General features: G+C 40.6%; 1 protein-coding gene and 1 non-coding gene across 2 annotated transcripts; one reads left to right on the top strand and one right to left on the bottom strand.

The window, feature by feature from the left end:
• Nucleotides 1–47,808: 47,808 nt before the first annotated feature.
• On the top strand, nucleotides 47,809–174,273 carry LOC126470324 (hydroxysteroid dehydrogenase-like protein 1). Its single transcript, XM_050098106.1, has 6 exons — nucleotides 47,809–48,078; nucleotides 71,003–71,125; nucleotides 122,814–122,924; nucleotides 135,720–135,940; nucleotides 136,038–136,262; nucleotides 171,638–174,273. Exons 1-6 carry the CDS (start codon nucleotides 47,871–47,873, stop codon nucleotides 171,725–171,727), a joined length of 978 nt encoding a protein of 325 aa, XP_049954063.1. The 5' UTR covers nucleotides 47,809–47,870; the 3' UTR covers nucleotides 171,728–174,273.
• Nucleotides 68,947–69,021, bottom strand: Trnat-ugu (transfer RNA threonine (anticodon UGU)). Its single transcript has one exon. It is a non-coding gene; the product is annotated as a tRNA-Thr (tRNA).
• Nucleotides 174,274–288,358: the final 114,085 nt, after the last annotated feature.

The following is a 288,358-nucleotide window of genomic DNA, read 5'->3' on the forward strand; positions in this document are numbered from 1 at the left end:
GATTCCCTTATTGAGTTTGTATCTGCTTGCTTGTACCTACAAAAGAATAAAAAATCTGGCTTTCAGCGAGTCTCGAAATGTGAACGAAAGCAGCCTGCACCTGGTAACCAAGCATGTTACCTGGGAACTGGTTTTTCCCTAAAGTGGGTAGACATCCGTTTGAGGTTGAATTGTTGGCAAATGTCAGTCAGATGTGTGCCGTTGGTGTAGGTGTTTCGGTGTGTTGAATTTGTACCAATGATTTTTCTATAGGTTTTTTCTGTCACAAATAGACAGTTGAAGTCTCCCATTAGTGTTTTCACGTCATCTAGGTGAATTTTGCTCATACTTTTTTGAGTGTGTCTCAGAATTTTTCGACATTTTCGGTGTTTTTCTTATTTTCGATGTTGGTGGGGGCATGTGCATTGATGAGTGTATAATTTTTACTGGGGCTCTGAATGAGCATAGTCATAAGTCGATTGTTGATGAGTGTGATTTCTTTGCTCAAATGGCTCTGAGCACTACGGGACTTAACTGCTGAGGTCATCAGTCCCATAGAACTTAGAACTACTTAAACCTAACTAACCTAAGGACATCACACACATCCATGCCCGAGGCAGGATTCGAACCTGTGAGCGTAGCGGTCGTGTGGTTCCAGACTGTAGCGCCTAGAACCGCTCGGTTACTCCGGCTGGCGTGATTTCTTTGACAGAGTTGATAATAGATCTGTGTTCGAGAAATGCCATGCCAAAGATTGGTGCGCCTTTCGCTACCTTTTGTTGTATTTTTCTCATGAAGATGCAGTGGTTTCCGTAATGCAAGCTTTCATTGTCAGTTAGTGTTCAAATGTTCAAATGTGTGTGAAATCTTATGGGACTTAACTGCTAAGGTCATCAGTTCCTAAGCTTACACACTACTTAACGTAAATTATCCTAAGAACAAACACACACACCCATGCCGAAGGGAGGACCCGAACCTCCGCCGGGACCAGCCGTGTCAGTTAGAGGTGGTTCTTGAAGAGCAAGGATGAGAATTTTTTTTAGGGCGATTTCTTATGTGAGATTATTTAGGTTTCGTGTTTGGATCAATGTATCGATGTTAGTTTTCAAATGCATGTTTTCTGCTTTTAGGGAAATTTACTAGAGATCTTCGATATTTTCTGCCGTGCTAGCCTGGACTCCCCAGAGTCCGAAAATCCAGCTGCTGCCTGTCGACGGGCGAGTACCCACCTGGGGTTAAGTTGACTTTGCATGCACAGTTCATGTTTGCTTGTGTTTCATTGGTTTGGCCTGGGTGATAGCAGAACCGGACAGGCCCAGAGGGTGTTGAAGCCTTTGGAAGCAAATGTTTTCAGCAGAGCTCATTGAGCTAACAGATGGTGACCAGAGTAGCGATGATTTTCACTCAGACGTGTCTGGATTTTGGGTTCAACGGACTGAGTAGCTGTTCAGGATTGTGTTAGTATTTGGATCACCCCAAGTATTTGATTTCCTTGGTACCACCCATATCGGGGAAGCTTTCCCCTGTCTGCCACACGGGATTATTGGCTCTGAGCACTATGGGACTTAACTGCTGTGGTCATCAGTCCCCTAGAACGTAGAACTACTTAAACCTAACTAACCTAAGGACATCACACACATCCATGCTCGAGGCAGGATTCGAACCCGCGACCGTAGCGGTCGCGCTGTTCCGGACTGTAGCGCCTAGAACCGCTCGGCCACTACGACCGGCCACGGGATTATTATTATTATTATTATTATCATTATTATTATTATGTCATCAGCAAATCCGACATGGTGTATCTTCCCACCACTGAAATATATGTGTATTGTTCGATTCAATATTTCCAGCACATAAATATGGGTTACAATTACGTTACATTGCTGCTAGTAGACATATTTCTCACTTTTTCTTAGACAGTTGCTACCTGTTACTCCATCAAAGGAATTTATGTTCGCAACATTGTTGCAATACAGACGTTCAAATTATCAGATTTCTGTAATTTCATTTCGATACCAGATCGTTCTAATCGGATTCACATAGTCAGTCTTAATGTGGAAATCCGACTACAACTGTTATCATATGATAGACTGGGTAAATCACATTCTTAATCGGACTGTCTAATCTAGATCACTTGTCTATGACAGGGCCTGAATATGGGAAATAAGAATACAATGTTCTTATTACAAATACTTTATTTAAATATAAATATATGAAGTAACGAGATAACAGTTTATTTACAGGAGCAGAGCCCCATCCATCATAGCAGAGCAGTGCTAGATTGGTTTCAGGGCCAAGAGAGGATAAAACTGTAGCCGTTTGTTCCACGATTACCGAACATCAACCAGATAGAGAATATGTGAGCAGAGGTAACAAGGTCATTGCCATGTGGACCTACAAATGCAAGCGACCTTTGGACGAATATAGAAAACGTATGGTGGGAAGTAAACCATCACGCTACACTAATGTGGACAATTATCTGATTATCGGTCAAGCTTTGCTTTGTCGCAGCTCTTTAGCATACAAGTCCTTTACTTTCAATCTCCTCCTTACAGTTCTTGCAATGAAGGTAATTGACAAATCTCATCCACTCGACGCCAGCTGAGGAATTGACTGGTGCATGTGTTGTTCGACACACAGTAGTTGTCACCCCCACTGGAATCAGTGACTGTGTGTGTGTGTGTTTTCGTGTTCATGCACAATCTGAGTCCGTACTATTAACATTAGAGAGACAACCAACAATAAATATTGCATCAAATATGACTGTAAAGTATTTAAATGCAATGGGAAGTTACAAACTGAATTTTTACCCAACCCACGTCCTGCATATCACCTTAAGTAAGTAAGATGTATTAACTCCATAGTACCGTTAGCAGAGACACTGCGCTCTTGTTGTCGAGGCTCGCGACAGGTGCAGCGATTAGCTGTGCCTAATGCCGTCGCGATTCGTTTATGTTGGCTGAACGTGGACACTGCAGCAGACGCTTCGCCAAAACAGGAAGAAATCGCCTTGGCTCTGACTGCAGTGTGCGGATATCACTGCCTGCGCGTTCTTATGGTACCCAACGTGAGACTCTACTCACGGGTGCCATAGAGCAATTGCAACGGGTATCATGTCGTTAGTTATCAGAATATTAACCAGTGATGAAACGTCCACTCTATTTGAATCCCAAGAAAATAGGAACCTTCTCACAAAGGAATGTGAGGTGATATCAAAATTTATCCAACATACAAAAATTAACTGCAGGGCTTTCATGTACGCAGTAGTAGCGCACAAGGAAATATTATGTCTTGGAAGCGTATATTTCATTTCCTCTTCTCATATTAACGAGCTTGTTTTAGTATGAAGTGAGAAAATAAACACGAAAAACTAAAGTTGCTGAGAAGCATATAAGTCATTACCTCTTCTCATATCATAACTTTTGTTTTAGTATGAAGTAAAAAAATAAATAGTTTAGGGCTCTGAAGCATAATATGACACCAGATTCTTATCGCAGGCGCTATCGGAAACGCAAAAAGCAGGGAGCTGTCCATTCTTTTGTTCAACAATCTGTTTCCTTTCATGCATTACTCCCGCGAGGAGATTCTTATTTAAGGACTTGCGGGCATCAAGTTCTTCAGCAGAATAAGCTTTATGTTATTGTTCTAATTATGGTATGGAAAAAATGCCACAAAGACGAGTTTCTCTAGAGCAGTGAGGATATTTGCACATGTCTGTATCCAGCAATGACTGCCTGCTGCCACAAAACTTCACAGAATCCATGCGGCAGGCAACCCAACTGTGCGTACACTTCAGACTTCATTCAGTAGGACGTCAGGAGATGGACGGAAACGTCAAATTAACGTCGCTGTCCGAGTCGTATTCAATCCAGAATGAGGTGTTATTAAGGTAGTTGAGCGTTCTAGCAATTACACTTTGATCATTCCCATATGAGTATTCCGATAGCCAAAAGAACCCGTTAGTGTGAAACCATCGGGAACTGCATTAATATCAAACTGCAAGAACTTGAGACAATACGTGGTCTCTTCTCTTCGCTGGGTGACGTATTACTGTTATTTAGGATTCTCTCCGTCCTAGGCGTAATGCAAATGGAACTTCAGAGGCGCTTTCCGCTATTCTTGACAAGCATCAGCAACTTGGAATCACTGGCGAGTTACAACTGTGTGATGATAATGATACAGATTGTCAGTAGTTGTGGTGTTGTTGTCAAACTCCTTACAGTAACGTTAATGGTGGCGCACATAATTCAGCGCTGACTACCTACTTAAGTAAATATAGTGTTGTGGCGTCGTCACTTCTCTTTATTTGGCATCAGCTTGAGTAAGCCGATTTAACGAACATAGTACTCCATTCGCGAGCTGCTAATGATACAGTATGACTACAGAGATCATCGTGCGGGTCTTATATTAATTCTGCAGTGAATTGATTAGCAAATATTACCCTCAGCTATGCAACTGGAATGACTCATTACACAGGTACTCTATGCTGCACTTGGTTAAGTGATCAGTTCGCTGCAATCCTGCTTCTACTGTTCGTAAATACTTGTATACTGACCATTCGTTATTTGACTAAATATGCGCTACAATCTGATTCGTATGTATATGATACGGGTTAGGGCCGTCACAAAGCAATGACTAAGGGTTAGATTCCGTTAAGTCCCGTTACGTTGATGGCAAGACAAATGTTCGCAAATCACCTCTATTGCCTCAAAAAACCATGCCATCTTAAACATCCAAGGGCTGACGTCCACACTGTAACAGCGCTTTGAAATACAGCAACGACGGCAGATGAAAATTTGTGACCGACTGGGCTTCGAACCTGGAACTCCTGCTTACTAGACAGACGTGCTGCCCACTGCACTATCTCTTTTTTTTTTTTAAGTTTGAGAACACTTTCAGCACCAGATAGGCCGAGGCAAAGAGGGCAGGGGTCGAAGATCTGAGGCCTGGCCACAATGCCTACCCCACACCTGTCACTGAGTAGCTGCATTATTCCCATGTATTCCATGTTTGTTCCCATATATGCCTTAAATTGTAGAACAAAATTGAAGTAGTAATTAAGGTAAAATAAATTACAGATTGCCGCCTCCAATGGCATGCTTTTCTTGCAGAAGATAACTTATAACAGTGAAAAGGGTGACGGGAAAATACGTAACAAACATTCATTCAGAAATATATTCACAATTTAAGTTATTATGCACTGGATGCATATGAGGTCTGTAAGGAAGCCACATATTTTTCAACAAATGAAAGAAAAGGGTGACGGGAAAATACGTAACAAATATTCATTCAGAAATATATTCACAATTTAAGTTATTATGCACTGGATGCATATGAGGTCTGTAAGGAAGCCACATATTTTTCAACAAATGAAAGAAATTTCGGAGCCGAAGGAGTTTTGCCAAATTAGAACAGTTCTGATTTTAGAACCAACGTAAAAGAAGATTCCAGGAATAAAAAAAGTGAAAAATAGTGTTCTGCTTCTAATCAATAAAATTGTCCATCTCTTTGTAGCCCACATAAAGGAATAGATAAAAAATTGTGAAACCATTCCCTATAATTGTTATTCTTCTTCAGCTTAAAATGTTCTTCTGAAATATAAAACATGTACTGTTCTAAGTTCTAAGTTTTGTTTGTTAAGACGTAAAACACAAACTGTCCCAGAGGCCACGAATAACTGTTATTCTTTGCGGACGGGTAACATTTCCGGTCGGGTTGTAAAGCCTCAGTTATCGGTATATGACTTTCTGCGGTTCTGTTGATAGTGCTAATTTCTTCCTAGTCCAGTTCCAAATTCTGATTCTATTTTCACATAAGAAGATGTGCGCTACATTTTCTACAAGCCGATATATATCGCAGCGTGGAGATGGTCTCAATTTGATTTTCCATAATCGTTCCGCTGTGAGTATGGTTTCGTTTACAACGTCGTACCATACGGCACTGACTCAAGTTGGTAGAATTTTATTGTTGATAATTTTTCAGATGTTCATCCAGTTTTTAGTAGGTTAATTTACCGGAATTGGGTTGTGAAGACGATGTCTGGTAATATAATTATAGACGGTTCTAGTGTGGAAGTCTTATATAGCTCCAATCACCAAAGTACTTTCGGACGTAATCTAGGCTGGCATCTATATGTGCTACATTAACAGGAGCGTTTCTATCCCCACGATCTAACGAGAGGAACAGAAGTTTCGTGATGCCTGTCTTAGTGGCATGTATTAGTTTAAAAGCACGTCTTTAATTCCAAGTCCTCCGTTTTGCCTCTGGAAAGTCGCCGTGTGGAAGGATACTTTGAAGATATTTTGTTTCCACACATACCAAGACGCTACAGGTAATATTTTATGTGCGGTGACTGCTGTATCGGTAAGACTGCTGCGCCATGATATATGTATTTATAAACTGAACAAGGTTCCGATGAAATTAAGTTTCCGCTCACAGTTGTTCGCAGCAATGCGCTTGGGATTCACCCTTAACCACAATCCGAGTTGGAGCCTCTCTTTAGTTACATCGAACCAGTGCACTTTTGTAAGAACCGAGATGCAGTATTTTGAATTTAAAATTTTGTAAATTTGTGGTAAGATCTTATGGGACCTAACTGCTTAGGTCATCGGTCCCTAAGCTCACACTTAAACTAACTTACGCTATGGACAACACACACACCCATGTCGGAGGGAGGACTCGAACCTCCGACAGTGGGCACTGTCAGGACACAGCAACCAACCTCTCTGCAGCACCTATCTACACACGCTCCTCGTCAGACGCGAATTCCCATTTTTGCCGCATACCACATTACCACACGCGCGGTACCCCCATCCCCCACCCCTGTCCTTTATTCCACTCGCTCGCGGCCACACTGTATTCTCGCGAGGGTTCGGACGATGACGTGCGTCTAGCACTGAAAACTTTCGATGACCCATCGAGACCCAAAAAATTATACAGTATGTTTCAGGAGGAATAGTAAATATTGTAGGAGGCGGTAGTATAGAGAAATTGCAGAATAAATGCCATATAACATGTGTCCAATTTTTATTGAGTACATATAGCTGGGTTCAATGTATTTTCGTTTCGTATTTTGGTCCTTACAGGGTCCAGTTGTTTACACTTCCTTGAAAATGAGCTTCCAGCGTTATTGGAAGAGGTTCATTTGGCTTCAAGAATGCGTATGTTCCTCCAGCATGACGGGGCTCCTGCACATTCTAGTCGTCTGGTGACACATTATCCAAACCCAACATATCCCAGAAGATGGATCAGTAGATATGGGAACTTTTCTTGGCCTTCGAGGTATCCGGACCTTGCCGGCCGGAGTGGCCGTGCGGTTCTAGGCACTACAGTCTGGAACCACGCGACCGCTACGGTCGCAGGTTCGAATCCTGCCTCGGGCATGGATGTGTGTGATGTCCTTAGGTTAGTTAGGTTTAAGTAGTTCTAAGTTCTAGGGGACTGATGACCTCAGAAGTTAAGTCCCATAGTGCTCAGAGCCATTTGAACCAATTTTATCCGAACCTTATCTCTTTGGATTTCTGCCTGTGGGAATGGTTAAAGACGAAGTCTACAAAGAAAAAGTAAACCCAAAAGCCGATTTGATCGTTCGGATTGTGAATAGTGCAGTCCTCATAAAAGAACGCAAAGACGACCTCAGAAGAGCTACACGTGGTGTTATCAAGAGAAGTCAAATGTGCATTGAAGTTGGTGGGGGAATTTTTGAAAATCAACTTTGAACGTCCTCATTTGTCTTTGCTTTGAGTTTGTTAGGGTTACGTACTAACTGCTGTATCTCTATACTCAATAAAAAGTGGACGCATTTATATGGAATTTTTTTATGCAATTTGTCTGTACTACCACCTGCTAAAATATATACTATTCCTCCTGAAACACCCTGAATATGGATAGATGTGTGGTGTCTGTTCTTTCGGACATGTGCGAAAGAAAAGACACTACGAATCCGGGTTCGAACCTGGTCAGGCACAAACTTTCATCTGACGCCGTTGTTCTATTTTAACGCCCATGACAGTCTGGACATCTGTCCTTCGATATTTAATTAATTAACTAGGCTGTCTATTTCGATTCGTAGTGTCTGTTCTTTCGGAAATGTTCGAAAGAACAGACACACACACACACACACACACACACACACACACACACACATTTTTATCTTAAGTGCTATTCGGATAACGTTTGGCAACTCAGTGATAGTGCCGGAGTGGAGCTGCATCAACCTACTGATTTCACTAGATATAGTTGTAATTTTCTGAACAATTCCTGTTTAATAAGTGACAGCGACTGTGCCTCTCATCGTTTACTTTGTCGGAAACCCGCTTCTTTCTGCCCTAGCCTATACTACAGCAATAAGTGATTGCTCACATTCTTGATACCTCACTTTTCCCGCTGAAAAAGTGTGTTTCAAGTCAGATTGTTTTACTCCTCCCATACTGTCACTGAAAACGATCACAAAGAAATTAGGTATAGGAATCCTATGAAACCCTTGAGTTCATACTACAGTGCTGTGCAGATGAAAAAAGTAGCTTTTCACAATTATCAGATGGCGGATGGAATTTGTCAGAGTCCACTAATTATGACTGCATTATCAATTGTTGGTTCACAGGTGCTTTTCTGTCGCTTATTGTTACTGCTTTTTGAATGTTAGAGCTGGAAGAATAGAAACATCAAATTTTCGCCATATGGAATCTTCGAATTCACCTTAAGTCTTCACGTTTCGAGGAAAGGCAGTTTATCTGTCAGAAAAGCTGACAACAATAAGTCGGGCCATGCCTGTCTTCTGGCGGATGTGCCAATGACAGTGATCTCAATAACAATATTGTACAGCAAGATACGTTGCCACCTCAACCCCTGGAGAAGCTCCAGAATTGTGAATCGCGTCTGGTGAATACGCTTTCAAGATTTCGGTCCGATTAACACCGTAAAACACAAATAATTATCGCAGTTATTAATTTATGACATTTAGTTTGCACTCAGTGCATCGATGTATTACAAGTAATTGCACTCTAGCCCCTAAACCTAGTTACAGAAAGGCGAATAAGACTCATTGACATATAATGAGGATCTTGCGGCCCTTGCTACCCTCAACTTTGAGACGAAGCTATAGTCACTTCCGCGGTCACTCACAGAGCACATCGGCTGATATCCTTCCTGGCAGTATAACTGAAACTTGGCAACAGTGCAGAATATGTTTGGCAACTCTGTGAGCGACGAGTCACTTCCTTGATGGCACAGAACTATCCTGCTAAATTCACTTGATGCTATCGTGTCATTTCAATGGAATACTGTGAGTGATTTTCTCTTGAGATGTGACATAAGGATATCAGTTAATGCTTTGAGTCAACGATAGTCGTTCCACACGGGAAAATACAACTACTCTCGCCGCTTATGTTGCGATTTATCTGCCATAGCGACTACTGAGCCAGTAAGTACATCAAAGACACTGCACCTGTTCGCTAGCTCCTATCAGTCTGCTTTCCGCAGCGCTGCGGCGAGGACGTCTTGTTTACGTCTACATCTACATCTACATCTACATCCATACTCCGCAAGCCACCTGACGGTGTGTGGCGGAGGGTACCTTGAGTACCTCTATCGGTTCTCCCTTCTATTCCATTCTCGTATTGTTCGTGGAAAGAAGGATTGTCGGTATGCCTCTGTGTGGGCTCTAATCTCTCTGATTTTATCCTCATGGTCTCTTCGCGAGATATACGTAGGAGGGAGCAATATACTGCTTGACTCTTCGGTGAAGGTATGTTCTCGAAACTTTGACAAAAGCCCGTACCGAGCTACTGAGCGTCTCTCCTGCAGAGTCTTCCACTGGAGTTTATCTATCATCTCCGTAACGCTTTCGCGATTACTAAATGATCGTGTAACGAAGTGCGCTGCTCTCCGTTGGATCTTCTCTATATCTTCTATCAACCCTACCTGGTACGGATCCCACACTGCTGAGCAGTATTCAAGCAGTGGGCGAACAAGCGTACTGTAACCTACTTCCTTTGTTTTCGGATTGCATTTCCTTAGGATTCTTCCAATGAATCTCAGTCTGGCATCTGCTTTGCCGACGATCAACATTATATGATCATTCCATTTTAAATCACTCCTAATGCGTACTCCCAGATAATTTATGGTATTAACTGCTTCCAGTTGCTGACCTGCTATTTTGTAGCTAAATGATAAAGGATCTATCTTTCTGTGTATTCGCAGCACATTACACTTGTCTACATTGAGATTCAATTGCCATTCCCTGCACCATGCGTCAATTCGCTGCAGATCCTCCTGCATTTCAGTACAATTTTCCATTGTTACAACCTCTAGATGTACTACAGCATCATCCGCAAAAAGCCTCAGTGAACTTCCGATGTCATCCACAAGGTCATTTATGTATATTGTGAATAGCAACGGTCCTATGACACTCCCCTGTGGCACACCTGAAATCACTCTTACTTCGGAAGACTTCTCTCCATTGAGAATGACATGCTGCGTCCTGTTATCTAGGAACTCCTCAATCCAATCACACAATTGGTCTGATAGTCCATATGCTCTTACTTTGTTCATTAAACGACTGTGGGGAACTGTATCGAACGCCTTGCGGAAGTCAAGAAACACGGCATCTACCTGTGAACCCGTATCTATGGCCCTCTGAGTCTCGTGGACGAATAGCGCTAGCTGGGTTTCACATGACTGTCTTTTTCGAAACCCATGCTGATTCCTACAGAGTAGATTTCTAGTCTCCAGAAAAGTCATTATACTCGAACACAATACGTGTTCCAAAATTCTACAACTGATTGACGTTAGAGATATAGGTCTATAGTTCTGCACATCTGCTCGACGTCCCTTCTTGAAAACGGGGATGACCTGTGCCCTTTTCCAATCCTTTGGAACGCTACGCTCTTCTAGAGACCTACGGTACACCGCTGCAAGAAGGGGGGCAAGTTCCTTCGCGTACTCTGTGTAAAATTGAACTGGTATCCCATCAGGTCCAGAGGCCTTTCCTCTTTTGAGCGATTTTAATTGTTTCTCTATCCCTCTGTCGTCTATTTCGATATCTACCATTTTGTCATCTGTGCGACAATCTAGAGAAGGAACTACAGTGCAATCTTCCTCTGTGAAACAACTTTGGAAAAAGATATTTAGTATTTCGGCCTTTAGTCTGTCATCCTCTGTTTCAGTACCATTTTGGTCACAGAGTGTCTGGACATTTTGTTTTGATCCACCTACCGCTTTGACATAAGACCAAAATTTCTTAGGATTTTCTGCCAAGTCAGTACATAGAACTTTACTTTCGAATTCATTGAACGCCTCTCGCATAGCCCTCCTCACACTACATTTCGCTTCACGTAATTTTTGTTTGTCTGCAAGGCTTTGGCTATGTTTATGTTTGCTGTGAAGTTCCCTTTGCTTCCGCAGCAGTTTTCTAACTCGGTTGTTGTACCACGGTGGCTCTTTTCCATCTCTTACGATCTTGCTTGGCACATACTCATCTAACGCATTATGTACGACGGTTTTGAACTTTGTCCACTGATCCTCAACACTATCTGTACTTGAGACAAAACTTTTGTGTTGAGCCAACAGGTACTCTGAAATCTGCTTTTTGTCATTTTTTCTAAACAGAAAAATCTTCCTACGCTTTTTAATATTCCTATTTACGGCTGAAATCATCGATGCCGTAACCGCTTTATGATCGCTGATTCCCTGTTCTGCGTTAACTTTTTCAAATAGTCGCGAGTGCCCGTAGTTGTTTACTACTGCGTTGTCGCTAGTTTAGAGTCCATCACTACCGACGCAACATGGCACATTCATACAGACAAACCACCATCAAGATCAGTTTTCAACCCGATCATGCACGACCGCGAGCTTTTGAAGTGGAACGTTTTCTACGTGACGACGTTAAAATTGACCCGCGAGACATAATTGGTATCCATCTCTCTATCACGAGCAGTGTTGTCTACGTCAAGCTAGTAAGTGACGAGGTGTGCAACAGAATCGTGAGCGCACATGCGAACGATCTTAAATTCAAACATTCTGATGGCCATATTGGGGCGGTCTCTATCGATCACGCGGGGCTTGGCCTCCGTACGATACGCGTCTTCGAACTCCCTTTCGAAGTACCACCGGACGTAGTCACCGCGTCTTTCCGGCCCTACGGCAGAGTGATCAGCCATATGGCCGAAAAATGGACCACCTTTACAACGTACCCCGTTCTTAACGGGGTACGACAGATTAAAATTGAACTGACCAAACATGTTCCGTCATATCTTGTCATCCGCGGATGTAGGGCGATCATTATGTATGACGGTCAGCCACGCACTTGCTCTGGTTGTCGCCAAGTAGGGCACGTCCGGTCGGATTGTCTCCGACGACGGCTTACTCAAATCCCGACAGGTGAATCTATGGCTCTTTCTACGGTGACGACCCTTCCTCTCAATTACGCCGTAGTTACACGGGCAGCAACCTTTTCCGATGCTGACGACATTAGTCCGATAGCCGCCCCCGGTGGCGTGACCATAATGGCTTCTGCAGTACAGGATCCGGCCTCTACAACGGCGCCCCCACCCGAAGATAATCACCGACCGACCTTGCAAGAAGGCGTGGATGCCAGGATGGACATTGACCCACGGGTTGTGCCGACAGCGGCTTTTCTTCCAGACACCGGAGCAGCTGAAGAAATCCACCCACATTCAGATACTGAAACACACGTCCGTAAACAGCGTTCCCCGCGAAAATACAAGAGACGGCGGCGTGCTCCATCGGACGAGTGTTTGCAGCGATCGTCTGACATGGACTGTGGAAATTCCGACGACGGTACCGGCGGTACAGAGGCCGCTGTAACTTCAAACTCAACAGATCGCCGTGGTGACGGCTTCAGCCCCTCCGACGCCACAGAACAGCAGGATCACAAGCAGACAGCCGCTGCCGATTCCCAGCCAGCAGAGCCGATGGAGTCAGTGCCGAGTGCCGCAGCAGCCACTAAAAGCCACCAACAGCCGATGGTATTTCGTGGCGACTGGGCGGACGACTGTGAGGAACACCCCTTGCCCATCGTGTAGGACGACACGAGGGGAAATTTACCCCACCAGTGTTGATCCTTTCCCGCCATCAGTTACAGTGACGAGACAGCCTTAAAAGGGTATTGATGGCCAACACGGAACTGTGGATAGACCTCAAACTTATCGCGTTGCAACTATAAACATCAACACTATACGGACGCGCGCTAAGTTATCCTTGCTTCAGGATATGTTGAAGTCTGCTTCCATCGACATAGCCCTTCTCCAGGAAGTGTACGTCGACGACTTCCCAGGCATGTACGGTTACGATGCTTGCGTCTCTCCAGCTTCCCCAACAGGCAGCGGTGTCGCTGTACTTCTTCGGGAAGGGATAGTGGCGGACGATATCCTGTTTCTGCCTGGGCAAGAGGAATGGCATTCACAGTACTGGGTGTCCGCCTTATCAATATCTACGCACCTTCCGGGACGGACAAACGCCGCGAACGTTCACGATTCTTTGCGGAAGACGTCGCCCCGCTCTTCCAAGGCCGCCACGACCATCTGGTGTTTGGAGGTGACCACAATTGCGTACTGGCGCCCAGAGACCAACTCCCACGACATAATCCGTGCCCGGAACTCGAGACGCTAATTCGAGACCTGCAGATGGTGGACACTTGGGAACATCTTCACGGCCACCGGCCGGGATTCACGCACTTCACGAGTCACTCTTCCAGGCGTATCGATCGGATTTATGTCTCATGCTCTCTCGCCGCTGGAACACAGGATGCGGAACTGTGGCCTGCAGCATTCTCGGACCACTCAGCTTACATTTGGGCCGTCACCCTGCGGCGGCAACAAGTGTGGAGAAGACGCAGCCCGTGGAAATTAAACATCGCTCACCTGTCGTACCCGGATTGCCGCCAAGCCGTTGAGGATACTTGGCATTCGTGTGAAAATCGCCTCCGTGCATATCCCACAACGATCCGCTGGTGGTTGGACTGCGCCAAACCGGCACTGAGGCGAACGTTGATAACCTACGGTCGTGACCACGCTACTTGGCGAAGATATACACTCGACTTTTACTTCCGGGTCCTGCGCGACTGCGATGGTATGTCACCGTCTCCGGAACGACAAACGGCGGTCCACCGTGCTAAGGCTCAGATCCTCGCTCATATGCGACGCCACCTAGAGGGGGTAGTCATCCGCTCGAGGACGCAGGATCGGATACCTAGCGAACGCCCGTCAATGTTCCACGTCCTTCGTGAACGTAAACGACGCCAACTAGCGCTGATACGCTTCATCGACACGGAGGACGGTCATCGCCTCACCACGCAACAAGACATAAACACAGCGTTCTACAATCATTATTCTCAACTCTATTCCGCTCAGACCCGTGATCCGACAGCACTGGCGGACGTCTCTCAGACGATTTACGGCACCGTCACCCCGGCAATGGAAGCGGCCTTGATGGAAGAAATTACAGAAGAAGAAGTGATCGACGCCATTAGAAAAGGAGCTGTCAACAAGTCTCCGGGTCCTGATGGCCTCCCCTTGGAATTTTACCGGACTTTTCAATATTTATTAGCCTCCCGATGGACGGACATCTGTCGCGAACTACCATCCCCGGACGTGCCGCTCCCTGCGGCCCTTGTGGAAGGGATGATTATTGCTATTCACAAACCGTCCGGTGGCCCACGACTGCAGGACTACCGGCCGTTGACGCTATTGAACTGCGACTTTAAGATCTTTTCTCAACTGTTGGCGGCGCGGATACGCCAGACCCTACTAAATGTTATCTCACCCGATCAAACGTCATTAGGAGGCGACAATAATATTCAAACAGCACTCAGTGAATATCGTGACTTGATCTCACTGGCGAGGCCATGCCGTAGACCCTACGAAATGTTATCTCACCCGATCAAACGTCATTAGGAGGCGACAATAATATTCAAACAGCACTCAGTGAATATCGTGACTTGATCTCACTGGCGAGGGCATGTCGTCTGAAGGGTGCACTGGCGGCAATCGATTTTAGTCAAGCTTTCGACCGAGTGGACCACAACTATTTGGAAGCGGTCCTCCAACGTATGCGGTACCCACAGCCATTCGTCACTGTCGTCATGCGACTACTCCGTGGCGCGACGTCCACGGTGATCGTCAACGGCCGACCTTCGCAGCCCCTCACCATTTCTCGATCGATACGCCAAGGCTGCCCTCTGTCCACTTTACTTTACGCTGTGGCCATGGAACCTCTCCTCTGCGGCCTGCGCCAACGACTAACGGGTATGACGTTACGAGGCCACACTTTCCGCTGTAAAGCGTACGCTGACGACCTGGTGATTGTCATCCGCAACGGTGACGACACCGCTAGCGCACTAAATTGAATAGCGAAATATGTCATGGCCACTGGTAGTCGTATCAACGTGGCAAAATCGGTGGCGATGAACATCGGTGTCGGATTGTCTGAGAACAGTGTCACCCCCTTACAGCTCAGAGATAGTTTGAAATGTCTCGGCATTGATTTTACAGACGATATACGACGGACTGCTGCTCACAACTTTCGACGGCTTTTACGAAATGTTCGGACTGGAATTGCCAACAACCGCCTACGAGCCCTGGACATCGTCCAACGGACCCAGTATGTTAACACACATTTAGCGTCACGCATTCCGCACATCGCCCAGATATTACCTATACCGGTGATGTTAGCTCGCCGTATACTTGCGGCTTTTGGGTCCTTCGTGAGTTCAGGAATGCTTTTCAAGATCAAATATGAGACTCTCACCCTTCCCCCGGATCGGGGAGGGCTTGGCCTTTATCACGTTTATGACAGAGCGGTCGCCCTATTTGTGAGCACATTAGTCAAACTATGGCACCGCCGTCCGGACAGTCTGACCAGTTTGTTAATAGAAGAACTAGCACCGCCCTCCCTGTTGCCGCCTGTGCCGATACACCACGTCCCCTCCTCGCTCTTCTACATCGGTGTCTTTTACCTCGAACTCAGTTACGTTCGACTTGCCTTACCAGCGATTCAACTGGCGACGGCAAAGACGGTTTATAGGGTCCTGCAACGTGGACGACCCGATAACGTAGTGGAGAGGAAGCGCCCGAACGTCAACTGGCGAGTAGTGTGGAGGACAATTCACCACGTAACACTGGACACTGACGTCACGGCGATGTGGTATATCACTGTCAATGGTAAGCAGGTGACCAGATCAAGGCTACATGCGATCCACATGGTAGACTCACCCACGTGCACGAGCCGTGGCGTTCAGGACAACGATGAACACCGTCTTAGCTGTGGCGAGTCTACGGCAGTGTGGCACTTAGTGAGGCAAATGTCAGCATACTTCCTTCGGGTAACGCCGAATCATATCGACCCCAAGACTATCTTATTCCCGGATGAAACGTATTACCCACGCACTAAAACTAATGCACTGACGTGGCTTCGTGGACATGCAGTGCATTATTTATTTCAAGACGGCGCTAAGGACACTTTAGACTTTTTGAACTATTTGCGCCGGCCAGAGTGGCCGTGCGGTTCTGGGCGCTACAGTCTGGAACCGAGCGTCCGCTACGGTCGCAGGTTCGAATCCTGCCTCGGGCATGGATATGTGTGATATCCTTAGGTTAGTTAGGTTTAATTAGTTCTAAGTTCTAGGCGACTGATGACCTCAGAAGTTAAGTCGCATAGTGCTCAGAGCTATTTGAACCATTTTTGAACTATTTGCAGGAACGACGTTGCAAGATCTTCTGTAACCCAAAGTATCGACAGTATTTTTCCAATTTTTGTGGAGTGCGTTCCACGACCCTCCACGTAGCTGGAACATCACGGGTAAGAGAAGCTAAAATTACAATACGATGATAGAGCACTACACGGTACAACGCGGGATCTACTTTCATCATTACGAGAAGTCATACCTGGATGATACAGCAGATGGAGAGTTTCGTTGTGAGCCCTCACACTCTGTAGCAGTATTTGCCCCATTTCCTCTTTTTGTCCCCGGTGCGAAAAGGTCTTCGCAGTTTTAGTTTTCCCATCCGGTGCAAGATGTAGCACTGGTTAATGGTGGTATGGATTCCACCCTTCAGTTTTGTTTCATGGTTTTCTTCGCCCCGGACTTTGCTCTCTTTCTTTATGCCTTTTTCTGCAACTATTAGCATGGTTTTAGTTATGTGCGTCCCCAACTCGACGCAACGAGTGCACTTACTAGTTTTCAGTTCCTTACTGTTAAAAACAATTTTTAAAAAAATTTTTTAATGAAAAAAATTCTAAAAAAATAAAAAATAAATAAATGAATAAATAAAATAAAAAAAATCACAATAATACACCAACTGCATCCTTTGTACCGCATCACATTCCCAGGATGGGAGGGAGGAGACATCGTGGACAGGTCGCGGGTCGCGACCCCTGCCCACCTTGCCTCCGCCAACCCACTACCTGCTCCGTGAAACAAAACAAAAAAAACAAAAAAAAAAACGTGCTTGTCTCTCAGGTGCAAGCTGCCTTGTTCGCCTGTCAAGACTTGCTCAAAGCCAGATTTCTTATTCTTTTGTAGCAGAGCTACAAGCAGGCAGATACAAATGCAATGAGGGAATCGTAAGACAACGCTCAAGCAGAATTTGTCTTGCTACTTTTAGTAAACCTTAGTGTCAAAGCGAAAACCTTACGGTACTGCAAAATTCATAATGCCACTTTTGTTTTCTGCCGACATATTTTTTGTTGTTGTGAATACATAATTTTATCTATGAACTGCCACATTTTCATAATACTTGCGAATGATACACGAAATGAAGTAAATACAGATCTTTTCCAAGTCAGAAGTCGGAAATATCCTACTAATTCGTGTTAAAATAGACACAGTCGTCTTACAGACACTTAATGCTTTATTAAGATAGACTGCCGTAGTGATGATTCTGTAGTAAGCTGAATTTAATTTGCATTAGTACAGTGAATATTTTAATTGCATTTTCCATTACTTTACTAAACGTAGCAATAATCATCAAAGACATTTTAATCAGCAGCAGAATTTTCTTTCACGATATCTAAAACAATCTGACAATGCTAAAGTTGTTTACAAATTCTACGCCCGTGGAAGCCTACTGGTTCTAACGATGTCATTAAACCAGTGTAGTCTGAAGGGTATTTTCGTCTAGAAATGAATTGCCTCGACCGTTGATCGATCAAGAGCGGGAAAGGTAAAATTTTACGAATATGGTATATGACAAGAGGGACAAGTACTTGAGAGAGGACTTCCCTACCAATACAAGTGCCTGAGAGACGACTTTCCTATCAATGCATGCAGTAGCACAGGTGATGTAGTTTTACTGCTCGATTTTCTTGCACTGCGACCGAAAGGTGTCTCAGTTGTTGGCAACAAATTCCAGCTGTGATGCACACACCCCTTGGGGCAGAATTCGTAGCCCAAAACACACTTTTGGAGCTATCAGATGTAAAATATTAGGTTCACACTACTCTTTGCTCGAGTTTACATCTTTTGGAGGAGTTCAGCCTTTCATTTCTTCTTAGGAAGTTAACGATAAAGGCATCATAACACGTAACCAGTAACATTACTGCATAGGAATGCTCAATGAGAGACCTGATGAAGTTCAATAATAGTCACTCCTTTGATTTTTGTTGTTTCGATTTAGAACATGCAGTACTCCTACACCAGACTTCTCAACTTTCCCTGTTGAATGCAAATGTCGCATGATGGTTAAATGATAATCCATCACATATATCAGTAGTCGAGACTTCCTTAATGTGGAATATCATTCATGCCAGAACGATCTTTGTTGAAACAAGAATATCCTTTTCTGGAGTATTTTTCCCAAAAGCACTCGCTCCACACACAGGTCAAATCTTTCTAGCTGCCTCCTCTGCATTCACTCTCTGTTATACGAAAAGTAATTATTGTGTTGCAGATGTTACACCTTTTTCCACTTGAGACTCAATTTTACAATGCTTAACCGTAGTTCATGATTTTCAAGTATGCAAAATCCAATGCTTAACTGCAAGATGATAACTAGAACTTCAAATTCGAAAATGACAGTTGATACATACACTGACAGCGTCGCGCCACGTTCACAGGGACGGCGCCGGATTTCAGGCGGCGGGTGGCGTCTGGCCGGTGGCCGGTAGCCGCTGCACCGCGAGGAAACGCTCGAACGTAAGCTGTTATGATCGCGACGCAGCCACGAGCTGTCCTGCGGAATTGTTTCTGGAAGTACTTGTTATTGCTGGTGAGTAGAATGTGAAGCGAATTATCTTCGATGTTCAATCAAACTCATAACTTTAGACGAGGGCCGAAATGTGGTAAAAAAAAAAAGAAAGAAAATACAGTGGGACGCGAACAGGCGACCATAAGCTTAGAATGCACGACGATTACCACCAGACCAGGGCCTCACACAATCTGAGAACCTCCCTGAAGTAGACAACACTTGGTCCTAACACTTCCGCATCTTACAGTGTTGCCAGATTGTCCAGATGGCCGGACTTTGAGTTGTCAGGGGCAGCCAGTTTTATTGGCCACCTTAAGTGAACGACTCGGACTTGTCTCAGTGGCGGCCGGCCGGCGGTCAGTTTTTATATCTAAGACTGTACATGCATACACGTATCGAATTTTCCCATTGTAAACCTCTAAACCAATGTGGCAGACGTATGGCGTACACAAACGGTGACTATGTGGATATGATTCTGGTGCTTGGTGCATCTGATAACTGGGCTGGTGTTGCTGCTCGTGAATATGCTTCTAGATAGCCTTGTCGACGCTATACAGATAAAAATGTATTTCGTCGCCTGGAGCTACGCCTTCAGGAATCAGGTTCTCTCCTTCCACCATCGCTTGAGAGAGGTTGTCCACGGACTCGCCATACTCCAGCTACTGAGGAAGCTATTCTGGAGGTCATACACCAAGAATCTCAGCGAAGTACACATAGCGTAGCAAGAAAGCTGCATGTCTCGCAACACACAGTCGTTAAGATGCCGCACAAGCATGGGCTGCCCCCCCCCCCCCCCATCATTATGTTTTCATGCAACACTTGCATCCTGCAGACCACCATCAGTGGATGCCATTCTGTGAATGGTTCCAACAACAACAGGAAGCCAATGATGACCTTGTGAACACAGTAATATAGTCGGATGAAGCAGCCTTCACTCGTGAGGGTGTCATCAATATTCACAGTGCCTACCATTGGTGTGGGGTTACCCACATGTCACCCGTAACTGTGAATATCAAGTTCGCTTCGGTATCAACGTCTGGGCCAGAATACTGTGCGGCAGGTGTTTGGGTCCCTACATGTTGCCTGACCGGGTGACTGCACGAAGGTATCATGCATTCCTCTCAAACTATCTGCCTGATGTACAGGAAGATGTTCCACTACATGTTCGGCAGAGGAAATGGTTCCAACATGATGGTGTACCTCCACACTCTAGAATTAATGTGCGACAGTATTTGGACAGAACATTTCCAGGGAAATGGCTTTGATGTGGAGGTCCAGTTGTATGGGCACCGCTTTCACCTGACCTAAATCCCCTGGACTTCTTCCTGTGGGGACACCTGAAGAAGCACGTGTACTCTACACTGCCGACGACTGTGGACGAATTGGTAGTGTGTGTTCATGCTGCTCTTGTTACTGAGGACGCAGCTTTGCTGTGAAGGGTCGAGAGCTGTATGATCCGGCGGGTTGCGCAATGTTGGGATATGCAGGGCTGACACTTTGAGCATCTGTTGTTCTGAGGACAACGTATTCTCTTGTGAAGGTCATGTGGTCATTAATATGGACATCATTATTGTCACTGGTTGTTAATATGCGACACCTGAGCGCTCATATTACATGTAGTATAAATGACATGTAGGTGTTGTGTTACTTTACTGTGCTGTCATTTTTAGCATCTCGAAATTGATATTGCTTTTGTAGTTATTCTGTCTATGACAGTCATTTGCTTCAACTGTCTATTTGTTATTTTTCTAACCACCGATTTGTCGTGTTCAGATTACAAAATGTAGTAAATTTAGGATATATGTGACCTAAGAAACGGTGTATATTACAGTATCAAGTGTCAGAACTAAATTAGCAAATAAAAGAAATATGCTCCACCCAGGATCGAACACTCGACCTCCTGCGTGCTAACCCAAAACTGTGCCCACTGAACCAACTCTACAGAATAGCAGTTAGTTGCTAACAGAGATAGTTACCATACATTTGGTTACAGTGATGCCAGATTGCCACTCTTTAACGTCCTTTTTCTGCCGCATGTACTCGCCGCACGAAATTTTGTAAGAGACTTTTTTGAACGCTGGCATGTGAGGAGTTTCGCCGTGAAGCTCGGGTGCACGAATTTCGGTCCACCTTGTATATTGTGAACTTATATTTTGTTTGCAATAATAATAATAGAAAATATGTAATGGGATTTCATAATGCCTGTAACCTCTGTATTTCACGTATAAACTTTATATTCGCGATAAAATTTCTCTAGAAGTAGTCCGAATAATCTCATCAATATAGTCATTTTCATAGCTAGGATTTGTGAGAGTCTGCAAGAAAACAATATGTGTAACTGTTTCTTCATTTCATGATAGTTATATGAGAAGTTACTTTATTAAATGAAGTGTTACAGAACTAAAGATACAGTAGATCAAATGTAAACCAATATCACATGAAGACAAGGGCTGAAACGTTGAATCGTATCGCATAATATTACTAACAAATGTGTGACGGGTTCAGAGGATTAGACTTTTTTTTTACATATTTTTTAACTGGGGTTTAATAAATTGAACTTTTCTTTGAATTTTCACTCTCCTTCCGATCAGTTCTAATAAAAAACTGCTTGCAGGAATCAATTACGTGTATAGGGATGACATTTGTTCTACCTGTCTCTGCACTAATGAGCAAGTGTCGCTTTTCACAAAGAACATATTACGAAGAAATCAGCCGACAGGCTGCGCTCCTTATTGCACAAGACAGAAGTTCATATTCCAACAGCACAAAAGTCACAAAATATTTCTTGACCGTACATGTACAAATCCTTAAATCTGTCAGATATTTGCCACTTGGACAAACCTTACATCTGGAAAGCCATAGGTCCATACCAAGTACAATAATGGTCATAAGATGCTGTCCTGAAGGACGCTTTTGTTGATACATTAAGGATAATCTGATAAGAGTCTCATTAAAAATTTATCTTCATTTGATGCCTGTATTATTTATAACATCTGCACCCTATTACCCAGATATCATCGTTTTATGTCCTAGCCTGACACAAACTAGGCAAGTCACTGCCAGCATCTGGTAGCCAAAGTTAATGCTAGGTCGATGACTGAAAAAACAGCACAGAGTGACCATCACGACCCTAAGTGACGTGAGCTCAAATCAGTATGAATAAGCAAAGCCAGAATCTTCTTAAACAACAGTGCAGATTGTAGGAGTTTCAAATCAAAGCCCAGGTTCAAAAAGACGAAGTGACAACTGGATTCCGATATCACAATACCGGGGGATTTGATGATGACATACGAACGTCCAGTCCAGCTGCCAGGCCAGGAATACGTTTCCTGTAGCAGACTAAAAGCTGTCCTCGTGTGATGTGTTAAGAGACATGCAAGAAGCTTGTTTCAGCACACCAGCCACTGCCTGACTCGTCCATTGCACTTAATAGTCCAACCGCCTATCTGCTTTGCCAGCTGGGCCGGGTTGACGCGCCGCGCCGCCCTGTCGCTTCCCCACCCCATTACGTTGGCTCCTAGTCAGGCCAGTCTGCTGCATTATGTCCTGCATCCATCTTCAAAGCCTGGTATTTACCCTTCATTATTATTTTAATCAAGAAAATTGCGTAGGTTGACGGAGATATTAATGAACGTTTGAGCTTGCGTCCTCCACTATAGTGTTAGTTTATACTTGTTTTGCCCACAGCCAATTACAGTAGACAGTTTGTTCCTCAAGATTTGAGTTTTGTATGATTAGAAGGGCGGAAGTGATAGCAATAACAGTTGCAGAATATCTTTACTCTGGATAGATTCTTAATTTCCGAATAGTGATATCTTGTAGGGTGGAATCACTGCTAATAATCAGCTGGCACATAGCAGAAATCAATTAGAATATGACCTCAAAGAGGCACTGTAGTGTCTAACAGTAAGTCTTAGGACGTCACAGACAGATGCAAGGCGCACCACTACAAGGGCTTCAGCGGTGAATCCCGTAAGCAGAGCGTGCAGTGCAGAGGTCAGGTGAATCAACAGGCTGGCAGGTGGCCTTCTAGCCCGCTGGCAGTGACCTGGCAGTCTGCACACAGCTCGCCGCCCTGGTGGATCAGATGCAGTGGCCCATCTACATCTGTACTCTGCAAGCCACCTTACGGTGTGTGGCGGAGGATATTTCGTGTACCACTGTTCCTTTTTTTCTGTTGGAGTCACATACATTTCGCGTGAAGAACGATAGCTAGTAAGCCTCCGTGTGGCTTCGAATCTCTCTGATTTTATCTTCATGGACTTTTCGTGAAATATACGGAAGAGGAAGCAATATACTAGCAGACTCTTCTAGGAACGTACGCTCTCAGAACTTTAAGAGTAAACCACATTGTGGTGCATAAGGCCTCTCTTGCAGCATCTGCCACTGGAGTTGGCTGAGCACGTCCGTGACTCTTTCGTGCATACTGAATGAATCTGTAATGAAATGTGCTGCTCTTCTATGGATCTTTTCTCTGTTTCCTCTGTCAGTTCTATCTCGTAGAGATCCCATACTGACGAGCAATATTCAAATCTTGGTCGAACGAGTGTTTTGTAAGCTACTTCCTTTGTTGATTGTCGTCCGCAGCTCGTGGTCGTGCGGTAGCGTTCTCGCTTCCCACACCCGGGTTCCCGGGTTCGATTCCCGGCGGGGTCAGGGATTTTCTCTGCCTCGTGATGACTGGGTGCTGTGTGATGTCCTTAGGTTAGTTAGGTTTAAGTAGTTCTAAGTTCTAGGGGACTGATGACCTTAGAAGTTAAGTCTCATAGTGCTCAGAGCCATTTGAACCAACCATTTGCCTTGTGTTGTACTGTATTGTGTGGAACTGGGGACCTAGAAACGACGGAGAGGCTTCGTCCTCGCCGTAGCCCTCAGTGGTACAGAACCCCACAACAGGCTGCAGCAGTCCACTCACCCCACCGCCGCCCCACACCGAACCCAGGGTTATTGTGCGATTCGTCCCACAGTAGACCACCCCTAACCCCCCCCCCCCCCCCCCCCCTAGGAACGTCTCAACGTCTCACACCAGACGAGTGTAACCCAATGTTTGCGTGGTAGAGTAATTACGGAATTATGGTGTACGCGTACGTGGAGACAGTGTTTGCGCAGCAATCGCCGACGTAGTGTAAATGAGGCGGAATAAGAGGAACCTACCCGCATTCGTGGAGGCAGATGGAAAATCGCCTTAAAAACCATCCACAGACTGGCCGGCACACCGGACCTCGACACTAATCCGTCGGGCGGATTCGTGCCAGGGACCGGCATGCCTTCCTGCCGGGAAGCAGTGCGTTAGATCGCACGGCTAACCGGGCAGGCTAGACATTTGCCATACTCGCGATGTGGTCGTTCCACTTCAGATCGCTCTGTTTCATACTCCCACGCATTTTGTGGAAGTAACAACCTCCTGTGATTGTTCTGTAATAGTGTAATCATACAATAAAGGGTCGTTTTGCCTATGTATCGCAATACGTTATATTTGTTTATACCGAGGTTCAATTGCCACTCCCTACACCAAGTGACGATTCTCTGCTGGTCCTCCAGCATTTTGGTATAATTCTCTAGCATTGCGACTTCTCTGTATACCACAGCATCATCGGCGAAAAATATCATGGTACGTCCGATGTTCTCTACTAGACTACACATATATGTTGAAAAGTAATGATACTATAACACTTCCCTGGGACACTCGAAGTTATTTTTACATCTGAAGACTGCTCTCTGTTGAGAATTACATGCTGTGTTCTGTTTGCTAGGAACTCTTGATTCCAGTGACACGGTTGGTCTGATATTCCGTACGCCTTAGTTTATTAGGGACAGTGCGCAGCTGTATCGAATGCTTTTCATAAGTCAAGGAAGACGGCGTCAGCCTGGACGCCTGTACCTACCGATTTCTGGGTCTCGTGGACGAAGGGAGCGAACTGGGTTTCACATGAGCGTTGTTTTCGAAACTCATGTTGGTTCCTACAGAGGAGCTTTTCATTTCTAGAAATGTCACTGTACGCGAGTATACAACATGTTCCAAGATTCTGAAATAGACCGACATCAGAGATAGGCCTGTAGTTTTGTGTGTCTCTTCGACGACCCTTCTTGAAAACGGAAATGACTTATGCTTTTCTCCAAACATTATGAACTCTTCGCTGTTCTAGAGACCTACGGTGGACTGTTGCTAGAAGAGGTGCAAGTCCTCCCCATATTCTATATAGAATCATGTTGGCACCCAATTAGGTTCAATGGCCTTTCCTCTGTTGACGGATTTCAGTTGCTTTTCTATCCCATGGTCTCTTAATGCGTTACCAATAATTCTGTAGATCGTGCGACAATTTAAAAGAGGCGCTACAGTGCTATCTTCGTCTGTGAAACAGTTTTGGAAAAAGACGTTTAGTATTTCCACCTTTTCTGTGTCGTCCTCCGTTTCACTGCGACTATCGTCAAAGCGGGTCTAGATCAATCCGTTTACTGATTTAACATAAGACCAAGGTTTTTCTGTCAAGTCGGTAGAGAGAATTTTGCTTTCAAATTCGTTAAACGCTTCACGCATGGTTCTCCTTACTCTAATTTTGGATTCGTTTAACTTTTCTTTATCTGGGAGGCGTTGGGTATATTTAAATTTACAGTAAAGTGCTCTTTTACTGTGTAAATCACCGCATTCTATTAAGTAAACTAGAATATTATGGTGTCACTGACGGCGCTCCAAAATGGTTTGAGTCTTACCTAACTAACAGGAAACAAAGGGTGTTGTTGCGAAATACCTGCGGAGTAAGCAATCGGTCTTCATCTGATTGAGAATTAATTACATGTGGCGTTCCTTAATGTTCCATGGTTTTTTCTTGTGTACATTAATGACCTCTCCTCTGTTACATTTCCAGACGCTAAGTTTGTATATGCAGTTCAGAATCCGTAAGGGATTTCCTCCCGCCATGTGTATCACACGTGAAGACATGCAGATGGAAGACGTTGGCAGTGTTAAATTTCTGGGATTACAATTCAATAATAAGTTTAGTTGGGAAGGGCATACTAAAGAACTGCTGAGGCTAAAGTGCCTAAACAAGTCTTTATTTGCAATGCAAATGTTGTCAGATGTAGGAGATACAAATATAAAAAAATCTTGCATACTTTGCTTACTTTCATTCTACTATGTTATATGGGATCATATTTTGGGGTAACTCGTCAAACCAAGAAAAAGTTTTAAGCATGTAAAAGCGTCTAATAAGACTCATTTGTGGCCTAAATTCAAGAACGTCAAGTAGAAACCTATTCAAGGAACTGGGTGTTCTAACCACTGCTTCTCAGTATATTTATTCCTTCATGAAAATTGTTGCAAATGATATGTAATATGTCTCAATTACCAACCAATAGCTCAATACATAGTATCAACACCACGAATAATGACAATCTGCATAAAGACTAAAAACCACTAACCTTGGTCCAAAAAGGGGTCCAATATTCAAGAACAGACAGGAACAGACATTTTCAATAAATTGCCAGCAACTTGGTGAGGGTAAGGCACAATTTCATCAGAGTTTGAAAGACTTTTTCGTAGGCAACACTTTCTACTCTATAGATGGTTATCTTAACAGGGAGCATTAGACAAGCGTAAGTAAAAGCGTCTGTTACATTTCGGTTTTGACAGCACTCGGTCACACAGTCAAGATTAGGTACTTTGTGTATGATAAATTTATTAAAAGTGCATTACTGTGTTTCATTCTGACAGTGTATTGATTCTGTGAATATTAGCAGTTCCAGTTTCTACATCTACATCTACGTGATTACTCTGCTATTCACAACAAAGTGCCTGTCAGGGAGTTCAATGAACCACCTTCAAGCTGTCTCTCTACCGTTCCACTCTCGAACGGAGCGCGAAAAAAACCAGCACTTAAATTTTTCTGTGCGATCCCTGATTTCCCTTATTTTATCGTGATGGTCATTTCTCTCTATGTAGAGGGGTGCCAACAAAATGTTTTCGCAATCGGAGGTGATTGAAATTTCAAGAGAAGATCCCGTCGCAACGAAAAACTCCTTTGTTTTAATGATTGTCACTCCAATTCACATATCATGACTGTGGCACTATCTCCCCTGTTTCGCGAAAGAACAAAACGAGGCGCCCTTCTTTGAACTTTTTCGATATCATCCCTCAGTCCCATCTGATGCGGATCCCATACCGCACAGCAGTACCCCAGAATAGGGCGCACGAGCGTGGTGTAAGCAGTCTCTTTAGTAGACCTGTTGCACCTTCTAAGTGTTCTGCCAATGAATCGCAGACTTTGGTTTGCTCTACCCACAACATTATCTATGTGATCGTTCCAATTTAGGTTATTTTTGATTGTAATCCCTAAGTATTTAGTTGAATTTGCAGCCTTAAGATTTTCGTGACTTATTGCCTAATAGAAATTTAGCTGATTTCTTTTAGTACTCATGTGAATAACTTCACACTTTTCTTTATTCAGAGTCAACTGCCACTTTTCGCACCGTACAGATACCTTATCTGAATCATTTTGCAATTCGTTTTGGTCATCTGATGACTTTACAAGACGGTAAATGACAGCACCATCTGCTAACAATCTAAGATGGCTACTTGGATTTCTCCTACGTCGTTAATATAGATCAGGAACAATAGAGGGCCTATAACACTTTCTTGGGGAACGCCGGATATTACTTCTGTTTTACTCGATGACTTTCCGTCTACTACTACGAACTGTGGCCTTTCACGAATCCAGTCACACAACTGAGGCGATATTCCATAGGCACGCAGTTTGGTTAGAAGACTCTTGTGAGGAACGATGTCAAAAGCTTTTTGGAAATCTAAAAATACGCGACCAATATGTCATCCTCTGTCGATAGCACTCATTACTTTATGAGTGTAAAAAACTAGTTGTGTTTCGGAAGAACGATATTTTCTGGATCCGTGCCGACTATGTGTCAATAAATCGTATTTTCGAGATAATGCATAATGTTCGAACACAGTATATGTTCCAAAACCCTACTGCAAATCGACGTTAGTGATATGGGCCTGTAATTCAGCGGATAACTCATATTTCCCTTTTGGGGTATTGGTGTGACCTGAGCAATTTTCCAGTCCTTACGTATGGAACTTTCTGTGAGCGAGCGGTTGTATATAATTGCTAAATATGGAGGTATTGTGTCAGCATACTCTGAAAGGAAACTGACTGGTATACAATCTGGACCGGAGGCCTCGCTTTTAGTAAGAGATTTAAGCTGCTTTGCTACACCAGGGATATCACTTCTACGTTTCTCACCTTTGCAGTGTTCTTGATTGTAATTCAGGAATATTTACTTTGTCTTCTGTGGTGAAGGGGTGTCAGAAAACCGTGTTTAATAACTCTGCTTTAGTGGCACTGTCATCAGTGACTTCACCGTTGTTACCACGCAGAGATGGTACTGATTGCATCTTGCCACTGGTGCGCTTTATGTATGACCAGAATCTCTTTGGGTTTTCTGCCAGATTCCGAGACAGAGTTTCGTTGTGAAAATTTTTAAAAGCATCTCGCATTGAAGTACGCGCTATATTTCGAACTTCTGCAAAACTTTACCAATGTTGGGGATTTCGGGTTATTTTAAATTTGGCATGCTTTTTTTGTTGTTCTGCAACAGCTATCTGACTCGTTTTGTGTACCATGGGGGATCAGTACCATCTCTTATCAATTTATATGGTATGTTGTTGTCGCTGTCGTGGTATTCTGTCCTGAGACTGGTTTGATGCAGCTCTCCATGCTACTCTATCCTGTGCAAGCTTCTTCATCTCCCAGTACCCACCGCAACCTACATCCTTCTGAATCTGTTTAGTGTATTCATCTCTTGGTCTCCCTCTACCATTTTTATCCTCCACGCTGTCCTCCAATACTAAATTGATGATCCCTTGATGCCACAGAATATGTCCTACCAACCGACCCCTCCTACTAGTCAAGTTGTGCCACAAATTTCAATTCTCCCCAATTCTATTCAATACCTAGTATGTGATCTACCCATCTCATCTTCAGCATTCTTCTGTAGCACCACATTTCGAAAGTTTCTATTCTCTTCTTGTCTAAACTATTTATCGTCCACGTTTCACTTCCATACATGGCTACACTCCATACTAATACTTTCAGAAACGACTTCCTCACACTTAAATCTATAATCGATGTCAACAAATTTCTCTTCTTCAGAAACGCTTTCCTTGCCATTGCCAGTCTACATTTTATATTCTCTCTACTTCGACCATCATCAGTTATTTTGCTCGCCAAATAGCAAAACTCATTTACTACTTTCAGCGTCTCATTTCCTATTCTAATTCCCTCATCATCACCCGATTTAATTCGTCTACATTCCATTATCCTCGTTTTTCATTTGTTCGTGTTCATCTTCTATCCTCCTGTCAAGACACTGTCCATTCCGTTCAGCTGCTCCTCCAGGTCCTTTGCTGTGTCTAACAGAATTACAATGTCATCGGCGAACCTCAAAGTTTTTATTTCTTCTCCATGTATTTTAATTCCTACTCCGAATTTTTCTTTTGTTTCCTTTACTGCTTGCTCAATATACAGATTGAATAACATCAGGGATAGGCTAAAACCCTGTCTCACTCCCTTCCCAACCACTGGTTCCCTTTCATGTCCCTCGACTCTTATAACTGCCATCTGTTTTCTGTACAAATTGTAAATAGCCTTTCGCTCCCTATATTTTACCCCCGCCACCTTCAGAATTTGCTCCTTCCAGTCAACACGTCAAAAGCTTTCTCTAAGTCTACAAAAGCTAGAAACGTAGGTTTGCCTTTCCTTAATCTATTTCTTAAGATAAGTCGTAGGATGAGTATTGGCTCCCGTGTTCCAACATTTCTACGGAATTTAAACTGATCTTCCACGATGTCGGCTTCTACCAGTATTTACATTCGTCTGTAGAGAATTCGTGTTAGTATTTTGCATCCTTGGCTTATTAAACTGATAGTTCGTTAATTTTCACATCTGTCAACACCTGCTTTCTTTGAGATTGGAATTATTATATTCTTCTGGAAGTCTGAGGGTATTTCGCCTGCCTCATACATCTTGCTCACTAGATGGTAGAGCTTTGTCAAGTTGGCTCTCCCAAGGCTATCAGTAGCTCTAATGGAATGTTGTCTACTCCCAGGACCTTGTTTCGACTCAGGTCTTTCAATGCTTTGCAAACTCTTCACGCAGTATCAAATCTCCCATTCATCCTCATCTACATCCTCTTCCATTTCCATAATATTGTCCTCAAGAAAATCGCCCTTGTATAGACACTCTATATACTCACTCATTCCACCCTTCTGCTTTCCCTTTATTGCTTAGAACTGGGTTTCCATCTTAGCTCTTGATATTCATGCAAGTGGTTCTCTTTTCTCCAAAGGTCTATTTAATTGTCCTGTAGGCAGTATCTATCTTACCTCTAATGATATACGCCTTACATCTTTACATTTGTTCTCTATCCATCCCTGCTTACCCATTTTGCACTTACTGTCGATCTCATTTTTGAGACGTTTGTATACTTTTTTGCCTGCTTCATTTACTGCATTTTTGTATTATCTCCTTTCATCAATTAAATTCAATATTTCTTCTGTTACCCAAGGATTTCTATTAGCCCTCGTCGGTTTACCTACTTGATCCTCTACTACCTTGACTATTTCATCTCTCAAAGCTACCCATTATTCTTCTACTGTATTTATTTTCCCCATTCTTGTCAATCGTTCTCTAATGCTCTCCCTGAAGCTCTCTACAACCTCAGGTTTAGTCAGTTTACCCAGGTCGCATCTCCTTAAATTCCGACCTTTTTTGTTATTTCAGTTTTAATCTTGAGTTCATAACCAATAGATTGTGGTCAGAGTCCACATCTGCTCCAGGAAATGTCTTACAATCTAAAACCTGGTTCCTAAATATCTGTCTTACCATTATATAATCTATCTGAAACACTCGAGTATCTCCAGGCTTCTTCCATGTAGACAGCCTTCTTTCATGATTCTTGAACCAAGTGTTAGCTATGATTGTTATGCTCTGTGCAAAATTCTACCAGGCAGCTTCCTCTTTAATTCCTTACCCCCATTCCATATTCACCTACTACGTTTCCTTCTCTTCTTTTTCCTACTATCGAATTCTAGTCACCAATGGCTAGTAAATTTTTGTCTCCTTTCACTATCTAAATAATTTCTTTTACCTCATCATACATGTCATCAATTCCTTCGTCGTCTGCTGAGCTAGTTGGCATATAAATTTCTACTACTGTGCTATGTGTAAGTAGTGGGACAACCTTCGCACCAGGCCATGCTGCATTGTTGCCAAATTTATTCAAGATGGCGGTGATGACGTCATCCAAGATGGCGTCAAGTGGACTTGGCAACATCGCATGACGTCATCCAAGATGGCGGCTTTTGGCGGGAAAATAGGCCAATTGTGCTACGTCCACTAACCTAACCTCAAGAAAAAATGGCGGGAATTTTGAATTTTGGCGGGAAAATAGGTCAATTGTGCTATGTCCACTAACCTAAGCCTCCAGAAGAAAATATGACAGGAAGTTTGAATTCCAACAGGATAATGCATGCAAAAATCGTACTTGTCTTTATTATTATTGATTATCATTTATTAACAATCATTATCATTTATTATTATTTATTATCATTTATTATTATTTATTATTATCATTTATTATTATAGGCCTCCCTCGTTAGAAAATTGCGTCAAATTCAAATTCCAACATGATAATGTCTCAAAAACTGTACTTCTATATATTATTATCATTTATTATTTATTCAAGATGTCCGATTTTCTCGGCGAGAAAGCCATTTTCCTTACACCCATAACAAAAATCTATCACAAGTTCAAATCCCAACACCATAATTGATCACACGTATGAGCTTTCTCTGTCACTTATCTTTTTCACTGGTGGCCTATCATAATAGTGTCAAATAATAAACTGCAATTATAGTAATGTAAGTCACATCCTTTGATTTTGCAGGGGGACGGGACTGAAGACTCTATTTCAAGCAGTACGGTCATCACTTGTTCTCCAACACAGTCAGCACACACATCTTTGATATCGCCATGCAGTTGCCATAACGTCCGCACTCCAACTGAATTAGTTCAAATCCTCGCCACCCCCTGGCCAGAGTGCAGACACACTGCCGACGCCTGTCACGTGAGGCAGCCGGCCATTCGCGCTGGGAACGAGCCCAGCGATTGCTCCCACGTCGTAAACATGTTTTCACTGGACACTCTGGAACTTGCTGAGTTTCACGTCACAGCGGCCCCTTCTCTGCTCTCCACGTGTATTCGTCGCCTCTGCACGTTTCCCGCCAAAATTGTTTGCCTCAGAGCTGAATCTCACAACGGTCGACTATTCCCTGCTACACTTTTGGCGCCAAAGTTGTTTTCCTGGGCACGTTCAAACCTGTCGATGCTGACCGCTCACCGTCCACCACGTGTCCCTGTGCGAGCGAGAACGCAGTGCTACACTTTTGGTGGCAAAGTTTGCTCGACAATGGAATCCGCTATGACTATATAACAGCACCTTTGGTCCGCACTAGAACGCTCGCTAATTGACTCGCTCTCGCATGCGCATAATAACCGTACAATCGCTGCGCCGACGCCCCACTTACGTCACACATCCTCCATACACGCGACGTACATAGTCTTCTGTAAATACCTAAGTATTTAAGTCCATTTCGTTTTTAATCATATTAAATAATTCAATTTACAATTTCATATACGTATGCAAAGGTGTTCAACTATCTAATTTCAACTACTTTTCGAGGACCAGACAGCCACCTCTCCCTAGGAACCAGCGCCGAGTTTGAATTCTGGCAGTAAAGAAAGGTCACTTCTGCTTTCTCTACCAACCTAACACAGTTGTTGGAAAGAAATGGTACTTGTACGAACCTCAGCCGCTCGACCGCCACTTCCTCCTAGGAGCCAGCGCCAAGTTTGAAATCTGGCAGTAAACAAAGCTCACTTGCGCTCCCGCCACCAACCTAAGAAAATTGTTGCAAACGAAGCTCATCTCCACTAAACTAAGCCACCAGCACTCAACCTCTCCCTACACGTTTCGGATAAAAGGACTCACCCTGCACCAGGCCCATGGATGAAGGAACCAATTTACTTAATTTAGGAATGGAGTATATGTATCACACCGACATGTTCCACACCATACAGAGCTGCAAAACACTTCTACATAACTCATTTATAATGCTCTAGACACACACTTGCTAATTGTAAACAGCTAAAAATAACTCATAGCACAGCCTACAGACATGCGAACCGCTCGTAAATAATACAAAACATTTACGTCCAAATAGCCAAACGACTGCTAATTTTCCGCAATAATTTCAGTCCATAGGCTGATGGAAGGAGGAACGAGTGTACTTTATTTATTTGGGACATATCTTTTTGAAGCGTGGAGAGCGGACAAGGGGCCGCTGTGACGCGAAACTCAGCAAGTTCCAGCGTGTCCAGTGAAAACATGTTTACGACGTGGGAGCGATCGCTGGGCTCGTTCCCAGCGCGAATGGCCGGCTGCCTCGCGTGACAGGCGTCGGCAGTGTCTCTGCACTCTGGCCAGGGGGTGGCGAGGATTTGAACTAATTCAGTTGGAGTGCGGACGTTATGGCAACTGCATTGCGATATCAAAGATGTGTGTGCTGACTGTGTTGGAGAACAAGTGATGACCGTACTGCTTGAAATAGAGTCTTCAGTCCCGTCCCCCCTGCAAAATCAAAGGATGTGACTTACATTACTATAATTGCAGTTTATTATTTGACACTATTATGATAGGCCACCAGTGAAAAAGATAAGTGACAGAGAAAGCTCATACGTGTGATCAATTATGGTGTTGGGATTTGAACTTGTGATAGATTTTTGTTATGGGTGTAAGGAAAATGGCTTTCTCGCCGAGAAAATCGGACATCTTGAATAAATAATAAATGATAATAATATATAGAAGTACAGTTTTTGAGACATTATCATGTTGGAATTTGAATTTGACGCAATTTTCTAACGAGGGAGGCCTATAATAATAAATGATAATAATAAATAATAATAAATGATAATAAATAATAATAAATGATAATGAATGTTAATAAATGATAATCAATAATAATAAAGACAAGTACGATTTTTGCATGCATTATCCTGTTGGAATTCAAACTTCCTGTCATATTTTCTTCTGGAGGCTTAGGTTAGTGGACATAGCACAATTGACCTATTTTTCCGCCAAAATTCAAAATTCCCGCCATTTTTTCTTGAGGTTAGGTTAGTGGACGTAGCTCAATTGGCCTATTTTCCTGCCAAAGCCGCCATCTTGGATGACGTCATCGCTGCCATCTTGAATAAATTCGGAAACAATGCAGCGTGGCCTGGTGCGAAGGTTGTCCCACTACTTGTGTAGGCTTCGTATCTATCTTGGTCACAATTAATGGGTTCACTATCCTGTTTGTAGCAGCTTAGCTGCATTCCAAATTTTTATTCGTAATTAAACCTACTCGTGTATTACCCCTATTTGATTTTGTATTTATAACGCTGTATTCACCTGACCAAAAGTCTTGTTCCTCCTGCCACCGAACTTCACTAAGTCCCACTACATCTAACTTTAACCAATCCATTTCTCTTTCTAAATTTTCTAACTTGCCTGCCAGATTAAGGGATCTGACATTCTACACTCCAACCACCATGAGGGATTAGTACTATCTGTTATTAATTTATTTGATGTATATCTCTCAATATCTGTAGATACTATTTCTTTGAATTTAAACCACATCTGGTGTACACTTAAATATTCAGATTACTAGTGGGAACTGTCTCTTAGGAAGGCCTCAAGAGAATTTTTAGCTGATATTTGAAATAGATGTATTTTGTGTTTATTTTTGGTGGGTTTGGATGGTAAGCTATACAGTATCACTACAACAACTTTGTAGTCAGTAATCCTTGTATCTGTCATGATGCTCCCTACTTACTTGGATTATTTGTTGCTAAGAGGCCAGGTATGTTGTAGCAAGCATTTACATTTCGAGTGGGCTCCTGAACAAATTGTTCAAAATACTTTTCTGTGAATGTATTCAGAATGATTTTGGATGGCGTTTTATGCCTACCACTGATTTTAAACATGTATTTTTTCCAGTGTATTTAGGATAGATTGAAGTAACCACCAACTATTACTGTATGAGTGAGGGTACCTATTTTAAATTTTAGTCAAGTTTTCTTTAAAATGTTTAGTAATTGTATCATCTGTGTCGGGAGCTCGGTAAAAGGAACCAGTTATTGATTCAGTCCACTTGTCAAGTATAACTTCTACCCATATTTAATCACAGGAACTATCCACTTCGGTTTCACTACAGCGTAAACAACTTCTGACACGAGTAAACACTTCACTACCAACTGTATTTAATCTATTCTTTCTGAACAGTTAGGTCCTCTGTAATTTGGCTGAACTTATTTCCGTCTATAGCCAGCTTCCTGTGCCTGTAATGATTTGATCTTCAGTTCTTTCTATTAGCGCTTCTAGCTGTGATTCTTTTTCAACACAGCTACGACAGTTTATGACTGCAATACAAATTGTTTCTAGGTCCTGTGTTTGTCATGCATCCTTTTGCAGTGACGCCCTTTCTATAGTTTCCTGAGACCCTCTAACCTAAAAAAACCGCCCATTTCATGTCACGCAGCACCCGATGCACATGTAACCACTTCCTATGTGTAGTGGACCCCTGACCTACTAAACAGAACCTGGAAACCCACGACCCTGTGGTGCAAGTCGGGGAATCTGCAGCCTACACAGGGTCACAGAAGTGCCTGAGCATCTGATTCAGATCCTCCACTCAGCTATAAGCCAAAGCACTGCAGTAGATTCTGTCGACATTGCTACAGATGGCGAACTCTGCCTTCATCTCACTATCAAGGCCATCAGTCTTTAGTGCTTCAGCTAGCCACCAGAAAGCAGAAAGAATCTCTTTTGATCCAAAGCGACACATGTTGTTGGTTCCGACATGAGCCACTACTTGCAGTTGGCTGCATCCTATGCACTTCATGGTATCTGAAAGCACCTTTCCACATCTGTAATGAGTCCTGCCGGTATGCACGCAGAGTGTACACTGCATTCCTTCTCCTCCTTGCCAGCCACATCCCAAGGCCCCCCCCCCTATTCGTCTAATGCTGGAGCTTCCAACTACCAGTAAACCCACCCTCTGTGAATTACCTAAACCTTGTGGGCTGAGGGGCTTCCTCTTGAACCGGATGAGTGAGTTCATATGGCTCAGGAACTTCGTCAGCAGCCGACAGCATCCGAAACCTGCTTGTCAGATGAACTGGGGTGGACCTCCGATCAGCCCCCAGAAAGTCTTTCTCTGCCTGCCTCTCCTTGGAGCAACCTCCCACTAGACCATGAGTGAGGAGTCAACTTCAGTGCAGACAGTACCCAGAGTGGCCATAATAGTGGACCAACCAGGGGATAGATGGGATGTGCTGGATATCCCCCACACCCCCAAGTCTGGTTCCCCCATAGTGAAGGCCATTGGGAACAGCCTCAAGCTGTGTGAACGAAGTCAACACTGCGTGGAGCTGTGCATGAAGGCTCAACAATCCAACTCGTATCTGAACTCAGCAATCACAGTCCCTATCCCCGTCAAAGACGCCAAAACTGTACACTACACAGTTACTAGAACGCTAGACGGTGCCCCTGGTAAGCACGCAAACACTTAAGAAATTAAGAAAATAAACTACTATTCACAGAGATAACTGAAAACAAGTCGCTCCTGTTTGAAACTCGTAATTGCAATTCGCAAACAAACGCTGTACATGCTTCATCTGCAGCAGCAATGGAAGGCAGACTCTCTCGCTGATGGTCCAACTGACACAGGCCCAATGAAGCGAAATTAATAAATATGGTTCTGATGGAAAGTGCTAACAGAAATTCCGAGGAGATATGTAGAAGTATGTCAAATGCAACATACATAGAAGTAAACAGAGGTGTCAGGGAATGTTTCACAAGACATAATCTCCATAGAAACGTAAGAGATTAGGTTAGATAGATTAGATTAGTTATTTGTTGCATAGATCCGTGCTGAGGAGAGCCTTGTGGATGTGGAACATGTCAATTTTTTTAAGCTGAAATAACAACACTTACAGTATGAATATATACAATACATCATTTGTTTCTATTAAAAAATTCGTCAATGGAGTAGAGGGAGTTGGCCACTAGTAAGTCTTTCAGGCTCCTTTTAAACCGATCTTTATCTGTAACTAAATTTTTTGTGTTTGCTGGCAAATTATTGAATATGAGTGTTCATGAGTAGTGGACCTCTCTTTGAACTAAAGTAAGTGCTTTTAAGTGCTTGTGCAGATCATTTTTGTTCCTGGTATTGTATGTATGAACTGAGCTGTTTGTTGTAAAAAGATATATATTATTTAGGATAAATTCCATTAAGGAGTAAATATACTGTGAGGCAGTAGTTAGTGTACCCAGTTCTTTGAAGAGGTTTCGACAAGACATCCATGAATTTACTCCACAAATAATACGCATTACACGCATTTGGACTCTGAAAACTTTTGTTTCACTTGAAGAGTTACCCCAAAATATTACACCATGTGTCATTATGGAATGAAAGTAGGCAAAGTATGCAAGCTTTTCATTGTTATGTCGCCTATGTCTGCTAACACTCGAATTGCAAATACAGATTTGTTAAGGCGTTTCTGCAGTTCTGTGGCGTGCTCCTCCCAACTGAATTTATTATCAAGTTGTAATCCCAGGAATTTAAGACTGTCAACCTTTTCTATCTGCTCTTCTTCATACTTTATGCATATGCTGGGTGGAAACCTCTTACAGGTTCTGAATTGCGTATAGTGAGTACTTTCGAAGTTTAATGTCAGTGAGTTGGCTTTAAACCATTTATTAATCTCCATGAAAATATCATTAACAGATCTTTCTAGAACTACACTTAACATACTATTTATTGCAATACTTGTGTCATCTGCAAACAAAATGAACTCTGCTTCTGGCAGTGTAACTGATGAGAGATCATTAATGTACACAAGAAAAAGCAATGGCCCTAAGATGGATCCTTGTGAGACACCACATGTAATTTCTTATCATTCTGATAATGACTGATGACTTAATTCCCTAGTCCCTTGCACTGACACCCTTTGTTTCCTGTTAGCAAGGTATGACTTGAACCATTTTGCAGCACTGCCCATGACACCATAGAATTCTAATTTATTTAAAAGGATGCTGTGGTTCACACAATCGAATGCCTTTGACAAATCACAGAAAATACCTGCTGCTTGTAACTTGTTATTTAATGAATTAAGTACATTTTCACTGTAGGTGTAAATAGCCTTCTCGATATCAGAACCCTTCAGAAATCCAAACTGTGTTCTTGATAATATGTCATTTGTGGTCAGATGGTTGAGAACCTGCCTGTACATTACTTTTTCTAAAATTTTTGAGAATGTTGGCAAAACTGAAATCGGTCTGTAGTTTGATGATATCTCTTTATCCCCTTTCTTGAACAGAGGCTTAACATCTGCATATTTTAGCCAGTCAGGAAATGTCCCAGTTATAAATGACTGGTTACACAAGTAACTTAGAATTGTAGTAAACTCACAAGAACATGTGTTAATTAACTTTGTTGATATTTCATCATAACCACTAGAATGCTTTGTTTTTAAAGATTTTATTATGGAAGTTATTTCTTCTGGTGAAGTGAGTGACATATTCATATACCTGAAGCTATTTGTAAAGGCTAGTTTCAGATATTCAAGGGCATTATTTACTGATCCTGACAATCCCATTCTATCAGTAACGGATATAAAGTACTTGTTAAATAGATTTGCCACACTATGCCCATCAGTTACTAATGTGTCATCTACCCTTAGTGCTATTTGCTCCTGTTCCTTTCTGGTTCTACCAGTCTCCACTTTCACTATAGCCCATATTGTTTTTATTTTGTTCCCTGACATTGCTATCTTCTCGTAGTACATTTGTTTAGATGTCTGAATTACTTTTTTAAATATTTTACAGTATTCCTTGTATTTAGCTAAATCATCAGCATTGGAGCTATTCTTGGTCAACAGACACATTTTCCTTTTTGTCTTACAGGAAATCTTTATTCCTTGTGTAATCCATGGTTTTATTATTGACTTCTGTTTAATTTGAGTAACTTTTAGAGGAAAACAGTTTTCAAACATGGTACTGACATTGTTCATAAATGTGTTATATTTTTCATTCATGTCATGAGCACTATAAACACCTTTCCAGTTCATATCTTTGAGCAATTTTCTAAAACACTCAATTTTTGGTTGATTGACTACTCTCCTGTACTCAGATTTAGCAGTCTTGATAATCTGCTTAGAATTTGCATCTAAAACAAGGAGCTGCATGTCATGATCTGATAGTCCATTTATAACAGGTTTTATGATATGATTTTGTTCCTTTGATTTGTTTATAAAAATGTTATGAATGGCTGTCCTTGAGGATTTAGTGATCCCAGCTGGAAAGTTTACAGTGTGAGTTAGATTGAAAGACAACATTACTAACTGCAGTAAATGTTTACTGGAAGATTGCATTAGAAAATCTGTATTAAAGTCACCAGCAATCAAAATTTCTTTGATTCTTCCTGTTAAATAACCCAAAAGAGCTTCTAGATGATTTATGAATAGATTATAATTTCATGCAGGTGCTCGGTAAATAGTTACTATTATATAGGATCTGTTATGGAACTCTACTTCTGTTGCACATGCTTCTAGATGCTGCTCTAAACAGAATATATTAATGTCAATGTTCTTGAATTTATCGCAGTTTTTAATAAATGTGACAACTCCTCCTCCATCCATATCTACTCTGCAGAAGTAGGAAGCTAGCTTAAATCCTGAAATGTCTAACATATCTATACCAGTGGTCACTTGAAGTTCACAGAGGCAGATTATGTCAATTTGGTTAGATGAATTCATTTCATTGATACAAATAAGTAGTTCATCAACTTTATTTCTGAGTCCCGGAATGTTCTGGTGTAATAAAGATAACTGATACTGCATACTAATGGGATTATAACTGCTTTGGCAAAGATGAACTGGCAGTTTCTGATTACTTTCCGTTAAACATTGTTTAAATGGAGGCTGTATGCTAAAATCTGACTCCTGTTCATTTGCTTACTCAAACTGAATGTGTCTTCCAATCTCTCTTAAAACTCGTTTTCTTTCCTCCTTCCCTATCCTAAAAAAGGCATCCCTTTGACACCTGTGACCACTGGTATTTTACCATTTGTGACATTGCCCCCCCTTAAGTTTTCTGCAATCAACCCAGACAGTTTTCCCTTCCCTTCCCTATTGAGGTGAAGGCCATGCCTAGTGTAGTCCCACCTATCGATAGCATCTACGGTAATCAAACCAATATGGGACCCCATATCCGTCCTAAGCAGCCACTCCAACTCCAAGTTCACCTTCCCTATAGAAGAGTTCAAATGAGGCCGATCATGGCGTCTCAACACAGACACAAATCCCACACTAGTATGCTTCATTGCTGATGCTATCTTCACCAGGTCACTCTCTATGGAATAAGCAGAGTCTCTGTCAATGCTGTTTCCCAGACCACCCACTATAGCCACGGCATCCTCCTTTGTGAAATCCTTGCATAAAAAACCTACATCCTCTGTTACCTGACCCAGATCTGCACTAAGCTTGAAAAAGTTTGCGACCAGGTGTTCTGGACCTAGATTTTCCTGCAGTAGTTGGCCAACACCTGTACCATGGGAACTACCTAACAACAGAACTTTCTTTCTCTTTAAAAATTTCCCTACCTTTTTCAAGTCCTTGAAAGCTTGTTGTGCCCTTTCTACAGCTTCAGCTACATGAATGAGGCTCTTCCGAATCTGACTGAGGCAACAGGTCAAATCTATTTTCAAGATTTATGGCAAAGCTGTCTGACGCTGTCCTTTGCCTGTTTCCCCTATTACCTGTTGCCACTTCCCACCTCTGTTCACCCTTCTCCCTCTCTAACTTGTCCAGATCCTCCCTTGCCTTGTCTAGGTCAGCTTGAAGAGCTGCAATTTTCTCTTCCTGTTCCAGTATATTCCTATCTCTACTGCAGATCCTACAATACCACTGGTGAGCCTCATTTATGTCCCCATTTCCCACGCCACTACATTCGCCTCAATGGAAGAAACTACAGCACCCATCACACCATACCCCGGAACTAACGATCCTATGGCATGTCACACACTTCTCACTCATGGTAAAAACAGAAATCGTATAGACTGATTTAAGTACTGACTAAAACGTAAACATAGGACACTAGAAAATAATCAGGCAGGTATAAATAAATTGAAAGAGTGCTGAATAAAAAAAATGGAGATTACATATAAGTTTAAGTCACTGTTTACTTACGATACGCGCGCATGAAATTAAGCCTAAAATCCGTGCTGTAGGCGCGAGGAGGAAAATAAACTTCTTACCCCGTTTAATCTTCTTTAACACTTCACTAACACTCCCACTAATGTAACAACACTTATATTGTATTTATACCAACTGGAAACGTTTACCTATAAGTTTAATTCACTGCTTACTTACGATTCGCGAGCGTGAAATTAGGCCTAGGATTCGTGCTACATGCGCGAGAAGAAAAATACGCTTCTTACCCTGTTTAATCTTATTTTATACTTCACTAACACTTTCACTGATTTAACAATACTTATATTTATAGCACCCGTACACGTTTAAAAATAGCTTAATATCAAAGCTTGTTATAATTATTTAGTGCAGCAAATACTCGAAGAGTCCTCGTCAGCGCAGTGTTGCCAAGGAACAGGAAATGTCTTTGAAAATCTTGAGGAAGATAAATGATAGAACTGCTGCGAAGAAAGTCACTGACAAAAATGGAAAAAGAAAAAAAAACATGGCAGTGTCAAATTATGGAGAAATATTACAGAGACAGATAAATCAGTATCAACATTGTAAATATCTCTGCCATTCACAACAGCGCCAGTGGAAGATACAGTTACCATGAGTGCAGAAGAAACAGCAGGAGCAAAATCTAAGGACAACTACGGAAGTACTATTGACAACAGAAACAGCAGCTTCAGATAAATAAAGAAACCGACAATTCCAGCAACAGAAAACTGTCTTACATATGAGTGAATAACTCCAATCATCTGCAAGACTATGAGATCATCGACCAGGAAAAACAGACCTGCAGCATGCAGTCAGGATTTTTTGCTATGACAGATGACAAGAACCAACAGGTAAAATATCAAAAAATCTAATGCTTGGCTCAAAACAAGCACAAGTAAATTTCAAAGTTCAAAATTAAGTTTAAATTTGGTTATGATTCATCAGAATGTGTAATTGTTATCATATAAAGTGACTTTCAAGTACTATCAGAAAATAAATTAAAAAATACATCATTATTATGTCTAACAGAACACTGGCTTGATGAAAATATTCAGAGGATGGTTTTTCCAGTTTATGTGCTAGGTGGTTATTTTTATCATAAAAACTACAAATATGATGGCAGTTGTATCTATGTAAGAAAAATATGCATTTTGAAACAGTACATTCCCCTAAAGAAATTGTTGAATATAAAGATGCAGATATAACTGGAGCTGAAATATTAATTTGAGACTAGTTGCAATATGTTTACACAGTCCACCAATTGATGATATTAACCAAAATCTTAGGATCACTTCTCAACAAGCCAATGCATAGAAGCAGTAGATTATTTCTATTGGGTCATTTCAATACAGGCTTTTCGACAGAATCAAAACAAATAACCTTGAACTTACAAGCTACCACAGAAACATCATCCTGTATCATGAAAACATCAGCCTCAACAAGTCACCAGATATTTATTAATGAGAAAATGAACTCTCTATCAGCAACACTGGACATGGCTTTTGGGGGCCACTTAGCACAAAAACTTACTCTTCAGTTAGACTGTCAACTTGACTCAAGAAAATATTTAAAAACACCTGTAGATGCTACAGTGATAAGAATCTAAATTACTTTCAGCACTGCTTGAGCAAAGATAAGAAATAAGAATTATATAGATATTCAAATACTGATGACAAATTCGATAACTACATTAGCATCTTTACTTATTAATTTGATCTTTGTTTCTCCCTCAAAAAGAAGAAAACACTAAAAGGGAATGTAAAAAAAATTGTATTTCCACTGGAATTCCAATATCTACAAACATAAAAAAGGCAACTACCCAAATTGTCCAAACAGAACGCATCTCCAGTGTTTGGCATGTATTTCAAATTCTACAATAAAACCCTCGGCAGGGTCATAAAACAGTTAAAACAATAGCAAGTGACACTTACATAAAGAAACTCTGAAAGTAAAAAGTCATGTGGAATATTGTAAGAAGGAGAACAGCAGCAGAACATCCAGAATTCCAAAATATTAACCTTTCAGAAAGCTCATTTGCATTATTTGACATCACAAAAATTGTAAAAAAATAATTAATGCATACTTCACACAGGTAGCAGAAAACTCATACAGCAAAACTCTCAGTGTGCAGTAACGAATCAGTTTAGATGTAGGTCAAATGGTAAGGTTCTCTTCCTATATCTGACTAGTGAGAAAGAAATGCGAGACACAGTTAACACCTTCAGACACTGTGGCTACAAGTGTGTACATTAACTTTTACTGTGTCTTAGCTGCAAGAGAAGTATTTTTTCCCCCAATGGAAACCTGAGATACATATTAGTGAATGTTCAGACATTTTATCATCCACAAGTGCTGCCAACTACCAGGCATCACAATGAAAATATCAGCAAGTCAATGTAGCAGTGTGCAGCAGTTTGTGACCACCAAAATACATGGATGTTATTGGTTCACTATATTCCCCTGTATAATGCAATATTGATATTGTGATTTTGTATAGTAATTATTGAATGACCGTTTTCCTATTTATTAGAATAGAGAATATTTTGTATTTAGTTATTTTATCCATAAAATGAAACCAAGTGTACTAAGTATGTTTTGAAAATGGTTACATATTTCTGTATAAATCTTGCACCTAAAATCATTAAAAAATCACCTAAGAGCATTACCACAAAAAGAAAAATTATGCTCCTCTTGAAAAAAATCACGTCTGAAAGGGTTAAGGAACTCAAATCAGAGAACTTCCTTGATATACACAATATATCTGACTTTATTATAAAGAAATGTGCTCCCTTCATAGCCAAGCCTGTAGCTGGCATCTGCAGGTGTTACTCGCACAGGGTACATTACCAAAAAAACTGGAAATGGTCAAAGTAAAGGTCCCTACAAAAGGGATTAAAAACAGATGTATCTAACTATAGGGCCATATCGTTACTATCTCGGTTTTCTAAAAAATGGAGAAAATCTGACATAAGAGATTAATAAATTCTATAGAAAGAAATAACTATTTATCAGACTCTTAGTATGGTTTTCGTAAATCCAGATCTACTGAGACTGCCATCTTTGCATTCCTAAATGAAGCTTTAAATGTAGTTGAGAATAAAGAGCATATTTCTGCAATTTTTCTAGACATATCAAAGGCTTTTGATGGCATAAGCTGCAACATCTTCCTTAGGAAACTAGACTTTGTAGGCATTAGGGGACAAGTTAGTTAGTGCTTCAACACTTACCTAAAAATAGAGAGCAAATGGTTGCACTTGCATTCCAATAAGGGAATAACATAAAGACCTCTCAGTCATAAAACTGTGTATTGGGTATGGTGTACCACAAGACTCCATTCTGGGACCAGTTTTGTTTTTGCCCTACATAAGTGACCTGGAACCAGCTGGCCCACATCATAAGTTTATTAAATTTGCTGATGATACAAATATGTTAGTCAAAGGAATAATTGAAAAGCAATTCCAAAATGAAATCAAAATATGCACCTCATATATTACAAACCGCCTTCCTGCAAACAATCTAACAAGAAATATCCAAAAACAGTCACTATGAATCCACACACAATACATACACTTGCATAAACTGAACACCAATTTTTACTGCACAAAAACTCTTTCAAGCTGCACATCAAAGCAAACAATAAAAATGTGTACTTTGCCACAGCAGAATCTCTACTCTGATACAGCTTAATCATCTGGGGAAACTGGAGTGCTATAAAAAGTTGTTTCAAAACCCAAAAGAGAGTTGTATGAGCTATGGAAAGGGCAGGTCCCAGAAACTCATGCAAAACTTTATTCAAAGAACTTCAAGTCTTCTTTATATATTTTGGAAGTAATACTTTTTATTAGGAAAATCTTAGAACATAATAACCAACTTCTAGTTAGAAACCAAGGTATTCACTCACATAACACAAGAAGAAAGCAGAAAGTACATGTTCAGTATTCAAATACAACAATGAAACAAAATGGACCACTCCAGGCAGGAAGCAAGCTGTACAACAATCTACCTTGTGACATCAAAATGATCAAAACTATTTCTGCATTCAAAACAGCTGTTCATAGCTACTGACTACATATGTGTTATTGTGGTGTTGCTGAGTATCTACCAAATTAAAACCCAAATGTGTACATTGTTATTGTAATAAATAATGATAGTGGAAAATTTGTATAGATCAAATAAAGTGTGAAACAGTTTAACACCTGTAAAATTCAAGGATATGCACAGAACTATCTCATCAGTAAATATTTTTATAGAATAAATATATATTAGCATCACACACCACAGTTTTGCCATGATGTCACGTATCTACACTTACATGTACATAGATACTCCACAAGCCACTGTACACAGGGTGACGGAGGGCACCCTGTACCACTACTTGGCATTTCCTTTTATGTTCTACTCGCAAATATAGTCAGGGAAAAACAACTGCCTGCACGCCTCCTCATGAACCCTAATTTCTCGTATCTTATCTTCGCAGTTCTTACTTGCGATGTTTGTTGGCGGCAAGAGTAGTTCGTCTGTCAGCTTCAAATGCTGGTTCTCTAAATTTTCTCAATAGTATTTCTCGAAAACAATGTCGCCTTCGCTCCAAGGATTCCCATTTGAGTTCTCGAAGTATCTCTATAACAGTTACATGTTTTTTAGAACCTACTGGTAACAAATATAGCTGCCCACCTCTGAATTGCTTCAATGTCTTACTTCAGTAGGACCTGATATGGATCCCAAACATAGGACCAGTACTCAAGAACAGGTCACGCCAGCGTACTACATGCGGTCTCCTTTACAAGTGAACCACTCTTTCCTAAAATTCTCCCAATAAACTGAAGTCGACCAATTGCTTTCCCTACCACAGTTTTCACCTGCTCATTTCCTCTCATATCACTTTGCAACATTATGGCCAGATATTTAAATGACCTGACTGCATCAAACGAGACACTAGTAATACTACATTCGAACATTACAGGTATGTTCTTCCTACTCATCCGTATTAAATTATATTTTTCCACATTTGGGGCTAGCTGCCATTCATCACACCAACTCGAAATTTTGTCTAAGTCGTCTTGTATCTTCCTACAGTCACTCAACTTCGACACCTTATGCACACCATGGTATCTTCAGCTAACAACCAGAGATTGCTGCCCACCCTGTCCGCCAAATCATTTATATATGTAGAGAACAACAGCAGTCATATCACACTTCCCTGGGGCACTCCTAACGATACCTTTTCTCTGATGAACACTCACCATCGAAGACAACATATTGCTTTCTATTATTTAAGAAGTCTTCGAGCCAGTCACATATCTGTGAACTTACTCCAAATGCTTTCCAGAAACCTAGAAATATGGAATCTACCTGTTGCCCTTTGTCAGCAGTTCTCAGTATATAATGTGAGAAAAGGGGAAGCTGAGTTTCCCATAAGCGATGCTTTCTAAAACCATGCTGACTCCTAGGCATAAGCTTCTTAGTCTCAAGAAAGTTTATTATATTCGAACTGAGAATATATTCAAAGATTCTGCAGCAAAAGAAGTTAGTGGTATTGGGCAGTAATTTTGCAGATCTGTTCTTTTACCTTTCTTATATACTGGAGTCACTTGCGCTTTTTCCCAGTCGTTGGGGCTTTCTGCTGGATGAGAGAATCACGATAAATGCAAGCTAGCTAAGGGGCAAATGCTGTAGAGCACTCTTTGTAAATATCTTTTAATTTTCAAAGTTGTGGCTTTTGTACAAAAAGCTGCAAGTGCAAACTGTGGTCACAAAGATTCTGTTACTAATTATAAACATTTTTAACTAGACTGACTGTAGTACTTTCATAAGCAGCGTATGATGATATAGTGCACATTTGTGTCTTTTTTTTTTTTTTGCAAAATAGATGATGATGTTAACTATGATCACACGCTGTGGCAAGAATGGTAAACATCGTATTGCTTTTTTGTGTTCTTATGAAGAATATCCAGGCACGTTTTCTATGTTTAACCACAGTTTGAATATATTAAGTCATGTTGTCTCATCTCGTCTTCTGATCAAGCTAACTTATGTCACATGAATTTCTATGTACAAAACTTATGAATAAGATCAATAAAGCAATACATCCCAGTAAAATAAAGATTCAGGATCATGTTTCCGCCGCACTAGTGTTTTATTAAGACAGCTCTTCACAAATTATTGATCAACAGACCACATCCTTTTCAGGTGTCCCATTAAAACCAAAGGTATTACAAAATGTTTTGCGACGAGAAGCGTATTAGTATCTGTGATGAGTGTGTTTTTGAGCGAAGTGTTGTTGTGATAATGTCAGACTGACGATAGATAGTAATTATAGAGAAATATGGATATTGATTCAGCTCGGGTGTTAATTGATATGATTTCAAAAGATATGAGTCTGTACAGCGATATAGTGAATGTTGTAGGCGCTCTTTACATAGGAAAGATTGCGCTTTCGTTATTAGTGAAAACGGTGAAATATTGTCGACTGTATATAAAATATAATGTAAATGGAACGAGGAGTTTGGTGAAACAGTACGGGGAATGGGCAGGTATCTATGGCTTTATTTCATTCAGATTCGTGTAAAATTCAGATTTTATGCTGTCGATGTGTAATGCTTGTTTGGTGTGCGAAATTCGTTTCAAAGTGTTTGCCCTTACATATTCAGTAAATCATGCAGGTAATAACGCTAGGAGTAAGTGTGAACCTCGTGTGGAATTGTTTATGAATAGCAATGAATAGAGTATTACGACGAAGAACTCACAATCTTACTTTCCTTGGCAGAGAGAGGATACGAAGTTCGCTAAACCTTAATTTATGAATTGTGTGGTTTAATAGTTAATGCTAATTTCGTTGATGTGTAACTGGTTTAGTTTAACAGCCGGTAATATCGCGAATGAAATAACAGGCTGAATTTGATCACAAGAAATTTTTCATGTCGTTATGTACAATGTTAATCGTACACCAAAGCATGGGTGTGTAAATTTCCACAGCTGTTATGTTTTTGGACAATGGGTGTGAACTCAATTTGTGTTTGGTGTAATTTATTCTCTCTTGTCGGTCATAGAATGTTTATGTATTTAATGTGTTTCATAAGTATTGATTTGTAACTTTAAAACACCATGCAAATCAATATGTAAATAAAACAATAAATCCAGGCCTGTTCAACTCCAGGGCTGTGGTTTACTTTACAGTACTTCCAGAGATATTTTGGGCAATTAATATGTTCATTATAAGACATGTAATCCAGAAGAAAAATAATACTTTAATTACATAAAGAAATTTTTATTTTTAACGGATGTTATATGGGTTATTAAAAAGATGAATGATTTAAATATTAAGTAGTTAACTTTTATTAATATAAATTAATTTGCCAAGTTTCTGGAAGTTACTCATGTGTAATTTTTGTGTAAAAGTCCATCATATGTCGGGGGTGCTGTAAAGCTAATTTACACCTTGGTTCTGTTCTCTGTCTTGAAACTGCACATTGTGTATCCCCTACCTCCTACCTTTCCTGTTAATGGCTACTGACTCAGTAATTAGCAATGAACCTATGTAATGATTATGAGCGACAGGAAAATGATATACTCTACCGTGCATTAAGTATTTGATGTGCTTGTCAGTAATCTCTTACATTTTTAAACTCACAGCTATAATGTTATGTTACATGTAAGTGGTATTAGTTGCTTTTTTATGAATGATCTGTATGCAACATATGAATTTATGAAACATCTACACCTATACTGCACATGGTACAGTATATGGCGGTGCAAGGTAGCGAATGTAGTTTACCGATTCGTAAACTACAAATTGTCAGTAATGCATAGTTGCTTTGCAAACAGTACATAATTACTCTTTGCTACATTTGTGTTTGTATGTTTATCACAGTCATGTGATAGTGCCCCCTGCCCTTACTTAAAATGTGGCATCATATTGGCTCTTACCTGTTAATGCATGTTTTGTTGTAAATAACTGAAGCTGAGTCACTCATAGAAAATGCTGTTTAGAGTTACTTGTTTATTTTTCCATGGTAAATGTAAGTCCAAATGGGCTCTTATTTCATGATCGCATACACACTTATTTGTGACATACCTATTGATTTTTTTTTCCCCCCCTGATGTGCACAGCAGATTGATAAATGAATTTACTTGGCACATTAAGAATACTCCTTTTTTTTAAAATATTTCTGTACAATGAGGCTGACTACTATTTTTAGATATTATTCTAATGAGCTTTTTGTGCTGATTGTTTTGTGGCTTTGACCCCTAGAAGACAGCCGTTTAAGTAAAACTTGAGTGTACTTGGAGATAGTATGTAACAGCAAGGCAGTGACTGCTACCCACTGATGATAGGAAGCCAAGGGCATAACATGCTGATGACATACTCTCTGCCAGTATGTTCATAAAACAGTGTGTTGGCCACACAGTCTAAAGATTTAAGTTAAGGCACTGGGCTGTCGATACACTTGATCAACATTAAGAATATTGCTGGTTCTTGGACAAATCCTTCTTCAGATATATATTGTACGCATACTCCTGCATGTCTACATTGACTGGCCTGACTGTACATTGTCTGTGAAGGCATTAGTAAGATCTTTAGGGGTCGACAGAAGCGTCCGATCCCACGCGTCGGCTTTGACCCGTGACGTAAGGGTGTTGTTGTGTGTGACGTCATGACGGGGCGGAGTTTGGTTTGAGTGTGGCTGTCTCCAGTTATGTTTTATCTTATTTTATTTACTTTTCTGATCTGGTCGTTCTATCTCGTGAGATTTTTTTTAAATTTAAAAACACTTATTACTTATTTTAATTATCTGTTTCCTCCAATTTCTGTTTTAGTTTATTATATTTATCTTTCTGATCTGTTCGTTCTATCCTGTGAGATTTTTTTTTTAAAAAAGACAAAAAACACTAATCAGCTTCTGAAGCATCTTTATCTTCTATGGGTTGCACGGGTTACGACCCCTGGGAGGTGGGTGGGTATTCATGCATGGCTGTCTTCACTTACACGTTTTAGCTACGCAAGGCGTCTAAATTTGTTTATATTTAGTTTGCCCCCCACCCAAAACACCCCATTTCCCGTGCTTGTCCCGTTAGTGTCAATAGGCTTCTTTTGGAAAGTGTGTGTTTGTTTTTGTTTCTGCCATATTTGTGACGTCATGGGTCAAAGCAGACGGATGGGATCGGACGCTTCCATATTTCCGATCTTTAGTATACTGGAATAGAACAACTTAACCACATTCTTCATGAGCACTGAGACTACTTATCGTCATGAGGAACATCTGACCCACAATCTCTTCCAGCACTCCCAATGTTATATGCCACTGCCTGTTCAATCTATATAATACAATAGTCCATTCTTACGGCACACCTATTCCAAACCCCTTACTACATGGGACACACCCCAATGCTGGACTCAGGTGCGAGATCTGTGTGATACTTCCCCCAGCACATACTACTCCAATCACGTCAGAGGTTTATCCTAACCTATCGAAGGTAGGATTGTGTAAAAACAGTCGTATCATGTACAAGCACAGCTGTAATTTCTCCAGAGTATATTATATGGATGTGACTGTCAGCCAGCAGTCCACCAGGACTGCCAAACTTTGCCCAAGAGTGGAGTTAAGCACCTAGTGGCAGAACGTGCTGCTTGGCACAGCATGCTCGATTTTAATGGCTGTTTCACAACTCTAAATCCTTCACCCCACACTAGCTTTCATAGAAGTGCTGTTATGGTGTTTACATACTTTCCATTACATGCTGCTGTCAGTAATGGTTGCCCTGGTGAGTGATAGGAAGTGAAAATGAAAAATCATTAATTGGACGTGGGTAGTCAATCGCATTATAGTTCATAATTTTGTATGCTTTGTAAATTAACTTAGCTGGTATTTTGTTTCAGTCTCAGCAATTGAATATGTGTAATTAAGGCCCACCCTAACCACAATCTTGAAAAATACCATATATTATGAAAAACAGTCAGTTATTTGTGTCAACAAATGAGCGATTCTCATTGGCTTCTGTATATTTACACTCAGTTGGCTATGACTAACAACACCGAATTGCAAATGGCAGTGTGCAACTAATGAGTCATGGACACCATTAGTGCACTTTGATTCATTGATTGATTTTGACAGGGAAGCTAAAACAGCTTAGGTCTAACCCACCACTGCCTGCACTGAAGCAGAGTTAATTGTGCAGTATCGCTCCCTGTATATCTACTAAAGCCAACCAATGCCCTTAAATAGTGCAAGGAGTTCCTGTACCAGTTTTTTGTTAGACACAATTTCTTCAGGTTTAGTTGTCCTTAAGATTCTGTATCTTTTGCTCTCCAATGCCATGCATTCAAAGATTAGGTGTGATGCAGTTTCTTCACCATCACAGATCCTACATTTAGGGTCTTCTTCCATTAGACCCATTGTGTGTAGGTGTGTTTGAAATTCCCATGGCTGGTCATCTGTCCAGTCATGAGTTTGATCTCTTTCCTGTTCAATCCCAGGATTACAGAGATTATTTTAAAACATGGCTTGGGCATCATTATCTTACCATGTTTTTGTTTATGGACCTTGGTCCAATATTCTATGTGCTGTTCCCTGAGCCAGTTCCGTAGTTGTAGTTTGATCACAGCCTTGGTGATTGTCGGGACAGGTTTGGGCCAATAAATGGAGTCGTTGCCCCCCATCCTGGCCAATCTGTTGGCTTGTTCATTGCCACAGATCCCTGAGTGGCCAGGGACCCACACTAGGTTTACCTATTGCTTCCCTCTAGCTCCACCAGAGCCCTGTGGCATTCTGCAACAATCTTAGATCTTATTGCAGGAGCTGCCAGTGATTTCAGGGCTGCCTGGCAGTTTGAGTAGATGTAGCTGGCCTGGATGGCCGAGCAGTTCTAGGCGCTACAGTTTGGAACCGCGCAACCGCTACGGTCGCAGGTTCGAATTCTGCCTCGGGCATGGATGTGTGTGATGTCCTTAGGTTACTTAGGTTTAAGTAGTTCTAAGTTGTAGGGACTGATGACCTCAGAAGTTAAGTCCCATAGTGGTCAGAGCCATTTGAATAGATTTAGATGCTACAGTCATTGTGGCACCTACACATATTCTCCTCCACACATGCCCTGATTGCAGTAATTTCAGCTTGGAATATAGAGGCCAGTTTTCCTAGAGAGATGATGCCCTCCAGTCTTGGCTGAACCCTGTACGCATCTGCCCCAGCACCATGGTCTGATTTCGACCCATTGGTGAACCATACAATGTCCCCCGTATGGTGTCAAACTGTTTTTTCCCCACTGCTTCCCGCTTCGAATTATTATATTGTAAGGGTTGTTGAAGCAGTTGGGAGTTGTTATATAGTCAGCAGGCATTTCTGCAGCCATTCCAATGTTTACCTCACTCACTATGTTAGTGTGTGATTCTGGATATCCCGATGAGATCGAGTTTTTGCCGGTTTTAAGTCTGTATGCCCCAGCTGCTGCCTCCATCTTGACCAAAAGGTGTAGTGGAGGCATGTCCAGCATGGCTTCCATCCCAGCACTTGGTGTGCTGCTAATTCTGCCTATTATGGCTAAGCAGGCCAGTCTCTGCACCTTACCAAGTTCCTTAGCTGCAACCTGCTGTTCTACCTTCTTCCACCACACTGCAGCCCCCTAGGAAATCGTAGGTCTAACCACTGTGGTGTATATCCAGTGCATACCTCTGGGGCTTAGGCCCCAGGTTTTACCACAAGCCCTTCTGGTATTCACTAGAGTACGTTTTGCCTTGCAGCAGATACTCTTAATGTGAGAGATCCATGTTAGTTTCTCATCTAATGTTACACCTAGATATTTCACTATCCCCTTCACAGGGGAAGAGCTTTAGATTCCAACTTGAGTGTTGGATATGCCTCTTCGTAAATGGCACAATAACAGTCTTCTTAGGATTAACCCTCAGATCCTGTTTAAAGCACCAATTTTGCACAATGTCCAATCCTCCTTGTGCCATATTTCTAACTGTGTCAGTAAAGTTGCTAAGTATTACTATGACACCAAGGTCATCTGTGTATCCTTGGCAGAAGCATTGTCTGGAATTTAGTTCATCAATGAGTTCATTCACCACTAGATTCTACAATGAAGGGGACAGAACTCCTCCTTGTGGGCAGCCTCTAATGGTGTTAATTACCATATTTTCATTCATTATGGTAGCCTCTACCTTTCTTCCACTAAGCATGGCCCTGGTCCACCAACATATAGTGGTCCGTAGGTCATGCACCTCTGCTGCCCTTACCATGGAATCGAAGGTTGTGTTATTGAAGGCCCCCTCAATATTCAGGAAGATGTAGAGGGATATTTTTTGGAAGTGAATTGCTTTCTCCACCCTCCCAACAAGTTGGTGGAGAGCTGTTTCATGTGATTTATCTGGTTGATATGCATGTTGGTTTGAATGTAGAGGGGCCCTAATTAGCCTCCTCTCCCCAATGTATACATTAACCAGTTTTTCCAATGTTTTGAGAATGGAGGAGGACAGACTGATTGGTCTCATATCCTTAGCCTTGGCATGATTAATTCTTCCTGGCTTTGGAATGAAAACAAACCTTCACTGCCCTCCAGGCATTGGGAATGACTCCTACTGCTAGGATAACCCTGAGTAACCTGCATTGGACTCTTAAGAGATTCTCTCCTGTCTGTTGTAGGAGAGCTGTAAAAATTCTAACTGGGCCAGGTGACTTGAACGGTTGGAATGTTCCCACCATACATTGGATTTTATTAAAGTACACACACTCCTTGGCCGATTCCCAGTCCTCTCTCCAAGTGCCTGAGAACCACTGTCTCTCCATGATCACATTCTTGTCTGTGTTGTCCGGTTGAGGAAAGTGAGTTTTGAGGAGCAGTTTCAGCATCTCATTTGCTGTCTTTGTATATTCCCCATTCTCCTTTCTCAACGTACCTCATGGATTGATTGGTACTCTAATGAGGATTCTGTGAAGTAGGGCTTGAGCAGCTGTGTTCTCCGCTTCCTCACAGAATGCCTTCCAGGATGTCTTCTTTGCTTGTCTGTTTGCAAGGTTGTAGTTGACAAGGGGCTCATGATATTTAATGCATTGTCCTTTACGTCTTGCAGTGTTAAACAGTCTTTGTACCTGTTTTCTTTGAATTTCCAAGTTATTATTCCACCAAGGCACACTCCTATTTGTGAACTTCTTGGTGACTGTGCAGTTGTGCACTTTAGTCCTAGCTTCTCTGAATGTCGTGGGTGCAGTTAACTGTGAGCACAATAATGATAGTTAATGGAACGAACCATATTTTTAGTGTATGCAGAAGTATGTCATCTGCCATTTCTGATTTGATGCCAGTCCAGTCACATTTATGAGTGATTTTTCTTTTATGGTTTTGAAGCCCTCTCTCCTCCCCATAGTTCTCTAGTAACTAACCTGAGGATACTGCATTGCATTAAGCAGATATACTAGTGGTGCACCACATTGATCACAGAGTTCATATGCCTGAAGATGAAGTTGCAGATCTTCAAAATTAATAGCAAATGAATGAAAAACAATAACCATGCACAGTTGCATAGAGAATTCTCTGTATTCTGCAAAATAAAACAAACCTGATAGCGTCCTGGCCACATTGTTTATTGTAATTTCAGTGGAACAGTATCTCAAAAGCAACATATTCATATTAAATGTGAACATGAACTGTGTCTTAGATGAAAACCTTTTATTCTCCCCACATGCATATATATATATATATAAACAAAGATGATGTGACTTACCAAACGAAAGCGCTGGCAGGTCGATAGACACACAAACATACACACAAAATTCAAGCTTTCGCAACAAACTGTTGCCTCATCAGGAAAGAGGGAAGGAGAGGGAAAGACGAAAGGATGTGGGTTTTAAGGGAGAGGGTAAGGAGTCATTCCAATCCCGGGAGTGGAAAGACTTACCTTAGGGGGGAAAAAGGACGGGTATACATTCCACTTACTTTGGAGTGTATACCCGTCCTTTTTTCCCCCTAAGGTAAGTCTTTCCGCTCCCGGGATTGGAATGACTCCTTACCCTCTCCCTTAAAACCCACATCCTTTCGTCTTTCCCTCTCTTTCCCTCTTTCCTGATGAGGCAACAGTTTGTTGCGAAAGCTTGAATTTTGTGTGTATGTTTGTGTTTGTTTGTGTGTCTATCGACCTGCCAGCGCTTTCGTTTGGTAAGTCACATCATCTTTGTTTTTAGATATATTTTTCCCACGTGGAATGTTTCCCTCTCTGAACTGACTGCCCAGTAATATGACGACGGCTGTGTCTGCCAGTCTGTTCTGAATGTGACACCATTGAACTGTGAAGAGAAGAGTCATTTATTATTTTATTTGTAAGACTTTATCTGTTTGTAGATCTCTTGGGTAGTAAATTGTAAGTGAATTACATGTAATCATAATTGTGACACATTCTACATATAGGTGAGCTAAAAATAAATAGTATTGGCCATATGAATCACAGTCGAGCACAATATGGGTGAAGTGAGATATCAGTACATTTTATTCTGGCCAGATCAGTGGAATCAGGCATGTGGGGACACTGTGTCCCTGATGATGTGCAAGCATATGTTTTAAGTTTTTGATAGATCACTATGTAAAGAGTTGACTATGAGTGCATTGATTTGAGTAAAACTGTCACAGTAAACAATTTATGTATGACAAAGGCTGATATTTACCATCTTGGGCTGTAAGACTGTATAGGCAGGATTTGCAGCTGATTGCTCACCATTTCAGTTGGGTGAAACAATTTTTTAGAACACCTTCATCTGCCAAAATCGAATTTGTACCTTTGTGAACACTGTCACAATTACAGGACTATTACTGTTGGGTTAAGGTCATCTGGACAGATATTGGTATGTACTATTCTCACTAAAAAAAAAGTATGTGGATTTTGTATCACAGTACAGCTGAGGCCAGTAAGGTTACTCTTATTATTTTATTTTATTTTTGCCACCTGTGCTATATTTGGGCCTCAGTCAGTTGTTGAATCATTCTCACATGTTTCTGCCTCACTACCTGTCTCTACTCATGTGTTGCTATTACTGTGCAAGAGATAGTCAGGCCTTGTGCATTTCAATGATGAGATCATGTTGTACATTATGAGCATATTTCTCCACAAAATAACAGTTTAAATGTGGTTGGTGATTAATTCATGCATTATATCTGTTTTTGAGATTTCACTGACAGCCATTTATATTTTGCACTTAATTGTTTCCACTCTGTTTTGTATCAACTAATAATTGCTACCAAGTTCTGACATCACCTTCTCACTCTTTCACTTACTGGAAATGAATTCACACAATTTAGGTATAGGGCTGGACTTTAAAATCGCAGCACAAGGAAGGGTAGCAAGTACTGAGGTTTTATTTACTGTGTGTATACCCTATTGTAGAGTACACTATTAAATCTGTAGGTGATTTTTATGTGAAGTTTCGTACACATAGCTGCTGTTCAAGCAGGAACAGTGGCTCTGACACAGATGTGTTTAGAAATGAACTGAACTTGGGTAACAACTGTAGTTACGTCATTCCCTGAAGCTTCAACTCTGTGCTGAAGTTCATCAATCATAGGAGCTGGTGAATGGTGGTTTATCAGACTTTCAGCAGCCCATGACCAAATGCTTTTAATGGGTGAGAGATCTCCAGAACATGCTGATCAGGACAAAAGTTGAACACCCTCTGTATTGGGGGAAATCAGAGAACAACATGCAACACAGCGTGCGTTATTTTGCAGAAAGATATGGTACCACTCCTGTGTCCAGTGTTGTTGCTGGGTGCACAACTTTCAGCACACTTCTCTCTGTTTCTGCGAGAATGGTTACCGTTGAGGCTGTCTGTGGTGTTCCTACTGATGTTACACTGTTTGTGTGGTACTTGTCTTGCTGGAAGGAAGCCCATTTCCAGAGCCAAGGTCTGTACGAGCCTGCATGGCCAAATGATCAGTGTGTCTGTCCTCTCAGGTGCTAGTCACATGTGGCAGTTGAGATCCTGCATTATGTTAAATGCTGCCCACAAAACCCATTGATTCCATATTTGCATGACATTTGTGGGATCCCAAACAATGTGAGCAGCATTATTGGAAAACAATAAACCACAGTCCTGATAGCCCATAATTGTGCCACTGTCAAAATCCGATGTTTGCTGTTAGACCTTTCCCTTTCTTACATGAGGTGTAACACAATCTCACAAACAAACAACACTCATATAAGATGTATGAATGAGAAGTCTGCTGCATAATCTTTTCTTATGCACAGAATCTAGATGGTTTTACTCCTACCTGTATTGAGTGGTTGTGCTGAAATGATGATAATTTGAATGTCACCTTCAGGACATGGCAATTTATTTCTGTTCAGGCATTTGTGTGTTGGAGTTTCAAATCTGTTCAGAGGTAAACGTCATTTGGGAACACCTGTAGTGTTTTAATCACCATTGGTCACTTCATCGTCATCCACAAGGAAGGGATTGCATTTAATCCTGTTTTTAGTAATAATAGTGCTCTGGCATATGCCACAGCAAGACACCTTGTTACTCTGTTGAGTTGTACTTCACGTTAAGAACTCTGTGGTTGATTTGTGGGATTTTATTTAAATGACTGATGGTTTTGGTGTGGTCTCTCTAGTCACTCACATTCCTCTGATTTGTTACAGTTACCTCATTCATTGCTGAATTAATTAAAATTTTCCATATTACTGAAGGATACAAGATTCATCACAAGACATAAATGGAGATGGTGAAACCTCAGCTATATCGTGCCCTACAGCAATAGTAGATTACACAGCTGTAAGGGGAGGAGATTATTTCTACCAGTGAAGAGAAAGATATGGCACTGCTGTAGGTCTCTCAAACGGTAGCTTGGTAAAAAACTTTCTGTAGCTAAGATCTCATAAATTCTTATCTACTTTCAACAACTGGTTTCAGCAGTCTTTGCTGTCATCATGTGGTCTTCAGAAATTTTTGTTACAAAATGAGTTCATTGTGAATTAGCACCTCATGCCATGTTGCCACAGCAGTGGATAAAATGTAGGACTTTATGCGAAGGTTTGTCAGAAATAAAACATTACAATTAAAAAGCACCTCGTGCACATGGCCATGCCTGTATATGTAACACTCACTGATGATTGTTAACTCTTGAAAATCACAATGTTCAGTAAACTGCAGATTTGCATATTGTTTATGTTTTCTTGACGTATTCCATTCATTGATGATTCACCTTAGACAAGGTATCTAGTCTAAGGTGGATCATCAATGAATGGAATATGTCAAGCAAACATGAACAGATGTGCACATGTGCAGTTTACTGTACCTTGTGATTTTTAAGACTTAACAATCACCTCTGTATGGCCATCGTTTTAGCAATGGTTGTGGGACTCAGTTGTTTGATAGAGGATGTCAAATTAAACACTTTTCAGCCATCAACTTGATGGTTGAAGTAGTCACTGTAGCAAATATCTACTAATACCAGTTTTGCTGGTCCCTGTTTCATTCACAAGCAAGGTAGATTATTCCTACATGTTGGTCAGGGGCCTGAAGATGGCATAGTAAAATGCTGAAACTGGTTGCCTAATAAAGTAAGGTTGAACATTAACAGATGAAAGGTGTTAAATTTGACATCCTCTTTAACAATCATCTGTCACCACTGCATATACACACATGACCATGTCCACAAGGTGCTTTTTAATTGTAAATGTTTTATTTATGACTAACCTTTGTATAATGTGCTACACATTATCTACCACTATGGCAATGTGGCATGTGGTTGTAACTTAACAATGAGCATGTTTTGTAGCAAAAATTTTTGAAGACCAGAAGATGATAACAAAATCTTTAAAAACTATTGTTGAAAATAAAGAATGATTTATGCAATCTTGGCTACAGAACACTTTTTATCGAGTAAAACAGATTGCTCCTTCTAACTTCTCAACATGAGAAAATTCAGTCACATGATAGCATTGTCATTTTTATTTTGTTTCTGACATTGCAGTAGTAAGCAGTTTCATCATGTGGAACTGTAGTAATTGAGGAAAATGTGACCAACATTCTTTTCACCTTGCTCTTGTATGGCAGCTTTCAACTGGGAGAAATACAGAGAGAAGGGTAAGGCAAGCATTCATCACAAAAATACCAACCAGGAGTTTGTGGAGTTGTCCATTTCATATCAAATCAAGGGAAGTAAAATAAGATTATAGCACTGAATAAAATATATAAATTTAAAAGTCTAGACACAAATATGAACACAAGGCACAAATAGAAATGCTGTACACACACTCACTGTAAGACAAGACCATTAAACGAATTGAAAATAATTTTATTAATAAATATGTGCATAAATCTATATATTGCAGATAAAAAAAGCTGCGCAGAGTGGCCGCGCAGTTAGAGGCGCCATGTCACAGACTGCACGGCCCCTCTCGCCAGAGGCTCGAGTCCTTCCTCAGGCATGGGTGTGTGTGTGGTGTTCTTAGCATAAGTTAGTTTAAGTGGTGTGTAAGTCTAGGGACCGATGATGTCAGCTGTTTTGTCCCTTAGAAATTCACACACATTTGAACAGGAAAAATATTACTTAAAACAGCAAAACACGAGGCACGCAATGTACAACTGAAAGAATTAAATCATATCTCGCACATTAAGTACCAAACAGCTAGCTTATTGGGTCCAAACAATTGATACTTTCAATGCCAGATTGCAGCATCACACAGATGTGGAACTTCCATATCACTGTGAACTCTGGGAAATAAATTTGTATGTGGGACACACATGTCCCACTGGTCATGAAATAATCAGTTAAGATTAGGTTCATTGAATTAACATACATATTTTGGCATATATTAACTTCCACTTACTTTTTATTCAGTGGATAGTTCTGCGGACAGACAGGTGGAGTTGAAATGGGGAGCTCTTTGGTACCTATTGTTGCCAATCTGTTTATGAAAGATCTTGAGAAACAAGGTATGGGGTTTGGTGGAATTGTAACTTGCATGTTTTGTAGATATACAAAGCTACCTCTGTATGGAATATAACAGCATTTTATTATATCTGAATTCAATCCACTTGAATATTCACTTCATTGAGGAGGTGGAAAATGATGGCTGCTTTCTCTTCCTTGATGTGTTGCCCAGGAGAAATGTTGATGGTAAATTGGGACATGACATTCATAAGGAGCCAACACACACTGATTATTATCTTCAGGCTGATAGTTGTCATCATCCAGCTCAGTGTGAAGGGTGCTTTATACCTTGGGTCATGAGGCCCACATCATCTCAGACCCTGAAAGTTTGTTAGCTGAACTAGCCCACATAGAAATTACCTTTCACCAGGGCGGTTATACTGAAAGACAAATAAGAAACAGAAATCACTATCAATCAACTGTAAATTGGATGAGTGATAAAAATAACAAGGTGGCACTAAGTCTGACGCACTTTTACCTTACGCGCATAGCATTTCCAGCAAGATCAGTCATATACTGCAGAATCATTGTGTAAAGTGTGTTTTTTGACCACCATCTAAGATTAGGGGCCTTATAGTGTCTGTAAATGATCTCATTTTGCGTAAGGTGGTTGTCTGCCATACCCCATGCAGTTGTGGCATGTCATACATTGGTCAGAGCATGGAGGAGTGGTGTATACAGTGTAAGTTTCACATACACTTACAGTAGCCTAGCAAATCTGCTATTCCAAAACATTGCCGTGTTACCTGACATTTTATGGAATATGACAACACAGATATTCTGATGAGTACTTCCAGCTTTTAGGATAGTTTTGTTAAGGAAGAAGGTGAGATTAAATTAACAAGTGACCATATAAATAGAGATAGTGGTTTTAGTTTAATTTCTGCCTGAAATCCTCTGTGCCTGGTCAAACAACAAAGGGACAGAGTTAATGCTACTTGTTCACACATTGATGATTACTATTCACTACTGTTAAACTAAGACGTTGATCATCTGTGGTTGTGTGGTGTGTTAATTTTTTACTGTCTGTTGTCTTTCTGTGTATGCTGTATTATGGTTCTTGCATAGCTCTGCTTACTGAGGGTGCTCTCTGGTTATATTTGTGCCTCGAAAATGGCGGGGTGTTCACTTGTTGAAATATTGATGGTTGTTATAGATGTTACCTGGCTATTGTCTTGTAAGTTGTGGGAATAGGTGCCTCTGTGTCTCAGAATATGTACACATCATTTTATGATATACTCACAGTATATAAGTGCTTACAAGAAGCATCGTCCTGAAATCTGACATTTAATGTATCATTATTCGATATTTTAAGATTCACTTAGAGAGAACTATTATTACTCTTAATCACCCATCTTCATTCTAAGCAGTCTTGTAGTTCTTAAATAGATAAAGAAGCAAGAAATCTCTGATTCTGAAAAGGACAAGGCATTCTATTTGATCGAATATGTTTAAAACTACATGTATTTTTCATTTGTGGGAAATGGTAGGAAACAAGATATTGTCAAGATTGTTTCACTGCTTTTGTCCAGATCCCAAAAGTTCTGCAAATCTTGAGATGGTTCTAGATTTTATTTTTGCTAGATCATTCAACTTACTATATTTTATGTTGCTATATAAATCGAGATTTTTCAATGTAATCTATTAGAGTGATGGAATAACTCTAGATTCACTAATGTCATAGTCATTTACTGTATAAGACTCAAGTGGTATTGGACCAGTCAGTCTTACACCGTGAGGCACTGGTGACATGGTTGATTGTAGTGATTGTGTTAGTACCCATTTCTGGGACACAGGGAGACATTCCAGCTCCAGTTTGAATGTATCCAGTAGATTATTAGGTGAATATCAGGCTGGTTCCCACATCCTGCATGAGATACATGCTACACAAAAATTTAGAAAACCTTCTCACAACTGTGCACAGAATTCACTCTAGATGAAGACGGCTGGAGTACACTGATTGGATGACCTTATATGTTCAGCCTTCTGAAAGCCATAATCATCAGCAGCAAGATCTGAGCCACAAGATATGCAGCAAATACAATGGATGTGGTGTTTGATGTGCTCTCTTGATTGTTAATATTATTGTTTGATCTTGTGTTTTCAAGTTACCTTGTTGCTAAGGTAAGGAAAAATATCAAAAGGTTTATGGGTTTGCAAGGATTGTTGAACTGAATATCACTTTATACTCACTATATGCCAATTAAAATAAACTGAAGCACCCTTATAAAATTCATTACACATGTAAGAGCAGTTGGGTATTCAGAGACAGAAACTTTGCCGTAATGTGCCAAGTTGTACAATCACCACAGACTCTATAATGATATCTCTCCCCCTTTTGCTTCTCTATTTCTGTGAACCCAGAGTAAAAATAGGATACAAACAACAGCTGCACACCTGCATGAACACCATTCTGTTTCCTAAATACATATTTTGAAGGGAATTCCTGAATTTTTAAAATACTCTAGTTGATATAAGGAATATGACTGACTGATGGCAAATATTTATACAGTGTGTTAGAATTTACTCACCAGCTTTTTAAGTTACATTCACACATTTTCTCTGTCAACGGTTTACGTGTAGTTAATGGTAGAGTTATAATTAGGGAGTCTCGATTTGAACAAAACAAAAGCATTCATCTTTTCTGTTGAATTATTCACTTGCCTTTGCTATCATTCAAGTAAAAGTTGTCATTGGTGCTTGGAATGGGAATAGGTTATGGAGGAGACAGTGAAGAAGCCTAAAGAGCTTGTAAATCACTGGTGGCTGATGCATATGAGTTCATCACTAAGCCTTTTCACAGTTGTTATTGACTTAAACACATGACAACAATGGTGAAAAATCAACTCCCAAACAATTCAATCATCCTTGAAAAGAAAGACTCGTGGGAGGGGGGGGGGGGGGGGGGGAGGTAATTGGAAATATAGGAAAAGCAGGATGAATATTTCAGATAATGCTACAGTATTTTATTTTACATGTGGAGTAACTGTCCTCCAACACAAACCATTGACACAAAGGGAACCAACAGGTTCCTCATTACCACCTCCCACGCATTTGGCTAAGAGAAAAAAAAAAGAGTGACAAAGGCCTCTCTGAGAAATTGATTCCACATGGAATAAATGCAAAGCACATGTGGATGAACTGAAACTCTGCACAAGAAATAACCCCCCTTCCCCCTTTGTACTTCTGTTTACAAGACAGATTTTGATGCTGCTACAACTTGTGTGCCATGTATGCTCCACCAAACTGATGTCTTTGTTGGGGAACAGGCCTAAGGGGTAGTCATTGATGTGAAAATAATAATAATAATAATAATAATAATAATAATAATAATAATAGAAATGAACATCAGCACTAGTTGTATATGTGAACAACATACATTACAGTTTCCTGCTTGCAAGAAAAATACAAACAGTAGCTGTAGTACTGCACATTTCAATAAGGGTAGTAGCTTGTTTCCTTCATTTAGTACCACTCAGACAGGCTGCTTTTTCTTCTTTTTTTGAAAAAAGCTTCCACTGATTATATTCTGCAGTTTTCTCCACACCACCTATATGTAGGAGGGTGGAACACACAATGTATTATGGGATTCTGTGTCCACCAGACACTTTTTTTATCCCACTGACACTTCTTTTACTCTCCTACACTGACAGACATAGCACAGTGAAAAGTGGTTGATTGACATGTGTCCACTTGAGCATCTGGATCTACCTTCCACACAAACCAGTTGCAAAGAGGACACTACAGAGATAGTTTCTCATTAGAGCGGTTTAAGAATTAACTGTCCAATTAACTTGTTTGACCATCAAGACAGCTTCTGGAACTGGCAAGATTGCATCACACACATGACCCAAGCCTGTCCCAAAAATCTCCAGTTCAGTTTAATATGCAACCTGTCTGGAAGCATATCAGCAACTCTTACTTCACAATCTGGGGCAGACACACACTATGAAATTTCAGATGTTGATTATATGTAGAGAATTGTGCAAAATTTTAGGTTGTGAGGTTACAAGTAAAAAGGACAATCAGAGAGAGAGAGAGAGAGAGAGAGAGAGGGAGAGACCATGGCAAGTGTTTAGAGAATTGATATATAATACTACTTTCTCAGTTTTCATAGTAGGAAGACTGATTGTAGTTATGGAAATTTTGCAATAATGGTTTTATTCAGACAGCAATTATCTCTGAACAACACTCCAAGGCATCACTTGGACAATGTTGGAGTGTTTTTAGCACTTCATCAGCACTGGATGTTAAATGAGATGAATCATTTGAAATCATGTTATAATGATGATAAGGAGTTGGACCGGTGGTCTTGGGGTAGTGTCTTTGAACCATAATCAAAATGTCTTTGGTCCCAGGTACGAATCCCGCTGCTGCTTAAATTTTGATTAATAATCAGCATTGGCGGCTGAAGACTTCCAGCATAAGAAGTCACCCTCAGTCTGCCAACATCTTGTCAAAGAGTGCGGAGGAGCGGACGGAGGTTCAGGGTACTCTCTTGTCCTGCAGTGGGAAACTGCCCCTGAAGGCAGAAGACTCAACAAAGATCAACGGCACGAGGTTGCAGAAGACAATGGAAACCACTGCATTAAAGACACACAATTTGTATCCACAGGACATGTGGCCTGTAATTGAAGAAGTGTCATGATGATCTCTCCTTTAGCAAAAGATTCCGGAATAGTCCCCCATTCGGATCTCCAGGAGGAGACTGCCAAGGGTTAGGTTACCATGAGAAAAAGACTGAATAATCAACAAAATAATAACATTCTATGAGTCGGGGCATGGAATATCAGGAGCTTGAACGTGGTAGGGAAACTAGAAAATCTGAAAAGGGAAATGCAAAGGCTCAATCTAGATTTAGTATAGGGGTCAGTGAAGTGTAATGTAAAGAAGACAAGGATTTCTGGTCAGATGAGTATAGGGTAATACCAACAGCAGCAGAAAATTGTATAAAGGGAGTAGGATTCATTATGAATAGGAAGGTAGGGCAGTGAGTGTGCTACTGTGTACAATTCAGTGATAGGGTTATTCTTATCAGAATCGACAGCAAACCAACACCAACACTGACAATGATAGTGCAGGCATACATGTTGATGTCACAAGCTGAAGATGAAGAGATAGAGAAAGTGTATGAGGATATTGAAAGGGTAATACAGTATGTAAAGGAGCTGAAAATCTAATAGTCATGGGGGACTGGAATGCAGTTGTAGGGGAAGGAGTAAAACAAAAGGTTACAGGAGAATATGGGCTTGGGGCAAGAAATGAGAGAGGAGAAAGATTAATCGAGTCATACAATAAACTTCAGCTAGTAATTGTGAATACTCTGTTCAGGAATCACAAGAGGAGGAGGTATACTTGGAAAAGGCCAGGTGATACAGGAAGATTTCAATTAGGTATCATCATGGTCAGACAGAGATTCCGAAATCAGGTACTGGATATTAAGGTGTACCCAGGATCAGATATAGACTCAGATCACAACATAGTAGTGATGAAGAGTAGGCTGAAGTTTAAGACATTAGTTAGGAGGAATCGATATGCAAAGAAGTGGGTTATGGAAGTACTAAGGAATGACGAAATATGCTTAAAGTTCTCTAAAGCTATAGATACAGCAGTAAGGAGTAGCTCAGTAGGCAGTACAGTTGAACAGAAATGCACATCGCTAAAAAGGGCGAAAACAGAAGTTGAGAAGGAAAACATAGGTACAAAGAAGGTAACTGCGGAGAAACCATGGATAACAGAAGAAATACTTCAGTTGATTGATGAAAGGAGGAAGTACAAGAATGATCTGGGAGACTCAGGAATACAGAATTGCAAATCGCTGAGGAATGAAATAAACAGGAAGTGCAGGGAAGCTAAGACGAAATGGCTGCACAAAAAATGTGAAGATATTGAGAAAGAAATGATTGTTGGTATGACTGACTCAGCGTACAGGAAAGTCAAAACAACCTTTGGTAACATTAAAAACAAGGGTGAGAACATTAAGAGTGCAACAGGAATTCCACTGTTGAATGCAGACGAGAGTGCACATAGGTGGAAAGAATACATTGAAAGCCTCTATGAGGGGGGAAGATTTGTCTTATGTGATACAAGAAGAAACAGGAGTCAATTTAGGAGAGAGAGGAGACCCGGTATTAGAATTAGTATTTAAAAGAGCTTTGGAGGACTTAAGATCAAATAAGGCAGAAGGGATAGATAACATTCCATCAGAATTTCTAAAATCGTTGAGGGAAGTAGTAACAAAATGACTATTCACATTAGTGTTTAGAATGGTATCAGGTTGGCGACATACCATCTGACTTTTGGAAAAACATCATCCACACAATTCCAAACATGGCAAGAGTTGACAAGCGTGAGAATTATTGCACAATCAGCTTAACAGCTCATGCATCCAATTTGTTGATAAGAATAATATACAGAAGAATGGAAATGAAAATTGAGGATGTGCTAGATGACGGTCAGTTTGGCTTTAGGAAAGGTAAAGGCATGAGAGAGGCAATTCTGATGTTGCAGTTAACAATGGAAGCAAGACTAAAGAAAAATTGAGACACGTTCATAGGATTTGTCGACCTGGAAAAAGCATTCAACAATGTAAAATGGTGCAAGATGTTTGAAATTCTGAGAAAAGCAGTGGTAAGCTATAGGGAGAGACAGGTCATATACAATATGTACAACAGCCAAGAGGGAATAATAAGAGTGGACGACTAAGAACAAAGTGCTCGTATTAAAAAGGGTGTAAGACAAGGACGTAGTCTTTCGCCCCTACTGTTCAGTCTGTACATCGAAGAAGCAATGATGGTAATAAAATAGAGGTTCAGGAATGGAATTAAGACTCAAGGTGAAAGGATATCAATGATAAGATTCGCCGATGACATTGCTATCTTGAGTGAACGGGAAGAAGAATTACATGATATGCTGAATGGAATGAATAGTCTAATGAGTACAGAGTATGGATTGAGAGTAAATCGAAGAAAGACGAAGGTAATGGGAAATAGTAGAAATGAGAAAAGCGTGAAACTTAATACCATGCTCGATGGCCATAAATTAAATGAAGTTAAGGAATTCTGCTACCTAGGCAGTAAAATAACGAGTTACGGACGGAGCAAGGAGGACATCAAAAGCAGAATAGCAATGGCAAAAAGTGCATTCCTGGCCAAGAGAAGTCTACTAATATCAAATATCAGCCTTAATTTGAGGAGGAAATTTCTGAGAATGTACGTCTGGAGTTCAGCATTGTATGGTTGTGAAACATGGACTGTGGGAAAACTGGAACAGAAGAGAATCGAAGCATTTGAGATTTGGTGCTACAGACAAATGTTGAAAATTAGGTGGACTGATAAGGTAAGGAATGAGGAGGTTCTGCGCAGAGTCGGAGAGGAAAGGAATATGTGGAAAATGCTGATAAGAAAGGACAGGACAATAGGACATCTCCTCTTAAGACAAAAACTGTAGAGGAAGACAGAGATTGGAATACATCCAGCAAATAATAGAGGACATAGGTTGCAAGTGTTACTCTGAGATGAAGAGGTTTGCGCAGGAGAGGAATTCGTTGCGGGCCACATCAAAGCAGTCAGAATACTGAAGACCTGAAAAAAAAGAAAAAAGGAATAAAGTTGTCCTTTCACCGGATGGCAGCTAGATAGATGCTTTTTAAACTGCCTCAGTCAAAGTTAATACCAGCACTGCATGTTGTGGCATCTGAAAAATCACCTTGTACCAGCATTGTATAGCTTTAGAATACAGAAAGCTCCTTAGTAAATTCCAGTGTGGATTTACCATGTTTCGCCCCACACTTGAAAACCTCGTAGTTCTATTAGATATAACAGGTTTTCTTATGTAGACATCACACCTACCTTTTTAATGCCAGCAGTGCTGTGTGAAGCACAATATCCTATAACTCGAAAAAATATGATTCCAACCTTCACATAGTTCATAGTACAGATGATTTTTTGGTATAAACTTGGTGATACTCTGTTAAATGAAACGTACAAAAGGATGATTTTTGTCAGGAATTTTTCCAAAATATAGCTCTTTTTTCCAATAACTCCTCTCTCTCTCTCTCTCTCTCTCTCTCTCTCTCTCTCTCTCTCACACACACACACACACACACACACACACACACACACACACACACACACACTAATGCCTGGCCAATGCCAGGTTGGGACAAGTATGGTAGTTCTCAAATTCTGTGGAGAAATGACAACAAGTAAGTATAGACTATTATTACAATGGGGTTGCCACTCCCAAAGTCATTTTATAGCTACTGCCTTCATCCCTCACCTTCCCTCCTCACCACACCCCCCAGTCCCCCAGGTAGGAATCTGTGTACCCCTCTGTCTGCATGTAATGTATATTGCATGATCAAATGATATTCTTTCTTGAAGTGTTTCTGAATCATTAACAACATTGAAATTACAAGCAAATGAAAAACCTTAGCTGCTTGCAGGCGTTGACATACATCAACGGGAACAGATGAAAATGTGTGCCCCGACTGGGACTCGAACCCGGGATCTCCTGCTTACATGGCAGACGCTCTATCCATCTGAGCCACCGAGGGCACAGAGGATAGCGCGACTGCAAGGATTTATCTCTGGCACGCCTCCCGTGAAACCCACATTCTCAACGTACTGTCCCGCACTACATTTGTAGTGCCCCCGACCATTATACTCATTACTCGCTGCGCGTCGCTGATTCCCGTAAGAGTTTGGGCACTGTTTGTGCATTCGCACAGAAGAAGAAGATGGTCAAGTGGTGGGTGAGCCTTAACTATATATATATACTAAGATGGTATCTGCACCCTATTTGTCAGAAAGAACTGATACCATCTTAGTGTATTAACAACATTATTTGAAATTAGCAATACCTACTATCCTTGAATTTCATTGTTTATTGGTTTGATATAACACCTACAAAGACATGAAAATTGTATTTGTTGAACACTAATGAAATAGCATGTATCTTCCAGTAATTTTATAAATGGGATTCTTTAAACAGTTTTTTTTTTTTTCAGTCTAAACTACATTAGGTAATATACTCTGTTGGGGTATTAGTTTTTGTGTGATCTTGTTTGCGAGCGAATGGCCTCAGGAAGGTTGGGAACCACTGCTGTACAGAATAGACAGATAAGTTTTTATTTTTTTCCAACGACAGTTGCATAATTGAGTTTCATGTCTGACAAGGATATTCTCTGCTGACCATCTGTAAACTACTGCACCCTATTTCCACAGTATGTACGTCACTCTCCAACATCCAAGCCATCAGTTGGCACAACTCAGTGGAACTGGGACACATCAGAAGATGTCCAACACATCTCTGGATGAAACATCGTGAACAAAAAGGTTTCAAGTACTATGGCCACAACAATCCTGAAGATTCACCAGCAATGAAGACAGGAGCTTTACATTGAAAAAAACATCTTTCAGGTTTTGGCATGTGTCTGATTAATGGAGAACTTCTGAATGTTCAGCCGAGCTGCTGTTCCTATTTTGTGCACAATATTTCAATGACCAAGCCCGTCGTCTTCAAGCGTTGCGATTTTTGCTGTTGTATGTACAACATCTCAGCTGAACGTAAATTTCTCAAACACACACATTGATAATCAATGTTAATGCCAAAGGAAAAAAAAAACGTATTAATTACACATTTTCATTAGTCTCTTCTTTGATATTGCTCAATTCCCTTTACTCCCAGTGGTCTGGTATGGGCATACCTATCACAATTGCCTTGGAAGGCATAGCAAGATATGAAAAAAGCAAACATTATTGTGGTGATTATTATAATTGCAGGACTAGAATGTACAAAAGGCACCCTTCCTCACCATTAAACTTGAACCAGTAAATATGTTTCTCAAGGAAGATGACAGCGTGAAACAACAATTCACACTATACTGCAATATGTTTCCTTGCACAAAAATTTGTGTGCTAGGACTGATAGAGGAAATAGAGAAGATACAAAGAGGAGCAGCATATTGTGTTACAGGTTCATTTAGTAAGTGCATAACAAAGATGCTCAGAAAAATCCGATGACAGTCGCTGCAAGATAGATCTTCTGTGTCATGGTGTTGTTTACTGTTAAAGTTCTGAGAGCGTACATTCCTAGAATGAGTCTGCCAATATATTGCTTCCTTGTACATGTATCTCACGAAAAGACCATGATGATAAAATTAGAGAGATTTGAGTCCATGTGGAGGCTTACTGGCAATCGTCTGTGAACTGTTTGCAACTGGAACAGGAAAAGGGGAAGTGGCACTAGCGCACAAAGTACCTCCCACCACATGCTGTAAGGTGTCTTGTGGAGTATAGATGTAGATATGGAATGGGCACCAGCAGAATATACTCTGCTCATCAGAGAATACACCAGTTTCATCAGTTGGGCAGATAGTGTAATACATGTATACCTATGTTTGCTCATGACTTTAATACACTAGTCGACTATGTCATATATATAATTGTTATTTCTTTGGAGTTTGATGATCTTGTAAATTTTAATAGAAGCTGTGTGTTATGTTACACCATGAACACTCTTTTTCTATATTTTCAGTGGTTACTGGTGCTAGTGATGGCATTGGACGTGCTTATGCAGTTGAATTGGCAAAACGTGGAATGAACGTTGTTCTTATAAGCCGTACTGCAAGTAAACTGCAAAATGTTTCAGAAGAAATAGGTGAGTGTTATGAAGTATTTGGTTGTCATTAGGAGTGAACTGTATAAATTGTGCAAATTGCACATTATTCAACTTTATTTGACACAGGGAACATTTTCGTTTGTTATATAAAACACACATTTTTTTGGCTGTTTGAAGTGTAAAGAAATTTCTCCCAGCATTATGTGTGTTTCACATCTTTTCTTAAATTTTCTGTTAGAGAGATTTTCCATCTCGTGCTGATAGGTATCACTGGTTATTTTGTATTCTGCTTGGGCACTGCCTATCTAAGTCTATACATATTTAAATCAAACTGAATGCATGCGGCCACATGCTGACAGTCAACGTTCTCATTCATGTGGATGCTTTATATCCAAGGAAATGTGTGTTTGCTCCCATTACTTATTAACTAGGGCAAATCATAAATTTAATTAAAATGTACTATCTCTTTTTCATATCCTTTTTTATGATTTCAAATCTGTTTATGTTATGAGTTCATGACTTTGATATATCTTCGTAAAGAAAATTAAAGAATAGCACTTGCAGGGGTCCCATATGATTGGTTACTTATATTCCTCCAGTTATGGAACCGAGTGAGGTAGCGCAATGGTTAGCACACTCAACTCGCTTTCGGAAGGATGACATCTGGTCATCCAGACTAGGGTTTTCTGTGATTTCCCTAAATTGCTTAAGGCAAATTCTGGCATGGTTCCTTTGAAAGGGCACAGCCGATTTCCTTCTCCATCTTACCCTAATCTGAGCTTGTGCTCTGTCTTTAACGACCTCATTGGCAAAGTCATGTTAAACACTAATCTCATCCTCCTCCAGTTCTGGATACCCACCTGCTTCTACACTTAACATGCAGAGGTATTTCTGTATAAATGTCAATAGCTAATTTTTTGTTTCTTGCAGTTCTAGTCATTTGTAGATTGGTAATGGACAAGACAGTGCTCCTGGCAGTTCACTTCCATTGCTGACAATAAGGAGAAAACCTCATTCACAATGAATTTTCATTCTGCAGCATTGTGTGCACTAACTTGAAATATCCTGACAAATCAAAACTGTGTATTAAGCTGGGATTCAAATGTGGAATCCTCGCCTTTTGTGGGCAACTCCTATCCAAATAAAGATCCTAGACTCAAGTCCTGGTCTGGCACACAGTTTTAATCTGTCAAGAAGTTTTGAATCTTATTCAGTAGTTTAAATCTATCATGTTCTATATTTCTGCCAAAAGCAGTATTATCATAGGCTGCTAAACATATTTCTATTTTTTTCTACTGCCCTGTTTTGTCATTTGAGCATCTGAGTTATGAAGGGCTCTGTTTTAAATTTAATTCATTGAATCTTCTCTTTATGTAAAATCACAAGTCAATCTTTAATGTATAGCTTGCTTTGTCATTTCTCACCCCTGCTATTTCTCTTGTCATAAATAGTAAGTCAGTATTCTAGGCAACAGATCACTTAACGTTTTGGTTCATTCTTCTCAGTTTTCTGTAGGACATTCAGCTGCTTGTTTCCATTATACAGTCAGTTCTGAGGCATTGTATTTAATGGCTATGGAAATTTTGTAAATGGAAAAAAATGGAGACGTGTAGGACGATGCATTTCTGTGAAGTTCTGGCACAAATTGGGGAAAAAAAAAATTGCACAGAAAATGTCAATGGGTGCAGTAAGCATAGGAAAGCATGAGTAGTGTTGTGAGTGATGTTTATGCTTCAGATTGCACAGCAAATCCATTGAAAATGTTTTTCATATCTGTGACATTCTGAATTCTATTCAAATACACTGTCCAGTCACATTACTGTGACCACCTGTTAGAAGCCTGAGTAACCACCTTTTGCAACACAGACCACTGTGAGAAGAGTTGGAAGAGAGTCAGTGAGGTTCTGGGAGATACCAACAGTGATGTGGAGCCATGTCATTTTCAGTACTGTGGCCAGCTGTGCTAAGTTTCTCAGTTGAGGACCCATTGTGCGAACAGCCTGATTGAGGTGGTCCCACAGATTCTCGATTGGGTTTAAATCTGCGGAGTCTGGTGGCCTGAAGAGTACAGTAAACTCTCACATACATTGCACACATACACTGCATGGTTCTGCTGGCAGATGCCATTGTGCTGAGGAAAAACAAACTACGTGTGGGGGTGGACATGGTCCTCGAGGATAGGCGCATACTTGTGTTGATCCATTGTGCCTTCCTGAATGATGAGATCACTCAGAGAATGCCACAAAAACATTCCCAGACCATAGCGCTCCCTCCTTTGACCGGATCTCATCCGGTAATTGTTGCAGGGTGTTTGCTATTGGAAGTTTCATGTTGTAGATGCATGAAACATGATTCATATGAAAATACCATCTGCTGCCACTCAGTGGACATGCTGTTACAGTATTGTCATGGAAATTGCAGCCTTCGTTGCCGATAAACAGCAGTCAGCATGGTTGCATATATTGGGTGCATGCTGTTGATGCCCACACACAGCAACGTTCGCTGAACAGTTGTTGAAGAGACACTGTTGGCAGCCCCTTGGTTCATCTGGCTGGTCAGTTGTTCAAGGTTGCACATGTAGTCACTCATACACATATCCACAGCCGTCGTTCACTCCTGTAATCTACAGCCCATGGTGCACCACAGATGCGTTGGTGCCAGGTTTGGATAGCACCATTTTGCAATGCATGGTATACCTTAACCATGACAGCATGTGAGGAGTTTACAAACTTAACTGTTTCAGAATTGCTTCCACTCTTGGTCCAAAAGCCAATGATCGTGCCCTTTTGGATGTCGTATAAATTGCTCCATTTCCACATTACGACAATGACTGCACTATTTTCCATGTCATCCAACAAGCATGATATACCCTCCACTGCTAGTGTTTCCACCTGTAGTCTGTGAGTGGTTAATACATATTGACATTGAACATAGGCAGTGCTCACATTAATGTGACTGGACCATTTATCTTGGATGTTGTTAAATGTGTGCACATTAGGAAGCTAAACCAGCAGTAGCTCAGTTCAGATTAAGGTATATGAACCTGTGATATCCAAACAGAAGACTGGTCTGCTCCGTCAATCTTCTGTTGCCCTAACCTTTGCATGTGTTTTGATGACCATTACTACATCAGTGGAAAATTGTTCATTTCACAGTAAAGGAATCTTGACTTAGTGTTCTAGATTGTGAATGCAGGAGGGATTGCTCAAGAAAAATCACATTTTATATTAGTAAAGGCTTACAATGCATTACTGCAAGGAAAACACCAGATTAAGCTCTGGCAACAAAAAGACCCTTTGAGGCTATAAAAAGATGCTGCATTGGCTGCATAGTGGGAACTATAAAGAAGAGCCAAGAAAATTTCATTTTCTTGGATACACTGAGAAGATAGTATGTAATGTTTCTTACCCGTTATTCCTGTTAGTTGTTTATTTCCAATCTGGTAGTCTGAATCTATGGATTCTGCTAATAATTATAACAACACTTATCATTGGCACACCCAATCAACCTCATAAACAAACAGCAATTGGCATTCACCTGTTTAGGTTTAAAACTTCCTGGCAGATTAAAACTGTGTGCCCGACCGAGACTCGAACTCGGGACCTTTGCCTTTCGCGGGCAAGTGCTCTACCATCTGAGCTACTGAAGCATGACTCACGCCCGGTACTCACAGCTTTACTTCTGCCAGTATCTCGTCTCCTACCTTCCAAACTTTAGGTTTATTCTGCTCAGCTCGTATAGTCCCGTCCCCTTTTGTTTGCAGGAAAGTTTTTTATTCCTAGGTGTGACGGGGATTACCCTGCCAGAGAGGTCATGTATACTATGCACACATTCAAGAATGGATTTGTGATTCGTTCGAAATCCGCTTAGAATGTGGTCAAAATGTTCAAAAACCAACAGGGATGCATTTCCAAATCATGTGAACAATCGATAGACCAACGTGCACTGGATGCTAGGTGCTTTGTGAAACAAGTTTTTTTTCTTCAAGAATATGAATTTGGCATCCCCTGAAATTGCCGCCCAGGGCAGACACCCCAGTTTGCCCTCTCCCTCTCTCCCCCCCCCCCCCCCCCCCCCCCCACCCCCCTAAATCTGGGCCTGCAGGCAATTATTTATGGAGTACCTACCTTTATTAATGACAGGTATCACTTTGCTATGCCACCTCTTGCTGTTGATATGCAAGCAGTTACTGTCCCATGCAAATATTGAGAATGTTTACTACATACTCTCTTAAGCTTCTTCAGAAAGTGCTACACACACACAGAGTTTCTTAATGAACTTATCATACAGCTTCTACAACTTCATCTGCTTTGTAGATATTTTTATGCATGTCATGCACTAGGGATCAACTAGTACTGGCCATAGGGGTTGAGTAATAGAGAGCTTTTTACTGGCATAAAACTTATGTGTCTTGAGTTTGCGACAGAACAAGCACTACTATCACGTTGTGCTCTGCTGTAGATATTTCATTATCATCAAATAGACGTTCAGTAAGGGTAAATGGATTTTATACATCCAATTTTCTATGTCCTGAGAATGAAATAGCAACAAGGAATGAATCAATCACTGGCATCCTGTTTTATGAAGTTTGAAGTGCAGACTAACTACTGAGAAGCATACAGGTGGTGAGGACTTCATCCTGTCAGGTTATTAAGGAGAGATTTTGGCAATAGTTCCTGAGTCAAACTAATTACTGAACTAAATTAACATTTGTATAGGAGGCCAGCAATAGGATTTCAGGGAGAGGTGATATTTGATCCATTAATTATGTAATAAACAGCCTAAGACACATTTAACCAGCTAATTGTTTAGTTGTATGCATGTTCCACGAATCATATGGAATAAGTCAGTTTTACAGTCATAGAAGATTTATCAGTGGGGAATATGGCAAGATGCTGATCATTCACATGATTTCTTAAGGATTGTTTAATGTACATACATTATTTTATACTTAACTATATATCTCTCCTGCACGTAAAAAGGAAAAGGAAAAAAGAACCCCCCCCCCCCCCACAGAGAGATTATATATATATATATATATATATATATTGTTTTGGCAGCTAACTACAAACACTGAAAACCATCTTTAGTTTTATAACCTAACATGAGAGAGAGAGAGAGAGAGAGAGAGAGAGAGAGAGAGAGAGAGAATTTACTGATTCATTAGAAGAAGCTATTTTAATTCCTCTCATCAGATGTGGAATGGATCATAATTACCCAAGTAGCAAACTGTAATGATGGCTCACTGTGTGGCCAAGACCTTGAATGCATGGTCATCTGGTGCTGTATGTGAATCATAGAACTCGGGCACTTTTATTAGTTATTTTAAGTGATGATGCAAGTGGTCCAACATGTCTCTTCAGGGAGTGACGATACAAAAAGCTTTGCAGGGCAGGTATAATGTAATGGATGTTTACTTTGATCTTGAGAACAATTAAAATTGTGTTATGGATCCATAATATCCTCGGACAACTACATATATTTACTGCCCACCACTTGTGCGTTCCTAATCCTTCCTCACTCATCATTGTAGTAAATATTGAGTCAGTGGTGAGTTGTCAGGTTATTGTCAACAAGAGAATAATGTTCATCACCCACTCACTTAGTTGCATGTTCCATGAATCATAACTGAAATCTCTCACTATGATGTGAGACCGCAGTGAGTTTCTTAACTATTACATGATTTAACATCATACAATGATTTACAATTATCTATGTTTAATCTCTCTCTCTCTCTCTCTCTCTCCCTCCCCCTTTTTCTCTCCCTCTCACCACCCACCCCCCTCCCCTCCACCTCCCAGTCCCCTCCCTTTCTCCCTCTCCTCCCTTTTCCTACATATGTATATTACATATTCCTTACATCGAGGTGCGGATGGTGAAAGACTTGTATGGCTGAATACCTCACACTCTTCTGTGCCCCTTTGGGGCTGAGTGATAGTGTAAAACATTTCTCCATCTACTATTATGTTTATGGATGTTACTGTTGTTTTTAAATTGTAATTTTTAATCTTCATAAGGGAGTAAGTGTACTATGAGGCTGTTGCCAGTGTGCCTCATTGCTTAAAGAGCTTTCAACAAGTGGTTCTTGAGTGAACACAACATAGTATTCTTATTACACATATCTGTGCAACAAACAGTATTTACTCAGTGCCAAATTACCACACAATGTGATGCCATAAGTCACTTTTGAATGAAAACAGGAAAAGAAAGTGAAGTTTTTGACATTTTCAGCTCCAAAATGTGCAATTATCCATAATGGAAAAGTGGCAGAGCTTAGATATTTCAGAATATCTATAACAGGTGACTTCCAGTTCAGGTTCTTATCAGTAGAAACAACTAAGAATTTAGAATATTATGTTTTGTTTATTGATTTGGTGCCATGCATTATTTCAAATTGTGTAGTCAGGCCTTGTACAGTACAGAAGGAATTTATTTTGATTTATCGAAGTTCAGTAACAGTGCACTTGCAGATAGACAGTAACTACTAAAAAAAATTATTTTCTTTAATAACAAAGTCTTCACATTCTGTAATTGATTCCCCAGTTTCTCTTTTAACTATTGCCCATATGTATTTAGTTTATCATCTGAATTATTAATTTCAGATATTATTATTATTTTTGCTTTTTAATTACTTTCCTTAAGACAGTATTTCTTGTAACATGAAACCCGCTTTACTTGTCTGTTTGTCTTTTCCAGTTCATGTACAATATAATTTCCTTTTCCTTGCACATACTATTTTGATTTCTGATGAAGCACCTGTTGAAGATGACAAAGATCCATTTGTAAATAAATTAAATTGATAATTGGCATCATTCATGTAACAATTGTGAGCACATTAAGAATCACTGCATAAAGAATGTCAATATAAATGAGATAAAACATTCTCAGAATCATTTTAATGTGGAACTGTTGTACAGTTATGTTGCATCTACAAATTTTTATGTAATTTCAACTGCTTTACTCACTGCACAAAATTATTCTTTGTTACCTTATTTTCTTAGGAACAATATTTTTGGATGATGTTATTGGGAAAGAAAAAAGACTAATAATTCTGCATTGGCTTTGAGTCAGTTTACAATTGGTAAAGGGCTCTAAGATGTTGGATGGAATGTGCCATAAAAAAATAGAAGGGATGTTGTCACAGTCAGTCAAATTTTGGCAAAAGAAAATTCAGTTGATACACACAAATGGTAAAAAAAATTCCAGCACTTTAGTTCTTTATTCACATTAAACTTCAAACAAAGAGCTGCTAATTGTAGAATTGCAATCAAGCTATTGGACATTTATTCTTAAATAGTTAAATGCCATAGATATTGACGCCAATTAGCACACTGAAATTAGTTTGATACACATTGGGATAAAAATTCATTACTCACTATTATCATTCTCTCACTGGTTGCCATCACAATCTGTGACACATTTTTGAAGTTGTGAGAGTGACATAACAACAGTAGACAAAACTTATAGGTCGTAGTCCTCTTTGTGTAAATACCTCAGTCACTTTCATCCATAGTCCAATAAAAACTCGTCCACCTCAACACTGGATCATTAGGTACCCATCAGTCATAGAAGTATACAAATATTGCATAGAAGTATAAAAATATTGTTTTTGTTTGCAGTGTTCTTACAGTTCAGACGTAGTATTTCAGTTAATTTCTTAATGCTAATGCACACAACAAAAATAGAAAATAAAATATTGCATTAATAATAATTACCAGTACTGAGTTGGTTGAAAAGACACAACCTTATGTACCCAAGTTTTGTTTTATTTCACTTTTTTATTGCCTGTAAATACTTTTTTCTATGCTACTTGTTGATACCTCTCAGATTAAGACAAAACTGCAAGTTTCTGTCTCATAATATTCATTAAACTCCTTGCAGATTCTACAAAAGGGGCATTGTGGGTCATGGAGAGGTATGGTGTAAAAGTTTGTAAAGTACACATTCCCAGAAAGTCATATAACATATTGCTTGCTCCCATATACATCTTGCAAAATGACAATTATGGGAAAAAATCAGGAAATTCGAGCTTTAATGGATGCCAACTTGTACCTTTGTAATGTGGCACAATAGTGAGGATGAATTATATGAATTTGTAAACCATCTAAATTACATCTATGGAAATATTCAGTTTAAAATGGAAATTGAAATGGAGGGCAGCTGCAATGATGATGACAGCTTGGGACATGCAGTTTATCCTAAGTCAAGGCTTCCCAACCTTTTCAGCTGGTGGACCCCTTCTTCAGTCGAAAATCCATGGTGGACCCCTAGTCAGTCAAGAGCACAGTAACTTTAAATTTCAGAGCGAAACCCATGGGAACTGAAAGCTTCTTAATGCAAGTGCCATGTTCCCAATGAACCCCCCCCCCCCCCCCCCCCCTCACCTAGAAGTATCAATAGTCTTTGGTTTAGAGATGAATGAAAACAACTTGAAATTAACGATCCAATTTGAATCCCACTGTATCCAGACACTTACTAGTGGATTTACTCCCTTTGTTCAGCACACTATAGCCTGATTAAAATTACTTGGTAATTGACATTTCACACATTGGAGTTGCGTTCCTCCAAGAGCAATCAGTGTCACGTCCAAACTGTTTGCTGACCCCGCTGTTGACAAGCTGCCGCCTTTGGTCTGTTCACTTCTACTGTTTGGCTACTGTTGTGTAAGGAGCATGCATATTTCGTAACAGTCGTGTGTGTGTGTGGGGGGGGGGGCAGTGGGAAGGGGGGGGGGGGAGGGTTTTGTGAATTCCGAAGAACCTAAGTGTTTAACTTCCACTAAGGACAAAAACACACACCCACGGGAGCGGCCGTGTAATCCACGACGACATGGCGCCCTAGACTGCGCGGCCATTCCGCGCAGCTGTGAAGAAAAGAGGCAGACCCATGATTCAGGATACAAACACATCACAGAAGAAAGTGGCCAAGGAATTGCCTTTAAAGGGCTATTGTGACATCTGATGTGCAATGTGTGGGGATACATTCTCCCAGTTTACATGCGTTTCCAAAACTGGGTTTCGTAAGCCGATATCCCAGTTCCGCTTTTGGTTGGTCAGGCAAACACTTCAAAATCGATTCTGGAAATCTGCTTTTATAAAGCCGTTTTTCAGTTCCACAATTGATTTTCTTGCCCATGTATACAGCTCGGAAAGTCTAGTTATTTTTACGTCTTTGTGTATCTACTGAATGGCAGCTGTCAGTCCATAGCCAGCACCTAGCAGGCGGCGTTGCAACAGTGAACTGACAGTAGGTAGCTGGCAACTGACAGGCGGCATGGCAACAGCTTAGCCACAGCTGACAACTTCAACTACTACTTGGACACTATAATGTGGCAGTCAGTCTCGACTGTAACCAAATTAGGAAAACAAACAAACAGACTCTCTTATTTCTATATAAGAAGACAAAGCATTTCACACAACGTAAGACTTTTTTTCTCAAAGGAAACAATTCTGGCAGAGGAGGTTTACCTTTTACAAGGTGGCACGTGAAAGATCCTCATTTGTTTACGCTCGCAGCCAGTTGCCACAATATAGTGTCAGAGTAATAGCAAGTAATTGTAATTGAAGTATAGGCAGGCCATATCTTTAACTAAGAGAAAGGATAGTATTATAGAGAAATGAAATTAGCTTTAGCGGTCATTTTAATTTTCGTAACAAAAATATCAATGTCAACAGAATGCAGTTAATAATTATTTTGTAAATGATAGAACCCCCCCCCCCCCCCCAATGAACCATGGACCTTGCCGTTGGTGGGGAGGCTTGCGTGCCTCAGCGATACAGATGGCCGTACCGTAGGTGCAACCACAACGGAGGGGTATCTGTTGAGAGGACAGACAAACGTGTGGTTCCTGAAGAGGGGCAGCAGCCTTTTCAGTAGTTGCAGGGGCAACAGTCTGGATGATTGACTGATCTGGCCTTGTAACAATAACCAAAACGGCCTTGCTGTGCTGGTACTGCGAACGGCTGAAAGCAAGGGGAAACTACAACCATAATTTTTCCCGAGGACATGCAGCTTTACTGTATGGTTAAATGATGATGGCGTCCTCTTGGGTAAAATATTCCAGAGGTAAAATAGTCCCCCATTCGGATCTCCGGGCGGGGACTACTCAAGAGGACGTTGTTATCAGGAGAAAGAAAACTGGCGTTCTACGGATTGGAGCATGGAATGTCAGATCCCTTAATCGAGCAGGCAGGTTAGAAAATTTAAAAAGGGAAATGGATAGGTTAAAGTTAGATATAGTGGGAATTAGTGAAGTTCGGTGGCAGGAGGAACAAGACTTTTGGTCAGGTGAATACAGGGTTATAAATACAAAATCAAATAGAGGTAATGCAGGAGTAGGTTTAATAATGAATAAAAAAATAGGTGTGCGGGTAAGCTATTACAAACAGCATAGTGAACGCATTATTGTGGCCAAGATAGACACGAAGCCCACGTCTACAACAGTAGTGCAAATTTATATGCCAACTAGCTCTGCAGATGATGAAGAAATTGATGAAATGTATGATGAGATAAAAGAAATTTTTCAGATAGTGAAGGGAGACGAAAATTTAATAGTCATGGGTGACTGGAATTCAAGTGTAGGAAAAGGGAGAGAAGGAAACATGGTAGGTGAATATGGATTGGGGGTAAGAAATGAAAGAGGAAACCGTCTGGTAGAATTTTGCACAGAGCATAACTTAATCATAGCTAACACTTGGTTCAAGAATCATAAAAGAAGGTTGTATGCATGGAAGAATCCCAGAGATACTAAAAGGTATCAGATAGATTATATAATGGTAAGACAGAGATTTAGGAACCAGGTTTTAAATTGTAAGACATTTCCAGGGGCAGATGTGGACTCTGACCACAATCTATTGGTTATGAACTGCAGATTAAAATTGAAGAAACTGCAAAAAGGTGGGAATTTAAGGAGATGGGACCTGGATAAACTGACTAAACCAGAAGTTGTACAGAATTTCAGGGAGAGCATAAGGGAACAATTGACAGGAATGGGGGAAAGAAATACAGTAGAAGAGGAATGGGTAGCTTTGAGGGATGAAATAGTGAAGGCAGCAGAGGATCAAGTAGGTAAAAAGACAAGGGCTAATAGAAATCCTTGGATAACAGAAGAAGTATTGAATATAATTGATGAAAGGAGAAAATATAAAAACGCAGTAAATGAAGCAGGCAAAAAGAAATACAAGCGTCTCAAAAATGAGATCGACAGGAAGTGCAAAATGGCTAAGCAGGGATGGCTAGAGGACAAATGTAAGGATGTGGAGGCTTATCTCACTAGGGGTAAAATAGATACTGCCTACAGGAAAATTAAAGAGACCTTTGGAGAAAAGAGAACCACTTGTATGAATATCAAGAGCTCAGATGGAAACCCAGTTCTAACCAAAGAAGGTAAAGCAGAAAGATGTAAGGAGTATATAGAGGGCCTATACAAGGGCGATGTACTTGAGGACAATATTATAGAAATGGAAGAGAATGTAGATGAAGATGAAATGGGAGATACGATACTGCGTGAAGAGTTTGACAGAGCACTGAAAGACCTGAGCCTAAACAAGGCCCTGGGAGTAGACAACATTCCATTAGAACTACTGACGGCCTTGGGAGAGCCAGTCGTGACAAAACTCTACCATCTGCTGAGGAAGATGTATGAGACAGGCAAAATACCCTCAGACTTCAAGAAGAATATAAAAATTCCAATCCCAAAGAAAGCAGGCGTTGACAGATGTGAAAATTATCGAACTATCAGTTTAATAAGTCACAGCTGCAAAATACTAACGCGAATTCTTTACAGACGAATGGAAAAACTGGTAGAAGCCGACATCGAGGAAGATCAGTTTGGATTCCGTAGAAATATGGGAACACATGAGGCAATACTGACCCTACGACTTATCTTAGAAGAAAGATTAAGGAAAGGCAAATCTACGTTTCTAGCTTTTGTAGACTTAGAGAAAGCTTTTGACAATGTTGACTGGAATACTCTCTTCCAAATTCTAAAGGTGGCAGGGGTAAAATACAGGGAGCGAAAGGCTATCTACAATTTGTACAGAAACCAGATGGCAGTTATAAGACTCGAGGGGCATGAAAGGGAAGCAGCGGTTGGGAAGAGAGTGAGACAGGGTTGTAGCCTCTCCCCAATGTTATTCAATCTGTATATTGAGCAAGCAGTAAAGGAAACAAAAGAAAAATTTGGAGTAGGTATTAAAATCCATGGAGAAGAAATAAAAACTTTGAGGTTCGCCGATGATATTGTAATTCTGTCAGAGACAGCAAAGGACTTGGAAGAGCAGTTGAAGGGAATGAACAGTGTCTTGAAAGAAGGATATAAGGTGAACATCAACAAAAGCAAAACGAGGATAATGGAATGTAGTCGAATTAAGTCAGGTGATGCTGAGGGAATTAGATTAGGAAATGAGACACTTAAAGTAGTAAAGGAGTTTTGCTATTTGGGGAGCAAAGTAACTGATGATGGTCGAAGTAGAGAAGATATAAAATGTAGACTGGCAATGGCAAGGAAAGAGTTTCTGAAGAAGAGAACTTTTTTAACATCGAGTATAGATTTAAATGTCAGGAAGTCATTTCTGAAAGTATTTGTATGGAGTGTAGCCATGTATGGAAGTGAAACATGGACGATGAATAGTTTGGACAGGAAGAGAATAGAAGCTTTCGAAATGTGGTGCTACAGAAGAATGCTGAAGATTAGGTGGGTAGATCACATAACTAATGAGGAGGTATTGAATAGAATTGGGGAGAAGAGGAGTTTTTGGCACAACTTGACGAGAAGAAGGGACTGGTTGGTAGGACATGTTCTGAGGCATCAAGGGATCACAAATTTAGCATCGGAGGGTAAAAATCGTAGAGGAAGACCAAGAGATGAATACATTAAGCAGATTCAGAAGGATGTAGGTTGCAGTAGGTACTGGGAGATGAAGAAACTTGCACGGGATATGGTAGCATGGAGAGCTGGACCAAACCAGTCTCAGGACTGAAGACCACAACAACAACAACAACAACAACAACAACAAATGATAGAAGACAGAAACAAAATTCCTACAGAGTTATAGTTCAGGTACATTCACTGAGCATCTACGAAGGAAAATGTTTTCTTCCTTACTATAGATGAGTCTGTAGGAATAATAATGGAATCGTAATGTGATGGTGCTTCTGCTGACACAATTTTGAAAAGTTGGGTTCAGTTCATAACAACTGGAGACAGATGTCTGGTTCCGCATCTAGACAGCTTCGGTACTTAGTTTTGTGGGCAGCATAGATCGAGAATCCAGATTCACACATGTGTGTTGTGGCAAACGGAAGAAGTACATGTTTTGCCTTTTCAACTAGGGGGTAATATTTCTTGTTATCCAAACGGATCCAAAAGTGTAAGTAACCGTCAATGCCAAAACTTGATTTCAAGGTAGGGTCTGTGGCAACTTCTGTCAACAACTCATATTCATTTGGTAATAGAATGTTCGGCTTTTTGGATACAGTGAATGGGTTGACCACTCATTTGTATTTGTGCAGCTTCTCCTCTTCAGCTGTTGGGAAATAATGCTCCAACTATGACTTCAAGCTTCGGAGATGTTCCAGGATTTGATGAAACAAGTTCTTCCCAAGCACCAATGTTTTGTTTTTCAAAAACTCCTTGAGAAGAGGAAAACACTCGACCTCCCTCTCCTCGACACTCTGCCCAAAAATTGATTTTCCTCTTGAATGCTCGAACTTTGTCGATAGCAGTGACCTTTGTTTCACTTTGCTCTTGTAGTGAAATATCCATTTCGTTCATTTTGGAGAAAATATCTGACAAATAGGCAAGTATACACTACCAATTTTCATGATTAATAAGGTCTGCTAATTTGGTGTTATGCTCCAAAAGGAAAGCTAAGACTTCCAATCTTAATTCGTACAACAAAGATAGTGCATTCCCATGTGAGAGCCACCTCACTTCTGTGTGGAGAAGCACGGAACGATGAAGGCTTCCCATATCTTCACACAGTATTGTGAAAAGTCTTGACTTCAACGGCCTTGATTTTATGTAGTTAATGATTTGAATGGATGCGTCTAAAACGTTCTTGAACGAAACAGGCATTTGTTTCATAGCTAAAGCGTATCTGTGGAGAGCAGAATGACTACTGCTGCCATTCTTGGCGTTTTCTTTTATTTTTGTTATTGCTCTGACTGTAGAACCAATCATAGCTTTTGCACCATCTGTGCACACATCTATGCAATTAGACCATGAAACTTCATTAGTCCTTAAAAAATCATCCAATAGACGGAATATTTCAGCACCTGTTGTGTTGGCAGGTAGTGGTCTGCACAATAAGAGGTCCTTCTCAAAACATCCAGAATATTCATAACGGACAAAAGCCAATAAAACCGCTAATCCTGTAACATCAGTGGATTCATCTATCTGCAGAGAAAATGAATTATGTTGGATGTGAGAAACAAGAGTGTCTTTCACATCATTTGACATGTCAACAATGTGTGTCTTGACAGTATTGTTTGATAATGGCACCAAAGATACAAGCTTTACTGCCTTTTCGTCTAGCATGCAAGAAACAATATCATTAACACACGGCTTTATGAGATTTTCTGAGCTTTGCCTGTTTTTGCCACTCGATAACTAACCAAAAAAGAGGCTTTTAATGAATTTTCATTAATAGTTTTTGCATGAGTTTTCATGCAATGCTGAGAAACCAGCTAGTTCTGCACTCTTTCTTTTGAAAAAATCGATGTCTTTAGCCTGGAAATCAGGGTGAGTACCTTCAGTATGATGGCACAATTTAACTGGAACTGTTCAGAAGGACCCGCACACAAATTACACACTGAGCTTTACCCTCCTTTGTCTGCATAAAGCCAATTTCTAAATAGCTTTCATTGTACTTACCCTTCTTGGTTATTCCACTTCCACAGGATATTGTAACCAATGGAGTACTTGCAGCATTTTCACACAATAAATCTGACTGTGGAGCTTCTTGTGATTGTTCGTCCTTTGGTCATCCTCCCTCGTCATTCATTTCACCTGGAAACTTCCCTTGTTGCGAAGGCGATGGAGAAACTGCACCCTTCTTGAATGATCCTGACTTCAGCTACCGATCCATGTTAGAAGTAATAAACTGGTCAAAAATCAACTTACAAAATAGGTAGTGCACTGACAAAGCATGTTTAACATTTAATGATGCCTGGGGCTGCATATGTGCCAGCGAGTGCTGTGATTGGTTGACAAAGCTCGCTCCATGCATTCGTAAAAGGTTCAGCGCATCTAGCGCCGTGAGCCAGCGCACAAACGACCCCCGTATTGTTGCGAAACAGTCGATCAGAGAAGCGGCATTCTCTGGCACTAAACTGTGTATGCATTATCAATTAGGAACCGCAAAGGCTGCTTGGGAATATGACCTGAAGTAAAAGTACACATGTTTTTCACACGAAAAAAATAGTGATGAATTTGATTTTCACATTTTTATTCAATAATTTTACTCATTATTTTACACGATTTGGTGAAAGGTGGCTGTGGACCCCCTAGAAAGAGCCGGCGGACTCCTAAGGGGTCCACGGACCACACGTTGGGAAGCCCTGTCCTAAGTCAACTCATATGGACTTGTATTCACATCCAAATAGCTGCCACTATCCTTCCCAGATGATGGGTGTTCTTAGAAATTTGGTTCGTATGGCACTTCACATTGCTGATGAGGGCAGTCTGACAGATATGTTTTTAAACTTAGCAAGAGTTTTTGTAGCAAATTGGTATTCTATGCAACAGATAAGAAAGGAGATTAGGTCTTCTAAGGTGGACTTCAGGAATGAGGAAAATGAAGTAGAGAATTTTAAGTCTGTGGCTTCCTGTAATGCTTGGGAAGCTTGTTGTCAATAATAAGTTAGACACACACTGAGCATGAAATTAAAGTTATCTTTTTCCCTTTGTCAAAGACAGTAGCACTTTCGGGTCCCATCAAGGATGGCTCTACGCTCCACAAGGTTGGGGTTACTTCATCAATTTGGGACTCTGTGGTAAAGGTATCAGCAATCTGCTTTTGAATTCATGGAACACTTTTGTTAATCTCTCAAACATGTCCATATAATAGCCAGTGTTGACATTTTTCCATTAGGATATGAATTCTTTGTAAACTTCATCCTTGGTTGTTTTTGTTGTGGCCTTCAGTCCAAAGACTGGTTTGATGCAGCTCCCCATGCTACTCTATCCTTTGCCAGTGTCTTCATATTTGAATAACTACTGTTGTGTCTAGACAAGACAGCCCAGACACAACAAGAGGAAGCCGAAAGGCACGCGCTAAGCCAAAGCAGGGTGCGTGAGGTCTGAAACAGGATACGCAATGAACGCTATAAAGAAAAGTACGTAGCTTCTGGAATACTTAACTTTAATCCATCCTTTTGGTACATCTGGAGATTGTGGCGATACAAGTGAGACTCTTTAGATACATGAAATGTTACTAATGGCGCCTTGCTAGGTCGTAGCCATTGACTTAGCTGAAGGCTATTCTAACTATCTGCTCGGCAAAGGAGCGAGGCTTCGTCAGTGTAGTCGCTAGCAAAGTCGTCTGTACAACTGGGGCGAGTGTTAGTCCGTATCTCGAGACCTGCCTTGTGGTGGCGTTCGGTCTGCGATCACACAGTGGTGACACGCGGGTCCGACATGTACTAATGGACCGCGGCCGATTTAAAGCTACCACCTAGCAAGTGTGGTGTCTGGCAGTGACACCACACTACCACAACCAACATTCTCCTGAATCTACTGTCTGTATTTATCTGTTGGTCTTCCTCTATGATTTTTACCCCCCACACTTCCCTCCAGTATTAAATTGGTGATCCTAAATGTGTCTTATCAACTGATCCCTTCTTCTAGACAGGTTGTGCTGCAGATTTATTTTCTTCTGAATTCTGTTCAGTACCTCCTCATGAGTTATGTGATCTACCCATCTAATCTCCAGCATTCTTCTGTAGCACCACAATTCTTCTTCAGAAACACTTTTCCTGTCATTGCCAGTCTACATTTTATATTCTCCCTACTTTGGCCATCATCCTGTTTTTTTTACTGCCCAAATAGCAAAACTCATCTACTACTTTAAGTGGCTCATTTCGTAATCTAATTCCCTCAGCATCACTTGATTTAATTTGATGACATTCCATTATTCTTATTTTGCTTTTGTTGGTATTCATCTTATATCCTCCTTTCAAGACACCACCCATTCCATTCAACTGCTGTTCCAAGTCCTTTACTGTTTCTAACAGAATTACATCATCATCAGCAAACCTGGAAGTTTTTATTTCTTTTCCCTGAACTTTAATTTCTTCTCCAGGTTCTTCTGTGATTTCCTTTACTGTTTGCTCAGTGTACAGATTGAATAATTGGGGATAGGCTACAACTGGGTTTCACTCCCTTCTCAATCATTGCTTCCTTTTCACACCCTTTGACTGTTATATGTGTCATCTGGTTTCTGTACAAGTTGTCAATATCCTTTAATGCCCTGTATTTTATCCTTGCTATCTTCAGAATTTCAAAGAGAGTATTCCAGTCAGTACTGTCAAAAGCTTTCTATAGTCTACAGATGCTATTAACATATGTTTGCATTTACTTAGCCTATCTTCTGAGATAAGTTGTAGGGTCAGTATTGTGTCCCATGTGCCCACATTTCTCTGGAATCGAAACTGATTTTACCTGAGGTTGGCTTCTTCCAGTTTTTCCATTCTGCTATAAAGAATTCGTGTTAGTATTTTGCAATCATGATTTATAAACCAAAAGTTGGGTAATATTCACACCTGTCAGCGCCGGCTTTGTTTGCAATTGGAATTACTACACTCTTCTCAAAGTCTGAGGGTATTTCATGTGTCTCGTATATCTTGCCTGCCAGATGGAAGAGTTTTGTCATGGCTGGCTCTCCCAAGGCTATCAATTGGTCTGACATTTGCTATCAGTTGGTCTGACAAAATGTCGTCTGTTCCTGGGACCTTGTTCCAACTTAGGTCTTTCAGTGTTCTGTCAAATTCTTCTCACAGTATCATGCCTTCCATCTCATATTCATTTACATTCTCTTCCATTTTTGTAATATTGCCTACAAGTTCATCTCCATTGTATAAACCTCTATATACTCCTTCCACTTTCAGCTTTCCCTTCTTTGCTTAGCATTAGTTTTCTAACTGAACTCTTGAGGTTCATCAGCTGCTTCTCTTTTCTCCAAAGGCCTTTCAGTTTTTCTGTAGGCAATATCTATTTTCTGCTGGTGATACATGCTTCCAAATCCTTACATTTGTCCTCTAGCCATGCCTATTTATCATCCTTTGTATCAGTTGGAATAATCAGCATGGTTTTCACTTTTGCCTTGTTTCTTGGTATCAATATGGATAATTAGCATGGTTTTCATTTTGGCTTGCTCATTATTGCTTTCTTGGGGTGAGGGTCCCTAGGGCATGCCATTCAAAACTTTAATGATTCTTCTCAGGATTGTACTCAAACGCATGTGTTTAGTTGCCAGTATGAAATGGTAAATAATAATAATAATAATAGTAATAGTAATAATAGTAATAATAATAATAATAATAATAACAAGTTAAATTTTCGTAAGTTTCAAAAGTCCATTTGCAGTCACCACTGGATTGTTGTAGTTGTCAGAGCACAGCAGGACACACATTATCTTCACATTCAGATTATCACTAATAATGTCGTACGCTGTGATTTTTGGAAGATTGATTATCGCTGCTATCATCTACATGCTCATTTGATGATCAGCAGTCAAAAGATCATGACCACGTATCACATTTTCATCACATTTGCTGGTTGATAGCCATCCAATGTAGGGTTGATCATCCATTTTATCACAGCCCTACATAAATGACTTTAACCATTTCAAAAATTGAGAACACGGCAAAATGCATATTGTGTATGGCAGGGTTGTTGTGAAAAAAATGTATAGATGCCAAATGGGACTACTCAAAAGAATTTTAAAACATTTGTAGCAATGTTTTGAATACATTATTTTTACAGATATAATTGCATTACTTTCTTGACATATCTTGTAGATCACATTTTAACAGAATGTATTTTGCATCGTGCCAAGAGGACAGTAACCAATTTCCCAGCATGTCCACACCCAATTTTTATGATGGTGAGATGATTTGGTATGAGTTTCAGATTTTTTTTCTGTGTATAACCTTCTACCAGAGTTGTTCGTGAGATAATTTTAATATTTGTACAGGGTGAGTAGCTCATTCTTTTCTCCCCCCTTCCCCCTACCCCCAACAGTGATTAACCAGCCATGGTACCTGTTTAGCTACTTTAATGAGTGTAGTGACTTTTAATTGTATTTCATGCAATGACTGTAGAGTGAGACCTATTTGTTGAGTGCTTATGGTTGCACAAGTAAATTTATAGCTGATTGCATTAGTAAATGTGGTGAGAATAGGTAAGTGGCTCAGACTTCAGTTAGGGACTTAACCTCTTAGTATGCAGTTTTAATTATTGTGTGAAGGCCTGGAGTGTATGGCCTCTACAGTGGCAGAATTGAGTTGAGGCAGTGGGTTGACATCAGGATGCTGACTGGTGCTGGCTCAAGAAGACAGAATTAATAGTTGGACATTTTATCAAGAAACAGGCTACAGAATTCATAGTGTCATTCCATAGTAGTTACACCTCCTTGGCATATGCTGACAGCAGTGGGTTCAGCAGTTGCTGATGCAGTGGCCAGCCAGTGGTCAGCTTGATGTCAGCAGTGGAGCACGAATGCTGATGTGGGATGCTTGGGGCAGTTCATGCACCTTCTTGACATTACTCTGCCACTCCTGCAGATGCAGAAGCCTGCTGTGATTCTTGTTGCAGAAGACAGATCCCAGCAGTGGTGCCAGCCCTTGTGAGTCAAGGCATACAGTGTCAGTTTTCCTCACAAGTATAAGCGGATGGGTGTCTGCACTACCCCCGTCACAAATGGCTGTCCTCCAAGGCAGAAGTCGAGCTGTGGCTGAAGGGAGCTCAAGAAGGCCCACTGGCTGGAAGATGCTGAGTCCATGAGAGTGAAGTTAGGGCCATAACATTGCTGCTTGATGTTGAAGCCCAAGACTTGTGGTGGCAGCTTGGAAAATCATATCAGCCTGTCACCCAGTGTGGACCTCCCATCACAGTAGGGTTTGTCAGATTGTGAATACCTGTACTGAAAATGATGGGTATTCGTACAGGTTTGGTGCCCACTTGTTGTGCCGAGGCACTACTTCTAATCGCATACACCAAAACAAGGTGGTGGCCAGAAGGTGTGGTAACTGGCCCACCTGTACTGTGAGCCATGGTCCTCGGCCCTCAATGTGAAAACCAGCTGAAAATATTGCTGCAGTGGTGTTTTGGTCCACTCAGTACCCACTGGTGTCTGCGACCTTCTTGTAGCAGCTGTGACAATGCTGCTATTTCATATAGTATCACTGGAAAGTCATGGCGATGCTACAAATACTTCCCTCATCCACTAGGTCCAGTCCCAGCATCTCAGCTGTGGGTAACTCTGCAATACATTTTTATAATGGTGTACCATACATTTTCTTAAGTATACTTAGTTTGAGTTACAAGATTTGTCAACAGCATATTAAGCACACAACTTAAGCTCACTGGCTTTCATGTACACATGACCTGAAATTTCCTTGACTTCTCATTAACCAACAGGGTAATGTTGCCAAACTATCTCCTTCTGCTGGATAGCCTTAGCAGTACATTTGTTTAATAGATCCCCTACAAACACAGTACAAATGTTACACTAACTCATACTAATCCTCACACCACTGGCAACATGTCAGTGTTGCTGTAAACTGTTTACAACCCTCATTAATTATTAGACAACATATCGTTTAGAATACTGTGTCATTAATCCAATCAGTATACTTGGCGGGGGGGGGGGGGGGGGGGTATTCATTGAATAATCCTATTTCACAAATGCACATATTCCTACCATTAATCACAATAAATGTAGAACAGACAAATATAACACTGGAAAAAATCTTTCTCTCTTAGAAATTCTTGCAACACATTGTTCATCAGTTAATCATATCCTTTGCTTGACAGATACGGGGGGGAGGGGCATGTGTCACATGGCACGTGGGTGGGTGGCCCTCTGCCCCTAAGGTGGATGAAGGCTGCACGAAACGGTCAGATATATCAAGGTGCTGGGTATTGTTATTGTCGTCATCATGACCATATGACGTTGGTTACCATAGTATCTGTCCTGCAGAAATAGACCTCTCCTTGGTTGCTATGAGCAGGTTCAGGGAGAGGAAGAGGTCAGGTCCCAGAGTATTATTGAGATAGATCAGGTTTTGCACTGGGAGTACCTCAAACAGTTTATCCAGCCAGTACAATGGTGGCTGTGTTATGTTCATCCTGTTGGTCCTTGTAACAATGGTTGGTAGATGGGAAGGTCAGACCAACTGTGTCACAAGATGTCCTGTCAATCAGCAGTCTGCTGCCATGCAGATCTAGCAGCATCATCTTTCTAAGTCTCCCTTGCTTGCAGCAATTTGCTTCCACTACTACAGCATTGTACATGGAGTAGGTCCAATGTAGCCCCATCACTTGAAAATAAGGTTTTGTCTCCAGGACGTCATGTGCGCAATACTGGCTGTCCATCTTGCCCAAGAACAACTGAATGTAGCATGTGTTCTTGCCAGACTGGATCAGTTGGTTCAGTCATATGTCCACTCGTTCCCTCTGATAGTTACGGAATTCCTCCATTGACATTACCATGTGTCTTCACCTATCTTTTGAGACTAGCATACGTCCCTGAGGCTGGTGTACATTTGCATGTACTTTCCAAGAACCCCCACATCATTGGGTAAGGGTGGATGGCAAAACAATTACACTCTGAGTGGTTCCCCGCCACCACAGGAACTATACCAGCACATAGAGTCATTCTTGGTCCATCAAGTCCTGTACTGTAGCTATGTGGTAATACAGAAGTAGATTGTGTTTACTTGGCTCATAGATGATGCCTAAATCCATAGGTAACTCCCTCTGAACATTTTGTAAGCCCACCAGGTACTGCTCTGGTGATGGTAGTGCTGGCTTCAACTTTTATTTATGGAATGGTGTATGGCTTCCCACAGTTCTGCCACTTCCACCCAAGCATCCCATATGCTATTGGCTAGCACTTATAAAAGCCTTACAACCATTATCCTCATATCCAAGGAAACCAACTGGGTATGTATAACCCGTGTGTCCCAGTTTACTGGGTCAACTGTTGTCCTTGCATACTCCATTAGCTTCATGGTCAATCCTCACAATGCGCAGGTGTTATGTAGCACATCTCATTCCATATTCGACAGTTTTGTAGTGTGCCATTCTAGTACTGCTTCATCATCATCTACCACTTCTCTTATTCTTCCTATTGTGCCATTCCATTCCTCTGATATCATTGTCATCTGTAGTTCCAAATATGGTTTTTATTGTTCCCACTGACATTCAACCATCCTCTACTATGTTTCTGCAGAGTCCGTGGTACTACTTCCACTGCTTGCTGCAATTTTGCCCCCATAATCACTCGTAGGACATGGACAATGCATGGTATTGCCCCCGTATTTCTCCGAACATCCCTTACCTCTCTGCTTCCTGTCGCAGTTTTGAAAAGGTTTCCTTCAACCTCTGCACCTCATTCTGCATTTCCCATGTTATACATCACCCTCACAGTCCATCAGTGACTAGTGAGTAGGCCTATAGCATCCTCATGCATAGTGACCAGCACTGAACTTCCCCAGTGCTGGTCTTGCAATGCTGATAACTCACCCTCACTGAAGAGATGTAGCACCACCAGGATTAGGACACTTAGGACCCCCATCCTCTGACATGCAGCAATCTGGGAAAAGGAAGCTGTAATTATTCCCCCTCCATCTTTCAAATGACACTATGTCTCCTCACACAGTTCCTCATGTGAACATACAACACAAAAACCATGACTTAAAACAACAATAATTACAGCAATAAATGGTATTCCTGCTTTAGTTTCTACTTATGAAATTACACTGTGCAGAAATTACATGCTGTCCTCCCTACCTCTAACACATTAACACCATAATTTATGTTACAACCTCCCAAAATAATCTCCACACTACTTATGCTAAACAAAATTTCCTAGTAATACACATCCTTCCTTGCTACTTCTGGGAGCTCAGCCCATATGACATCATGTTTACACTGATCAGCCAGAACATTATGACTACCAATTTAATAGTTAGTATATCCACCTATGGCATGGAGAACAGTGGCGACACATCGTAGCATGGAAGCAGTGAGGCTTTGATAGGTTGCTGGAGGGAGTTGACACCACGTCAGCACACTCAAGTCACCTAACTGCCAGAAATTCTGGGGAGAGGAGTGATGAGCTGTGATGTCATGTTCAATCACATCCCAGATGTGTTCGATCGGGTTCAGATCTGGAAAGTTGGAGGGCCAGCACATCAATTTGAACTTGTCACTTTGTTTCTCAAACCACTCCATCACACTTCTGGTCTTATGATATGGTGCATTGTCTTGTTGAAAAATGCCACTATCGTTGGGAAACATGATTGTCATAAAAGGGGTGTATGTGATCTGGAACCAACGTACAATACTCCTTGGCTATCATGGTGCCTTGCATGAGCTCCACTGGACCCATGGATGTCCATGTGAATGTCCCTCAGAGTATAGTTGAGCAACCACCATCTTGTCTCCATCTTCCCTTGGAAGACAACAGATATGTGCCCTCCCATTAGCATGATGAAAAAGGTATCAGGATTAATCAGACAGTGCAATGCTCTGCAACTCTGCCAACTTCCAATGTCAATGGTTATGTGCCCATTTCAGTCATAGCTGCCGATTTTGTGGTATTAATGTTGGCACTTGCATGGGTATTGGCTGCAGAGGCCTGTTGCTACAAGTGTTTGGTGCACTGTGTGTTCACCCACACTTATACTCTGCTCAGCATTAAAGTCTGGTGTTATTTCCACCAGAGTTTGCCACCTGTCCTTTTTTACCAGTCTGCCCAGCCTACGACATCCAACAACTGTAATGAGGGCCGGCAATCCCACCCCACGATGTCTGGAAGTGGTTTCACCACATGTTGAAGACACCCCATACAACACTCTTCGAACACCCAACAAGTTGTGCAATTTCCAAAATGCTCTTGCAGAGCCTCCTGGCCATCACATTCTACCCTTGGTCAAACTTGGATAGATCACACACCTTCCCAACTCTACACACTGACAGAACGCTCACTGATACTGCATGTACCATGCACATGTCTGACTAGCAGTCATTCCTTACCAGGTGATGTTGCTGTCACCTAGATGGGTTTATATCGATAGTAGATCAGTGGTCATAATGTCCTGACTGATCAGTGTATAAATGTTTCAAGATCTTTCTGTTCCTCATTCTCCCTATATTTCCTCAGTCTTTTCTGAATGGCCAATGCTGAAACTTGCAGCAATGAATCTGGAGCACCTTGAAATGATTGTAGGGATCCCATGTGAACTACAGCCCCTTGAGATGGCAATTGTAGCTTGACATTTATGTGTGATATCATCACAATTACTTGGTACTGCCTCTGGTACCATGTAATATATGTCTTGGTCTCTACCCCTTGTGATATTCAGACTTGATAAAAACACCTATTGCCTTACTCTATGCTCTGGAAATCGTCCCCACACATTTCTGTACATCTCCCTGATGCTGCACGACTCAGGTGTTTGCCACCTGTATACATTTTCACAATTTCATTAGTATGTTTGCAAAATTCTGAACTGACTCTCTGTTCTTACTGATTTTTGGGGTGACTATGTTGAATGAGGGGAGGTATCTGGCTCCCATACATCATCTCAATTGGGGAAAGTTCAGCACTAGTATGCACCTTGGAATTATAAACTGCAAATGGTAAATAAACATCCTGATCATTATGGTGGCTGTATCACTGTAGTTCCTTGTTGATTTGGAATGGCAGTCATTGCCATGTTTAGTGAGGAATGACCAGTAATAGTCATAATGTAATATTTTCCCACTGGGCATCTGGTTAAAATGCCATAAGATTTTGTATTGGTACTTGCTGATGACTCAGATGTGCTCGCTGTGAACATGGCACACAGTTTTGTATGTACTTATCTGCATTTCTTTTCTGTGTCCATCACCAGTAATACTCTGTCATTCTTCAGTCCATTGTCCTACAACCTCCATGCCCAGATATCATGTGATGAGGACCTCCTTCAGTACTCCTTTCCGTAGCTCAGTAGGTACTGCTATGAGTGGTCTCAGTCTTGTTGACCTACATGACAGCCTGTTGTGCTCAATGAATTGCAGCTGCATCATAAACAGCTTGCAGTCCGCATCAGCAGACTGCACTGCCTGCCACTTTGCAAGACTATAGCCCAGTGCCCATACTACTGTAACCTTCCTGCTCAGTCCATCCACATTTCCACACTTCTGGCTTGGCTTATGGACAACCTCAAAGGTAAACTCACTTATTTTCAACACTCACATCATGAATCTGCTTGAAGGGTTTTTCAACCCCAAAAACCAGTTCAATGCTGCATGAAACCCAACTTGAATTTTGTACCATACAAATGACATTTTAAATTTGTGCCCTTATATGTCAGGTTTATCCTCTCCTTTTCCATTATGGAGTAATTTCTCACAGCCTTGTTCATCTGTTTTGAGGCATAAGCCACAGAATATTCCTCATCATGTATCAACTGATTCAAAACACAACCCAGTGTGTTAAACTCCTCATCACCCGGAAAGATCAACACTGGATTCAGTGTTAATGTCTCTTTCACCTTCTCAAATGTTGCTTGACACTCTGTTGCTCACTAAATTTTTAAACCCATTTTTTGTAATTGTGTAAGCAACCATGTAATACCTGCAAGCCCTTTCACAAATTTTCTGCAGTAATTGTCCAATCCCAAGAATGATTGTAATTCCTTATTTGTCTGAGGAGCTGTAAAATCCCATACTGCATGCAGTAATTTTGGGTCTGTTTTCACGTCTTTCCAGATAATCACATTTCCTAAATAGCTTACTCCTTCCAGAGCAAAATTACACTTTTCAATACTCAGTGTTAGACGAACTGCACAGATCTCTGAAACACTTCCCTCATTGGTTGTGTACATTCCTTCATATTCCTTGAAAACACAGTTATATTGTTAAGGTACACAATACAATGCAGAGGTTTCAAACCCCTTAGTACTCTGTCCAGCAACCAGTGAAATGTGGCTGATGTGTTTTTTTAAACCAAATGACATTCACCGGTACTGGTAGTTGGCCCAGTGGACTAAACAACACAGTTTTTGGTCAGGCTTCTAGAGCTATCTACAGTTGGTAATACCCACTCCTTAAGTCTGTCCTAGACAAGTACTAGCACTGCCCCAAGTTGTTGAGGGTTTCCGAAATGTTAGATATAGGGTATGCATGTGTTATTTTTTTGCTATTCGGGTGCTGATAGTCACAACAAAATCTATACATCTTTGTTCCATGCGCCAACATTTTTTTGGATACAATGAAGATGGCTACTCGCCAAGGGTTAGTGCTCTCCTCTGTTATGCCATTGTTTAGTTGTTGGTTAATGGAGTCCTTCAAATCTGACAGTAAATGCTGAGAGGTACTGTACAGTTTGTGATATACAGGTGCTTCACAACCCTTTGGAGTTCTATGTTGTGTTACAGGCATTGCTGGCAGTGGATCCTGAGGATTAAATAACTCCTCAAATTCTAGTAATGATTCTTCCATTTCCACTTTCTCCGTTCCTTTCAGATGCTCTACCTCTGCACAAGGATCTTTGTCCAAAATGTATAAACTTGCTACCAACAAACCTTTGTTTAGCTTGCCATCATCAGTGCCAAAATTATCTTTACTGATTGGTACCACTCTTTCACTGTCCATCTCCTGTAGGTGTACAACACTCCTTCCAATGAAGCACTGTTTTGCATCCAACGCATCATTCTCTTCTAGCTGTTCTATCACACACAACATATTAACAGGTCGTTCTGGTCCCACACTCACTCAAAGTAGCTTCCTAGTGCCTTGTGGCACTATATTATGTGAATTAAGCCTTAGCGATTTTGTCTGCAGTTAAACTTGTTCCTCCCTTAAGGCAGAAGGACCTTACACCAGTATTTCACTGATGGAATATTTTCCCCTTGAGTTCCTCTTTACGTTGCTGAAGGTCAATTTTGGCATGATGTTTGAACAAAAATTTTGTCTCCAGGATTGTGCAGTAACCTTCACTTAACATGAGGCACCACTTCCATGCACTCCTGAAATTGTTCCACCCCAACAAGACAACTTAATATTGCTGAACACACTCACTTCTTGTCACTATCTCCCACTGCACACAAACTATAGCATTTTGGGTTTAATTGTTTCATACCTGTGAAGTCCAGACTTGTCACTAACACATGCACCTTATCTTCAATATAAATTTGTGCTTCTTACCCCTTATGACCCCTACTACCTCACATTACGCCTCTGCATATATTTCTGCCACACTGAAATATAATGGGAATGCCATCCGGTGGACTTCGGAAACCTGTTTGTGTTTTAACACCAGAACATTCTGCCCCTGCCAATTCCACCCCTATCCCTACAATCCCAACCACACCACACATTTTAGCTAATGGCACTGCCTCTGGACATGCTCTGAATACCCACAACTGGAACATCTCACCTCAGTGGACAGATTATGTCACCTATTACACACCTCCCTAACTAAATCTATCTTCTCCTACACCATAGATAACCTAACAGCAGTGTTAAGGTGTTTTGGGTTACCTGTCTTGAATCTGCCTAGACATATCAGATGGCAGGACTCTCAGGAAAGCATCTAAAACCCTATGCTCTCCTTCCTGGAGGATAACCTTATTTGCTTCCCATTAACTCATAAGTATAGTCATTGACTTTTCTTGTCCTATCACTGAAACTTTCTAATGCCTCATTGTGCTTCTGTGACATTCCACTCAACTGCTCAAAAAATAAATAAATAAATAAATAAAAAATAAAACTCATGGTATTCTGTTTTGTATAGCATTGTGAGAGCCATTGTCCAAGCTGTTAAAACGTCAGTGTGTTAGTCAACTTCTGTTTATACCTCACAAACGCTTTTGCCCCCCATCAGTTGCAGATTAGCTGATCATTTGTCCAAAAATGAATCTTTCCTGTCCAAAAATAAATCTTTGCTGTCCAAAGGTGAATCTTTCCTGCTTCCTCCAGGTCATCCAGGAAGGACAACATATCATCAGTTGGCAAGCCAGAATTGGGAGTAATCAAATTAGTGGCAGCCAAATACCCAAAAGGAGTAGATAAACAGGATGATGCCCCGCCTTCATTCTTAGCAATCATTTTCCTATGCATCTCTGCCTTTTCTGTTGTTAATTGCTTTACCTGACTTGTTGATGACTGAATTACCCTAATAGGTTGCATTGCAAGCCCCTTAGTGGTTGTGAATAGTGGTCCCTGGAATCATCTGATTTGTCTGGCTTCGTAAATGCTACTCTCAGGTTATGGCTACACTCCACTTTAGAACCCACCCTCTGTATGCAAAGGGGGGGGGGGGGGGGGGGAGGGGGACAGTTTGTCCACATACCCCACTGTAATTATCACTGCTATGCGATACTGAGTCGAGCTGTCAGTGTCTGTCTCGGAGGTGCTTCTGATGCCAAAATATAGAGGCCCAGGTTGGATGACCTCTCTTGTGGCAGGGTAGAGTTGAGGCAAAAGGTTGCTGACTGGTGCTGATGCAATAAAACAGCATTAACAGTAGCACATTTTATTATGAAACAAGCTACAGCACTTGTTGCAGTGTTCTGTAGCAGTTAAACCCTCTTGATGTGTGACAGTATCAATGGGGCTGGTAGCTGCTGACGCAATTCCCGGCTGGTGGTTCACTTGGTGTCAGCAGTGCAGCAAGACACATGACACCTGCGGCAGCTCATGCTGTCTTGGCATGGCACTCAAATCTGGGGTAGTGTGTGCCTGCAGATGTGGAAGCCCACTGTGATTCTTGTAGCGGACAGCCCCCAGCTGCGGTGTCTACCCTTGTGAGCAGAGTTGTACAGCACCAGTTTGTTTGCGTAAGTACGGGTGGATGGGTGGCTGCACCACACCAGTCACAAATGGCTGACCTCCAATGCAGAAATCCAGCTGCAGCTGAAGTGACTCCAAGATGGCCTACCAGCTGGAAGGAGCCAAGTCCATGGGTGTCAACTCAGAACCTAAAGATGGCTTGTTGGTGGTGGACTCCAAGACTAGTGGTAGCAGTTTGCAAATCCATCTCACCCTGTTGCCTGGCATGGCTCTCCTGTCATATAAGGTGCCACCAGATAGCAAATACCTCTACTGAAAATGATTAGTATTTATAACGGTGTAAAGCCCACATGTTGTGCTGAGGTACTTCTTCTAACCATGTACAGCAAAACAAGGTGACAATTGACCTTTCATTGGTGTAGTTGGCCCACTGTTCTATTATGTCATCAGTACTATGAGTGCTGGCCCCTGGCCCTCAGTGTGAAGACTGGCTGACAGTACTGCTGCAGGTGATGCAGAGGTGTTTTGGTCTGCTCCCCACCCACCAGCATCCATGGCCTGCTTGCAACAGCAGCAGTATCACTGCTATTCCACTTAGTAGTGCCAAAAACTAGTGGCAGAACTACAGTTTTTGTCAGATTTATTCCAAAATATACTGTTCAATTAAAATAACTTGTGAACTTTAAGAGTTTGGTCTGTTGTAGGGGCATGATGACATTGCCTGGCTAACACCAATGATGATCCTATTTCTGTTCCCATGTAACCAACAGTTCAGCAGATTCAAGTGAATTCATCAGCTGTTGCTGTGGACTAGTGTTAATGTATTAGCATTGTTTTTGTAGCAGTATGATATATCTCAACAAGAGGTTTGGCTTAAAAGAGATTGTCTGACAATGTGTCTACATGTTTCACAGCTATCAAGGATTGGAGGAGAGGAATTAATACTTTGAACTGGAGTGCAGTAGTGGTGATCCAGTTTTAGATGTTTCAAAAGTGGTGGGCAGAACAGCCACTACACATAACATTCCTAGGAAAGGGTGGCAGGTCAGCAAACTGGCCATGGTGAAAGGACATAGCATGATCAGGCTTCCTACATACCACACTCATTTCAGTTCTTTTGAACTTAAATTCTGTGGCAAGAAACAATAAAAGTTTTATCTTGTTGGGGTGGAAATGATGACCAGAGAAGCTGTTACAAATGCTGTTCCACATAACTGGTCTCAAGTTGTGAGCCATACCAAGAATCTGATCAAAGAAACATGGATCTGTACAGGATTGCTGGAGGGTCAAATCTAAGAAGGCCATTCTTGTCAGCTCCAGCAGCAGTTCCATGTCTGAGTAAGTGGACTGCAATAATTCTTCATGTGAAATTATGTCACACCATGTTTGTGAGTGTTTATAAAATATTCAGTGATTAAGTGCCCTGTTCAGTATTGTCAATTGCTAATTACTTAACAGTGCTTCACAGATGGCACATTAATGATGACACCTTCAGAGTGGGCATGGCAGCTTTGACTTGTGCTGGCAACAGCGTCTCCTACACTCGCTGTGTGCATGACTGTTAAAAGTTGCAAGTTATTTTAATTGCACAGTACTAAGGGTGCTTATGACCTGGATGTTTAGTATGCTGATCACAACACCGTCGTGTAAAAGCATATGCAAGTGCATCTCCAATATTACAGTTATACCCTGTCTACATCTGCAAAGCATGTAGCAATCAGAACTACTGTCTGACTCATAACAAAGCTCCACAACAAGAAATATTACCAAACAAAAGTTTGTCTCTAACCCAGCTGTGCACCACCATCTCCTCCTAGGGAGAAAAATGGATGGAAAATGGAAATAATGTATTGAAATTCTTGCCTGTATCTGTCAGACAGTAGAAGATTTGTTTCATCTGACAGTGGTGAAGACAGCACTCTGGACATTGTCACATGTGAAAAATCCAACCTGTCCATGGCTGCTCCAGACAGTGAAACTCCTTGTGGGAGGAAAGTGAGGGAGGGGGTGGGATGCTTTTAGTTTTGGCTCTGTTTATGAGATAGAGCATCTTGCAAAGGCACCTGTATGACAGTTTGTGTACTTGGGGGCAGGGGGGCTGTGGAGTATTTTTAATATTTTGGAAGTTGAAGGGTGACTAGTAAGTAGCCATAAAAAAGGTCCAGGTCTGACCTTGTTAAAAACCTGCATAATCACAATTTTTAAATTATTTTCTTGATGGAAAAACACCTGACTATTCTCTATTTTTTCTTTGCGTTAGAGCTGGAGGGAGGCGGGGGGGGGGGGGGGGGGGGGGGGAAGAGCTCCCCTTCTCAGCTCATGAAAGGAGGCTACCAAGTTGGACTGGGACTGTCAGGATGGGCAACTGGGCATTATTTAGCCATTTGAGTATATCCAAACAAAAAGAGACAGTCCAGGATATGGTGAATCATGCCCCCCCCCCCCCCCCCAAAAAAAAGACGAAAAAAAGAAAACAGGTTGCCCACAGCCCCCTGAATACATTATGAGGTAGTCTGCCTCTTGGTATAGTAACTAGGGATAGCCAGGTGGCATTGTGACAGTCTGCAGAGAACCTCACAACATTTTGGCCTGCGAGGGTCAAGTATCAATGTAAAATTAAAGGGAGTAAACAGAACTTCCATAGGAATTTCTTAAAACTTGATTAATCCATCAACAAGTCCTATGAGAGTCTATATAGAAGTTTACTACAACAGATCACCAATAGATGTTACATCAAAGCACAGGTGCCTTGTAAGAACACCTGACATTGTAGCTTGGATATTAATTGATATTTCTCAAGCGTTACCACCTCAGTGAACCAAGACTCAGTAATTTTTGCCACCTTGCTGTTGTAGAAGAGAGTTCATGTAAATCTGCTTCTTCACTGATCACCAACCCAGTACAGGTAAATCACTGAAAATAGTAAATCTTGATTCTTCTTGAACTAACCAGAAACAAAGACTTTAAGAGATGGATACCAATTAACATGCGGCGTGCTGTGTAGACAAATGCTCCATTATAAGTGCCGAATAGAGTTTTTGTCAGTGTAATTAATGTTTCTACAGTGATATTTGCATATTTTACTCCACTTTCTCCTTCTTGGGGTTGCGTTGCTTGCTATTGTGTGCTGCTATGCATATGGCCTGTTGGTGTATTATACAGATTTGTTTCTTTTAAATACTTTTAATTTTTAATGTGTATCCTGTTACACTTATTATTTCATTATTGTTTATTGGTCTCTATCCATAGTGCTTCTGCAGCTTAATTTTGGAGTTTTTATTACAAATCTAAGTTATCATGTTAAAACTATTTATGAGCACCATGTGCATGTGTTCCCATACTTAACTGAACATGATAGCTGGTTTTCATTTCACTGTGTTTAGTAAAGAAAGATGTGTGCTTCTTTTGTAAGTGTGGTCGTATGACTGCACCACTGCAACTGCTGTCATGACTGTATGGGAGGTATTGTTTTGCATTTTAACACTTTATTTGATTTACCACTGTGTAATGTATTCCTTCTTTTTAAGGTCTGCTTATCATTTCATGTTGATTGTCTAAGTACATGCCCCAGTCAACTTCATCTGAATGTATGCTTATTGCACAGCATAAGAGTTCTCAGTCCAGGGTTCGTAAAAATTTTGTTAGATATTATCTTACAGCCTTGCATGGTGCGACCATATCTTAACTATTATTTTCCCTTTATTCTATTTGTCGATATTCTGAAGGTGCCATGCTAACGCAAAACACATCATTAAAGCAATATTTTCATGACCAAAACTGTTTTATTCAAGAGTAATCTTTATATAGTTGTACCAGTCCGTGAGATGAAGTGCGAGATGTTTTACATTATGAATTGCTTGGACCGAGTTTTGGGTAGAAAATCCAAGTGCTATATACAAATTGAGATCAAAAAATATTTTCCATTGAGGGTTCTGTCAATAGAAAGATAGGAACGGTGCTGGTTACCTGATTGTATATTACTTCTAGAACAACCTGTCCTAGTACCACAGTTTCAAGATGAACATCAGTCTACAGCTTAGATGCTAAAAATTTTAAGATTAGTGACAACAACTGGAGACACATGGGCTGATTAATGTTCAAGACTGGGGTAAAATAGGAATACCATGATTAATTCTGACAGCATAAGGCAGCATTGTACTATCCTTGAATCTGTTATGTTGTTGTTTATTTGCATTGGCGCACTTGACTGCTAATGGTTCAGTCAGCCCTGACAAACAACTGTCATGTCACACTGGAAAAAATACTGTTGACAGATATCATTATAATGTAGGCAACTGCATCTAGCATGTACAGGAAAACAATCAGGAAAACTGAGAAGTCTATCAAATTTTCAGTGAGGATGAGTTGAAAGACTGTGATGGCACATATTTGATGCCTTCCTGTCAAGTGGGGGCCACTCCAACTCTACCTGGACTGCATGACATTTTAAAATTTTGACCACCAGACAGACTAGGTCACACCACATTTGCCAATCAGAATGACATTTCTGATATAAATGATGTTATGTGGAAAAAATAGCCTGAGCTGCTAGCGAAATCTTGACAGCCATAATGATATGCAAAACTTTAGATGACTAAGGATCTGACTGTGTTAATGTTTAGCATGCACTTCCCTGTCCAGTGCTGGTCTGATATCCATGTCACCTATTAAAGATTATGTTTATGATTTCCCACAAGAACACATAAACTTGCATTTTCTACTCAGGCCTGTAGATCCACAGTCCGTGATGCTTACAGTGTCAGAGGAATCCTCAGTGAGCAGCCATCAATGAATTTTTGTTGCAAAATATTCACTTAAAAGCAACTGTGAGTAAATAGTGGTTAGGAGTGGCACTGATGTTTCACATAGAGGTGTCAGTTTTTATACAAGATATAGAGCAGTGGATTTGTAAATAATAAAAAATCTCACTGTCCCTTGGGACACTTAATATAACTTTCCCGGAAATGAAGTGCTAAATGTTCTACTATACTTCTCAGTCTTCTTGATCTGGAAAGCCAGGTCTACCAGAAGCAATTGCAGACATTCCTGATCCATCACTTCTGTCGAAGCTTGTGGTGTTTATCAAACTGCTGTTTCCAGAGCTCCTAAAACAGCATATCCATTTTGGTAGTAACACACAGTAAAGTGGGCCGGCCGAAGTGGCCGTGCAGTTAAAGGCGCTGCAGTCTGGAACCGCAAGACCGCTATGGTCGCAGGTTCGAATCCTGCCTCGGGCATGGATGTTTGTGATGTCCTTAGGTTAGTTAGGTTTAACTAGTTCTAAGTTCTAGGGAACTAATGACCTCAGCAGTTGAGTCCCATAGTGCTCAGAGCCAACACAGTAAAGTGGCCTCATAAGACCTATTCTGGCATGGGATGTGTTCTAGTTTCAAACATCCCGTCGTCACCACTGTTGTAAGTCTAAATCTTTAGCAACACAGGTTTCATTGAACGCCAGTTAAGTACAAATAAATCACAAAAAATAATGGCTCCTAACTCTCCTTCAGCCAAACAGAGACAAAGACTACTGGGGTTGGATATTTCTTGGCAGTTAAAGTGCACTCGAGATCTACTGAATGATTCAAACATTAGTGCTGGAGAATACTGTAACTTGCCACTCTGGAAACCATGCTGATACAAACCACTCCATCAGTGCATGCATCACATCATCAGTGCATTCACAGTAGGTACACAGTGTTGGCCACTGGAGAACGGGTACAGCATCACATGAGCAAACCATACATCGGTGGCCCAGAATTACAGAGTCCAAAATCAATGTTCAGAAACTAGTTAAGTACTGTAAGATCATCATAAAAAGGTCCATCAGAGAGCAGGTGGTACACATCAGCGAGTCAAGATAAGACAAGTGAAGTGGAGACAATCCATCAGTCCATGGCAGTCCCTATATCTTCCACTGTTTTCTACCCATGTAACTTACTGCTGGAAGATGTATCAATCCAGGCCATGCCTAGTGTCCTTGTGAGATGTATATCTAATTATATCGATTGATCCATCAGTATGTCCAACAGGATTACAAGAAGGGTGTTTATGATTTCTAATTACTTAACAACAGGTATATAATTTTCTGTATACCAGTGTGTAGTAAAAATGACGTCACCATAGACATGAAATATTGTAACCTGTGCTGAATGTAGGCATTGTAGTATGTTATGTCATCTTGAAGATAGCTATAAGGAGAGCCTCCTTCAGAATTTTCAGTGAAACTTGAGTGATACTACGTTTTCCTGAACCACTGGAGGACACATTTTAATGTAACTTTTGGAGCCAGGAAAGAACTGAACATCTATTAGCAACTGGGCTGCAGACCTATCCAGCTGCATAGGTAGAATTGTGGATTGCCTGATGAATGGGTTTTGAAATCAAGACAGCTCATTATACACTCCTGGAAATGGAAAAAAGAACACATTGACACCGGTGTGTCAGACCCACCATACTTGCTCCGGACACTGCGAGAGGGCTGTAAAAGCAATGACCACACGCACGGCACAGTGGACACGCCAGGAACCGCGGTGTTGGCCGTCGAATGGCGCTAGCTGCGCAGCATTTGTGCACCGCCGCCGTCAGTGTCAGCCAGTTTGCCGTGGCATACGGAGCTCCATCGCAGTCTTTAACACTGGTAGCATGCCGCGACAGCGTGGACGTGAACCATATGTGCAGTTGACGGACTTTGAGCGAGGGCGTATAGTGGGCATGCAGGAGGCCGGGTGGACGTACCGCCGAATTGCTCAACACGTGGGGCGTGAGGTCTCCACAGTACATCGATGTTGTCGCCAGTGGTCGGCGGAAGGTGCACGTGCCCGTCGACCTGGGACCGGACCGCAGCGACGCACGGATGCACGCCAAGACCGTAGGATCCTACGCAGTGCCGTAGGGGACCGCACCGCCACTTCCCAGCAAATTAGGGACACTGTTGCTCCTGGGGTATTGGCGAGGACCATTCGCAACCGTCTCCATGAAGCTGGGCTACGGTCCTGCACACCGTTAGGCCGTCTTCCGCTCACGCCCCAACATCGTGCAGCCCGCTTCCAGTGGTGTCGCGACAGGCGTGAATGGAGGGACGAATGGAGACGTGTCGTCTTCAGCGATGAGAGTCGCTTCTGCCTTGGTGCCAATGATGGTCGTATGCGTGTTTGGCGCCGTGCAGGTGAGCGCCACAATCAGGACTGCATACGACCGAGGCACACAGGGCCAACACCCGGCATCATGGTGTGGGGAGCGATCTCCTACACTGGCCGTACACCATTGGTGATCGTCGAGGGGACACTGAATAGTGCACGGTACATACAAACCGTCATCGAACCCATCGTTCTACCATTCCTAGACCGGCAAGGGAACTTGCTGTTCCAACAGGACAATACACGTCCGCATGTATCCCGTGCCACCCAACGTGCTCTAGAAGGTGTAAGTCAACTACCCTGGCCAGCAAGATCTCCGGATCTGTCCCCCATTGAGCATGTTTGGGACTGGATGAAGCGTCGTCTCACGCGGTCTGCACGTCCAGCACGAACGCTGGTCCAACTGAGGCGCCAGGTGGAAATGGCATGGCAAGCCGTTCCACAGGACTACATCCAGCATCTCTACGATCGTCTCCATGGGAGAATAGCAGCCTGCATTGCTGCGAAAGGTGGATATACACTGTACTAGTGCCGACATTGTGCATGCTCTGTTGCCTGTGTCTATGTGCCTGTGGTTCTGTCAGTGTGATCATGTGATGTATCTGACCCCAGGAATGTGTCAATAAAGTTTCCCCTTCCTGGGACAATGAATTCACGGTGTTCTTATTTCAATTTCCAGGAGTGTAGTTTATACAATATTTGCTTAGAACATATGCCAATGTAACTCTGCTAGAAGTGGGTGTACTGCAGGAATTACTTTGCAGAAATCATCTAGTAGGCATATATTTTGACCTTAAAAATGCCTATTGTACCAGCTGGCAGGTACATTATTCTTAATCAGTACAACTACAGGAGGGGTTTTGTATCGGTCTCCCCATTTTTATGTAATCATTCAGTAGCATAACACATGCAGTAGAGTCCTATATAATACTTTTTATTTCCGACATTTTTGCAATGTTTTACTCCACTGTTGGACTTCTGAAATGACTTATTATCTACAACTGTCACTTAAAAGTCTGAAGAAGTGGGCAGCAGTCTTTGGATTTAGATTGATTTCAGGTACAGGGTGATTGGAAATTCCCATTACAGACTTCTAGGACTTGTAGAGGGGAGTGAGTACATCCTATTTTGAATAGGAACCCATGTCCAGAAACGTCATCCAATGAGATGATAGAACATCAAAGTTATATGCACGGGCATCTGTAAATGTACGTATAAATGAGGTGATTCCATGATGATGTTACAGACTTTCTACGATGATGGAGAACAATAAATGTATTAATCCGAAGTAAGGATCCCTGTACTGGAAATGAATGAGTCGAAAGTTATAAATGAAAACCGTTCTGATACCACTGACAGTTGAATACATGTACCGGTTCTTGTGTTGCGAAGAGTCCAGTGCTGGTAACTTTCAGTGGTGGTAGTGTGGACAGAAACAAGAAAAAATGTCCAATAAACGTGGGCTCCAAAGTGCTTAACCTTAACAGCTATTAACACTTGCTCAGTAGAGGAGATGTTTTTCACATTAGCAAACATGAACAAATGGTCATAGCTCCTCAGGTATGCAATATGGAGCCCACTTTTATTGGACATTTTTTTCTCATTTTTGTCCACACTACCACCACTGAAAGTTACCAGCCCTACACTCTTCACAACACAAGAACCGGTACATGTATTGAACTGTCAGAGATATCAGAAAGGTTTTCGTTTATAACTTTCAACTCGTTCGTTTCCAGTACAGGGATCCTTACTTCAAATTAATACATTTATCATTCTCCATCACTGTAGGAAGTCAACATCATCACAGAATCACCCCGTGTATACATACATCTACAGATGCCCGCACCTACAACTTTGATGCTCTGTAGTCTTATTGGATGACGTTTCCAGAAATGGGTTCCAATTCAAAATACGATGTACTCACTCCCCTCTATAAGTCGTAGAAGTCTGTAATGGGAATTTCCGACCACCCTGTATGTAGCAGTACACGTCATGTTTTAATATATTTGATTTGAAGGTGTGGAACAATACTTTGCTTTCAGAATTACAGTGAAGGTTCTGAATCTTATGTTTGATGTCAAGTTTACTTGGTTTCACTCACTAAGAGAGTGAAAGGTGAGAGTATGTTAAGCTTTAACTCTCTTGAAATGACTCAGTCATTGCTCTGGGAGCAGACAAAGCAAGGGTACCCAGTACTCCAATTTTTTAAGGTCTTTTTATGGTTTTGATACACTGAGGATTTATCTGCTAATAAGCATTTTAAAAACTGGTACAATATTCTTTCTGTCCACTAATGCTGGTGAGCTGCCAAAAACCATATTGCAGTGACTCTTAATGGGATGATATGAATACAAGGTGTGATAAAAAAGTAATAGGAACTTTTGAATTTCGTGGGCTTTATGCATCTGATTCTCGAAATTTTTGTTTTTTTGCCTTGCTGGTACACATGTTCCTGATGTATATTTGCATTTTGAATATTTGGTTTATTGTAGACAGTCAAAAATGCTATACAAGTTTTCGCATGCTTGGCGAATTTTTGTTTTCAAAAAGGATTAATCAAGGAATTTGCATTAAATTTTGCTTGAAAAGTGGAATAAAATGCAGCACCACATTAAAAATGTTGAATGTGGCTTTTGGAAAATTTAGTATGTGGAAGACAAGAGTTTAAAAGTGATATAAACATTTGAAAGAGGGCCATGACGATGTTGAAGATGACAGCTGCCCTGAATGCCCTTGCACATCAGTTAGTGAATGTGGAAGAAATAGAGAAAATGGTTCTGGAAAATTTCTGAATCATCATCAGAGAGGTTGCTGATGATATCAGCATATCATTTGGCTCATGCCAAGCAATTTTTTCAGATATTTTGGGCATGAAACATGAAGCAGGAAAGTTTGTTCTGAAATTGTTGAATTTTGGCCAAAAATAATGTCTTGTAGTCATCATTCAGGAATTGCTCAATGTAATCGACAACAATACAGAACTTCTAAAGAAGATTATAACAGGTGATCAAACATAGGTATACGGGTATGACATTGAAACCGAGGCCTAATCATCCCAATGAAACTGCCTGAATAGCCCAGACAAGAAGGAATCCTACTTGGAAGTTATACACCATTTGTGTGAAGCAATCTGAATAAAATACCACAACTGTGGCAAAACCACTTGTGGAAATTGCATCATGATAATGCTCCAGGTCACAACTTAATGCTTGTCCATGATTTTTTGGCAAAAAACAAAACCATTGTGTTGTGTCAGCCACCACATTTGCTGGACATGGCCCTGACTTCTTTCTGTTCCTGAGGCTGAAGAGAACTGTGAACGGACACCGTTTTGCCACCATTGATAGGGTGAAAACAGAAGCACTGAAAGAGTTGAAAACCATATGGGAAAGTGACTTCCAGAAGTACTTCCAAGATTGGAAAAAGTGCTGGCACAAGTGTGTTATGTCTGAAGGGGATTATTTTGTAGAAGGAAAAGTTGATGAATTAGTGAAGATTCTTAAAGAAAAACAAAGATTCCCATTACTTTTTGATCAAACGTGGTATAGAGTTACATCTGTACAACAATCACCAACATACCTTGTTGCTACTCACCCACCATTAGAATGAAACTTCATAGCTCTTCCATTAACAAAGAAGTCATTGGAGATTTGTGCAAAGTGGTATCTTGTAGGTGTGGATCAGGCTACTGTTCATAATGAGGAGTGGAGCCATCCCCACCTTGTTAGACCAAGAGAACCAAAATTGGTGTGGATTCATGGGGATACAGAAGTTACAGTACCCAGACTACATTTTTAAGTTATGTTTTGGTTAGTTCAGTTTAATTTTCAACATTTAAAAAAAGTGCAACAGTCTTTTTGTATACACACAGATGTAAGTGGTGGAATTTGCATGACTGCTTTGTGCTATTTTGTAAATGAAGATTTATTCTACAGTTTGTGAAGTAGAGGTGTATGTAATCAAGGGGTCACTGAGACAGATACAATGCAATCATGCCACAAAATTCATCATATTATCTGGCTCCTGTAGTATGAAGAAAAAGCTGCACAGTGCAGATGTCGAGATAATAAACAAGTGAAGACCATGGAGGCAGAGGAAAGAGGTGTCAGTGTGTTGGGTTCCAGGGCATGATGAGGAGACTTAAAAAAGTTAAGTTACACATCATTAGGGCAGGCCAAGTACCTTTTATTGAATGCTGCAAGACACTTCAAAGTGACACAGATATATTACACTATCTTTCAGCAGTCACCATATGTCTGTAAACAATGGTTGAAACATTCTATTAATCGTCCAATTCCTTTGACAATAGAAATCTGCTCCTTGGTTATGGAGCCATTAGAAAACTGCTGTGTGAATGTCCTCATAAAAAATTCTGTGGTTGCTGTGAGTCAGTTCCTTGATTGCCTTGACATTGTTGTCTGTGGTTTATGTCAGTGGCATTCTTTCCTGATTAGTATCAGCCTCTTCTGCACAACCTTGGTCAAATTGTTGGCATCATTTTGCTATGGCTAGACTTGTCATTTCATTTGATTCATATACCAACAGAATTTTATAGTAAATCTGTTTGCATTTAAGTTGCTTCACGATTTCACTCACACACTCTGATGCCCCTGTCATCCATATCATGGCAGAACTGTATGCGCAGGAAGCCTGGAACATGTACTCTCTTCTGACAAGGCGCCATTTTTGTGCACAGTGGCCTTAGGAAAACATGTGTCACTTACTTTCTGAAGTCCCCACCTAGGACCTCAGAGAAATGGTACCGCCGATGAAATTAGGTATCTAAGAATGCTCAGTTGTAAAATACTGTAGCACAATGTGCCATCTCCTAAATGCTCTCACCTCTTTGTTGAGACACAGGATCATTGATTTTTATTCAGTTGTTTGTTTAACTTTACATTTTAAGATGTTTTACCAGTGCCTCAAACTGTTTTAGTAAGAACATTAATAAATGAGTTAATTGGCATCTGTCTTGAACAAGCAAACTCCATTGTGGACTGAAATGTTTCTTTTGAAAACATCCTCTACTTTGTGGCAAGGCCTATTTTCCATGATAGTCTGTCTCCAAGGAGAGCTAATCCAGGAAGGTATGCAGGAATGTTCTCTGAAGTTTGGAAAGTAGAAGAGAGGTGTTAGTAGACTCAAAGCTGTTATAGCAGATTGAGAGTTGTGTCTGGTTAGTTTAGTCAATAAGAGCAATTTAAATGCATGATTCTGTTTTTAAGTCCTGGCCAGGTATGCAGTTGTAATCTATCAGGAAGCTTCACAAATACTTTTGTAGGCTGCAGTGCAAACCTGTCTGCTGCAGTAATGAGAATATCTGTTGAGGTTGCAATTGGTTCTGGTGATTAAGATTTCATACACTGTGATTCATCACTCGGAAGCTGTTCTATAGGACACTGAAAAATGGCTGATATGCTGTAGATGCTGAAAGACAGCCTACAATCTTAGCACATAACAGATAGAACATTTTTGATCATGTTCATCTGTCATTCTTCAGTGAAGGACAGCCAAAAATAAGCCTCTGATAAATCAGTCTGAGTCATCATCATGGGCTTGAGCATGCAAATGACTGACATGTATGGTAGATGTGTAGCAGATGTCCAAGGTTAGAACTGGTGACTGCTTATTCATGATCAATGATACAATGGATTTCAAGAGCAGGGCTGATCCCAACTGCCATTAAGTTGCTGCTGTAATGGGTGGTATCACTCTTGTATCCAGTGGAATGCAGACATGTTGACCAAGAGTAGTGAGATTTGACTACAATGACTGAGTGGCAGTTGACACTGGGAGCACTGTTTGTGCTGCATCCTCCTCCATTTATGGCATGGGCCATTAGGTATTGCTGTCATTACTGTGACAGACAGATGCGATGTATGTGGCAAGACCAGAAGCAATAGAAGAGTCTCAATGGTAGGGGGTACTCTACTGCTTCATTCTCCTGAAAATGTTTTGGACTTGATGGGAACATGGAAATGCTGGACAGGAAATCAGGAGAGATTATCATCAGAGTCATCAGGAAGACATTTTGGTAATTGTGGTGTTTTATAATGTGGTGTTTTCAAAAGCTACTGTTATTTACAGACTCAACAATCCTGCGGACCTCTTTGAGCCACAAATACAATCTGAAAACTTCACCAGGTATCTGCATATCTGGTACATCCTGTATGAAACAGTCTCATATAAGCCCTTTTGCATATGAGTGACTACAAACAGTAGCAGACAAAGCAGTAAAATTGACATAAGTCTTGAAAGTCAGGAGGTCATTGTAAATAATGTTGGCTTTGTCAGTGGAACATAACTTTACAAGAATGTAACCTTTTAATGTAGTATTCCATTATCTAAAGCAGAGTTGCCGTACTTGAATTGGATAAATTGTTTGTATTGGACTGGCCATTTCTTGCACTTAAAGGAATAAAGACGCTAGGACACTAAAACACTCACTGGTCATGCTTGTAAGCTAATCTCACTGTAAGCACAATGAGAAGACTTCAGGGCCACACCAAGCCATGAAATAACCAAAATGAAAAGTGCCCCTATCATAGCACAAAAAAGACAGAGTTAAGGATGTAAAAAAAGAGAACTAGCTGTTCAACTTATCAGGCAGCTTCAAAGACATTTGTGCTTTTAACCCACCCCCAGAAACTGTATCCCCCAGAAAAACTTTTTTACCTGTTACATACATGCTCTTCAGCTGTATGATGATTTATATTGTTCACAATGCCAGGTGAATCTTTTGGATTCTGAGCACAGGATCAGGAACTCTAGCGTATATATTACAAGATGCAGGTATGTCAAAACTTGCAGCTTTCACAAAATAACAGGATGACGATTAACTACATGTATTTGTCTACATTCTTGCCAAATTTTAACTGATTCAAACAAGTGTGAAACTTAGAAGTGGCACACATAAAAAACCTGCAAAGTACACGTTTTTTGCATGTAAAATCTGAATGAAGCTAGATTTTTCAAAGTGAGTTTTTTGATTTTATTGTAGCAATGCATTTTTTGTTTATTTGATTAACTTTAAAACATTTCCACACATTCAGTTCATGTAAGAACTAATTTTACGTGCCAAATTTATCTTTACTCTAAACCATTGTATCTTAAAGAAGAGCGCATCAAACCTAATTGAAGTACTCACACATTTATGCGACTGCTCACTTCAGGCAGGCACTTTCCCTGATGTGTTGAAAACATCAAAAGTTATTCCTGTATATAAAAAAGGGGATAAAGACAATGTAAATAATTACAGACCCATCACAATTTCCTCCTGCATCTCTAAAGTACTGGAAAAAGTTATGTATGAGAAACTTATAAAATTTATAAATAAAAACAGCATCCTATGTAATGAACAACATGGATTCAGAAATAAGAGGTCAACGACAACTGCTGTCTATGAGTGCATCAATTCCATCCTAAACCTGATGGACAAAAAACAGGAAACAATAGGAGTCTTTATTGACTTGTCAAATGCTTTTGACATGGTGGACCATAAAATTCTGCTATCAAAGCTAGAAAGATATGGTATTCGAGGTCTGTCCAACAAGTGGATCAGTTCCTTCCTGACTAATCGTATGCAGGCAGTGTGCGTCAAGCACACAAATATTGAACTAAAAACTGTATCTAATCACTTATCTGACTATAAACAAATAAAATGTGGTGTACCTCAAGGATCAGTATTGGGACCCCCTTCTGTTTCTTCTGTACATAAATTATCTAAGCTTAAATATTGATGCACACAAAACAATCATATTTGCAGATGACACCACGATTCTACTAAAAGGAGATGACGATGAACAGTTACAGCAGACAGTAAACACGGTCACGAAACAACTTAGCAGCTGGGCACAGAGTAATCAGCTTGTAATAAACAGTAAGAAAACTGTTGCTCTAAAATTCCACAATGTTCCTAACAAGGACATGTTTATCCCATCAGTCTCTATCAATGACGAACCAGTTGGTAACAGTACTGAAACCAAATTCTGAGGACTTTGGCTGCAGAGTAACATCAAATGGAATAAGCATATTGAATATCTCAATGCAGAACTGAGCAAAACATGTTACCTTCTTTGTTCATTAAAACCGTGCTGTAGTGAGAAAACAGTATTGAATGCATATCATGCGTACTGTCATTCTCATCTTAGATATGGGGTCACCTTCTGGGGAAACTCTAAAACAGCTAATAGCACTTTTAAACTACAAAAAAGGGCTCTTAGAATCTTGTTTGGGTGCAAGCCTAGAGACTCTTGTAAACCCCTGTTTAAGAAATCTGGTATTCCTCCAGTACCATGTGTATACATTATGGAAACCCTTTTGTTCTTTAAATTAAATGTAATAGGCAAGGACCGGAGAGTGCAGAAAAACTGTGATATACATGAGCACTTTACCAGACAAAACAGAAACTTACATATGACTCAAATCAGCACAGCACTGTGCCAAAAAGGTACTTTTCACATGGGAGTTAAGCTTTATAACAAACTTCCTGAAAACATAAAAGCTATCACTGAGGTCAATACATCTGGAAAATCTCTAAAGTCATATTTACAGCATCACTGCTTTTACTCCATTGAAGAATATTTAAATTTATGAAATGTGTTATATAAATACTTACGTGTAAAGTGTATTATTGTAAGCTTAAATATGTATGCCTTGAAATGACTTTCAGCCTGTATATTTATAACTTGACTTGTCCAATGTCTTATTCATAAGCTGCTATGTAGACAACAGGACCAATAAAATACAATCTACAATCTTGACAATGGATAAAGATTATTGGATGAAAAAAAATTTATTTTGACTTTATCCATTTATCTGTCTTCATGCAAAGTTTGAATTGATTCATACAAATTTAAAGTAAACCTCCAAGAAAAGCATTTTGTTTTGCACATAAAATCAAAATGAGTGTGACAGTTTTTAGCACATAAAATACCAAATAGTGTACATATAAATGGTGCCATTAGGTGAGCATTAATTTTAGCTCAATTAAAATCGTTTGCAAAAGAAATTAATAGATTTTTCACAATTTGCTTGAGCGGCAGGTCTAGTTTATCATTCAAACGTTGCTCAATGTTCTGTAACATAGCTGCAGTAAGACAGATGTTCAAATGGCTATGCAAATAGCCATTGGCCTGGGGTAAACCAAACACTTTTTACCCCATGTTCCTAACTCAAAAAGGAATCAAGCACCAAGACTCCTCCTAACCGTGATTCTGGGCACAGCCTGTTCAGCATTTCCACATAGTAATGATGGTATTGATAATCAGAGTATGTAACTTGATTACTGCTAAAAATGGCGTAGCAGCAATATTAGTGAAGTAATTTACACATTGGAAAATGCTCTTTGGACACTATTCTAGGTGGCAGTGAAAAAGTATCTAAAAGTGGTAGCTACTTATAATAGAATGTAGTTGTTTCAAATAAAGCCAAGTCTCATATTTATCACATATTTTAGACTCTTTGTTGACAGGAATCTGTGCACAATCATGTTGAAGGATGATCTTGAGAAAGTATCCCACCCCTCCTCCCAATTATATTATTACCCATTACTTGGGACAAAGAATAGTGTGTGTTTTTACTTTGGACTGCACAGTAATAGTACCCTCGAAGTACCAACAGATACACAATAATCTGTCTAGTTTTTGAATGCCTATGATGTGGCCCACTGACTGAAAGAAATGTTTATTATCACCAGCTACTCTTGAAACTGATCTTATTCCACCCTTAAATCTTCCAGGAATGCTAATAGAATGGGTCTTGCACTCCAGAAATAATATGTGTGTAATATATTTGTGTGCGTAACTCAAACCAGTTTCAAAAAGCAATGCATATTTTTAAGAGTGTCAAAATTTATTCTTAGGTAACCGTATTGTCACTTTTGTGTTGTAACGGAAACTGTATGTAATGTACTAATCATCTGATACTTGTAGTGTGTGGTTATAAATGTCAATGCAAAAATTCATGACTAGCAGACTTGTCAAGAACTAGAACGCTGCCTTCATAAATCTAGAGCTAACCAAGTCAACAAGCATCCAAGAAACAGTCCTATCACTGTGTCCACAACCAATGTATTACTGATATGAGCATGTAGGTGATATTGAAAGTGTAGTGAATGTGGGTGTGCAGTAGAGGATATAGGCATGCTCTCATGGAGGACGGTATGTCAGGGTGAGTTAGAAGACATTTGAAGGCAGTACAATCCCTCTATTACTCCAATAGTTTGTATGACAATTTCAAACTCACATCTGGTGGCACTGGAGGATGAGCCTCAACCCACAGACCTGACTGTGAAGCATTATAATAGGTCACCAGGAGCTGCTATGCTCGGCACAGCCTGGGTGTAGTATGATCTTGCATAGCTAACATCCTCAACCAGCAGCCAAGCTACAACAGCAGGCTGACATGACACTCTTGAGTACGAGAAGCCTGGCTAATTGTACCCAATGCTGGTAGGCACCCATGTGGCTACGTGAGCCTCTTTTCAACCCTCAACTCATTAGGCTGTGGCTAGACCCCCTGGCAGGTGGTCCTGTTAAGAGGAGAGTGGAGTGGAGTGGAGTGGTTTCACAGCAGAAGCCGGGATGGATGCGAATTTGATGACCTACCTGGCTGGATGGCCAGTATTTATACCAGTTGGTTATGATTAAACTTTCCCTATTTAACACATTACAACACGGAAACTAACTACCATATGATTACCAAACTTGGTTGCATTAACGTCAAGAACACTGGGAAGAGAAATAATGCAGAATCAATTCAGTTTAAACACTTTTAATGTGCTGCTACGGTACATCATACCATTACATACTGGTACCATTACTGCTACAAAAGGAGCTCAATATGGTGCCCATCAGTGTCCAGAAGAGTTTGAAAGCACAGGATTGCATTCTGCACAGCAGAACGAAGCATGTCCATAGGTATTCTGGCTACATCTCTTGATAGGCTGCACTTAAGATTTAAGATGTTTGAATGTTCCCCTGGTAAACTCTGGCCTTCAGGTAGCCCCACAACCAGAAATCACAGGGAGTGAGATCAGGTGATTGTGCCATTCAAGCATTTGGAAACGATCAACTGATAATTTGATTGTTTCCAAATGTGTTTTGGAGAAGCATGTGAACTTCACAAGCATTGTGCAGTGGTGCACCATTTGCATGAAAACTGTTGAGTTCAATGTGTCTATCTCCAGTACGGGCGGGTATGACATGCTGGTGAAGCAAATTGCAGTGATGTTGGCCAGTCACTCTGCACGCACGTCTTTGGTCCTTGAGTGCCAACCTGTTAAAAAAAAAAAAAAGGGCCAATGATGAACGTAGCCATGAAGCCACACCATATGGTGACACGTTCATTATACAGAGGAACTTCATGCACAGTGACTTGAGGTTAAGACCCCCACACTCAGCAATTCTGTGTGTTCACATGACCTGTCAGAGAAAAATGAGCTTCATCTGTCCATAGGATAGTCCAGAGCCAGCCCTTATTAACTTAAATCCTTGTGAGAAAGTGGAAAGCGAAGCCAACATGTTGTCATGCATCCTGTGGTGCATGCTGCTGTAAGATATGGATCTTGTATGGATACCATTTGAAATTTGTGTGAAGCATCTTTCGTACAGTGGACCATGGGATGTTCAAATGACATGACACAGCACACGCCCTGCCTGACGATCGGGAATTGTGTGCAGCATTGTTTTCCATAGCAATAGCGATTTCATCAACCACCTGTGGTGCAACCAGTTATTGGCCTCTACCTGGAGTGACACTCAGTTCTCCAGTTGATTCGAACTTTTTCACCATGCTCCGCACAGCAAGTTCAGAAAGAGGACCCTTATATAATCCTTTCATCTGGCAATATTCTTGAAGTGCAGCTGTTACTGTTGTTTTGGTAATAGTGCTTCACCAATAATGCCCTGCTCCTTTTGTCCAAGTTTATGTTGACACATCTACAAATACACTGTGACTGGTCAGGTGTGTGAGACTGTGAATCACGATGACTGATTACTGCACCAGGTGACCATAGTTGGAGCAGTACAGTGGCACTGTGATGCTTGGAAATCATGCACCCCATACTCTGGACGTTAAAACTACCAAGTTTGGTACTCATATTGTAATTAGTTTCCATGTTATAACATGTTAAATAGGGAACGTTTACTTATAACCACGCAGTACCTGCCAAAGTGGATATGTTGTGGTGTTGCTGCTGAAAATGTCATTTACACTGCGTTGCAGAGTATCCCTGGTTTTGGTAACTAGCCTGGCACTGATCAGCTGTTGGGCAGCAATACCTAGCAAGTGCTGTGGCTCAGTGCTGAGCCAGTGTATTGCTGCAGGTGCTGAGCAATCTTGCCTAGGCCTGTGCCATTGTGAAAGAGTTATCATAAACACTGCACAGAAACTATTAGTGAGATTTCAACTGTATGCTGATGATCATCCAATGTGATGTCCTACTGGTGGAACTGATTGTTATGCTTTGAATTATTATCCCCAGTTGCAACAGATGTTTCCTCATTTGTGCTCATATCAGTATATGATGAGGATGCTACCTCTGTGAACAAATTAAACATTAGTACTTATTTGAAAGTCACTTCAGTTGTCAGTTTTATGTAAACCAGCATATATGGTACAAGCCTGGCACCAGATGTGTCAGTGTGTATCACAATGGCTAGTTTATCTTTATTTTTTCATGTTGATCAGCCAACTAGCATGAATAACATATTGTTATATACATTTTAGTACTTTGGTTGTTTATTTTTTCAGTGTAAATTTTATACATGATACATTAAAAACTGTCATATGCCTATTTATAATCTGATCCTCTTGATGACAGTTGTTTAACAGGCTTTCATGCACAGGCATCATGTGTTATTAGTTTCCCCTCTAAAGCAGATCTTCTCTACTATTTGGTAGCATATTATCATATGATGGCTCCATGCACAGGGCTTCTGGATCTGTATATTTTTATCTCATTCTGCTTCTCCGTAAATTATTTTGTACCCTGCCATTTGTACAACTTGAAATGCCAAGAGGATACATGTCACTAAAATGAATTTCACACCACAGACTGAGAATATGATATCCACAAATCATTAGGATTACAGGACTATGGATGATCTCTTATCTTTTTAGTGTGTTATGAATTGCCCTTAGGCTGCAATTGGCATATGGGTGGAATCAAAGTGTGCTTAGAGATGTCGATGGGGAATGTTCCTTCACAAAGTTTGTATGTAAGTTAATGAAGCATCAACATGGTTCCTGAAGGACTTTGACAAGCAAGCTGCCAAGCAAACATACCTTAGACATGTTGAATGTACAATATATCAGGGTACACACAGTCCTGCGAAGCAGTGTTATCCATTATCTATCAATAAAGGCTTGCGTATTCCTCATCAAATGTGACCAGGAATTATCATGCTGAAATCTTGTACTTGGAGTTGGCTCAAGGAGGAGCAGTATCTGGGGCTCTAATATCTCCATGGTGCAGCAGTTGCATACAGATTGACAGACACATTGATTCCAGTGTGTAAAAATTGTACCATTGTATTGTGTGCAATGGGTTCAGCCCCCAGCAGACAGCGCTGGGTGTTCAACATAGATATGTTCAAACTCATTACAGTGGTCCAGATTGAACTTAAATTGTATGAAGCTGTGCAGAGGTCATCCCATACCATAGTCACATTGTGTGGTCCAGTACTCACTTGCCATTAGGTGTGATCTCATTCTATCCTTTGTTTTCCAAAATACATAATGCGCATAGCAGTGTCCCTAAACATCGTATGACAACTTTGTTTTTTCTGGGGAGTGATAATTTGGATCAGTGTGAACTCATCCGTGTTTTGATATTCTGCATCTTGATGTCATTGGGATGTTTCTACTTCATTTAATGGCTCCTCACTCTACAAACTTGGTGTTAAAATGACCATTTCAGGAACAATGGAGGTTAACATTGTTGGGCTTTTATTTACACTATGTCGATGCAATTGCAAACATTTGTTGCTGATATGCCACTTTGCATATCTTTTGAGTTTGGATTTATACAGGCCATTTCTTGTGGATGTTGCAATTTTCCCAAACATTAGTACATATTGAGTAAGTGGTATTCTGTCTAACCCTTTTGAACAGGAGATTAGTGTTTCCCAAAGTAGTGTTAACCCCTAGATTGAACTGTGCTGAACTGTGCTTTTCACAGGTGATATGCATAATAATTGTGCTATCCAGGTATAAGATGTATGGCTGGTAATAGTGTTGACTATTTTTACAATAGCTATCAATAATATAAAGTCCTCAGTAACTGGTCCAATTCACATTTCTTATTTTTTGATGCTCCTAGTCTTTGCTCTTCTTCCAATCGGACAAGAACCATATGCTAGTTGTAACTGGCCACTCAGTATTTGCAACAGACACTTACAAGAGTGGATAAGTCGTTTAAGAATGCCAGTTTCAAATTTTGGACTGATAAATATTGATTTTTAACTGTTTCAACTGTGCTGAATTGAGATTGAAGTTCACTGTTCTGCCTGTACAGTATAGTCTTAGAGTCTGATGTTCAATTATAACATTACATGGTTGCAATAAGTGAAGGATATGAATGCATGTGCCCTAAAAACATTGGATATCTTAAAATCTATTAACCTCAAATTATGGAAATGAGAGCTAGTTAAAGTTCAGCATGAAGTAATTAGGTTGACCATAGACACATACGCCATCTTTGTTCCTATTCTCTTTAATGGAGTTGGTGAGTTCATAATATTTTAGCATTGACACAAGGAAATGGTTGTCGAGTACCGAAATTATGTCATCGTCAACTTTACTGTAACTTCTCAGCTGACTGAAATCCTCATGGAAATTTAGCTAGCTGCTAATGTCCTACAGCTGCAGTATTTCAATGATATACCCCCTCCTCCTAATCATCATCATCATCATCATCATCATCATCATCATCATCAGGTGCTCTTGTTGTATTGAACTGGCAGGGGAGCTGCTCTTCCTGCCTTCTATCCCTGTTCCCTGCCCTTCCTATGATTCTGTTTGTGATGATCCATCTGTTGTGTGGTCCTTATGGCTGCTCTCAATTCAGATGTCTTCTGTACATGGTCCACTCTCATGGTGATCACCTGGTACCCGTGTGCTCTCTAATAGATCGTATGATGCTCACTGCACTGACACTCTGTGCCATATCTGCTCCCAACTGGACCATAGGCATTTTCTTACCAATCTGTTGTTTGGAGAGGCACTGAAGAAGTGTTTGCATCATTTCCAGAGTAGTGCAAATACTATTTGCTGTATTTGTATGCAGACATCATTGTTCCTTCAGCGACTTGAGCCTTGCTGAATAGGGTGGCCAGTGTCTCTGGGTGGTTGTGCTTGATGTCAGTTGCCTCTCCAATGATACTGTCCTGCACCCTGGAGCCTGAGCCAAGATTTTCATCTCATCATAATTTACGTGATGCTTGTACTCCAGATAACACTTAACAACTGCAGATTTTCTAGGTTGTCCCAGCCTAGCCTGTTGTTGATGTTCCACATGTTGAACTATTAAACAAGTACTTAAAAAAACCTAGTCACTCATTGCTTTAACTTCCTTTTTCAGCCAGACTGTATGGAGTAAAGACTGAAATAGCAGTCACAGATTTCAGTAAAGGTTATGGAGCATATGAAGATGTGAAGAAGAAGCTTAGTGAATTGGATGTTGGAATTTTGGGTGAGTAATATGGTTTTTCTACATGTAATAGAGTACAGCATTATTTTCATTATTAGATTTGAGTCTCAGTGCAGTAGAAATTAAATTTAATTTGCTATTTGTTATGAAATTTATTTTACTGGTTCCAATAAATTCTTTCTTGAAGGATTTCAGCAAAGTCAGGTTAAAATCTCCAGCAATCACTATTCCTTTCGTTTTTACATTGAAGCAGGGCAATAGAACTTCAAAGTGAGTTATGAATTGCTGAATATTAACTGTAGGTGCTTCACACACAATTACTAATATAAATGATTTGTTATGAAATTCTATTTTTGTCATTCATTATTCTAGATGCTGTTCTGAGCAAATTTATTAATATAAATATTGTTAAATGTATGAGAGTATTTCATAAATGTGGCACTCCTCCGTTCTCTGCAGTAATAAGACAGTAATCTGTGTGACACCATACCTTTACCAGCAGTCATGTCTTGTTCAGAAGGGCAAATTATGCCACCTGGCCTTGACCATTAATTTAGTGGTGCAAATATTCATTAATTTTACTACCCATTCCTTGGTTGTTGTAATGAAATTTTATATTTGCTAAAATGTGGGCAGGAAATAAATAACTAAATCTATTGACTGCTGAAATTTTTTTAGCTAGTATCACCTGGCATGGATGCAATATATGCACCATAATTATGGTGCCTAGTTATTGTCTTCAACACCATCTCTTAAAGCATGGTTTCTTTCTACCTTCTTTACCATGGAAAAGATGCTGCTCTGACCTCTTTGAGCACTGGTATTTTGCCACTCATGACAGTGCTGTCTCCATTCCCCCCCCCCCCCCCCCCCAACACATCCACCAAGTTTCTTTTAATTAGTCTAGCTAGTTTTCCTTTATCCTTCTTATTTAGGTGAAGGCTGTTCATAGCATATTCCATCTTCAACAGGAAACACACCAGTATGAGACAGCTCAGACATGAGTAGCTATTACAACTCCAAATTAACTCTCGCCGCAAATGAGCTAAAATGAGGTGAGCTGTGTCATAAAGCCAATGTAAACATCACTTTGGATTCCCTCAGTGCTGAGACTATTTTTACCTGGTCATACTGTGTAGAATACTTAAGATCTCTGTCAATACTCTTACCCAGCACTTCCCTATAACCATTGTGCAACCTTTTCTGAAATCTGTGCACACTAATCATATATCCTCCACCACTAGGTTTTAGAAACTGGTGACCTGTTATTCTGAGCATAGTTAATCTTGGAACATGTGATTCACTCTTGTATCAGGAGAATTACCTAACAACAAAATTTCCCTTTAGTTTACTGGCTTTCCTACAATACATCTTTTTATTACTTATTGGAAGTTTGTTGTATGATGTCTGTGCCTACATGTGCATGAAGCTAACTCATTTCTAACTGAAGCAACTAGTACAACTTATTTGATATATTTATTGCAAAGTTGTCTAAAAATGTCTTGTGCTTATTACCTCTATTGTCTGTTACCACTTCCCATCTCTGCTTGCCTTTCTTCTACTTAAGCTATCCAGATCTCTTTTAGCCTCATGTAATTTTATCTGAAGGTCAGAAACCTTTCTGATTGGTAGGGCCATAAATGATGAGTCACAGGTAGCAAATATATTTAATAATCATTTTTTAAGTGTAGTAGGAAGTATGGGGAAAAAATGCTTCAAGAGAAAAATCACTGCAGTATGTTGAGAAAGCAGCTCTCATAAAATTCAGCCATATGAATCTATCATGAAATGAAGGAACTTACATAGTCTCTCAAGAATAACAGCTTATCTGGTTTTGATGATGTTTCCGTAAGAGTACTAAAGATTTGTTCTTATACAGTAACCTCTGTCCTATCTTAAATATGTAATTCATCACTAACTCAAAGCATTTTCCATAGTCAAACTCCAATTTAAGAAAGTTGGTAGGGAAGATGTCAATAATTACTGACCTGTTTCACTGCTGACATCATTTTCAAATTTTTGAGAAGGTGATGTGTTCTAGGATAGTATCTCACTGGAGCAACAGTAATATCCTCAGCAAATCACAGTTTGGATTTCAGAGGAGTTGCTCTACTGAGAATGTAATTTAACTGTTCACTCACCAAATTTTACAAGCATTAAATAATAAAATAGCACTGTTTGATATTTTTTGTGGCCTATCTAAGGCATTTGACTGTGTGAATCACTGTATTCTCTTATATAAATTGAAGCTTTGTGGGATTGAAAGTATACCCAACCACTGGATAATGTCATATCTAAACAATAAATGCAAAAGTTGTACTTAGTAATTCAACCAGTATATCCCGGGACATTATTCTGACTGGGGAGAAATCATATATGGGGTTCCCCAAGGCTCAATCATATGGCCATTATTGTTCCTCATGTATGCAAACAGTCTTCTGTCTAATATACAACAATCAGAATTAGTTCTTTTTACACATGTCACTAGTATTGTAATCTATCCAAGCTGAAATACAGAAACAGGAGACATGGTAAACAATGTTCGTAAAAGTATCAGCGTATGGTTTTCCACAAATGGTCTCACTCTAAATTTTTAAAAAGACACAACATATTCTGTTCTGCATATATAGGGATACTACACCAGTGATAAGTGCAACACATGGCGAGGGAATAATAAATAGGGTGGTAACTCCAAGATTTTTAGGTGTCCATATTGATAAGAATTTAAACTGGAAAAAGCAGATTTTGGAACTCCTAAAACAACTTTGTTCAGTCACATTTGCACGTAGAATCTCTGCAAATCTTGGGGAGAGACAGATCAGTAAGTTGATATATTTTGCATATTTTCAGTCAATAATGCCGTATGTAATAATGTTTTGGGGTAACTCATGTTTAAGAAAGAAATTCTTAAAAGCCCAAAAACATGCTGCAAGGATAATTTGTGTTGCTCACCCACAATCATCTTGTAGATGTTGTGTAAGGATTTGGGCTTTCTGACTACCACTTCACAGTATATTTATTCCCTCATGAAGTTGGTTGTAAATGATCTACTGCAGTTCAAAAGGAACAATGATGTACATATTACTATACTAGAAGGAAAAAGGACATTCATTACTCCACATTAAGGTTATCTTTAACACAATAAGGATTGCACTACAATTTTCAATCATTTACCTGGGGATGTAAAATGTCTGACAGAAAACGAAGTAAAATTTGGAAATAAACTGGAAGAGCATATCCTTGACAACTCCTTTTTTTCTGTAGGAGAATTTCTATTATTGTAATGTGTAAAAGGTGTTGTATAAGAACTACTAACTCACATCTGCATGTTTTAATAATAATAAATAATAATAATAATAATAATAATAAAATAAATGTATAAATGTTCAGCATGTAGACATATTTACGAATTAATTTACAATGTGAATGGACAATGATTCGTTCCACATCAGTACGATTTATCATGCAAAATGATCCATGGAACATGAAACTAACTCACTCCCTTCTGTTTCTCTATCTTCCTGTCTTCACTACATATCATGTGTAACCCCCTATGAACCTTACTTACTTTCCAAAGGCTCATGCCACTACAATCATAGCTTTGTAAAAAGTACAATGATCATCACATCAAATCTTGGAGCAATTACCCAACAAAGTGAACTGAAGACCTGGCCAATGTGGCATCACCTTTGAGTTCACTTTCAGGAATCTGATAGGGGTGTAATATGAGGGTGAATTAAGAAAGTTTTATGTATTTTATCTGTTCTTGTGGATAAATCCAAAGGAACAGACACCATTTTTATCCTGCAACTGCTATCAATCAAGACACAAAGGAATTAAAGACATCAGCTGCAAGTGGGCATTGTTTTATCAGTGGGGCAAGTTGAAAAATCAAATCTGTGTAATGAGGCAAATGAGCAGGTGCATTTCAGCAGAAGTGTGTGATATAAATTAAGAATTTGAGTCTGACAGGAGGCATGCAAGGGTAGCCCATGTGCTTGTGGTGACCACTGTATCCAGATGGTTTAGTGGTCAGTACATCTGCCTAGGAAGCAGGAGACTTGGGTTCGAATCCTGATGTGGCACAAATTTCCAACTTGTCCCATTGCTATAAATCATTGCCCATGAGAGCTATTGTCTTTAATTCCTTCATTAAGAAATTAAGTTACACATTATTGTGGCAGGCCAAGTAACTTTTATTGAATACTGCACTACACTTGTTTTATCCACAAGAAATGTATTGTCCTACATACTTCCACTTGGAAGTCTGCAACAGAACTGTCAGCAGGAAATGTGGAACATGGACTCTCTTCTGACAATGGGCCGCTCTTGTTGCCCAATGATCTAAGCATTCCAATATTTTGGAGAGCCACAGCAGGGCTATGGCATCATGGTATGGGGAGCCATTGGGCATGACCTCAGGTAATGGATGGTAGTGACTGAGAGGACTCTCATGGCACAGGATGTTCACCACACAGCAGTTCTCCAATGACTCCATGACTGAAGAGCAGATCTCTATTGTTGAGGAACTGAAATATTCACAGACAGTATCATGGTGCCATTCCTCAGCAGAACAGTGCTCATCCACACATGTCTGCATGAACTGTTTGTGTGATTTGAGGAATAAAATTTTTACACTGGACTGTGTATAAAAATTTTTATTTCTTTTTCTTGCTACTAGTTTTGGGCATTGCCCATTCTCAAGTGTGTGAGATAACAATGACCCATAGCAGAAAGCAGCAAAACAAAAATCATTTTTCATTGGAAATATTGCCAGGTTTGTTTTCTTTGTGCTTCTGGTTGGAAGTGACATTTAAATAACATGATAATATTTTTGTTCTCATAAGCACTTCCATTCCGTGCACCTTTATATTTTACATGATGATGATTATGATGATGATGATGATGATGATGATGATTTGCACAACTATGCAAGGAACATGATTTTTAAATTAATGATGATGATATGTTATGAGAGGTAAATGTTATGTTCATGTAATGGTGCATCCAGTGTAGTTATATGATTTGTGCTTAGCTACATTTTGCTATTGTGTGTTGTTATGTTTTCAGACATGCTTAAGAATGGGAAATGCCTAAAACCTTACAAGTAGGTGAAAGTTCACATACTTTTTCTCACCAGTCTATCACTCCAAAAGTGAAGTTGCACTTGGATTTACTGCAGGTGTTTTCCTAGAGCATACAGATTGGTCTCCTGGTGTATAATCATCATCATTGTCATCTTCATCCGTCAAGTCTATTATCTTTTGGACCACTGCTTTCCTTTGTTCTTGCTTTTCTGAACATAAAATTGTCCGATTCACCATTTCACTAAATGCTAACCATGATGATGTTGCATTGTAGGCAGAACAATTTCTACTATTGCCTCCTTCTGGAATTTTAGGAGCTTCAATTGATAAACAATATGATGGGGTTCTTTCATCAAAGAGAATTTCGATTTGATAGTGAACCAGCAGAGATAGTGAAGACCACAATGTATTCCACAAGCAGTTTTAATGTCTCCAAGTTGTTGTCTTTAAGGCCATGATTTGAAATTCATACATGACAAATCTTATTTGCAATTGTTAACCACCAAGAGTGGCTTACAGGACCAATTTCTAATAATGCCAGATCAGTTAGAAGTGCATCTGTCCTTATAGCCTGAGTTATCCTGTAACCATAAGCCTGATCTGTAGAGAGATTTTTGGCGGCAGTGTGAGTTAATGGAACCAAAGACTTTGGAATGACAAATGAGGGATTGATTTCAAGTTCTGTTGCATTATTAAGTATGTCGCCAATCTTACTACTCCACCTGTTAGTAGACAAAGTTTTCCTATCCAACTGTCTGATCAAGTGTTGCAAAGTTTGCTCATTAGTATGAAGAGCACAAACCAACTGATGAGTTTACGATTAAGCTTTGTCTCAACCCCATGCCTGACTACTCCTTCCCAGTCAGTGTTAAAATTTGTTGAGTCACCTACAGTAGCCCGCAAACTTTAATCAATGCTATTTTTCTTTAGAAAATCCACAAGATGGTTAGCAATAACTTGAGCAGGTTTCCTTTTTGTTAAGTCTTTCTCTGGAGTAAAATGGAAAAGATGCTTTCCACCTGGCTCAGTGCAAATGCTGTAATGCTCAACTTTCACAATACTTAGAAACTGATGGCTGTAGTTATATGCTTCTAACAGAACTTTAGTGGAATCTTGGCATCCATCAAAGAAGATACATTCAGTGTTGCCTACACTACATCGAGCAGGTTCTTCATCAAGTGATTTCATGATTTCTTCCTTTGTGATTTTTACTTTATTGTGATCAACCAGAAGCCTCCTGTCTCCTTCAGTAATTAATCCAGCATCCAAGTTTGGAGCTGTTGTAACAGCAGCTGTAGCACATAAACCGACACCAAATCTAGTACTTTGCAGTGTAACATTGTGCAATTGTTATACATTATACTGACTTGTACTTGAAATAGAAGGTACATCAGAATCATCACATTGTGTCTGCAAAGGATCTTCAGAAAGTTCATCTTTAACATCAGCTGTCTCTTCATCTTCTTCAGAGAAACGAATTTCATTTGGTTGTAATGTTAACTCTTCCTTCTTTTTTCTGCTTGTATTCAGAAATCCTTCTTAATTCATCTTATTGCTTCTTCTGCTTTTTAATTTGTCTTCTGTGCTCAGATAGATCGAATAACATGGTTTGATGCTGTCCAACAGAGCCAACCTTGTCTCTTTGACCTTAAATAGACATTAGTACTTTGACAAGGCTCTTCATGTCCGTAGAATAACAGCAGGAAATGTGCACTTCAGTTTACAGTCAGCTGGACATGGACCTTCAAATACTGAGTATACACTACTGGCCATTAAAATTGCTACACCACGAAGATGGCATGCTACAGACGTGAAATTTAACCGACAGGAAGAAGATGCTGTGATATGCAAATGATTAGCTTTTCAGAGCATTCACACAAGTTTGGCGCCGGTGGTGACTCCTACAATGTGCTGACATGAGGAACGTTTCCAACCGATTTCTCATACACAAACAGCAGTTGACCGGCGTTGCCTGGTGAAATGTTGTTGTGATGCCTCATGTAAGGAGAAGAAATGCGTACCATCATGTTTCCAACTTTGATGAAGGTCGCATTGTAGCCTATCACGATTGCGGTTTATCATATCGTGACATTGCTACTCGCGTTGGTCGATATCGAATGACTGTTAGCTGAGCCGTGATAAGGGAACAAGGGGGAAACAAATGGTAGCACCAAAATTTTTCTTGAAACATGGTGGCTTTATTGAAGTGAACAGTTACACTAATTCTCAATCTTTCAAAATCAGCTTTATTTCTTTTAGGCAAGCAGCTGCGATTAATCAAAACAACAAACACTTTTAATACAGTAGCAAAGGGCAAGCTAGGAAGACAATGATATTTAAATAACAACTCTGCACAAATATGGCTTCACAGGTAAGATTAAATTTATGATTGCTAATTTAAAAAAAAAAGCACTTTCAACAAATATCCCTTAATGCCTTTAGTAAAACAATAAGTGATAGGCCTAACGAGAAAGTGCAATCCACCCCAACGTTTCCATAGATCATACACACAAGTTGCACAATTTAATCCCAAGGATTTACCAAGATAAAATTTCCCCAAGACGTAAAAGATAAGTCATTACACTAAAATGCTGCATCAGTTATCAACATAAAAATTCACAAGGAGCCTAATGCTAGATTTTAACATTTCTGACGTCGCAGCAGTGGGCAAGAAAAATTAGCTCAGTTAACAAAATACAATTACACCAAAATTCAAATACAAGTTAAAATTTAACACACATGGTGACAACCGCCAGCTTACAATAGTTCAAAACATTATTCAGTCTCATAGGTGCGCAGATGTCATTACCAAGGGGAGTGTGTGAACCAACTTGAAGCAACTATAACATGGCATAGACAAAATTACAGATTCAGCAGTCTATCCAGAGAAGTCGGCAAGAAACGGTAAACAAGTCAGGAAACGATCACCGTCGCCCACATACACACTCGGGCACGGGCACAGAGGAGCCAACAGTAAGGCAGGGAGATAGGACAGGCAGGGTGCAAAAAAAGCAATTTGTCTCGAGGCCCACCGAACCACTGGACGGGGACTACCAAAATTCACTTACCTTAATCTTTACGTACGATGCCCGGGCAAGGAAATGGGAAATTATACAGGTACAGACCAGCAAAAACCCCAGACAAACACACAGAATCCATAAATTCCAAAACATAATTTAATCAATTATCCCCCAAAACCCCGGAACTTGGCACAAGTGAAATTACAGGCCACAGGATCCAAAGGCACTCTGTAGAAGAGTAAGGAGGGAAAAGGTTAAACAAAGTTCTGCAACAGCACAATAGAATGCCAAGAAAAACACACTAAGTAAGGTACATCACCCCACAGAATGCCAAGAAACACGAACACTGGGGTTTGCCCATGTTTCCGACACAATCATAACAACGAAGATAATCTTCTTAGCCATAGCACGCTGAAACATGCAAACAGCACCAAACTTATGAGGACAGGAAAGTACTCCCCTGTAAACTATATCTGGGAGCAGCACAGCCACAAGCTCGTGCCAAGGTGCGGTCCAGGGAAATCGCCATGAGAAAGATGATCCAGCATGAGTATCGTCACACAGACCACAGCAAGGCGCAGTCAGACAAGGCAGGAAAGTTGGTAATCAGGCGACGACTCCAACCACTGACCTGGGGAGCAGCAAGTAACACCAGCCCTGGCCAGCGACAGCGCAGATGGACCCACCATCTGACGCAAAAGGCAATACTCGCGCCCAAACTTGACTGCCCGCGCACACGCCACCGGGCAGAGACGGTCCCATCCGCTGCCAGGAGGTGCCCCGCAACAGAGAAAGAAACACCACTCGGAGGCCCAATGATCGAGAATCGATCAAGAATACCTCCACCACGGCACATTAGCAGAATATGGATTCGGTGGGTTCAGGAGGGTAATAAAGAACACCGTGCTGGATCCCAACGGCCTCGTATCACGAGCAGTCAAGATGACAGGCATCTTATCCGCATAGCTGTAATGGATCATGCAGCTACGTCTCAATCCCTGAGTCAACAGATGGGGGCGTTTGTAAGACAACAACCATCTGCACGAACAGTTCAATGACGTTTGCAGCAGCATGGACTATCAGCTCGGAGACCATGGCTGCGGTTACCCTTGACGCTGCATCACACACAGGAGTGCCTGTGATGGTGTACTCAACGATGAACCTGTGTGCACGAATGGCAAAACGTCATCTTTTTGGATGAATCCATGTTCTGTTTACAGCATCATGATGGTCGCATCCATGTTTGGTGACATCATGGTGAATGCAAATTGGAAGCATGTTTTCATCATCGCCATACTGGCGTATCACCCGGTGTGATGATATTGGGTGCCACTGGTTACACGTCTCGGTCACCTCTTGTTTGCATTGACGGCACTGTGAACAGTGGACATTACATTTCAGATGTGTTATGACCAGTGGCTCTACCCTTCATTAGATCCCTGCAAAACCCTACATTTCAGCAGGATAATGCAAGACTGCATGTTGCAGGTCCTATATGGGCCTTTCTGGATACAGAGAATGTTCAACTGCTGCCCTGGCCAGCACATTCTCCAGATGTCTCACCAATTGAAAACGTCTGGTCAATGGTGGCCGAGCAACTGGCTCATCACAATCTGCCAGTCACTACTCTTGATGAACTGTTGTATCGTGTTGAAGCTGCATGGGCAGCTGTACCTGTACACACCATCCAAGCTCTGTTTGACTCAATGCCCAGGCGTAAAAAGGCCGTTATTACGGCCAGAGGTGGTTGTTCTGGGTACTGATTTCTCAGGATCTATGCACCCAAATTGCGTGAAAATGTAATCACATGTCAGTTCTAGTATAATATATTTGTCCAATGAATACCCATTTAAAATCTGCATTACTTCTTGGAGTATCAGTTTTAATGGCTGCGCAGTGCCGATGGTACTGTTACCGACGACTGTGCCGCTAAAGCGGAGTTATTGAACGCAGTTTTGCGAAATTCCTTCACCAGGGAAGACAAAACGAATATTCCAGAATTTGAAACACGAACAGCTGCTAGCATGAGTTTCTTAGAAGTAGATACCTTAGGGGTTGCAAAGCAACTCAAATCGCTTGCTACGGCCAAGTCTTCAGGTCCAGATTGTATACCGATTAGGTTCCTTTCAGATTACGCTGATACAATAGCTCCCTACTTAACAATCATATACAACCGCTCGCTCACCGATAGATCTGTACCTACAGATTGGAAAATTGTGCAGGTCGCACCAGTGTTTAAGAAGGGTAGTAGGAGTAATCCATCGAACTACAGACCTATGTCATTGATGTCCATTTGCAGTAGGGTTTTGGAGCATATACTGTATTCAAACATTATGAATCACCTCGAAGGGAATGATCTATTGATACATAATGAGCATGGTTTCAGAAAACATTGTTCTTGTGCGACACAGCTAGCTCTTTATTTGCACGAAGTAATAGCCGTTATCGACAGGGGATCTCAAGTTGATTCCGTATTTCTAGATTTCCGGAAAGCTTTTGACACCATTCCTCACAAGCGACTTCTAATCAAGCTGCGGGCCTATGGGGTATCGTCTCAGTTGTGCGACTGGATTCGTGATTTCCTGTCAGGAAGGTCACAGTTTGTAGTAATAGACGGCAAATCATCGAGTAAAACTGAAGTGATATCAGGTGTTCCCCAGGGAGCATCCCAGGACCTCTGCTGTTCCTGATCTATATAAATGACCTGGGTGACAATCTGAACAGTTCTCTTAGGTTGTTCGCAGATGATGCTGTAATTTACCATCTAGTAAGGTCATCCAAAGACCAGTATCAATTGCAAAGCGATTTAGAAAAGATTGCTGTATGGTGTGGCAGGTGGCAGTTGACACTAAATAACGAAAAGTGTGAGGTGATCCACATGAGTTCCAAAAGAAATCCGTTGGAATTCGATTACTCAATAAATAGTACAATTCTCAAGGTTGTCAATTCAACTAAGTACCTGGGTGTTAAAATTACGAACAACTTCAGTTGGAAAGACCACGTAGATAATATTGTGGGAAAGGCGAGCCAAAGGTTGCGTTTCATTGGCCGGACACTTAGAAGATGCAACAAGTCCACTAAAGAGACAGCTTACACTACACTCGTTCGTCCTCTGTTAGAATATTGCTGTGCGGTGTGGTATCCTTACCAGATGGGATTGACGGAGGACATCAAAAGGGTGCAAAAAAGGGCAGCTCGTTCTATATTATCACATAATAGGGGAGAGAGTGTGGCAGATATGATACGCGAGTTGGAATGGAAGTCATTAAAGCAAAGACGTTTTTCGGCGCGGCGAGATCTATTTACGAAATTTCAGTCACCAACTTTCTCTTCCGAATGCGAAAATATTTTGTAGAGCCCAACCTACATAGGTAGGAATGATCATCAAAATAAAATAAGAGAAATCAGAGCTCGAACAGAAAGGTTTAGGTGTTCGTTTTTCCCATGCGCTGTTCAGGAGTGAAATGGTAGGGAGATAGTATGATTGTGGTTCGATGAACCCTCTGCGAAGCACTTAAGTGTGAATTGCAGAGTAATCATGTAGATGTAGATGTAGTGTAGTTTAATCTCACATTTGCAGCTGATGATGTCAAAGAGCTTGTATAATGTTGCTATGAAATCCTCTTTCACTTCCAGTTTTCCTCTACCAAGTGTTATGTTTTTGGCCCCTTCCCAGTTTGTTTGCTAGCCCCCACTTTTCAAGCACTTTTGGATAAATATCCTTTGCAAGAGTGGCTGCTGTGTATTTTCTGACATTCTCTCCACTCTGGTCTCTTAGCAGAAGCCCATATCGGAGAAAATTATGCAAAGTTGGGAATTCAGAAGGCACCATTTCTCAACCTGTTCCAATGAAGTCAAATATGTGTGGTAGTTGTCAGTCTTGGTTTCCTTTTACTAGCCACGATTTCGAATTTTCCGATTTTGCAAGTGGAAGAAACTGTTTGTGCATGGTAAAAGAAAGACAAGAAAATGGTACTATTTGTGTGATATTAACAAAAAGACACTCATCTGTAAATGAGTATTGCTAGTTTAAAAACTTTTATGAGTGACATGAAAAAAGTTTGCAGGTTTTATAGTATGTTTTTACCCTTACAGCAGACATACAGTCCAAATAAATAAACACTTCTTGGAAGAAGACAGTTTGCAAAATGTCATGGAATTGAGATAGTCATTTACCACGCAAAACAATGTAATTGTCATTTTGTGTAAATATTATATTTTGAATTGCTAATGAAAATGCAACTTTATCCCCCTCATTTTTTGAAAAATCAAACTATTTGACAAACCCTATTCCAACAGTTGTGGGCCAGCTTGATACAGGAGAGGATACAATGGATTTATGACATCCTTTTGAAGCAGCTCAGTGCCTGCATCTAGACCAGGGGGGGGGGGGGGCATCATACTGACAAGTGGGCTCAGACTGCCAAATTCTTTGTAAATCTGATTTGTAATAACTTAAATAACATCACATAACCTCTCAGTCCATGAAATTTCATTTTATCTCCTTCTCTCCTGCGTGCTCCACATTTTTGTCAGGCAATGTATGCCTCCTTACTGGAGAGGAATCTCTCAAAACTTATGAATTTTTAAAGTGATGTGATTAATATTATATTTATTGTCCATTTATGAAATTGCAAAAAGAGATCAGTTGCATAATGTAAATTTCCACCATGTTGTTTGATATGTAAATTCATTTATTTGGAAGTTTGTTTTTTGAAAATGTTTTACAGTAAACAATGTTGGTGTTATACTAGAAAAACCAATGTGTTTTATTGACATGACAGAAGATGACATAAAGAACCACATTAATGTCAATATAATTCCATGCAGTATGATAACAAAGATGATATTACCTCGTATGATGGAAAGGAAAAAAGGAGCTATAGTAAACATAGCCTCTACTGCTGCTCTGCAGCCTACACCAATGTTTGCTGTTTATTCAGCAACTAAGGTAATATTTTGATTTCTTTCATAACTTTAGGTACTTAGTTAAAAGAAAATTAAGAAGTTGTGAATGATTTTTCCAATTTAGTGTTGATAATTTGCAGGTGTATATGGATTACTTTTCTCAAGCACTGCAGTATGAATGCAAGGACCATAATGTTTCTGTCCAGACCTTAATACCTTGGTTTGTGAACACAAAAATGGTAGGATACAGTAAACAATTGCAAAACTCATGGTTTGTACCAAATGCTGACAAATATGCAAGGCACGCAGTAAGGACCTTGGGAATAGCTGAACGCACAACTGGTTACTGGCTACATGATATAATTGTAAGTTAAAAAATTATCCTGCTCTTCTGTGGAGTAACTTAAGAAACCAATTCATGAAATTATCAATTTTATCAGTTGCATTTTAAATTTTGTTGCCAGTTATTACTGCATTTATTCTGACAGTACAGTTAACATGTCATTCTCCATAAGAAGCATGTATGAGTTTTGAAATTCTGTTGGTTCATTATTTCATTATTAATTTGTTTTTGGTCTACAATGTAGCTGTACTGTTGGGATAAGCAGTCACTATAATGTATTATAGACCCTATCATATGCATACTGCATAAACTTTAACTGACTGGATTGTGTAGCTGTTGATTAAAAATCAATTTATAGAAGAAAATATGAAATTTTATGTTAAATCTTTGAATTTTGTGGTAACTTGTATTCTGTATCCTGATACAAGAAGATATCACCATACTGGATATGAACAAATGCTAGGTCAGTTGTCTTCACAAATTTGGTTGTAGCATCTACACTTTTCAGATGAAAATTAATAGTCAATTTTTCATGTGATGATACCATTAGTGATTTTGTGCCTTATACAAATACTGTGTTTACAGTTGTTTGTAGATTATGTTGCAACTGGGAACCTCCTCCCATATTGTTATGTTAAATACACTGAAAAGTCAAAGATACTGTTACACCTGCCTAATATCATGTAAGCTCCCCCGTGAGCATGCAGAAGTGCCACAACATGACACGGCATGGACTCGACTAATGTAGAAAGTAGTGTCGGAGGGAACTGACACCTTGAATCCTGCAAGGCTGTCCATAAATTTGTAAGAGAATGAGGGGATGGAGATCTCTTCTCTGAGCAGCACGTTGCAAGGCATCACAGATATGCTCAGTAATGTTCATGTCTGAGGAATTTGGTGGCCAGTGGAAGTGTTTGAACTCAGAAGAGTGTTCGTGGAGCCACTCTGTAGCAATTCTGGACGTGTGGGGTGTCACATTGTGCTGCTGGAATTGCCTAAGTCTGTCAGAATGCACAATGAACTTGAATGGATGCAGATGATCAGACAGGATGCTTACATATGTGTCACCTGTGAGAATCATATTTAGGTATATAATGGGTCCCATATCACTCCAACTGCACACATCCTACACCAGCTTAAACAGACCCCTTCTGACAGGCAGGGTCCACAGATTCATGAGGTTATCTCCATACGCGTACACGTCCATCTGCTCGATACAGTCTGAAATGAGACTCGTCTGACCAGGCAACATGTTTTCAGTCATCAACAGTCCAGTGTCGGTGTTTACAGATGCAGGTGAGGCATAAAGCTTTGTGTCATGCACTCATCAAGGGTACACAAGTGGGCCTTCAGCTCTGAAAGCCCATATTAGTGATGTTTCATTGAATGGTTCACACACTGATACTTGTTCATGGCTCAGCATTGCAATCTGCAGCAGGGTTGCATTTTTCTCATGTTGAATGATTCTCTTGAGTCATCATTAGTGCTGTTCTTGCAGGATCTTTTTCCAGCCACAGCAATGTCAGAGATTTGATGTTTTACCAGATTCCTGATATTCACAGTACACTTGTGAAATGGTCATATGGAAAAATCCCCACTTCATCACTACCTCGGAGATGCTGTGTCCCATTGCTCATGCCCCAACTGTAACACCATGTTCAAGCTCACTTATGTCTTGATAACTTGCCATTGTAGCAGAGTAACTGATCTAACAACTGCACCAGACACTTGTCTTATATAGGCATTGTCGACTCCAGTGCCGTATTCTGCCTGTTTACATCTCTCTCTATTTGAATATGCACGGCTGTACCAGTTCCTTTGGTGCTTCAGTGTACATGCTGAGAGGTAAATAAATGTATTATGAAGTAAAATATTTTTTTTTTTTTTTGCTGTGATTAGAGTGAACATGGCATTAGTCATATGTCTTTCTCATAGTCTACACATTTTTGTAAATTTTTAACTGCCATTATTCTCTTCACATCCCCCACAGGGGCTAGAATTGGACCATGTTAGTCCTGGGTTATTGTAAGGGGTGACTAAAGACCATTGCAGGGATTGTCATATCCATGGAGAGCTCCCAAAGTTGATGATACAACACTGAAAAAGACAGACTTAAGGCTTGATTTGGATAACACAGTACTTGGCTCTTTTGGTTAAAAACATCTGTGGTCTGTTTCATGGTCATAACCCCTTAGTTTTCAAAATTTCACAGTTTTGTGGGCTCTCTGGGGAGGAGCACGTGCCACATATGGCATGTAATCCATTCATTGTGTGTCAACTCCCCAAGTACTCTTTCACATAATGGTTCAATTCTGACTTCTGATAACCAGCATGCTAGCCAGTGTACCAGGAGATATTAGGAAGAGGCGGAATCTTGGCAATGCTTATGGTTGTTACTCCCTGACAATGCAGAAATTGCACCGCAGATACCTGAGGAATGAGCTCCCCATGTACACTGTCTAGTCAAAGGCATTGGGAATTAGGACATTGGTTAACATGCCAGATAACAACTTGACGTAGTGGGTTAGGTCTAACAGACTGAGTGGCATCAGGATGGACAATCTCCAGTGAAGGGAACCAAGCTTTCATGGAGCAGTGGAAATGATGTTCTCACCATTATTGAGGGGAATTTATTAAGTTACCTCAACAACAGTGTTGGAGGCTTTTGCTTACATTTCAGTTGGAATTCTGCTCTCTCCCTGGTCAAATAAAAGAGCAACAGAGTCAGTGCTACTAATTCACCTATCATTGGCTAATATTTCACTATCAGTGATGTCTGATGTTGTTTACCTTTTGTTGTGTGGTGATGTTAGTTGTTCTCAGCATGTGTTGTCTTTCTGCTTACTTCATCTTTCTGTTTCCAAATTTCTTTAGCCCTGCCCACAGAATGTTGAAATTGCCTTGCATAGTGATCTCTTGTTTCATTTTTGCCTTGAAAATGATGGGGTATTCACTTTTTGACCTACTGCTGGTTGTCAGATACCCTTACCTGGCTGCATTCCCATGAATTATTTGAATATTCAGTATGCTAGGAGAAGCTCAAGTTTCATGTTGCCTTACGGGATTGTAACAAAACTTACAATGCAGAGAGTTATAAGCTCATAGTGTTCATATCCTTGACAACACTACAGTAAGCAGACCAGGTAGGAGAAGTGGAGTAAAACAGAGTGTCAGTATTTGGTGTGCTCTAGAACTGAATAAGAGTCTCTTAAGAAGAATAGATTTTAGATAAGCGTGGGGAAGTAGCAGTTTTTGAAATCTGACAAACATGTGTGTTAATTAAAATGTTGAATTGTACTCAGTCAGATAAGTAACAGTCTTGGAGGTGTACCAGTTGAGATTATTCCTCATAAATAAATGTACAAGATTCAGGGACTTGTCTACACTGTTGGTCATTAAAATTGCAAAATCCAGAGTATAGCAAATAATTAAAGGTTACTTATTGTGTGTATACAGTATAGTAGTAAGAATTTGAATGTGAAATTATCTGCACAGAGGTGCCACATCCCTAACCCAGCTGGGCATCAAGCTGAACTGAGATTGAATGAGAAATACAGAACATCATTCCTTGTTGCTTCATCTATGTGCCAGAGTTCATCAGTTATAGCTGCTGGAAAGTGTTGGCATGCCAGTCTCTTGGCAACCCATGATCACATGTTCGCAATGTGAGAGACATTTGAAGAACATGCTGGACAGGGCAACTGTCTAACACTCTTCTATCAAGGTAGGCCAGGACAGCACAGGTAACATGTGGTCATGTGTAATCTTGTTGAAGGTAAACTAAAGGATACCTTAAAGATAGGGCACAGCCACCAGTCTTAACACATCAGAAACACAACACCTGCTGTCCAAATTACCAACTGTGTGATCCAGAGGTTACTGTGTTGTGTACCCAATGGCAGCCCATACTGTCGTACCAGGTACTGGGTCTGTATTATGATGACAAATGCAGTCTGGCAATGTCCATTCTCCCTGGAGCCTCCACACATGGATACAAGTTGTACAGGTGGACAGCAGCAGTCTGTGGCTGTTTGCTGATGATGCTGTGATGTAGGAGAAGGTACCTTTGTTGGCTGACTGTAGGAGGACACAAGATGACTTGGGCAAAGTTTCTAGTTGATGTGATGAATGGTAGCTAGCTCTAAATGTAGAAAAATGTTAGTTAGTGCAGATGAGTAGGACAAACAAACCCATAATGTTCGAGTACAGCACATGTTGATTGTATATCTAGGCATAATGTTGCAAACTAATTGAAATGAAATGAGCATGTAAGGATTGTATGAGGGAAGGTGAATGATTGATTACAGTTTTTGGGAGAATTTTAGGAAAATGGGGTTCTTTTGTAAAGGAGACAGTAAACAGGACACTAGCATGACCCATCGTTGGTCATTGTTGGAGTGTTTGGAATCTGCATGATGTCGGATTAAAGGCAGACATTGAAGTAATTCAGAGGCCAGCTGCTGGAGTCCTGATATATAGAGCCAGCCATTAAAATTGCAACACCATGAAGGCAGCACGCAACAAATATCAACTGGTAAGAAGTGTTCTACACACTTTGATATGCAAATATTTCAGTACAACTATACAGAGTAGGTAGGAGTAACAATCTACATTCTGCATATAAGGAAAGATTACACAGTAAGTCTATCATTCTGAAATCACATTAAAATGTTAGTTGTTTCTGAGAAGGTCATATTATGCCTTGTGGTTCAAACAACATGTGTTTATTATGGAGGTGCTTCGGGAACTCAAATAGGAATTACTGAAGGGAAGGCGACATTCTTTTCGAGGAGCACTATTGAGAAAATTTAGAGAACCAGCACTTGAGACCGACTCAAGAATAGTCCTATTGTCAGTAACACACATTTCACGTAAGGACCATGAAGATCAGATTAGAGAGCTTAGGGCTTGTGCAGAGGCATATAGACAGTCGTTTTTCCCTTGCTCTATTTGCAAGAGGAACAGGAAAGAAAATGACTAGTAGTGGTACAGGGTACCCTCCACCACGCACTATATTATGTCTTTCCGAGTATGTATGTAGATATAGATGTACACAGAACTGGGACTTACCTGAAAAGATGATGTCGTACCAATCCTGTGTCCAGTGTTGTTGTTTGATGCACCATAGTTGCTACACCTCCCTTTGATGCCAAGTCAAGGGAAGCCACAATGATGGTTGCCATGCTTGGCAATCTGTGGTGCTCCAGATGTTATTGCAGTGTTGATGTGGATACTTGTCTTGGTCCAAAAAAGGTCAGTCCTAGTTTGAGGTACATGACGTGACTGTAGGATCCTACTTGGTCACGCAAACAATATGTATGTCCATCTCGGGCCATAGATATCCTGTAAGGCACTGAAGATGGTTCTCCTTAATACATTCTTTTGATATTTGTATGACAGTTGTGGAAACCTGACCAGCCCAAGCAGAAAATTCATGGAACAATAAACTGTAGTCTCAATAGGCCACGATACTGTCACATTTGAATTCCAACACATACTAGTAGACATTTCTTCTTACACAAGGCATAATATGACCTTCTCAGAAACAACTAACATTTTAATGTGATTTCAGAATGATAGACTTGCTGTGTAATCTTTCCTTATATGCAGAATGTAGATTGTTACTCCTACCTACTCTGTATAGTTGTGCTGAAATATTTGCATATCAAAATGTGTAGAACACTTCTTACCAGTTGATATTTGTTGCGTGCTGCCTTCATGGTGTTGCAATTTTAATGGCTGGCTCTATATATCTGGACATCATGGTACAGACTGTCAGAAAACTGTACATTGAATTAAACTGCTGAATTTATTCACTTTATTTGCTGAATTTGTCATGGGCTGGAAGGTAATGAAGTAGACACTCAATCTTCATGGTCTCCTTTGAAGGAATGTGTTATAACCTTTAATCACTAATAAAGTGCGTGGAGATACAAAAGTAGAAACACTCGCGGGTTACATGTTACTAACTCCGTATCTGTCACTCGACTGCCGGGCCGTGACATGCGGCCAGCGCCGTTCATAACCAGGTGGCGCTCCCGCGCTCGGCCGAGCTGCGGAGCGCCTCTATCGCCGTGTTCGCGTACTAACGTAGCGGCACTTTTGAATGTCGTGGCACTGTCACAACACTTTTCCCCCCTTGAAAAAAAACGCTCACTTTCGTGGAGACACGGACAGTGCGGAGACATCCATGGTCTCTTGGGAGGTCCCGAGAAGATCCCGCGGAGAAACACGAGAGTATGGTCGAAAATGTCCAGGACGGAAGCTGGCGCGTGGAACGTGCCTCCTGGACGAGATGATGGGTGAAAACTCCGGAGCAGCATCCATAGGTGTTGTGGACCTGGGGGTGTGCTCCAGCGAGATGGGTCCCGGAGAAGGCGGCGTCGCGACTGGGGCCGGTTCCGGCGTACTCGGAAGTGGTAGCGACGGCGGCGGCAGCAACACGCCCGGAAGATCGGCAGCAGCGACAGGACTGGCTTCTCGGGCTGGTGGAGACGAAAGAAGGGGCGGTGGTACCGGCGTGGCCACCACTCGTGGGCGCATCTGGTCGTAATGGCGAACAACCATGCCGTCGTCCGTACGTATTTCACAAAGCCGGCGGCCGCGAAGAGCCTGGACCACCCCTGGAATCCATTTAGGGCGAGATCCATACCCCCGTGCCCACACGTCGGCGCCCACCGGGTATTTTCCCGCACTAGGGGACACAGTACAAGGCCTGACAGGGTGAAGCAGATGCAGTAGGGTGCACGGTTGGTGGCCATGCAAGAGTTCAGCAGGGCTGCGATCACCCAGAGGCGTGAAGCGATAAGAACTCAGAAATTGCAACAGAGCGTCATCTGTGGAAAAATCACTAAGGAATTTTTTCATTTGGCTTTTGAAAGTGCGGACAAGGCGCTCGACCTCCCCATTCGATTGCGGATGGAAGGGCGGTGCTGTAACATGATGAATCCCTTGTCCAGTACAAAAATCACGGAAGGCCTGCGAAGAGAACTGAGGGCCATTGTCCGTGACAATCGTGGATGGAAGACCTTCGAGCGCAAAGATTTTTGACAAAGCCAGCGTCATCGCCGCAGTGGTGGGCGACGGACAGCGAACAACAAACGGAAACTTCGAGAAGGCGTCAATCAACAGTAGCCAATAAGTGCCGAGGAAGGGGCCGGCAAAGTCAGCGTGCACCCGTTCCCACGGCTGCGCCGGATCAGGCCACGGAGAGGGCAGAGTACGAGGCGCAGCCAGTTGTTGAACACACTGATCACACGCAGCGACCGTGTGGGCAATGTCCGAATCGATACCGGGCCAGTAAACGTGCCTGCGGGCCAGGGACTTAGTCCGAGAAATCCCCCAATGGCCCTCATGCAATAGTTTGAGAACAGCTTTGCGAAGAGAGGCGGGCACCACAACCCGTGGAGATGCGCCATCCGTGGCCAGAAGAACAACACCCTCACGAACAGACAGACGAAGGCGCAAGGCATGGTAGTTGCGAAGGGGATCCGACACCCGGCCCTTGGTCCTGTCCGGCCAACCCCGCTGAACAAAACCAGTCACCTGACGCAGGACCGGATCCCGCGCAGTAGCCGACGCGACCTGCGAACCTGTAAGTGGAAAACCCTCGACCGCACGACGTTCTTCCTCATCAATGTGGAAACAGAGGAGTTCATCGCGATCGAAAACCGGGTCGGGGCCCATCGGCAAACGCGACAACGCGTCAGCATTGGCGTGCTGGGCCGTGGGGCAATAGTGAATCTCATAGTGAAAACGAGACAAGTATAAGGCCCAACGTTGCAGGCGGTGAGCTGCCTTATCCGGAAGCGACGCCGAGGGGCTGAACAGAGAGACCAGCGGTTTGTGGTCGGTGATGAGGTGAAACTTAGAACCATACAAAAAAACGCTGAACTTTTTCAGAGCATAAATGATAGCGAGCGCCTCCTTTTCTATTTGAGAGTAACGCCGTTGGGCATCGTTGAGGGTCTTGGAAGCATAGGCGATGGGTCGTTCCGACCCATCCTCATACCGATGGGCGAGAACAGCCCCTAGGCCATACTGTGACGCGTCAGTCGCCAGAACCAAGTGCTGACCCGGACGGAATGTGGCAAGACAAGGCGCCGACTGCAAATGAGCCTTCAGGCGGACAAAAGCCTGCTCACACTCGGCGGACCAACAGAAAGGAATGTTTTTGCGTAACAGCTGATGCAGAGGATGAGCCACCGCCGCCGCGGAGGGAATGAATTTGTGATAATAAGCAACCTTGCCTAGAAACGCCTGAAGTTCCTTGACCGTAGACGGCCGGGGTAGAGCGGTAATGGCCGCAACGTGCTGTCGTAGAGGACGTATACCCTCACGGGACAAGTGGAAACCAAGATACACAATGGAGGGCTGGAAGAACTGAGACTTGTCCAGATTGCACTTCAACCCTGCTGAATGCAGAACCCGAAACAGTGAACGCAAATTGCGAAGGTGCTCCTCAGTGGAGGCCCCCGTGACAACAATGTCATCCAGGTAGTTGATGCAGCCGGGAACGGAAGCCGTGAGCTGTTCCAAAAACCGCTGAAAAATGGCCGGCGCGCTAGCGACGCCAAATGGTAACCGCTGGTACTGATACAACCCACAAGGAGTGTTGATGACGAGAAATTCCTTGGAAGATGCATCCAGCGGCAACTGATGGTACGCCTCCGATAAGTCAAGTTTGGAAAAGAACTGGCCCCCAGCGAGCTTGGTAAATAACTCCTCAGGACGGGGAAGAGGATAAGTGTCAATGAGGCTTTGAGCATTGACAGTGGCTTTAAAATCACCACACAATCGCAGACTCCCGTTTGGTTTAGAAACCACCACGATGGGCGATGCCCATTCGCTGGAGGTAACAGGAAGGAGAATCCCCGAAGCCGTTAACCTGTCTATCTCAGCTTTGACAGGCGCACGCAACGCCATCGGAATAGGGCGTGCCCGGAAAAACTTAGGGCGAGCCGTAGGTTTAAGAGTAATGTGGGCTTCAAAATCCTTGGCCCGACCCAGACCCGCAGAGAACACGGACGAGAATTCGGAACACAAGCCATCCAGCTGTTGATACGGAACGTCCTCAGATATGAGGTGCACATCATCATCAATGGAAAACCCGAACAACTGGAAAGCATCATAACCGAACAGGTTTTCAGTGCCCGCATGATCCACCACATAAAACGTGAGGGGCCTAACAACAGACTTGTAGGTAGTGGAAGCATCAAACTGGCCAACGATAGGAATTTTCTGCTTATTATAAGTTCGTAGATTTCGCGTAACTGGAGACAAGGAAGGGGAGCCTAACTCCAAATACGTGCGAGAATTAATGAGAGTTACTGCAGAGCCAGTGTCCACTTGCATGCGAATGTCTTTATCCAGAACACGAACAGTAACAAACAACTTATTCGTTGGAGAAAGCACACAGTTAACATCCATGTCCGATGCCTCGTCCTCGTCGACAGGAACTTTAGGGGACTGACACACAGAAGCAATGTGGCCTTTTTTCCTACATGAATTACACGTGGCCCAACGTTTTGGACACGCGGCTCTGTCATGCTGTGCGAAACAACGTGGACAAGAAGGAAGGGCGGAACGAGCCTGCTTCTGTGGTTGCTGTTTTCGCTGCGAGCGTGGCGGCCCAACGCGACGTTGTTGACGCAAGTGCACCGCCGCCACATCGTCGTTTTCCTGTGGAACAGGCACATTGTCTGGGTCGAAAGTGGTGTGTACAGCGCCTACATCACACCACGCGTCTATTTGCGCACCAGCAGCGTGAGACACTTCGAGCGATGCTGAGAACTTCCGACAACGACGGGTTTGGCAATTGTAAGGCACGTTGCCGAATGTCTTTATCAGGAGCAAGCCGTAAAATAGCATCCCGAACCATTGAATCAGCGTAAGACTCATGATGAGTGTCCGTGACAAACTGACATTTCCGACTCAGACCGTGTAGTTCCGCCGCCCAAGCCCGGTAAGATTGATGGGGCTGTTTACGACACCGGTAGAAAGCCACGCGGGCGGCAACGACATGGGTGTTTTTTCGGTAATAGTTAGACAATAAGTCACACATTTCTTGGAAGGACAGAGAGGCAGGTTCCCGCAGAGGGGCTAACTGAGATAACAGCTGATAGATCCGTGGGGAAATCCAAGATAGAAATAACGACTTACACATAGGAGCGTCGACAACACCGAAAGCCAAGAAGTGTTGCCGCAAACGCTTCTCATAATCCTCCCAGTCTTCAGCGGCCTCGTCATAAGGAGGAAACGGAGGCGGAGAAGAGGAAGACAGACGATGAGTAAGCGACGTCGACAACGCCTGAATAGCAGCCGTCAGCTGTGTTTGTTGCGCCTGAATAGCAGCCGTCAGCTGTGTTTGTTGTTCAATAAGCGCTTGCATAAGCTGTTCCATGTCTGCCCCGACACGAACACACAAGTCCACAACGCAGGGAAAAAAAAAATATCCGACCTCATCGCCAAAAAGTGTTATAACCTTTAATCACTAATAAAGTGCGTGGAGATACAAAAGTAGAAACACTCGCGGGTTACATGTTACTAACTCCGTATCTGTCACTCGACTGCCGGGCCGTGACATGCGGCCGGCGCCATTCATAACCAGGTGGCGCTCCCGCGCTCGGCCGAGCTGCGGAGCGCCTCTATCACCGTGTTCGCGTACTAACGTAGCGGCACTTTTGAATGTCGTGGCACTGTCACAACAGAATGTTTTACCAGTGAATGCCAAGGTCGTGATATTCCAGTGTGATATAAAAGCATATGCGTTCCTCACATATGAGTTGCTCTAAATGTCCAGTGTGTGGGTATGTCTCCTCCTGCTGTTTTCAGGAGCCATCTCCAGGCACCGTGAATGGATAACACATCAAAAAATGCTTTGTGAATTATCTCCTGTATGTATGATTTTCATGAGACTCTGCTCTTCTTCATCACTGATATGCCACAATACGAGAAGGCATGAAAGTCCCTTGACTATTTATCATACCATAATATCAGGAAAAATTTGGTAGATTCCAGCCTGCTGATATGTCATCAAGTTTTGTTAGTACTGTGACGAACTTTTACCTGACCCAACTGCACTGATGGCATCTATGCTTCCAACACCAACCATTAGTCTGATTACTTACTTCATATGGAGAGACAAAATAACTGATGCCTGACTGCACTATGGCCAGCTTTCAGCCACAATGTGCAAATGACTGTCATCAATACTGAATGCAAACCATACTCATCTAGAACTGCAACAGTATTGAGACATTGCCATATAGATGTAAACAAATTTGTGTTTCATTATTGTTTGTCATGTATGCATGTAGGAGCCACATCAGGACCACTTTAACTGTTAGGGATCTTTTCTAGTCGTATGGATTATAGACAGACCACCCACTTAAGAGAAAAGATATCTTCTCCATCATCCACAAAATTTTTGAGCTGTTGAAAATCAGCTTATTGGTGCAGCCAGAGAAGTATAAGGCTCCTGAATCACCAAAGTCACACCAGGAAAAAAGGAAAAGATTCAAGATGAAACTTTTCTCCTCAGCTCCTACTACCATTGATCTAACCTTACCTGAATTTTAGGAAATGAAAGTGAACATGGTACCTCTGAGTTGAGCAGTATAAGAAAGACAGTAAAATGGTCCCAGCATGTCTCTTTTTCTTCATATTCCTCCCCATAAGCCTACTCGATAAAAGTTTCTAAGGCTATGTTGCAGTGGAACTAGAATGGCAGTTATCATCATGTGATGACATTTTGAAAATGATTGCAGTCATCGAACGAGGGGAAAAAATAATCTGTATGCCCCTGTTCAAGCCTTATTTCTCCTACCTTGTCTTTGCAGTCCTTACATGAAATGTACATTGGCGGCAGTAGAGTCATTCTGCAATCAGCTTCAGGGATACCCATTTAAGTTTGCGAAGCATCTGTGTAATACTTGCAACATATATTCGTATATTCATTGCATTTCAAGAGCTCAAGAAGAAATTTGAAAGACTATACTCTGTTGATTTGTCGTTGGCTTGAAGACTTCTTAATTAATAGAACCCAGTATGTTGTCCTCAACTTTCAGTGTACCTGAGGTACACTAGATGTGACATTATTCATGGAAGAGTTTCTGTTTTGAATTGACACAAATTGTCTCTTGTTATGTAGATAAGAGTTGATTATTTCTAACTCTGTATTATTTATACCATACTACTTCAGTTTGGCTAGTAGGATCTCAAAGGGGATACAATCGAATGCCTTACTCAGATCACAAAGTTCAAGTGAGACTGTTTGTTTATTTTCGAATGCTGTTAATCTCTGATCAACCATTTCAAGGACTGCAGAGGTGGTAGTTTTCCCTTGTCGAAAACCATGCTATCTATTACAAAGAAGGTCGTACTTTTCAAAATAGATTTTCTTAGCTCTTTGTGGAAAATTGCTTCAAATATTTTGGGAAAGATTGGTACAATAGACACTGGTCTATCATTTCCAGGGAGGTGTTTTTTCCGCTTTTTGTATATAGGTATAACTTTGGAAATTTTGAGCTGATCAGGGGAAACTCCAACTTCTAGGCATTTATTCATAATAAAAGCAAGTGGATTGCAAATGAAGTGTATTGTCCTTTTTATTGTGTAGTTAGATAGCCAGTAATAGTCCATGCTTTTCGATTTTGAAAATTTTCTAACAGTATTTATTATATCTGTGGGTGTGACAGGGTCCCAGTGAACTTCATGCCCTTTAGGTAGCTGATCAGCAAGTATATCAATTGCTAGTATGTCTCATGACTTGCGGAGAATGTAAGTAGACGTAGGTGTAGACTGAGCTATGCCAGTAACTACGAGGGCTGTTTTTTAAGTAAGGGCCGTTTTTATTTTTTTAAAAAGATACAAATACTTTTGTAAAAAAACTTTTATTTTCTGATTCTACACACTTTTACCTATTTTTCTACATAGTTGCCTTGTTTATTTAAGCACTTGTCATACCATACAACTAAGTTTTTAATTCCCTCTTCAAAGAATTCGGCCGCCTGCTCCGACAGCCAAGAGTTCACGGCCGCTTTCACTTCATCGTCGTCATTGAAGCGCTGCTCACCAAGATGGTGTTTCAGGTACCGGAAAAGGTGAAAATCGCTAGGAGCAAGGTTGGGGCTGTATGGTGGATGGTCCAAAACTTCCCAGTCAAAAGAATCAATCAAATCCCGAGTCTTTTGAGAGGTGTGAGGCCTAGCGTTATCGTGCAGGAGCAAAACTCCTTTTGTCAGCATGCCGCGCCTTTTGTTTTGAATTGCTCTGTGGAGCTTCTTTAGAGTTGCACAGTAGGCATCTGAGTTGATTGTTGTTCCTCGTGGCATAAAGTCCACTAGCAAAACACCGTGCCGGTCCCAGAACACAGTTGCCATAATCTTGCGCTTTGTCAGCATCTGTTTGGCTTTGACCTTGACGGGTGAGGTTGTGTGTCGCCATTCCATTGATTGTCACTTGCTTTCGGGAGTGATATGGGATACCCATGTTTCATCTCCAGTGACAATTTGACTCAACATGTCATCCCCTTCTTCCTCGTAACGAATAAAAAAGTCCAATGAAGTGGCACATTTCTTCCCTTTGTGGTCCTCTGTGAGGAGTGTGGGTACCCACCGAGAACACGGTTTCTTAAAGTTTAGGTTTTCAGACACAATTTTGTACAAAACCGATCTTGAAACTTGTGGATATTCCAAAGAAAGAGTGGAAATTGTGAATCTTCTGTCCTCACGAATCTTTGTTTCGACTGCAGCCACCAAATCATCAGTGATCACAAGGGCCGGCCTGAGCGTTCTTCATCATGGACGTTTTGACAGCCATTTTTAAACTCTCTAACCCATTGATGCACTTTACCTTCACTCATTGCATTCAAGCCATAAACTTCTGTTAACTGATGATGAATTTCTGCAGCTGATAGGCTTCTCGCGGTCAAAAAACGTAACACTGACTGTATCTCACATGTGGCGGGCGATTCAATAATCTTAAACATTATAAAGTAGCACAGCAATGCGTACACATCAGCTACAGAGCTGCAACTTGCATCAGTGTGAACGGGAAGGATGCCGGCAAGTGGCGCAGTGGCTTGTTGCGGCGTCCGCGCGAACTACGGGACTATACGCGCAAACGGCCCTTACTTAAAAAACAACCCTCGTACCTTCCACTAGGAACTATAATGTATACTCCAAGAACATTGTGAATATTAACGAAGCATCCAGTGGTGTCCACACACTCACAGACTCTGCTGCCTTAATTGGAAAAATGCTTCCAAACATTGAACTAGAAGCATTTGTAGCTCTGGTGCTGATGCCTTGTGAGGTATAGGTGTGCCATATCTATTTACCATGATACAGGAAGATTACATTCCAAGATATAGTTGGCCTAGAGGAGCTGCTGCCTCCACCATTTCTACTGTTGGGACCTAAAAATCTGTGTTATCCATTTTGTCTTGTAATCAGAAGAATTGCACTGCCCCCCGGGCTTTCAGGTAATCTAGGATATTAGTGAAGGTTCTTAGAAATGACTCCCATTATCTCCATTAGATTATATATGTTTATCCTCTTCTTACGTACCTTATTGCCTCGTAATTCATAATGAGGTACATCTTAACTTATCGTGTGACAATACAGATCATGCCATCTTCTAGTGACCGTTTCTCTCTTATGAATGTTACAATCCAAGAGCTATTTGTACTTTATAGAGTCAGTGACAAAGTGTACCCAGGACCTCAGCTAGGGAGGGGGCGCACGTAGTGGTTGCCCAGTGAATGGTGAAATGCTTTCGATATTTCACAATAAATTTTTCTTGGTAAACATTTTAGTTGTCAGTTCTGCCTTTCTACAAACTTGTACAGAATTGATATATCTATCTTCATTGTGCAACAGTATCTGAGTTTGGTTTATGAAGATAATATTTATTATGAGGGGGTGGGGTGGCTGTGCCCTGTGCTTCCTGCTGAGTACAGTCATGGTCAGCAACCAAGTTGATTATAAATTTACATAATCAATTGAGTACAAAGAGTGAGTGAAACAGGGGGGGAAAAAAGATATAGTGTCACTGATAGGAGGCTTCCATACTACAATGAAACACAAATAAGTTCAGAACTAAAGTCCTTGCACAAACAAGATAGACATTTTGTGCATGTTTCTGCAAAAGAATATACATTGTATTTTCCAACCCCCCCCCCCCTCCCCCCCCCCCCCTCTCTCTCTCTCTCTCTCTCTCTCTCTCTCTCTCTCTCTCTCTCTCTCTCTCTCTCTCTCTCTCTCTCTCAGGTGGGGGGGGGGCGGGTTCAAATGGTTCTGAGCACTATGGGACTTAACATCTGAGGTCATCAGTCCCCTAGAACTTAGAACTACTTAAACCTAACTAACCTAAGGACATCACACACATCCATGCCCGAGGCAGAATTCGAACCTGCGACCCTAGCAGTCGCACGGTTCCAGCTGGAGCGCCTAGAACCACTTGGCCACACAGGCCGGCTGAGGGGGGGGGGGGGGGGGTGACTGTTCATAACTAGCAAGTATCACTGCTCATCTATCACTCTAACCACAATGGTACAATGCCTATATGATGAGACAGTTACAGGACTGAGTCAATGAGATCCCCTGGGCATTCCTACATTTGGAAATTTTAGTATACATATTGTGCTAGTTTGTAATGGTTTCTCTTACTCCAGGATACAAGAAGCTGAGAGACTTAAGTGCTCTTATTACTGTAACATCTAGGTTTGCTTCAGTAACCACTGTCTGGCATGATGAGCATTATGTGCCTCACAGAACTGAGATTTTAACATAACTGCCAGGGTTATGACAGTAGTGTAAATGTTCTTAAAGCATACAACATCGTGTGATGACGTGAAGTTAGTTATTTGCTTGATCCATAGGTCATAACTATGACCACCTGCAATGTTGCAGAACACGTCAGCTTTGCATTTATATTACACTTATAAAGGTTTTAGGGAAGTTGCATCTTGCAGCTCTCAAATATTGAAAAAAAGACATTTTGACTGTTTCCAGAAAATCTGCTAGTTATTTATTGGCTGACTAGTGTTGGGCTCTGCCCATTTTCACAAGCAGTCTATTACACAGAACAATTTTTTTATGAGTAGGTGCATCAAATATGGATAATAAAGGTATCAGTAGTAATATAGTCCATATGGTAACTACTTGTGTGTTTTGTATCTGGTTTATACTTGGTGTGGACAGTGCTGTTAATGTCATCACACTTTAGATGCAGCTCACATCTGTGTTGAAATATGTCACTATTGTAGCTACAGCTTACTAAGTAGTATTCAAATGTATTAGTATAAGATATATTTGTTCTAATTGTGTACCTTCATTATCCAATATGTTCTGATCCACTTGGCAATGATATTTTGTTTGCAGTGGAAAATTTGTTCCCATTGGAGTTCACTGTGTGTTACAGTGACTTAATTTTTTAGGCAATTTTAACAGATGTTGATGCAAAGAATTTTTTTGTATGTGTTGTTTTTGTGAATGAAGGTACTACAAATAGTGTAATGCATGAATAATCAATATAGTTTGCTCTGCTACCAACAAAGTCAGAAAGCAGAATTTACACAACTTCAATGAATGACTAGTGCTACCACTGGTACAGTGACATGTGCTCTGCAGCAGCATGGTAACAGATGCCATGGTTTGGGTGTTGATGATACCACCATATGGTGTTGTATAATCTCTGAAATATTCAATGTACTCTGTGACTGCATTAATATCACTGACTGTGTTCAGTGTGGGGCACAGTATTCCATTACTTTACAGTTGCACAATGACTTTTCTGTCAAAATTCTTCACAGTAGAAGATAAAAATTAGTTTGATTTAACAGTTAGGAAAATTATGTAAAAGCTTTATTTCTCATACTGAAAGTATCACCATAATTCCAATCTCCGTGATCTACTGAGTACTGAAAGTGCCAGAAATTCTGGCACACCACTGTGTGATGTGAAGGTCAGGTAAAGCATGACAGATGTAGTATATTCACACATGCTATGAGACACAAACAACATTCCAAGAACTAGGGATGACTAATGCATACTATAATCTGACCTGGATTTTCCAAATCTAAGAAAAGAAATGTTTCAGTGGAAAGTGCATAGTATCAGTGCACGTATGGAGGGAATGAAATTGTTAGTGCAGTCCATGCCACTGTACTTAAGCCTACACATGAAGCATTTTAAATGTTTGAATGCTTCTATTCTCATTGTATGTATCTCCAATGAAAGGATGCCTCAGTGGAGACAGGGATAAATGGACAGTGCCCACTTATTTGAATTACAAATAAAATTTCATTCCCTTCCCTCTCCTGATAGTTGTTCAAGCAGTTGCCATAAAATTGCTCATTCCAAGTAATGTTATGCAATGAAGCTTTCAATAGAGGCTCACTCAGACTTTACTTTACAACTCCGTCAGCTACTCCTACTTGCAGGAGACTTTAATGCTTATAATATGCTATGGGGAATGCTTAGCTTGCCTGTGCCAGTATTATACTGTCAAAGATCTGTGATAATTGTCTTATAAAAGTGAAGACCACACTCTAAATTTTATAAAAGATATCGTAAAGCTTCCCTATATACTGTTGAATATTTTATTAAACATATTTTTATAAAAGATCTTTGACAAAGTTATTTTACAATGTACATGGGCATCAGTGATGCTATAGTAGTTGAGGAGCGAATCTCTATGTAACCTTCCTTGATGGCAGCCTGTGACATCAGGAATGGGACTGAGTCTTGTACAGAGCATGGATTGTTGTAGCCAAGTGGACAACACCACATCCTCTGGTGCTGCTAGAGGTCTGAAGGTATAGGATGTTGGCTGTGGAGTCTGGTCTCCCCATGGTAATGAGTAGTTGAATGTGGCAGTTGTTGAAATGTAACCTTTTGTTTCAACTGGTGAAGTTGTCCTCTCTCAGTGGAGATCATGAATGTATGGCAGCTGGAAAGATGGACCATGATTTGAGTGTAGATCCCGTTGTCCGCCTGAATGTATGGACCCAGTCTGGAACTGTATAAGATGTGGTAGTACTGACTGAAAACTTGAGGTGCTGTCTGAATCAGGCGGAGGATTTCCACCAGGTTGAAGTGTCCGATTAACAGCATTCTATGTGTACTCAAAAACAGAATTAGAGCAATTTCTAATATGGATCCTTGTACCACAGCAAAAGATAAAAATTAGTTTGATTTAACAGTTTGGAAAATGTATGCATGGATGCCTTGAATGTCCATATCATTCTCTCATTCACCATTAGATTCTTAGTCTCATGTGGTCTCTATTGCTTTTGGGGACAGATTTTGCAAAATTTTGCTTGACATAGACTGTTACCAGGTTTGGATCTTGGAAGTTCAAGGAGGGCCTTTGATAATGACCATCTGTGTCACTTGTAACATTGTGGCCTATGGCTTGCCAAACTTCTTGCAGATGACAAAAGGAAACTTTGATGACCTATTCACCTTGATAAGTCACCTTTTGTAGAGAATGTCCCCACATAGCCAAGCTGCAAGGTGCCTCTTGGACTGATAGGGTTGGCCGAAGCTGAGGAGGGCTGTGGGGATACAACCTGCTATGTTGTGGTCTCTGGGCATTCTGTCTTGGTATCTATTCCTGACCACTATGCAAGACGGCTCCTGAGGTGTGACAAGGTAGTAGTAGTCAAAACGCAACAGGGAATAACAATATTAATGTGGTAATAATAAACTGCAGGAGTGTCTACAGAAAGGTCACAGAACTGCTCTCATTAATAAACGGTCACAATGCCCACATAGTACTAGGGACAGAAAGTTGGCTGAAACCAGATGTAAACAGTAATGAAATTCTAAACTCAGATTGGAATGTATATCACAGAGACAGGCTGGACACTGAAGGGGGAGGCGTGTTTATAGTGATAAAAAGTGGAATAGTATCGAAGGAAATTGATGGAGATTCGAAACGTGAAATAATTTGGGTGAAGGTCACGGTTAAAGCAGGCTCAAACATGGTAATTGGATGTCTTATAGGCCCCCTGGCTCAGCAGCTGTTGTGGCAGAGCACTGGAAGGAAATTTTGGAAAATATTTCGAGTAGATTTCCCAACCATGTTATAGTTCTGGGTGGAGATTTTAATTTACCAGATATAGACTGGGAGACTCAGACGTTTATAACAGGTGGCAGGGACAAAGAATCCAGTGAAACTTTTTTGAGTGCATTATCTGAAAACTACCTTGAGCAGTTAAACAGAGAACCAACTCATGGCGATAACATATTAGACCTTTTGGTGACAAGCAGACCCGAATTATTTGAAACAGTTAACGCAGAACAGGGAATCAGCGATCATAAAGCGGTTACTGCATCGATGATTTCAGGCGTAAATAGAAATATAAATAAAGGTAGGAAGATTTTTCTGTTTAGTAAAAGTGATGAAAAGCAGATTTCAGAGTACTTGACAGCTCAACACAAAAGTTTTGTCTCAAGTACATATAGTGTTGAGGATCAGTGGACAAAGTTCAAAACCATCGTACAATATGCATTAGATGAGTATGTGCCAAGCAAGATCGTAAGAGATGGAAAAGAGCCACCGTGGTACAACAACCGAGTTAGAAAACTGCTTCGGAAGCAAAGGGAACTTCACAGCAAACATAAACATAGCCAAAGCCTTGCTGACAAACAAAAATTACACGAAGCGAAATGTAGTTTGAGGAGGGCTATGCGAGAGGCGTTCAATGAATTCGAAAGTAAAGTTCTATGTACTGACTTGGCAGAAAATCCTAAGAAATTTTGGTCGTATGTTAAAGTGGTAGGTGGATCAAAATAAAATGTCCAGACACTCTGTGACCAAAATGCTACTGAAACAGAGGATGACAGACTAAAGGCCGAAATACTAAATGTCTTTTTCCAAAGCAGTTTCACAGAGGAAGACTGCACTGTAGCTCCTGCTCTAGATTGTTGCACAGATGACAAAATGGTAGATATCAAAATAGATGACAGAGGGACAGAAAAACAATTAAAATCGCTGAAAAGAGGAAAGGCCACTGCACCTAATGGGAACCAGTTTGATTTTTTACAGAGTACGCGTAGGAACTTGCCCTCCTTCTTGCAGCGGTGTGCCGTAGGTCTCTAGAAGAGCGTAGCATTCCAAAAGATTGGAAAAGGGCACAGGTCATCCTCATTTTCAAGAAGGGACATTGAACAGATGTGCAGAACTATAGACCTATATCTCTAACATCAATCTTTGTAGAATTTTGGAACACGTATTATGTTAGAGTATAATGACTTTTCTGGAGACTACAAATCTACTCTGTAGGAATCAGCATGGGTTTTGAAAAAGACGATCGTGTGAAACCCAGCTCGAGCTATTTGTCCACGAGACTCAGAGGGCCATAGGCACGGGTTCCCAGATAGATGCTGTGTTTCTTGACTTCCACAAGGTGTTTGATACAGTTCCCCACAGTCATTTAATGAACAAAGTAAGAGCATATGGACTATCAGACCAATTGTGTGATTGGATTAAAGAGTTCCTAGATAACAGAATGCAGTGTGTCATTCTCAATGGAGAGAAGTCTTCCGAAGTAAGAGCGATTTCAGGTGTGCCGCAGGGGAGTGTCATAGGGACGTTGCTATTCACAATATATATAAATGACCTTGTGGATAACATCAGAAGTTCACTGAGGCTTTTTGCCGATGATGCTGTAGTATATCGAGAGGTTGTAACAATGGAAAATTGTACTGAAATGCAGGAGGATCTGCAACAAATTGATGCATGGTGCAGGGAATGGCAATTGAATTTCAATGTAGACAAGTGTAATGTGCTGCGAATATATAGAAAGAAAGATCCTTTATCATTTAGCTACATTATAGCAGGTCAGCAACTGAAAGCAGTTAATTCCATAAATTATCTGGGGGTAGGCATGAGGAGTGATTTAAAATGGAATGACCATATCAAATTAATCGTTGGTAAAGCAGATGCCAGACTGAGATTCATTGGACGAATCCTAAGGAAATACAATCCAAAAACAAAGGAAGTAGGTTACAGTATACTTGTTCTCCCACTGCTTGAATAGTGCTCTGTGGTGTGGGATCTGTTCCATATAGGGTTGATAGAAGAGATAGAGAAGATCCAACAGAGAGTGGCAAGCTTCGTTACAGGATCATTTAGTAATCACAAAAGCGTTATGGAGATGATAGATAAACTCCAGTGGAAGACTCTGCAAGAGAGACGCTCAGTAGCTCGGTACGGGCTTTTGTTGAAGTTTCGAGAGCATACCTTCACCGAGTATATTACTCCCTCCTACGTATATCTCGCAAAGAGACCATGAGGATAAAATCAGAGAGATTAGAGCCCACACAGAGGCATACTGACAACGTTTCTTTCTATGAACAATATGAGACTGGAATAGAAGGGAGAACCGATAGAGGTACTCAAAGTATCCTCCGCCACACACCATCAGGTGGCTTGCGGAGTATGGATGTTGAAGTAGATGGTGCTTGGCTAAAGCTTTCATTGTGGTCATCTCTCAATGGCTACATTGAAATACTGGCAGGATGCATAGACACAGTGGTGGAGGATCACCACTTGATGTTCTACATGTTTTGTGCTGAAAAGCAGTGTAGGATAGTGTCATATGGTTGTCAAGGGAAAAATAGGTTTGCATGAAAAGATTGATTGAGGCAGAAGTGGAACAGCTCACCCTTTTATTTTATTGTTTATTTATTTACTTTCCTGTGAGTTCACAATCCAGATACTATGATGGACTATACATGCATTAATGATACAACTAACAATCATGATTAAAATAATAAAATCATGTGTGATAGTGGCATTCTATCACAATTTGTATGTACAATGTGGTTTGAATATACAACAATAGCACAAAGAATAATGGTCCTACTAGTGGTTTGCACAGTGATTACTACTTAATTTAAAAGATATAAGCTGTGAATGAAGTTGAAGAAATCTAACTAAAAGATAAGAAGAAAAAAGAAATAATAGAAAACAGGAAGAGATGTCAGTTAAGTCCTGATTGCAGCCACTGTTTGTTGTGGCCTTGGAATATATGTCGAGTCTACTCCCCATAGCAAGTTGCCTACATTCTGTTTTTCTTCACTTCAATATAGTTCTAAAGATGTAGAGCCTTTGCTGCTCTACAGAGCCGTTGTTTGAACTAATGATAAATATTATGCTGCATTATAAAGTTAGAGTGGCATTTTCCATCGCAGTTATCCTACAGATACTGTTACTACAACTATAACACTAACATAATGTTAGTAGTTATCTAAAGCCAAGTGTTTGACCTGTGCCAGGTGTGCCAACAACACTTCAAGGTATGATCTCCATACACACAAAACGTCATCACTGAACACTTCACTTACACTGTGTGACACTCCCTCTTCACTTGTGCTCACTGTAGCACCATACTCCCTATTTTGCACCTGTCACACCCTGGGAAAACCACAATGACAAATTTCCTTGTATTTTACTAGCAGTCTGTTTGAAATTTTTATCACTAGGTAATTAATTATGCACCAGTCTTCAAGGTCTGTTGCAGTCATGTATAGATCGCATGCAAAGCAATGTTCTGTCTAGAGGTGTTAAATAGTGTACAGTGGAAAACATGTTATGAAGTTCCTTCATCTCCCATTTTCCGATACCTCTGTCTGAGCTTGAATCATTCAAGATGCTTGTAATAAGTATCATGTCCTGTCAAAAGATGTACCATGTTCCAATTAGGATTGATTATGGTACATTTTCAGCCTTTCCCCAGATGTTTAGGAAGAGAGATTAAACTTATTGGCCCTTATCAATATTGTCCCATTCCTTATGCGAGGTTAGTTACCATCCAATTTTTTTAATTGGAGTTTGTTCTCAGAAGGTCTCTTATACAATTGCATCTGATACAGGGAGTGTGTGATGTACATACAATACACCTGTGCTGTCTGTGTCCCACTATCCCATGACATGTACTAAGTCAGTGTAGGTAGTTTTGTGCACTGTAATCATTAGTTTGTTTCCTTCACATCACTTCCTTGCTTACTCCATCAAACTGCAGGCTTTATTCTCAAGAACCACTCTGGTGTTAATAGAAACTGCTACTAGAAGATTGTCAGCACACTCCGCTGTTCCATATGCCTCAATGTGTCCTTGTCCATAAAACTGAGGAAAGGCTCTGTCATGAGATCCTAGAAGACACGTCTACCGGAGTAAACTATATTGATTACCGATGGACCCCTGTGAGCATCCCTTTGTGATACTTTTAATCACTTCCTGGTTTCCCTCGGGCCTCTCCACCGCTCACCACTTGCAGTAGTCAAAAAAGCTGCTATAGAGTGAAGCAGGTACCTGTACCTCTCTCTGTCACATGAACAGCACAGGTTCCCAAAAATTATCAAAGGCACGTGCAATGTTGGTCATAATTTCCATTGCATATTTGTCTGTTATGTCTAGGGGTAGCGTCTTTGATTCATAATCAAAACGTCTTCGGTCCCGGGTTTGATCCCCGCCACTGCCTAAATTTTGATAAATAATCAGCATTGGCGGCTGAAGACTTCCGGCATAAGAAGTCAGCCTCATTCTGCCGACGGCCTTGTCCAAGAGGGCAGAGGAGCGGATAGAGGTTCAGGGCATTTTCTTGTCCTAGAGGTGGGAATTGCCCCTAAAGGCGGAAGAATCAGCAATGATCAACGACATGAGGATGCAGAAGGCAATGGAAACCACTGCATTAAAGACACGTAACATGTATCCACAGGACATGTGGCCTGTAATTGAAGAAGTGTCATGATGATCTCTCCATTGGCAAAAGATTCCGGAATAGTCCCCCATTCGGATCTCCGGGAGGGGACTGTCAAGGGGGAGGTTACCATGAGGAAAAGATTGAATAATCAACGAAAGGATAACATTCTACGAGTCGGGGTGTGGGACGTCAGAAGCTTGAATGTGGTAGGGAAACTAGAAAATCTGAAAAGGGAAATGCAAAGGCTCAATCTAGATATAGTAGGGGTCAGTGAAGTGAAGTGGAAGGAAGACAAGGATTTCTGGTCAGATGAGTATCGGGTAATATCAACAGCAGCAGAAAATGGTATAACAGGTGTAGGATTCGTTATGAATAGGAAGGTAGGGCAGAGGGTGTGTTACTGCCGGGTTGTTCTAATCAGAATCGACAGCAGGCCAACACCGACAACGATAGTTCAGGTATACATGCCGACGTCGCAAGCTGAAGATGAACCGATAGAGAAAGTGTATGAGGATATTGAAAGGGTAATGCAGTATGTAAAGGGGGACGAAAATCTAATAGTCATGGGCGACTGGAATGCAGTTGTAGGGGAAGGAGTAGAAGAAAAGGTTACAGGAGAATATGGGCTTGGGACACGGAATGAAAGAGGAGAAAGACTAATTGAGTTCTGTAACAAGTTTCAGCTAGTAATAGCGAATACCCTGTTCAAGAATCACAAGAGGAGGAGGTATACTTGGAAAAGGCCGGGAGATACGGGAAGATTTCAATTAGATTACATCATGGTCAGACAGAGATTCCGAAATCAGATACTGGATTGTAAGGCATACCCAGGAGCAGATATAGACTCAGATCACAATATAGTAGTGATGAAGAGTAGGCTGAAGTTCAAGACATTAGTCAGGGAGAATCAATACGCAAAGAAGTGGGATACGGAAGTACTAAGGAATGACGAGATACATTTGAAGTTCTCTAACACTATAGATAGAGCAATAAGGAATAGCTCAGTAGGCAGTACAGTTGAAGAGGAGTGGACATCTCTAAAAAGGGCCATCACAGAAGTTGGGAAGGAAAACATAGGTACAAAGAAGGTAGCTGCGAAGAAACCATGGGTAACAGAAGAAATACTTCAGTTGATTGATGAAAGGAGGAAGTACAAACACGTTCCGGGAAAATCAGGAATACAGAAATACAAGTCACTGAGGAATGAAATAAATAGGAAGTGCAGGGAAGCTAAGATGAAATGGCTGCAGGAAAAATGTGAAGACATCGAAAAAGATATGATTGTCGGAAGGACAGACTCAGCATACAGGAAAGTCAAAACAACCTTTGGTGACATTAAAAGCAATGGTGGTAACATTAAGAGTGCAACGGGAATTCCACTGTTAAATGCAGAGGAGAGAGCAGATAGGTGGAAAGAATACATTGAAAGCCTCTATGAGGGTGAAGATTTGTCTGATGTGATAGAAGAAGAAACAGGAGTCGATTTAGAAGAGATAGGGGATCCAGTATTAGAATTGGAATTTAAAAGAGCTTTGGAGGACTTACGGTCAAATAAGGCAGAAGGGATGGATAAAATTCCATCAGAATTTCTAAAATCAGGGGGGGAAGTGGCAACAAATGACTATTCACTTTGGTATGTAGAATATACGAGTCTGGCGACATACCATCTGATTTTCGGAAAAGCATCATCCACACAATTCCGAAGACGGCAAGAGCTGACATGTGCGAGAATTATCACACAATCAGCTTAACAGCTCATGCATCGAAGCTGCTTGCAAGAATAATATACAGAAGAATGGAAAAGAAAATTGAGAATGAGCTAGGTGACGATCAGTTTGGCTTTGGGAAAAGTAAAGGGACGAGAGAGGCAATTCTGACGTTACGGCTAATAATGGAAGCAAGGCTAAAGAAAAATCAAGACACTTTCATAGGATTTGTCGACCTGGAAAAAGCATTCGACAATATAAAATGGTGCAAGCTGTTCGAGATTCTGAAAAAAGTAGGGGTAAGCTATAGGGAGAGACGGGTCATATACAATATGTACAACAACCAAGAGGGAATAATAAGAGTGGACGATCAAGAACGAAGTGCTCGTATTAAGAAGGGTGTAAGACAAGGCTGTAGCCTTTCGCCCCTACTCTTCAATCTGTACATCGAGGAAGCAATGATGGAAATAAAAGAAAGGTTCAGGAGTGGAATAAAAATACAAGGTGAAAGGATATCAATGATACGATTCGCTGATGACGTTGCTATCCTGAGTGAAAGTGAAGAAGAATTAAATGATCTGCTGAACGGAATGAACTGTCTAATGAGTACACAGTATGGTGTGAGAGTAAATCGGAGAAAGACGAAGGTAATGAGAAGTAGTAGAAATGAGAACAGCGAGAAACTTAACATCAGGATTGATGGTCACGAAGTCAATGAAGTTAAGGAATTCTGCTACCAAGGCAGTAAAATAACCAATGACAGATGGAGCAAGGAGGACATCAAAAGCAGACTCGCTATGGCAAAAAAGGCATTTCTGGACAAGAGAAGTCTACTAATATCAAATATCGGCCTTAATTTGAGGAAGAAATTTCTGAGGATGTATGTCTGGAGTACAGCATTGTATGGTAGTGAAACATGGACTGTGGGAAAACCAAAACAGAAGAGAATCGAAGCATTTGAGATGTGGTGCTATAGACGAATGTTGAAAATTAGGTGGACTGATAAGGTAAGGAATGAGGAGGTTCTACACAGAATCGGAGAGGAAAGGAATATGTGGAAAACACTGATAAGGAGAAGGGACAGGATGATAGGACATCTGCTAAGACATGAGGGAATGACTTCCATGGTACTAGAGGGAGCTGTAGAGGGCAAAAACTGTAGAGGAAGACGGAGATTGGAATACGTCAAGCAAATAATTGAGGACGTAGGTTGCAAGTGCTACTCTGAGATGAAGAGGTTAGCACAGGAAAGGAATTCGTGGCGGGCCGCATCAAACCAGTCAGTAGACTGATGACCAAAAAAAAAAAAAATAATAATAATGTTGAGTGCCTCATTTCTATCAGTCTATCCTGTCTGAAACCAAACACTGGCTAAGTCCAGGAAGCTTCATGTGTGCTTGGAGTTGCTCACACAGATGTTCCTGGACCTTAACAAGGATATTTACAAGGCTAGTAGGCCAGTAGGACTTATATTCTGAGAGGTTCTGGTCTCTGGTTTTTTTTGGTAGTACTGATACTTGGTCCTCGTATCATTCAGATACTAGCTCCCTCCCCCCGTCACCCGTCATAACATTTAATTTAGTTTGACTACTTTCGTATGGCATCATATTCTGGGGTAATTCATCGTTGAGTAGAAAAGTATTCATTGCTCAAAAACGTGTAATCAGAATAATTGCTGGAGCCCACCCACAGTCATCCTGCAGACATCTATTTGACGATCTAGGGATCCTCACAGTAACCTCACAGTATATATATTCACTTATGAAATTTGTTGTTAATAATCCAGCCCAGTTCAAAAGTAATAGCAGTGTGCATAGCTAAAACACCAGGAGAAAGGATGATCTTCACTATGCAGGGTTAAATCTGACTTTGGCACAGAAAGGGGTAAATTATGCTGCCACAAAAGTCTTTGGTCACCTACCAAACAGCATCAAAAGCCTGACAGATAGCCAGCTAACATTTAAAAATAAATTTAAAGAATTTCTAGATGACAACTCCTTCTACTCATTGGCTGAATTTTTAGATATAAATTAAGGAAGGAAGGAAAAAAAAAAAAAAAAAAGACTAACTTAAGCATTAGTGTCATGAAATATTTTCAATATTTTGTGTAATGTAATATCTTGTACAGACACCTTTTATTAAATTGACACATTCCACATCATTACGAAGTGTCGTATTCATGATCTATGGAACAAGTATTAATCTAATCTAAATGTTGAGGAAGTGGATACTTTCAGGCCTATGTGTTTTTCCTTCTTTAATTTGATCAGAACTGCTGCAATATACTCTTGCATGTAAAAGTAAGTTACTGTATCAGTGTTATAATCTGATCTAGTATGGCCCTTATTGTGTTCATTCTTGTTTATCTGTAACTGGGTCATCATCAGAGAGGAGTTCGTGCAGCTGATATTTTGCTGTATCCCACCATCCCCTTGAGGAACTGATGTCACTTATCCATAGCATAGCCAATACCATAGGTGTTTTGACAAGCTCAGCCATGAGTTTGTAGTGTCTGTCCCAGATATCTACTTGAAATGGAATGTGCAAATACTTTTCCCAGGAGTCTCTTCTTGTTTGGACAGCACTGTTTTGTTGTGGTCTTTAATTATTCTTTACTGTTCTAGCCTCTGTTGTCCATCCACCACCAGAATGGCACATAGGTACACTGTTATAGCAGTTCTCATTTACCTTGTTAGTTTTGTTAGCTGCAGAGTCCATGTGGAAGTCTTCTCATTTTGCTGTTTTATTGGTGGAATCAACCTCCTCTGCTCCACCAGTAATTCTTGCATAACGATATGAATTTTGTAGTCCACACTGCCTTCTGATGTTAACTGACACATTCAGAGTTGATCAGCCTTTTTCAGCTTCCACATTAGTGCCTCACGTCTTTGACACAATGTACCTAGTGGCACTGTCTTAATTTAGAATTACATACCATACAATTCTTGAGATCCTGTCCATAAAGGTATGTCCACACAATGGCTCTTTCCTCATGCATAATTGCTGAAACAAAAGCACATGCAGAAGAATTAGTTGAAACAAGCCCTTGTAACGCCAACCAATTGCTGTACTCATGCAACCCTTCCAAACAGTAGTATTGAGGTTGCTTTAATCTCCTGCCCTGAGTTCATAGGCTAGTGCTTGACCAGATCTATTTCCAAATGTATAGATCATTATTTTCTTCTAGCATACCTTGTACCAATCTTCCATATTCTTCATTGTGATCACAATGCCAGGACACTGATCATGCATTTATATTTGACATTATTAGTAAACTGTGCCTCATATCATTGCCAGCAGCTCTACCAATATCCTCTAGATAATTTCATACTTCATGTTAGAACTGAGCATACACCAATAATAGTGTCAACATATCATGACCCCCTGCTACTTCAAGTGTGACTGTGTGTGTTGGTCAAAGATTGCAAACCTTCAGGATAGTCCAATTCAGATTGCTTACTACAACTACTGTGAAGGCTTTAGGCTACCCTGTGATGACCCTAGCAAATACACTTCAATTGTCTAGCATGGATGTGAAGTTCTTGGAGGCATACTGAGTCCACTCTCAGTCCCTCCTTCAGTCTTTTGATATCTGTAGCTGTCATTGTGCTGTTCATTAAGTTTAACTGCAACAGTTTCATGTTAATGGTTCCTCATAAATACGTAACATTATGGAGTGGTCTAAGAGGGTTTGAAGTAGACACTTTTAAGGGCTCTATCTAGATCTCTGTTGTTGAGATCTTGACCCTAAAGGTATGTCTTCATGATGCAAGAATTACTGGTGGAGCAGAGGACGCTGACGCACAGGAAGAAAACTGCATGCACAAAAATTAGTTGAAATAATGCAAGTACACATGTGTTCTTGTGTCCAGACACAGCCTCACTGCTCAAGCAATCTGCTATGTATCCCCTCCTTTGCTCGGCAGTTTGTGCTGCATTTATTGTTATGAAAGGTGACAGAAAAAGAAAACACTAAGGTGAATATGGGTGAAAAATATGTGAATAATAGAGATACGAGATATACGAAGTGACTGCAATGTTTTGTTTGATTTCAAGAGATCACAATCAGACTTTACATTTTCTGCTTGGGAAACTGCAGTGATAGAGGCTGTCAGTAATATGTTGTCAACTGGTTACTGGCAATTTATTTACCAAACTTATATATCAGTTTGAGCTGCTTATTTCACATTTTGAAACAAATCATGTCAGTGATTATTCCAGAAACTGAGAAATACTTACAGGACATTCTCAGTCATCGTGTGAAATTTAATTGACTTTAAATACATGATTTGAATTTTATTTTATAAAAGCTGTTACACAACTTCAGTCAAAAAAGATTATACTTCGATTAACACTCTCGGACTTAACAAATTCCAGAATGTCACAGACCACAGCATCCACTAGAATGAAGTTAGTGTTTCCCAGTTTTATATTATCCGCGTCATCAGTCTCCTTAATTTCAGTTTCTGGCGGTTTATAGGAGCTTCACATATCCCATACTTTTTCTTCAGATATCAGGCTCCTCAGTTCTTGTGGTATTAAGTTGCATTATATGAATATTTGCCTGCAGTTTTCATAAATTTTTAAACTATTTCTTCTTTTTCTTCTTCCTCTTCCATTTTCTTACTTTGAGAATTATTATTTAAAGTAATGTGGTCAGAGACTTTTTATAGAATACTTAATGCTCAGGACATCACATATCAAATTTGTATTCAAACAATCTTTTTGTCTGTAATCTTCTATAAATTTCAATGTACTTTCTTTCGAGTCAGCAGACATTATTGCACATAAAAATTACCTTAAAGCATAACCACAGCACATTGCACAATGAATGCAACATGCATGGGTCCCAGCTGCCAGCCTTCTGATAAACAGCACTATGATTCACACACTCCAGTTCAGAGAAATTACACACACACAAATATGCATGCATGTATGTGTGTGATGTTGGAAATGTAAGCACATGCACAAAATTGAACAAAAAAATGAACATCACTGTCATGTTGATGCTCCACCAATAACACCTATTTGAAGAATGAGTAGGACAAAATACATAATAATCTGAAAGAGCGTACAACTCAAGAATTTAGAAAGAAATACAAATCACCCTCTACAAGGATGCATGCATGGTGAAGAGCCACTGCATGGAAACAACAAAACGAACACAAATCATTACACAGAGTGGACACCACTTCACTTACATCTTCAACAGACGAAATTAAGTCAAAATTTTCTGAAGTTACTGATTATATAGATGATATGACCATGCAGGCATTGACAGAGTCAAGCATTATAAATAAAGTTCAAACTATAGCAGAGGAACTATCTGCCTATGAGTGCATGGCTACATGCAGTCATAAGAACAATTTTATGGGTAATTATGTTCATGATTATGATGACATTGTAAGTTCAGAATGGACTAATCAATTTCAGTGCACACCCAATAACTTTAGTGATCACTTAATACATAAGCCATCTGTAAATGAAAATAAATCCGTAACAGACCCATCTAAAAAAGAAGTTAAATACAAATATGATACAACTAGGTACAAGGATAGTGTTTAGCCAGTAAAATTTCATTCAGGAGGTTACTTACAGACAAGTGTGGAGGAGGTGAGAGTACAGGATACAACTACATGTACAGTGACTTCAACTACACCTGAGTTATATCAATTCCAGTCCAAATCAAGTGTAAGTAAAAGTACACAAGTTGAAATGCCCCTTTCTTACCCCATGATAGATTACAACAAACTAGAGGAAAATCTGCAGTTAACTAGGATGGAGAACAAAGAGAACCTACAGACAACACAGTGACTGCTTGTTAGGCTAACCCATCCACAGGGTGATAAAATCTGTTTCACAACAACAGAACAGACAGATAGGATACTTTTGTGATCAGAAAATATACCTACTGACGTGAAACCAGTAGAAGAGTTCCTAACAAATGGTGTGTATACATCATTTTGGAAGTTAAACTTAGAGAAAATTTACAAAGATTTAGTTCATGCTCGTGGTAGAATTTACTTTGACCATAACAAATCCTTGCCCAATGACTACATCTTTACTAGATGTTTACTATGAGAGTAATGCAGCTGAATGCCTGTAGGAGTATGTTAGTGAGTGCTGAATGTCTCCAGGAACCATACTCCAGGGCTGGGTAGCTCATACACCTTCCACCTGGAACAATCACCCTGACTGGAGACTTCACTCCGATGGCATTTATTGTACTAAACAGAAATATCATTGTAACCAAAGTAAGCCAATATAGTAGTAAGTACTTAGTCACTTGGGGGTATACAGAATGGGTCATATCCTCACTGTATGCCCAATATTCAGATGACATTTATCCATATACGCAACTGATTGCAAATGTGGCACAATATTCGATACACAAAAACTTACTCATTTGTGCAGACATAAACTCTTGATCAGTGTTATGGCACTCAAACGAAACAAATGAAAGAGGTAGGAAAGTCAATGATACAATATATGAAAACAACCTGCATATTCTAAACATGGGTGGACAACTATCGAATTGTTGTACACATACTGGACATCACAGTAATATAGATATATCTGTAGTAAACAATAACACACTGAGATTTGCAATAGATTGGACAGTTCATGAAGATTACACTCAAAGTGATCACAGTGTCATCACGATTAACATCCAAACTTGTAATGTAGAAGAGACAACAACATATAATAGATTTCTCTTGAATAAAGCAGACTGGGATAGTCTGCGACAGATAATCTCGAACTACCTGCTATCAGACATTACTGGTAGTGTAGACTATAATATACATAAACTGAGAGAGTAAATACAAAACACACAATTAAGGTCAATACGACACATAAAAAAAACTTCAAAACCATGCATGAAAATGCAATGGACTCGTGAACTTTCGGAACTAAGGAAAAGAACATGACAAACATGTAAATATTATCAGCGAGCAAACAATGCTAGGGAAAGACTGGTTAGACTGCAAACGTACAGAGAGACTAAAGGACGATGTAGGACTACTATACTCAAGACCAAAAAAACGGCAATAGGACACCTATATACAGTGATAGTTACAAGACAATACATGGGGAGCCCCTTATAAAATGTTGACAGAAAAGGTCAAAAGCCCATTGGTTTTGGCTACCCTGACACAAGATGGTGGTACACTGACACAAGGCTGAAGGGGTACTGCAGAATTCTTGCTGCAGAACTCCTTCCTGACGATGACATAAATACTGACCTAGGGATACGCACTGACATTCAAACTGAAATGGAACAAGAATATGAAACTGAAAGGGTAGTCAATCCATTTACATATGAGGAGGTGGCTAGTTCAATTGCATGATGAATGAAAGGGGCATTTAAACAACTAATCAGTCTACTAGCATATCACATCAACTTGTATCCTTCCTGGTTCTTAGTGCTAACCATGGTGCACTTGTCGAAGATCAATACAACTATTACATTTTAATCTCTTTTCAAAGATCACTAATAACTGATCAGATTTATGGTAATTATGAAAATATATCAGTAGTTTTCACATGATATCTCCAGTTCTTCATAGTGCTCAATAACTATGGAAATATAATTTAGTCTTCCTGTTCTGATTTGGCCAGTTGTTTTGAAACACTTTAATATTTGCTTTTCTTTGAAAGTCACTTTCCAGATTTTATGTTTTCAGTGTCACAAAAATCCAAAAATTATGCTAGTGTCACTTTTTATATGCGTTAAGTGTGTTTTAAAATTTGGATTTGAGATAGATGCAATTTACGTATTTAATAATTGGGTTATAACTAGCCTTACAGGACATTTGGGATTAGCCAGGATGGCCCGGTTGTTTAGTGATGTCTGGAGTAATGTCTAGGGTTGCAAAAATGTTGTTGGTTTAAGAATTTTATGACTGGCAATGATTTTTTTAATTTTAGACCTTTATGTTCGACATCATGTTTTTAAACATTCTCTTACAGCCGAGCGTCTCTCAGCCGACCTTGGAGCAAGTACTGGCATTGATGAGGAGGCATAGTTACCATTTCCACCACAATTTTTCACTTATTGTTAGTCATTTGGCAACACAACTAGGGCAGTGTGTTTATGTTGTTTTTGTATGCAAAGTAACTTGTCTGCATTTTTTTGACCATTTTATCTCCATTTCTTTTGTGTCTCATTGTTTAGCAATGGGCAAAAGATGGTGTGTGTTTGTTGTTAATTTGCAACAGGAATACAAATTTTTGAGATTGTGTAATGACAATAACAAGGAACAAGTTTATTGCACACTTTGTACTGGAAAATTTTCTGTTGAACGTCAAGGACAGGGTGACACTAAAGACCATGTGAAAACAGCTAAACATAGGAGTTCTATTACTGCTAGAGCTTCACCAAACATAGGATATTTATTTAAAGCCAAAAATGGGAATTGTGATCTGGAACGTGCTATTAAAGAGGCTACATTTTCATAACACACTACCAGACAAACTCAGATTCAACAGAACCTCAAGAGGAAGTGAAGTAAAGCTTATTTTGATTTTTTTAGAGATACTTCTGGCTGGAGTAGGGAATTCAAGCTAAATTTTTAAATTTTCAATTGAGTAACAGGTGAAACTGCTCAAATCTTGACTTGGTGTCTTTTGCAGTATGAAAAAAAGAAGAAGGAAAATTGATTTGTTATACTACTGATAACACTAACAGTAATTTTGGAGGTGTGAAGAGAAAGGGACATGAAAATGTGTTCAGAAAAGTGCAGAATGATATAGATAGACCTATTTTAGAAACTGACTGTTCAGTCCACATTGTACGCAAATCATTTCTGAAAAGTCATGTCTAGTGAAAAATACAGCTGAGTAAATAAAATTTAATCTTTCAGTGAACTGTTAATACTTTGAAGTAATTTCAAACATGGGTTGGACCAAAAAAATATGGTGATATATCCTGGGTTGGGCCCAAAAAGTATAGTAAACCTAGTTATAACCCAACACAATAGCTCCAGCATGATTCAAAATGCATTGTGTATAATCCATTTTCTAAATTTTCTAATAGGTATAAATTATCAAAAGATCGTAACATATAATTATGTAACTTTTCAAGCTAGATGTTTCATCAGATTATGTGTCAATTTGTCTTTTGTAATAATTTGGGCGGCTTTTCAGTTTATTACACATGATGTAGTCATCACAGAAGTAAATCAAGTATAAGCCACAGCTAAATTGACTGCCAAAATGTTTTTTGTATGTCTATTCATATTCCCAAACAGTTTGTAATTGCAGTTCATCAAAAACAATTTGTTCCTTTATAAACTCTCAAGAATATAAGCTGATCATTATGAGTGTATAAGTGTAGATGTTTATTTCTTTGTGTGAGAATGTTACCTAATGTATATTCCAACAACTGAACTTCAAAACATACGGTGCACACAGCAAAAAATTCTTCAAGTATCCAACAATTGATCTGTTTCAGTACTGTAGTATCCAATGTATGGTCTCAGTTCATGGTTGGAAATGCGTGTGTGTGTGTGTGTGTGTGTGTGTGTGTGTGTGTGTGTGTGTGTGTGTGTGAGAGAGAGAGAGAGAGAGAGAGAGGGGGGGGGGAGGGGGAGGGAGGGAGGGAGGGAGGTAGGTAGGTAGGTAGGTAGGTAGGTAGGTGATAAATTATATTGGTGATTCTTTATTAAAAATTTAATGTCCTGATCCCTTTGTATTACAGTAAGAATAAACACAGCTTGCCATGACTAGTTTGCAATCTTTGTGGGAAAAACAGCTTTAACAAAATATGAATTTCAGTCTGATTTGTTCACCATTCATACATCGCACACAATTGCACCTAACATTCCCCTGCTTTGGTGTTTGTTATTTAGGACACCTGATATCTCACTGGGTTTTATTTTTTTTAACAAGTTGTAATTTTGGAGAATTGTGAAAATAAACTGTATATATCTAAGATGTTTTACTTATAGGTTTTTAACATTTATTTTGCAGGCATCAATCGTATCCAGCACGCCACCTTGGCTCTATAAATTTCTCTCTGTCAGAGGACTGAAACATCTCTCTAAGTCTCATGTTATGTGATGATGATGATGATGATGATGATGTCAGTGTGATTATTATGTGGAGCATAATTGCCTTCCTAAGTATACACAACTGCATTAAATTAATATTTAAGTATGAGCCCTTTTTGTAATAATATGATAGTTAATTTTTAGTTCAGATTCATGTGAGTTGGTGAGCTTCACAATGAAAGAGCAGGAAGAACATTTCAGTAGTTGTAAATCTCTAGTTACCATGCCATGTAAGTGTGCCATAAACATTGAAGTCTATAAAGCTTTATTTAATAGTTGTAAGCCGTACTAATGGTTTCTTTGTATCTGTAATCAGTAACAGCAGATATAAGAATGCGTGTTTTGGGCCATAAGTGTCTAAGTAAAACTGTAAACTGGTGTAGACAAAATAGCAGTACATTTGCTGAGCGATGCATGGTTTTACTTCTGGTATGCATTACTGGTGATCAGTTTCATTGAGATGGAAATGAACTTTCAAGTTCTCCAACATTTACCTCTACCTTTCTTAATCTATTTTGGATTATTTTCTCAAAATCACTGCTATGGATGAACTTGTCATATGAAGTTAAAAACAAAATCTGATTTGGGTTTTGTGCTCAAATTTTCAAATATTCACTTATGCTGTTAAGAGAAATTTATAGTTATGTTCTCAGTAGCAAGCACCACTTCTGATAAAGATTCCCTAGAAGCTTTTCATGACAAATTCTGTGTTATTGAAATGGTTATTGTTGCTAATAGTTCTTATTTCAATGTGTCTGGGGTGGCTGATAAATGCTGTCACATGGGCTGTTGACTAGTTGTACTCACAGGCACTTGGGGTAAGGACTCGGTTCCGCAGTAGCATGTATCTCAGAAGCAGCTGTATTGTACAGATGCCAGCCAGTTGAAAGCAACTTGGGACTGTGTGCGGTTGGGCAAGGTTGCCACAAATTTCGCTGAACGGAGTGCCATCTTGTGTTTGATGCCACAAGTAAGAGTGTGATGCTCTCACCACCTGGTGGCTGTTTCCTGACGAGGATTGCCTGCCAGAGTAAGCACTCAGTCAAACTGTTTATTATGTTGTATAGGCTAGTGGTGCATTTACACTTCATGTCTTAACTGTACAAAAACAAATAGCAAGGTGATCAGGAACAATAACTTAACTACTGACATGTCTAGTAACCTGAGAAAATGTAGATAATGAATAGGTAATTCCAGTGAGATATTTTTAAAAGCTTTCTATATCACACTGTAATGCCAACTTCTGTGATTTAATGTGTGTCAGTTTACAAATTGTGCTGAAAATGCAGGCTATCAATTTTAAGGACAGTCGGAACGCATAAGGCAGCACTCTGCAGGGCTGCATGGACCATTTTGATACACCTCTGATACTAATTTCGTATACTTGTTTTTGGATCAATACTTGTGTAAACATTCCCATGATAAACTCTTTAAGGTATGTGGATTCAGATTGGAGTGACCAAACATAGCAGTTCTATCCCCACCACACACACTGTGCTGAAGCCATCAAATAAGATGATTGGTACTGATAGGTGTAGCATGAAAACATTTGTCAGACATGTCCATTTTCTGTAGTACTTATATCATATGTTAAAAAAGCACATAGCACTAATAAGGGCTCACAGGATATTCAACTCCCATGACACAGTTTGTACAGTGCTTGTCAATTTTTGTTTGCATGCAAAATATGCTCAGGTGTATAATTTTCGAATGGAGTTCATAAACTGATAACTAGCAGATTAATAAATAAAAAATAAAAAAAAGTCGGTACTGGGCTGAACAAATGTGATTTCTTAGAAACACTTAGAAGAAACATACTTAATATGTGAGTTGAATTGTTTGAAGTGATTATACAGCATTTTTTAAGATGTAATAAGTGAGTATTTACTTATTATAATCTTTTTGGAGGCATTGTCAGATCATGTTCTCGTTTCTCTGTGACAATTTGGTGATGGAAATTACTGTTGTGTTTGATTGATTTGTGGCCATTAGGTTATTCCTAATGCTCAAATATCTCTTGAAGATGATGTCAAGTTTTGTTTTCTTCCTTATTGAAGTCATAATTTTCTAACCGAATGCCTGAAAAATATAAGAATGTACTTTTACTGTTGTTGTGACAAAACACTAGTATGAAAGTGCCATGAAATTAACTGCAGGATAGATTTTATTAGTGCCATATGTTGTGCCAAACAAAATAGTTTGCTGTACATTGTTTAACCATGAAGGCATTTGTAATTATTGTTACATCATATTGCATAGTTTCAGGAAGGGCAAATCACAATTACTTTTCAGATTAACACATGATTGATGACAATAGAACACAATGAATGAAGGCAGTTGTGTTTCAACATAACTCTCCTTTCAGTTACTTTAGAAAACATAACAACAAAATAAAAAAATAAAAAACAAAAAACAAACTTCTCTCTGTTAGTGGTGAATTTTGCAGTTGGAATAAGTAACTTTCCTAGCTGGAATGATTAGTTTCTTTGTTGTTGTAAAACAGCTGTCATTTGAAACTGGATGCAAGGAGAGAGTGGTGTACACCTGTTTCACGGATAGTTCATTGTCACTTAATACGGGTACTAATGGTGGGATTGAATGTTACCCACTGATAGCTTTATATTCTGTAAAATTTAGTGTTGTTGATTATTTCATGTCACATGAATGAAACTGCAAGAAAGTTAATGAAGGTCTCATTTGCAGTGTTGTTATATTTAAAAAATGGGTGGCTAAATGTAAAAACTTAAGCATTTCATGAATGATGATATTGTGTGAAAAGTGTTTGAGTTAAGGTGGAAGATGTAGTTATTTCATTGAAAATTATTATTTAATTGCTTGTGTATCACTATATGTAATACAGTCAGTGATTTAATTCTTGTCATATCAATATATATTTTCATTTTTAAATAAAATTGTCAAAAACTATGACACGGTTTTCTGTTCCTTTATTCCTGGAATCCACATACAGCTTACATGACAGAATTGTGAACATCCATTTGATGACCTTATCACTTTACAATTTCCAATAATTGCTTGGCACTCTGTGCGATAAACATTGTGATCTTGCACTGTATTAGAAAAATTGTGTTTACTTTGTTTCTTTTTGGTGGATTGTGGTGACGCCATCATATTAATAAAACTTGTTACAATATAACTATGTCAAGGTGGATAGATTCCATACCTAATATGTTACTGATTTTGATTTTATTGTTTTATATTTCCTTAGTGAAATAATCATGGCATTTAGAAAAAAGATGATTTGAAATCAATTTCCTGTGTTTTTGGAGGGACTGAGTAGTGCGTTATTCTGAGGCAGTATTGGATAAGTGCAACCTTTGCTATTTTTTTTACACACTTAAGTGGAGTGTTGTTTTCTGTCAGGCTTGTGTAACTATCAAATTTTACTTAATGTTAGACAACGTATCACATTTATATTTAAATATGTGTTTTAAAAATTTTTGCATGTTTTCTGATACTATCTTACAAGATTTATATTGCATCAGTGTTTGAAATAAATATGTTTTACATTTGATGCCCATATGAACAAACCAAGTCATTGATACATTACATTAATATGGATTTCATTTCATATGAAAAAACTAGAAGTATGGAAAACATGAAGTAAATTCGATGTAACAAAAATATTGCAAAGTGACCAAAATCAGCAGCTTTTTGTTTTTTGAACAACTAATAATAAATGACTATGCATTTATGGTACGGAAACTATTATGCAGAAGATGGTTACAAAAATCAAGGCACAGAAGTAAGAATCAAGATTTGACAAATAGGGATGAAAAAAAGATTAATGCTGAACAATGATGTTTTAATAGCCATTGATAAAAGTGAAGAACAGAAGATATCTTTAAAATGGAAGTATTATAGGCTTGGAAAGATTAATTTGCTTACTGGCTCAAACTGTCATGGCACAGCATGGTACAGGAGTGGAACAATGTGTAAATAATGTACAGCAAAAGGGATTAAAATGCTAAAGTAGTAAATTAATATATCTGATGTAAAGAAAGTATGGGAAACGGGAATACAGATAACTGTATACACCACAAACTGTTCCCAGAAATGTCTGTACATACAAATATTTCAGCAAAAAGAAAGAGACACGTATACACTGTACAAGGTGCATAGGCTGATTGGAACATTAACATGGTGGCTCGTCAGAGCAGTTAGAGTTCAAACATCTTGCTTTACGTGGTCGATACCACACAGCACAGCCCCCCCCCCCCACCCCCCACTCCCCTGTAGTATGGCCCATGAGGCCTGGGGAGAGATCGTGTCACCTTTGGAGTGAGTAGTGCGAGGCGGCAAGCGGACGACTGGAAGCTCATTCTCAGTCAGGGCGGCGTACGAAGGCGCGGTGATGGGCTGCAGGTCCACATCATATCAGACAGACAGTGGGGGCTGATGATGCGCCAGCCGGCCCGGGAGTACAGGTGTGGGGAGGGGTGCGGTGTGCAAGCGTGCCTCCTCCTATGGAGATCGAGCCGTCCGAGGAGATGAATGCACGAACTCTTGATGGATCACACTCTCAGGGGAGGGACAGGATATGCACTGCCTTGAAATCTACTTCCTCATTGAGTGTAGAGTCTGCAGTGTCTGTAAGGAGCATAAGCACACGGTCATCGAAAGCAACAATTGACATGTCATTGACGTGGTTAGGTGGTACATTGCAGCACAAGTTGAAAGTCAGGGAACAAGTCTCTCCAGTAGATGAAATGTCATCAAAACCTGTGCATGTGGTTGATGACGACATGCTTGGGAAACCTGTGAACTGCAATGATGAATCATCAGATCATGGGATGAGATAACTGATTATCAGGCTTGGCAATAAAAATTTGTCCAGATGGTCTGACTGGCATGGCAGAGGGGCGTCGGAGTCCACGAAAGCAGGCTTAAGCCTGTGTAGCCAAACGGTCTGCCGGCGATCTTTAACCATAATGTCGAACGACGTCTCGCCCCTCCAGAGTACTTCAAAGGGGCCAAGGTATCGGGGTTGCAGGTGTTGTCTAACAGAAACATCCCTGAGCATAACATGGGAGCATTTGTTGAGTGCGGTTGGCACGTAAGTGTCCAGCAGGGAATGATCGACTGGCAGGTGTAGCCGTGTGTGTCTAAAGTGGATGCGCATCCTACTAATAATGTCTGGGAAGGTGAGGAAATCCTCAGGTGCCTGAGGCAGGATAAGTTCCACAGGTAGAACTGAGTTCTCACCGAAAACGAATTCAGAGATGGTTCCCTGTAAGTCAGGTGTAAAGGTCAAATGGAGACCGAGTAACACTCAAGGAAGTACCTCAGACCAAAGGCAGTCATGGCACCTGAGAGCTGTTTTATGGGTGTGGTGCCATTGTTCCACTAGACCAATGCTTTGCAGGTGGTAGGCTGTTGTACGAATTTTTTTGATACCGCAAAGGTTACATAGAATTGCGAAAAGTGCAGACTCTAACTGTCGACCTTGGTTGGTGGTGATGTTGGACAGGCAACCAAATCTAGTGATCCATGATGAGACGAATCCCTTGGCTATGGTTTCTGCTGTGATGTTGGGTAAAGGAACAGCTTCCAGCCAACAAGACATGTGATCGATTGTGGAGAGGATATATCTGTAGCCCTCTGATGGTGGCAGAGGGCCGATAAGGTCGATATGTACATGACGAAAATGTCATTGCGGAATGTCACACTTCCAAAGGGAGGAGAGGTGTGGCATCTGATTTTGTTGCATTGGAAGGAAATGCAGCTGTGTGCCCACGTTTGACAGTCTTGCTTAACATTTTTCCAAACAAAATGCTCAGTGATGAGGCATGTGGTAGCGTGGACACCAGGGTGGGCAAGGTTATGCAAAGCGTCGACGGCTTGTCGGCACAATGTGGGAGGGAGCAATGGCCGCAGAGTGCCGGTAGAAGAGTCACACCACACTTCGTCCGAAACGCTGGGGAACTTGGGTTTGGTAAACACAAGCAATGTCTGAGGATCTGTGAGGAGAGCTTGAGATTCCTCGTCAGAGGCCTGGAGAGTGCTGAGGTCAGATAAATCTTCGATGTGTGAGACAATATTGATCCTCAAAAGAAATCAGCGGGGATGTTTCCATGCCTTTGATGTAGCATATGTCTGTAATAAATTGAGAGACCAGGTTGAAGTGGCGGAAACGCTGAGGGGGTGGGTCCTCGGGCGGATTACAGAAGGCGTCCGCCAGTGGTTTGTGGTCAGTAAGGATGAAGAAGGAATGGCCCTCAATGTCAGGGCGATCGTGTTTGATGGCTTCATAGACTGCCAGAAGTTCTCTATCAAAAGCGGAATATTTCTTCTGTGCTGTAGACAGTTTTTTAGAGAAGAAATGAAGGGGTGAAACCGTGTCGCATTTGCATTGCTATAATACTGGCCTGACATGATGTCGCTGGCATTCGTAGTGATAAACAACTCGGTAGACGGATCGGGGTGGGCGAGTACAGTGGCATGAGCTGACACTGTCTTTAGAGCCCTGAAGGCCTCTAGCATAGGTTCAGTCCAACAGACTGGCTTAAGGCCCGAAGTCTATTTGCCAGACAGAGAGTCGATCAGCGGGGCCTGCACGGCAGCGGCAGAAGGTAGATGTTGGCAGTAGTAATTTATAGTACCCAGGAAACGTCAGAGTTCTTCGTACATAGCCGGGTGTGGCAAAGACGTGATAGCCTGCACACAGGATTTTGGAGGTTGTATTCCGTCTATGGAGATGGTGTAACCCAAAAATGTCACAGAAAACTGGCGCAATTGGAATTTATCTTTGTTGACCTCGAAACCGTTTGGAGTTCAAGGTCTGGAGGACCTGGGATAAATTATCTTCATGGTCCTCAGTCGACTTGCTGAAAATGAGGATATCATCCAGGTATGCAAAGCAGAACTCGAACTGTCATAAGTTTGAGTCAATGAAACATTGCCATGTTTGTGCCGCATTCTTTAAGCCGAATGGCATGAAGTTGTATTGGAACAAACCGGGCGGCGTGATGATAGCAGTCTTTGGAATGTCTTCCGGCGCTACAGGAATCTGGTGATAGGCATGTTTACAGTCAATCACACTGAAGATTGTGGCACCCGATAACACATGGGTGAAATTGTTTATGTTTGGCACTGGGTAATTGTCCATGATGGTATGAGCATTTAAGCATCTGTAATTACTAAACATTCAAAAAGAACTGTCATGTTTGGTGATGAGGTGAATCGGTGAAGACCAATTGCTGTCCGATGGCTGTAGAATGCCTGCCTCCAGAAGTTCGTTAATTTGCTGCTGGACTGCGAGCAACTTAATGGGGTTGAGGCGTCTAACCTTGTGCCTAATAGGAGGGCTGGCAGTGGTAATTATCTTGTGTGTCATTCCGTCAGTGACGGAAGAGACTGAGAACTGCACATGAGGCTGAGTAACATCCTGATGTGAAGTTTAGGAATGAGTGGGGTGTGATGAGGTGTAGCCGTTAGCGCAAGTGGGAAAGGCAGCATGAAAGTCACATGCCTATTACGTGAGTGCGGCGTGCGCTTGTTTGGAGAGGTTGGCTGCGTGCGGAGTGGATTGGGGCGCACAGCAACTGTCTGTTGTTGGCTTTGCCTTGAGTAACCCGCTAGGCAAGAGAGGCGTTGGTGTCGCACGGGGAATGACGATAGCTGCCGAATCACATGGTTGGCACGCAAGAGAGGGGGATTGTTTATCAACATGTGGGGCGGCTGCCTGTGTGGTGGGTGTGTTTGCGTTGCGCGTGTGACTGTCATTTGAAGCACTGTTTGAAACACATGGCATGCACATAGCAGGCGTGTGGCAGGGGGGGGGCCAGGGTGGCTTCGGCGTATCTTGGAATGCCTGCTGTCCCGTGGTAGGATAGTCTGTCCTGTAACCTGCCACTACTTGCGTGGGTGTATTACTAGCAAACACATCCCGAATAACAGCCGGTTGCAATGTCCCTGATGAGTCATGGAGGCACGATGCGGCAGGCACAGTCGGTACCAAAGGAACGAACGGATGAGCAGTGCTTGAGGTAGGCCCATAAACTGGACCAGAGGTTAAAGGCGCAATACGTAAATTGTTCACCTCGGAAATGACACAGAAGGCCGGCACGGCCGGTGCAAACGGTACTGCGGAAGGAATGAGCGGGTGTATGGTCGGAATAGTGACCCCCTGTGAGTGAGGGGAGGGGCGGGGGGGGGAGGAGGGTAGGGGGTTATGGTTTGGCACTTGGTGTGGCAACAGTGAGAGTTTTCTGTGCACATTGGAAACGCACCCCATGTGGTAGGACCATAAATCACTGGTGAAACTTGCTGGCGGTCACATTGTCGTGGTACAACGTTCCTGGATGGTGAAACGCCGTCATGTGTGCTCGAACCCATGTGGTCGAGAAACTGGGCAACAGATCTGGTGGTTGAGCCTGGCGAACTTGATGTATAAAAATGTCCATTATTAAAGTGTGAGGAATGCAAAACTGTCGTAGCTTGATAGCAGTTGACCACGTGTGCATTTTGCACGAACAGTGGCATTGCACACGGCACTACTGTAACCAACGTTGGGGCATGTATAGGATCAAAGCACATCTGCAAATTTGGGTCCCTTTGAACACTACATGAGCGATTGCCGTTACACGATTCTAGAAGTCGTCAATTTCACATGTTGGTGTGCACAGTCCGGCGACACGAAATCAGTGTCAATTGTTTGAGGTAACGGCATAACACTCGATCATTGTAGGGCTGCAAAGTTTGAGGTTAACTTCGTTGAAGATCACGAATCATTGTCCGTTAGCGGCAAAACAACTGTTGGCAGGGGATTGGAGTGGCCTGGTGGTAGTAGTAGCTGAGCCTCCAAATCCTTGTATAAAACGTTTGGTGAGGCAGCCATGGCGTCAAACGTAAAACCTCTTGATTCCACATGGCCGGCGTGTAAGTCACGGTAGACGTAGATCACCAATGTGGGAAATGGGAATACAGATAACTGTATACACAACAAACTGTTCCCAGAAATGACTATACATCTATACATACATATATTTCAGCACAAAGAAAGATACACATGTACACTGTATGAGATACAAAGGCTGACTGGAACATTAACATGGCGGCTCGTCAGAGCAGTTAGAGTTCAAAGATCATGCTTTACGTGGTCGGTGTGACCTATCGACACCACAAAAGGGTACCGTATGGCTCTGCCAGGCACTTAAGTGTGATTTGCATAGTATACATGTAGATGAAATGTAGACCTATTGTAGGAAGGTTACAGATAATGAACAGAGGATGACACACCACTCTGCTAAGAGTAAAACTGATGATACAGTATGTTTTACACTAAGTGGTACCCTGTTGAGACAGTAGTTTTGTTTTGGGGAAGAGCTGGAGTGGAATCTCCATGTGATCATCATGGTTTAGGACTTCATTTAAGCTTCTAAATCACGTTTCTAAAATGTTAGTTTGGTTTCACAAGACATTGTCCATTTCTCTCCTCATTCTCTTCTAATACACGGCTAGTTTTTTATTCCTAATATGATTTTAACAGTAAATTAAACACTTAACTGTCCTCACTTGTTGTGACATTTGTTTTTAGATAGTATTGTGGCTTCAGAACAGCATCAGCTGATGAGTGCCCACTGTTCCATGCCAAATTACATTGCCATGAAACATGAAAACAGCATTTTAAATCTGTTGATTTTATCCCATGATAACTCTCAGTACAATCAGGTAGACAACATAATGAAATGTGTTCATACTTTATGCACTACGCATTTTCTGTGACTGTAGTCAAATACTTGTGAAGAACTCCAACACAAATCACAGTTTTCCTAGAGAATCAATATTTTGTTTATTCATGGTTAGAAAAAAATGTGACACTTATTTAACAGGTATTGATGTCACATTCAGTGAATGACTAGCACCTAAGATCCTCTCATTGAATTTTTAAAATATGAGTTATATTTGTTTGTTCCTTGTCGGCATATTTAGGTGTGATAATGCTCTGTTCCTAAAGGTAACACTTAACATACAGGGAGTCCATAATTAAAAGTTCCTGTTTCAAAATGCTCTAGATAGAGAACCACTGCTCAGAATGACATCAAATTTGGATGCAACACATGGCTGTTCTTCAGTTTGCATCTAAGATGCCCAGCATTACTGACTCCATGAAGTATCACACACCACTGGTAAAGCTCTTTTACAAGAAGGCTGCCAGTGCACCAGTAGTCCTGCAGAAGTTCCACATGATCAAGGGCATGAAAAGGTATTGCTCCGATGTCTGCTAAGGGTCTGGAGGAAATGATTATGAAATTCAAAAAGACAGGTTCTTTTGAAGTGCAGTGTGTCAGAGGAAGGAAAGCAGTTGATTCAACATCTGTCAAAGGTGGTGGCCACAGCATCGCAGGAGGGGTTAAGTGGAGATGTGCAAACATGCAATACATGGGGAATGGCCGTAACATTGGACATGCCTGTGAAGATAGAGCATAAAATCCTATGAAACATCCTGCTTTGCTATCCATACAAAGTCACCCATGTTCAGAATTTGCTTCCTGCTGACCCACCAGCAGGACAAATGTTTGCTCTGGAATTTCTTGCTTGCATGAAAGTGGATAATGAATGACCATGGAACATTCTCTGGACAGACAAAGTCCATTTCCATCATGTAGAAAATGTCAATATGCAGAATTGCAGAATATTGGCAATTGTAATTCCACATGCACATGAGCCGGTGCTACTTTATTTTTCAAAGGTGACTCTGGTGCGGGTTGAGAACATCATTTATCACAGGGCAGTATTTTTTTCAAGGAGGTGAGTTCTGTGGGTCGTGTTACCTATGCCATCGCTGGTAAATGCTATGAGAGTCTTTTGCACACCAACATAATCACAGCCCTTCAATAGCTTGCAGACTGATGAGCCACAATTAGATGTAGGAGTTACACAGGACACAACAACCTCCCAAAAAAAGTTTGAAAAGTAAGAAGTCAGAAAAAAGTTGTGAAGAAGAAAGTTTTGTTGTTAGGTAGTTCAAATGGTAGAGGTGTTGGCCAACTTGTTGCAGGATGAACTAAGGTCAGGTTACCAGGTCACAAGCTTTTTTAAACATAGTGCAAGTCTGGGTTAGGTGATACAGGATATAGGTTCACTTTGCAAAGACTTCACTAAGGAAGACACGATGGTAGTAGTGGGTGGGGTGGGCAACAGCATAGATAGGAACTCTAATTATTCAGTTGATCATGACCTGGTAAAGATAGCTTCAGCAATGAGACATATTGGTGTTGGGCTTGTGTCTGTTCTGAGGTGCCATGACCACCCTCATTTAAACTCTTCTGTTAGGAGAGTTAATTTAGAGTTGGAAGAGCTGCGTGGATCAGGTATGGAGTCTCATATCGGTGTGGTTCCTGTTAACTCTATCAGCAGATGGGACTTTATTAGGCATGGCCTTCACCTCAACAGGAAAGGGAAGGGAAAACTCTCTGGGTTAATAGCAAATAACTTAAAGGGGGGGGGGGGGGGGGGCACTGTCACAATTGGTAAAGTACCAGTAGTTATAAGTGACAGACCAGCGGTTTTTTTTTAAGGTAGGGAAGGCAGAAACAAAAGATGTTCAGAGACAGGCTGAAAATGACATTCACATTGATAAAACAGGAAGCCAGAAAGCAAATTTTGATGTACACAGTTTATGCAGACAGCCTCTGATTCAAACTAGAGATACTCAAAAACTGACAGGAAAATTACATTCATCCAGTTGTAATTCAGCCAGTGCACAAAATCAGTTATCCTTATTGCATCAGAGTATCCGAGGACTAAGGGGTAAGCTTAATGAGTTGCTTATTTGTTTTGAAGAATTAGAGTTGAGCAAACCAGTTGATATAATCTGCCTCTGAACATTATGTGACCACTGGTATAGATATGTTAAATGTTACAGGACTCAAGTTAGCTTCTTACTTCTTTAGAGAAAATACAGAGAAAGAAGGAGTTACCACATTTGTCAGAAACTGTTTTGATTTCAAGAATATTGATATTAATAAATTTTGCCTGCAGCAGCACTTATAAGCTTGTGCAACAAAAGTATTATTTCACAATAAGTCCTTTATAATACTAGGTATATACATATCACCTTCAGGAAATTCTAACCTTGTCATAAAAAATCTGGAAACTCTGTTGTCCCATCTTACAGTAAAAAACAAGGAAATAGTGGTTGCTGGTGATTTTAATGTGGATATATTGTAAAGCTCTGTCAGTGAACAATTATTGCAGTCAGTAACAGTATCATTCAATTTAGTTCCTACTGTGAACTTTGCAACTAGGATATGTAAATGCTCTGAGACTGCTACTGATAATTTTTTTGTAGACAAATCTAGGGGAAAAAAGTGTTATCATAAAACCAATAGTAAATGGACTGTTTTATCATAACATGCAGCATCTTGTGTTAAATGTTGAAATTTGCCAGGATAAAACTGAGTATAGGTGTTGTAAACAAATCAAAAATTGAGAAATTCAGGAAATTGCTCAAATACATGAGCTGGATAGATGTTTACAATGCTTTTGGCTCAAATGGAAAATACAAAGCATTCATTAATAAAGTTACCTCCACTTCTGAAAATTGTTCTCCCCTAAAGGTAACTCATATCACATAGAAGTAAAAAAGTAAACCATGGATTACACAAGGGATAAAGCTATCATGTGGGACAAAAAGGAGACTGTATCTACTATCAAGGAATAGCTCTGATGTTAGCGTAGTAATGCATTACAAAGAATACTGCAAAATAGTGAAGCAAATTTCCAGAAACTGAAGCAGCTTATGAGAAAAAGATAATTACATTGGGCAACAAAATAGAAGATGTATGGGAGAGAGTGAAGACAGAGACAGGTGGGACCAAAATGGAAGAGGAACAGATATATCTATAAATAAATGAGACTTCGGTAACAAGTGCATATAGTGTTGCAACCTCTTAAACAAGTACTTCATTTCTGTTGCTGACAGCTTGGGGTTATCTAGTTTGGTGAACAATGCAATGGAATATCTGAGACCAGTCTTTAAAAATAACTTCAGTAAAATAGAAATGACACATCTCCCAAAGAAGTAGCATCCATCAGAAAATCCCTCAAATCTAAGAATTCTAGTGGTTATGATGATATATCAACAAAGTTAATCAAAGAGTGCTCATGCAAGTTGGGTTCTATCTTAAGTTATTTGCGTAATCAATCTCTTATCAGCAGAACATTTTCAGACTGGCGAAAAATGGCTCTTTAGAATGAGGGGGATAAAGAGATACCATCAAACTATTGACCAATTTCACTTTCGCCAGTTTTCTCAAAAATATTTGAAACGGTTGTGTTCAAGTGTCTCCTTAAACAGCTGACTGCAAATAATTTCTTTTCAAGTCACTGTTTGGTTTTCATAAGGGTACTCATAAAGAGAAAGCTATTTACACCTACAGTGAGAATATACTTAATTCATTAGTTTGTAAAGTGGAGGCTGCTGGCATTTTCTGTGACCTGTCAAAAGCCTTTGACTGTGTGAACCACAGCATTCTCTTAAGTAAATTAGAATATCATGGCGTCACTGGCAATGCTGCAGGATGGCTTGTGTCTTATGCAACTATCAGGAAACAAAGGGTATCATTGCAAAATACCTGTGCAGTAAGTAGTCAGTTTTCATCTGATTGGGAATTAATTACATGTGGTGTTCCTCAGGGTTCCATCTTGGGTCCATTGCTTTTTCTTGTGTACATTAATGACATCTTTTCTGTTACGTTGCCAGATGATAAATTTGTTTTGTTGGCAGATGAGACAAAGACTGCAATAAGTAGAAAGTCAAGTACAGATTTAGAAATAGTTACTAATAAAATTTTCAGTGACATTAATGTATGGTTTAAAGCTAATTCACTGTCATTAAACTTTGAAAAGACCCAGTATATGCTGTTCAGAACGTTTCCTTCCATCATGTGTTTAACATATGAAAACATGCAGATCGAAGAAGTTGATAGTGCTAAATTTCTGGGATCATAGGTTGATAATAAATTCAGTTGGGAAGGGTATACCACAGAATTGCTCAAGTGCCAAACAAATCTGTATTTGCAGTGAATGATGTCAGATGTAGGAGATACAAATATAAAAAAATTTGCACACTTTGCTTACTTTCATTCTATTATGTCATACGGGGGATCATATTCTGGGGAAACTCATCAAACTGAGCAAAAATTTTTAGCATGAAAAAGTGTGTAATAAGAATCATTTGCAGTGTAGATTCACGAACATCGTGTAGAAACCTTTTCAGGGAACTTTGAATTCTAACCAATGCTTCTCAGTATATTTATTCCTTAATGAAATTTGTTGCAAGAAATATATCTCTACTTCCAACCAATAGCTCAGTTCATAGTATCAATACTAGGAATAAGAACAATCTACATAAAGACCTAAAATCACTTACCTTGCTCTAAAAAAGGGTCCAATATTCAGGAACACACATTTTCAATAAATTGCCAGCAACCGTTAAAAACTTGGTTTTGGATTGATCACAGTTTACACAGAGTTTGAAAGAATTTTTGATAGGCAGCTCCATCTACTCTATAGAGAGACAAATATTTAAACAGAGACTACTAGACCAGCTTAAGGGGAGTTGGAATGCCGGAAAATGGAAAAAATTCACATTTTCAGTTTTTAACCTTATAACTTAATTTGAAATTTTCTGCTTAAAATGGTGCAAAATTTGTTAAGAAATTCCAATTGGAAGTATTTTTATTTAATTTTTCAAAATTACATGTGCGCCCAGCAAAGTTACCCATCTTGTGATTTGTACACATTTAAATCTTCGCATTTCCGAAAACATTACATATAGAAGGCTGTGGATTTCACTCTTCAGTTGTAGAATCTTTGATCCTTCCATAGGTACCATTGTTTTTACGACTAGCTGTGTTTATTGTTCAGTTTTTGATCTGTGAGTGTTTGTTTTGAGCCTCGAGTTTAGTTTGTCGCTCATTTGGAGTTTGTTATCTGTCTTGTTTTGACTTTCAGTGGTGAGTGCGTAGTTTCTACGATGCCTAGGAGTGCATCATTATTTAAAAAGCGAAAGTTTCGCGGTAATAGATTTACAAATAACGTTTGTTCAAGTGATTCTGCTTCAGCACCTGTTGATGCTGGTGAAAGTTCTGACGTTTGTACAGCTGAGATGTGTGAAGGAGACACGCCCACCAGTGCATCAAAAAAGAAGTTATCAAACTGTGCAAGTGAAATTACAGATGAAGCTTCTAATGAACAATATGTTTTAGTCGACTTTCCTGTTTTTACTGAGTTTATGAAGAAATGTTTGTGTTGTAATCTTTGTGGAGGTTCTTTTGATATGAACATAACAAAATCTATAGGACTTTCCTGCAAAATTGCTATAGTTTGTGCCAGTTGTGAAAATGAGACCTGTTTTTGGAGCTCTAAAACATGCAGTAGCAATTTGTTTGAGAGTAATATCAGGCTAATGTATGCAATGAGAGCAATTGGTAAAGGACATACTGCTGCTCAAACATTTTGTGCCATAATGAATCTTCCACCTCCACCTGCTAAAATTGACAATTACACTGAAGTGATAGGAGATGCTGTTCAGTCTGTAGCAGATTTATCAATGAAAGCTGCTGCCAGTGAAGCAAAATATATAAATGAAGGAAACCCAGATATCCCTGTTGCTTTTGATGGAACCTGGCAGAAAAGGGGTCACACATCCAAAAATGCTGTTGCTACTGTTACTAGTGTGGACAGCGGTAAAGTTTTGGACTATGAAGTGCTCACTAAACATTGTTACCATTGTGCATCTGGTAAGATAGAAGCAGCTCACATATGTAGCAAGAATTATGAAGGTACGAGTGGAGGCATGGAGGCTGCCGCTGCTGTGAAAATGTTTAGCAGATCAGAAAAAGAACGGGGAGTATTTTACACAAAATTCCTTGGAGATGGGGACTCCAAGGCATACAAAAGTGTTACAGAATCCATGCCATATGTCAATAAGACAATAACTAAACTAGAATGTGTCGGTCATGTTCAGAAACGAATGGGCACTCGTCTAAGGAAACTGAAACAGAATCTGAAGGACAAAATTTTGTCAGATGGTAAAACCATTAGAGGTCGCCTGTCAGATAAAATTATAAATGAATTACAACAATACTATGGTATGGCAATAAGAAATAATGCAAATAATTTGCAGGAAATGAGACAAGCTGTATGGGCCACATATTTACATCGATCATCAACTGATGATAATCCTCAACATTTTGCTTGTCCAGATGGTCCTCAGTCATGGTGCAATTATAGAAAATCTCAAGCTACTGGGGATCCTTATCACCATAAAAATTATATTCCATTGGCTGTTATGGAAGTAATTAAACCAATATATAGAGACTTGGGGCATCCTGATCTTCTGCGAAAATGTCTTCATGGTTGTACCCAGAATCAAAACGAGTCGTTCAACAACCTCATTTGGACTCGTGTACCTAAGAATGTATTTGTTGGGATAAAAACATTGAAATGGGGAGTCAGTGATGCTGTTATTTCATTCAATGATGGTCATATGGGTAGGCTAAAGGTCATGGCAAGGCTCGGCATTGCTCCTGGTATCAACACCATCAGAGGTCTTCAGCTTCTGGACAGCGTGCGAGTAAGGAAGGCTCAGTATGCAGCTGAATTTAATACAAAAAAAGCAAGGGCAGCAAGGAGAAGAAAGCTTCTAGGTGAAGAAGAAGAACTAGAAGATGACCCTGATTACTCTGCTGGACACTTTTGATAATAGAATAAAAGGTATTTGTGAATTTTCATAATAAATTACTTTAATCGCATTTTCTGGCATTTGACATTTTTAGTGTTACATGTACCTTTATCTCATAAACCACTCAACCAACAACATTCAAATTTTCAGAAATGCTGCAAAACAGTTCAAAGAGGCCACTGAACTAGAATCATGACAAGAACTGGCTTATTCTCTGAACTAGGGAAGTTTATGTTATACTTTTTCCAATAAAAAATGGCTTAATGGTAAAAAATTCATAAATACTATACCAACAAAAAGAAAACATTGGTTCTAGTTCAGTGGGCTCACAATATATGCTGAAAACCTCTGCCAGAATTTCAAAGTTCTGAAGATAATAGTTCCAAAGAAAAAGGTACACAAAGTTAGCAAATTTAACATTGGCGAGATAGGGCATTCCAACTCCCCTTAAGTAAAAATGTCTGTTAGATTTCAGTTTTGACAACACTTGGTCACAAAAGTAAAGATTAGGTATTTTGTGTACGATAAATTTATTAATATTGCATAACAATGTTTCATTCTGACAGTGTATTAATTCTGTAAATATTAGTTGTTCCAGTTTACTGTATTGTATACACCTATTTTGACAACCTCTTGACAAATGATCAGGATAGTAAGTATTACATTCAAATGTTTTATGTTTTTTATCTTATACTTTCTGACATGTTCCACACCCTCGAGAATCAACTCATTTTTTGGGTCTGTGGAATGAAAACTGGATACAATCTAATCTAATCTAATCAGTGTGAGTAGGTCATTTCAATGCAAGATGGCGCTCCTCCACAGATTGCACAATCAGTGAAGCAGCTGATGCAGAGGCATTTTGGAAATGCTCGAATTATCAATCATCATTTCCCTACAGCCTGGCTATCCAGATCACTTGAACTTGAGCCATGTGACTTCTGTCTGTGCAGTTACCTGAAGGATGTTGTGTTCATTGCTTCAATTATGAATGTAGCTGGACTGAAGGCACATAATGCATTCTGAACCTGACCTCCAAGATACTCCAATCTGTTGTGGGACGTGCTGTTTCTCAGTTTCAACTTGTGGCAGAAAACTGTGGACAACATATTGAACATCAGTCTCACAACAATTAGAAACCTGTGTAATTTTGCTTTTTATGCAGTCGTTGGCTTCAGGAGAATTAAAAAATAATTTTTCCTGTCTGATGTGGTACGACCTTGCCATGGTGGATGGGCTTACCTAAATAACAGTGCCACAACTGTTGACTACCGATCTGTACAGTCATGCACATTAAACAGTATGGATGGTGTAATGTACAACTCAAATCACACTGTCGTATTGCTATTCATCTGTCATTTGTAGCTGATCTCATTTACGTCAAGATGCTTATAATGCCATCAGTTGGTGAAATATTCATTTTCATTCATTTTCTGTCCCAAGACATTTCCACCTGCATCAATAACTTGCTGTTTAAATTTGACATCATTCTGATCAATGGTTCTCTTCTACAGCGGTTTGAAACTGAAACTTTAATTATGGAGACCATTCATAGACAATGTATATATTGCAGATAGGCGTCATTTGTGAATTACATGTTCACAGGTTCATGCTTGTGCAATTTCTGACTGTAGGGGAGCTCAATTTCATACTGAATGTAAATTAATCCCAGAAACATTTAAGTACATTACTCTACACTACATTAATAATTGTTCCAGAGATTATGGATTTGACATTTCATGGTGGTGTGGACTGTGTCAGTTTAACGTAAGTTTTTTTTATACTTTTTTTCATATCTAAAAATTCATCTGTTGAGTAGAAGGAGCAATCATTCAGAAATTCTTGTAATTTTTAAATGCTGGTTGGCTATCTGACAGATTTTTAATGCTATTTTCTAAATGACCAAAGCCTTTTGTGAAGATCATCCTTTCTTCTAGTGTTGTAGCTATGCATTTTGCTATTACTTTTGAATCGGGATGGGTTATTAATAAAAAATTTCATAATTGAATATATGTATTGTGGAGGTACTGTGAACATCCCTAGTTGCTTAAATAAATCTCTGCAAGGTCATCTTGAGTGGGCCCTAGCTATTATTCTGATTACATGATTTTTTGCAATGAATACTTTTTTCCCTTGAAGATGAATTACTCCCAAAATATGATGCCGTATGAAAGCAATGAATGAAAATAGGCATAGTAGGCTAATTTACTGATATGTTTATCACCATAACTTGTAAGAACCCTAATAGCATAAGTAGGTGAACTCACATGTTTCAGCAGATCATCAATGTGTTTCTTCCTGTTCAATTTCTTATGAATGTATACACCCAGAAATTTTGAATATTCTGCCTTAGCAACAGATCTCTGTTCAAAATCTATATTTGTCAATGGTGTTACGTCATTTACTGTACAGGACAATACATACTGTGTTTTCTCAAAACTTAATGGGAGTCCATTCGCAGGGAACCACTTAATTTCTGAAAGACATTATTTACAATTTGCTCAGCTAACTCTTGTTTGTTGGGTGTGATTAGTGTACTTGCATCAGCAAAAAGAACTAGCTTTGCATCTTCATGAACATAGAGTGGCAAGTCACAAGTCATTAATATATTTTAAAAACAATAAGGGACCCACAACTGAATGCTATGGGACACTGTTCTTGATACATCCCAGTTAGAGGACTCTGCTGATTTCTGCAGACTATCTGTACTGTTAATTTTAACCTTCTGCATTCTTCCAGTTAAATATGAATTAAACCATGTAGACTGTCCCACTCATACCAAAATATTTAAGCTTCACGATTCACACAATCAAACACTTTTGAGAGATTACAAAAAATTCCTAGACGGTGATGTTAAGTTTTTCAGAGCATTTAATATTTGATTAGTGAACGCATTTATAGCATTTTCTGTAGAAAAGCATCTCTGAAAACCAAATTGATGTTTTGTTAGTACTTCATTTTTACAGATATTTGAAAGTACTATTGAATACATTACTTTTTCAAGAATTTTGGATAAAGCTGTCAGAATTGAGATTGGGCAGAAATTGTTAGCATCAGACCTGTCCCCCTTTTTATGCAATGGTTTAACAATAGCATGTTTCAGTCTATCCAGAAAAATGCCCTGTTTCAGTAAGCTACTGCTTATGTGGCTAAGAATCCTACTTATCCATTGTGAACAAGGTTTTAGTACTCTGTTGGAAATGCCATCAATTCCATGTGAGCTTTTGCTTTTAAGTGAATTTATTATTTTCCTAATTTCAGAAGGAGGGGTTGGTTCAATTTCAGTGTTATCCAGTTGCATAGGTATTGCCTCTTTCATAAAAAGCCTTGCATTTTCTCATGAACAGCTGGATCCTGTTTTCTCTACAACACTTAAAAAATGATTATTAAAAATATTTTGTAATTCTGACTCTTTTGTAGCAAGCTTTGCATTGAGTTTGATAAAAATACCATCTTTCTGTGCTCTTGGTTGTACTGTTTCCCTTTTAACAATATTCCAAATTGTTTTAATTTCATTATCATCTCAGACATAATGCACATGCTTCTGGACTTTTTAATAACTTTTCGTAATACAGTGCAGTAGTTTTCCTTCTAGCTACGAGGCCTGTTCAGAAAGTAAGCTCCGATTGATTGCCAAATTGAAACCACAGTGAACATCAGAAATGTTTTACTTGAAACAATTAGCTACACCTTTCAGCTACTTCTCTACGTAGTCGCCGTTCTGACTTAGACTTTTGTCATAGCGTTGTACCAACTTTTCAATAGCCTCATCATAGAAGGCAGCCACCAGTGCTTTCCGCCAATTCTCCACGCTGGCCTACACCTCGTTGTCTGTGTCAAAATGTTGTCTTCAAAGACAGCGGTTCATGTGACCAGAGATGAAACTCAGGGGGAGACAATTGCGGACTGTATTGTGGGTAATCTCACATTTCCATTTGAAAACGATGCAGGAGCATCTTCATTGCCCCTGCAGAATGTGGCTGAGAATTGTCTTGAAGAAGAAACAGCACGACAGTTATGTAATGTTAGCTGCATAGCTTCAGGCGAAATTTCTCACCAGGCCCTCGTACTTGGCGGCAGACACTATTTTCTAGACATCTTTACGCACTCACTGCGAGCTCAGAAATGAGAAGAGCGACGTGATGCTAACTGGGGTTATACTAGAGACACTACCCAACACATCTGTGCAAAGCTTTATCGGATTTTCATGGTCGTTTCCATTTCGCGACAGATCGGAGCTTACTTTCTGAACGCCCCTCGTATAATATATGTTTCCCCTTTCTATTTACAAGATATTTTTATCCCTTAAGTAAGCCATGGCTATTTAGATGGTGTCTTACAATTATGTTTCATTGTTTTCTTAGAGAAACAGTTTTCAGATATATTCATAAAGATATCACGAAACAGGTTAAATTTTAAACTAGCACGTGGCTCCCCATACGCCTCGTCCCAGTCTAACTGTTGCAGGCTTTCCCTAAAATTTACAGTTGTTGAATTGCTAATTCGAACAGTGGCAGATACATATGAGGGGCGCATGCACCCCCTGCCCCCCCCCCCCCCCCCCTTGTGAGGCTGCCCACATTGCCTCCCGTGCTGACCCCGCCAGTCAGCCCGCATGCGATTCGTTCGTTCCTTTCATCAGTCGAGTCTACTGAATCGAGCTGTTGAGTAGTTGTACTTTCCTATGTAGCATGCACATCTGCATTGTATATGTTTCTGTCTGGCACATAGATAGCTAACACATACCTACAAGAAAAGTCAGGGCCATTCTAGCAATCTCAATACATTATTCTGTCTGGCATTTATTCGAGACAAGTCACAAATATTCTACTGTACTCTTGTACAGAGAACTTTCAATACATAGCATTATAAATATGGACTATTCACTGAATAGGAAGCTAGTTTGCATTCAGAAGCAGAAATATTAAAACTGAAGTATTAATAAGTGAAACGGCCTCGGTGTAGTAGGTGCAAGTGTGAACATAATCCAACAGTGAGAGTTATCTGTTGATTGTGAAGTATTAATAATAATAATTCATAGTAATTTCTCAAAAAAATATTGTTACAAGACTCATAACAGTATTTTTACTAATAATGTAACAATAGTTTCCCGTACCTAACTCGTAATACAAGTTAAGTATGGGAAACTATTGATACATGTATCTCTGGTAATAGTGACTTTCGAGAAGATTCCTAAAAACTCATAGTTACCATATGGGCCCTCTATCGAATACACTAGAAAGGAACAGCTTAGCTCTGTTGTACACTCACCCTGATACCAATAGTCCTATTGATGATGTAATTAACCAATTTGCCAGGAAGAACAGGTGCATAGAATTCATCATTTAAGGAAGAGAACCACAATTGTAACTTTTTTATATCAAAAGATGGCATTGTCTTATACGTGTGTATAGTCAGTTTAAATAGAACTTTCTTAAACTTTGCATGTGACTTGATTATTTTTTATTACAGTACAATTAGAGGTAGCTCAAGATATCTTTAGCACCCCCTCCTTGAGGTTTTTCTGTATCTGCCACTGAACTGAACACACTATTTTGGAGGGCTGTTTTGCATTACTATGTGGAGTTATGTCGTACACTGTAACTAGCTGTGCATCGTGTTCAGAAATACCATTCTTAACAGGAAAAGTGTTTATTTGACTAATTTTATCATGGTCCATAAAAACATTATCTATCAGGTGCTACTTTCCTGTACTGCGCAAGTAGGAAAATCAATAACTGATGCCAAATTGAAAGCACCATGTGATACTTCATGGTCATTCTTTCTATGAGACTCTTTCGGAAAATCTACATTGTAATCCCCACAAACGATAATTTGCTTCCTTCTGTCTGACCGATAGAACAACAAAGAATCCAAGCTTTTCAAAAATTGCTTGAAATTGCCCTGTGGGGACCTATGCAGAGCTACAATTACAAAAGTCTCATTTTTTAGTTTAAGGTCATAGGCACATGCTCCTTCTATATGTTGCTCTACACAAATAGTTGAGTTTCGAAATTTTCCATGCTGTGATAAATTTTAATATATATGCCAACTCCTCTCTCATTAGTGTCTCTACTTGCATATGCTGAAAGCTTGCATCATCCTAAATTTATCTTTTCCACATCTGTGACTATATATTCTTTAGATAGGCATAGTACATCTATTCCACACTCAGTTACTAAATCTTCTAAACAAACAAGAAGCCTATCTACTTTTTTTATATACTTTGATATTTTGATGCAATATACTAACATTGTTTTTCACTGAACTTTTATGAGAATCTTGTGATATTTTAACATCTCTAGTTCCTGCCTGTTTGAGCTTCTCATTAAGCTTAATTTCATTGCATGTTGACTCATTGGACACTGATCTTAATCTAAAAAAGAGCTATCCACAAGTTTCAGTGCCCCCCCCCCCCCCCCCCCCCCCCTCCCCAAAGCTTTTGCTATCATTATAGCCAATTTACCCTTCTGTTTCCTACTGAGATGCAGTCCATGCCTTGTGAAGTCCAACCTACCAGTAGTGTCAACAGGAACCAAATCCATGTCTGACAAAGTAGCCATCCAAAGCAGCTGATCTAACTCAGTATTGACCCTCCTGTCGGATGCATTCAGTTGAGGCCGATAATACTACATGAAGGCAGAAACCAAGCCAACATTTGTAGAGTCCATGCAGATGCTACTTTTACCAGGTCCCACTCAATATTGTAGCCCTGATCGCTGTCAGTTCTGTTTCCTGCTCCTCCCAATTTCACAACATGATTGTGCTTTGTAAAACCCCTGCACAATCATCCTACATCCTGTATCACTTGGCGAAGACATGCATTGGACTTGAAAAAACCTGTGATCTGGTATCTGTCACATAATTTTTCCTGCAAGATCTGGCCGACACCTCTTCCACGGCTACTATGGAATGACAGAACTTTCCTACTACGTACTACTTTTTTGGAAACAGTTGCGTTCCTGGTGAAGTCTGTGAGTATTAACTACACTTACATCTACTTGAGCCTTTTCCTTAGATAACTGAGGTAGCAAGGCAAATCCGTTATTTGTGCCAATGATGAAGCTGTCAGATACTGTTCTCTTTCTGTAGCCCCTGTTCCTTGCTATCACTTCCCAACTCTCTTCATCCTTCTCCCTCCTTAACCTCATCAATTGTTCCCTAGCACTATCCAGTTCAACCTTAATGGTTCTAATCCCCCCCCCCCCCCCCCCAATGTAACCATCTGTCTCAATAGCTGCATATAACCTCAGAAATAATTTTCCTGGATATGATAGTCCTCCTGAATAGTAGTGGGGTAATGCTCAATACCTCAGTAGCATTTTAGAGCCACCCGTTGCATCCTAGTTGGTGCCAAATGACCACTACCTCAAATATACCAGTCACTTTGGGTATTTTCAAGTATGGTGAAATCAGGGATTCGAAGTTGTGGAGCAGTCAGTGTTTACAGACTTCTATCCCACAAGCAGTTTGTGTTTTTTTGGCACCACTACAAGGCATAATTGTAGCACATTATGTATCTAAGAGAGCATGTATCTTATCTCAACTGCCTGGGCAATGATAATGGTATAAATCTCTGCCTCGTGATAAAGTTGACAATTGTCAATTCTCTCAAATGCCCTCATCCTATTTAATTTAGTACAACCTGTGGATCAGGGAGTTTACCCCTCCTCCACAATCCTCTCCATGTTGTTCAAATAATGGGAATGAAAATTTATTTGACCATCAGGATTTGAATCTGCTATCTTCATATTGGGTGTCATGACATTAGTCCATGAAAAACCTTGCAGATGGAGATGGAAGTGCATGGACTTTGTAATTCTGTAATATTTCATGGTATCCATGCAGTGTGAACATCTTCAGTAAAAAAAGTTCCTTTGGTTTGTGTTGACAGTTGAGTGATATGAACACCCATTTAAGAAAGAGGGTATGAAGGAGGAGTGCAGTCCAAAGTCCTGTCTGGCCATTGGGATATTTCTTTTTTCCTAAATCACTGTAGGCAAAAGCTGGGATGATTCCTTTGAAGAGGACACAGTCAGTTACCTTCCATGTCCAGTCAGTGCTTATCACCCATTGTCAAAAACCAAAGCTTTATTTTCCAACAGAGGCTGTTCAGTCTGTCAAAATACATTTATTGTTGTGAAGAGAGAAACAAGTATATAGAAACAGTCTCGTTCCATGTATTAGATAGAAATTTGGGAGTACGACATTTTTCTGTGTTTTACTACACACTTGGTGTCAAGAAAAGTATGGTAATGTGCAGTAATATAAAATGGGAGTAAGAATTGGCAAGTAGTGTTATTGTACTTGTATAAAATCTCGAAGTGATTCAATGACAAATAGGGTGTAGAAAAATATCCGCTACCAGTCACAATAAAAGGTTATTTATTTGTCAAATGACCAGTTTCGGGCTTGCGCCCATCCTCTGGTGTTTATACATTCATTTACATGTTTACACTGCTGGATATCACTGTATAAATACAAAAAAATTATTTGCTGGTGACTGCACAAATACAAGTGGCAGAACTGTCACCACAGCATAACTGTAATAATGGTTCTTCATCTTTATGTAAGTACAGATATATTTTCGTCAAATGCTGTCTTACCACTTACAGTTGTCCCACTTGTATTTGTGTCCTCACCTGCAGCCAGGGCAGGGCAGTGGCTGGTCGGCAGATAAGTTCTGGTGCTGTGCAATGGCCAGCCATGGCTGCATCTTCATAGTGAAAGAACAACACATGGGGGCAGCATCAGATGTGGCTGTAGGGAACGGATGGGAACGATGCTGCCAACTAATGTTGTGTGCCACTCTGGTGAGGGAAGGTGATCATGGCTCTATCTTCTTACCACAAGAAGATGAGAACTCGATAATGCAAACGGCAAAACATCATGCCCGCAGGCACATCACCTCACTGCCCTTCTAGATGAGTCGCAACAGAAACTGCGATGAGGCATCGCTTCCCACCTCAAAACAGGTCACCGTATGATACAATCCCACTCACAAAATGCGGCCGTCCACGTGGGCTAGTACGTCCTCTTTCACCAAAAGCTGCCAGCGATCAGACGCTAAGCACTGTGACCCCCTCTGGCGATGCACCAGAGGAAGGAGATCATTGCTCAACCTCCTCCTCCTCCTCCTGCTCCTCCTCCTGCTCCTCCTCCTCCTCCTCCTCCAAGGATGAAGTAAGGGAAGGGGGGGGGGGGGGGAAGTCAAAGGACGTCAGCATGACAGCTTAGGTTTTAATCTGAGTAACATGCACCCGAATGAACCTATTGTTAGCAAGGTTTTTAACCAGAACATTGACGGGACACAGTTGCTTGTGGACCTGGCATGGGCCAATAAAACGGGGGGCTAACTTACCAACACTAGGTGTTCCCATGGTCGCATGGGCTACCTTTATTTGGGCCGGGACCCTACCGTGGTTATAGCGCTGAGCTTGCCGGAGGTGTGCTCGCTTAATATTGCGCCTAGCCTTCTCCCAATTCCACTTAGAGATAGAACAGCAGCTCCAGTCGACAATCTGAACGGGACTCAGTTAAATTCAAAAAGATTCCAGTCGGTACAAAACGCGGTAGCTTTTTTGGATTCTTCCGCCAACGGAATCTGATGGCATGCCTGATTCAAGTCGAGGACAGTAAAACACCTAGCGCCGGCAAACCAGGAGAAGCAGTTATGAAGGTCAGGAAGGGGAACGGACTTCAGAACCACCTTCTTGTTAAGTTGCCAGTAGTCGACAACAGGCCAGTAATCTCGCCCCTGAGCCTTCGGGACTAAGAACATTGGGGAAGCGTAAGGGGAGTTAGATGGTCTGATAACCACATCACGCAACATAGCGTCGACCTTCTGGCATAGGATCCGCATTTTAGGAGGGGATAACTGATAGGGGGCTTGGCACACTGGGACATCATCAACCAAGCGAATTCTATACTCTATCCTATCGGTTACTCCCAATCTAGGGGACTAATGACCTCAGAAGTTGAGTCCCATAGTGCTCAGAGCCATTTGAACCAACTCCCAATCTGTCGGTAAGAACGTCAGGAAAAAGTTGGACCACCTTGAACAGTTGTTGAGCTTGGGGCCTCTGGAGGTGACCAAGCTGAAACTCAGATGTAACCTCATTGACCAACAAGGGACGCCACTGACTAATCTCACAGGAACAAAACCCTATTTTCTGGCCGCGCAAAATTTAAAGAAAAAGGTCCTGCTGTTGACATCAAGGATAATCCCTGTGTGCTGAATAAAATCGCAACCAAGCAACAGGGTAACGGGAAGTTTTCTCACCAATAGTAGCTTTACTGGCCAGGAAAAACCTGCCACAGACAACTTCATCTGTACCTCTCATGCCAGGGGCGGCCTCTGTCCATTAACTGTTCGACACCTCTGAAAACTGGGAGTTGGGGGTGGCAACTTACAGATCCTACGAAATTCAAGATACCAGTCCAGATCGAGCAGGGACACAGCACTCCCGGACTCAAGGAGACAACAAATGGGACCCTGATTTAGTAGAGCACAGACAAAGGAAGTTTCGAGCAATTTGTTGTTCTGACATGAGCACAGTCTTTCGGTAACCTAGAACGATAGTCCCCCCCCCCCCCCCTTCCGTTTCCTCTTGCGTCATCGACCTTTTTTGGCCCCACGCTGCTTGGGGCAACTCATGACCAGATGGGTGTCAGATCTGCACCTGAAACATCTCCAGTCAGTTAACAACCAATGAGGCAATTGTGCTAGCTCAGACGAAAATTCAGGTGCCTTGGTCGCGGCGCTGCTAAGGCCTCTTTGCTCATCAGCAACCCTAAGGGCCTCTATAGAGGTAGCCAACTATGATAACTGGGAGTAGATAGTAGGCTTCCCAGCGAACTGCGCCCTTGATTGATCCTCAGGTCTCACCCCCTGCAGAATAACCTCCACACTCCGCTGTTTGGCAACCTCCATACTTATGGTGTATTCAGCAGTACGAACTCTGTCGATATATTGTACTAACAGTTCAGATGGTCCCTGAACGCTCCAATAATACCAGCCCTCCAATTCGTTGCGGGCACAAGGTGAAAGCTTTGATGTTATAATAGTCCGTTGGAGGTAGGCGAGGGTAGGTCTTTCTCGCAGTACTTCCAAGAAGATCCCAGACTGGGTCCCCAGACTGAGCGGATACAACAAACGCAAAATGGTAGCTTCCGGCACCCCCAACCCCTTAGCATGCAGCTGGAGATGCACGACTAACTAAAGAAAATGTCGAATTTGGTCAATACTGTCAATGGCGAGCTGGGTGACATATCAGAGCAAATGCATGACCAGGTTCAGCAATCTGGCAAACTGTACCATCACCTCTCCCTCCAGCACGCCAGCACCTTGCTGTTGGGGATTGCGTGGCTGGATTCTTTGGTTATGCATAACTTCGAATTCTTCCTTTATCCCAATAGTACTGGCTTTGGCTTGTACCTGAGTAATTCTGCTAGCTAACTCGTCTATCTCTTCCTTGGGCCGCTTATCGGTTTGCACGGAGCTAAGATCACCTGATCTGGCCTGCCAGTGACAAAGTTGGGCCTGAATTCTTGCCCTTTGTTTCGGAGTGACTTGAGTACTCGCCAAAAAATTCAAGTTCTGTTCGAGCTGGTCAACAGCCTGCTCAATCAAAGGTATAACTTGGTCAACCTTCCCCAGGATGTCAGGAGAAGTGACAAGTCGCTCGTGTAATGTAGCCCACAATCCATTTACTAACTCAGTTACGGTCCCCTGGGTTGACTGTTGACAATGGCGAGCTCGTAATTCAGATGGTCAATTTTTAAGTATGACAACCCTGGACAGCTCCTTACGGCCATGCTCATATGAAACCTGACATGCTCCACTCGTAACCTTGATATGCCCACGCTCTTCTACCAATGATATGGTCCTACTCAAGTCTGGATTTGTCGTTAAGTAGGAATTGGAGTGGAATGGCTACGCCAAGTTCCAGGGAATCGAACAATACAGGCTCCGACAAAGATAGCGAGTGGCGCGCATCAGAATAGGCAACTCCCTCAACCAGCCCGCATCTCGTGGTCGTGCGATAGCGTTCTCGCTTCCCACGCCCGGGTTCCCGGGTTCGATTCCCGGCGGGGTCAGGGATTTTCTCTGCCTCGTGATGGCTGGGTGTTGTGTGATGTCCTTAGGTTAGTTAGGTTTAAGTAGTTCTAAGTTCTAGGGGACTGATGACCTAAGATGTTAAGTCCCATAGTGCTCAGAGCCATTTGAACCATTTGAACTCCCTCAACCCAAATACGCGCCCAAGGTACAGGGTACAGGATCACGGTTGGGTGCGGAACATCGGAAACCAATGTCGGCCCTGCAATGATAATAAATACAGACCTTTCTTGTCTTCCCAAACCTTAAGTCGGAAGAATGTATATAAAATGATATACCAAAATTATGGTCACTACGCAATCAAAGCAACAACCGGGGCACAATCCTCAATAATGATAGGTTAATTCTCAGACCTGTTGCGAGCAATATATATACAGGGTGTTACAAAAAGGTACGGCCAAACTTTCAGGAAACATTCCTCACACACAAAGAAAGAAAATATGTTATATGGACATGTGTCTGGAAACGCTTACTTTCCATGTTAGAGCTCATTTTATTACTTCTCTTCAAATCACATTAATCATGGAATGGAAACACACAGCAACAGAACGTAGCAGCGTGACTTCAAACACTTTGTTACAGGAAATGTTCAGAATGTCCTCCGTTAGCGAGGATACATGCATCCACCCTCCATTGCATGGAATCCCTGATGCGCTGATGCAGCCCTGGAGAATGGTGTATGGTATCACAGCAGTCCACAATACGAGCACGAAGAGTCTCTACATTTGGTACCGGGGTTGCGTAGACAAGAGCTTTCAAATGCCCCCGTAAATGAAAGTCAAGAGGGTTGAGGTCAGGAATTGGTCCGCCTCTACCAATCCATCGGTAACCGAATCTGTTGTTGAGCAACGTACGAACACTTCGACTGAAATGTTCAGGAGCTCCATCGTGCATGAGCCACATGTTGTGTCGTACTTGTAAAGGCACATGTTCTAGCAGCACAGGTAGAGTATCCCGTACGAAATCCTGATAACGTGCTCCATTGAGCGTAGGTGGAAGAACATGGGGCCCAATCGAGACATCACCAACAATGCCTGCCTAAACGTTCACAGAAAATCTGTGTTGATGACGTGATTGCACAATTGCGTGCGGATTCTCGTCAGCCCACACATGTTGATAGTGAAAATTTTCAATTTGATCACGTTGGAATGAAGCCTCATCCGTAAAGAGAACATTTGCACTGAACTGAGAATTGACACATTGTTGGATGAACCATTCGCAGAAGTGCACCCGTGGAGGCCAGTCAGCTGCTGATAGTGCCTGCACACGCTGGTTCTCCCATAGCACTCTCCATACAGTGACGTGGTCAACGTTACCTTGTACAGCAGCAACTTCTCTGACGCTGACATTAGGGCTATCGTCAACTACACGAAGAATTGCCTCGTCCATTGCAGGTGTCCTCGTCGTTCTAGATCTTCCCCAGTCGCGAGTCATAGGCTGGATTTTTCCGTGCTCCCTAAGACGCCGATCAATTGCTTCGAACGTCTTCCTGTCGGGACACCTTCGTTCTGGAAATCTGTCTCGATACAAACGTACCGCGCCACGGCTATTGCCCCGTGCTAATCCATACATCAAATGGGCATCTGCCAACTCCGCATTTGTAAATATTGCACCCACTGCAAAACCACGTTCGTGATGAACACTAACCTGTTGATGCTACGTACTGATGTGCTTGATGCTAGTACTGTAGAGCAATGAGTCGCATGTCAACACAAGCACCGAAGTCAACATTACCTTCCTTCAATTGGGCCAACTGGCGGTGAATCGAGGAAGTACAGTACATACTGACGAAACTAAAATGAGCTCTATCTTGGAAATTAAGCGTTTCCGGACACATCTCCACATATCACCTTTTCTTTATTTGTGTGTGAGGAATGTTTCCTGAAAGTTTGGCCATACCTTTTTGTAACACCCTATATATATATATATAAACTAGAAAAATGTAATCAACCAAGCAACAAGCCCAGAATACTACAACTGATGGCTGTAAGCTACCAGGTAATTTCAACTGTACACTCATTGAACACTCAACGTCGCTCTGTCGAAAGGCTCCTCTTGTTGCTTGCCGTTAAACAAATTGAATACTGAACGGCGACAGTTTCACAGACCATCAGCCACAGCTTAAACCAACACGTGGTCTTTAGGGGGGGGGGGGGGGGCGTTACAATGCATTAGGAAAAAGCAATCTTACCACAAGAAGACGCGCCCTTCTCGATGAGTCGCAACACAAACCGCGACGAGGCGTGGCTTCCGACCTCAAAACAGCTCACCGTACGATACAATCCCACTCGCAAAACACGGGCCACCTGCCACCAGCTACCAGTATGCTAGTACGTCCTCTTTCACCGAAAGCCGCCAGCGATCGCACGCCAAGCACCGTGACCACCTCTGGCGATGCGCCGGAGGAAGGAGAGCACGGCTCAAAGGAGCCAATGGTCAGATATGAATATTTGAAGTTCTATGGCGTTATATGAGGTCTGGAATGAGCAATGTGCGTTAGGCACGTGTTAGTAAACTGCATCCAGTGTGTCACTAGCTCGACAACCAACGAAAAACGTCTGTGACGTGTCCACGGTGGATATTTTGCTATGGGACTATACAGGGTTGACAGAAACAGTCTGAAAATCTTGGACGAGTGTTGCAGGGGAGGATGTGCTGAGAAATAATTGTTAAGGAAAAACAGTAGACATGTTGCGCCATTTCCGAGTTATTTAGCATTGAAACTAGCCAATCATGTTGCTGCGAGCGCAAATTCAAGCAGCCTGCCAGATAAAAGTAATAGCTGTTGTTCTCGTAGCGTAGATGATAGCGCACGAGCTGCGGTCAGATCCTTACTACCACGCCATGCCCAATTTCTGAATCGCTCTCTTGTTCGTTTTTAGGGAACCAAACAAGAACACGTTTAACGACAACGTCTCTCGAAGTCGCTTACATTTGCGCGTAGTAGTCTGTTTGGCTAACTCGGATGTCATACGGCGCAGTGTATAGATTTTTTTCCTTGAAAATTGTTTCTCAGCACAACATATCCTGCAACACCCTTACAAGCTCTTCAGATTGTTTTTGGTCACCCTGTATAAAATCGATCTTTTATGAAGCCTTAGCAGAAATCGTAGAGATACTAACTTGTCGGGTCCTATCTGCCCGTCTCACTGTGCAACACACAAGAGTGATATTTGAGGAGTGTGGTAAAAGTTTTTATGCTGCTGTAAATTGTACGTTAACACTGGTTGTCGTTACTTTGAACAGTTGCTAAGAGCTTAAGTTGTTGCCATAAGGTATAAGTTGTGTATATGAAGAAACGTTCACACATGCTCATCCCATTTCATATTGCAGCGTTCCGCTCAGATGTTTAAACGACTTGACTGTCAGGCAGTGCACTAGTAATACTGTATCCGAGCACTACAGGTTTGTTCTCCGTACTCACCCGCATTAACTAACGTTTTTCCAAATTTAGTTCTAGCTGCCATTCATCATACCAACTAGAATTTTTTTCTAAGTCGTCTTGTATCTTCCTACAGTCACTCAACTTCGACATGTTACCGTACACCACAGCATCATCGGCAAAAAAATGCAGATTCTTGCTCACCCTGTCCGCCAAATTCGAATCACAGTTCCCTTGGCCCTGATGAACATTCGCCGTCGAGGACAACATACTGGATTCTATTACTTAAGAATAGCCACTTAGATATCTGTGAACTTATTCCATGTCTTCGTACCTTCGTTAACAGCCCGCAATGGGGCACCTTGTCAAATGCTTTTCGGAAATCTAGTAGTTCGCAGTATATCATGTGAGAAAAGGGCAAGCTGAGTTTCGCCGGAGTGACGCTTTCTAAAACCGTGCTGATTCGTGGACATAAGCTTCTCAGTCTCAACAAAACTTATTATATTCGAACTGAGACTACGTTCAAGGATTCTGCAGCAAACTGAAGTTAGGGATATTCACCTGTAACTTTACGGGTCAATTCTTTTACCCTTTTTATACTCTGGAGTCACCTGCACTTTTTTCCAGTCGATTGGGACTTCCTGCTGGGCGGGAATCCACGATAAATGCAAGCTAGTTAAGGGACCAATCCCATAGAGCACTCTTTGTAAATCCTTTTTGGGATTCCATCCGGACCTGGTGATTTATTGGCTTTCAAATCTTTCAGTTATTTCTCTACACCAGGGATACTTATTACACTCCTGGAAATTGAAATAAGAACACCGTGAATTCATTGTCCCAGGAAGGGGAAACTTTATTGACACATTCCTGGGGTCAGATACATCACATGATCACACTGACAGAACCACAGGCACATAGACACAGGCAACAGAGCATGCACAATGTCGGCACTAGTACAGTGTATATCCACCTTTCGCAGCAATGCAGGCTGCTATTCTCCCATGGAGATGATCGTAGAGATGCTGGATGTAGTCCTGTGGAACGGCTTGCCATGCCATTTCCACCTGGCGCCTCAGTTGGACCAGCGTTCGTGCTGGACGTGCAGACCGCGTGAGACGACGCTTCATCCAGTCCCAAACATGCTCAATGGGGGACAGATCCGGAGATCTTGCTGGCCAGGGTAGTTGACTTACACCTTCTAGAGCACGTTGGGTGGCACGGGATACATGCGGACGTGCATTGTCCTGTTGGAACAGCAAGTTCCCTTGCCGGTCTAGGAATGGTAGAACGATGGGTTCGATGACGGTTTGGATGTACCGTGCACTATTCAGTGTCCCCTCGACGATCACCAGTGGTGTACGGCCAGTGTAGGAGATCGCTCCCCACACCATGATGCCGGGTGTTGGCCCTGTGTGCCTCGGTCGTATGCAGTCCTGATTGTGGCGCTCACCTGCACGGCGCCAAACACGCATACGACCATCATTGGCACCAAGGCAGAAGCGACTCTCATCGCTGAAGACGACACGTCTCCATTCGTCCCTCCATTCACGCCTGTCGCGACACCACTGGAGGCGGACTGCACGATGTTGGGGCGTGAGCGGAAGACGGCCTAACGGTGTGTGGGACCGTAGCCCAGCTTCATGGAGACGGTTGCGAATGGTGCTCGCCGATACCCCAGGATCAACAGTGTCCCTAATTTGCTGGGAAGTGGCGGTGCGGTCCCCTACGGCACTGCGCAGGATCCTACGGTCTTGGCGTGCATCCGTGCGTCGCTGCGGTCCGGTCCCAGGTCGGCGGGCAAGTGCACCTTCCGCTGACCACTGGCGACAACATCGATGTACTGTGGAGACCTCACGCCCCACGTGTTGAGCAATTCGGCGGTACGTCCACCCGGCCTCCCGCATGCCCACTATACGCCCTCGCTCAAAGTCCGTCAACTGCACATACGGTTCACGTCCACGCTGTCGCGGCATGCTACCAGTGTTAACGACTGCGATGGAGCTCCGTATGCCACGGCAAACTGGCTGACACTGACGGCGGCGGTGCACAAATGCTGCGCGGCTAGCGCCATTCGACGGCCAACACCGCGGTTCCTGGTGTGTCCGCTGTGCCGTGCGTGTGATCATTGCTTGTACAGCCCTCTCGCAGTGTCCGGAGCAAGTATGGTGGGTCTGACACACCGGTGTCAATGTGTTCTTTTTTCCATTTCCAGGAGTGTATTATGTCATTCATACGGGAGTCTGTTCGAGGGTCAAATGACGGTATATTTGTCCGATTCTCCTGCGCGAACGATTTCTTAAATGTGAAATTTAAACTTCAGCTTTGATTTTGCTATCTTCAACTGCCATACCAGATTGGTCAACAAGGAACTGAATGGAAGCCTTAGACCCGCTTTGTGATTTTACTTATGTCCAGAATTTTCTCGGGTTCTCTGCCAGATCTTTTGCTAAGGTGTGACGAGATAGTCGATGTGTGCTTCGCGCATAGATCTTTTCACAGACGCACGAATCTATACTAACATTCGCTTGTCGTCATTTGTGCGATCTCTTTTGAACCGAGTGTGCAACAGCCTCTGCTTTCTCAACATCTTCCGAACTTCCGTATTAAACCGTGGTGGGTCTTTTCCATCCTTTATCCACTTACTAGGCATATAACTGTCCAGACCATGATTTATAATCTGCTTAAACTTTGCTCATAATTCCTCTACGTCCATCTTACTGGTACTAAGTGGTGTCAATTCACTGTCTAAGTGGGATGCTAATAACTGCTTATCTGCTCTATCCAGCAGAAATACTCTCCTAGCCTTCTTTACTGGTTTAATAACTTTCGTAACCTTAGTTGCTACAATGATATCATGACCGCTAAACACTGTTTCTATATTGACATTGTGTATAAGGTCCGGTCTATTTGTAGCAACAAGATCTAAGATATTTCGATTACATGTGGGTTGCCGAGCTAGCTGCTCAAGACAGTTTTCAGAAAAGTGCTCAAAAGTATTTCATGTGTTTGTCTGTCTGTACCCCCTGCAATGAATCCATAGGCATCCCAGTCTATACTCGGTAGGTTAAAGTCGTCTCCAACTAGTATTGCATGATCCTATTTGGTGTTGCGATTTTTTTCCGTCAGTGTTTATATTTTGATGTCGTTTATTGTTAACAATACGAGCTTATTCCTAAGAATTAGCAGTTTTCACTCAGTTAACATTAGACAGAAATCCAATATGCATTTGGATCGCACATCCTTGATTCTTGTGCTTGAAGATGTACAATATTCTGCTGGCCATTTTCAGTAAACTACCACAAGAATTTAAAAAATCCTACCAGTAATCCTCGCAGTTTCAAGTCTAAACTGCAGAATATTCTAATGGCCCTCTCCCTGTATTTTGTTCCTGGGAAAATTTAAGCAAATTCCTCTATTATATTGTTGATTGTGCAAATATATACTCATCAGATTGTAAATCAGACTAAGAACAGCCGACCAGTTGCAAAGGATAAAGCAATCTTTACCTAGGTTTCAATAGATATAAATCTATCTTCTTCAGAAGATGCCTGGGGACAATGAACATCGTAATATATATTAAGGTATGAAACATGAGTCAAGAATAAAGTTTAAGATATATTAGGAAAATATTGTATTACAAGATGTGAGAAAGATTCTTGGTACTTACAGTATTATAACAACATGAAGTGGTATGTCCTTATCGTTTAGGCAAACATCTGCATAGTTACATTAATCATATAAAATATAGCCCTGACAACAGGGTTTGTCAAACAAATAAAATAGGTACATAGAAGTTGCAGAGCGCCTAAGCGACTGAGTAAAATCGGCCAGCGTAGTAGCACAGCGGCCAGGGCAGGTGGCGCTCATGTCGCGAACTATGTGCCGATAGGCGTACTGAAGTAACATTTGAAACATAAATTTTAAATGCGTTCTTAAATAGAGTGATAATAAATAAATTGGCAAGCATTTGACACTCCCGTTATGACATTGTGGGAGGTATAGGAACAATAACGTAGATACATACATCAAAAAGACAGGTGGCGCTTCCGCCGTGAGTTACATGCAGTGGTCTATATAGCCAAAATATAAAGTTATATTACCATATTAGTGAAGCCCATAGAATGTATATAAGTCAAACCATCAAGAACAATCAGTAATGGCTTTTAAGAAAATTAAGAGACCTGGTCTACAATCCAGTTACTACGTAATATAGAATAAGAGAAAATTACATGGGGGCCGCTGTAGTGGCAGCCATATATCGTGAAAAGAACACATTATATAAACGATAGTAAACTGGAGGATTTGAAAGTGCATTATAGCTTCCTGAGGAAATAGACTACTGAGGTTACTAACACAGTACGGGTTTAAAGCCTTCAAAAAATTGTTTACAAGCAAGGTTCAACTGATCATTCAGAATATTGCCGTCTTTGAGCTCTAGATGTTTAAAAATAAATAGCTCTTCCCACAGATCTAGTCTCCGTCCTTTGACCTGTCTATGTAGGATAACCGTGTCTTCTAACTGTTTAGGCGTATGGCCGGTTATCAAGAGGTGTTCAGCAAAGGTAGAGTTGCGAATATTCGTTCCTTTTTTACCTAACAGATGTTCTTTATATCGTGTTTTCACAGCTCTGCCGGTTTGACCAATATAATAAGAGGGGCAGTTATTACAGGTTAGCTTGTAAATACCTGAATTAGAAAACCAATCGCTGGCAATCTCTACTGACTGTACAAGATTTCTTTTTAAACTGTTATCTGTAGAAAAGGAGACGTTACAGTTATATTTTTTATTCAGAAGACGTTTAATCCTATACGATAAGTTACCCAGGAAAGGGATGGAAATAAATTTTTTAGTTTCTGTGGTATCCGTGGGGAGACCAGGTCTCGTAATTTTCTTAAAAGCCATTACTGATTGTTCTTGATGGTTTGACTTATATACGTTCTATGGGCTTCACGAATATGGTAATATAACTTTATATTTTGGCTATATAGACCACTGCATGTAACTCACGGCGGAAGCGCCACCTGTCTTTTTGATGTATGTATCTACGTTATTGTTCCTATACCTCCCACAATGTCATAACGGGAGTGTCAAATGCTTGCCAATTTATTTATTATCACTCTATTTAAGAACGCATTTAAAATTTATGTTTCAAATGTTACTTCAGTACGCCTATCGGCACATAGTTCGCGACATGAGCGCCACCTGCCCTGGCCGCTGTGCTACTACGCTGGCCGATTTTACTCAGTCGCTTAGGCGCTCTGCAACTTCTATGTACCTATTTTATTTGTTTGACAAACCCTGTTGTCAGGGCTATATTTTATATGATTAATGTAACTATGCAGATGTTTGCCTAAACGATAAGGACATACCACTTCATGTTGTTATAATACTGTAAGTACCAAGAATCTTTCTCACATCTTGTAATACAATATTTTCCTAATATATGTTAAACTTTATTCTTGACTCATGTTTCATACCTTAATATATATTACGATGTTCATTGTCCCCAGGCATCTTCTGAAGAAGATAGATTTATATCTATTGAAACCTAGGTAAAGATTGCTTTATCCTTTGCAACTGGTCGGCTGTTCTTAGTCTGATTTACGTGGAACCATTGCTGTAGCGCAGCTATGTTTAAAGTACTGAAATTCTTGCCTGCCGAGGTATCAAAAGCTGCATCCAGGTATATGGACATCAAATTAAAAATTGTGAAAGCAGGTATGGCTATTGACTTTAATCACCAGTGCCTAGAGAAAGACATTATCCCTGATTATGTGAAGGCGTACGTAAATTTTAAACAGTGTAACAGAGTGCCTTCTATTAAAAAGAAGCTAGTGCATTTAGTCATTTCCGAGAGCACAGTAAATTTGTACAAGAAAAAAGATGTCCTTAATAGTGAAGCCTACTGTATACACCTATTTTTAACTAAAGCCTTTAAAGATCTTTGTAATTTTCAAATTGACCACCTGTGGAATAGTATTAATGAATGGCTCTCTAATCGTAAAGAAATAATCAAGGCCAGACATGAAAGAAAGCTTTTAAAGTTTAGTAATAGGACCACAAGTAAAAGTGATAATACAGCAGACAATAGTGTTAAGCACCTATTTTACGATAGAGTACTAAATAAAACCAATATTTCTTTTACGCAGGCCGAAAATGACTTGTTGTGTAAAGGCCTTAAATATAACTTGCCTGCTAAACTCGATAAATATCCAGTTATTTGTAATCTCATTGTAGATCTAAAAATCGGTTTAGAATCTCTGAAATTAGAGAAAACGGAGCAAGTCAAATGTGCCTACGAATGTAACAACATAATAGAAAAAGAAATTAAATTATCTCCTAATAAGCAATCGGGCGAATATAGTATAATAAAAAGCATTAATCATAAACTTAGAGAGCACGACGCACTAATCACTAAGAGTGACAAAGGGAACACCGTGGTCGTGGCTTATAAAAATGAATATATAGAGAAGACTGTAAAGTTTTTTGAGGAAAACATCACTGAGGTTACTGTAGATCCTACTACTGAACTGCAAAATGAAATCCGGCGTACTTTAACGAATTCCGTCAGCTTGTTCAATAAGTTCCAAAAGAAAGGGCTTATAAATATGAACCCTAAACCACCAGTGCTTAGAAGTCAGTTTAAACTGCATAAACAAAATCACCCGATCCGCCCTATAGTGAATGGTATAGGCAGTCCACATCACACCCTTGCTAGGCGCCTCCATTTTAAAATTAAAGATGCTTTCACTTTTGAAAATAATTTTTCTGTAAAAAACAGTAAGGAATTAATTAACAATATTCAATCTATAAGTTGTACACCTGACACTAGACTGGTGTCCTTTGACATCGTCAGCCTTTACACAAATGTTCCGGTTGATGAAACCATAGACCTTGTAAAAGAGAATCTTCTTAAACACAAAAAATTAAGTGAAACTCAGATTGCCGAACTCATTGGTTTGCTCAAGGTCATTTTAAAATACAATTACTTCACATTTAACGGGAAAATGTATGTACAACCAGATGGTCTAGCAATGGGTAGCCCCCTCGCCGGTATTCTAGCAGAGGTTTTCATTAACGCCCTAGAAACAACGTTCTTCAATTCAAGTTCAGAATTACGCCACAAAATCCGCTATTATGCACGGTATGTTGATGACATTTTCATTGCTTTTGATGGCATTGATCATGAGTTAGAGCATCTCTTTAACACTTTCAACGGTTTACATGAAAAAATTTCCTTCACAAAAGAACTTCAAAATGATAAACGTGAACTTAATTTTCTCGATTTAACAATTTCTATAGAAGATAATTCCTTCCATTTTAATATCTTCCGCAAGGAAACATATTCTGATAATGTCATTCCTGCTGACTCAACCCATCCAAAAGCTCATAAATTGGCATTTTTTCATTCCGCCATTCACCGAATGGTAACCACTCCTTTATCACCTGCGGATCAAAAAAAGGAATTGAATGTCATCAAAGCGATTGCGGTTAATAATGGGTATAACCAGAATATGATTGATTACCTGCTCAATAAGAAAATCTCCCAAAAATGTTCGACTTTGAGAAATATTCTCCCCACGGATACCACAGAAACTAAAAAATTTATTTCCATCCCTTTCCTGGGTAACTTATCGTATAGGATTAAACGTCTTCTGAATAAAAAATATAACTGTAACGTCTCCTTTTCTACAGATAACAGTTTAAAAAGAAATCTTGTACAGTCAGTAGAGATTGCCAGCGATTGGTTTTCTAATTCAGGTATTTACAAGCTAACCTGTAATAACTGCCCCTCTTATTATATTGGTCAAACCGGCAGAGCTGTGAAAACACGATATAAAGAACATCTGTTAGGTAAAAAAGGAACGAATATTCGCAACTCTACCTTTGCTGAACACCTCTTGATAACCGGCCATACGCCTAAACAGTTAGAAGACACGGTTATCCTACATAGACAGGTCAAAGGACGGAGACTAGATCTGTGGGAAGAGCTATTTATTTTTAAACATCTAGAGCTCAAAGACGGCAATATTCTGAATGATCAGTTGAACCTTGCTTGTAAACAATTTTTTGAAGGCTTTAAACCCGTACTGTGTTAGTAACCTCAGTAGTCTATTTCCTCAGGAAGCTATAATGCACTTTCAAATCCTCCAGTTTACTATCGTTTATATAATGTGTTCTTTTCACGATATATGGCTGCCACTACAGCGGCCCCCATGTAATTTTCTCTTATTCTATATTACGTAGTAACTGGAGTGTAGACCAGGTCTCTTAATTTTCTTAAAAGCCATTACTGATTGTTCTTGATGGTTTGACTTATATACGTTCTATGGGCTTCACTAATATGGTAATATAACTTTATATTTTGGCTATATAGACCACTGCATGTAACTCACGGCGGAAGCGCCACCTGTCTTTTTGATGTATGTATCTACGTTATTGTTCCTATACCTCCCACAATGTCATAACGGGAGTGTCAAATGCTTGCCAATTTATTTATTATCACTCTATTTAAGAACGCATTTAAAATTTATGTTTCAAATGTTACTTCAGTACGCCTATCGGCACATAGTTCGCGACATGAGCGCCACCTGCCCTGGCCGCTGTGCTACTACGCTGGCCGATTTTACTCAGTCGCTTAGGCGCTCTGCAACTTCTATGTACCTATTTTATTTGTTTGACAAACCCTGTTGTCAGGGCTATATTTTATATGATTAATGTAACTATGCAGATGTTTGCCTAAACGATAAGGACATACCACTTCATGTTGTTATAATACTGTAAGTACCAAGAATCTTTCTCACATCTTGTAATACAATATTTTCCTAATATATGTTAAACTTTATTCTTGACTCATGTTTCATACCTTAATATATATTACGATGTTCATTGTCCCCAGGCATCTTCTGAAGAAGATAGATTTATATCTATTGAAACCTAGGTAAAGATTGCTTTATCCTTTGCAACTGGTCGGCTGTTCTTAGTCTGATTTACGTGGAACCATTGCTGTAGCGCAGCTATGTTTAAAGTACTGTCATCAGATTGTCGTCTGCATGGAATTCGTGTAAATTTTATTTTATTTATTGTTAACTTTTCTGATATTAATTGGAGAATTGCCCTTCAATTTGGCCCTACGGAACTAGACGTGAAAAACGAATTTAACACAAAAGAGATCTTAAATGACTGTCTGCAAGAGACTCTAGAGTGAACACCACGTATTATCCTATTACACGGTTATATGCAACAAACATATTCTTCCTCAATGGCAACTTTTCCCTGAATATGATGCCATAAGACATTAGTGAATTAAAATAGTAAAATTAAGTTAAATCTTTGACATTTTCGTGTCCTAAACCTGATATTATCTGCTACTCAAAAGTTGCAGAGTTTAAACGTTTAGGATCTGTAACACGTGACTTCTAGTTTAGGTTCTTATGAATATAAACACCTAAGAATTTGGAGTAGTTTATTTCACTTATTAACTTGTTCCCCGGACGTTATTCAGCTAAAATTTAACCTTTTTTTGTAGTGCCGTATAAGGAAGTGAGCAAAGCTTCAGTTAAAAGCCTTGTGAGCTGCGAAATCGTTGGCTCAGATGGGCAAATGTGGAGGAAGAAATCGTTCCTGATCATTTAATGGAAACATAACGGCACGTTTCTGAAACGATTTAGAGATACAGCGGCAGATCTAAAAATAAATGGCTAGACGGAGCTTTTATCCCCGATCCAGAATAGTTCTTTTGAGGCTTTTGTACCTCGGAATGTTCCTTATCATTTGCTTCTACATGTATGTACATCTGTGTGATTACTCTGCTATTCACAAAAAAGTGCCTAGCAGAGGATTCAATGAACCACCTTTAAGCTGTCTCTCTACCGTTCCACTCTCGAAAGGCGCGCGGGAAAAACGAGCAATTAAATTTTTCTGTGCGAGTCCTGATTTCTCTCATTTTATTATGATGATCATTTCTCCCTATGTAGGTGGGTGCCAACAGAATGTTTTCGCAATCGGAGGAGAAAACTGGTGACTGAAATTTCATGAGAAGATCCCGTCGCAACGAAAAACTCCTCTGTTTTAATGATTGCCACTCAAATACACGTATCATGCCTGTGACACTGTGTCCCCTATTTCGCGATAATACAAAACGAGTTGCCCTTCTTTTAACTTTTTCGATCTCACCCGTCACGCCCATATTATGCGAATCCCGCCCCCACAGCAGTACTCCAGAATAGGACGGACAAGCGTAGTGTAAGCAGTCTCTTTAGTAGATCTGTTGCACCTTGTAAGTGTTCTGCCAATGAATCACAGTCTCTGATTTGCTCTATCCACAACACTGTCCATGTGATCGTTCCAATTTAGGTTATTTGTAATGTAATCCCTAAGTATTTAGTTGAATTTACTGCTTTCAGGTTTGTGTGACTTATCGCGTAATCGAAATTTAGCAGATTTATTTTAGTACTCATGTGAATAACTTCACACTTTTCTTTAATCAGGGTCAATTGCCACTTTTCGTACCTTACAGATGTATCTAAATCATTTTGCAATTCGGTTTGCTCATCTGATGACTTTACAAGACGGTAAATGACAGCATCATCTGCAAAGAATCTAAGAGGGCTACTCAGATTGTCTCCTATGTCGTTAATATAGATCAGGAACAATAGAGGTCGTATAACACTTACTTTTGGAGCGCCGGATGTTCTTTTTGTTTTACTCGATGACTTTCCGTCTATTACTATGAACTGTGGCATTTCTGCCAGGAAATCACGAACCTCATCGCACAACTGAGGCGATATTCCACAGGCACGCAGTTTGGTTAGAAGACGCTTGAGAGGAACTGTGTCGTAAGTCTTCTGGAAATCTAAAAATATGGAATCAATTTGACATCCCCTGTCGACAACACGCATTACTTCATGATTGTAAAGAGCTAGTTTAGTTTCACAAGAACGATATTTTCTGGATCCGTGCTGACTATGTGTCAATAAATCGTTTTCTTCGAGGTACTTCATAATGTTTGAACACAGTATACGTTCTAAAACCCTCCTGCAAATGGACGTTAGTGATATGGGCCTGTAATTCAGCGGATTACTCCTATTTCCCTTTTTGGGTGTTAGTGTGACTTGAGCAATTTTCTAGTCTTTAGGTGCAGATCTTTCTGTGAGCGAGAGGTTGTGTATAATTGATAAATATGGTGGTATTGTATCAGCATACTCTGAAAGGAACCCGACTGGTCTACAATCTGGACCGGAGGCCTTGCCTTTGTTAAGCGATTTAAGCTACTATGCTACACCGAGTATATCTACTTCTATGTTTCTCATCTCGGCAGTTGTTCTTGATTGGAATTTAGGAATATTTACTTCGTCCTCTTTGGTGAAGGAGTTTCGGAAAACCATGTTTAATAACTCTGCTTTTATGGCACTGTCATCAGTGATTTCATCGTTGTTATCGCGCAGTGAAGGTATTGATTGCGTCTTGCCACTGGTGTGCTTTATGTATGACCAGAATCACTTTGGGTTTTCTGTCATATTCCGAGACAGAGTTTCGTTGTGGAAATTATTATGAACATCTCGCATTGAAGCACGCGCTTTATTCCGAACTTCGGCAAAACTTTGCCAATTTTGGGGATTTTGCCTTCTTTTAAACTTGGCATGCTTTTTTCGTTGCTTCTCCAACAGCGATCTGACCCGTTTTGTGTACCATAGGGGATCAGTATCATTTTTTAATTTTTGTGGTATATATCTCTCAATTGCCGTCGATACTATCTCTTTGAAATCGTTCCACATATTTTCTACCCTTACATGATCAGAACGGAAGGAGTGGAGACTGTCTCTTAAAAGGGCGTTAAGAGCATTTTTATCAGCCTTTTTAAATAGATGTACTTTGCGTTTCTTTTTGATAATTGAGGGTGTTACGGTATTCAGTCTAGCAACAACTGCCTTGTGGTCGCTAATCCTTGTAACCGTCATGATAGTCCATATTTGTCCAGGATTATTTGTTGCTAAGAGGTCAAGTATGCTTTTGCAACCATTTACGCTTAGAGTGGGCTCGTGAACTAATTGTTCAAAGTAATTTTCTGAGAAAGCATTCAGTACAATTTTGGATGAAGTTTTATGCGTGCCGCCAGATTTGAACGTATAATTTTTCCAGCATATCGAGGATAGATTGAAGTCGCCATACTTTCAGCATGCTTTAACATGCTTTCAGCATTTTCAACTTAGTCAAGAGTAACTGAGACTGGATAGCACTGCAGCATACCACATGGCTACAAATTGCCTCTTCGTCTCACTGCTAGAATCTTTAACCTCTTAAGAGACACCCACACAGTGTATCATGCCGCTGTCCAAGAGCGATTTCTGTGTTCTTCAATCGATATTTAGGTTTTTTGTGGTTTCATAAATCACTTCACGCGAATGCCAGGACGGTTCTGTGGCTGGTTCCTTAGACACTCTTGTCAAATCCAACCTTGTCCTCTGTCTCCGTGCATCTATTTTTCAGTGGCACGTTAAGCACTACCTTTTCGTTCCTCCCTTTTTCTAGTCGTTCACATTTTCTAAAACTGATATGCATCTGCTTCAGTGAGTTATTTCAGGTGAAGCTATTTAGTATTCGTCACTAAGTTTTTCCTCGGTTGCAGCAGTGCTGAACAGCATGTAGGCTATTGAAACAGTAAGTTGGAATATTTCTACTGGCTACCATACCAGTACTAAAATAAAATCAATTTTTTCGTCGCCCTTTTGCATGCCCCATCAGTCTAAACAGTTTCGAGACTGGATCAATAAAAATTAGAGAAAAGTTAAGATGGAGATTTTAATACGTCAGGTGTTCTACATAGTCTCCCTTCACTTGAGTATAACGCGTAGAACATTTATACGACCATGGGAAACTGTCAGAAAAGTACTTATTGGAGTATTATTCTACTCGCGCGTCACATTGGCTTTAATATCGGTATGTCGTCAAAGCATCGACACTTCATGTGAATGTATGCACTTCGTCGTTTTGTGGTAGGTTCGTGTTAGTGACGTCAAGTTTCGTCACCCGTGATGATTTTTTTCCAGAAAAAAAACCAGTCCGATTTTTGAATTTGAAATCGAGTCGCGGCAAATATCCCCGTGTCGTTGTCTTTGTTCGAGAATCAAGGTGCGGGGCAAACATCGCACAAACCTCTCTTCTCCAAAACATGCTGGAGGATATCTCGAAGACTTGATTTGGAGACGTTGCTCCAATGCGATTTGCGACATGTAGACACATAATCGCCAGTTGCCGAATGCGCACCTGTTGTTTGCAGTTGTTAGTTTAAGGGCCCACCAAAGTTACTGCGCTGACGTCGCTTATACGCCAGGAATGAAACCATTCTCGGATCTTTTCGGGCAGACTGTGTACATAATACATGTATGGTATCTCTTCATTCTTTTCCAAGCTGTTTTTGTTAACTTTATTATACAGTATATAATTTACATGCAGCAGAAAACTAGTCCATGTAGAAACAATTCACATAAAGAAATATTCAAAATTTAAGATACACGCGAACTATGTGCAGTTAAAAATTAGACCCTGTTAATAATACTTTGTTCATGCCTTATATGAAAGCTCTCATCTTCTTCTTTCAAAAAAACCCTTTTGTCTTTCTTGAAACCTGTGTGATTACTGAGTTATAGCCATTCTAAATCATAATGTACTTAAGAATTCTAGAACGTTCGTGTTTTGAAATGTAGTCCCTTTCAGAATGCAATGTGACAGTATTACAGCTTTGATGTTTGTGTTTCCAAAAATGTGTAATTTTACTAGACAAGAGGGTTGTTTTACGAAGTATTTCAAACGGAAAATTTGCTTTTCCAGAAATTCCTTAGGGTATCAAACTCTACTTCCAAAACTCCGCTACATAAAACAGAACCTTGTACTTATGCCATTAAAAGAGTACGGTACCCACAGCTAAAGAAATTAACTTCATGCTCTAATGTAAATATGTATTAACTATCGTTTCTGTATTTTATGCGTGTATTGAAATGTAATAACTCTGTATTTTTAAATTTTGTGATAACTGTCCCACACGCGTCTTTTTAACAGGCGCTGTGCCCAAACCCATTCAGTCTGCGCTGAGATACGATAGAACATAGTTGAATGTATATGAGTACAATCATCGCTGCGCTTTCATTGAGTAATGTTTATTCAGTCAGCTTCAGTTACTTGTCAGTCACCCCACGTTTCAGGGATAGCATTACGTACAGTCACTTGCGTAAATTTCCAGTTGAATAGACGCACATTTTTTATGCTCGCGTATTATGACATTTCTGGAGAACGAATATCTGCTCTGCAGGAATCAATATGGGATCCGACGATCGTGTGAAACCCAATTCGAATCTGTTCGTCAGCGAGACCCATAAGGCGAGAAATACAGTTCCGCATTGCCACCTATTGAACAAAACAAGAGTGTACTGATTATCAGAGTAGATGTGTGATTGGACTGAAGAGTTTCTAGCAAACAGAACACAGCACGTTATTCTCAACGGAGAGAAGTCTTCAGACATAAAAGTAGCTTCGGGCGTACACCAACGGCGTATTATAGGTCCATTACTTTTCATAATACACGAAATTGACATAGTAGACAATGTCGGAAGTTCCTTGAGGCTTTTTGCGGATGATGCTGTTTTATACAGAGAAGTTGCAATGCTAGAAAACTGTAGCGAAATACAGGAAGATCAGCAGAGGATAGACGCTTGGTGCAGGGAGTGGCAATTGATACTCATCGTAAAGAACTGTAACCTGTTGCGTATCCATAGACAGTAAGATCCATTATTGTATCATCAGACAACTGCAAAAAAATCACTGGAAGCAGTTACTTCCATAAAATATCTAGAAGTATGCGTACGGAGCACAGGCCGCGATAGCTGTTGTTGTCAAAGCGTCACTTCCGGGACGATGAGGTACGCCGGCTCTCGAATTCTCTCGTACCTGATGTAGTAGTTTCTGACAACATCAAAGCACGTTAGGACATGCTTTTACATTTCTACTTCATATGATCTACACATACGAGGGGCTTTCAATAAGTAATGCAAATTTTTTTTTTTCTGGAAGTAGGTTGGTTTGATTCAGGATTTCAATACACTATATTACTCCTCGTTCTTTTGGCTACAAAACACTGTCATAATCTCCGTTCAAAGCGACGGTCTTACGCCACCTTGCTGGCAGGGCCTGTATGCCTGACGGTACCAATCTGCTGGTCGATGTCGGAATTAACGTCTTGCTGCATCAGTAACCTCCCCATCATCCACGTACTGTTTCCCGCGGAGTGCATCTTTCATTGCGCCAAACACATGGAAATCGGGAGGTGCGAGATCTTGCTATAGGGTGGACGAGGAAGAACAGTCCAATGAAGTTTTGTAGGGTCCCGTTGTCGGGTGCGCAGACTTGTGTGAGGTCTTGCGTTGTCATGGAGAAGAAGTTTGTTTGCATTTTATGGTAACGAACACGCTGAAGTTGTTTCTTCAGTTCGCTGAGGGTAGCACAATACACTTCAGAACTCATCGGTGCATCACGAGACAGGACGTCAAACGAAATAACCCCTTCAGAGTCCCAGCAGACCGTCACTATAACTTTACCGGCTGAGGGTGCGGCTTTGAACTTTTTCTTAGCAGGAACGGTGGTGTGGCGCCACTCTATGGATTGACATTTTGTCTCCGGTTCGAAGTGATGAACCCATGTTTCATCGCGTGCGGCGATGTTCGACAAAAAATTGTCACCATCAACCTCGGAGTGCTCTAGCAATTCTGCACAGATGGTCCTTCGCCGCTCTTTCTAGTTCTGTTAGGTGGCGAGGAACCCAGCAGTCACACACCTTTGAGTATCCCAACTGGTGGACGATTGTGACAGCACTACCAACAGAGATGTCCAGTTGAGCAGCGAGGTTTTTGACTGAGGTACGTCGATCCCCTCGAATGAGTGTGTCCCCTTGTTTCAACATCGCAGGAGTCACAGCTGTGTTTGTTTGACACGCGCGACATCTGATGTGTTTGCGCGACCTTGCAACTATGATGACAGGCGCCTCGTTCAACGACTCATCGTGTTTTTGTTCACTGCCAGGTCTCCCTGCACATTCCACAAGCGCCTATGAATATCTGCGATGCTCTGGTTTTCCACGAAAAGAAACTCAGTGACAGCTCTCTGCTTGGAACGCACCTCCATTACAGACGTAATTTTGAAGGCAGGGTCTATGTAGAACTATATAGACTTTTTTGAAGGCCACGTATAGTGCCGCCACCTATCGGAACTTCATGAAACTATAGGGGCTGACGTGGGAATATTCCACTATGTCCCACAACAAATTACGCATTTTTCAACCGTTATAGGCCGAGAAAGAAATGTGTAGCTTTACTAATTGAAAGGCCCTCGTACATCTCAGGGTTTACACTTAAGTGCTTCGCACTGGGACCATACAACCACTTTCGGAGTATTTCTCGACCGTTACAATGCCGAACTGCACGTGGGGAAAATGAACGCCAAAATCTTTCCATGCGAGCTCTGATTTCTCTTATTTTATTACGACGAGCATTTATCCCTATGTAGGTGAAAGTTAACGAAACATTGTCGTATTTGGAGGAGAAGGTTGGGGGTTTTAATTTCGTGAAAAGACCTCACCTCATCGAAAAACGCCTTTGCTTTAATGATAGGCACCCCAACTCGCATATCATATGCACGACACGCTGTCCCTTATTTCACGATAATACAGGACGAGCTGCCCTTCTCTGAACCTTTTCACCACCTTCCGTGAGTGGTATCTGGTAAGGATACCATACAGCGCAGCAATACACCAGAAGAGGATGGACAAGCGTAGGCGGTCTCTTTAGAAAATCTGAAGCACTTTCTTAGTATTCTGCCAATAAAACGCAGTCTTTGGTTCGCCTTTCCCACAACATTTTCTGTGTGATGGTTCCAATTTAAGTTGTTCATAGGCATTTAACTGAATCAGCAACCTTTAAATTTATATGAATTGTCGTGTATCCTAAATTTAACGGACTTTTTTTATGTAGTACTTTTGGCAGTACCTCCCCTTTTTATTGTTTAAGGACCATTTCCACTTTTCGCACCATCTTCTAAATCTTTTACAATTTGCATTGGCCCTCTGATGACTATACCATACACTAAGCGGTGCCATCATCTGCGAGCTGTCGAAGAGGGCAGCTCAGATTGTCTCCTAAAACATTTATACAGGGTGAATCACCTCAAAGTTGCATCGCAAATATTTCGGAAATAGAAATTGCTACTGATGCGCGGTTTTCACAGAATGGGTTGGTCGTCAGGGGCTCGTATTGTTAGTCAATCAACAGATTGTAATAAGCCTTAGAAAGTGCATTTCTTGTGCAAATACACAACTTTTTAAATGGAATAATGCCCATTGACATTAACAAACTAAAAGTAGGGTAAATCAGAACGTCAGTGGTGTTTGCTGCAGAATTCTAGTGCGAGTCGTTTACGAGATATCGTATTTTGTAAAGTTCCCGCACCGATACTTGTGCAATACCTGTGGTAGCGCACGCTGAAGAACAACACAAATGCATACACCAGTTATGTGGAGTCTGACCAGTAAAGAGGTTATGTTCAAAATAACCACCTGTGTGGACCGACTGCTGCAAAATGGTTCAAATGGCTCTGAGAACTATGGGACTTAACTTCTGCGGTCATCAGTCCCCTAGAACTTAGAACTACTTAAACCTAACTAGGTTCCAGACTGAAGCGCCTAGAACCACTCGGCCACTGTGGCCGGCTGGCTGTTCAAATTTGATGTCATTCTGTGTAGTGGTTCTCTTTCTACAGCGTTTTGAAACTGGAGTTTTAATTAAGAACATCCTGTACTTAATCAGAAAGAATAATAGAGCTGTTGATAGTTCCTCACGGGAGAGAAAATATACAGAGACAGAGGCTGATGTAACTATTTGGCGCCGGCCAGTGTTGCCGAGCGGTTTTAGGCGCTTCAGTCTGGAACCGCGCGACCGCTACGGTCGCAGGTTCGAATCCAATGGACAATAAATGCTGAACATTTCAATGTATTGAGACATGTAAAAGAGAGTGAGAGTGATGGTGCAGAGAAAGAAGATTGTAGAGAGATGGAATACGTAGGGACTTCAGAAAGTAAGTTACACTTGTCGTCCCTTCCTAAAACCATTGTGCAACAAGAGTGGGACATTACCAGAAGGGTTATATGAATGTGTGGCGTGTGTTCCTTTGGACATGTCCCAAAGAATTATATGAATGTGTGGTGTCTGTTCGTTTGGACATGTCCCAAAGAACAGACACCATACATTTGTATAACTGATTCTCCTAGGTGGGCAATGAATCCACGGCCTTCAGTGCACTATTACGTTCGACCTACTGCGGTAATCTCAAAGGAGGGAGCATTGCAGACATAGACAGGGACTGCTGATAGATGGCACTGTGTGGGAGTTTGGGTTGGCCAGGAGGCGTACTGAGATAGTCCTTGCAATTGCGATAAACACTGTGTCTGGATGGCGCAGTGGTTAACGTACTGTCTAGTAAGGAGGTGCTGGTTTCGAATCCTGGTCAACACACATTTTCACTTGTCACTGCTGATTCTTCATAAAGTCCCAAAGCAGCTGTCATCAATAGTTCCTTCCTCCCCCCTCCACATTCAATTTCCATAATATTATCAGAAGAGAGTACTTGTTCTGGGTTTCCTGCAGACACAGCTCTGCTGAGGTACGGATAACAGGCATATCGCAGTGTGGAAGTGAAATGGCGCGGCAACTGAAAACGTTCTTCAAAGTTGAAATACTCGAGACAGTACGATTCTGGTGGGCAAAACGTTTAAACTGCACAAAGATTGACCATGAAATTCTGGCGGAATATGGATCAAATACAATATCGTGCCCAGCTTATGAGGTAACGGGCGAGTTGTGGCTCCCTGAAAATATTCTGAAGTCCGGAGTTGGCGTGGCCGCACGGGCCACTTGGCAAGCCGAGCCTTGTCAGCAATCACGGGGTGCCGAACATTAGCTGGAGCAAAGGGGGTAGCACAAGCGTGTGGTCCAGGCCGACTGCGTGGCTGGGCATTCCATGTTGATGCTGTGTGGAGGACTGTGCTTTTTGTCGATGAAGGAGATTTGTATTCTGGGAGTGCCAAAGATGGCGGACTTTGTGAAACAATAATGGCAGACATTTCATAGTTCATGTAGAAATTAATAATAGGCAGAGGAATCATGATACCTTAAAAAGAAACGTGTACATTACCATTTTTTTCCACGACGAATCTGATTGTGTAATCAGATTTTCAATATCTTTATTAGTTTAAAGTTTAGTATCTGACTGTAAATTATACAAGTAACACCCAGCAACGAATTTCCAAAATCTAAACGGTTCATCCGATTTTGTCGAGCGACATGTCTTTATAAAGCTAAGTGTAAACCTAAATTGGTATGAGTTACAGGCATGGAAATTAAATAGTACATGACGTATTGGAGGTCAGAGTGGCCGATTACTATTGATCGCGTCAGGCCGTAAGTACTCCACAGTTACACGAAAAAATGGTAGCAGCATGCTTATAAATATATTTATTTGTCAATGTCTTTTTTATATCCGATATACGGTATACTGTTCATGAAGAAATAGGTGATATATTTACTGTGTTTTAGAAAGCCCAGAGGCATTAGGCTACTGACCTACTTTTGTTTCTGTTCCTTTGATATACGTTTATTTGATTTGTTTGTGTTTAATAATATGTGTTAGAGCGTGTTTATGGTCCAGCCGTAGGAATATTTATTTAATTTCAAGTTATTTAAATGTAAATCCAGTATTTTGTATGTGTTTCAATATGTATGTGAGTGTGCGTTGGCTTGGGGACATGGCGAGAACGCTCTAGCCCATCACAGCGCTCGTTACTATGGTAGGCGAGTACCAAAATCAATGGAGAGACTGGATGAAAGTGGAGGAGGAGCATGGGGTCGCACAGAACATGAGGAGAAGTGCTGGACGGGAAGACGCAACAGACGGCCGCAGGAAATACTTGCAGAGTGTTGCACAGTTTGTGCGTGGTCGCAGGAGATAGAAATATTTCGTAGTGGCGACTTGTGCATTTGTGAGATTTCCGTGGCTTCTGCGGTGAAGACGTAGTATGCATTTAGAAGTGAATATCTCGCGAGCTATGTTGTTGTTCATAACTAATTACGTGAAGTTGGAATCTATTGTTTCCTTGTTATTCAACGTGTATTTAGTTGCTGGACCATCGACACCAATAAGTGTTTTGCAGTAATAAACGACATGCTTAAAGGTACTTCTGCTGTCGTACTCATCATTTAAAGTCGTTAAAAATGGTACCTGGAGATTTTCTTTAGTTGCAATCTTTCATTTATAAATTTCTGTGTTACATTCAAAATTCGCAATTACCGAGTGATAGGAACATTCAGCCATTCGATTCATGTGTGTATTCATATTGTGTACTGTAGACTCAGCAGTATTTGGCATGTAATGCGGCAACTTCGTATCCCACCCCCTAGACAACGAAACCAGCCAAAACTTTTTATGTTTCAACTCTGAGTCTGAGGGTACATTGTTGAGGGTCACTATTAATTTTTTTGAAAGCCCACAATTTGGGGCTCGTCCAGGATTTGTGTCCTGCAAAGTGGTAATTCCTTTGCTCTCTGTCACTCAGCGTACTATGCGAAGTGAAAAATCTTTGCAAAACAAGTAGAGAGTTCTGTAGAGTGAACCTCTCACAAAACACAGTGTGAGATCGGTTTTTTCTTCATGTAGGTTTCTGGAAATAGTGAAATTGCGCAGTAATTTTCACAACTAACACATGCTATCGATAGAGGTCCTAATCTATCACGTTAAAGGCAATTTGTGTGGGGGCTCAAAGTCTAAATAAGTTTAACGGACAGCGGTATCGGAGATGGTTGGAACACACGGTAACCGGCAGCAGCTACAGTTACATCAGGTGACTTCTCCAGTAGTGGAGGTAGATCGACAGCAGTACGACGGCAGCGTCTTCTAGTACTCCAGGGCAGTCTTCAGTGTCGACTTTCACTACAACCGACGGCATCACCATGGCAGAGAACCATCTCAGATCAGATAATTGCATGCATAAATAGTGAGATAGTGTTTAACTTTGAAGTTCAAGCTCCACTTATGGATCTCGCGAATATAAAACAGCCACCTAGTATGTGTAATTCTGAAAATGGAAATGAGCCGGTTAGCCTGAAGTAGGAATTCAGGCAAGAGAGATAGGATGCCTCAGCTAATGCAAATGATCCAGGGATTGGGAAATAATATGAATACAATGGCAAATAATAACAGAACAATTCGAACAGATATGGGTAGATTGAGAGCAGATATGGGCACATTGCAAACAGTTACGGATACAATTTGGACTGATATGACTACAATGTGAACTGAAATGGGTTCTGCTATGAAAAAGGAAGTTGAAAAAAATTATGGGTAACCTTGATTAATTAAAATGTGTCCGAGTGAATATGGGGAAAATTACAGATGAAGTTGTAATAGTGAAATCTAAAATCGAAGCAGTGGAAAAAGACCTTGGGAAAAAAGTGGATAAGATACAGACGGAACATAGGGGTAAGGTAAGCGAATATATAAAAGAGCAAGATGCTCATAAACGCGATATAAATTTAGCAGTTAGCGACATTGCCAATCGCGTAGGTAAAAATGGAAATGTCGTGTGGCTAGGGCCTCCCGTCGGGTAGACCGTTCACCTGGTGCAGGTCTTTCGATTTGACGCCACTTGGGCGACCTGCGTGTCGATGGGGATGAAATGATGATTAGGACAACACAACACCCAATCCCTGAGCGGAGAAAATTTCCGACCCAGCCGGGAATCGAACCCGGACCCTTAGGATTGAAAGTCTGTCACGCTGACCACTCAGCTACCGGGGCGGACATCGCGTAGGTGAGGGGGAGAAAGAAGTGGGCAAAATTAAAGATAAAATAGAGTCCAGTATCACTAGTGAAAATGAATTTAAAAAACAAATGCAACAGATAAAATGTGATTTAAATTCGTTAACCTCCCAACAGGCCACGATGGTTATAAATATCCCTTGGGCAAATACCGGATCGGTGAACTGCTACACAGACGATGGAAGATATCATCCAGTAAATTTCTTGGCTGCGTGTAGGGATGCTTTTGTTCACGGCGTGTCGGACAAAGCGAAACTAAAATAAAATACGTTAAACAGCATTTGGGCGGAGACCCACAGTCTTGGGCAAATATGATATGTAGTTTGTGTGAATCGTACGAAGAGCTCGAAAAGTGTTTTTTGAATAAATTTTGGAGCGAGGCAAAACAGACACGGATCCAGAATTAATTTTTTAAACGAGCCGAGTTACAGGTACAGTAATGGGACGATGAGAGATTTTTGCATCCGCGAACTTGGCAAGCTTATGAATGTGAAACATCCGTTGGAGGTTTTAACGGAAATCGTCACGTTAAAAAAGCGATTAACCGAAAATTTGCAGTGGGATCTTGTCCATAGTCCATGTGATTCCGTCAACGAATTTCTAGAATTTGTAGAAAAATTAGAGAGGGCTTTGAAGTTCAAACCACAGAGCAAACTGGGTGGTTGTTATCAAAATGGGAATCTATATAATCATCACCAAAATAGTAATCGAGAGAGAAATTAAAGGAACTCTCAGGGAGATAGAAGCTGGAATGAGCAGAATGGCCGGAGAACGAACGGGAGTGATAACTTCCATGAACAGGACCCAAGTAAAGAATACAGATTTGATGGGGGAAATTCACGCGAAGTGCAATTGCGTGACAACCGGTCGGGAAACTGATGTTCGCCACATCTCAGGTCCAGAGATGGCGTTCTGAAGGTGGTGAAAAGGACTAGACATAATGGTAATGATAGAAATGTTGATAGGTTTGGAGAAAGGCGACAAATATGTAATATGGAGTATGTTAAAGAGGAAGGCTATATAGGTGGCTCTTTCAATAAAAGTGCATTCACAGACAGTTGCCAGTGCTTTGACCATGTTATCCAATTCCATTTTTTTTCCTTCATTGAATATGGTACTAATAGATGCCAATTTTACCAGTGAAACAAATTTATAATGAAACATAAACTATGTTCTAATTTTTTCCCATTCATTACTATTAGAGATATAAATAACTTTTACTACCTGATGTACACTTCCAACTTACTGACTCATATTATTTGTATATTTTGATGTATACTCTTTTGAATATTCTCTTTGTTAGACTTAGGAGAACAAATTCTTATGACAGTATATGTATGTGCTTTGTTGAAAGAAATATTCTATCATTAACTTACTTATTACTACACATTTCTATAATCAAATTTTCTCTTTACGTCAAGCCCAAATAACTTAACGACGTAGGAAAATTTTAAAGAAACCCAGTGGAGGGTTATGTAAGACCTGTATATTTCTATTGTCTATTGTCAAACCACAATTTATGAAAGATGTTTATATTTTATTAATAGGATTAAGTAGGAATAATTAATATTCGTCATTTTGGAAATAATTGTGGTAGCAGGGAATGTCTGCACCACAGTATTGTTGGCGGGAGAGACCGCACATTGATATAATTTTAAAAAGGGCGGGAGATACCGCGTATGGATACATTTTAAGGAAAGTGTGGGAAAGACCATGCATTGGTACATTTTGCAATGATAGCAAGGATTTTCAGCACCAGAAAGCATTGCTGCCGGGAGAGACCGCACTTTAGCATTCGTAGGAAGTCGGCAGTAACGAGATGTGAAGCGATTCGATAGTAGGTCAGAAGTGAGAGGTTGAGAGGAGCGGTGTGCCTGCCAGCCACCAGCTATGATTTACAAGAGATTATAAATGGATGTACAGAGACATCAGCTAATTATTATCGTAAGAGGAACTAAGATTATTGAATTTTTTTTTATACTCAAGACTACTGAAGGTATGTTTGTGCAATGCTAGTTGTAAGATTATTGTAAAAAGTAAGTCCCATTTGAATGTTTGTAAAATAATTTCATTACCAACAGTAAATATTTGAAGAATCGTTTTCAGAATATAATTAATATTTGCCAGCAATATTGCATTACTGATTATAATCCATCCCAAAAACCATCAACGTAAAACTTTGCAAAATTTTGTTGTTGTCAATAAAATGTTTGACTATGAGTTACGTAACTTCAATCAAATTAATTGAAGAATAACGTCAGCTTTGCTATTAAAGAATGTCATCTTTGGTAATAAATAAAGCCACTTACTATGACAGCCCACCAGCACCTAATAGAGTTTAGTAAAACAGAGGAAGTATTTTCATGTCGCAGTTCAATGTAGCAGTCAGATGGCGATCCAGTAACAGTAAAAAAGGTAAGGAACAGTTTTGGGTTATTGCAGGTAACGACTGAGGGCCACGACGACGACACAGTCTACGTTTCGTCGAAATAATCAGCAAATCACTTTTAATAAGCAGCATTTAAATTCGTATGCAAAGAGTGCACTTATTATTGTTGAGAAAGAGAATTAATTTCAAAGGGAGCATTTCATTTTTTATTATTAAGCAAGAGAGAGAAATACTAAGGCGAAGGTTTCATAGGTTATTGTAGAAGGGAAGGTTGCGTAACAAAAGAGATATAGATGAGACGGAAAGGTTTCAATTAGAACGATCACATGTGCAAACCTGCAGAAATGGCAGCTGTTGCAAGAGGCATAGGGACTATCGAAAATTTCGCTGTAGCTGATAGGTTCGAAAATGGTGACTCGTTTCGAGATATGAGAGTGCCAGAAATATGATTCACTAGTGTCTGTAATCATTAAAGGACTTCTCCATAGGATCCGACACAGGTATGTGGTTGAATGTAAATACTCTAGTGGAGTGTGTAACACTGGAGATCTGAAAAGCTACTGTACATTACTTACGACTTGAATCAGCACACCATCTACTGTTTGTGATCCTTCTCAATGAACCATTGCCCATAACTCAGTGGACATATCACCGAAACTCTGATGTGGCATAGACACAGAATGCGTTACAAATATTGGAGAAATATTTAGTGGCGGCATGAGTTGCAAATACCGGTTTCATTCCACGTTCCTTAGCCGAACCACTTTGTAAATTGCCGGCCGTTGCGACCGACCGGTTCTAGGTGCTTCAGTCCGGAACCGCGCTGCTGCTACGGTCGCAGGTTCGAATCCTGCCTCGCCCATGGGTGTGTGTGAAGCCCTTAGGTTAGTTAGGTTTAAGTAGTTCTAAGTCTGGGGACTGATGACCTCAGATATTAAGTCCCATAGTCCTTAGAGCCATTTTTGAACTTTCTAAATTTGGTAATTTTATTACGAGGTTGCAACGTCGGCGACGTGTAACTGCACTGTTGGTCTGACAATACACACTCCGGCGATCACTGTCTATATTCAGTGATATGGTATTTATCTGGAAAAACCACTTCATTCAGAGGTAATGCCATACCTCGATTTATAAAGCCAGTATAGCTTTTGACATGGACACTTGGGTGCTCGTGTAGAACCAAGCCTACTTGTGACAGTAACATACAGTAGTTGCCATCGTGTTTTTAAGACGACTACACCTCTCTAAGACACAGTGGTACCACTCGCTAGAGAAACTTATGAGACATGTCCACCCACGGCTGATTTTTGGTCAGTATTATTTTGTATCGCCAGCAGTCAGTTATTGGCTAAGTATTATTATACCAGGTACTTGGTAGTAGGGGATGCGTGATAGGTTCACCTTGAGCATCAGGCTAATAAAATATGTGTTTGTGTTCCGGTATGTGCAAAGGAAATGACTATGTCCAGTCGTAAGGAATATATGGATCTGACGTGGTATACTGTGATATCAAAGGGAAAATTATGTCAAATCATAAGAATGGTACAGATATTTCTATTTCCAGAGCAACAGCCGTCAGCAGGGTGTATTTCCGATACTTTGCTCATTGTCGAATGTTGTTCAGTTGAGACCGTAATCGTAACATCTAATTGTAACTATAACGATCAAATATGTGGCTGGTTTCGTAGGTCGATTCTGTCTAGGAGTGCGTGGTGCGCCAGTTGTGGCCTTAGGTGGGAATGACTCATGTTTCCCACCAATGGCAGGAACTGTCCGAATGGTAATGTGTGTTGGGATGCAGGAATGAAGCTGACTTAACCGTGTCGTCCTCTAAGGCCGAATAGCGAACTAATACTTACAAGGGAACCTCCCCATCGCACCCCCCTCAGATTTAGTTATAAGTTGGCACAGTGGATAGGCCTTGATAAACTTAACACAGATCAATTGAGAAAACAGGAAGAAGTTGTGTGGAACTGTGAAAAAATAAGCAAAATATACAAACTGAGTAGTCCATGGGCGACATAGGCAACATCATGGACATCGTGAGCTCAGGAGTGCCATGGTCCCGTGGTAGTGTGAGCAGCTGCAGAACGGGAGGTCCTTGGTTCAAGTCTTCCCTCGAGTGAAAATTTTACTTTCTTTATTTTTGCATAGTTATTATCTGTCCGTTCGTTCATTGATGTCTCTGTTCACTGTAATAAGTTTAGTGTCTGTGTTTTGCGACCGCACCGCAAAACCGTGTGATTAGTAGACGAAAGGACGTGCCTCTCCAATGGGAACCGAAAACATTTGATCGCAAGGTCATAGGGCAACCGATTCCTCCACAGGAAAACACATCTGATATATTCTATACGACACTGGTGACGGCATGTGCGTCACATGACAGGAATATGTTGTCGACCCACCTAACTTGTACACTTGGTGAATGGGTAAAAAGATTCTTCTACCTTGCCCGATTTAGGTTTTCTTGTGGATGTGATAATCACTCCCAAAAAAGTGATGAAAACATAAGAGTTTGTCACATAAACTGAAAATAAAAAATTAAACTTTTCACCCAATGGAAGATTTGAACCAAGGATCTTTCATTCCGCAGCTACTCACGTTACCACGAGACCACGGCGCTCCTGCGGTCCCAGTGTCCTTGATGTTGCCTATCTTCCCATGAACTACTCAGTTTGTATACTTTGCTTATTTTTTCACAGTTCCACACAACTTCTTCCTGTTTTATCAATTGATCTGTGTTCAGTTTTTCAAGCCCTATCCACTGTGCCAACTTATAACTAAATCTGAGGGGGGTGCGATGGGGAGGTTCCCTTGTTAGTATGTGTTGGATAGGTTTCTTGATCGAGTGGAAATCTGAGAAGATTCAATATGGACATGTGTTTGCACTGGACCATTATTCCCTCCCATGTAAATTGTCTGGTTGACTGCTTCTTCACATTTCGCTCCTTTATTTAGATGAGGGAACATCGATTGTGGTGTGTGCATCCAGAAGGTGAAAGACGAGTGAAAGACACGTTTGGCCGTCCGGAGTGGCCGTGCGGTTCTAGGCGCTACAGTCTGGATCCGAGCGACCGCTCCAGTCGCAGGTTCGAATCCTGCCTCGGGCATGGATGGGTGTGATGTCCTTAGGTTAGTTAGGTTTAATTAGTTCTAAGTTCTAGGCGACTGATGACCTCAGAAGTTAAGTCGCATAGTGCTCAGAGCCATTTGAACCATTTGAAGACACGTTTGCAGGTTCTCTAGAGATGAGAAGCACCTTACTTGACTTTGTAAATTATGGGGATATCTGGAATCACCGATATTGGTATTCGCAAGAGGAAATATGAGCATTTTTTTCGGGTTTCCACTTAAAGGTCTTTGCATATGAGATAAGTTTCTAGTTACTCAGTGTTTACAGTGCACTTTGGTGGCCGTGCAGTTCTAGGCACTTCAGACCGGAACTCCGTGTCTGCTACGGTTGCAGGTTCGAATCCTGCCTCGGGCATGGATGTGTGTGATGTCCTTAGGTTAGTTAGGTTAAGTAGTTCTAACTTCTAGGTGACTGATGACCTCAGATGTTAAGTCCCATAGTGCTCAGAGCCATTTGAACAGCACACGTCATCTCAATAAAAGTCTCTGGTTCCTAGAGAAATAATTTCCAGTCTATATCTTTGGAATTATACTGTGTGAGTGATACTGCTATGCAAGTGATATTGCTACATGCTTGATATTGAGGAGTATCACGTAAATGATATAATCTTCTGGCAAACCATTTGAAAATACATGTGTTCTTGTAATCCCAGAGTCTGAAGAGGGGTGTAGAAAGCAAGCAAGGATGTTGGGGCCAAAAACAGTAATGTGTTTGTGCTGAGGCTAGATGAGCCCGGTGATGTACAACAGTTTGGAGAGTGACTTTGGTGCACTGATGGCGCTCTGGTCACATATTGGGAGCAGATGACTTGTGTGTGACTGTTGGCTGTGGTCGTGACCGCCCAACCTCATGGGAAATATCTAGTGGTGTGAGGAGTACAGCTATGGTGCATGTGCTTATGCTGTCTGTCTTCGCAGTATACATATGACTGTCTGGCAGTCGATAGCTATATGCGTGATGCAAAAGGGGCGATTATGTATGGTGCAGGATAAGACTTGTATGTTTACTACATCGACATGGTGCGCCTTGATATATTGCCAGTTTGGAGATCGGTTTCACGCTCTAATATTCGTGCTTCTGTCCTCAGTGGGAGAAGAGTGTATTTGAGCGAGAGTCTTTCTGTATTTGACGATCTGTAGGCCAATTTTGCGGGGGTTTGTCAGTCCAATATGGCGATCTGTACAAAATAGTTTTGTCGCTGAATGTCTTGTCTGCTGAAAGAAAAAGGCGGACAGTGCTTCCATACTGGCAGCATCAGTAATTTGGCGGGTAAATTCAGTAAGAGCCGATCAGAACGCTCCATTGATTGGCAAGACATCCTTTGCACTGGGGCATAGGAGCCTCTACATGGTGGTGAGAACGTTTACATTTCAGAGATGTTTGTTGAAAGCAGGACCTATCGATTTCCAGGAAGAGTAACACGTGATGGATGGGGTGCCACGTTAGGACCATCAGGAGGAATGCATTCAGCATTATTCTGGGCTATTTTTGCAAACAGGTTCTGTTAGGAGAAGAATTTCCATCCAGACAAGCTGAGACATCATGAAAGCTCCTACAAAAGTGACAGTTAACTATTTCTGCAGCACTTTACCAATTCTGAGAAGGGACTGATAAGTAATGGACAGGCTGTCCTGTTAGGATCGCGAGGAAGAATGCAGTCGGTGTTATTCTGGGCTATTTTTGTGAACAGATCCTGTTAGGACCAGAATTTCCATCCAGACAAACTGAGAGATCACGAAAGGTCCTACAAAAACGATCGTTAACTATTTCTGCAGCACTTTACTGTTTCTGAGAGGTAGACTTGGCTCTTATGTACATAGACATGTGATGTCAGAATAACTTTGAGAACCTTTAAGCTGCACCTGTCCAGGTGAGACACGATGCAAACATCTCTCACTTGGCTTTTAGGCTGCACTTTACTGGCAGGTATGTGTGGTGGCTGAGTAAACACGTCTGTGGCCAGAGGTGTCTTGCACGTCCTGTTAGGATCGCTAGGAGGAATGCACCCTGTGCTACTCTAGGAATCATTGCAACACATTTCTATAGTGCATTCAGAGGGGAGACTTGACTCTTATTTACATACACCTGTTATGTCAGTATAACATTGAGAACCTTTTAGCTGCTTATGCAAGGATGAGCCACTATGCAAACAACTTGCTGAGGGTGATCTGCTATGCGAACATCTCGCTTGATCACAGGGACAAAGGCTATGTATCATCGCACCAGCAAAAGTGTCTTTGTAGACACATGTTTCGACAGGTATTTCTCATGTGTGAAGTATGTAAGGGATGCAGCTGCCTCATGTTCATGGGACCTGAACTGACACCTGAGCACGTTTTGGCAGCTAACGGCCTCGTTGTTGCTTTGTGGGGGTCGCTGGTGCATTGACAAACAGTTACTGTACGGCAACATTCTACTGTATATCTATTGAGGCAATAGTGACACATGCGAGTTGACTGGAAGAAAGAGAACCATCTGCCGAGGATGACAGAAAGTGAATGGAGTGATCAGTTGAGACGGAGTTGTAACGAGTTATGATTTCATGGTAGACTGATGATGCATTCTAGAAAGATAGGGAGATGTTGCTTGATGCAGGTCATTTATCTCATATTTAACCATTGTTTTCGTTGTTCTGTTGGAATGTATCAGCTGTGTAGTATAACCTGCAATCGACTCGTACACAACTGCGTGTTCTGTGTGTGAGTTAGATTACCATCTACCTGCGATCGTTAACAACAAACCTCTGTCATCAGAGTACTTATAACTCATGTGTGATGATGATGAAACATGTCCATCCTGTTTTGGCACCCTCCTCTATGCGAACAAAAATTTATGCAACGCACTCCACTCCCCTTCCACATCCTGGGGCATAAAATGGAGTCTTCAGTTTCATGACTACGCTGATTTTAAGTTAGTGTCAAATAATTGTGAGGTACTGCAATTCCCATGTTCACCTCTGCTTGACAGATGTTCTGTTTACGAAGTTAGTAGTAGCATGACACGCAATTTCACATGTCAAACACCGCTGCTACTCGTTTGTCTGTTTCCTTGTAACAGGCATTCTCCATTACTTACGAACATTTCATATAGGACTTATGCAAGCATAGTATAATTTCTGAACCATGATCAGATGTGAACAGTGGGCACTATACACCTCTGGAAAGCTTTATTGTGCATGTGTCACAAAGGCTCTATGTTTTAAGGAACAGTTTTATCTTCGTAAAGTTTGTCACCATAGTGAGTGTGATGGAAAAATTGCAGGGTTCATGTACGTTAGATGTTGGGCATTTACGTTCTCCATTACAGTACATATGTTTGTTCTAAGATCATTTCTCTCTTACCAATCCCTTCTTTGTAGTGACACCAGACACTACAACAATACTTTAGAATTGATAATGCAGTTGATTTACATAAAATGCGTCAAAGTCTGTCCGTCTGGAGCTCCATCATGCATAAAACCACATGTATTCTTCTTCTTAACCAACTGTTTTTTGATCGCAATACTTCTATATTTACTATACACCCATAAGGAGGGTTAACCTCGTCGACACGTGCGCACCTGGAGAGATTCTGTGCACTTGAATGGATGCCATGAGTAAGATTGTTGCAGAACAGCAGTTACAGAATTGACTTGCACTGTTCCTACACAAGACATGGAAGGTAGTGGCCTACTTCTCGTCAGCTACAGATTAAATCAGTGACAGTGTTGCATGGAAGTTTGCTCAAAGATGATGCAAGGAGATCTCTCAATCTCTAACTTTATCCTAAGAATATGAGAATGCTCTGTGACTCCCATCTGCATAGAGAAAGATGGGCAATCGTAATCGTAAATTACGAACTATCACCGAAGCACTAGAAATATGTAGATGTTTCTATATATATACCAGAATTAACAACCAATGAACATACTGCACAGTCATCTATCTACATTCGCAATCTAGTACATGGTAATCTCAAAGTACAGAAGGGGTGCTTTAGCAATGATAGAGATAGTGGGAAGTATGCTGCTCTGTCATTGGTCAGCTTTGAAATTACAGAAAAAAAATTGTAAAATTGCTAAAATTGATCGCACTATCAACTGTGATGCTTGTTACAGTACATTGACAGTGTCTTTTCCATCCCATCTGTCCACTGGTTCACTGTTGATTAATACATAATTAATGACTGATAACACTTGTTTGAGATGCAGAAAGAGTTTTGGTGGAGGAACAACACCTTTGGGGATGACTAGCACCGAAACAGTGATTGTGTACATGACCACAATATGAGGAAACAGTCGAAATGCAACACCAAGCCATCTCCTACGCCATCACTGTGAAAGAAGAGTTTAAATGTAGAGGTCACTAGTCACCTTCGGACAGCTGTTTGGAAACTTTCCACAATGCCACAAAACTCTTCCAGTTTCCATATGTTGTGATGTCTTCTGCATTTTTGTCTATAAGAGATGCTGCCTCTCTCTTTTATTTCATTCATCCTGTCTGTGTGTTGTGGGAGCAGCAGCATAATGTACACTCTGCAATATCCAATTTTTTGTTAGAGCCAATGGATTGAACTGTGTTAATATATCAGTTTAGAATCTGATCTGATCTGAAAGTCATGGTAGAAAAAAAAAATGGCAGTGTACTAAGCTGTAGTCATACTCTGCTTGGACGTGTTACAGCAGAAAAAACAATGTATCAAGCAACAAAACAGGGACCCTCTCATGCGACCGATATTCTGTGGGATATGGTCCTCCTACAGTACAGGCGATGAAACTTTGCACTGGTATGTGCAGGTGACTTCGATCACTTGTCACCTGTAAATTTTGTGGTAAGATCTTATGGGACCAAACCGTTTACATCATTGGTCCCTAAGCTTACACTCTACTTTATCTAACTTAAACTAACTTACGGTATGGGCAACACACACACCCGCGCCGGAGGGAGGATTCGAACCTCCAACAAGGGGAGCCGCGCAGACCGTGACAAGACGCCTCTGACCACGCGGCTACCCTGCATGACACTGGTCACCTGCTCCAGTGCATCAATACCTGTATGTTTCATAGGATTGCCACATATGCTCGATGCCTGCACACAGACAGTATTTGTTTTCAATACATATATGGAAGAAAGGGACACAATAAAATCTTACCGAGTTCTCTGTCAGATGATGTTAGGAGAGTTTTTATAGTTTGTGGCATAAAATAACGATTATGTGGAGAATGATCAGGTGACAGATGTGAATGAACCCTGAGGGGCACAGATCTCATTCGACTGATGTACCTGTATGTAGTCTAGATACGTGCTGCACTTCAGCAGCAAAATCCTTGTCCTTCTTCCAGTTCCTGTAATTGCTCGTATTGTCTTTTATACTATCTTGTCTTGCAGGAGAAAGCTTCATTTTTGGCGCTGGCCTTACACATCGTACACTGTTGGTGGAGCTATGGCAACATGTTCTCATTTCCACTGAGTGGTCAAAAAAATACAGGCCTGTTGTATTAACTCAGCTCACCCTGCTTCTCCTCCAGTTGCAGAGGGTGGTAGCTATAGCGATCTCCGACTTCTGCTTAGTTCTGACTTAATTTGCGACTGTCACATGGACTAAGCTGCGGGGAGGGCGGGACAGAGACTGAGGAACAGTTACAAGATGCAGAGGAACAGTCTAAAACCACACTGGAGTTTTACTGTAGCTGATAGGTTCGAAAAGTTGATTCACTTTGAGATATGAGTGTGCGGCAAATCTGATACACTAGTGGCTGTAGTCATTAAAAGGCATTTCCATAGGATCTATCTCCATAGGATCCAATGCAAGTGTAACACTAAGTGTATATTTCTTATGACATCAATCTAGGGTTGAATCTTTTGTAAGTGATTCATTGTATAGCACACCATCTCCTGAATGTGATCATTCTCAATCAACCATCATCCTCCCTCGTCTATAACCCAGTGTATATATCGCAGAATCTGCAACATGGCACTGGGGTAGAATGCATTACAAATATTGTTTGTTAGCATGGGAAATATCAAGCGGCGGCATGAGGGAGTCGCAAATACTGTTTTCATACCACGTTCCTTAACCGAATCACTTTCTAAATTTGGCGATTTTTTAAAAGCTACACCACTGGTGGTGTGCACCCACGCTTTCGATCTGTTAATACACACCCCACGATCACCATCTATACTGAATGTCACAGTATTTGTGTGGAAGACCACTTCATTTAGAAGCAATGCCATACCTTGATTTATTAAGCTTGTATAGTTTTTAAGACGGATATCATTAGCAATACTTGTGTGTACTGTAGAACCAAGACTGTGTTTAATGTGGTTCGACAGTAAAGTAGTCGTTGCGATCGTGTTTTTAACATCTAGTGGCTTGTAAGACGATTTTGTTTCGCTTTTCACTCAGTATTGTTTGCTATCGCCAGTATTCAGTTATTGGCGAAGTATTATACTTAGCAGGGGATGTGTAATAGACTTGCTGTGATCAGCAGGCTTATAAAGTATGTGTACTGTGGCCAGTGTTCCATCAAGTAGAAAGAAAATGACTGTTATGTGATTTAAAGGGCTGTAGAAGAGGTTATGAAATTGCAGTGGTGTAGCTGATGTATTTATATGAGTGATTGCTTTGTGTATTTTGCTAGTTTCTACTCGTTCTATAAAGAATTTTCTTAAATTGTCTACCTGTCCATAATGTAGGTTTTTTTATGTTGATAAATCCCCTTCCTCCTTCCTTTCTGCTTAATGTGAATCTTTCAGTTGCTGAATGTATGTGATGTATTCTATATTTGTGGCATTGTGATCGTGTAAGTGTATTGAGTGCTTCTAGGTCTGTGTTACTCCATTTCACTACTCCAAATGAGTAGGTCAATATTGGTATAGCATAAGTATTTATAGCTTTTGTCTTGTTTCTTGCTCTCAATTCTGTTTTCAGTATTTTTGTTAGTCTTTGTCTATATTTTTCTTTTGGTTCTTCTTTAATATTTGTATTATCTATTCCTATTTTTTGTCTGTATCCTAGATATTTATAGGCATCTGTTTTTTCCATCGCTTCTATGCAGTCGCTGTGGTTATCCAATATGTAATCTTCTTGTTTAGTGTGTTTTCCCTTGACTATGCTATTTTTCTTACATTTGTCTGTTCCAAAAGCCATATTTATATCATTGCTGAATACTTCTGTTATCTTTAGTAATTGGTTGAGTTGTTGATTTGTTGCTGCCAGTAGTTTTAGATCATCCATGTATAGCAGATGTGTGATTTTGTGTGGGTATGTTCCAGTAATATTGTATCCATAATTTGTATTATTTAGCATGTTGGATAGTGGGTTCAGAGCAAGGCAGAACCAGAAAGGACTTAATGAGTCTCCTTGATATATTCCACGCTTAATCTGTATTGGCTGTGATGTGATATTATTTGAATTTGTTTGGATATTAAGTGTGGTTTTCCAATTTTTCATTACTATGTTTAGAAACTGTATCAATTTAGGATCTACTTTGTATATTTCCAATATTTGTAGTAACCATGAGTAGGGTACACTATCAAAAGGTTTTTGGTAATCAATGTATGCATAGTGTAGCGACCTTTGTTTAGTTTTAGCTTGATATGTCACCTCTGCATCTATTATCAGTTGCTCTTTACATCCTCGTGCTCCTTTGTAACAGCCTTTTTGTTCTTCCTTTATAATTTTGTTCTGTGTTGTATGTGTCATTAATTTCTGTGTAATGACTGAAGTTAATATTTTGCATATTGTTGGTAGGCATGTTATGGGGCGATATTTAGCTGGGTTTGCTGTGTCTGCTTGATCTTTAGGTTTCAGATATGTTATTCCGTGTGTAAGTGTATCAGGGAATGTGTATGGGTCTGCAATGTAACTGTTAAATAATTTAGTTAGATGTGAATGTGCTGAGGTGAATTTCTTTAGCCAGAAATTTGCTATTTTATCTTTTCCAGGGGCTTTCCAATTGTGAGTAGAATTAATTGCTCGGGTGACTTCATGTTGCAAAATTATCACTTCAGGCATTTGTGGTATCATCTTGTACGTATCTGTTTCTGCTTGTATCCACCGTGCATGCCTGTTATGTTGTACCGGGTTTGACCATATGTTGCTCCAGAAGTGTTCCATGTCTGATATGTTTGGTGGATTGTCTATTTTAATGTGTGTGTTATCTATTGTCTGGTAAAATTTCTTTTGGTTTGTGTTGAATGTATGGTTTTGTTTCCTTCTATTTTCCCTTTTTTTGTATCTTCTAAGTCGTTTGGCCAATGCTTGTAATTTCTGCTTCTTTTCATCTAATTGCTCTATCACTTCTTGTTGTGAGATTTTACCTAACCTTTTTCGTTTTTTTTTCTGACATTTCATTTCTTATAAATTGTGTTAGCTGTCCGATGTCTTTTCTCAGTTTTTCTATTCTGATCTGTAGCCTGTATTGCCATGCTGGTTTTGTGGGTTTCTTCTGTGTGTTGGTTGGTTCTGATCTCTGCCTAGTGTGTATATTTAGTGTAGTGAGTGCTCCTATATAAACCAGTAGTTGTAACTCTTCCATAGTTGTGTTTTCATTTATTTTGTTGTGTATGATTGTGTTGATAGTTTTTATTGTTGTTTCGACTTGTGGGTTATTTGGCAGTCTATGCAAGAATGGTCTAATGTCTGTATTTGTGTCTTTGTATTCTATATATGTCAGCTGAAATTTCTCTTCTGTATCTGTATGTGTGTCACTTCGTGTTCTATTTGTGCTTGTTCTGGTGGCTGTCTTAAGATTTCGTTTTCCTCTGACTGTTTAAGTGATGCATGTTGTTTTTTGTTTGTTTGCTCTGGGATGTTTGAGTCCATTACTGTATTTTCTTCTTCTTCTGATTGCACATTATTTTGTTCCAGTATTTGTTGTACTTGTTGTTTGATGTTTTCTAATTCTGACTGGGGTATCCTGTTATTTTTTATTATTACACAGATCTGATCAGCTAGTCGTTGTTCTGTTAAAAATTTTAATTTTGGGTATCTGGTAATAAATGTTGTGTATACTTGTGATCTGTATCCAGTTGTGTTGGTTCCTAGGTTTGTTGCTTGGTAATAACAGAACATGAGGTGTCGATTAACTTCATCTGACCATCTCATCCTCTGTTTTTGTTTTCCTTCTAGGGTGGTTGCGGGAAGCAAAACACCTCTATCTGGATTTGAATCATTTTCCAGTTGGCTAGCAGTGTCATTACCATTGTGGGCGGGTATAGGGTTTAAGCGTCGTCCCTGACCATGACGGCGCTTGTCAGAGGCTTCTTTAGTTCTGTCCTGAACCAACTAATCACACTAAAAGGGGGGTTAGCCCTATTAGTGGTTTGTTCTTTTCGTCGCCTTTTATGACTGGCAGAACATACCGGAGGCCTATTCTTTTCCCGGTCCTCCACGGGGTTTATTATTATTATTATTTCTTTCCTTTCTCAGACATTATGTCTGGTTATTATTATTTTGTGAATAGTGTCATTTTGTTTCATGAAGACACAACATATTCAGTAATGCACATCTAGCAGTAGTACACCAGTGATAAGTGTAATGTGTGTTGAATAATTAGGGTGGAAACATAAATACTTTTAGGTGTCCATATTGATGTTTTAAACAGGGGAAAACAAATTTTGAAACTTCTAAAAGACCTTAGTTTTGCCTCATTTTCCCTTTGAATTATTCCAAACTGTGCAGGGGGGGGGGGGGGGATAAATAAGCAAGCGGACATATTTAGTGTATTTTCATTTCATAATGCCATATGGAATCATGTTCTGGGGTAACTCATCTTTAACACATTGACTGTCGTGTAGCTGCCAGTGGTCCCAACAAAACGACACTGGCAACCGACCACAGCATGGCCTCACCCCTTAACACTGTGTGTGGTGTGCCCTGGCAGTGAAACATCCATCACTTAAGTGTGCAGCAGTCAACTTGTTAAGAAAGTCAAAATTGCTCAAAAATGTGTCATAAGAATAATATGTGCTGCTCTCTCTCATGATCATCTTGTAGACTTCTGTTTAAGGAGTTAAGTGTTTTGACTAGTGTTTTACAGACTATTTATCCCACTATGAAATATGTTGTAAATAATCCACTGCAGTTCAAAATGAACAATAATGTACATAATTACAATGAGAAGAAAAAAATATTCATTACTTCTCATTAAGATTTTCTTCAGCACAAAAAGGGATGCACAATATTGTCATCTAAATTCTTGATTGCTTACCTAACAATATAAAAATCACAGATAGCAAAATTAAATTTGAAAATAAACTGTAAAAATTAAACCTTGACAACTCCTATTCCATAGAATAATTTGTAATCCATCTAGAAGTAACTGCCTTTGATTTTCATTAAGCTAGGGCATGTTTCCAGGCAGATGTTTGTGATTTGGGGGGGGGGGGGGCATTAAAATTCTTGGTGCCACTGTATAGAACCCCCCCTTTTGCACTATGCTCCTATTCTCCGTTTTTCATCAAATTTCCTTTGGGTGCTATAATTATGGTATGAACTATTAGTTTGTCTAAATTGCTATTTTCAGTAACAATGTATATTAGGGAAAAATATATTGAGCATTAGTTGTAAAGATTTGATCTCTAAACAGATTTCTGCCTGAGTGCTTAGGATGGACTCCACTCACAATTCTTATAGCTTCTGTGCGTAGAACACATCTTTGCTAGTGGTTAGATTCTCCATAATATTATACTATAGTTAACAAGTGTATGAACATAGCCAAAGTGTGCTGTTTTAATTGTGCTTATTCCCAACTGTCATATGTAATTCTCAAGGCAAACATTGCTGTGCTTAATCTTTCGCACGGGTCTTGAATATGGCAGTGCCACTTTTTTGTTGTCTATGCACAGACCCAAAAACATAGGACAACTCAACCTTCAAAATCTCATGCTCATCCAGTTTTTAGCTTTATTTCATATGTAACATTATTAGAGGAGAAATGAACATAATTTATATTTTTGTAGACTAATTGAAAAGCTGTTAATTTCAAACCAATTTACTGCATCTGCAAATCCCTTATTTACTACTTCACATAATATATTCCCTAAAGGATTATTAACTGATGTATTGGTGTCATCAACAAAAACAGTGACTTTTTCATGTTTTATACATAGTGGCAAATTGTCAAGATATTAGAAAAATCAGTGGGTACAGTTCTAAGCCTTGAGGGAGTCAAGTGGCAGTGGAACCCCAATCTGAAAATACATGGCTGCCATGCAGTTCTTCCATGATAACTTTCTTCTTTCTACCACATAGATAAGATTGAAGCCAGTTGTCTGGTATTCCACTCATTCCTAGGGTTTTGGCTTTATTCAGCAGAATATGGTGACTGGTACTGTCAAAAGCTTTTGATAGGTCACAAAATATACCAGCTGTTATTGTATTGTCATCTATGGATTCCAAACATTGACAACGAATGCAAGTATTGCATTTTCTGTTGATAGCCCTTTCTGAAAACCAAAATGGCAAAGTGGCTATTGCTGCAGATGTGGTATTTACTCAGATGCTTAACTGTTCTGTTGTGCATCAGTTTCTCTAGTACCTTAGAAAAAACTGAAGGTAATGAAATTGGTTGATAGTTTGTAGTGGCAATTTTAGCAATAAAGGATATGGCAATTAAATCTGATAAAATTAAATACTGAAGTAAATGATTGTATGGATCAGTACTTGAGATTGGCAATGTATAATGACTTAGAAAATCTAGCTGTCTATTAAATTGGATGCCTGGTAGTATGGCAGAGCCTTTGAAAAGCAGACTGAATGCATGTCACCAGAGCAGGGGCCAGGGAGCAAGGCCTCCACCACCCATAAATATGACAGACAGACACATTCTGAGTCGGCCTCTCCAGCCCTATAGCGAGGCAGAGAACAGGATGCTGTGGGGATTGTAAACCATGCTTGCTGTGTTTTGTTAATATGTCGAGCAGTTCTGGATGTAGCCAGCACCGTGTGTCTGCCTTCAAACAATATTTTTTGGGCACTTTACACTAGGGAATTTTATACTCTCTCAAGGCAAAGAGGACACTCACACCTGTGTTAACTGTTACTGATCTAATAATGTTAGGTATCAATTAAAAACAAAACCATCTTCTGTTTACTCAGCACAACTGATTCTTGTTTAAATGGGTAGCACTTAAAATTTTTTTGTATGCCTCCCAAATTGTTAATAGCATTCTACTCTATCTAGAGCCTTCTTAGCTTCATATGACTGTTTTTTCATAATGATCAGTTTCTGCATCATGTAACCTTCAGCATGAGAAACTGGCTGTTGTCAGGTAAAGTCACTAATTAGGGAAAATCAATGGCTCTGCATCTGGTTTCAGCTTTGGATAATTTCTTAAAAATGTCTCTACTTCTCCATTGACTACAAACTGTTCTGTTTTTACTCTTCACGAAACTGCTTTTACATATTAAAGGCTTCTTAAACTTTGAGAAGCCACTGGGAATTCTTCTCAGCCACTTTACTTTAGTTTTTTGCTGCTGGGTAAAGAAAATGTGCTGACTGCTTCATTTTGTGATTTGTAATTACATTTATATCAAGCCACACTACAGCACCTTAAATTTTAAGAATCTGGAAACGGACATTCAATATTGCTGTTAACATGTAAATATACACAGTGTACAAAAGTGTTGTATATATTTCAATAACTTACGACATAACCTTGAAGCATAATTCGAGGAATCCCTGAAAATGCTCATTGATCGTTAAGAAAGTATTATAACTACATATGCTAGCAGCTAAGAAAATCCTAACATTAATATAATTGTAACTATATAATCTTCACATTAGTATCTGGAATAACAATAACAAATAATAAAAGTCAGTGTGAATATTGTTCTCAACCATGTATACAGATGAACTGGCAAACTTGTGTCATGTGGAACAAAGATGGCTTACAGAGGCTGTGGACAGGAGTGAGTGACGTTGCTTGCTACTCATATCAACAGATGGCATCACTGTAGACCTGTATGCCTTTCTATTTACTGGTTATTGGGACTCAGTTCAAAGCAAGATTCCTCACTGCAGATAATCCTACTCTAGTCAATGAGATTCCTGAATGAATATATGTCTAGAGATGCCTCGGACAGCAGTGGGATACCAACCTGACTGTTGCCCACCATATGGCCTGAAAAGTGCTGGTCTGGGTGCCATTTGTTTTCATAAATGGATCCCTTTGGTTCTCATACACAGCACAGTGATACACCAACAATATTCTACACTCAATTTTATTACCCTTCAGAGCAAACCATCCTGGGCTTACATTTCAGCAAGATAATGCCTGCTCACATACAGTAAGAGTTTCTACCACTTCCCTTCAAGGTTGCTAAAGCCTACCTCAGCCAGCAAGGTCACCAGATCTCTCACCAGCTGAGAACATTTGGAACATTATGGGCAGCACCCTCCAACCAGCTTGGGACAGAATTTGGCACAATATCCTCCTTCAGGAGGACTTCCAACAACTCTGTCAATCAATACCAAGCAAAATAACTGCTTGAATAATGTCCAGAGATGGACCATTGGAATATTGACTTAATCAATTTGTGATGCTCTTTCTCTTGAATAAATCATCCAGTTTTTCTGAAATTGTAATAATTTGTTTGTCTGTACATGTACATTACATCTACTGATTTCCATCCCATTCGGATAACTCCTTCATTGTGGATTCTTTTGTCTTATAGAGTATTTCACAGAATGAGTGGAGCCATGGTGAGACATTGGACGTGGATTCGAGATAACAGCAATCAAATTCTTTCTGGCTATGCTGATTTAAGTTTTCTGTGGTTTCCCTAAATCGTTTAGGGCAAATTCAGGGACAAATCATTTTAAAAAAGGCACAGCCAATAATTTCCCCATCCTTCTGCAGATTTAAGTTCTTTAGAGTTCCATCTTTGGGGACATGTGAAGGTGTTTGTGTATTCAGTGAAGGAAATGAAACAGTTGTATAGCTGGCCAGGAGTCCCCACCTGGGGAAGTTCGGGTGCCAGGTTGAAAGTGTCTCCAATTGACACAACATAGGACAGCTTGTGTGACAGTGATGATGATGGCAACACAATGGCCAGCTGCATGACAGTCAGGATTGCTGACGACTTACCTGATGGGGCAGACTGTGTATTCAGTTTATATCAGAAACTTTGCATGCATCAGCGAGTGGATTGTTGATAATTGTGCTCTTGGACCTCTTGCATGTTGGCAGCACATGACAAAAGCATCATCAAAACTTTGAGATGCTATTTTTTTTCTTCCTGTTCTTGGATGACATTGGTGAGGACATTTTTAATGCAACCTTCTGAGGAGGATGCATTGCTAACAGATGGCTTTAAAAATGTCCAAAATCCTTCAACGGGTTCTCCAGTAGATAATACGTAATAAAATGATACAACCAACCGAAATTTAGGAGATACATCAGAAGTTTCAACTGCTATCGTGGATATAAAATCTTTGTCGGCTATTTCTGAATTAATTTCCTCATGACACATGGGTAACATACTCAAGTAAATCATTTTTTATGTCCTTCAATGTACCCTTAAAGACTTTAGCATTGCTCGTGTGCTCTTCTACAACTGAATCTAAAGCTGGAGATATATTTATTGACCCTCTGAATATTCCAGGACTGTTAGATTCTGCTGTTTCATCAACTCCATGTGAACCAAGTTCCAACTCATTGTAGAGCTTAATAAAGTCAATTATTTTGCAAAGAATATAGCAATCTTTTCTTACATTGTCATTATGTCTTTCTATATTTTGTCTGGAAGCTTATTTAAGCTGTTGCCTAATTTTTGTTTCTCCAAGGACAGATAAATCTAAATGAGCATTCTTATGTGCAGTAGATTCCTTGCACTTCGTAACACACTGTTTTAGATTACTTACAAGGTGAGGCGTTGGCTTACCAAGCTACTTTATTTCACACTTTTCTTCTGAGCTTAAAGCTGAGAAATTTGCTTCTAAAAGGTATTCAACACTGTTCATTCTTCTTTCGAAACAAGCTTCAGCAACTGCTGAAGATGCAAATACGCTAAAGCACAATAAATAACTGAATACACTGTTAAGCAACTGTAGAAAGTCACTCCATTATGATGAAGCCACTAACTGTTTGGGTTGTGGGCTGTGGCCTTTCATTTTGGCTCAGTTTCTGCATTTCCATCAAAGTCTGACTCACATTTAAGGTGGTGCTACCACCAGTGCAAATGGGCCTATTACTAGTGACATTTCTTCTACCCCCCGCCCCCAGGAACACCAATAAGCTTACTCACGGAGATTCAGAAGAGCAATAGAGCCTCAGCAATGCCTGAACAATGCTTTGGCATGTATGCATGCTATCTAAACATGAACAACTTAAAAGTTCTTTTATATGATATAAATACTCTGAAAATGAAGATAAAATGATCTCATATGAGAAAGAAATGAACACTGAGTGTTTAAACATCTACACTACTGGCCATTAAAATTGCTACACCAAGAAGATATGCAGATGATAAACGGGTATTCATTGGACAAATATTTTATACTAGAACTGATATGTGATTACATTTTCACGCAATTTGGGTGCATAGATCCTGAGAAATCAGTACCCAGAACAACCACCTCTGGCTATAATAATGGCCTTGATACACCTGGGCATTGAGTCAAACAGAGCTTGTATGGCGTGTACAGGTACAGCTGCCCATGCAGCTTCAACATGATACCACAGTTCATGAAGAGTAGTGACTGGCGTATTGTGACGAGCCAGTTGCTCATCCACCATTGACCAGACGTTTTCAATTGGTGAGAGATCTGGAGAATGTGCTGGCCAGGGCAGCAGTCGAACATTTTCTGTATCCAGAGAGGCACGTACAGGACCTGCAACATGCGGTCATGCATTATCCTGCAGAAGTGTAGGGTTGCGCAGGGATCGAATGAAGGGTAGAGCCACGGGTCATAACACATCTGAAATGTAACGTCCACTGTTCAAAGTGCTGTCAATGCGAACAAGAGGTGACCGAGATGTGTAACCAATGGCACCCCATACCATCACGCTGGGTGATACGCCAGTATGGCGATGATGAATACACGCTTCCAATGTGCGTTCACCGTGATTTCACCAAACACGGATGCGACCATCATGATGCTGTAAACAGAACCTGGATTCATCGGAAAAAATGATGTTTTTCCATTCGTGCACCCAGGTTCGTCGTTGAGTACACCATCACAGGCGCTCCTGTCTGTGATGCAGCGTCAAGGGTAACCGCAGCCATGGTCTCTGAGCTGATAGTCCATGCTGCTGTAAACGTCGTCGAACTGTTCATGCAGATGGTTGTTGTCTTGCAAACGTCCCCATCTGTTGACTCAGGGATCGAGACATGGCTGCACGATCCATTACAGCCATGCGGATAAGATGCCTGTCACCTCGACTGCTAGTGATACAAGGCCGTTGGGATCCAGCACGGTGTTCGGTATTACTCTCCTGAACCCACCAATTCCATATTCTGCTAACAGTCATTGGATCTCGACCAACTCGAGCAGCAATGTCGTGATACGATAAACCGCAATTGCGATAGGCTACAATCCGACCTTTATCAAAGTCGGAAACATGATGGTACGCATTCTCCTCCTTACACATAGCATCACAACAACGTTTCACCAGGCAACGCTGGTCAACTGCTGTTTGTGTATGAGAAATCGGTTGGAAACTTTCCTCATGTCAGCACGTTGTAGGTGCTGCCACTGGCACCAACCTTGTTAGAATGCTCTGAAAAGCCAAACATTTGCATATCACAGCATCTTCTTCCTGTCGATTAAATTTCGCGTCTGTAGCACATCATCTTCATGTTGGGAAATCATGATGACAGTACTGCCAGCCAATATGTTGCACAATTTCATTAGTTAAAATGATTTACAAACTGAATTATAAGGATTTTCTTTTGTATTCAATGATTTTTAACCTATGTTCTTTAACAGTTTTAGTAGCGGTTGGTTCTGTCAATTTCATTTCTATTAAAGTCCTCTGTGCAGTGCTAAGCTCCTGCACTTTTAACAACAATTACCTAAGGGAGGGCTGCTTCATTACACTTTTGCATATCAGAACAACCAGAGAGTCCCTTAGCGAAGATTGGGGTAAGCCACTCACAAACCACACTGCATAAGCTTATTCTAGATGATCCTCTCATACTTACATATGTGGAAAAAAGTTGTTTAACTTACAATTCCAACAATTTGACACACATAGAAAATATTCACAGTGATGAGTTACAACATGCAACATAAATATAACAGTTATTACAATATTGTTGGAACAATTAACGGGGGGTGGAGGGGGACGGTGAAGGAAGTCAATCGAAACATAAACCGCCGGTTTCACCTAAGTATGTCATATCTCTTATGTATTTATAAGACTCCACAAAAATAAAATATTTCAATATTTTGGTTACATTTAGGTTTAGCAACTAGTTAAAGCCTGGGACAGTGGTTGGGATAGATGAAGAGATGATTAGAGTGTGAATATGTAAACTGTATGCATCTGGAAGAAGTAGACCAAATAAAAGCACAATGTTTCCTTGTGTAAAACATTTATGAATCAATAGAATTTTGAATTTCATATTCCAAGTACTTGAAAGGCAAATTTAGAAACTTCTCATAACCTTTTTCCTAATACAGCTGAAAATGGGAAAGGAGGTAAAAGAGTAATGGGAATAAAAACAAATTTAAAAAAACATACTAATTTTTGAACATTTTCACTGTATCAACATTTCACCACTAACATTTCCAATACTTTTCAATAAATAATTTACATCAACTGGTTCCCTCTGTGAAATCAAGTAGTCCACTATATGTTAGTTCCAGTTTCCATATGAACTTGTACTCACCCATATTTCACTAATAGTTCAATATTTATGTATATCTGTGAAGTCATTAGCAGTTAAGCTTTCGAATACTTCCATGAAGCATTAGGAATCCTAGATTTCAATTCCTGGACATGGAAAATGGTTTGCATTTGCTTTATACTGGTTTTTTTTTTATTTTATTTTATTTTTTTTTTTTATTTTTTTTATTTTTTTAAATAATGAGAGAAATGTATTTACAGTGTAGTAGTGTTTCCATGCTCTTATGGATGTTATATAAAGAAAATAAGAGAGAACATGAAATTTGATGTCAGTTTATAACTTGTTACTTTCAAATATCAAAAATGGACGGCTGCGAAGCTTATTGTGCCTATTCAACAATAATTTCACATGGCCTCCCTCCATCCCTTTCTGATCCAATCTTTGTAATCAATAATCTACCCTTAATAAGATTTAATCAGTTAGCACTCCACTAGCGTATGTTAATGTATGGATTTTGGGGCTGGGAACTTTCAAAGTGTTTATAAAGTGTGAAACATGGGGGCTCAACAAGAGGAATGTTTATGGTAAGTAATCCACAGAGACAGAACTTCAGAGCAATTTTCGAATTAAAAGCCTGCACTGGAGCTTTTAAGTTTTATTATTTGTGTAGCATTTTACTGTACAATTTAGGTTTTAGTGAATGGAGGAGGTATAAACATGGATAGAATTGAACCCATGAAGGTAGTCATGATAATTTTTTAACATTGCCAGGAACATCTAAATTAGGAGGGGCTAAAATTGCACATTTTTGGTTCTACTAATTTTTTTTAGCTTACTGCAATATTAGCAAAACCTAGTTCAACATGTTGGGGACACTGTGTAAATGTTTCATTTTAACCCAATTAGTATTAGAGGAGTAAGAAAAGTTTTCCTAAAACATAATTTTGTGTACTCTTACCCATTGCTGTGGAGTAAGAGTACTCCAACGCAAAGAATTACAAATAAAAACGCTGCATGTAAAAACAAATTGGTACTTCTTTATTTTTGAAAACTCACATGACCATATAGCAACAACCTTTTATGTATTACAGTTACACAAACTACAAGTAGTTGACTAGCAAGGGCCAATGGGTCTAACTTTGAATATTGACACAAGGACAGTGAAACAAAATAAAACTTACCTTAATAGAACAATGGAAATGAACAGGAAAGAGCCATTTTGAAATAAAGTAACTTGAACACCATTAAATAAAAATGGGGAAGGTGGCAAGGACAGAGGTTACCTATCCAAACATACTTTTTAATGATAGTTGTAGTGAGCTGGACAAATATTCTGAGAAAATAATACACTGAAGAGCCAAACAAACTGGTACACCTGCCTAATATTGTGTAGGGCCCTCGCAAGCATGCATAAGTGCCGCAACACATATGGAATACACTCAACTAATGTCTGGAGTAGCGCTAGAGGGAACTGAAACTACGAATACTTCAGTGTTGTCCATAAACCTGTAAGAGTATGAAGAGGTGGAGATCTCTTCTGAACAGCACATTGCAAGGCATCCCACATATGCTCAATAATGTTTATGTCTGGGGAGTTTGGTGGCCAGCAGAAGTGTTTAAACTCAGAAGAGTGTTGCTGGAGCCAGCCTGTAGCAATTCTGGGCATGTGAAGTGTCACATTATCCTGCTGGAATGGCCCAAGTCCATCAGAATGCACAATGAACATGAATGGATGCAGGTGATCAGACAGGATGCTTATGTACATGTCACCTGTCAGTCATATCAAGACGAATCAGGAGTCCCATATCACTCCAACCGCACATCACCCACACCATTGCAGAGCCTCCACCAGTCTGAAGAGTCCTCTGCTAACATGTAGGGTCCATGAATTCATGAGGTTGTCTCCATACCTGTACAAGTCCATCCGCTCAAAACAATTTGACACGATACTCGTCTGACCAGGCAACGTGTTTCCAATCATCAACAGTCCAATGTCAGTGTTGACGGGCCCAAGTGAGGGAGACATAAAGCTTTGTGTCGTGCAGTCATCAAGGGTACACGAGTGGGGCTTTTGTTCCAAAAGCCCATAATGATGATGTTTCATTGAACATTTCACACACTGCCACTTGTTGATTGTTGATGGCTCAGCACTGAAATCTACAGCAACTTGTGGAAGGGTTGCACTTCTGTTATGTTCAACGATTCTTTACAATAGTTGTTGGTCCCATTCTTGCAGGCTGCAGCAATGTCAGAGATTTGATGTTTTATCGGATTCCTGATATTCGTGGTACACTCATGGAACGGTGGTGTGGGGAAATCTCCACTTCATCGCTACCACGGAGATGCTGTGTCCCATCAATCGCGCGCTGACTGTAACACCACATTCACAACTCACTTAAATCTTGATAACCTGCCATTGTAGCAGCAGTAACCGATCGAACAACTGTTCCAGACACTTGTTGTCTTATATAGGCATTGCCGACCACAGTGCCATATTCTGCCTGGTTACGTCTCTTTGCATTTGAATATGCATGCCTACACCAGTTTCTTTGGCGCTTGTGTAGTACTGACAAACCTTTCAGAGGATCTGTAAATTTAATTTGATAACTTCTTTAAAAGGTCTTTATTTTAGATGTAACCTTCCTCATTTTTCCTGAAATTTTGAAGTTTCTGGGAGATGCTTGTAAAAGTCTTCATCTTAACCTAGATAGATTGAATGAACCGCTTCATACAGATAAAAAGCAAAGTTATTCCATGGACTTTCACAACTGTGAATTCGCCTGTCCTTGAAACAGCTATTTTTGCATATCAGCTTCGTCCTCTGAAAAATTCATGTCCAGGTCAGAGATACTGTTAAGCAGAGTCATCTTAGTCTCCAATTCCAACAAAGATGAGGAAAAAATTATTTTCTTTGAAGCTTTTTCAACAGCAGAAAATTTCAACTCATTTTTACTATGTCTGGCAAGGGATTTCTTTTCCTTCTCCTTAACTAATGTCTTCTTTTCTGCAGATTCCAGCTTCCGCATTGCCTTATGAAGGGTCAAAGTTCATAAATAGTTCTTTTATGGGGTAAATGTATGCACTGCCAACTTCTACCCCATTACACCTGAGCATTTTTATCCCATTTTGGTATTTTATTTATCGGCAATCTATAGATAATACACACAATTAAATTGATGGAGTATAGGGAGAATATTGGAAGCTTATAGCCATCTGTCCCACTACCTAGTTTGTCCTTTTTTTTTTAAATGGCCTTAGGTTCATCTAGCAATCAATGGAAACTTCACAAATTGTACATCAAAAAGTACAAAAATCACTTAACTCATTTACTTCAGCTGTAAATCTCCGACTGCGGCAAGGTTCCAGAAGAGAACTAAGGAGATGATGGTGTATGTGCTGTCTGGTGTGAGAGTGGTTAATTCCTGCTTTAGGGACCTGAAAGCTTGATGTCTATTTATGTCCCATACGTACAGGGTTATTACAAATGATTGAAGCGATTTCACAGCTCTACAATAACTTTATTATTTGAGATATTTTCACAATGCTTTGCACACACATACAAAAACTCAAAAAGTTTTTTTAGGCATTCACAAATGTTCGATATGTGCCCCTTTAGTGATTCGGCAGACATCAAGCCGATAATCAAGTTCCTCCCATACTCGGCGCAGCATGTCCCCATCAATGAGTTCGAAATCATCGTTGACGCGAGCTCGCAGTTCTGGCACGTTTCTTGGTAGAGGAGGTTTAAACACTGAATCTTTCACATAACCCCACAGAAAGAAATCGCATGGGGTTAAGCCGGGAGAGCGTGGAGGCCATGACATGAATTGCTGATCATGATCTCCACCATGACCGATCCATCGGTTTTCCAATCTCCTGTTTAAGAAATGCCGAACATCATGATGGAAGTGCGGTGGAGCACCATCCTGTTGAAAGATGAAGTCGGCGCTGTCGGTCTCGAGTTGTGGCATGAGCCAATTTTCCAGCATGTCCAGATACACATGTCCTGTAACGTTTTTTTCGCAGAAGAAAAAGGGGCCGTAAACTTTAAACCGTGAGATTGCACAAAACACGTTAACTTTTGGTGAATTGCGAATTTGCTGCACGAATGCGTGAGGATTCTCTACCGCCCAGATTCGCACATTGTGTCTGTTCACTTCACCGTTAAGAAAAAATGTTGCTTCATCACTGAAAACAAGTTTCGCACTGAACGCATCCTCTTCCATGAGCTGTTGCAACCGCGCCGAAAATTCAAAGTGTTTGACTTTGTCATCGGGTGTCAGGGCTTGTAGCAATTGTAAATGGTAAGGCTTCTGCTTTAGCCTTTTCCATAAGATTTTCCAAACCGTCGGCTGTGGTACGTTTAGCTCCCTGCTTGCTTTATTCATCGACTTCTGCGGGCTACGCATGAAACTTGCCCGCACGTGTTCAACCGTTTCTTCACTCACTGCAGGCCAACCCATTGATTTCCCCTTACAGAGGCATCCAGAAGCTTTAAACTGCGCATACCATCACCAAATGGAGTTAGCAGTTGGTGGATCTTTGTTGAACTTCGTCCTGAAGTGTCGTTGCACTGTTATGACTGACTGATGTGAGTACATTTCAAGCACGACATACGCTTTCTCGGCTCCTGTCGCCATTTTGTCTCACTGCGCTCTCGAGCGCTCTGGCAGCAGAAACCTGAAGTGTGGCTTCAGCCAAACAAAACGTTATGAGTTTTTCTATGTATCTATAGTGTGTCGTGAACATATGTCAATGAATGGAGCTACAGTGAATTTATGAAATCGCTTCAATCATTTGTAATAGCCCTGTACTTTTATCTCAACCTACACTAAATTTTTTAGCAAAAAGAACAAAAAATTGAGATTCGTGTACATGAAGAATAAGCCATTGTTTCATTTTTAAAATTAACATATTGTACCTACAAGCAAACATGTTTCTTAGGAAAATGCATGTAACAAAAGGACTATATGATCAAAGCAAATCTTGCCAATATTTAATTCAAATGCAATACTCTCCCAAATAATCAGCCTTCAAATGAAAGATCTAAGTAACCTTATTAGCTAATTGGTTTGCACCTACCCTCAATACTAATGAAGCTACTTACATCTTAATTGTGCTGGTTAGCAGCACAAGGGTGACAATATAAAGTCAGTTCGTAGTAAAAAATTTATGTTACTGATAAATCAGATATATGTACATTATTTAACAATCATTTTCTTAGCATTGCTAGTTAATTAAATAAAAATTTAGTTTCTACAGGGAATCATATAACTCTCTTGGAAAATGCCTTTTTGAGATTGTCTGAAATCATACTCTGTGATACAGACAAGGGGGAGATTGAGTCAATAATTAAATCACTAAAGACTAAGGACTCTCATGAATATGATGGAGTGCCTAGCAGAATATTAAAGTACTGTGCTGCACATGTTAGCCCTGTATTTAGCTATATTTGTAATTTTTCCTTTAAGAATGGTCAGTTTCCTGGATGATTAAAGTACTCCGCAGTAAAGCCGCTTTATAAAAAGGGAGAAAGGGACAATGTAGACAATTTTAGACCTATTTCTATGCTAACATTGTTTGCTAAAATTATTGAAAAGGCTGTGTATGTAAGGATAATTGATCATTTTATATCACACAATTTTCTGTCAAATGTACAGTTCGGCTTTAGAAGTCATTTAACAACTCAAAATGCTATATTCTCTTTTCTCTGTGAGGTACTGGGTGGGTTAAACAAAAGATTTCAATGCTAGGCATATTTTTTGATTTAACTAAGGCATTTGATTGTGTTGATTGCAAAATATTGCTCCAGAAGTTAGACCATTACAGAATACAGTAAGTAGCTCACAATTGGTTCACCTTTTACTTTTCAACAGACAGCAAAATGTCATTATTCACAGTGTTGAGAATGGCTGTGATGTGGGGTCTGAGTGGGGTAGGGTCAAGTGGTATCAGGGATCAGTGTTGGTGCCACTCCTGTTCCTTATAAATGGTATGCTCTCTAGTACTACAGGTAACTCTAAAATATTTCTGTTTGCTGATGACACTAGCTTGGTAGAAAAGAATGTTGTATGCAACATTGGCTCGGTTTCAAATAGTGCACTTCATGACATAAATTCATGGCTTGTAGAAAATAAACTAACACTAAATCACAGTAAGACTCAGTTTTTACAGTTTCTAACACACAATTCAACAAAACCTCACTAAATCATAGTAAGACTCAGTTTGTACAGTTTCTAACATACAATTCAACAAAACCTGATGTTTTAATTTCACAGAATGTGCATATGATTAGTGAAACTAACAGTTCAAATTTCTAGGTATTCAGATAGATAGTAAACTGTTGTAGAAAGCCCATGCTCAGGATCTTGTTGAAAGACTTAAAGCTGCCATTTTTACTATTCGAACAGTATCTGACTTCAGTGATCGTTCAACATGAAAATTAGTCTACTTCGCTTATTTTCATTCACTTATGTTATATGGTATTTTTTTTGGGGGGGGGGGTAACTCTTCCCATTCTAAAAGGATATTTTTGGCTCAGAAATGGGCAGTTTGGACAATAAGTGGTGTATGTTCACAAACCTCTTGTTGACCCCTCTTCACGAGTCTGGGTATTTTGACATTGGCCTCTAATACAATTATAATCCTTACTGCCATTTCTTGTTAACAATATTAGCTTATTCCCAAGAATAAGCAGGTTTCACTCAGTTAATACTTGGCAGAAATCAAACCTGCATTTGGATCAAACTTCCTTAACTCTTGTGCAGAAAGGTGTGAAGTATACTGCTGCATCCATTTTCAGTAAGCCACCATTAGAATTCAAAAATCTTAGCAGTAATCCATGTGCTTTCAAATTGAAACTGAAATTTCCTCATGGGTCTCTCCTTTTATTCTGTTGTGCAGTTCCTTGAAGAATTAAGCTAATTCTTGTTGTATTATTGATTGTGTTTACTTAAACTTACAGCTTGACTTTTTTGTGTTCATAAATATTTTATTTTTATCTGTTATTACTTTTATGTTGTAATTTCATGCAAAGAAAACCATAGCTGTCTTAAAGTATTATCACTTTCAATATTGAGTGAAGGCAAAATATTATGCTTGTTTCCTAATAATAATATTTGGAACCTGTCTTTGATGAACTTTAATTTTGTAAATAACTTTTCTTCCACTGCTGTTTGTGATCATAAGAAATGCCACAGTCCTAGAGCAATTTAGATATGTTGAATGTTTATGAGATCTGGCTTTATTGAAGTGAGGTATGGAAGAAATCTACTTTTCTTGAAATCCAACACAATTCAGCATCCCTATACATGCAGTTACCACAAATTACTTGTGATAGATCAGCATTCATTGATAGTTGTAATTTATGTCAGATTTGAAGCCGATTACCATTGACAAAGTGTGACACTCATCTCTGGTGCTCATAGCTGAGGGTATTTTTATGACCACCCTTCTAATACCATTTTACATGGCTGTGATTAGTACTTCCTGTAGACACTTTGGACAGTCTGCAGTGATGCACAAACAAATTTGGCAACTTGTGTCACTAAGTGATCATAGGCACGCCCATACACGAATGCTTCTTTCTGCCATTCTGCCACATTTCAATGTAGACTCATCTTAATGCACTAATTCCATACAACCATCTGGCACATACATACCTTTCACTGACATGACTTGAGTCAGCAGTTGATGGTCAAATGGCCGCTTGCTATCAGTACTACAATGGTCCAAAACGACCAGTGCGCCCTTTTAAAGAGATGACTAAGATTTTATTCAGTGAGCTTATGTACACTCTTAAGAATGATAATAACAGATATAAAATTACTTTCTGTTGTATATATGTACACAACAAGTCAAAAGTTGTCAGGAAATAAATAAGTAAAAGCACCCACTAGTGAAATCTCAAAATATTGCAATATATTACTACACTGTACTGCCTACCTCTTGTAATTTCTGATTAGCCCATATCTGATGAAACTCTTTCTCTCAGAACGTTTCATAATAAACACGGAATACTCGAATATGCTGCAAATTTTCTTGATTTTTCTATTGTTACTGACTATTTCTTTACTTATACTAAAGTTAACTGTTATAGGCAGGTAGTATTGTCACAAAAGAGACATTTGCTCATGGGCTGCACATAGGAATCATTTTTATTTTTTACTTGAATTTGATAGAATTATACCTTCCATTGCTTATATTGCATTTGATTTCTTTTACCGATGGTGTACCACAGTCCTTTGGCACTTCACATTGAGAGGTTCCAAGTTACATAATTCCTGTCACTTGCAATGCCACTTGCATTTCTGTCATAATATTGGGTAATTTTCTTGCGTGATTTGCTGATAATATAAACATTTAATTTACCTTCTTAAAATTTCATTATACTTTAGACAGTTTGCATCATCATATTTGGCAGTATCATGCTATCAGGTGTAATAACATACACTATGTGATTAAAAGTATCTAGACACCCCCCAAAACATACGTTTTTCATATTAGGTGCATTGTGCTGCCAACCAGTGCCAGGTGCACCATATCAGCGACCTCAGTAGTCATTAGACATTGTGAGAGAGCAGAATGGGGTGATCTGCAGAACTCATGGACATCGCACGTCATCAGGTGATTGAGTGTCACTTGTGTCATATGTCTGTATGTGAGATTTCTACACTCCTAAATATCCATAGGTCCACTGTTTCCAATGTGATAGAGAAGTGAAGGTACATGTACAGCACAAAAGCGTACAGGCAGACCTCGTCTGTTGACTGACAGAGACCACCGACAGTTGAAGAGGGTTGTAATGTGTAACAGGCAGACATCTATCCTGACCATCACACAGGAATTCCAAACTGCATCAGGATCTACTGCAAGTACTATGACAGTTAGGTGGGAGTGAGAAAACTTATGGTCGAGCAGCTGCTCATAAGCCACACATCATGCCGGTAAATGCCAAACGATACCTCACTTGCTGTAAGGAGCGTAAACATAGGATGATTAAACAGTGGAAAAACGTTGTGTGGAGTGACGAATCACAGTACACAATGTGGTGATCCGATGGCAGAGTGTGGGTATGGCGAATGCCCAGTGAAAGTCATCTGCCAGTGTGTGTAGTGCCAACAGTAAAATTCGGAGGTGGTGGTGTTATGCTGTGGTCGTGTTTTTCATGGAGGGGGCTTGCACCCCTTGTTGTTTTGCATGGCACCATCACAGCACAGGACTACATTGATGTTTTAAGCATGTTCTTGCTTCCAACTGCTGAAGAGCAATTCTGGGATGGTGATTTCATCTTTCAACATGATCGAGCACCTGTTCATAATGCATGGCCTGAGGTGGAGTGGTTACACAACAATAACATCCCTGTAATGTACTGGCCTGCACAGAGTCCTGACCCGAATCCTATAGAACACCTTTCGGATGTTTTGGAACGCCAACTTCGTGCCAGGCCTCACTGACTGACATTGATACCTCTCCTCAGTGCAGCACTCTGTGAAGACTGGGCTGCCATTCCCCAAGAAACCTTCCAGCCCCTGACTGAATGTATGCCTATGAGAGTGGAAGCTGTCATCAATGCTAAGGGTGGGCCAACACCATATTGAATTCCAGAATTACTGATGGAGGGCAACACAAACTTGTAAGTCATTTTCAGCCAGGTGTTAGGATACTTTTGATCACATAGTGTACATCGGAAACAAGATACAGACTTCTGCATGTCACCGTAGTGGTACAGGGGTTGTCACTCTCCTTTGCGTATTATTTCATGTAGTACCTTTCTTTTAGCATGCTGCTTGTTGTGATTCATCATACATGCTGCTTTAAGGGCATTTTACTCATGTGTTCATCTGTTTATTTCTTAGTGAGGAATTCATTTGGACTTAGCTAATGAAAAACATTATAGGCATTTTGGGTTGCTGTTATTAATCCTATTCCAAAGAGAGATCATGATGTAAGACAATTACTTATGACAGGGTCACCATATTGTTTAACACTTGTGGTTGATGTAATATTATGGTGCTTGCGGGAAATGGGAATGTACGGCAGATGTAATATAACGTCACGCCACTTATGATGATTTTCTGCGATGTCAAATGTATATTTACAGCTGCTGCAAACATGTATTAGTTCTGTAGCCTTCCTAGGTTTTGCTTGATGGTAGTAGTGGTATTAATGGAAAAATTCAGCATTTTTGAAACCTTTGTTATCATCTCCTGTTTTGCAGGCATTAGATGACATTCAAGTACTCTCTGTTTTGTGTGCTTTTGTGCTGAGTTTGTGTTCAGAATGTGCAGTGAAGAGGAGGAGTGTCTGGAGCAAATGATGTACAATGTGCTTCACGAGTCTGCAGATGATGGGAGCGAAATATTTGACGACAGTTCAGATTACCATTTATTTTATTATCTTTGCAGATTTTGTTGTAGGTAATTTAGGAAACCAATTGTAGCATACACTTCTAATGATTATAATATTGGACAATGTATCTCTCCATGTTTAGATTTGTATCGCCCTGTGCTCCACTATGAATGCTGAATTTTTCTTTGTTCTTGTGTTTTGTGTCTTCCTTTAGGTTTAAATTAGCTGTAAAAGAAATTTAAACATAAAAATCACTCATTTGCTTGCCTGGGTATGTATTTGAGTACCAGAAATACTTTTCAGTTTTTTCTACAATAATTACTATTAAATTAAAGTTTAATCTACAAGTTTAGACTGTACACTAACAATGCCAAAATATATACCATTAAAGTGGAAAGTCCAATAAACCTAAAAAAGTTTTGAAATTCCAACTACATATATTGTACATTGCACACAAGTGTTAGAAAATTCCCCCCCCCCCCCCCCCCCCCAAAAAAAAAAAAAAAAAAAAAACACGTCATATTTTATCCAGTCCACAGATAATGACAGCTACATACAAGACCAACACCATAAGTTTTAATGTATTTAAGACGCACACATACAAAAGAAAGAACAAAAAAAAATTAATTTAAAGTTAAGTCTCCTGAGATACAAACACTTGGGGCTCAGTTTCATTGATTCAACATTTATTTCAACACATGAATGAATAATTCAGATGAGATACAATTTCCATTTTCCAGTAACTGTTCACCAACATTTCTCAGTTCTATAGTAACTTGCCTGAAAGCAGGGTCATATCCAGGATTTTGACCATGGAGGGGGGGGGGGGGGGGGGAGGTTAGTTGATAGGTTTTCTGTTAAAACTGACTGCATGAAGGACAGTACTGTAAAAGTATGTGCATAAAATCAGAAATTGAAAGCTTAGAAAATAAAATTAAAACTATATGGAATGTAATAAAGAGGGACACTGGCAGGACAACAGGGAACATGTCTCAGGTAGAGATTAAAACAGGGGACAGTATCATAAAGAAACCTGAGATGGTTGCAGAAATATTTAATAACCGCTTTTTGAGAGCAGCAGAGAAGACAGGCTGTAATGGTTCTATGGAAGAATCATTGTCCCTCCTACAGAAAGCTATTAGCAACAGAATCCCACAGTTATCTTTACCTCCAGTTACTGTAAGCAAAGTCATAAGAGTAATTAGATCATTAAAAAATAAAAATTCTGCTGGTGTGGACAATATTTCTAGTAAAATACTAAAACACTGTTATAAATTTGTTAGTCGCGTCTTATGCAACATATACAATACATCCCTACAAGAAGGGATTGTCCCTGACAGACTAAAGTTGGCTGTAGTGATTCCTCTCTTTAAAAAAGGTGATAAAAGCATTATTACAAACTATCGCCCAATATCCCTATTAACTACCTTCTTGAAAATTCTAGAAAAACTCATGCACAGGAGGATTGTAGACCACCTCAACTTCCACAGTATCTTAAACAAAAATCAGTTTGGTTTTCGTGCCGGTCTTTGTACTGAACAGGCATTATTCTCTTTCAGCAACCAAGTTTTGGAAGTGATTAACAAAAAAAATGTCTCCAGTGGGTATTTTTTGTGATCTTACGAAAGCCTTTGACTGTGTAAACCACTAAATTCTTTTGAAAAAGGTAGAATACTATGGTTTAGGTGGTACTGCTGGCTTGTGGCTACAATCATATCTACGGGATCGGAAGCAGACTGTAAAGCTAAATGGCTCTTCTGGAGAACCTGCCTCGTCTGAATGGGGCAATATAACGTGTGGTGTGCCTCAAGGCTCCGTTTTGGGCCCACTGCTTTTCCTCATCTTTATTAATGATCTTCCTCTTTGTTCTGAGACAAACAGCAAATTTACCCTGTTTGCCGATGATACCACAATTCTAATTGACAATTTGATTGATCATGATCTTGAACAAACTACAAATACTGTTTTTAATGATATCTTAAATTGGTTCTCCTCAAACGGTCTCTCACTCAATGCAGATAAAACTCATTATATGAGGTTCCATACATCAAAAAGTAATCCCGATGAAATTAACATAAATTGTAGAGATCAACCAATACAGAAAGTTGAAGATACAAAATTCCTGGGTGCTTACATAGACAGTAAATGTAATTGGTCAGTTCACATTCTTCATCTATGTAAAAAACTTAGCTCGACAACATTTGCATTACGGGTAATTTCTTCAGTGGCTGAAGTTGACACCATTAAGGTAGCCTACTTTGGCTACTTCCACTCATTGATGTCATATGCTATCATATTCTGGGGGAACCAACCACTTGCAAAAAAAGTTTTCACCATCCAAAAACAAAAAAAGCAATCAGAATAATGTGTGGGTCCATCAAAGACACTCTTGCAGGCACTTGTTTCGGAAGATAGGTATCCTAACAACTGCCTCACAGTATATTTTTTCCTTGCTGACCTTTGTGTGCAAAAATTATTCTATCTACCAAGACAACAGTAAATTCCATGGCTACAACACCAGAAACAAAAACAATCTACATTTCGAAATGAAACGTCTCACTCTGGTACAAAAAGGAGTTTACTACTCCAGCATTAAGCTGTTCAATCCTCTACCACTACATATCAAATGTGTTCATACAGAACTGCCAAAATTTAAACAAGTTCTCAAAGATTACTTGACAGAGAAATCTTATTATACTGTGGATGAATATCCGAAAGAAAATGTATACCATCACTAAACTTATTGTGTCTAGAAGTAGTTCAATTTATTTTATTGTGCATTTGAGTATTAGCACACTTTTTGTAACAACAAATTGGCTGTACCTGTATTTACTCTTGTAGGCCCAATATCTGATTTAACTTTGTGCTCTTATCTTTAACCTTTATTTGAAACTCCTTTTTCTGTTAAATGGTTGTTATGTTATCTAGTTGACACTGTATCTGTTACTGTATTTATAGTATGTCTTACTTAAACTATGTACAATTTGGCATTGAATTGCCCTTGTATTTATTGTAAGTTTAAATTGAAACCTGTACAATTTGACATGTTCCATATCCTTGTGATTGACTCACTAACTGGATCTACGGAACAAGAAATAAATAAATAAAAAATAGATGTGCTGTGAAAATATGCTGTTCGTGTTCTTTATCACAGTCAGTTTTAACTATGACAGCAGGGCATTTAAACCATTAGTAAAATTTTCTGTAAGAATACCTACATACAGGATGGTTGAAGAACTTCAGCTGTTCAGCATAAAACATCAAATCAAAATCACCTCCAGCCATCTATATTTCAAATTTTATTTAATCCAAAACTGGTCACAAAATTAAAATAAAATTTGGAATAAAGATGGCTGAAGATAATTTTGATTTGACGTTTTATTAGATAACCTGTTTCTCCTCACATATAATTTTAAACAAAACTTGTATACACAACACTGTGCTGTTTTTTTCTTCTCAGTCAGTTTCAACAAAAAATACTGAAGTTGTATTTATGGCTTATCCGCTTATGATCAAGCACTGCTATAGAGTCTGAATCATCTGAAACTTTGTAAACATACTCGTTCATTGATTAAAACTATGTGAAATACTGTCATTAAACCTACTATCCACAAATCCAGCATCTGGAGAGATCTCTCCAAATTCCATATACAATGATCCCAACTGAGTTAATCAATCCTTTTACACAACTTCAGTTCCCAATCGAGGATTCGTTTGCATTAACGGTAAATAACCTCAGAGTCATAGAGAGGGTGGAAGAGGAGATGGACAGATAAGGGGTGAGGAAATGGTCATAGAGGGGGGGAAAGAGGAGATGCACAGAGAGAGGTCAGAGAAGGAGATGGAGAAAGAGGGGGAGGCTGTGATACACAGAGAGAGGTCGAGGACGAGGAGATGGACAAAGAGAGAGGGTAGGAGGAAATGGACAGAGAGAGGCAGAGGAAGGAAATTAGGATGTATATCCAATTCCCAAACATATTTAACAATTGTGAAGCATTGCTTGTTTCACAAGTCTTTCATAATACCAACTACAATAGTGAGAAAATTTTCGAGGCTCTTAAATCTAAAAGCTGTGTTGCAAATTTTTTTTAGATTAAGAAGAAACAGGTGTAGTTCTGTGGGAGGGGGGCTGCAGCCCCATAGCCCCCTTCCCCTGGATTCACCTCACCTGAAAGGCTTGTAGGTTATCAGCACAAAGACATATGTGGAGTAATTATTCCTCCACATGAAAGATAGTTTAGTTTTCAAATGAATATCTTAGACTTGATTGTAAGCAGCAGGTTCATAATTAAAATGAACTTAAACCATGACAAATGAATGTGCTGAAACTGTATCACTTCAAGCTACTTGCACCCTATACAGCCCATGTTTCCTATTTCAAGGAGTCCAAGTGCCACAAGCAGGCTGCTTGCTGAAATTCTTTCTTCCTCTCCCCTCAATGAACTTTCCCCATTTCTCACACTCTAAGCAACATAAATTTCTGGAATTTGCGTGACTTTGTTGTTTGGTTCCTCTTCAAACTTCTTATAGAAGGAAGACATCAGCTTTTTGATTGATCCCTCTGCTTCTGCCATCTGTGTGGTGCATGCCATTTTTTGCATAGCAGGCAACTCTTCCTGGAATCGAACCAACTAAAGACCTTGCTATCATGTACCCACACCAATATATCATCATCACCGTCATCATCATCATGAAATAAAATAAAATCCTGTGGCCCCACTGGTCATTAGGTAGCCTTTGTGTTGCTCACTAGGAAAGCAAAAGTTCTCCTCTCTGCCAGGAGAACATCAGATGCTATGTCCCATTGTTCGGCTGTTGTAAATATGAAATAGAAAAATCGAGCTACCCAAACTACGGGTACATTCAACTGAAGGACATACCTGATGTAGTTGTGGCCAATCAGAAAGGACAATCATGGTGTGATTTAAAGCAGCATCCCTTTAGGGTCATAACCTGTGTTTCGTGATGTGTGGCCGACTATTCTGATTTCCAGTTCCTGCATCTACTTACTTGTTTATGAAATATTGTAATTTGCTAGAACAATTTACAACTGTATAAGTACGTGTGCAGTGTGCAGTCAAACTGAGCAGAAAGGTTTATTAGAAGATTTAGTGGAATTTAAAAATTTTTATGTTATTTCTTTCTTTGGCTCTCTCGTACAGTCAGCTGTGTCTTACAGTTGAGCTATGGCTCAGTCAAAGTGAATGACGTTCCCACACCAGTTACCACTGATGGGGACACTATTGAAAACTGTTGCTGACAAAAGGACACATCCATAGTACCCTGTGCCAACCAGTCAGAGGGCTGGGAAGGCAATGTGGGGGACATAGAATGGGCTGGCCAGAGTGCACCACTACCATGGGTGTCTTGTCTGCCACCCTTCGTTCTGACCAGCCATGTTCTCCTGCCCCTGTATTTGGGCAACTGCCTCTTAGCCTTGCTGTGGCAACCTCCTACCACACCATAGTTTCTATTTTCCTTTTTCTCTTAGTAGTAGGAGAGAGAGCAATAAACTCCAGTCAGTAATGGAAACACTCCTAATTTTGACTTTTTAACAAATTTCCTGACGCTCCCAGGTGCCCACACCAAACCTATATCCTAATCTCGGTCCTTGAAAGCACAACTGGTGTCAGCGACGGGATTAGAGCTCACCGTTTGGCCCAAGTTATTGTCACACTCCCTTGCAGATGGTTGCCACATATTAATTCTAAGGGAGGGAGGTGGCTGTGCAATGTTGGCTGCGGCTTGGATGCATTGGTCTGAACTATGTAGTAGTCTGAATTCCTTTGGTGTTTAGACTTGCCCAGAACTTGCCACACCATGCCACACCCCATGAGGATGCGTGCATGGCGTACTAGCAATGTGTTTGTCCATGATTGGCCCTTTTCACATGGTGGGCATGCTCTACATGCAATTTTTCTGCAACGTCACCTCTGCACTGATGCAAGTACCAGTCCTCTACGCCACTGTCCGACTGAGCGTTGCTGCCACACTGTTGTTTTCTTTAGCAACGTATGTTCTTGATTGGATGAATTGTAGCTATTCATAACCAAACTGAAACTTCCAGGTGACATGTACACCGATGTAGAATCAGTGGGTGCGTTAAGCATTGTGACATCATTTGACATCCTGGTAAAGGTGTTATCAAAGCAGTACACTGATGGGAGAGGCGTTAGTTATTATCGAGATAGCTTGTCCACTTCCGCCAGAAAAATGGTGAAAATCTTGAGGCTTTCACAGATGGGATATGAACTGTATATTGTCATATGTATGCATTGGGGAAAGATGGTATGCTCAGTGAAATACTAATTGAAGAAGCAGATGTGTTGGCTATTGACATTTTCACAGAATAAATGCAAAGATTGGTATTAAAGTTAATTTAGCCTCCCATTAGACAACACCATGAGATTGGGTGTTGTGTGAAGAAGTGGGTCAATTTCTTTTAACACTGCAGTCACATCACGTTTTTGTGCATGACCCTTAATTGCCAATGTCGTTGAAAACCAAACGACACATCTGAGCACTATCGCATGTCCTACTGTACGAAATGCCATATAATAGGTCACACAAGTGACGGCTGCCCGCAAAATAAGAGATGAAATTACCAACAGTGGAGAGCTATCCAAAATAAAACATGTGAGGACGGGTCCTGCCACCTGCCATTGCCTCCAATATGGACAATCAACCCTGTAATGAAAGGAGTTACTGATGTAGTGGTAAACATAGTTTTAGAAGGTAAGCTCAGGGGAAAGCTATCAAAATGTTTGTAGAGTCAGGAGATCAGATTAGTCTATTGTTTGTGGCTCATAGTGATATGCATGCACTTAAGTGTCTGCCCTATGATATAAGTGGATTAGGAGAGGAATTAACTATGCCTGCAGAGACTTCTTTTGTAAATCTCCTGACTGGAGGGAAGAGGTATTGATTTGATATGGGAGTAGTGCAAAAATGCAGATGGAATTTCAATGACATTTTAGGGTGTGACTTCTTACATAATTTTCAAGCTGTGACAGAATATAAGATGCAAATTATCCAATTCAGTGAAGTGAATCACTGTGTATGCGTGCACCTCAGTCATGAGGAACATGTGGTATGAGGTCTCTCCCACAGGCTCCGACAGAACCGTGTACATAGATGTTAAAAACTAACATCCCAGTTAAAAGCAGCAGATGTACAGGAAAAGTTTTCTGGACTGATGTTAAAATGTGGATACTGCTGAGATTTGACTTTCTGGTTGACTTGCTAAGTCAGAATGATGTTCTTGATAGGCTGCAAGTTAATGTCAAAAGGAGTATAAGAAAACTGGAAGTACTAGGGAAGAAATTTCATATACCAGTACATGTTGATATCTTTAGTCAAAGAGATTGATAGGTTCCACATGGAACTATACTTGCTAGTGGTGAGGAATTAATGCAAGCAAAGGTTCATTGTGAACAGCAGTTTAAATGTAACAAAAAGAAGCAGATGACAGTAAAAAAGGTTTGCACCATTGCACCCTTACTGAGAGATCAGTTGTATGAGAAATTAGTGCACTTCCCTGAATCTGAACAAATTCTTTTCTACCAAGTTCTTGAGGAATATGAATTGTTATTTGCAGAACAGCAATATTTTCCAGCAATTGACCTCATACAGCACAAAATTTCCACAAGACATGCTACCCTGATTGCTCAGAAACCATACCATTTCATCTACAATCAGTTGTTGAGGATACTATTCCATAAAAGTTGTTTACAGGCATAAATAAACCTTTTGCAAGCCTATGGTCATCACCAAACATGGTGGCTAAGAAGTCAATCGATTGGAAGAAAACCTATCATCTATGTGCTAATACGCAAATGTTGAATGAGGTCACAACACTTGATACTTACCCTCTACCCCACATTGATGAAACATTGCATAGACTAGGGAACTGTAGGTCTTGTACCATCCTTGACATGGCCTCTGGTTATCACCAAATTCCAATTGCACTAAAAGATTGGCCAAAGACAGATTTTGTGGTTCCTTCGAGATTGTATGAGTTTTAATACATGTCTTTTGGTCTAAGGAAAGTGGCTACCACTTTCCAAATATTCCCTGACCTGCAGTTCAAAGATTTGAAACCAACTTTATGTTTTGTATATTTAGATGATTTATAATTCATCATCTTTGACATGGGTTCTGGTTATCACCAAATTCCAATTGCACCAAAAGATCAGCCAAACACAGCTTTTGTGGTTCCTTCCAAATTGTATGAGTTTTTATGCATGCCTTTTGATCTAAGGAAAGTGTCTACCACTTTCCAAAGATTCCCTGACTTTCAGTTCAAAGATTTGAAACCCACTTTGTATATTTAAATGATATCATAATTTTCCAAGAACAACTGAGGAACATGTGGAGAGATTAAGAACGGTGTTGTCGAGGTTGTTGATTGCACATTTAATACAGGAATGTTCGTTTGCAAAATCACATATCCAATACCTGTAACATTATTAGTGGAGATGGAATTAAGCAAGATCCAAGACTAATAGAAGCAGCTGGGAATTTCCCAGTTCCTACTAATGTTAAAGAGTTGCAACCTTTTCTTGGTTTTGCTAATTATTGCCATTATTTTGTGAAGTATTAAGCCACAGTAGCAGAACTGTTAACAGATTTGTTGAAGAAAGGCGCTGAGTTTGAGTGGACAGAGGAGTGCAAGGCAGCTATGAGAAAAATTAAGGGTGTTTTAAAAAATTCACCTTTGCTGATCTGTCCAGATTTTGAGAAACCTATTATTCTTTCCACAGATGCCTCAGATTATGCTGCCAGACCTGTCCTTAGTCAGGAATATAATGATGAAGAAAGACCTATGGGTTATGCTTCCAGGCAGATGATCCCAGCAGAGAAAATTCCAGTACTACTAAAAAGAATTGTTAGCCCTTGCTTTTGGAGTAAACTATTTCAGGTACTATTTGTATGGACAAAAATTCACTGTGGTCAATGATCACATTGCCCTTGCATGGATTTTAAGCTCAAAGGATCCAAGTAGTCACTTAACTCAATGGACATTGAAATTATCAGAATATGACTGTAATGTACACCACAAACCAGGATGTTTAACCAGAACACTAAGGCACTAAACCATAATTTGTGGTTGATCAGACAGATGATGTTTCACTAGAAGACCTAAACAAAGCACAGGAGAGAGATATAAAATGTCCCAGACTTTTTTTGCAGAAGATGGTATCTTACACCATGAGACCCACCATAATGGGTGCCATGCCACAAATGCTAGGGTAGCTTCCTACTTCTGATGGACAGGTCGACATAACGATGCTCAGAAATATATATGGAATTGTCTGCATTGTGTTCAAAAGGGCACTCCTGACCAATTAGCAGAATTTCCTAGCAAACCATCCTGGAAGCTACTAGACCATTTCAGAATGTCACTTTCGATATTGTTAGCCCCTTCCCACAAGGAACACAAAATAATAATGTGTCCTATCCATCACTGATCACTTTCCCAGGTACCTAATTCTAATACCACTTGCAGTCATGACTGCGAAGTTGGTTGTGTGTGCCTTTATCAATCATTTAGTTCTTCCATACAGAAGTCTTGCTGATATCTTGACTAATCAAGGAACCAATTTGATGTCTGTCCTGTTCATACAATTACGCAAATTGCAGCAGTGGTCATCTTGAACATGTCCATAAGCTAACTGTTTGAATGACATCCTACTACATTAACAAATCAGACTAACATTGTAACTGTTGTTGCTTACACAACTTCACTGTACAATAGTCATATACACAAGTGCACTAGGTATATGCCCTATAAGGAAGTTTACTGAAGACCTACTAACTCTCCATTCAAACTCACTAAGTTACTTCTTGGTGTTGAGATGACTGATGTGAAGGGACTATTCCAACACCTTAAGACTATCTGGAAAAGAGTTAAACAAAATAATTCCAAAGCTACTCAGAAACAAATATGACGTAGCAGCAAAACAGCTACGCTTCCCCAGTACAAACCCAGAGACCTTGTTCTGCTTTGAAGACCTGTGGTCAAGAAAGAACAAACTAAGAATTTTACACCTCAGTGTCAGGGCCCATATCCTGTTACGTGAGTAACTTCTCCTGTGAAGGCAGAGATCCAATTGTCTGATCATACTGTGGTAGTACATATCAAACAATTAAAGCTGTACCATGACCCAGCTGTGCTGCTCTCTATGGCATCACCAAGTCCTCCTCCAAATGCTTTTTAGTAAAGACACTGTTGTAAAGAAGATGAGGAAGAAAAAATACAAGTTATTGCCAGCACACCATAAGCATGTTTTAAGGAACAAGCATCCTTGTTCCCTGAGGCCAAGAGGTTAACTTTGTTTTGTGTACCTAGTAGATATTTACATGTCAGAATTGTGGATATATTAAGAAATGATTTATTTTTAGGTATGATAAGTAATGTTAAGGTTGCTGTATTTGTAATTCAGTTAGTCACTTTTGTTGGGTCTTGCCCACTTGTCTCGTATAGGGTGCCTAAGGGATGCTGCATTCTCAGAATACTATACAACAGTTCAAGCAAATAACATTAGTAGTTTTATTTCTATAAAGCAAATTGACAATACTTAACTTCAAATTTAGAACACATGTCGCAAGTGATAAGCAACAGGCAATATAAATCAGAGTCCTGTGATATATGCAATGTGCAGTTTGTGGATCACTACTAACTGTTCTCTTAGCACTCTCTGCTAGGCTGTGCTAATACTCCACGAACACTTTCCACTAATGTGTGTATACTGAGTAAATCTGAGTGGCCGAGGCTGGCAGGAGTGGTGCTTGTATTCACTTCGGCTTGAGGGTGCTCCTGTTGTGGCGTGGGCCTAATTAGCACACACTGGCCAACTTCATTTCACCGCCTTCTCTGGTCTTGCATTCTTCTTCTTCATTCCGGTGCTTGTGGTTACACCAGAACAACTTTCTTTTCTGCATTCTGTACACACAGAGAAAGTTTGTTTGTTTTATGGAGTCAGTTTCAACTGAAGTTAACTGCTGTTTCATTTTTTGGCCTGGCTTGTTAGTAAGCCACTTGTGCTGCCTTATAGTATGTATGTGTGCAGTGCTGTATTGTATGTCATAGTGTTACGCATCAGTAACCAAAGCAGTAGTAACTGATAATGTAAATGTTTCAAATTTGGAGTGGAACTAATTGTTTAAGCCATGGACAGCTAAGTGGTAAGAGTTGTTTCAGTTGTATTATACTAATATTGTTCATTTGACACTACAATAGTGAAGCCATAGTCACAGTACATAAAATTTTTTCTTTAAAAAAATGGGTTACATTACTGGTTTCAACAAACTACATCATCATTTGTTGAAGTCGGTAATGTAACCCCCCCCATTTTTTTTTTTTTTAAAATTATGTGATTTGGCTATGGCTTCACTACTGTAGTGTCAAATAAACATTTAAGTTGTATTATGGTCACACACCTTTTGACAATTATGTCAGAATATAGAATAATATTGTTCAGCTGAGGAAAAGATGTGATGTTACTACCAGACAACAATAGCACGAGTTTGAAATCAAGGAGTTAAAACACAAAAGTGTTAAAATGAGGAACACACTGAGGTAATACGCTAGATGATGACACAGTTGCAGTTACACTCAGTAAAGATTTGCACATTATGCAAGGTAGGTTTTCAAAGACTCTTTTACACTACTGCAACCAACTGCAATAAGTATATGACTAATGTGAGATACAGAACACAACATTGGTGTAGGAGAATAATTGCTGTGCCAGTTTATTGAAAAACCTTAAGAAATAATAGTCATCCAAAAATGTAGTGAAGTGTCTCTCAGGTACTTTCAAAAGAACAGTTTTGCCCAAGGGAATGCATATTTTGTTAAAATGTCACATAAGTGTTTACACACACATGAAAACTAAGAGTCAGTTATTTACTCAAGAGATTTACTGAATTTATCTACAAGGTTTACAATAGAGAAACATATACAAAGTCTTCTGTTTTCTTCTGTGTGATAGACTACTGAAGTAATTGTTAAACACAGAGTTTCTCTAAAGGAGTAGATAATTTAATTTTCTGGTCTTTTACTTGCTCATACAGTGTACCTGAAGTCATTGCACACCACAGTTATATTATCTGTTCTCGCAAAAATAATTACACAGTAAAATGTAGACTTTACTTTTCAACAATATGGTATTCTTTGATAGCATTTTACTGTTAACGCTGTTTGTCCCATTTGCCAATAGAGCCGATAGGCACATTCGTTGGTGTTGATCAGAGAGTAATAAAAGAGTTATTTGAAATTTGCAACCATCACGCATTATTGCCTTCTTGGGGTGAGGGTCCTTAGGACGTACCATTCAGAACTTTAGTGATTCTTCTCAGGATTATACTCAAACACATGTGTTTTGTCACCAACATGAAATTGTCTCAAAAAAAAGTTGAACTTGCATAAGTTTCAAAATTCCATTTGTAGTCACCACTTGATTGTTCTTGTAGTTGTCAGAGCCCAGCAGGGCACACATTATCTTCACATTCAGATTGGCACTAACAATGCCGTGCACTGTGATTTTTGGAAGATTGATTATTGCTGCTATCATCTACATGCTCATTTGATGATCAGCATTCAAAAGATCATGGCCATGTGCCACATTTTCATCACACTTGCTGGTTGGTAGCCATCCAATGTAGGGTTGATCATCCATTTTATCACAGCCCTACGTAAATGACTCCAATCATTTCGAAAATTGAGAACATGGCAAAATGCATATTGTGTATGGCAGAGTTGTTGTGAAAAAAATTTATAGATGCCAAAGTGGGTTACTCAAAAGAATTTTAAAACGTTTGTAGCAATATTTTGAATACATTATTTTTAAGATAAAATTGCATTACTTTCTGGACATATCTTGTAGATCACATTTTAACAGAATGTATTTTGCATCATGACAAGAGGGCAGTAACCAATTTCCCAGCATGTCCACACCCAATTTTATGATGGTGAGATGATTTGGTATGAGTTTCAGATTTTTTTCTGTGTATAACCTTCTACCAGAGTTGTTTGGCAGATAATTTTAATATTTGTACAGGGTGAGTAGCTCATTCTTTTGTCCCCGCTTCCCCCTCCCCCCAACAGTGATTAACCAGCCATGGTACCTGTTTAGCTACTTTAATGAGTGTACTGATTTTTAATTGTATTTCATGCAATGACTGTAGAGTGAGACCTATTTGATGAGTGCTTATGTGTGCACATGTAAATTTATAGCTGATTTCATTAGTAAATGTGGTGAGAATAGGTAAGTGGCTCAGACTTCAATAAGGGACTTAACCTCTTAGTATGCAGTTTTAATTATTGTGTGAAGGCCTGGAGTGTATGGCCTCTACAGTGGCAGAATTGAGTTGAGGCAGTGGGTTGACATCAGGATGCTGACTGGTGCTGGCTCAAGAAGACAGAATTAATAGTTGGACATTTTATCAGGAAGCAAGCTACAGAATTCATAGTGTCATTCCATAGTAGTTACACCTCCTTGCCATATGCTGACAGCAGTGGGTTCAGCAGTTGTTGATGCAATGGCCAGCCAGTGGTCAGCTTGATGTCAGCAGTGGAGCACGAATGCTGATGTGGGATGCTTGGGGCAGTTCATGCACCTTCTTGACATTACTCTGCCACACCTACAGATGCAGAAGCCTGCTGTGATTCTTGTTGCAGAAGACAGATCCCAGCAGTGGTGCCAGCCCTTGTGAGTGGAGGCATACAGTGTCAGTTTTCCCGCACAAGTATAGGTGGATGGGTGTCTGCACTACCCCAGTCACAAATGACTGTCCTCCAAGGCAGAAGTCGAGCTGTGGCTGAATGGAGCTCAAGATGGCCCACTGGCTGGAAGATGCTGAGTCCATGAGAGTGAAGTTAGGGCCAGAACATGGCTGCTTGATGTTGAAGCCCAAGACTTGTGGTGGCACCTTGCAAAATCATATCAGCCTATCATCCGGTGTGGACCTCCCATTGTGGTAGTTGTTGCCAGATTTTGAATACTTTTACTGAAAATGATGGGTATTTGTACAGGTTTGGTGCCCACTTGTTGTGCCGAGGCACTGCTTCTAATCACATACCCCAAAACAAGGTGGTAGCCAAAAGGTGTGGTAACTGGTCCACCTCTGCTGCAGTCGGCCTGCCATTCTACTGTATCATCAGTACTGTGAGCCCTGGTCCTTGGCCCTCAATGTGAAAACCAGTTGGTAATGTTGCTGCATCTGATGCAATGATGTTTTGGTCCACTCAGTATCCACTGGTGTCTGCGGCCTTCTGGTGGCAGCTGTGACAATGCTGCTATTTCATATAGTATTACTGGAAAGTCGTGGTGATGCTACAGGTACTTCCCTTGTCCTCTAGGTCCAGTCCCAGCTTATCAGCTGTGGGTAAATCTGCAGTACATTTTTACAATGGTGTACCATACGTTTTCTTAAGTCTAGTTAGTTCGAATTACAAGATTTGTCAACAGTGTATTAAGCCCACAACTTAAACTCACTGGCATTCATGTACACATGACCTGAAATTTCCTTGACTTCTCATTAACCAACAGGGTAATGTTGCCAAACTATCTCCTTCTGCTGGATAGCCTTAGCAGTACATTTGTTTAATAGATCCCCTACAAACACAGTACAAATGTTACACTAGCTCATACTAATCCTCACATGACTGGCAACTTCTCAGTGCTGCTGTAAACTGTTTACAACCATTATTAATTATTACGCAAAATATCATTTAGAATACTGTGTCATTAATCCAATCAGTATACTTGGTGGGGGGGACTGCAGTGTCATTCATTGAATAACCTTATTTCACAAATGCACATATTCCTACCATTAATCACAATAAGTGTAGAACAGACAAATATAACATTGGAAAAGTCTTTCACCCTTAGAAATTCTTGTAACATATTGTTCATCAGTTAATCATATCCTTTGCTGGAAAGGTATAGGGCAGGGGAAGGGGGAGGGGGGGGGGGGACATGTGTCACATGGCAGATGGTTGGGTGGCCCTCTGCCTAAGGTATTTGAAGGCTACACGAAACGGTGAGAGAATCAAGGTGCTGGGTATTGTTATGCTCGTCATCATAACCATATGACACCGAGCGAGGTGGCGCAGTGGTTAGACACTGGACTCGCATTCGGGAGGACGACGGTTCAATCCCGCGTCTGGCCATCCTGATTTAGGTTTTCCGTGATTTCCCTAAATCGCTCCAGGCAAATGCCGGGATGGTTCCTTTCAAAGGGCACGGCCGACTTCCTTCCCCATCCTTCCCTAATCCGATGAGACCGATGACCTCGCTGTCTGGTCTCCTTCCCCAAACCAACCAACCATAACCATATGACATTGGTTACCACAATATCTGTCCTGCAGAAATAGACCTCTCCTTCATTGCTATGAACAGGTTCAGGGAGAGGAAGAGGTAGGGTCCAAGAGTATTATTGAGATAGATCAGGTATGCATTGGGAGTACCCCAAACAGTTTATCCAGCCAGTACAATGGTGGCTGTGTTACGTTCATCCTGGTGATGCCAGTAACAATGGTTGGTAGATAGAAAGGTCAGAACAACTGTGTCACAAGATGTCCTGTCAATCAGCAGTCTGCTGCCATGCAGATCTAACAGAATCATCTCTCTAAGTCTCCCTTGCTCGCAGAAATTTGCTTCCACTACTACAGCATTGTACATGAAGTAGATCCAATGTAGCCCCATCACTTGGAAATAGGGTTATGTCTCCAGGGTGTTATATGTGCACACTGGCTGTCCATCTTGCCTAAGAACAACTGGATGTAGCATGTGTTCTTGCCAGACTGGATCAGTTGGTTCAGTCATATGTCCACTCATTCCCTCTGATAGTTATGGAATTCCTCCATTGACATTACCACGTGTCTTCACCCATCTTCTGAGACCAGCGTACTTCCCTGAGCCTGGTCTACATCTGCATGTACTTTCTGAGAATTCCCCACAACATTGGGTAAGGGTGGATGGTAAAACACTTAAACTTGGTGTGGTCCCCTGCCACTACAGGAACTATACCAGCACATAGAGTCATTCTTGGACCATCAAGTCCTGTACTGTAGCAATGTTGTAATATAGAGGTAGATTGTGTGTACTTGGCTTATAGATGAGGCACAGTTCATAGGTAACTCCCTCTGAACATTTTATAAGCACACCAGGAACTGCTCTGGTGATAGTAGTGCCAGCTTCCTCTTTCCATTTATGGCATGGTGTATGGCTTCCAGCAATTCTCTCACTTCCACCCTAGCATCCCATATGCTATTGGCTAGCACTTATAAAAGCCTCACGACTATTACCCTCATATCCGAGGAAACCAACTGGGTCTGTATAACCCGTATGTCCCAGTTTACTGAGTCATCTGTTGTCCTTGCATACTCCATTAGCTTCATGGTCAATCCTCACAATGTGCACGTATTATGTAGCACATCCCATTCCACGTTCGACAATTTTGTAGTGTGCCATTCTAGTACTGCTTTATCATCATCTACCACTTCCCTTATTCTTCCTATTGTGCCATTCCATTCCTCTGATATCATTGTCGTCTGTAGTTCCAAATATGGTTTTTATTGTTCCCACTGACATTCAACCATTCTCTACTATGTTTCTGCGAAGTCTGTGGTACTACTTCCACTGTTTGCTGCAATTTTGCCACCATAATCGCTCATAGGACATGCACAATCCATGGCATTGCCACCGTATTTCTCCGAACATCCCTTACCTCTCTGCTTTCTGTCACAGTTTTGAAAAGGTTTCCTCCAACCTCTGCACCTCATTCTGCATTTCTCATGTTATACATCACCCTCACAGTCCATCAGTGACTATTGAGTATAGTATCCTCATGCCTAGTGAACAGCACTGAGCTTCCCCAGTGCTGGTCCTGCAATGCTGCTAACTCACCCTCACTGAAGAGATGTAGCACCACCAGGATTAGGACACTTAGGACCCCCATCCTCTGACATGCAGCAATCTGGGAAAAGGAAGCTGTAACTATTCCCCCTCCCTCTTTCAAAGGACACTATGTCTCCTCACACAGTTCCTCATGTGAACATACAACACAAAAACCATGACTTAAAACAACAATAATTACAGCAATAAATGGTATTCCTCCTTTAGTTTCTACTTATGAAATTACACTGTGCAGAAATTACATGCTGTCCTCCCTACCTCTAACACATTAACACCGTAATTTATGTTACAACCTCCCAAAATAATCTCCACACTACTTATGCTAAACAAAATTTCCTAGTAATACACATCCTTCCTTGCTACTTCTGGGAGCTCAGCCCATATGATATCATGTTTACACCGATCAGCCAGAACATATGACTACCTATTTAATAGCTGGTATGTCCACCTACGGCATGGAGGAGAGTGGCGACACATCGGGGTGTGGAAGCAGTGAGGCTTTGGTAGATTGCTGGAGGAAGTTGGCACCACATCAGCACACACAAGTCACCTAACTGCCATGGAGGGGACTGATGATGTCATGTTCAATCACATCCCAGATATGTTCAGTCAGGTTCAGATCAGGCAAGTTGGAGGACCAGCAAATCAGTTTGAACTTGCCATTGTGTTTCTCAAACCACTCCATCACACTTCTGCTCTTATGATATGGTGCAATGTCTTGTTGAAAAATGTCACTATCATTGGGAAACATGACTGTCATGAAAGGGGTGTATGTGATCTGGAACCAATGTACAATACTCCTTGGCCATCATGGTGGACGTCGTTATCAGGAGAAAGAAAGAAAACTGGCGTTCTATGGATCGGAGCATGGAATGTCAGATCTCTTAATCGGGCAGGTAGGTTAGAAAATTTAAAAAGGGAAATGGATAGGTTAAAGTTAGATATAGTGGGAATTAGTGAAGTTTGGTGGCAGGAGGAACAAGACTTTTGGTCAGGTGAATACAGGGTTATAAATACAAAATCAAATAGGGGTAATGCAGGAGTAGGTTTAATAATGAATAAAAAAATAGGAGTGCGGGTAAGCTACTACAAACAGCATAGTGAACGCATTATTGTGGCCAAAATAGACATGAAGCCCATTCCTACTACAGTAATACAAGTTTATATGACAACTAGTTCTGCAGATGATGAAGAAATTGATGAAATGTATGATGAGATAAAAGAAATTATTCAGGTAGTGAAGGGAGATGAAAATTTAATAGTCATGGGTGACTGGAATTCGATAGTAGGAAAAGGAAGAGAAGGAAACGTAGTAGGTGAATATGGAATGGGGGTAAGGAATGAAAGAGGAAGCCGTCTGGTAGAATTTTGCACAGAGCATAACTTAATCATAGCTAACACTTGGTTCAAGAATCATAAAAGAAGGTTGTATACATGGAAGAATCCTGGAGATACTAGAAGGAATCAGATAGATTATATAGTGGTAAGACAGAGATTTAGGAACCAGGTTTTAAATTGTAAGACATTTCCAGGGGCAGATGTGGACTCTGACCACAATCTATTGGTTATGAACTGTAGATTAAAACTGAAGAAACTGCAAAAAGGTGGGAATTTATGGAGATGGGACCTGGATAAACTGACTAAACCAGAGGTTGTACAGAGTTTCAGGAGAGCATAAGGGAACAATTGACAGGAATGGGTGAAAGGAATACAGCAGAAGAAGAATGGGTAGTTTTGAGGGATTAAGTAGCGAAGGCAGAAGAGGATCAAGTAGGTAAAAAGATGAGGGCTAGTAGAAATCCTTGGGTAACAGAAGAAATATTGAATTTCATTGATGAAAGGAGAAAATATAAAAATGCAGTAAATGAAGCAGGCAAACAAGAATACAAACGTCTCAAAAATGAGATCAACAGGAAGTGTAAAATGGCTAAACAGGGATGGCTGGAGGACAAATGTAAGGATGTAGAGGTTTATCTCACTAGGGGCAAGATAGATACTGCCTACAGGAAAATTAAAGAGACCTTTGGAGAAAAGAGAGCCACTTGTTTGAATATCAAGAGCTCAGATGGAAACCCAGTTCTAAGCAAAGAAGGGAAGTCGGAAAGGTGGAAGGAGTATATAGAGGATCTATACAAGGGCGATGTACTTGAGGACAGTATTATGGATGTGGAAGAGAATGTAGATGAAGATGAAATGGGAGATACGATACTGCGTGAAGAGTTTGACAGAGCACTGAAAGACCCGAGTCAAAACAAGGCCCCGGGAGTTGACTACATTCCATTAGAACTACTGACGGCCTTGCAAAAGCCATTCCTGACAAAACTCTACCATCTAGTGAGCAAGATGTATGAGACAGGCAAAATACCCTCAGACTTCAAGAAGAATATAATAATTCCAATCCCAAAGAAAGCAGGTGTTGACAGATGTGAAAATTACCAAACTATCAGTTTAATAAGTCACAGCTGCAAAATACTAACACAAATTCTTTACAGACGAATGGAAAAACTGGTAGAAGCCGACCTCGGGGAAGATCAGTTTGGATCCCGTAGAAATGCTGGAACACATGAGGTAATACTAACCTTATGACTTATCTTAGAAAGAAGATTAAGGAAAGGCAAACCTATGTTTCTAGCATTTGTTGACTTAGAGAAAGCTTTTGAAAATGTTGACTGGAATACTCTCTTTCAAATTCTTTAGGTGGCAGGGATAAAATACAGGGAGCGAAAGGCTATTTACAATTTGTACAGAAACCAAATGGCAGTTATAAGAGTCGAGGGGCACGGAAAAGAAGCAGTGGTTGGGAAGGGAGTGAGACAGGGTTGTAGCCTCTCCCTGATGTTATTCAATCTGTATATTGAGCAAGCAGTAAAGGAAACAAAAGAAAAATTCAGAGTAGGTATTAAAATCCATGGAGAAGAAATAAAAACTTTGAGGTTCACCAATGACATTGTAGTTCTGTCAGAGACAGCAAAGGACTTGGAAGAGCAGTTGAACGGAATGGACAGTGTCTTGAAAGGAGGGTATAAGATGAACATCAACAAAAGCAAAACGAGGATAATGGAATGTAGTCGAATTAAGTCGGGTGATGCTGAGGGAATTAGATTAGGAAATGAGACACTTAAAGTAGTAAAGGAGTTTTGCTATTTGGGGAGCAAAATAACTGATGGTGGTCCAAGTAGAGAGGATATAAAATGTAGACTGGCAATGGCAAGAAAAGTGTTTCTGAAGAAGAGAAATTTGTTAACATCGAGTATAGATTTAAGTGTCAGGAAGTCGTTTCTGAAAGTATTTGTATGGAGTGTAGCCATGTATGCAAATGAAACATGGATGATAAATAGCTTGGACAAGAAGAGAAAAGAAGCTTTCAAAATGTGGTGCTACAGAAAAATGTTGAAGATTAGATGGGTAGATCACATAATTAATGAGGAGATATTGAATAGAATAGGGGAGGAGTTTGTGGCACAACTTGACAAGAAGAAGGGACCAGATGGTAGGACATGTTTTGAGGCAGCAGGGGATCACAAATTTAGCATTGGAGGGCAGCGTGGAGGGTAAAAATCATAGAGGGAGACCAAGAGATGAATACACTAAGCAGATTCAGAAGGATGTAGGCTGCAGTAAGTACTGGGAGATGAAGAAGCTTGCACAGGATAGAGTAGCAGGGAGAGCTGCATCAAACCAGTCTCAGGACTGAAGACCACCACAACAACAACAACAACAACAACATGGTGCCTTGCATGAGCTCCACTGGACCCATGGATGTCCATGTGAATGTCCCTCAGAGTATAGTTGAGCAACCACCATCTTGTCTCCATCTTCCCTTGGAAGACAACAGATATGTGCTGTTGTGACTTGGCAAGACAGCCAAGCCACTAGGAGAGGAAGCCGAAAGGGACGCGTTTAAGCTCACGCAGGCTGGCGTGAGGTCTGGAACAGGTAAGGGAATTTATTGTAGCAAAGAACGTAAGTAACTACTGGAATACTTAACTTTAATTCATAATTGGTGAACATCGGTCTGACGGTACATATATCACAAGATAAATAGCAAATGATAATGGCGCCTTGCTAGGTCGTAGCAAATGACGTAGCTGAAGGCTATGCTAACTATTGTCTTGGCAAATGAGAGCGTAATTTGTCAGTGAACCATCGCTAGCAAAGTCGGCTGTACAACTGGGGTGAGTGCTAGGAAGTCTCTCTAGACCTGCCGTGTGGCGGCGCTCGGTCTGCAATCACTGACAGTGGCGACACGTGAGTCCGATCTATACTACCGGACCGCGGCTGATTTAAAGCCTACCACCTAGCAAGTGTGATGTCTGGCGGTGACACCACATGTGCCCTCCCATTAGCATGATGAAGAAGGTATCAGGATTAATCAGACAGTGCAATGCTCTGCCACTGTGCCAACTTCCAATGTCAATGGTCATGTGCCGATTTCAGTCATAGTTGCCGATATTGTGGTATTAATGTTGGCACTTACATGGGTCTTTGGCTGCAGAGGCCCATTGCTACAAGTGTTCAGTGCACTGTGTGTTCACCCACACTTTTACTCTGCCCAGCATTAAAGCCTGATGTTATTTCTGCCACAGTTTGCCACCTGTCCTGTTTTACTAGTCTGCCCAGCCTTTGACGTCCTACAACTGTAATGAGGGCTGGCAACCCAACCCCATGACGTCTGGATGTGGTTTCACCTTGGTTTTGCCACATGTTGAAGACACTCCCAACAGCACTCTTCGAACACCCGACAAGTTGTGCAGTTTCCAAAATGCTCGTGCTGAGCATCCCGGCCATCACATTCTGCCCTTGGTCAAACTCAGATAGATTGCACACCTTCCCCATTCTACATACGGACAGCATGCTCACTGATATTACATGCACCATGCACATGTCTGACTAGCAGCCATTCCTCGCCAGGTGATGCTGCTATCACCTACATGGGTTTATGTTGATAGTAGATCAGTGGTCATAATGTTCTGACTGATCAGTGTATAAATGTTTCAAGATCTTTTTGTTCCTCGTTCTCCTTATATTTCCTCACTCTTTTCTTATTGGTCAATATTGAAACTTGTATCAATGAATCTGGAGCATCTTGAAATGATTGTAAGGGTCCAACAGCCCCAAGAGTTGGCAATTGTAGCTTAACATGTATTTGTGACATCATCACAATTACTTGGTACTGCTTCTGGTACCCTGTAATATATGTCTTGGTCTCTAACCCTTGTGATATTCAGACTTGATAAAAACACCCATTGTCTTACTCTATGCTCTGTAAATTGTCCCCACACATTTCTGTTCATCTCCTTAATGCTGCACGACTCAGGTGTTTGCCACCTGTATACATTTCCACAATTTCATTAGTATGTTTGCAAAATTCTGAACTGACTCTCTGTTCTTATTGATTTTTGGGGTGACTATGTTGAATGGGGGGGGGGGGGGGGGGGAGATATCTCACTCCCATACATCATCTCATTTGGGGAAAGTTCAGCACTGGTATGCACCTTGGAATTATATGCTGCAAATGGTAAATAAACATCCTGATCATTATGGTGGCTGTATCACTGTAGTTCCTTGTTGATTTGGAATGGCAGTCATTATCATGTTTAGTGAGGAATGATCAGTAATAGCCATAATGTAATATTTTCCCACTGGGCATCTGGCTAAAATGCCCCAAGATATCCACGCCTGTCATTTCAAAAGATTTGGTTACCTCAAGTAACCTTTGTTCTGGTACTTGCTGATGACTCAGATGCACTGGATGTGTACATGGCACACAATTTTGTATGTACTTATCTGCATTTCTTTTCTGTGTCTGTCACCAGTAATACTCTGTCATTCTTCAGTCCATTGTCCTACGACCTCCATGCCCAGATATCATGTGATGAGGACCTCCTTCAATACTTCTTATCGTAGCTCAGTAGGCATTGCTATGAGTGGTTTCAGTCTTGTTGACCTATATGACAGCCTGTTGTGCTCAATGAACTGCAGCTGCATCAAACAGCTTGCAGTCTGCATCAGCAGACTGCACTGCCTGCCACTTTGCAAGACTATGGCCCAGTTTCCATACTATTGTAACCATCCTGCTCAGTCGATCCATATTTCCACACTTCTGGCTTGGCTTATGGACAACCTCAAAGGTAAACTCACTTATTCTCAACAATCACCTCATGAATCTGCTTGAAGGGTTTTTCAACCCCAAAAACCAGTTCAATGCTGCATGAAACCCAACTTGAATTTTGTACCATACATATGACATTTAAAATTTGTGCCTCTCTATGTCAGGTTTATCATCTCCTTTTCCATTATGCAGTAATTTCTCACAGCCTTGTTTATCTGTCTTGAAGCATAAGCCACAGAATATACCTCACCATGTATCAACTGACTCAAAACACTCCCCAGTGCCTGGGTGGAAGTGTTGCATGATAGTACAAACTCCTCTTCATCCAGAAGGATCAACACTGGATTCAGTGTTAATGTCTCTTTCACCTTCTCAAATGTGACTTGACACTCTGTTGCTTACTAAAATTTTACACCTGTTTTTAATAATTGTGTAAGCAACCATGTAATAGCTGCAAGCCCCTTCACAAATTTTCTGCAATAATTGTCCAATCCCAAGAATGATTGTAATTCCTTATTTGTCTGAGGACCTGGAAAATCCCACACTGCATGCACTAATTTTAGGTCTGCTTTCACATCTTCTCAGCTACTCACGTTTCCTAAATAACTTGCTTCTTCCAGAGCAAAATTATGCTTTTCAATACTCAGTGTAAGACACACTGCACAAATCTCTTAAACACTTCCTTCAGTGGTTGTGTATGTTCCTTCATATTCCTTGAAAACACAGTTATATTGTTAAGTTACACAATACAGTGCAGCAGTTTCAAACCCCTTAGTACTCTGTCCAGCAACCATTGAAATGTGGCTAATATGTTTTTTTAAACCAAATGGCATTCGTCGGTACTGGTAATTGGCCCAGTAGACTAAACAACACAGTTTTTGGTCAGTCTTCTAGAGCTATCTACAGTTGGTAATACCCACTCCTTAAGTCTGTCCTAGAGAAATACTAGCACTGCCCCAAGTTGTTGAGGGTTTCCGTAATGTTGGGTATTGGGTGTTATTTTTTTACTATTCGGGTGCTGATAGTCACAACAAAATCTGCACATCTTTGTTCCATGTGCCAACTTTTTTTGGATACAATGAAGATGGCTACTCGCCGAGGGTTAGTGCTCCCCTCTATTATGCCATTGCTCAGTTGTAGGTTAATGGAGTCCTTCAAATCTGACAGTAAATGCTGAGAGGTACTGTACAGTTTGTGATATACAGGTGCTTTAAACCCCTTTGGAATTGTAAGTTGTGTTATAGGCATTGCTGGCAGTGGATCCTGAGGATTAAATAACTCCTCAAATTCCAGTAACGATTCTTCCATTTCCACTTTCTCTGTTCCCTTCAGATGCTCTACCTCTGCACAAGCATCTTTGTCCAAAATGGATAAACTTGCTACCAACAAACCTTTGGTTAGCTTCTCATCATCAGTGCCAAAATTATCTATACTGAGGGGTACCACTCTCTCACTCTCCATCTCCTCTAGGTGTACAACACTCCTTCCTATGAAGCACTGTTTTGCATTCTTCACATCATCCTCTTCTAACTGTTCTATCACACACAACATTTTATCAGGTCGTTCTGGTCCCACACTCACTCAAAGTAGCTTCCCAGTGCCTTGTGGCACTATATTATGCGAATTAAGCCTTAGCGATTTTGTCTGCAGTTTAACTGGCTCCTCCCTTATGGTAGATGGACCTTGCACCAGTATTTCACTGGTGGAATATTGTCCCCTTGAGTTCCTGTTTTTGTGTCTGAAGGTCAATTTTGGCATGATGTTTGAACAAAAATTTTATCCCCAGGATTGTGCAGTAACCTTCACTTAGCTTGTGGCACCACTTCCATGCACTCCTGAAATTATTCCACCCCAACAAGAAAACTTAGTTTCGTACCTGTGAGGTCCAGACTTGCCACTCACACATGCACCCTATCTCCAATATAAATTTGTGCTTCTTTCCCCTTATGAACCATACTACCTCACATTCCACCCCTGAATATATTTCTGCAGCACTGAAATTTAATGGGAATGCTGTCTGGTGGCCTTTGTAAACCTGTTTGTGTTTTAACACCATAACATTCTGCCCCTGCCCATTCCACCTCTATCCCTACAATCCCAACCACACCAAACATTTTAGCTAATGGCACTGCCTCTGGACATGCTCTGAACACCCACAACTGGAACATCTCACCTCAGTGGACAGAATATCTCACCTATTACACGCCTCCCTCACTAAATCTATCTCCTCCAACACCATAGATAACCTAACAGCAGTGTTAAGGTCTTTTGGGTTACCTATCTGAATCTGCTTAGACGTATAAGACGGCGAGCCTCACAGGAAAAATTTCTAAAGCCCTATGCTCTGTTACCTGGAGGATAACATTATTTGCTTGCCCTTAACTCATAAGTATGCTCATTGACTTTTCTTATCCTATCACTGAAACTTTCTAATGACTCATTGTGCTTCTGTGACATTCCACTCAACTGCTCAATAAATATATAAATAAATAAATAATAAAGCTCATGGTATTCTGAAACTTCCTGGCAGATTAAAACTGTGTGCCGGACTGATACTTGAACTCGGGACCCTTGCCTTTCGCGGGCAAGTGCTCTACCAACAGCACTATCCAAGCACAACTCATGACCCATCCTCACAGCCTCAATTCTGCCGGTACATCATCTCTTACTTTCAAAACTTCACAGAAGCTCTTCTGCAAACGTCAGTTGGTAGAGCACTTGCCTGCAAAAGGCAAAGGTCCCAAGTTCGAGTCTTGGTTCGACACACAGTTTTAATCTGCCAGGAAGTACTGACTGCTCTGGTCATCAGTCCCCTAGAACTTAGAACTGCTTAAACCTAACTAACCTAAGGACATCACACACATCCATGCCCGAGGCAGGATTCGAACCTGTGACCGTAGCGGTCGTGCGGTTCCAGACTGAAGCGCCTAGAACCGCTCGGCCACTCCGGCCGGCTGCTGCATGTGATGCAGTGGTGTTTTGGTCTGCTCCCCATCCACCTGCATCCATGGCCTTCTTGTGACAGCTGCGGTATTGCTGCTGTTCCACTTAGTAGTGTCAAAAACTAGTGGCAGCACTACAGTTTTAATCAGATTTATTCCAAAATATACTGTTCAATTAAAATAACTTGTGAATTTTAACAGTTTGGTCTGTTGTAGGGGCATGATGACATTGCCTGGCTAACACCAATTCACACGTAACCAACATTTCAGCAGATTCAAGTGAATTCATCAGCTGTTACTGTGAACTAGTGTTATTGTATTAGCATTGTTTCTGTAGCAGAGATTTAGCTTAAAAGAGACTGAGAATGTGTCTACCAGTTTCAAAGCTGTTAAGGATTGGAGGAGGGGAATTAATACTTTGAACTGGAGTGCAATAGTGGTGATCCAGTTTTAAATGTTTCAAAAGTGGTGAGCAGAACAGCCACTACACATAACATTCCTAGGAAAGGGTGGCAGGTTGCAAACTGGCGATGGTGAAAGGACATAGCAAGATCAGGCTTCCTACATACCACACTCATTTAAGTGCTTTTGAACTTAAATTCTGTGGCAAAAAACAATACAAAGTTTTATGTTGTTGGGGTGGAAATGATGACCAGAGAATCTGTTACAAATGCTGTTCCACATAACTGGTGTCAAGTTGTGAGCCATACCAAGTATCTGATCAAAGAAACATGGATCTGTACAGGATTGCTGGAGGGTCAAATCTAAGAAGGCCATTCTTGTCAGCTCCAGCAGCAGTTCCATGTCTGAGTAAGTGGACTGCAATAATTCTTCATGTGAAATTATGTCACACCATGTTTGTGACTGTTTATAAAATGTTCAGTGGTTAAGTGCCCTGTTCAGTACTGTCATTTGCTAATTACTTAACAGTGCTTCATAGATGGCACATTAATGATGACATCTTCAAAGTGGGCATGGCAGCTTTGGCTTGTGCTGGCAACAGCGTCTCCTCCACTCGCTATGTGCATGACTGTTAAAAGTTGCAAGTTATTTTAATTGCACAGTACTAAGGGTGCTTATGACCTGGATGTTTAGTATGCTAATCATAACACCATCATGTAAATACATATGCAAGTGCATCTCCAATATTAAAGTTATACCCTGTCTACATCTGCAAAGCATGTAGCAATCAGAACTACTGTCTGACTCATAACAAAGCTCCACAACAAGAAATATTACCAAACAAAAGTTTGTCTCTAACCCAGCTGTGCACCACTATCTCCTCCTAGGGAGAAAAATGGGTGGAAAACGGAAATAACATATAGAAATTCTTGCCTGTATCTGTCAGACAGTAGAAGATCTGTTTCATCTGACAGTGGTGAAGACAGCACTCTGGACATTGTCACATGTGAAAAATCCAACCTGTCCATGGCTGCTCCTGACAGTGAAACTCCTTTTGGGAGGAAAGTGAGGGAGGGGGTGGGATACTTTTAGTTTTGGATCTGTTTATCAGACAGAGCATCTTGCAAAGGCACCTGTATGACAGTTTGTGTACTTGGGGGCAGGGGGGCTGTGGAGTATTTTTAATATTTTGGAAGTTGAATGGTGACTAGTAAGTAGCCATAAAAAAGTTCCAGGTCTGACTGTGTTAAAAACCTGTGTAATACCAACTTTTAAATTATTTTCTTGATGGAAAAACACTTGACTAGTCTATGTTTTTTTCTTTGCATGAGAGATGGATGGAGGGGGGCAGGGGGGGGGGAGGAGAGCTCCTCCTCTTGCCCCTGTATATGGCACCCTTGGCAGCTTGTGAAGGGAGGCTACCAAGTTGGACTGGGACTGTCAGGATGGGCAACTGGGCATTATTTAGCCATTTGAGTATATCCGAACAAAAAGAGACACTTCAGGATATGGTGAATCATGCCCCCCCCCCCTCCCCAAAAAAGGTTGCTAAAGCTAATGAATTATCCACACCACCAACCTTTGCATACATTAAGAGGCAGTCTGCCTCTTGGTATAGTAACTAGGGATAGCCAGATGGCATTGTGACAGTCTGCACAGAACCTCGCAACATTTTGGCTTGCAAGGGTCAAGTATCAAAGGAAAATTAAAGGGAGTAAACAGAACTTCCATAGGAATTTCTTAAAACTTGATTAACTGATCAACAAGTCCTACAGAAATATGAGAGTCTATATGGAGGTTTACTAAAACAGACACTAATCAGCAATTTATGTTACATCAAAGCACAGGTGCCTTGTAAGAACACCTGACATTATAGTTTAGGTATTCATTGATAGTTCTCGAGCGTTACCACCTCACTGAACCAAGGCTCAGTAATTTTTGCCACCTTGCTTTTGTGCAAAAGAGTTCATGTAAATCTGCTTCTTCAATAAAACAGGTTTCACTGATCAACTCAGTACAGGTAAATCAAAGAAAATAGGAAATCTTGATCCTTCTTGAACTAACCAGAAACAAAGACTTTGAGAGGTGAATACCAATTAACAGTTGATATGCAAAACTTTAGATGACTAAGGATCTGACTGTGTTAATGTTTAACATGCACTTCCCTGTCCAGTGCTGGTCTGATAACCATGTCACCTATTAAAGATTATGTTTATGATTTCCCACAAGAACACATAAACTTGCATTTTCTACTCAGGCCTGTAGATCCACAGTCCATGATGCTTACAGTGTCAGAGGAATCCTCAATGAGCAGCCATCAATGAATTTTTGTTGCAAAATATTGCCGGCCAAAGTGGCGTGCGGTTAAAGGTGCTGCAGTCTGGAACCGCAAGACCGCTACGGTCGCAGGTTCGAATCCTGCCTCGGGTGTGGATGTTTGTGATGTCCTTAGGTTAGTTTGGTTTAACTAGTTGTAAGTTCTAGGGGAC

The sequence above is a fragment of the Schistocerca serialis genome, chromosome 3 (assembly GCF_023864345.2).
Source record: "Schistocerca serialis cubense isolate TAMUIC-IGC-003099 chromosome 3, iqSchSeri2.2, whole genome shotgun sequence".
Lineage (NCBI taxonomy): Eukaryota > Metazoa > Arthropoda > Insecta > Orthoptera > Acrididae > Schistocerca > Schistocerca serialis.

Coding starts and splice junctions, on each gene's coding strand:
- LOC126470324 (XM_050098106.1), top strand. CDS start 47,871: ATGGATATTGATTCAGCTCGGGTGTTAATTGATATGATTTCAAAAGAT. Junction 71,126..122,813: donor AAATGTTTCAGAAGAAATAG/GTGAGTGTTATG, acceptor TTCCTTTTTCAG/CCAGACTGTATGGAGTAAAG. Junction 136,263..171,637: donor ACTGGCTACATGATATAATT/GTAAGTTAAAAA, acceptor TTTATTTTGCAG/GCATCAATCGTATCCAGCAC.